This window comes from Ambystoma mexicanum, chromosome 2p, assembly GCF_040938575.1.
Source record: "Ambystoma mexicanum isolate Mex_15411 chromosome 2p, UKY_AmexF1_1, whole genome shotgun sequence".
Lineage (NCBI taxonomy): Eukaryota > Metazoa > Chordata > Amphibia > Caudata > Ambystomatidae > Ambystoma > Ambystoma mexicanum.
Window position 1 is genome coordinate 1,063,301,015 of NC_090923.1, and position 288,358 is coordinate 1,063,589,372.

The 288,358-nt window shown below is 45.6% G+C and overlaps 1 protein-coding gene across 3 annotated transcripts; it reads right to left on the reverse strand.

The window, feature by feature from the left end:
* Positions 1-7,622: 7,622 nt before the first annotated feature.
* On the reverse strand, positions 7,623-222,114 carry LGALS12 (galectin 12). Of its 3 annotated transcripts, none has more exons than XM_069644993.1 (9): positions 221,679-221,871; positions 196,433-196,521; positions 187,137-187,347; positions 153,356-153,475; positions 104,804-104,842; positions 100,664-100,690; positions 99,092-99,180; positions 45,377-45,542; positions 7,623-8,323 (listed from the first exon to the last, which is right to left on the reverse strand). In XM_069644993.1, the coding sequence occupies exons 1-9, from the start codon at positions 221,727-221,729 to the stop codon at positions 8,177-8,179; spliced, it is 939 nt and encodes a 312-aa protein (XP_069501094.1). In that variant the 5' UTR covers positions 221,730-221,871; the 3' UTR covers positions 7,623-8,176. The 3 variants fall into 3 exon arrangements, with proteins under 3 accessions (XP_069501094.1, XP_069501096.1, XP_069501095.1); XM_069644995.1 differs by lacking the exon at positions 221,679-221,871 and adding an exon at positions 222,020-222,114 and having other exon boundaries at positions 8,044-8,323; XM_069644994.1 differs by lacking the exon at positions 104,804-104,842 and having other exon boundaries at positions 8,044-8,323; positions 221,679-221,837.
* Between the last annotated feature and the right edge of the window lie 66,244 nt (positions 222,115-288,358).

Here is a 288,358-nt window from a genome sequence, read left to right on the forward strand (position 1 = left end):
CTGGCTGCTGGCATTAGCATTTTTGGCTCTGTGAGCCACAAAGGAAAATACTAGCTGGAATGGTGCTTTGTAGGCATGGAGTGAGAGTGTACTCTTAGCAAACAGGCACAGGAGGCGGGTCGGAGTCCTCCCAACACCCACACCCTGCCTCTGGGTTGGTCTGACTCTGGTATATTCCCTGGTAGGCCATCCCTGGCACAATAGCTCTGACGGTGGTAACATACTTGTGATCGGAGGGATGTGGACGACATGAAAGGGAAGAGGCAAGAGGAGGGACCACATGAGAGAGAGCACCCGGTCGAAGGAAGGCCACTTGAGAGGGGGTACCAACCAGCCAAGCTGCGAGGTCGGGAGAGCACAGTCCAGATAATGAACAGTCTTGGGACCCCGGAAGACAGCATTAAGAGAGACGTGGACAAAAGGACTACGGCTGACACCGCTTACATGAGTATAGGATACGTGGAAAGAGGTTTTTCCAGCGAAAAAGAAAAACCAGAACGGAGGCGATTGGGCTGTCCTTCCCAGACAACCGCTGGCTTACCGGGGCGGGGTTCCGCTCCGAGTACAGCATGGACCGTGGCAAGCCGAACGCCTTCACAGGCAGAAGCCGGTTTTCCACGCGGTTCCTTTCACAACACGGTCGAGGCCGTACCCAGTGACACGGAAGGCAGAGACCCGCTTCCGAGTTCACCGCCAAAACTCACCTTCAGAAAGCATCACAGAGACCTCAAGGGTAGCAGACCTCTTCAAGACGGGGGTTCCTCGCGGGGACCCGGACTTGGCGGGCCGGGCAGGCTAACCTCCTTCAAACCAAGAGAAAGGGGGCAGGGTTTACGGGGATATTTATAGAGAACTAAGCCAAGTCCGTGCTGATTGGCTACCTACAGGGGAGTTGCTAGGTCTGGAAAAGACCCGGGGGTAAGCTGATGTCGGAACTGTTGGGACTGGGGGCTAGCTAGTCTTTTGGCTGAAGCTCCTGAGATTCTATCCGGGGCTACAACCAAAAGATCAGGGGCTATAGCCCCCTTAGCCCCCCCCTAGCAACGCCCCTGGCTACCTAGACCCCAACCCCTATATAAGGTAAAAACAAATGATGGACGGCGCGTCTCTTTGCCATTCTCTTCTAGGACTTCGACAGAGATCTGTGCCTGAGACGCTGTGGGCTTACGAGGACTAGCTGCAAGGTCGAGAAGCCACATCCATATTCCAAGAAAAAGAAGAAGCGTTCTTGAACTTTTTGTCCTTTTTTGAATTCCTGTATCCTGAATAAAGGTTTTGCTTAAGTTCCACTCCTGGCTGCCTGTCCCTCATTGACCATACCCTTCCCAAAACTGTTTCCAAATGGATTTGATCCAACAGAGCGGGAATCCACTGATTTGGCCAGACTCCCTAGATTAGGCCAAGGGAACTGCGCCTTCTTTTTACTGTATTTGTATTCATTCATAAAGTACTTAGCCCAAGCAGCTTACCTAAACACCAGGAGAAGGGTGAAAAATCAATTGCAAATGACATTAAGATACTGGAGAGACCGAAGGAAAGTTTAAGACTAGTGCGTAAAACAGGCAGAGTAGAAGAACAAATTAATAGAGGAAAAGAGTTCCAGTATTTTGGAGCAAAGTGGGATGGGCGCATTGAGGCTTGGGCACAGACAGGGGAAAAAAGGAGAGACTGGGAGCGTAAAGAACGAGCGAGGGAATACAAAGATATAAGAAATGAGAGCTCAGTTGGGGAAAGACCAGATAGATATTTGAAGAGAATGCATAAAAAGTTACAGAGAAGACAGGCTTCAAAGAGAGCTGAGGAAATAGGTGACCATGAGGGAAGAGAACAAAGAATGCAAATAGATAGACAGTAGATTGAACGAAGTGGGGCGAGGCTGCAAGACCCGAAGAGCAGTAAAACAGACAAAAGAAAAAAAGGCTGAAATTACATTTTTGCAGCAGAAAAGGACAAGAGTCACCTAATCTAGTGGACTTTGTACAAGTGGAACCAAAAGGTACGGGCAATAGTATTGTGATCAGAAAATGAAAGAATAGATTCAAAATATATGCACAGATTACACAGTGTGTGGGAAAAAAGGGTTAACAGGCCAGGGCAGTGGGAGGAGAGAGTCGGGAGAGGAAGGGACAGAGGCAAGATTTTTGAGGTGTTTGGAGGAAGTAAACGAGAACACATCCAATGCTGGATTGCCATTAGATATGAGGAAAGAGACGCAAGAGGAGAGTCAGCAAAGAGGAATACTTGCGTGCCGCCAGCATAAACGTGAAACAAAACCCACATTTACAAATACCTTCAGAAAGGGGTGGGGGTGTAGAGACCAAGATTGGACCCCTGGGGGACACCATATTGCAGTGGTAGGGAAGGGAAGCGAGAGCGAGACCAAGAAACAGATAAAAGGTATGGTTGTAAAGGTAAGTTGAAAGGCAGAGAAGGATCAAGCCAGGAAAACCAAAGCAAGGAAAAAACAGTGGGAGTGATCAACCATGTTGAATGCAGCAGAAAGATCGAGTAAGACGAGTATTGAAAAGCGTTTAGAGTGTATAGGGGTGAGGAGTGAGTTAGTGACAAAGTAAAGCTATTTCATTTGAGTGTATGGCACGGAATCAGGATATGGGGAAGGAGAAGAGAAGAAGTGAAAGACTTGGGACTGGATAACGCACTCAAAAAGTTTAAAAAGAAAAAGAGAGATGGGGAGATAGTTAAAGGGAAGGGACATAGGGAGGATTTCTTTGGGATGGGGTGTATGATGCCGTGTTTGAAACTCGAAGAAAAGCTAGAGGAAGAGAACGGAGTGTTAATGAAAGACAGGGGATAATAGATTAGAAGACATTAGGGAGGAAGACAAGGGATTATCAGGAAAAGCAGTAAAATGAGCTCTAGAAAGAAACCAGCCAGTTTCAGTATCAGAAGACGTGAGTAAAGGTGGATAAAAGATAGTGGAGTCCAGCTTACTGTGCAGTATTGAGTTGGAGCAGACAGCAACATGCTGTAAGGTAGACCGTTTCCTAGAATTAGGCTGAGTGAGTGACCTGGATCAAACATGGGCACCCTGATTGCATCCTGAAACGGAGGAACCCTCCACTGGGTCCAGATCATCATTGGTGTCCTCACACACCATGGAGGGGCTTCTCCAGGATCAGCCATATCAACTACAAATGCCCCCAGGCAGAGAGGGGGTAATCCGAGTATCGCCAGGCAAGGACTATAAAGCCCAACTCGCCCGGTTACCCAGATTAGCGGTCACCTCCTGGTTTGCGGGTCTAGACCAAGCCAAAAGAAATCTTGGAGGGATGATGCCAAATCTGTGGGTTTGGTGGGCAAAAGTAAACACTGCATCTCCCACATGAACAAGGTGCTTCCATTAAGGGATGTTCTGGGTAGAGGAGTCAACCTCACTCGCCACTAAAATAACAAATTGCATCAAATTGCATCAAAACAGTCAAAAGCCTGTTTTAGTTGCCATTCATATAGGAGGGCATCAACCAATACACATGAGTGTGGTTATGATATGCCAAGGGCTCACCATTCAGAGCCATTAAGGACGATGGGGAGGGAGACGGTAGTTACATGCCCATTCCATCTTGCATGACCACACACTCACATGCCAAATACAGTAGTCATAGGATAAATATTGTCTCACGTCTTTAAACAGTACCATAATATACCAAATTCAGCCTCTCATACTGAAACAGTGGCATTTTATGCCACATTTTATGCCACTGTAAACCTTAAATCCAAGGTATAGTTATTATATGGTGGGCACATCCTTTCACACACAAAAACATCCATTGTAGGTGCAGCCCAGTCTCCCAAGTACTCCTTTTTTTCCAGGTGAAATCTGATATGCCAGGTATAAAGCAAAAGAGGTGATGGCTGGAATGTTTAGAATGAATCCTAACCGCAGGCATGGCTCTGTGTAACCCTCCAGACTACTGTTCTTCGCCTGCCACGCCATTGTAGAAAGGGGGAAAGATCATATGCAAATCCTTTTTGGTCCCACCCCAAAAGGGGCAGTCCACAACAAACTGCTTGGTCATATTCCTTCTGATCGAGACCACAAGCAACCCCAGAGGTTTCTAGGTGAAAATGTCCCCAGAAAAATGTAGACAGCAAAAAGTAGTTTTCAGAAGTGTAGTGATTCAAAACAATCAATGCAAAGTGTCAAATTGTTGCCAGTAATAAGGACCACCAAAAAGGTCTGTAACCCTAAAAATGACCCAAACCTTTAATAGAATGTCCACAAACACCCCAGCTCCGTTCACAAACCTTACCCTAACTCCAATTACTACCCTGAACTCCTACTGGGTGCTAACCCTTACCGCGCGCTAAAGCATTTGTTTTATATTTTACTCAATACAAAATCAATGGAAAATGAACAGTGAACCGAAGTCCAACCCCATCACCAGCTCGCCACAAATGGCATAGTTCTTCCCATGCCCAAACCATGCCTCTAAGTATAACCTTAGCCTTTACACTTACCCTAATGCTTACATTGCTCCAACCACTGGGTTCACCCTAACCCCATACTACGCCAACACCACCAGCCCTCTGCAACTTTCTTATCCCTTTCTCTAAAACGTACCCAAACTATTACACTAGTATCCCTAGCCTTACCATAACCCCTAACCTAACAATTATCCTGACACAATCTACCCTAATGACGAACTAAACCCCAACATCAACAGCTCTGCAGCAACTACCCTACCTCTTGCCCCAATTCTAACCAAAATCTTTACTCTAACCCCTATCCTAACCCTAAACCGGGCATTCATAAGTCCACAAAGCCCTCCTTAATCCCAACAATTACCCTAGAAGCAATATATGTCAGGCACATTTGACTACTTTTTGCTTGTCAACTTTTTCACTGCAGAGGTATTTTCAACATGACTTTCACGGACTATATTTTTGCTGTCAACCTTTTCACTGGATAAACCCCCTCCCCCGTGACATGTTTCAGACTTGTTGGGCATCATCAGTGAAATGTAGCTTTGGTCTCTAGGCCCAGCAGGCTTTCGACCCACGTCTGGGCATAACTAGTCCTACTTAGTAGAGGCTGCATATTTGTGTTTCCATCATATGCCAACTGAAGCCTTTTTTGCCCAGGCACAGCCTTGTGCCGCTTTGATGACTCCAACCCACATGAAATAAGTTAAAGGTAGAGATTGGCAGTTGAATGGTAGTCTGGGGTGGTATTGGGTGCAACAGTGGCACATTATTGTGAGTAATGTTTCAGTAAGTTTGGCCTTTCCACAAGGCTCACCAAACAATAGTTTCTAGATGATCTAATTTGAGGAAGAGAGATTTGTGCAGGCTCCCACAATACGGCCAAGTGCAGAATCTAGATTTTTAGGATAGATATCCTCATTTCACAATACCCAGTAGACACTGAACACATTTCAACATTGCCTCCGATCTCACTTTAAATTCCACACCAACATACAAACATCCCTGCATTGCATTCCATTAATGGAACGCAGAAGACATATGCTGCGAAGCTCCGCACTACACTAAGCCACCGCTGTATTACACATGTGTGTAAGGAATTAGGAAGCGGATTCTTTCCCTTCAGAAAGATCAGTGTCACCACAGAACCTGCCCTGGACCACTAGGCATAGACACATTAAGAGCAACATGCCAGTCTCATTGGCTGCCTATAAAGCCCACAGCTCGCAGCGACCCAGCCACGCAATAATATCTGAAGCTACTGTGGAGGAAGTCACTTTCTCCACCTTTAATCCCGGCTTTTATACCCCACATGTTCTTTGAACACATCCAGAGGGAGATGATACCCGAGGCCCGGAAGAAGGCTTACCCACTAGGAGCCAAAACACCATTGGACGCAGCACCTCTGCTGCTGTGAAGCCCACAATCCATCAGGGGTCTACCCCCCCACCCCCCCCCCCCCCAAGCGTAGGCCTATCGATTGGTCATCTCTTACTTTCATTGGTTGCTAGGACACAGGCCTTGACCCTGTGATTATCTTTCACGTAATCGGAGCACAATTGATTTACATTGGGGTTGTGTTCTCTTGAAAATGCAAGTGCCAAAAAATGCCTAAGATTATTTGTGACCTTTAGTACTTTGTTTGATGGTCTCTAGCACTTGCTAGATCAATGTTTGTTTCAAATTGCATTTTTCATCTGTTTATATGTATCTTAATCTGTCAACTTGTACTTTGTTTTACACTGCTTTTAAAAAAATAAAATTATGCATAAGAAATATTAGTGTTTAATGAATGAACTGACAGCAAACTGAAAAGCTGTCTTACAATCTTCTGTTTGTTTTTTGTGCAGAGTGACCCTGCATTAGCAAAATAGTGTCTCGTTTGGGTTTATGTAGCAAAGAAATCTTCTCAATGCAACCAGACGTTTTATACTATGAGTGACATACCAGAAACCGTGTAGTCTCCTGTGGTAGGATACCCTTTTGTTGTACAGTCCTTCAGCCTTTACCCCTTCATCCTTCCACACAGAGGGCAGCCCCTTTTGTTACCTTTGCATTCCTCCAAGAGCATCTGTATCCAACGAAGCTTACTTTGCAAAGCATCAAACCATGTGGTGAAACCTACCAGGCAGTGTAAAGGGAATCTATGTAGAAATGTGCTCTGTGAAAGGAGTAGGATTCATTCTCATGTTTTCCGTACAGCGCTTGCACATTTTGTTCCATAATGTAGGGTTGTACTAACGGTTTTATGATAGGTGTTTTATAACCGCTTAATACCGAAGAGGTTTCTAAGCACGACCTGGGATTCGAACCTGTGCTGCTCTGCATCAGCTTGCTTCCAAGACGAGCACGTTGCCACTGAGCTCGTGCTTAAACAGTCCTCAATTTATAAGCCTCTGAAAGATAAAAGTCTTACCTACCTACTATGGAACTATTTCAAACCAGGTTTAAGATTGATCTAGTAGAGACCTTTTGGCTCATGTAGGCCCAATAACCCCCAACCACCCTGCTACGATGCTATAAGCCTGTATATACACATTGTATTTATGTAAATATTGGCCCATGGTGAAAATACACACTAAGTCTGTCACCATATGCATCCTTTCTTACACCAACGCATTTCCCCTTCACTACTCGGCCCACTGGAACCAATGCATTTCCCCTTCACTACCTGGCCACTGGAAACCAACACATTTCCCCTTCCCACTGGAACCAATACATTTACACTTCACTACGCGGCCCACTGCAACAAATGCATTTCCCTTTCACTACCCGGCCCACTGGAACCAATGCATTGCCCCTTCACTACCCGGCCCACGGGAACCAATGCATTTCCCCTTCACTAGCCGGCCCATGGGAACCAATGCATTGCCCCTTCACTAGCCGGCCCACGGGCACCAATGCATTGCCCCTTCACTACCTGGCCCACTGGAACCGATATATTTCCCCTTCACTACCTGGCCCACAGGAACCAATATAATCGCTAAAACTTTGAGAAACCAACCTGACCAGGGGCTACCTCGCGTATATGCTTTTTGCCCTCTGTTCGCTACTTCTACCAGAAGTGGCAGACCAACCAGCCAAATGTATAAACAAAAATACTAACCTCCACCATGTGAGCATAGCTAGCTTGTCTTTTAGGACTTGTAGTTTTACTATATATAATTAAAACAAATGCGGCAGATATCAGTGTTTACTCATTATACCACCAGAAGTGCAAAAACAACACACCATGGGGAGGCAAATCTGGCCATGTGGTGCCAACATCTGGTCAACAGGTATTGTCGGCAGAGTCAAAGACCATTGCGGCTTCACAAGCATAGGCTAAACAGAAATAGTTCCTTTGCTGTCATTTACATCATGTAGTTCACCAAACGTCCGCATATCACACAGCTGTTCATGCAATCCATACAGAACACACTTTCTCGCAGTAGACTATGCCACGGTTGTGACACAAGAGAAAGCCACTGCATTGCAACGGAAAAAATTATCACCATTTCCAGAGGTCAAGGCTAATGTGGACAAGTCTGTCACTCAACATAAGTTGGCGGGTATGGATGGCTCTTCCTTCTAGATCTTGCCCAGTTCCGGTCCCAGCCAGCAGGAAACGGAACACAGCATTTCCGTTCAAGTTCAAAATCAAGAAAAGCAAACCAATCAATCGAAGCAGGTTTTCCTGACGTAGTACCAATTATGCTCCTTCTTCCAACGAGGTGATCACACTCTACAGATATCAGAAATGGACACTGTACAGTTCGATATCGCCAGAAATCTGCAACACGGAGACCAGCTTCAAGTCCAGGTTAGACGGGCAGTACTCGCCCAGGGGGAAGCCATTAATGGCGACCTTGAAGGCTTTGGCTTCACAGAGGAGCAGAATCTAGGTGAGAGGAGAGAAAGAAAGACATTAGTTACTGCTTATTTGATCATAGAAAAGCACGAGTAACGAGACAATGTGTCTCAGCAATTGGTGCTTGCGGTTGTTAGAGGTTTTCTTACGTGGGTCTCTATAATTTGCTTCCACTACAAAGGCCAACATCAAAGCTTTCATTTCTCTTGCTCTCACTGTTGCTGTAGTTTGGTAGTTCTGCAAACTGCACTCGCCAGCATGCAATCATGTTCTTGATCTCAATGTACCGTCAGTTCACTCACCACACTCGCCAGAATGCAATATTTTTTTATATTTTCAATGCCTCTCTAGGCCATGGGATTATAATTAGCAGCATGCAATAATGCGCGTTCGCAGTCTTTGTGGTTCATTGTACTACAATCACCAGCCTGCACTACTCTTGTCAATGGTTTCCCCAGCCAATTTCCAACGGTGCCCGTTTTAACAGGTGTGACTGTGAAGGGGGATCAACAAACGCCCGAGAGGCAATGCTCAGTAACAAAACACATTTGTCTACAAAACAGAGTAAGATCCAATGTAAACAAATAAGGTTGCATGTTTCTCTGTAAACACAGTGAGGGCAGTAGAACTGATAGTGTGGAAAAAAATGCTCTGGGCCAGTCTCTGGTAGGGCCGCCACCGTGGGGCTGCAGTTCAACAAGTACTTAAGATATTCAACGTTAGTTGTAGGTCTTGAGGACGTTCTCCTTGTGAAAGGAATCGAGCCCTTCTCCATTCTTAGGATCTGCTTTGACACCCTGGGTTAACAAACATATCCTTAGAGCCAGAGGTCCAAAGAGCGGTCTTCACAAGAAGGCCCTTTTCAGGTCATGGCTCCAAATCCTGGGACCTCTAAATTTCTTTAGTTTTTCGACAAAAGATAGCCTTCCTCGGCTGGAATGCATCCTCTGCCATTGACAGTCCCTTTGTCCCCCATATGTGGAGAGTCACTTTTCAGGCCAAAGCCATTCTGACCCCTTACCAAGGGCACTGTCTTTGGTCGCACTTTCCTACATTTGACCTTGCGGGAGCCTATATCAGGGTTACCTTTCCTTGTTGTCTTTTCCACCAGGGCTCGACGTCTAGGTCGTCTACTGTCATCTGGTAGCATAGGGAGCACTTGGGTTAGCAGTTGCTGGCTCTGGATGTCTTGGCATGGTACTTGGACATTGGCAGACCTGGCAGTTCTACCAGATCCAGAGTGCAGCAACCAGCTAGACAGTCTGTGTGGCAAAACATTCCTTTTCTGATGGAAAATGTTCATTAGTTTTCTTTGTGGGCTTGTGAATCCCACCATAGGCAGATTATGGCTCCAAGCTAGCCTCAGTCTCGCCCGTTCCTTATGGGAGTTTAAGGTTAGGGCCCTAGCAGTTCTCAGACCCAGGTCAGCAAGACTTTCAAATGTTTCAGCCCCAGCACTCTGACCTTTCCTAATCAAGCTCTAATAGAACCGTTTCCCAACTTCTAGCTCATCCTGTATCTTGGCATAAGTGGCTTGGCAAATATATGGCGCTTTCTGTCCACCACATTCTCTTCCCCACCTCCTACTGACAACACTTCTCTACCGCTCAACGGTCTTCCCTCAATGTTCCTTCTGGTCTTTCCCTTCTGAAATACCTCCCTACCACTGATAGTACTTACCTCGCTCACCTTGATGATTCTCTTTCTGTAACCCTACTATTTCCTTATGCTGATTCTCCATCTATAGCCTTCCCCCTAAAGATACCCTTCTCTTGACCTTCTTCCCGATTGATGCCTTCTCCTTCCCTTCCTTCGTCAGATCCTCCCGTTCCCTTCCTCACTTCTGCACTTGATCCACCCTTCGCTCTGCCTCCATCTCTCAAACTAACCAAGGAGTTCAGGCCCCTTTTTATACTCTCAGCTGGAGGCAGTTGGACTCATGAATTGTTTATGCAGGTGCATTTGCTGGGACTACCGGATTGGGCTCTTTGATTGATTTAATTCCTCTAGCCCCACCCCCAGCGCAGCTAAGGAACTCTCAATAGTGACAAATTGACACACAGCTCTGCGGGCCAAGCAGCCCAGAGATAGCGAGCAGATCCTGCATGCGACAATGGTCCCTTCTTCTCTTGCCGTATCTTTCCTGTTTTGGTGATGCTGGATATCTGTGGCCTGAGCCACACGGTCGCTTCTTGGCTGGGATAAGCAACAGTTTGTGGTCTACTCCATGAGCCTCAAGCATTCGTTCAACTGGTCTCTACTTTCTATGTCTTCAGCCCATGTTCACATTCTGTGTGCATGTACCCAAGGACTTGTTGGAAACATTGTATCTCTTTCTGTGGGTAGAGGAGATCTGTAGGAGTGAAAAGGCTAGACACAGGAAAGGCCCTGGGTATCCGCCGTATTGGGGCAAACATCTCCAGCAAGTGGTTTTCTCCAGATTCCCGGGTCTGTGTCACTCCTCATTCTCTGGCTTCAATCGATCCTGAAACAGTAGACTCAACAGCATCTATCCAATACAGGTTTTAAACTTGAAACAGATTCTCCTTTGAGACTTCAAAATTCATGGTTTTCTTTCTATTAATTCTCACCTCCTGCCAGGATACAATACCTTGATCTGTGGTCATTTAACCGATTCAGCAACTCTACACACTACCACTTTGTGCAGCAGGGTTGTCCTATTTACTTCGCTCTCAACCTCTTGGTGCCATCTGTGGAGCAGATGGTTGATTCGTTTCCTGGTTCACTGGGTTTACATTTTCCTGCCTCTCTCCCTCTCCACTTTGCTTCTCAGCATTTCCCAATATAGTGTGGGTCAGGTAGCTGCACTTTACGTTTAACTGGCTTCACTCCACATTTCTTTCTTCACAATCTCTGGTAGCTCAGCTCTCTCCACACCTCTAACTTGTACATGCCTAGCCATCCAAAATCCTCCTTAACGACAAGGTATACGCTCAGCCAATCCTACCAGCAGCCTCCCAACCACTTTGAAACTGAAACAAACCCACACATAGGTTGAAACTGAGGGACCATGCCCCACTTCCTCTTTAGAGGAAATTACAGCTTCAGGATGGGGTGACCAGCATGCAGTCCTGCAAAGATCCAAGGGGTGGATATTTGGGTGGTGCAGGCAGAGAACGTGTATTCCATCGTGGAATGTGACATGCTCTTACTGGCACACTTAAGTGACAATATGGAGGAGGTATTGGGCTTCAAACTAACAAACCTGAAACAGTTTGGTGAAACTTGTATTGATTTTTTTCTATGCTCACTAGTTATGTTAGGTGGATGTTGATAAAGCGCAACTTTCACCCGCAGGCATCTTGGCGCTGGCCATGGATGCAATGTAGTCATGAAGATCTACATGAATTCAGTTTTGACCAAAGAGGTGAGCATTCAGATGTTTGTAAAATTTTAGCCATTTTGTTTCACTACGAAGGGCCGGTGGCAGGGCGTTCAATATTCCTGCTGCTAGCACAGAGAAAGAGCATCTGCCTTTCCTTTCCTTCTTGTACATTGGGCCAGTAATTGTGCTCAATTGATTGAAAGAAACATGATTGGGCCGCATCATTTATTTGTTTTTTTAGCATAAGGGAACTGTCAAGAACAACTCCTACGTTGTTTACCACTTCTTTGGGATTGGGACAGATTCCAAAGTTTTCTTGCCAGAATGCAAATGTTCGAGGACTGGAGGTATGATTAATAAACATAACCTCTGTTTTATCTGTGTTGATTTTAAATAGTTCCTGTCCGTCAATACTGGATTGTCACTAGACAGTCCTTTAGCTTACTGTTGTTGACAATTTGACCCTTTTTCAATTATGCAGACGAGACCCAAATCCTAATGGATATTGGCAAATAGGAGACCTTGGTGGTGGGTAATTCTCATTAATGGGCATATCTAAATATTCAAAAACAGAAGGTGGGAATGCATTACTGAAGCAAACATTAGAGTTCAATTTTCAGAAATTACATGAGTGTTTTGAGAAAAACTTCAGCTGCTCTGGGCAAGTACCTGGCTACCTGGACTAGAGAACATGAAATGGACAGCTCATTGAAAAAAATCTAAGCGATGCCCATGCACTTCTATGGAGGGCTATTCCAAAAGTATGTTCCTGAAATACCCAATGATTTCCTTCATTTATTGATCAAATTGTTAAAATTACATTCTCATGAACAAAAATTCACTGCATGTCTAACAATATACAACAATGCATTCAAACAAATAGCGTCTACAAATTATTATTCAGTTTGAACAATACATCAAAATGACATTTTCTTGTTGCCTATTATCATCTCAACAAAAATAGTAAAGTAAAGGTAATGGTATATTGAACCAAAAATTTAACAAGATTGAGTTCATAACACAGAAGTAATCAACTGGCTATCCTGTTAGATGGAACTTGTATTGCTTTGCTTGTAACCACCATGTGCTTCAGAATGTATTCATTCCTTCTTCAGGAAATTGCCTACTGTCTTCCTGCGATGATAAATATAAAATAGTCAATATAGCCTATTTGTATGTTCTAATGGGATAAATCTTCCCTCCAAAGCATGATTATCATCACTGACCTTTATGTTCTTGTTAGGGCTACATTTATGTGCTAAAAGTATGATGACCCGGAAATAAAACGAAAACTTCTTCAATAGCTAAATAACCGTCACTACGTGTGCTTAATTAATTAGCACCCAGCTGTATTAAAGCTCACTTAGTGGTTGTTCAAAACGATTCCACTAAGGAATTGCCATTCGTCAGTTAAAATCCCAAAATCTAATCTGTCACTAATGACTGCCAGAAATGTAATATCTGAAAATAAAAATCCTTCAATACCTAAACACCCGTCAATATACAAGCTAGTTATACACATACAGCATCCCACTACATATCCAATTATCACAGCGAACAGTAGCTTACTAGAGCCACTAGCTCAATATGTAGATAAAGTGGTCCAATCCTTAATTCAGTGTCCAAGAACATATATCAAAGACAGTACTGACTTCTTGCAACAAAAATGTAAAAAATTGCCTTTAATGAAGACACAGACATCCTGTCCACAATGGATGTCTCCAGCCTGTACACGAACATCATCCACAAAGTAGGTTTGGAGGCCATGGAATGGTTCTTATTGACAAACCGACAATATAAGGCTGGCAGAATGTTTGTATTGAGTTTATTGAAAATAGTTTGAGGAACAATTTCTTTCAGTTCGAAAGATGGATCTTTTGTTCAAATGTCAGGAACATCCATGGGGCAGCCATAGCTCTGAGGTAAGCCAGCACAAACATGGGCTACTTAGAAAAGGAACATGTTTTGAATTGGGAGAGCTGGACAAGACATCCTAAATCTTTCTATAGATACATAAATGAGGTGTTTGGGAAATGTAATGGTTCACCATAAGAATTAGCAAACCTTTTTTGAATGTATGAATAATTTGGCATGAGAATCAAATTCATGACAATACAGAACAACCAGGATATAATTTTTAGATTTGTAGATTTACATGAAAAATGGTGTGTTAAATTATCACTAAACCCACAGAAAATACCTTTTTCTGTTAGCTACAAGTTTTCACCCGAAAAGGATTTTAGAGGGTATACATTTAGCCAGTTTCTAAGATACAAGATCATTATTTCATAAGATCAGAGGCCCACTGGCAGAAGTTTTGAATTAAAAGATACATTTTTAACATGGGATATTCCCAAGAAGTAGTGAAGACGAGTGTGGAAAAAGAGGCACAGATCACACAAGGTAGCTTTAAAACCCACACTAAAATGATCATTGTCGAATTTGGTTTAATTTACGACATATTCACAACAGAGCTTGATACTTAAAACCATCTTGAAACGCAGTTGGAACATGTTATAATTCGATCCAATTCCTGCTGAGTTGTTTCATGCCCCCACCTGTCCTTGCATATCGCTAAAGTAAATTCTTGTGGGGCATCTTGATTAAGGCAGATTAAGATAGATCAAAACACCAAAATAAAATCCCATATAATAGCACATGGCCATGCAATAATTGCCAACATTGTCATAATGTCAGTAAAGCTAGCTATGTTAATGACCCTTAAAGTGGAAAACAGATCCCATTAAGACATTCGACAACATGTGATTCCCCCAACGTAATCTACGTCAGAAGATGCCCATGATGTATCTGTTATGTTGGTATGACCACAAGACAGGCAGAAACATGATGGATGGAACACAAATCTAATGTCAGGACCAAATCAGAGAGGTCTCCAATTATGCAGCATTTTGAATTGCCACATCATTCAGTTGCTCAAATGCAGATCATCATATTAGAACAGGTAGTAACCCTGGGGGAAGAGGGTGATTTAAACATTATACTTCTCCAGAAAGAGATTGTCTGTATTGAGCTTTAGGAATCATTGGCCCCAGAGGTATGAGTATAGACTGGGATCTTACATGTTTCCTCTAAAGCACATGTTTGGGTGAAAGATTTGAGGTGCATTGTTACGTAGCAACAAGAAATGATATTGTGACCCTTGGACTTTTTAATTGAAATGTGGGAAACATCAGTACTTCAATCTTTACATTGTATAACTATGTTTTACGTGGCATGTCTTGATGCCCTGAATTCGATTAAGGGGAGCTATTACATAACGTGAGCACAACTTAATGTATTTATCTGTAAATGATGTTACACTGTGAAGACCTGTAGAATCTTATCACAATGATACTATTGATTCGGTGTGTAAAAGAATATGACCTCTTCTTATTCTAATTTTGGTGATTACCATAACAGCATTGTTGAATAAAGTAATGAAGATCTCAACATGGATCAATAATGTTTTTGCCGCAAATTTACAAATGTACGGTATTGAAATTTCACACTGGAAAACGTTGTAGGGAATCATTTTGTAATACCCGCACATTTGTCGCTCATGTTTTGCCATTGGAGACATTTCTTACTTTGATCTAGTATAAGTTTTCATTTTAACATGTTGGATGTAGCATCTACTGCAACTAATTAGTGGAAAGAGGTAGGCACTTTTTTTTCGTGCTTGCCAGAGTCTCCACACGTGAGCGTCAAGTATCTAATGTGTCATGCGACTGGAAAAGAACTTTATGATGACATCACTGTGCGTGTTAATGCTTGACGCGTCAGGGGACTTACTACAAGTAAATAAATGCAAGCACAGGACTGTTTTCCAGCCTTTCCTGTGCTGTGCCTCGCAAGAACTATATCGCAGGTGAGAACATAGATAGGATTCACATAGTTGTAATTTTCTAGTTTTTACTGGAACACACACATAGCATCTAGGTCTAGTTATTTATTACAAGCTGAAAGTTTGGGATTTCAATTGAAGATTGTCAAGTCCTTAGTCGAACACCTTTGGACATTTAATATGGGAGTTAATATTTTGCTGAGTGCACATTTATTTTGTACATGTATTGATGGGTGTTTAGGTATTGAAGGAGTTTTTAATCTTATTTTCAGATTATTACATCTCTGGCAGTCCTTTAATACAACAGGCTAATTAATTGAGCTTGCATATTGATGGCTGTTTAGGTATTGAAGCCGTTTTTGGTTTATTTCTAGATCATCATACTTTTAGCACCCAACAGGTAGCAGTAACAAGAACATAAAGGTTAGTGATAATCATGCGTTGATTTATCACAATTAGAACATACACATCAGCTATTTTGACCATGTTGAATTTGTTATAGGAGGAAGACAGTATGCATTTACCTGAAGAAAGAATTCATACATTCTAAACACGTAGTACTACAAGAGAAGCAATACAAGATCCATCCAACAGGATGACCAATTGATTACTCGTGTCATGTACTCTGTCGCTCTTGTAGAATTGTGGGTTTAATGTACCATTACCTTTACTTTCACTATTGTCCTTGATATTACAATAGAACATAAGAAAATGTAATTTTGTTGCATTGCTCAAGCTGAATAATAATTTGAAGACACTATTTATTTGAATGCATCAATGTTAGACATTGTGAATTTTTGTTCATGAGAATTTCATTTGAACAATTTGTTTAATAAATATTAGAAATCATTGAGTATTTCAGGAACATCATTTTGGAGTAGTCCTCCATAGGAGTGTCTGGGCATCTCTTTGATTTTTTCAGTGAGCTTTTAATGTCATATAGATTTATTGAACAGAATAGGGGATAGTGCTGATCCCTTGGGCACCCCACAGGTTACTGGTACAGAGTGGGAGCGGAAAGGGCCCGTTTCAACTTGACATCGATCAGTTAAGATGGAGCGGAACCCGTCTACAACTTTGTCCTTCAGTCATGTAAGCGAGAGAGCAGAATTACATTATCTACTATGTCAAATGCTGCAAACAGGTCCAACAATAGCAATGTACCCGATGGATCCCGGTCTGTTTCTCTCCAAGATGGTCTAAAAATGGCAGAAATCTATTATGTGCTCCTCATCGGCCTAAAGCCGTATTGAGGCCTGTGTTTTCAGTAAAAGCCTGTATTTGGGACACTGCCACTTTCTCTAGTAGATTGGCCAGAAATGGGATCTGTGTTAGGGGGTGAATGTTTCCTGGCTCATTGGCATCCAAGGTGTTTTTTTTAGCAGATTATTTCATACAGATGGAAAAATTCCTGAGATCAAGGAGGAATTGAATATGTTCAGGTTACCTTTCTGGAAAAGAGGATAAATGTCTTTAGCCAATTTGGGAGGGCTTATGTCCAGTGGAGACCCTGAGCATTTAGCTGAGAGGAGGAGTTTAAGAAAGTCATCTTCATGAAGAGGCAGGAAGGTTTCTAGCATGACGTTGCATATGACAGACGTGAAATATATTGATATAGTGTGTCTTCTTTGTTTGCATTCTACCTACCTGTTGAGACATAATCATACGTTAGGTTGTGTCGGAGATTTGTGCACATGTAATTCCTGTGCCTCAAGTGCAGTCTTCCCTTTTCTGTTATTCCATGGTCCTAATAATAGAGCTTTTTGTTATGGTTCCATTTAAATGCTGTATGTGGGAAGTTAACTGGATCACTAGTAAAGCAGCAATTCATTTTTGTTCATTCAAATATTGGATTCATGGGCTGTGGACTCTCTGCAAAACAGAGTTGAGGCAGAGCAGTAGCAATCCACTCAACTTCAGGCCAGGTAGACGGCCCAACAAAAGGCACTGGGGTCTGGAGGATTTGCTTGGGAGGCAGCCATACAGGCAAGGAAAGGGTCCCAAAAAGAAGAGCCAGTCCAGTCAGCTAGGATGATAGTGGAAGGCAAGGGAAAGCCCAGCATGGGATTCCACCAGCAGGGAAGGAGCTGGGTGCAAGGACAGAGGAGTCAATCTCCTGCCAGTACAACTACTCCAGGGGCCTCAGCAGCAGTTTTTCCAGCAGTTGTGGCACAGATCTATGGCATGCACAGCATCCCCATTGCTAAGAGGTCCCCAGGGCATGTGAGTTTTGGATGAGCTCTGGTCCGCGACAACAGCATTTTGACCAGGACTTGTGATTCTCAGACAAAGGGATGGGCCCAAATCAAAATGGCCAGGAGCAGGGCTTGAAAATGCATTAGTCCCTCAATGGTTACAATGTAAGTGCAATGGGCTACTTATGTGTTAAAAAACAGCTACAACCACGGTGTAGGCAATGCTAAATCACATCTGCCATCAGCTTACTCCACACACTTTCAGGCTAATGTGTCAACCTGCCACCAGAATGGAATGTTTGAAAAGCACCCCTACCACAGAGGCAGCCATATAGTCTAATAAGGCAAATACACCAAAACATTGTTGCATAGTGGCAGGGTGGACTTCAGTAGACGTCCTTGCAGCCACAAAAAAAATAAAAAATAAAAACAAAGCATAGGTTACGGCGATATATTTGGCGTTTGTAGTTTATTGCATTTTGCATTACCACGGAGGGAAGGAATGAGGAATGACATCAAAGGGAAGAAGAAATGACAGGGAGAATACAAACCCCAATCGATGCAAGCTAGGCAAGCAACAGTACACAGGAGCATTGCACAACGTTTGATTGAAGGAGTGGAAGCACAAATGTGGTGTAAAGGGGGGAGGCAGAAGGGCCAGCGCACATGGGGGACAGGAGGGGCAGCACAACGGGGGCAGGAGGAAAGCAAAAGTGGCAGACAGGAGGGACGCAAAGGGAAGCAAAAGGGGGAGGAGTATGGAAGCACACAGGGGAGAAGGAGGGGAGCACAAGGGGCGGAGAAGGAGGGAAGCACAAGGGGGCGGAGAAGGAGGGAAGCACAAGGGGGCGGAGAAGGAGGGAAGCACAAGGGGGCGGAGAAGGAGGGAAGCACAAGGGGGCGGAGGAGGGAAGCACAAGGGGGGGAAGGAGGGAAGCACAAGGGGGGGAAGGAGGGAAGCACAAGGGGGGAAGGAGGGAAGCACAAGGGGGGAAGGAGGGAAGCACAAGGGGGGAGGAGGAGGGAAGCACAAGGGGGAGGAGGAGGGAAGCACAAGGGGGGAGGAGGAGGGAAGCACAAGGGGGGAGGAGGAGGGAAGCACAAGGGGGAGGAGGAGGAGGGAAGCAGCACAAGGGGGGAGGTGGGAAGCACAAGGGGGGAGGAGGGAAGCACAAGGGGGGGAGGAGGGAAGCACAAGGGGGGGAGGAGGGAAGCACAAGGGGGGAGGAGGGAAGCACAAGGGGGGAGGAGGGAAGCACAAGGGGGGGAGGAGGGAAGCACAAGGGGGGAGGAGGGAAGCACAAGGGGGGAGGAGGGAAGCACAAGGGGGCGGAGGGAAGCACAAGGGGGGCGGAGGGAAGCACAAGGGGGGCGGAGGGAAGCACAAGGGGGGCGGAGGGAAGCACAAGGGGGTGAATGGAAGTACATCTGTTAATTGCATGCCTAATTGCAGTCTAGTCATAGTTGTACTATAATGTAGTTTTGCTCTCAACAGAGCTCATTTTCAGGCTGGTGCAGTTGTCTTTTTTTTAATTAAAGTTACATTTCTTCATAGTCATAAATCAGCACATCTGATACCCTTTTTCTCATGTTTTATGCAATTGCACAAACAGTTAAGGGCATTTCTACGTGACTTCCAAATTCAGAACCGAGATGCGCTCTGAAATGCGCCTAACTCAGGTTCTCTCAGATTTCTTAGGCGGGCCACTGTATGTTGTCAAAGATACTGCTCTGTTACAAAAAATAAAGCTCCTGTTACAAACAGAACCCAGAAAGGGAAACCTACCTGTAACCCAATGGGGCCAGGAAAGTAGCCCAAATATAGCCCAACTCCCTCTGACTCCAAAACGTCATATCACTACTGGCCCCAGCTTTGAAAATGACACACGTGATATGTTACAGTACTCCCGATTGGGAGAGGTAAGTTGAACAAGCCATTATTATGCTACATTTGAGTAAGGAAGCAAAAAATAACATTTAGTTTGGTGATGGATCATACCACAGCCTTTCCAGTTGCCATTCCAAACACAAAGACGACTTTCTGGCCCCCTTTTACTCCATCCCTCTTCACTGTTGCAATGGTGTTGGTGATATTTTGCTGCAAAACCAAAAACGGAAGCCAGAAAAACAGTCCAGGGGTCCCAGACCCTCAAAAATAAAATTCTGCGTAAACAGAATTTCTATCAGCGTTCTGTTTGAATTGCAGTGTTAGGGAGCACATTCATCACCCTCTGTTGAAAATGTGTTATTTGACCCTTGTAATGAGAGCATCTTTAACAAATATTGCATAACAAAAGATCAGTTGCCATTAGAATGTATAGTGAAGCCTCAATATTTGCTGTTCTCACAACTGACTGCTAACAGGTTGGAGTACAAGTAATATATTTGGATTCCAAAGAGGGCGTAGCATGTTGCGTTTCACTGCCCATTGTTTCCCGTATTAGTAGTATATACCCAGAATGGTAAAGGATGGTAAAACTATAGGTTCCGCTGTCCTTACCACCTGGAAAGCTTTATTCCCCACCACGTTAAGCAAACATGTGCATAGATTATGGCCATATGCTCCAGATCTATATGTTTTGAGTAGCTCCTGCTCCTCAATGGAGGAGGTTGCAGTTCAATTCAAAAATGGATTAGGAAATGGTTTAAACATATCTTTCTTTAGAATACCTCGGAATCCAGATCGCCAAAAACCCAATGCGTTTGTACTCAAATAACATCCCACAATTATTCAGTGCTCTGCAAAATGACCTCAAAAGGTGGAAGCAACAAGAAATCTCCTGGTTTGGCCGAATTTCCGCCGTCAAAATGAACTTGATCCCCAGATGGCTATACCAATGTGCATCACTACCACTACAGATCCCTTCCCCTGTCATACGGGCTCTACAGAAGAAAATAATGTAATTTATCTGGGAGGGGGGGGGGGGCCCGGATCAATAAACGAATTATGCTGAAAGCAAAATCACAAGGGGGCCTGGGAGTCCCTGACCTAGCCGGATACTCTCTTGCCGCTCAGCTATCTCACGCATTCTCCTGGGTGCAGGCAGTAGACCCCCCGAAATGGCAACAAATCGAAGAGACCTGGTGTCCGGTCCCACTACACGATCTCCCACAGCTGCCATTATTAAAACCACAAGCCAACACTAGGCCCTTATCTGCCACGACGGTCACGACCCAATGCTGGAAAACTGCAGCGCGGAAATGGGGAATTCAAGGAGCCCTGGGTCCCATGTCCCCCATCTGGAACAACCCGGGATTCACACCAGGTAACCCTCCACGGGACTTCCATGCCTAGATAGCAGGGGGTCTAGCAAAAACTGGCAACTTTCTGGAAGAAGGCTTTCCCATCACCTTCAAGAGGCGCAAAATTAAATTTGGAGTGGGTGAACGGGAAAGATTCCATTAGTTTCAAATTAGGCACTGGATGTCACACAGGAGCACCCGAGACAAATGCTCGAGGGAACCAACAGCACTGGAACTCACTTTATCATCTCCGACCAACAAAGGCAGAATATCCACTATATACCGGCTCCTAGACAGATCTGACCCGGCAAAGAAAGATAGATACATGACAGAATGGGAAAAGGACATTGGCCGGGAAATAGCAGTAGAAGACTAGGAGAAAATATGGGCCAGATTACACAAAAGCTCAATGCATCACGAACAAGGAAGGAGGTTATAAACTGTGTTATAGATAATATATCACCGCCACTAAAATCCATAAGGCCAACCCGGATATCCCTGACACATGCTGGCGTGGCTGCCAAGCCCCCGGATCTCTTTTTCACTTAGTGTGGGCATGCCCAAAGGCAGAGGTATACTGGAAGGAAGTGCTGAAACACATCAAAGAAATCTCCGGCCTCTCAATGCCTTGGGACCCAGGAATTGTCCTTCTGGGCGAAACCGGTGACGGAGCATTCCTGATTTCAGGTCACATCTCCCGCCTATGCAACCACCTACTACTAGCTGCGAAAATTGCAATGGCCCGATTATGGAAAGACAAAAATGGTCCCTCGATCGCCCTATGGTGGGCCAAATGCTGGGAGATAGCAGTATCAGAAAAAATCACAGCAATACGCTCCGACTCCCTAAATAGAACTCTGAATATATGGGATCCTTTCTTGGACTATGCGGCCAAATACCCAACTCTCACCAGGAGGCCCCCGCTTACAAGGTGGCTCCAATGTAGCCCCCCTCTACTGACCCCTGATCGGCCCTCAAACACACCGGAACTTAATCGGACAATCACCCGGGACCAAGCCACCCAACTGCCACAGCCAGGAATCATCCCACCATCTTTCTTACCCCCAACCCACAAAAGCCTACAAAGACACTATTTGATGTTTAAGCTGATAATTATTGTATTGTTGTATGAAATATACTATCTTGCAAAACTCAATAAAATGTTATGAAAAAAAAACATATCTTTCTTGCGCCTACTGACAAAAATGTATAGGCATGGGGTTCTAGAGACCAGAATGTGATAGATTTAGTTTCAACACTCAAACCAAATGGTGTATTTTAATGTAATGAGGATAACTTTGATTCCCAAATCTGATGCGCTCACCCTAGCAATAATCAAGTGTCTATGTATCCCTATGTATATTTAGTTGATCTTGTTAATCTGTATCTAAATTAGCAATGTAATAACATGCCATTTGCAGACTGGAAATGTGTTATATTTTTCAGAATGTTTGTCGTACTTGTTACATTGGCCTTCACCAATAAAGTTTCATACTGTAAACCTTGGTATATTGGGATTATTTGATGTTTAATAAGTCAAAGTAAATCATAGTTCATTTGATAAGTCAACCTGAGTCATAAGCCAGCCAACATGTGTTTCACCTTTTCTGGGCTTTCTCAAGGCCTTTCCTCTCCTTCCCCCAGAAGCTCATTGTCTCCCAAGCTTTGGTTCTCTCTGGGTTGGACTATTGCAACAGCCTCTTTCTAAATCTTCCTGCCTCTACTCTCCGCCCTCTGCAACTAATTCAGAACAGGACTGCAAGACTTGTACTTGGCCTGAAGCTCTGGGACCGTATCTCTGCAGCTTTGAAATCTCTCCATTGGCTCCCAGTGGATGCAAGGATTACATTCAAAACCCTCTGCATTGTCCACAAGGCTTTCTGGGGCCTGGGTGCAAAATATCTTCAGCTATTCCTCTGCAAATACCTCCCCTCTAGTGCCCTTTGCTCCTCTAACTCCCTCAGGGTCAGTCGTTTTTCAAAGAAACAAGCTGGGGTTAGACCTCGGTCTTTGGCTGGAGCCTCCCTCTGAACAGCCTCCCTGCCACTCTGAAAGTTGAGGAGAACCATCTCCAGTTCCAGAAGCACCTCAAGACCTTCCTCTTTGCCTCTGCCTTTGTAGCCCCTCTCCCCAGTTGATCTGTCCCTCTAGGGAACCATGCACCTGGCCACCCTCTGTCTTCTGGGCCCAGGAACCTGCTCACCCTGTCACCCTCCCACACTGCCTCTGGGCCACCCCTTGCAATGTGGTCTGTATCTGTACCCATACAGTCCCCCCTTTTTTTTCTTCCTGCACTTATCAGACATACCCTGTCTACTGCCTCAAACCCAGCACTTGCCACTTGCTGGCTGCACTACCACTGTCACTGTTTTGTTGCCTTTATTATTTATTTGTTTGTTTCTCCTTTGTTCTGCACTTTCCACTTCTTCCCCCCCCTTCCGTGCACATTTCCCGCTCCCTCTTCCCATGCACTTGCGCGTTCTCAATGTCACTGGGCCTAGTAAACACTTGTGTATGACCGCGATAGAAATAAAATCTCATACATCATGTATTTCTATCTTTTTTTTAACTTATTGATTTACACTTTTTACAATAGAAGAGGAAAAAAGGATTATCCCTTCCAAACGTGGAAACTTTTCTTTGTTTTTGCCTTGGGAGTTAATCAGTTATCTGTTGCAGGTTCCTCGTCCTTGTTTGTTGTCCTTGTTTCGCATACATATTGTTTGCCTTCTTGTGGAAGATTATAGTCCAGAAAGAAACCACTGCCAGCACGAGGGATGCCCTCTCTCCACTCATCAATTCAGTCCACCAATGTTCTGCATTGCATGATTGAAACTTTGATAAATGCTGACCTAGAAAAAATGTTCTCTCCTCCGTTAGACCCGAGCAGTGAAGTTGTAGATGTTTCAAAGTTTCGACCTTGTCTATTTCTTTGCAACATCGGAATTTATTTTGATCAGATTTCCCTCTTGTTGCAATGATCTCATTGGTAGGATGAATATTCAATCGCGTCCTCAGAAATGTATCTCGATATGGTCTACTGGGGAATTTTACCAACTACTCCTCACTGATGACGCTCAACAAGGCTGAAACATGTCTGGGGATGCTTGTGGTCTCGTACAGAAGGATGTGACCTAGCAGTTCAGGCTGGACTACCCCTTTGGTGTGGGACCAAGCCTGATTTACATATGGTCTTTCCACTTTTATAATGAATTGGCAGGTGAAGCACGATGGTCTGGAGTGTTGCCCAGAGCAATGCCAGAGGTTAAGATGTATTATGAACCTCCCGCCATCACCTTTTCTTTTGCTATTGTCAACCCGAGTGGGACGGGTATGCCCAGATGTGGGTCTTGTGCCTGCTGGGCATAGAGACCCAATCTGGTGGCAGCGGCAAGCGAAAAATATAACTGGTGGCAAGTGGACTTTAATATGTAAAAATAGGTCTACTTCTTTGTCAGTGTTCCAGCAGAACTCCACTAAAACAAGAAACTGAAGAACTCATTGCACTGGGAGCCAGAATGGACACCCAGAGCACGCCAAACTAAATTAGAAAAGCAAGTGAATGAGGTTAAAAAGGCCTCTCATCCCAAAAAAAAAAGCCAAATTCATAACTGGGCCCACAGAAAATGTCACTAACAGCCGCTCAGCTACCATTGCATGTCACCAAACCCCAGACACCAAGAACTGAAACTGGGGGCACACGTTATCCTTCCATTGACCAGCCTCCTTGTTTAATGAATGACAGTGGTCCATCAGCTGTGGTCTGAGAATGTATCGTCTACTGAATTTCAAACTCAGGTTCTCGGCTGTGGTTTGCTGTGCATCAATTCACCAACTATTAAGGGCATCGCCATCTTGCCCACTGCAATTCTCTGGTAACTGCGGCAGTACCGTCAGCTTTTCTGAGGCATGCCTACAGTTGCTGTGGCACCTGTCCAACTCTGCAAATATTCCCAATCGGTCATGTCAAACATTTGACTTACTGACAGTGCTACAGATGGCATTGAACTTCAATATTAGGGGATACTGAAACCTAATTGATGAAGTCACATAAAGGCAAACTATTTGGTAATACCATTGAATGCAGTGCTTCAACTATGCTGACCATTGTTGAACACAAAATATGTTGGCGGAAGTGCTTTTAGCAGGCTACATAGGCACACAATGTTATTCAGTGCTTCAGAGATCAAGTGAAGCTGTCAGACCAGGCAGAAACAAGGGAGCTTAAAAACAATACCAAACATTTCTGACAGGAATGTTTGTGTATATGAATTGCACCAAAAGTACATATAGGGTCAGAATGTATATTGCAGCACTGTATTTTCTACTTTACATTTGGTCCTGACTTTCAAGTGGTAGTATGGCCAGTGGAATGAAGGCAACTCCCTGGAAGATGTGAACTGTTATAAAAGGTTCAGATAATTCTTTAGATAAACATAAAACAAACAGGCCCACAAAATAGATCTGTAAAACATTGTTTATAATAAAGTTGTGAACAGGAAAAAACTATAAAATATATGTGTAATTAAATCAAATAATACATTTTAGAATAAGAAAAAAGTGATGCCAAGGCTCGTGAAATGTAACTCAGTGTCCACAAAGTCCAAACAGACTTTTAGTGAAGCTCGACGGCCTCAGCTCGCACTAAAAATCCAAATGACTCCGTTCTCTTAATGGCGTTCAATAAGCCAACGTTAATCAATGGAGTTAAGAAATAAAGCGGCACACAGGGCTCCGCAGTCACCCAAATCAGGCCTTCAGAGGGATAGTGGGACCCCTCAGAATAAGTCCAGCTACAATGTTTTACTTGGTACTCTCCAGAACAGACATTTGCAGACGTGCGTAGGGATTACAACAGTAGGGATTGCCACAGTTAACTGCACCAGGGCCCTGCAGCCATGGAGAATGGAGAAACCCCCACCAGTGAATACGGAAACCGCCAACAAGAGAGCCCAATGGATAAGCTGGCTAGGAACAGCCCAGGTTTTGAGTTGGCAGAGATTGCCTTAAGAGAAGGAGCGGTAGCTGTTGTCTGCTGGATTGGCAGTGGTCAGGCCTGGTGGAGCAGAACTACAAATTCCAGAAGCAGTGAGGGACCTCCAGTGAGAAGCTCAGACAGAAATGCAGTTAGAACCACACTGTTGAGGAGCCCACGGAGTGGATTCGTTGGAGCAGCAGCAGGCATGGCTGTAGTTGTCAGCTGGATGGGCAAGGTCTACAGGCAAAAGTCTACAAGCCCAGCTGAGGTTATAGAGACTCCGCCTGAAGAAGGGCAGGACAAGAAATGGATACTCTGCACATTTAGATTGTTGTTCATGCAGTTCTAGCCAGGGGTCAAAGGTGACAGTGGTACCAGGGTGTTGTCCCATAGAGGGAGTGTGGAGGACCGTGCCCAGCAAACAGCCACACTGGAATGTCAGACAAATGCAATGCTCAGTTTGAGGGGTCCAGCACAAAATATGAGCCCTTGGAGTGGCAGACATGTTAAAACCTTCTGAGGAAAGGACCAGACTGACTCCCACCTGATCAGGGAAAAGGAGCAATGGACACGGTTCCTTCTGGACAATAGAGAGGCAGAGCTTCTCTGTCAATTTTTCAACAGTCCAAAATATGCTGGAGCAGAGCTTCCATTGTCCCGGCATATTCATCCCTGTGGATGTTTCTGGATCAAATCCTAGCAGTTTACTGAGGTCTTGCACCAAACAAGAGGTTCAAGGGTATCCCCTACCATTAATAACGCATCCATGAACCATTCAATCCGTGTTGGCTACCCAAGGAGTGAGAATTCCAAAGGAATGCTGAGCAGCCATTCACGTCAGGCACCCACAGCAACATAACATCATTTCAACAGCATTTCATCAGAAAGACCACGCACACATGGCCATCCTCAGTTTCCACCCAATCGCACTCAAGGGCAACAAAGTATAGTTGCCTGGATAATGGCTTTCATAATGCAAGAGGCTTCATTTGGAAGCCTCTAGGAAAAGAAACCAGTTTGGCCACAGCCCATGCAGATACGATATTGAAGTACACTGCCACAAAATAGAATCAGTAAGACAGTCTGGGTCAGGATACTGAACCAGGGAAGACTAGAGGACACATTGGCATAGCCCGCACCTTTGGTGGCATAAGGGACACCCAGAGGGCTGTAAACATACAAGTCAAGTCTCCTTTGAGACCTGGATAGAACTCTGGGGGAAATGATCAGGGAACCACACAGAAAAAGCAAAATGTGGAGAGTACGAGCATGAGCATGAACAGAATTTCTTCCATACACTTTTGAAAAGTCTTTTTTGACACCAAGTTAGTTGTCAACCTGTTGTAATAAAATTTCAAGTTCTGTGTGGTGAAAAGGTGTGCACATATCCATTGCGAGAGTAGCACTGTAAATTTGTTTGTTACACAAGTCAAGCCCAAAATAAAAGTGATTTACATATAAAAGAAATGCAGCGGCACTGGCAAGTATAACCTAACTTAGAGGTAGGTTAAAACGCGGTAAATAGGCCTTGTAGCATGCTTTTGCAGAAAACGTGTATTAGCTTATTATTAATCTGCAACAAAGCCACAGTGGCTGGTAACACATTGCAGGTCCCACGGTCCCAGGCTGGCATGGTAAAAAGCAAACAATAGTTATTTTTTCAAGGTCACGGATTAGAACCCATGGGTCCCACTGACAGACATGGAGAGCATCACCATTTTAATAATTCAAAGTGATTTGCAAAACATGATTTTTTTAGATGGAGTTAGAAGAACGACAGCGGTTTCAAATTGCCTCTTAGTACATTTCGCCTGGAAAGAAGGTTGAAGAGTTCTCAATATGCAACATGTGTATAGTAGTATATCTGCGGTTGAAGGCTCTGACAGTGTCAGGATAGGGAGTGCCTATCACAAGAATTTAGAGGAGATGACTGGGACAGATGAATAAAGTTCCGCTGGTCAGCTCAAATGTTTCAATGAATTGTCGTTATGATGTGGGAAGTGGGGGTTGGATTGGGACGTCACCTATTTTAATTGTGGGAAGGATTGTGGACCCAATTACAGAACCTAATGTATGCTTTTCTAGAAGGATATAAGGTTTGAATATAGCTGTCCCAGCTACATCTGGGCCCTGAATAAATCTACGTTACTTCTTGCCTGCGTACACTCCTTTTTTGACTACTTTTGTAATTTTTTTATTGACGAGTTCCGAGGCGACCCCCGACACACTGTAATGTTGCTGCAGAACATATGTTCTATGCATTTGTTATTAGAACCTCTTTCAGCTCGTTTTAAAATGCTATGGTGGACATTTTGTTAAAAAACAGTCATTGCATGCAGAAATATAAAAACACTGCCTGGAAATATGCTTTGCAGGAGGTGTTTTAAGGCATCCTAGTGGAATCCACCTGATCATTAGCAGGAGTTAATGTGAGGCATGTTACATTGGAATCCATTCGTCTTAAGCCTGCATGAAAATCTCATGCAGGTGTAAAATTAAGTGCTCTCCTGAGGAGGTAAGCAGAGTGGAGAAGCTATTTCTGCTTTGCTGTCCTCCTAAACCTCGGGTGGAAAATGACCAGAAAATGAAAGGGTAAAATGCAATTTTATGCTTTCATTTTCCAAACAGCTCATTGAAAAATATGCTCCTACGAATGTGATGCTACTTTCTAAATAAAAGGGCATGTTGTTCATACATTGTATCAAACAGGAAGCCCGTCTGCTGGATCCTAGTACCATACATAACCTATTTTTCCAGCCATGTTGGTGGGAAATTAAACATAAAAACGTTTTACTCTAGGTTTGATATTATTGGGCTATAAACAATCTTTGTAAATGGTACTGGTTTGGGTTTGTATTTGTTTGGCCCATATTTTCATGCAAATAGAATTTCCCATATGTATCTTCCCAGAACAACCCCAATACACTGTAAATAGATGGGGTATGTGCAGAGGAATATTACAATCTTTGCTAGTGCTAATGGCCCAGTCCTCTTACCTCCTCCTTAGTAGAGGGTATTGGTATGGTCGATGTTGGTCTCAATGCAGGAAAGAGGTTTACATTGCGTGCACCACATTGGTGACTGGGGTAGGGGCGATGGTAGCGCGATGTTGCAATCTGGTATGCATCTAGTATAGTTAATGAGAATGGGATGAGTTACTATTAGTGTCATTTTGTGTATAGTGTATAGTATAGTCTTCAATATGCGTACGTCAAAATATTCATATAGGCAGGGTTAGCAAAATCTACTAGCCCACTAGCATTGGCTCTTAGTTTTTATGACGGACGAGTACCTTACAAACTTATTTTTAATTTACTGCAAACAACCTTTGTTTGCAATAAATGGAAAATACAAGTATCACTGTGCATGCTTGACAGCATTGCACCACAAAGGAAGTGGGCTTATGGTGACATACACCATTTTACAAAAAGCACTGGTAAATATTGTGTCACCAGTAACCTGGGGGAAAGTGCATTTCTCTTAGCTTAGGCCGATAATGTAAACTAAAGAACTCGCCCTGGTCTGCATATAGGGGCTTTCAGGGAAATGTGTTGGGAACGTTTGGGGAACAGAGGATACATGGTGAATTCATGGGAAGGTTCAATACGAAAAGTCCCTCATAAATGGGGTTTTGTGTAGGTCACAGAAACCTGGGTTGGAGAGATAAACTTTGTGTGACCTGGAGTGTTGAGTTGGCTGAGGTGGAAGGGTGGTGGAAGGCAGCTACTGCATTCAACCAGCTGCAATAATATATCAAATGATCATTCGCAGACAGGACAAAATGAAATGCTAGTGCGTCATAGGTTTACGACTTGGTGCTGTTCTGGATAAGAGATATATGGCTGAAATAGTAGTTGCAATAGATTAACTTGAAACGAGAAATACAAGGAAGTCTTGGTAGATAAGATGTTTATTACCAGTTCAAACGAAACTTGTTTATTTCTATCCTTCCTCATAGAAGTGTCCTTGTAAAAGCCATGTGCATCACACCCGGGGTTTAGAGGTCCCTGACCAGATGAAACTTGTAAAAAATAAGTATTGTTATAGGTGAACATGTATTTATGCGATTATGTCATGACTGACTATGGAAAGAGCCCAAAAGGGCTTCTACTTGTAAGTAGGAATGTATATTAAAGGGGATTGTGTTATGGTGAATGTGTCCAAAAAGAGAGTGGGAACTTAGGGGGCTTTGATGTCCTTGTACATGGTAAGCCAATCATATTTGGGTGGGATGACTTTGTAACAGAACATGGAGGATTGTCTTAAAAGTTGCAATAATGTATATAAAGTACTATTGGTGTGGTTCGAGAAGAATTGGGTTAGTTCTGTCTCGAAGGAGTTGTATAGCCTCTCCTGTCCATTTGTGCACCATAAACTTGCTTTACTGACAAACGTGCATGCACTTCTTGAGAGGTGGGCTTATTTTGGGTAAAGAGATCTGAGGTTCGCCCCGACAAGGGTTATTCCCTGAAATGTCCTCTATGGTTCTATTTGTATTTGTTCAGCTTCTAGAGTAGCTCAGAATGTTAGGTCTCACAGTAAGGGTTAATGAAAAGTCTTAGATCTCACTGATTGTAGTCCACATACTGTGATAAGTCAGAAGGAGAACATGGACATGGTTCACAAACCTTTATTAAAGTAAAGCATAAGGCCTAACTTTGCCTCTATGGATCGTCTCTGCCTATATGTCTAACAAAGGTGCTTGTCAGTCGTGAATGTCCAAAGAAAATAGTCTATAGTCCAAAAATATCCTGACCGAGCCTACCGCTATGAACAGTAACCTGTATCCGGAGAATGTCTCCCTTCTTCTTGAGGGATCTGTAGACTTATTTAAGAATTTGAAATTCTCCAATAACCAGAGGAGATCTCTTTGATTAAGTTCTGTAACTTTCAATTGCTTTCTGTACTTTCCCCTTCTTCCTGGGATCCCCATTTTGGGGTTCTTTTCCAAGCAGTGGAGTTTTGGTTGCCAGTTCCAGCGTTATCCCAGGAGTATACTATTATTCAGATAGTCTTTCTCTCTGTGTGAATTACAACTCAGCTTTGGTTCAGTGGTAGGTTTCCTTTTCTCCCTGTCACAGTGCTATTTCTCTCTGTTATATCACCATTGAGATTCCACTGATCTTCTCTCACAATGTAATTTCTCTCTCTTGTATGGCAAGAATGTATCGTCTATCGGTGTGTCTATCTGTTCTGCAACAGATATATTCAGTGGACACGTGTTTCAGTTGGTTTGCTATGGGCTTAACACTGTGCCCCTGGGTTTCCCCCAACCTTCTTCAGGACAGAAGCTGAGCACTAATTATGCCTTACTTCTGTGTACATGGAACGGGAGACTGCTACAAAAAATAAAAAATGAAACTTACCACCTTGGTTTTTGCTATCCACATTTCTTCTTAATAAAAAGGCACATACAAATTGTGCATGTAACTCTTGAATAATTACATGGATTGTACTCGCCGCCAATTTATATCTTGGAAGTGGTTCAAAACAGTGGATTTATCCTAAATGATCTGGCGCCCTGTATAAATCCTGGCCGAGCCTATTGTACAAAAAAGCACAGGGTGCGGCTGGCTCCATCCCTTCTACCCGTCAACCCCAAGAGAGTGCCACTGCTTCCAGTGGGTGCCCCCATTCTCCTATTATTTGTTGGAGTGATGAATATGGGTACTTACTTATCTTGTGGTGCGGTATCGTACAGCGCCCACTTGCTACTATGGTGTTATTCTTTTCAATACACCTGTAGGTGCAAGACAGTGCATCAGAAAACACTCATATCCATGTGTACCAGTGCTCCTAGAGCGCTTATGTCCCATTTATTTCACTTCCTGGAGTTGACATACTTCCAGTCACCATGGCAATCCAACACAATGGCGGGCGGGTGATGATGCCTCTGTCCCAGTATCCTTTCACAGAAAAGCCGGTCACCCCCTAGATGACACTCGAAATTGTTGCTCTTATGCACTTTCTTCACTGGGGCAAAGAAAGACATGGGGGATCAGGAAAACTACTCAGTCGTGGCTGGGGTTTATTCGTGCAGCAGGATAGGTCTATCTAACCCACTATTCTATTGGCATTCATGTTCCTGCCTTTTCTTCCAACTTAGCAAACAGCGGTTTGACTAGTGTCTCGTGTAAATCAAAAAGGCGCACCTTGTTATTGCCATAGGCTCATAATGGGACAAATGTATCACAATTGTACTCCAGGGATCCTATCTCACTGGATGTCGGTCAGTGATTATTCAAAACGGACCGCTCAGGCCACCTTTGTTGTACTGATGTAACTGTACCCAGTACTATTTACATTATACACCCCGTACCATACCAAAGATACATGCTGCTCGGTGTCGGAAGAGCGTCCCAACGCTCTTCCGACACTTCTGATGCCGAGATTAAACTAACACAAAGACGCACTACATCTTACATGCTCTCCCCTCTTACCTGTGTGCTCTGCAGTAGTCCTCGATAACAAGCCGGTCGTCTAGTGCACCGCCCGCGAGCCAAATGACACGACATTCATAAATGTGGACAAAGAAACGGGACTGGGCAAACACTCAATATTGTCCCTGTAACCAAATTACAGTTCTTTAGATGTCATGAAGGGCTGTTACTACACTCATCCCTTGTTGGTGCTATCAAGTGACCCTGAATGTCGGTTTCAATTTGTTACCACAATTGATTGGTCTCACAAAGTGAAAGACCTAGATATTATATTGTTAAGTGTTGGATGCTGATGTATGAATGAGTGAGTATGCTTGATGGAGTGAACTAAATGGAGTGGCTATTTGTATGGTTCATGTAGATATTCTTTGTATAAACCTATATTGTTTTAGCACCAATAAGTAAACAAATTCAGAAATAAATATATCTTTGAGGAATAATTACTGAATAACTATCTTGCTATCCTCATGCTCCTGGTCCACATTTTTTTTTTACCCTACGCTTACCTGGAGGACCATGGTTGGACCAGGTTCCCTTTATTTTTGAGATTGGCAACAATTTAGACATACTCTTGAAACAGATGAAACTTTCTCATAATTTCTACTGGTTGCTTTCACGTGCCAGGGCTGTGCTGCGACTGTGGTGTCCCAGCCTGCTTTAATGGACAAGTTCAAAACACGTGGGTTTCCTTACTGGTGCGTACTCCACCTCCTCTTCACCTTATGCTGGGCTTGGCCCCTCTGTAACCCACCTATGCGATTCTCTCTCTCTCTCTCTCTCTCTCTCTCTCTCTCTCTCTCCCACCAGGGTACATTATTTAACTTACTCATCTCTGTGCATTGCATATTTGAATTTAAAGGGACATGTTCTTTTCCAATAAGATAATGATATCTCTGAGGAGTTTCTTTGACCCAGTCTTGATATACAAAGGACTTTGGTACTATAGAGCACATCATGTAGGCCATTGTGCGTACAACTTTAGGGAGTTCCTCACAGGAACGAGAGTCCTTGTCCCCTAAGGGGGAAGTCTCTTCTGGTGAGTTTGCACTTGCTTTGACCCTGCGGAGTGGGCTCACCTCCCCATCGTCACAGGATGGGGCTTCCCTTTGGGGAGAAGTAACAAATTGCCTCGATTCGTCACAGTATATACAGTGACAAGCCAGGGCTCAGGGTACCGCCCTTTCCTGGGGAACACTTGGCACAATATAAAATATATTGCTCCCTGTTAAGGAGAATTCTCAGAAATGTGCCAATTCCCTTGTACCTTAGAGACCCCCAGCTCTTTTTGCTGGACTTTAGGACTTTTAATTTCTAACCTCGAGAGAGTGAGACCTTTTTCCTACTCCCTCATATATTTTTCTTTAATATGAACACTGTTTCTTTTGGTTTCGGAGTCTGACAAACTCCATAGGCATCATCTTTTTACATTGTGTCACACAGCACCTTTAGTGCAGGGACACAGGGAAGTCTATCAGATTTCCCAAAGGTTTAAATACCTTCTCTTGGTTAAACTACTGTTAGCAAGAGCAGTGAAGTGAAACTGACTTTACTTACATTTGTAACTTTCTAGACCCAGCACATACTATCATACAATAGGGTGCTGAAGGGGCTACCTAGTATCCCCTTTGTCTAGTTTCTCATGTAACATTTTCATGTTACCCTTTCTACAATTAATGGCAGAGGTTTACTTTTTCCTACCATTGTGTGTTTCTATTGCGGGCTGCAATTGAAGCTGCAGTAAAATACCCATGGGTGCCCATATTGTCAAAATGGCCCGGTCTTTTTTCACCATTCTTGTTGGAAAGGTCCTTCTTGAGATTTACTCTGCACGCCAAACCAGGTTTGGTCCCTTTGTTCGTTTTGTCTTTGGCAGGTTTCACTGCTGAAGCCCAACACTGGCTCCAGCGTGTCTGGCAGGGCAGGACGTGAGGGAGGTGCCCGATACTTCCTGTGCTTAATCCCCTTGGTTACAGGAATGCACCCAAAGGTGATTGGCTGGCTGGTTGTCCTTGGAGGACAGCCACCCTGCTGTGTGAGTGACAGCTAGGCTGCGAATGAATGGAAGAAACCTGCATAAAAAAGGGAGGTATTTTGCTTGGAAGGCAAAGTCGACCACTGGACGAAGGAATATGAAGAAGAACTTGGAAGAGATGACTGCTTTAATTCCTGGACCGTTGGTTTGCCCGGTGAAGCCCTGCTGCAGTGCTGAAGCTCTGAATTTGCCTCGACTATAGAAGCCCTGCAAAGGATGACTTCTTCCCTTGGGTTGGTGGGACCAATCGACCCCAAAGCGAACTCATCTGGACATCCTCTCGGAGCTGGCTGTACTTCCATTGCGGCTGCAGGAAGCGATTGCCAGGGAGAGGAACACCAGGATCGAGTGCATGGTTTTTAAGTTGGACCCGAGCTCAAGGAATATCCTCCGGACTCCCATGAAGCAGGACTGACCAAGCCTGAGCCACCTCAACAGAGTGCTGGAACCCAGATGCGAGGAAAGTCCATAAGGTATCCGAGAACCACAGTGGTGCTATTCGCGAGAAGCTGAAATCGCAAAGTGCCGCTGATCTGAAGTTTGCCCATTGCTGCCACCGACCTTCAAACTGTAGTCCAGGAGTCCCCAGACATCCTCCCTATTGTCCCCACGACTGAGGCCCAGGATGAACAGAATCTGCCATACTACAACTGGAACCAATTTCTTCAGAACTAAGGTACTATAAATCAAGGGATATCCCTTTAACTATCCCTCAACAAAAGTCACACATTAGATAACTTGTGTAGCTGGGAAAGGGTTAATTTACTTTGCATCGGAGGGTTCAAAAAGTACTTACTTGCTGAAGAATATTTATTACCCATTGTTTTATTCCCTCATCTTTCTCTTTTGACACTAACCTCATTATTGCTCTAAAATGTGCAAGTGATATATCAATGTCCACAGTGTCCTAATTATTTAAGTCACCTCAGGCTGTAGGAATTGTCTGTGTGTCATCCCAAATGGGTATCTACCGATTTAAAGAAACTGAGAGGGTATATTTTGAAGTATATTTTTGTGTTACATATATTTGCTGCCTTCTAATGAAGGCTTATACAACGCACTGTTAAATTAATAAATAATTGTTTAATCAAGAAAGCTTGAGTGTAAGTGTTTATTTGAATACCTGTCATTGTGAATCTCTATGTTATAACCCTGCACCTCACATTGACCCCTCTTGAGGTAGGCCTGGCTGCTCAGTCACTCTACCAACTTGTGTAGTTTAGGCCTATACCAAAGGTTGGGTTACCTATTGCCAAGACAACAAGGCTGGTGCAGTCTCCCACAGGGTACAGCATGCAATCTTGCCTAACACTCCCCACAACGGAAACCACATCCCAATTCTTCTTTTCTAGCTGAAAGAACAAATGTAGCAAATCATCCGAGCCATTTTCTTATTAATCCAAATTCCGTTGGTCTTCTCTGCAGCTCTCCCAGGACCCAACCCAACCAATCTTGATGGTGGAAAACAATAGGTGGACTAGCCTTCCTGAAAGGGGATTACAGGGATTCTACTATATTCATAGGACTGTTTACTTGATGTTAAAACCCGTTCTTTCATCAAAGTTTAATTTTCAGCTTCGTACCACTAGATTGCAACCCAAGCCTTACACACCATGAGAATCTAAAACAGCTGAAACTGAATGGTAAAATTAGAAGAATTTAGATGGGGGAATAAACAGAATTAAAATACAGGGTATAGATTTTATGTAGTGAAAGGCAGATGTGCTCCAGTTGAAGCGAGATCTGCGAGTTTACAACATGACCTTCGTAACTGCACGCCAAGTCCCTGGTTCTGTATCAGAGAGAGACACATTTACGTTCCAGTGCCATCAAATAGGTCTGCCCCCACCTCCCAAGTTGCATTACAATGGCACTGAATGAGTATTTGAAGCCGTTGTGTGTTGCCGACACCCGTCTGATCAGGAGATTACAGGCTGTAAGTCTGAATGGCCTGGGACATGGTCTAGAACAGGCGATGGATTTTCAGGGATCAAAAGGGTGGCTTGCCCAGCAGCGGACCAATGAGATCATCCTGTACATATCGGGTTAATGATCGGTCCAGGCTCTCTAAGAAAGTGAAGTGGTCTTCAAACTGTGGGGCTGGCCCCCCTAGAAGAGCCCAAAAGATGCCCTGGGGGCGTGAGGCTCTTGCAATATGAGGCTGTTTTTAATAGAAATTATAAGCATTTAATAGGAAATATAAGCAGTCATAGCTTGTGGGGTGAAGGGGGTTGAAACTATATGTTTACTCTTTGGGGAAGGGGTGGCAGGGGTTGATGGGGGTGGGAGTGCTAAACAAAACAAAGTTTGAATACCACTGCTCTACGGCATGTCCCACACTAAAAACATGGGCCTGCAGCAGTCAATGCCTCGTGCACTTTGGCATATTGACACCACAGTGCATGAGGCATTGATTGCGGCAAATCAGTGCAATTTAACACCCCACAATCAATGTTCAACCCCAGTGGGACTTGTGGTCAACATGAACATATACGTCGATTCCCTAGATGTGCCCTAAAGAAAAAAGGTTTTTCTGCCAAAAATATTTTGGGGGGGAGGGGTTATTTTAATCAACTTTGCATATTGTGAGGGTGTAGCAGTAAGAGTCGGACAAAAGGCATGTTGATTGGCAAAGACTTTTATTAATAACAAAAACGGCAGTGTTGGGGAAGTTGGAGGAAATCCTAACTAACCCTACCTCCAAGAGGGGTTTGCCTGCCATTACAAAATTTGCTAATAAAATGGTCTGTGTCGGAATGTCCAAAGTAAAGATCGCCGTCCTGGGTCTAAATCGTAACCTGTCCCTCACAAGCTAAACTCAACAAAATGTGAAAAGGGAAATGTCCACCTGCAGCCCAAATAATAATAAAAGCAAAAAGTTCCAAACATGTGTAGAAAGCAAACAAATGTTTCACAAGACTCAAAGTGTGGATTCCTTTTCCCCACAGTCTTTCCCACTCTTTCAAAAATAGTGTTTGTCTTCATTGGTCAAGATATGTCCTTATCTTTACTTGGTAGGCCCGACTACCAGGCCCTGCGACAAGGAGGAATGGCCGCAACACCTTCTTCAAGCCGTCTTGGGGTTCCCAGACCGTTTGTAAGCAGACCCCGGCACCCAGGTACTGCCGACGAGGAAAAAAAAAAGCCCGGTTCTCTCTCCCAAACTGTCCGAGGGTCCCTTCTCAGGCTCAATAGCAACCAGTTTTTTTGTTTCGTTGAGAAACGACTGTGTCCCAACTGTTACTATCTGGTACATCTAATAGCAATATTACACTCGCAGAGGGGGGCATTACCTGGCCTGGTAATGACCAGGGCTAATGGTAAAGCCCCTGTTTCGCTGGTGCTTCTACCTGGCCCGGGGCATTACATGGCCTGGTAATGCCCCCCGCCTCCACTCGGTTAATATACTGCACAATAGAACACCATGCTCACTCCCAATTCGTATACTTCAAATGCTCCAGTTATATTTAAAAGATGCGTGGATACTGCAAAGAGGATATAGGTTTGTTCTTGACCAATAACCCAGAAGGGAAAAGTCCCATCTACGTAGCGTGTTTTGTTGCTAACTCTACTGCAGTCAGTTGCTGGGAACAGAAAGGTTTCTAAACGTTGTGTAATGTAGAAGTCTTTATATTATTGTGCTCAGCATTAATCAATCTATGCATTGCATCATGTTAATGTGCGTTTGTATTTCATATGACTCATTTGAGTAGAAATGTGGCTCTCGATTAAATAAGAATATGAAAAGTTGATTCAAATAAACCACAGGCAAAAAAATATATTTATTTTTGGGATAAAAAAACCTTTATTCTTTAGGGCACCTCTAGTGAATCTGAGTACATGTTCATGTTGACCACAAGTCCCACTGGTGGTGAAAACGGATTGTGGGGTGTGCCCCCATCCTTTGTAATTCCTCAATGGCTAGGCAACAGGCTGTGATCAAGGCATATCGATGCACAGCAGAACAGATAGAGGGTGTGGACAGTCACCACCACAGACCCAGGCTCCTCTGCCACATTATGAACCCTGGTCCCGTTTCTCCACCTAATTTTCTCCTATTCCTGGCACACATGTTCTAGGAGTGGTTACACCTATACCTGGCCTTCTCCCCACAAGATTTCATGCCTGCACCAGGGTTTCTGGTGCCTGTACGAGCCACCCTGCTACCTCCAGTCCAACAGCTCTTTAGGAAACTTCCAGCATCACTAGATGCTCACCAGTGCTGGTACCACGGTGGATGAACCACATTGTCACAAGTTTCTCCCCTTCTCACCTGTTTCTCTTTACTTGCGACCTTCTTGGATGTGGCTTCCTTCTTTCGTACTGTCCGAGACTTGTATAAGCCTGGGCGCGGGTGTTCGGATTCCAGCATGAGTTTTCCGGCAGTCCTTTGCCAGGTAGCGTTCAGTATCCAGGACGTGGAACCAGGAGGGAGATAGAGTTCCAGGCTCGGAGCGAACAGAAGCGCCGTAAGACTGAGCGCAGGATTAATCCAGGAATAAGCCACAGAATAGAGGTAAGGAAGGAAAGGAACGGGGGTCCAGGAATAGGAAGAAGGGAAAAAAGGAATCAAAAGAACACGAAGCGGACTTCGACAACACACGTCTAACTACTCCAAGCAGTAGCGTTGAGACACGCAGAGCCGCGGGGGCGTGGCTGTTTTCTAGGAAGTTGAACGTAATGCGCAAGGCCTGGTGTGCAGCGTTTCGGAACTGTCAGCCATGTTGGAAGGATCACAGAGTTCATACCAAGGTGCATCATGGACCATGAAGTCCAGAATGGACGAATTCGGCAGTTCATGACACACATGGTATAGTTCAGCTGTCGGGAGTTTAATCTGTGCCCTTGCTCATGAGGATCAGTGAAGGACAGACCTTGTAAAGTTTCAGCACATGTCCAATAATGCAACATTTTGCTTTTTCGCATGTCGAACTACGTTTTTACAGCACAGTTCACAATGTTTAATGTGGCAATTTGGCAACCTCAACACGTACAGCTTGCACAATTTACAGCAGTCTTAACAGTATACGCACAATTACTAAGGCTATTTTTCCATAACTGCACAAGGAGCAGCGTGTGGCAGTCTTGGCAGTGGCGTAACAAAATGTGGGGGGCCCCCATGCGAGCCATGCTGAGGGTGCCCCCCCCCAACTCGGCAACAAATCACGGGTCGCACCACACTCTGGGCCGGCCTAGATTGTCACGCTTGTGCAATACGCATGAATGTGCTGCTGAAGGGGTATGCTGCACACTGAACTAGGAGAAATATATAAATATGTGTTTTAATGTAAGATACAGCACACTTTCTGAGATAAATTGGCTATAAAGCCAGAGTATTTGCAATTGTTTTGTAGGGTAGCACAATCCAATACATGCAAGTCACCAACAGTGCACAGGAACATTAATGCTTTGCTATTAAGAATGCCATGCCACAATGAAAACATGTCCAACTGGCTGCACACACAATGTAGACCAGTGTAAACACGTAATAACATTATAGTAAAGCATGCCAGGTGACATTTAGACATACCTAGACTGGTTGCAGCAAAATGCCAGTCGAAGCAATAACACTCATCAAGACAGCACACATTAAAGCATGTGTCTCCGCTGCCTCTAACAACACAGTCAAACTCTTTAAAATCTGCAAGGAACTGGTCAATCCTGTTGTGGTCTATACCTCTCCTGTTCCCTCCCAGGCCCTCTGTGCAGCTCTGGCCTCTCACGTCTCTGCTAAATCTCAGGACATCCTGTCCTCTATCTCCTCTTCCTCTCTCAGCCCCTTTTGGCCATCTCTACCTCTCCTCCTCCTTTTTCCTCTTTCTCTCTGACAACAGCTAACGCGGTTTCTAAACAAGTCTGATCTATGAAAGTGTCGTCCAAACAGGTGCTCTTCTGCTGCTCCAGAACCGCCAAAGCCCATACTGACACCCTCGCTCCAGCCTTGGCCGATTTCTGTAATCACTCTTTCGCCACTGCAATGTCCCCCTCTCCCTTTAAGCACTCCCTTGTGCACCCACTCCTTAAGAAGCCGTCTGCTGATCCTACCTGCCCAGCAAACTATCGCTCAATCCCCATCACCCCTTTCCTGAGCAAACTCTTGGAAAAGCTTGCCATCTCCCAGCTTACTCTCCACACTGAATCTGTTGGTTGTCTCCATGACCATCAGTCTGGCTTCAGAGCTGCCAGAGGCATGCAAACTGCTCTCCTTTACACCTGTGCTGCTCTCTAACCTTGATTCCAGCATTCCTTCTGTTCTCATCCTTCCTCTGCTTTCGACAGGGTCAACGTCTCCATCCTGATCAATCGACTCTGTGAGAACCTGGGCATCACGGATCAGACCCTAGAGTGACTGACCTCCTTCCACTTGAACCACCCCTCTGCTCCCATGTCCATCTTGGTCCCATTCTCTCCGTCACCACTCTCTACCTGTGGCATTCCCCAGGGCTCTATCCTCTCATGCTGGTTTTCCAACCTCTGCTTGGCTACTTTGGCCTCCCTGATCTCTATCTTCTCCTCTAACTTTCAATGTTATACGGATGACTCAGCTTTCCTTCAGGCTCCCTCAGCCTCCTCTCCTCTCTTGCTCATTCCTGACTGTCTATCCACGATTCAGTATTGGTGCGCCTCCAACGATCTCTGCCTTAATGCCAGTAAGGCGGAGATCCTTCTCATTGGGACCCTTGCCTCTGAGTTTCCTCTCTCACTATAGCAGACCGCCTTGGGCCCTCTTCCTTTGCGTTCCTGCGAGGCAGAAAAACTTGGTGTCATCTTCAACGCCACACTCTCTTTCTCTCCTCACATCTCGGACATCACCAAGAAGTCCCACTACCAGCTGCTCCTCCTCATAGGGACTCTTCCCTTTCTCACTCTCCACCAGAAGCTCACTGTCTCTAGGCTGGACTACTCCAACAGCCACTTTCTCAATCTGTCTTCCTCGAGTCTCCGTCATCTGCAACTAATCCAGAACAGGACTGCAAGACTTACCCTTCGCCTCAAGCCCTGGGATTGTATTTCTCCAGCCCTGAAATCTCTCCACTGGCTGCAAGGATCAAGTTCAAGAACCTTTGCATTGTCCACAAGGCTTTCTGGGGCCAGGGCCCACACATAATCCAATGCTCTCTTCCAAAATACCTTCTTTCTCTAGCCTTTCACTCAGCTACCTCCAATTCTCTAAGGCTTAGACGTTTCTCCAGGCAGATAGTGGGGGTAGACCTCTCTCCTCTGCGGGTGCCTCCCTCTGAAATGGCTTCCCTGGCCCTCTCGAACTTGAGGCGGACAACCTGAAGTTTCGGAAGCAGCTCAAAACTTTCCTATTCTCCGCTGCTTTCTCTCTCTCCCCCGCCCCCCCTGCTGACCTACCTGTCTGCTGTACCCACTGGCTGCTTGGCTACCCTCGGAGTCCAGGCTCTTTCTTGATTGGTCACCCTTGAACTGCCTCCGGGCCTACCATGCACTTAGGGGCTGTAACTGTAACCCTGCAGTCCCTTGTTCTCCTTGCACAACCAATAGACGCTCTGCCCTGGCTGCACTTACTCAGAGCATTGCTGCCCTGTTTTCCCCTCCCCTCTCACTTGCACTTCCCCCCTCCCTTTCCCCTTGCACTTCTCGTTCTTGCAACGACAAGGCCTAGTGAGATAGTTTGTCTTGTCCTCCCTCTATCATCGCTCCCTTGTGTACAATTGTGTACAGGTGCGTTATAAATGACTTGTATCATATCATTTTATCACAGATGCCCAGAAAAATATACAATGCCGTAGTAAGAAATGGCTAGACTGGCAGCACCCAAATGCCAATCTATCCATGTAATTAAAGTTAGGACTGCTTTATCAGAAATGTCCAGTTAAAAGAAAGTCATACCAAACTGAGGAATGACTAGACTGGCTGGATCAAAATGCCTCTCTAACCACTAATACCACATATCATGCCTTCTTAGCCTGGACATGGACAACCATTATATTTATCACACAACCCCCCCCACACATCCCCTCTCGCTCCCACCCACTACCCCAACCTCCACAATCAGCTCCTTGGCCCAGACTTACCTCCACGTCCCTCTTCCTTGTCCCAGAGCTTACGTATGAGGCTCCTAGTCTCATAGGTAAGTACTGGGATGAGGAACAGTGGGACTAGGAGTGATGAAGATTACAGGTAGCTAAATCAGGCATTACCTCCATGTACCTCTACCTCTTCCCAGTACTTGTGTATGAGGCAGAGTGCCTCACACAAAAGTACTGCCTCATACATAAGCACTAAGACGAGGAAGAATAGGGCTAGGAGTAAGCAAGGCATTAAACACAAGTAGTAGCACAACACCATTGAGTTGACTGGGCTTCAGCACTACCCCCTGACATTTTGGGCTATATTGACTCAACCTGACTAACCTTTAGAGCAGTTGCCGGACCAAACAGGACACAGATCTTAAACGGCACCTGCTTTTTGCTGTTAAGAACCCAGCAATTACCAACTTAAAGCATTTCAATGTTAGTACCTGCATTCAAATGCCACATTGTTTAGGCAATTGAAATTGTGATGTGGATTTAGTACTTGCATGCCAGGGGAGTGATTGGAAGGGTAGAGAGGGAAAAGGAGACTTATAGGAGGGAGTTAACTGCTTGTAACATTGAATCTGCACTAGAATAGTCTCATTAAAATGCATAAATAATTTGGATGCGCCCACACAAATATGTTTCCCCCTCCCCACCGCCTGTGAAGTTAGCGCCTCTCCCAACATTTGAAGTGTTAGCCCCCCGAAATGAAGGTTTTGTTGTGCCCCTGTACACAAGCACACACACCATTCACCATATACACACCCAGTCATCCATACATTTAAGTGTGCACCCTTTCACCATATACTCACACAGGTAGCCAGCTATACATTTCAGTGTGCACCCTTTCACCATAGACTCCCACACACACACACACACACGTCATGGAGTTGAGGGGAGCCCTATTACTTCAAAAAGAAATTGGGGCTCATTACGGGTCCAGCGGTAACCGTGCCGGTGCTACCGACGGGTTGCCGCCAGACCCGTAAAAAATTACTAGCGCCTGACTTCCCGGTGCCACTGTGCTAAATCCAGCGGCCGGGAAATCAGGTGCCAGTAATTTCGTTAATCCCCAGACTCCACGGGAATGGGGACATGGAAGCACCTGCACTGTTGTTAACGGTGCCGGTGCTTCCTTGATGGGTCTGCCTACCGTGGCTGCTGTGCCTGGCAGGGTCAGACCTGTCGGGCACAGCAGCCCTACCAGGCAGACCTGTAATATGCCAGTCCGGAAACAGTGCCCGTAAGCTTACCAGCACTGTTGTTTCCAGACCGGCATGGTCAGAATGAGCCCCATTGTTTCTTTTTTTAAGTCACTATAACTTCATTAAGACATTATTTCAGTTAAGGATCGAACCATAACCAAAATAATTTCTTTATGATGGCTGAGTGACTTCAAAAACAAACTATTTCTTTTTGAAGGCATAGGGCTCCCCCCCAACCCAGGAATGGAGGCCTCCAGCCTAGGGTCTTCCATGTCATAGGGTAGGGGGGCCCTCGGACTTCAAAAAGAAAGTTTCTATTTGTAGCCACTCTGCCTTCATAAAGAAATGATTTCTGTTACAGAAATGTTCTTTATGAATGCAGAGTGAATTTCAAAAGAAACTTTTTTTTTTTTAGAAAAAAATATTTTCATTTTTTTAAAAAAAAATTTAAGTGGGGCCCCCTCCCAGGACATGTGCTAACGGGGCCCCCACACCGCGGGTCGCCCGTACCGCAGGGGCTGCGGGGGCCCCTGTTGGTTGGTTGTCCCAAGCTACCTCAAAGGGATTATCCCAGAGCAACAATGGGATGCTTCCTTTGAGTACTGATGAAGACATGGGCACTTCCTTGATTAGTCTTCCAGTGAAGCAACACTCTCTGGAAATACTGGTTTGGTTTGTGAATTCCTAATGAGATACAGAGAACATGTCGTTGAACAAAAGTGCAAGAGATACAACAATACGTTTCCAATTGCAAATGTGTGGGCAGTAATAGAATCGCAGCGTGGCACAAAAACCTAGGCTACTGCCTCCAGTAAGCTTGTTCCAAAAAAGACAAGAAAAATTACTTCGACACCCTATATCCCTACCACACCAATATTGCTAGCAAGCATTCAATAGTGTGGCACAGAAGTATCTCCAACCAGGGCACTGCCAGAAATGAACAAACAGGTCTAATAACACTGCAGAGAGGACTGCATCTTCAGAGAGCACTTGGACTTTGATAGCCGGTCACACTGAAAACAATCACTTCGTATGAATGCCATGGAACCTCACATTGTCCTGCCTGATAGCACGATTCTGCATCATTTCCGCTGTCCTGTGACAGGTCTGTCTTCTGGCTACTTAATTTTGTGGCCCATCGTTGGGTGGTTTTCCGTTCATATATTAACCGTTAAATGGTTGGCACTTTCCATCTCCAATACTGCTTTAAATTAATTACTAAATGGGGATTACGTTTGTTTAACTCCTAGGATGGGTTTGAAGGCTGTGAAAAGCCTACTTTAATATGCAAGATCCCTGGAATACCTATGCAGCCGATTTGTTAGCAGCCTTCTTGTACACGGCCAGAAACCAAGACAAAGCCATATGATATGGCATTTATAACGCGCCTATACACAGGTGTTTCAAGGCGCAACGAGGCAAGTGAGGGCGAACAGAGGGACGACAGACAACGATCTTACTAGGCCAGGTGTCATTCAGATAGCGCAAGCGCAGGAGATGGAGAGGGGAGAAGTGCGGGGGGGGGATGAGGAGGGGGAAAAGTGCAGTACATGGGATAATAGAATAAATAAAATAAAAATACGGCCAGCTGGTGGCAAGTCCAAGGTAAGTGCAGACATAAGTGCGGGTAGACCTGTTCCAAGTGTCTGAAAGGAAAACCATTATCGAAACATTCGGCTCTCGGCTCCATTCCTTACTCAGAGCTCTATTATTCTCGTTCATACAGGGATAGATTATTCCCCCAAACAACATTACCTCAACAAATCGTTCAGGATAAAAAATGGAGAAGGCAAGCTTGAGTTTCTCTTCCAGTTCCCAGGTCCTGCCCAGGAAGGAGTTGCATCGCAAAGCCTGTTCCTTGAAGCAGGCTGACAGCTTCAGAGGGACGTCACCCGCATCTGTGTTCAACGTCAACACGAGCCTGTGAAACAGAAATACTGCATGATCACACTGGAGATGGGTCTCATGTCAAGCACATTTTTCGGAGCGTCTGAAGCTCAGAGACCATCAGGCCCATCAGCCGTACCACACTGTATGTCTAGACTTGGTGTACCTGCAGCACAGGCCTTTTAAAAATGAAGTTACAAAAGGTCAAAGTTTTATCCAAATGCGCCTTTTTGTCCCCTGCTTTGCATTTGATGTATGCAGGGGACACCCCTGAAATCCCTGCAGCTCATAATGCCGAACTACAGGAGTGGGGGACACTCCCCCCCAATCCCATTCCCCTTGTTCAGCATTATGGGCTATGTTTTTTTTTTTGGAGCCAAATAGGCACTAAAAGCGCATTTGGCTTTTTATTTACGAGCTTTTGGTGCGATACCACACTTTGCTAATCAGTTAACCAGGGTGACAAAAAAATATCCAATCGATGCCAGGTCACCAAAAGTAGACTAAAGAATTTTCCTACAAAAAGTCCCAAATGCCTTTGCCCGCAATATGCCAGCACAGCCACACGTTAATGATCCTTCACCCACAATATATACTTGCGCTGCCACTGTAAAACACTTCCATGAGGACTGTGCCCCCAATAAGTGAGCGTTGTGCTACTGTAGATGCCAGAGTTCAAAATAAGGCAAGATTACCGTTAAAATATCTGAATACTAGCAACCTGTCACCCTACATCTCCCACCATAAAACCCAGGTTCACATTCTGCCTCCCCAACCCTACTACACAAAACTGATACATTGCCTCCTACCATCCCCATAACAAAATTACTTAGTGTCCTGCCTTGCATCCAGCCAGAACATAAACACCATAGCGGATACTCTGCTGCTCCCCCCTCCCAGGAACCTATACCCAGAGCTAGCCTCTCTCGCCCCTCAAAAGCCAGGCATAGGTTACCAGGCTTCCTGCCTCCGCTTGGCACTTAAGGCAATTGACCACATATCTTTTCAGTTAATCGGATACCAATATGGCTTAGTGTACGACATCAAATAGCTACAATAACTGTTTTAAAGAGATTACTTGAAAAGTACAGAAATCACAGTACAAACCAAACTGAAATATAAAGCAAAAAAGGGAATTAGCAGCTTTGTTTCAACACCATCTTGGCTTTACATCCGTTTTCAAGATTAAATAGACAAAGCAGTAAAAAAGACTGAAGAGGTCACCAGCTTGTTGTCATTGTCATGAACAAGCATGCACTGTGTAATCTTGCATGATGAAATGGTTATGCCAAGTTCCATAGGAAGCCAACCAAGGGAGGAATACAATTCTTTTTTTTTAAAAAAAGGGGATGGCTAGTTTATACTGTAATGCTGTTGGACTTGGAAGAAGGCCGAAATTGACTAGAGCGGGGAAGAGGCTCATGCCAATTTAAACTATGGGGCATAGGGGCTTCCAGGTCCAAGAGATGTTCTCACTTGAAAGAAAATGATTCCTTGTACACTGTCTATGCCGACAAAAAGTGTCTTGTTGCCGTGGGTGGCGCCTTTCTGACCCCAGAGGGAAGTGTATTTACTTCCTTTTAAATAATCATTAAAGAGACGGCGGCAGCCGCAGCAGCAAACATACAGAGGCCAAGGTCAAAGACCTGTCATTGCAATATCGATAGACCCCCGATGAAGTCAAAGGCTTAACTGCTGGACTCGACCCACGCTCCCATGATTAGTATCTTTGTGAAAGTAAAATGCCTCTGAAATTGGGTAAAATATGCATCTAAAGGGCCAAAAAAAAGTTGCAATATTTATTGAGCCTCTTGGGGTCAGAGGAAGGATGTATTGACTTCCAATGAGTTTAATGGCTCCAAACACTACCACTTTCATAACTGCCACATACCCAGCCACCACCAAATGTATTTGAGGCTGGCTCTGCCAAAAACAATACTTTGCAAGCCAATCTTTATTTCGAAGCACATGAAACATATCCAGAATAAAAATGCACAGCAGCAAAAACGTGCAAAAATACAATAGATACATTATTTTTGTTAGTAAACCACCATAGGTTATCAGCGCTGAGCCCACTGAAACCATATACATTAACCATTTTTCGCAATAAACTGCATGGTTTCCAAAAACATATACAGCCACTGCAATCCCTCTTGTTGGCAGTAAATGTATTAATTGAACAGCCTTCTTAATTGTACGTCAGTTAGATTTTCTTAAAATTGGCATTAAATATCTCAACCTTGGGTTGTAAAATAATGGACAAAAAATCAAGAAGTGCGTGAGCTCACCTGGGCACCGAATGCTCAATTCCAAGCCAATACAAGTCCTGCCATTGTGCATATTATTTAACGACAGTACATGGCTTTTCCCTTAGATGGAACAAAACACTCCTCTTTAGCCCATTACAGCCATAAACATATTTAAAAACAGACAGTTTCTTGGACTATAAGCTAAAAATGAAGCACCCTTCTACAATCCACATATTTTTGCGGAACCAGGGATAGATCGTCCCTTGAGATACTCACAGTAGTAGCATAAAGACTCCGGAGACCAAGGCTTCTTAACACTTTTTTCAAATTGTTCAGCCAAGAGATGTTCCTGGCAGTGTCTGAGTTAATCAAATCGCTTATGATCTCTTGCTTTAGATGGTGTTCAGCTGGACACCGTAGGCTTAGCCAAAATATCAAGGGCTTTAGAGTTATGTAATTGTCTGTGTAGTCCAGCCTTAATTCTTGATGGAGTAAATGGGTTGAAGTGCTCTTTACAGCCCCCAGATTATTTCAAAAGGAATCTTTTTTTCCTTCACCTGTATTGATAGTACTGAGGACTGACACCACACCTCGGCACCATAAACACATCTTGCTACCGGACTAGCCCGATAGATGTCAAATGTGGTGTTGAGGGTTAGCCTACCCATCATTAGTCAAAAGCTACGTAATGCACCACAGGCCAGGGTCAATTTCAGCGTTGTCTCAGCGATGTGGTCGACCCATTTTGCCCATGCTCTTAAATCACCCCTAGATAGGTACATTTGTGAACCCAATTGAGTTTTTGGTGAGATGCAGAGATATATGGAAGGTTTTGAATGGGCCTTCCTTCTCACATAACCTTGGACTACTTAACGTTTATTGACAGGTCCCAGCATCCCATATACTCAACAAAGCCAGTGACCATTTTGAACGACGACGCCATTTGCAGACGCAGTCGTTCGCTTGACACCGAGTCTGAAAAGGAAAAAAAAAAAAGCCAGTGACCAGTTTCTGCAATGCTATCAGGTATCAGGGTACGCAGAAGCAGCACAACATCAACTGCGTAGGACAGCACAGAGATGTTTCTCCGAGCAGCTTTAGGCGTATCCCTGGTTACTTGGCTTAGTTCCGCTGCCAAAGTGCTAACATAGAGATTAAACAACAGAGGGGCCAGGACACAACCTTGCCTGACCCCTCGCAGTACGCTAAACGAAGAGGCTAATTTACCACTTGTGTCCAGTCTCGCAGATGCTTTCAGATCAGTATGCAGTGAAATCAGCAAATCTAAGATGGGCGCTGGCGTACCCATAGTTTTTAGCATGCTCCATAGCTTTTTGCGATTTACCTTGTCAAAGGCTTGACTCAAGTCCATAAACCCCAGCTAGATTGGACAATCACTGCCATTAATATATAATAATAATATAAAAACAAAAAAAAAGCTTGATGGCATATCCAGGTCATGTGACTCCTCGACGTAGGCCTTTTCAAGTGAGCTGGAGCTGTGGGGATTGCAGCCCAACTGGGGACACGAGAGTATGGCAGGCAGGCAGTCCCTAGTATGCTTTGTCCTCTCTTTATTTTTGTTCGTTTTCTTATTTTTGTATTATTTTTTTTTAAGTGCCATGGGCTTGAAACTTTATTGAGCTCAAATCAGCAACTAGGCCCAATCCGGCCTGAATCCCTCCTTGCTTGCACACCTCCATCAATAGGATTTCATGCTGTGCTGGAAAGATTAATCTAATAAGCTGAAAGATGTTCCTATGTGGAGCGCTCAATCCTCACCCATTTTCTCCTCAAAGTGAAAGGAAGAAAGAGTCATGCAAATGGGCATTTGCTTGTTAAGTAATCTGGATGATAAGAGACTTCCTGACCCCAATACTACAAGGGGTGGGTTTCCCCGCCATGAAATAATATAAGGAGTTTGTCAGGATAGTCAAAAATAAACAACTCCAACGTCACGCCAAAATTCCTATTTCCAGCCCTCACACTTAGAACTCAAAGTGATGTGAAAAGGGGATCTTTTCTTAGTCTGAAAGTTCTATTCCGGGCCTGCAAAATAAAGTTCCAAAATGGTGCAACAAAAAACACCAAAAGGAAGGGCAACCTTACTCCCCGGTTGTTGTGCCCTCCAAACGTTCAATGGTCCTTGGTTTCAGAGCCTACCTGGTACACTATTCCTGCCAGGAACTGAGTTTACGAAGAGTGCTTTAGCTCTCACTTCATAGGTGAGCGAGTACCAGGCTTTGCCTTCTCGGTGCTTTTCAATTGGGTGTTTTTTGGTTGCCTAGGACTGCTTTGCTGGTCACAGCCAACTTGTTATACTCTCCTGCCATGCACTGGGTATATGACAAATACTTTGGCTCTCTTCAGGTGGGTGCGAGCCCCAGACTCGCTTTGTCTTAATTGCGTCTTCTTGTTTTATTTCTAATACTTATTCTTTATTGGTTGCAGCAAGCCTAGTATACACTCCTGCCAGGTGCTGCAAGTATGAAGGTTGCTTTGGCCCTCTCGTTCTGGGTGCGAGTCCCAGACTCACGGTCTTGATTGATGTCTTCTTGTTTTACTTCCACATCTACAAATACGAATAAGTCTTCGGTCACGGGCAACCTGGAGTACTATCCTGCCAGGGTACTGCATTTATGAGGATTGGTGTGGAAGCCTTGATTCGGTATATGGGTGCTGGTCTCAAACTCGCTTTCGTGCTTCCTCTAGCCATCCCGCCAACTGTGCTCGTCTCCCCGACCTCTCTAGAGAGATTACCAGTGCTCATTAGTTGCTTGCGGGTGCTTTGGATCCTCACAGCTTCTCTTTGCTGCTTCGACAGCTTGTGGCGACTCTGTGCCGACTCCTGGCCTCTGCTCCGGTGTTTCAGCTTAACCACATGCTCCAGGTTGCCCGACTGGATGCAAGCTCAGGCTTCTTGCTCCTGCCCATGTACGTCTGCGAGAGAGCTTCTAGGGACGCCGTTACCAGTGGACGTGCATTGCATTCTTGGTGCTCTCGGCGCCCCGTCTCCTCTACAACTGTCACCATTCAAATCCCCTGCTTCCTCCTGGGAGGGCCTCTCCTCGTTCCAAGTCCGTCTTCCCTTTTCATTAGAAGATGGGTACTAGCCATTCTATGGCATCTAGTCCATGCATCTTGGTTTAACTGAGCCATGTGGCAGGTTCTGCAGCTCGTCCCAGTACTGAGGTCTTCACTCTCACTCGGTTGTTGCTGCACTTCATCATCCCAATATTTCTTGGGGAAGTGTCCTTGGGGGTCATTACATGTTTTCCAGTATCCCGCGTTAATTCTGGCAGGATACTGGCAAACGGACCTACCGTTACCGGCACCTGATATCCTGGTATTACTGGGATGATCAAGGTACTGGCAACGGTGGGCCTTCCCCATTCCATGGAGTCCTATGGGGATTGCCGGTATTACCAGTAGCGGTAATACCGTTATTCCTTTGCCAGTGCGGGCCTGATTTACCTCCAGCTCTTGCCTGGAGGTAAATCAGTCACCCCCACTGGCAAACCTGTACAGGAAAAGTGTCAGCAACAGAATTACTGCCGTATTTACTGGCACTTCTCCCACACAATCAAACATGTAATTACACCAATTTTCTATTCAGCAGACATACCTGGAAGTGTGTGGGGTTATACCTTGTGCTGGATAACAGGGTGATAGAGGTTGGGGTATGGGGGGGGGAAGACTATACCGCACATCCCCTAAGGTGTCGTCCCTCCTCCCATAGGAGGTTTCCCTCCCCATGAGATCCACCCGCTCAGTACCACCCCCAGGGGGACTATCACTAGTAGCCTCACCTCCCTGGCCTAATGGGAAGGGGCTTCCCCCATAGACACAGTGACGACATCCAGAGATTCACCACAGGACCCTAACTTTATTAAGGGTGCCCTTTATTCTGGCTTCACAGATAATTATGATCAAGCAGGTTGTCAGAGAAACCTGTACCTTCAGGCAAGCCGATGTGCTGAGGGCAGTGAGTGACACACTTTGCAGGGATTTATCCGGTCTCGAGGATGGACAATGTGGCATTAGCATGATCCTCTTTTGCAGCCTTTGTGGCGAGATTGGTCGGGAAGTGATCCTCTCTCCTTTATCTGAACACTGCTAATGAATCCTGCAGCACAGTGACATCTGCGCCAGCTGGCTGTGGAAGCCCAGAAGCAAGGACGGGGAGGCAGGGAAACCACTGATGAAAGAAGAGGTTGGGAGGTGCTCGGGCTGACCTTAGCATCAGCTAGGCTTTCATGGGAGGCATTGACAGGCTTCAAACTAGCAGGTTTTGCACTTTGCTTCTAGTGCTGCACAACCTCTGGCTGAATTGTGGCAAACCTAGAGCTCCTATGAGACTAGAGCTGGGAGGTGTGCATTGCACTCCCTTTTAGGTCATGTAGTCTGGATGGGACTGTAGACAACCCAGTTCAGTTGCAAAGGCAACTGTAGGGGGATGGCAGCTTAGTGGTGACCCCTAGCGTGTAGTGCCTTGTGGGCCGTTACCTGGGTTTGCCTATGCTCCACTCTTTCAAGGTGTCATATGCATGTCAGAGGACGGGGCAGAGTGTACATGGCACCCATTTATTAAGAGACAGTAGCTTCACTCTGCCTCTTTTGCAGGCAAGACTTTCAGAGCCCTCCCACCAACTCCCTAGAGATCAAATTTTCACAATTATCAAACTTTGCATAACTAACATCTCCTCTTTTCTCAGAAGTTGCAGATGTGGATTGGCAGTCACAAGGAGCACGAAATAGCAGCTACCACAACAAAATAAGGCGCTGCACTCCCATACCCTGGGGCTGCAGTGGAGCCATGACGGCTGGCCTCAGGAAGAACACAACTGCAGTTCATACCTAGAAGAGGGGGCAGTCAAAAGCACTGACCAAAGAACGACCATAGGCAGGGAATTAAACAAACTATGCCCCAGACTTAATCCATACGGAGGTGGCCACTGGCTCAGAACATGTTTGCCCAGAAATTAAAACGTTCACCAAAAAGCAATTGAAACACCATTGCAGATACATGTCTTGAATTAATTTGCTTTAACGGAACAATTTATCATTTGCCTATAAACCAATCAAATGTAATAAAACCATGCAGCCTTTCAAATCTCCAGTCATGACTTACTAATCATGGTTTGAAGGGGGGCTGGAGCAAAGTGTGCGGGGTAGTGGAGGAAGGCTACATAACAGCTGGCCACGACATAGCTAAGAAATATGCATTTGGGCTGAGAGATGGGAATGGAAAAAGGACAGTCACTCTTGTCCCACAATGCTCCGATGGATAACTGCATGCCAAATTCAATCGCCAGTGTAGGTGTCTACAGTGGGTTCCTACCCCCCAATTTGTAGGTCTACGCAGGGTACAATTGCAGAGACACTAGTGTATTAAGGGTGCTGGCATTGCACTAGCTTCTGACACACATGCAGAGGTTGTAGTGCTTCTTGAAGCATAGCAGCCTATTGCCTTTATCATTAGGGTTGATGGCGCATCTCACAGCATAGCAGACAAACACAGGAAAAAAATGACAGCGGGATGAAGAGAAATACTGAAACATGGTCTGAAAAGCATCAACAACAACTGCACTTTCCCCAATCATAAAAATGACATGTTAAGTGGAGATTCAATCTGATGGGATCATGTTCTTTCAGTTCAACATATTTCAGCGAACTTACTTTAGCAATATATATATATATTCTCACAAAAAAGAAACTTTGTTAAGGGGACGTTCTGGTTAAGTTGCCCTACCAAGAACCTGTTCCCTCCACTAAAAAACCTATTCAAATGTGCCATTATGGTTCAAAGTAAAACCGAAAAACCCCTGAAATTTGCCAGTTATGGTAGGCTAAGCAACCATAACTGGCCGCACCATTGTGCACTGCTAACACTAACACCCAGGACATCAAAGATGACATCACAAATGTCATTGATGACATCATAAAGACACAAAGACATAATTACTAGTAAATAAATAGAGAAACCTAAACGTCTGAAACAAAAACCATGCATTTAATGATCATGTAGAATGAAATGGATTGTACCATAAAAATAAAAAAAAGGATGACTCCAATGTAAGTACCTCACAGAAACTCCTTAGGCAGGACCGACAGACGCAAGGAAGACAAATAACAGCAAAAAAGTATGTTGACTTCATTTTTCTTAGATAAGTGTGTACTTTTTTTGGTGTAAGGGGCAGAAGAAATAATTTCTTTCTGTTCTTTGCGTACAGAAATGTGCAGCACTTTGGAGTGGTTGGAGGAGCATTTTCCGCATGGGGAAATGTCCGAAGATAGCGACAATAATGGTACACAGTGCTCTGCATAAGCAAACTAATGGCCATTTAACATATATATATATATATATATATATATATATCTCTATTTGTAGCGGACCAGGAAAAAAAAAAGAAGAGAATCCATCAAAGGACACAGAGGAAGACAGGCTGAAATGGATAGAACGTAAAATGGAGACACTGAATGACAATTTTAATAGTTTAAGGGAATTTGTCGAAGAATTTGTTAGAGGAAAAGTATGTTACCACTGTCCCACCTGTACCTGCCCCCTTTCTCCATTCCCCAGTGAACCGTCCCCAAACCTTCAAGAACAAAATAGATGTTTTGATGAAACATCCATCCCTTCTTCCCCACACAAATCATCTCCTCACAATCAGACCGTGTTGAACCCTAATTCGCCTATATTCATGTCAGTGTCTGCATCCCCCTGTATTTCTCTTCTTTGAAGTGCGTGTAATTTATTAGAAAGTTTTTGTATAGTTGTTGTTGAATACGTGTTAGAGAAAAACTTTTTTTTTTAAAAAGACTTAAAATGTTCACGAAAAACACGCCTGTTCGAGTTAGCCGTAAGCAATACAATGTGGATGTTCTAATGGCAATACACCTACCCGTACCAATGACAACCAAGATGGAATTGATCTTAGAAGGCACCATCTGTGCATGTTGTATGTAAAGTAACAGAATGGGCTGTGCCAAGGACATTATACCTCTCCGTACGGCTCAAAAACCAGATAAAACATGTTCCTAGAATATAGTAGGTAGGCAGGATGTATATAAATGAGGCAAATTGGAAGTGTTCTAAGGACAGTATATCTGTCCGTGTCGTCCGCAGCAAGATGGAACCGTCCGTAGAACAGGCGCGGTGGCCGGCATGTTCGTTATCAAACAAAATGGAGGTGTCCTAAGGAGACTGGACCTGTCCTTACAGTCAACAGATTAGGTACGCATATGCGCAGTACACCCAAAGTACTGCGAACATCCCACCTGTCCCCAACTGTCCATCTCACTTGTGTCACACTTTTAATTAGTTGCAGGACCCGAACACTGTCCGTAGAACAGTGGCGCGCATGCGCGTTAGTCTGCATTTGCTGTTGTGCGGGCATGCTTTTCCCTCGCGGATGTGTATAGGACGTCATCATGTGACCACACCCACGCTGAGCGTGTGGACTAATTAGCGCACTCCACAACACTGCAAAATAACTAACACATAAATGGGAAAGTATTTTTCAGTATAACATCACCATTTTACATTTCCAATACAATAGCTCCACTTGTGAATGTGTCGTTTACAATTTTTGGAGCGTTTTACAGTGAGCTATGTGGTCACGAGCCGCATCCTTCGACCCCTATAATTGACCACACCCCTGAGCTCATTGTGCCTCTGGCTATAGCAGTTAGAGTTGTGTTGCCTTTAGTACTGTAGCAACAATTTGGCAAAAAATCCTTATGGCATCCATGGCTGCTACTGCTGCATTACCCACAGCACCACCCCCAATCCCTCCACCGCCACCACCTCCCCAAGGGCCTGCAGAGGGATATATTGGTGAGGATGTAGAGAATGAGGAAGAAGAAGAAGAGAATGAGGTGCAAGAACTCTGCACTACAAACACTCGGCGGGAGTCGTGGGTGTGGCGGTTGTTTTCCGTTTGTGGGAACGTACTGAAAGCACGTGCAAACCTGGGCAAGTGCAACCAGTGCCAGTTGGTGCTGAGTCGCGGCAGACCTGGTGGGTACAGCTTTGGTACGACAACCATGAAGCGACACCTAACGTCGTTCCACAGTGCGGACATTCGCAAGGTGGTGCCATGAGAAGAACGTAGTAGATTGAGTTCCTCCACAGCATCCTCTGTGTCCGATCCTCTCACCACAAGAGATACTCCTGTGGGGGAGCGCATTCCTCCAGCTGCGTCACAAGCCATTCACGATGCTGTTGACCCATACCTTTCTAGGGTCACAATATTGAATATGTACTGTGACGCAGTACTCTACAGGGGGGAAGAGTCTTCGAAGTGCTTTTGAGGCTACGGTCACAGAGCACGAGAAGAACTGCGCCCTACCTAAGTGAAGGCCACCCTATATCTTTCTCTCTCCACCTGGCCCTTCTTATCCCCGTGGTTGGCGTCCCTTCCTTACCCTCCTCTCCTAGTGTATCGTGTCCATAAAAGCTTTGACGTGACCGTTGTAGGCCCCCTGGCTTTATTTTGTTAAGTCCGTGGACACTCATGGGACACACAAAAATGGATGGTGCTAGCAAAGCAAAACCAATGTACTTTTCGCTGGGAGTAAGTGGTGGCTCTGAAAAGAGCCTTTCGGTGGTGTCGAGTATGCTTCAAAAACTGTAGGGTGGAAAAAATGGATTGCCAAGTAGGTGACTATGATTCCCAAAAAAGTTGCAATGCATGTTGTACATTGCGAAGAAAAATTTGATTGCCAGCATATGTGAGATGGACTCCATCTCTGCAAAATATGAAAGAGCTGCGAAACAAAATGTTTTCATTGTGGAATGAGGACATGCCAACATCTCTTAGAAATGCACAAACAGCCTTATTCACATTGCGCCGCGCTTTCTCCATTTGTGGGCCAAATGCAGATGAACGCAGCCACTTTTGTCTTTGAGCAATACAGGAAAAAACTATTTTACAATTTGGAAACATGTGCATGACTTGCGCAAGTCCTTCCTTCATTGCAAATTGCAAAGAAATGGCAGAAACATGGCCTAAACTATTGCCTCCACAATGAATAAGTATATCAGGATGACGCCCTGTAAAGTAATGCAGAGAGGTACCAAGTCCAACCACCTCATTCCGCGCACGCCATGCCAGTGCACTTCCACATGAGGAAATCCAAAATCTGCAGATAGACTGCAACTTTACGCATGCACCTTCAGCCAATCTATCCAAAAGTCTCCCAAAATCCAGATAATCTGTTTTCGAGTACACAGAGCCATGGCTGTCTGGCCTCCTGTCAGGGAAAAGACGTTCTGACTAAATATCTCCGTACAGAACACACCCACTGACCTTTACTGACCAATCCCTACCTTTGCACATTCTCATTTGCATGCGTCTCCACCCCAAAATCCCTGTTGGTAAAAGGCGGCACCTGCAAACTACCGCCATGTTCGCGGACACGTACAGGAGCAGAGCGTGACGACTGTACATTTAAATATTATTCCCCTTTTCCCCTTGAAGGTGGGCTCTGAAAAGAGCCGTTTTATTTTTTTTGTGATATTTTTTTCCTTACTTTACTTCTGCAACCATTACAGAACCTTCTCCAAAGCAAGCTTCACATTCCAAAAGAACATGGCATTTCCCAAAGAAGATAACGCAACACCATCTGCTTCGAAATAAGCGGCATTACTGGGAACAATGTTCTCGTGGCTGCAGAAGACTTCCATGTATTATTGCAGAAAAACATACCAGCACGTAACATAAAAGCACACATGCCCCGATTAATGTTACACCTCCCAATATGTTGATCGGGACAGAAAACAGAACTATTGTCCCATTTTCCTCTAGGCAGTAACCCAGAAAAAAAATATTTTTGCAGTTGGAAAGATGTTCATGACTGCCTCAACCTACTGTTCCAAATCTTTCAACAAAGTACATGAACTCACGTAGCCCAAATGGCAAGCACCGTACTGCAAAAGTAACACATGAAGAGTGGTCACCCTTCGCATCTCGGTGCAAACTTGGAGAAGTGCCGCAACATTGCGATCAGTCTCAGCGCTCCACACCACCTCCACCACCTCCACTCCTCTCACATCAAAATGATGTCCCACATGCCTATTTTTGGCATACAGCTGTGAACCTTGGGCAAAAATGTCTCCAAGGACCAAAACCCTGACCCTCTGCGCCTCTGCCATCTTCAGTATATGCACCGTCTTTCGCCACAAAGGAACAATGCGAACATCTGATTGGCTGATGCCCACAGTCCCCTTTCCATTTGCTGTAGATATCCGTATGTGACACGCCCTACCAGCGGACAAGCGGTGCATACGTGTTGCACGTAACTCTTAGCCAGTCCTTCTACCCTTTCCACATCACGCGCAATTCCATTTCCTCATTGGACACAGCTAAGCAGTCACACAACCATCCACCAATCACATTAACCATCCCTACATCTAACTCCGTCATCAAAATTTTGCACTTCAAATGTACTATTGATCACTGTGAATGCAAGTCACATATCATTCCAAAGCACCAACTTCAAAAACTACTGTGCAAGTGTCGCAGATTTCTATGTACAGCTCTATCCATGCGTATATGCATTTGTATAAACTACAGGTATGCATATTTTACTCAGAGAACATGTGCAACCCTTATGATTTCATGTAAAGAAATTATTACCACTAAATCTGCATAGGCAATACATACCAACGGTCGTCCTTTAAGTACAAGATGTCCGGTTTTTCATTAACAAACCGCACTACTTCTTACTGTCTCCCGCATAACTTATACATACGTTAGAACCCTCCCTTTTTAGTGAGAAACTCGATTTTCCATTAGAAAATGGCACAATGTTTTACTGTGTAGCGTCTACATAAATGCTTCTTCCAATGCGATCGTATGAGAAAAAGTAAACGCTCCCGATTGCTGTGGTGCCATCTCCCTTCGAGGGTATCCTGATTTTTTGAAATCGTACCTATAATGTGAAAGTACAGATTTTTTCCCCCATTTATGATACTGACCTATCACTTACAAACCTCTCTGCCATAGATAACACAGCTTAAAAGAAACAAGACATTTTCGTAACCTAAAAAGTGTGCGCATTTCTGAAGCACGTGCAACTGACATACTGCAAGTAACATAGAAATGCAGCACATAGTGCAGTGAAAAGCACACATGCACTGTGTTAAAATGTGAAAAAAAGAATACTGCGACAAAAAAATACAACATTAACGTGTACTGTAACATCACAGCTTTAAAACACACACAGTTACTAACTTCTTTTTACAATCGCAGTGAAGACTACTCTCCTGAAAATCAACAGCATCTACACTGCAAACGACATCTGAAGAAACCTGGTCATTCTGCAAAAAAAAGTAAGTACAGTACAACCTTTATATTCTTACTATTCCTCAAACAGACTGGGTTACGTAATTAATTTGTGCACCAAAGCAAACAGTGACTTCTGAACCATTCTAGCCACAAATCGCCATTTACTGAACAAAGAATAACAGGCAGAATGACTCACCAATCCCTGTATGTTTGGAACTCAAATAACATACAAATCCCTTAGAATGTTAGAACTAGAAAACAAATAGCTGTTTCAATTTGATACCAGTACGTTCACTATTAATGCTTCTCCTCACCACCAGCCCACTTTCTACTCTCATATGAAGCACATAGTAGTAGTAGTATGCAAACAGAAAAATAGACTTCCCAAATCATTGTAAGAGGCCAATGCACATTCACACACCACAACAAAGTGCTTACCCATCAAACTCATGCACGCAAGCACACAGCATGCATACATTGTACAACAGACCAAACCATGCCTTTTTTTCCAACAGACCCCAGAAAAATGCCTACCAAAAAGCTATTTCATAGAAAGGAACGCAGAAGTAGAGCAAATAAAAATAAAAGTTTCGAACCTAAGCATCCATCTGTACCAGAACGTTGGAACAAAACGGCTAATACATTCGTTTACCAAAACAAAGCAAGTCTCAACTACCGAAACTTTACCTCCTTCAACAAAATGTGGCAGTAAGCACAAAACTCTTCACAAAAATCAGCTACCAGTACCGCTAACAATGCTCCTAATAATCCTTATATAGTAACAAGAACCTATAGTAAAAAAAATATTTTAGCAAAAATGTTTCGTCCTTCAGAATCTAATAAGAAGAGGACCAAAATCATCCTCACCCCTTAAAACCTACCGTAAAAAAATAATCCTACAAGCTCTCGTGGACAGTGCAATCATTCTCAAAAGAAAGTTTTTCATATGGGTGTTAAATAGAATGAAACCACTAACAAAACTAAGTACCAAACTGCAAAAGAAACTCAAACGGAATGTGAACAAAAATAACTTCTTACATATTTGTGGAGGTGAATGGAGTCACACTACAACCACAGAACCATATTTTAATGAAGCATACAAACAAAATCAAACAAACAATTGCCATCCATAGCAGTGGAGGAGGATATGAAAAAAAATCAATACCATCATCATGGAACAAGAAACACTGCTTAGAAAAGTATCTCCTGAAACCTCAGAATTACCTCTCGATTCGACTGAATCAGACCGTCCAGTATACAAATGGCCGTGCATGTCAATGTGTGCCATTCTTAACAAATCTTTCAAATCTTTACGTCAGTTCCTCAATCAGTATGTGAAAGGTAAAGACAAAAATAAAATGAAACTGCTGCAAAATATGGATACCTGTCCAGTGCGCAAATACACAGGACTGCAAGGACATTCGTTAGCCTGCATTTCTGGACCTATTTGCAAAAGCACCTTCCATGATATCAAACTGATATCAATACATCATTAAAATGAAAGAAATCTAGTGTATAAAATATACTATGCTAGAAGTCCAGCTTCAGAATTAGCCAATTTAAATAACATTCTTCTGCATGGTACACCCAAGTATCTACAAGAAGGTATTGACCGTATCCAGAGAAAATATTTTGGAAGTGAAAGTAAGTTACAAAATGCAATAGTTTTAGAACAGACTACAATCATTTCTGCACATAGCAACCTTCTATTACACACATGCAAAAAAGAAATACTAAAATTTAAAAGTACATCGGCTGAAATACCAAACCATGTGTGTTTGTGTTGCCGCAGAACGTTTTACAAAAGGAACACAAAAAATGCAGACATAGCATACAAAATAGAAGACAATGAAGATTCCAAGTGGTTTGAATTAGCTCTGTACCTTATAGCCGAAAACAAATATGAAAAGTGAACCCCTAATATGTTGTAGTTACTGCACTACAAAACTAGACAACAACCAAAGTCCTTCACATGCTATCACAAATAATTTGGAATTGTTCCCACTACCAAAAACCTTGCAACAACTCAATTTGTTTGAGAGCATCATAATTCAAACAGTTCATCCATTTCAAGCAATTATACACCTTCACCCAAAAACAGCAAAATTACCTCACGGGCAGATTTTACAATTTCAAAGATACAAATGTGGCAAATATTGTTGCCGCAAATACAAAAACAAAGGGAAATACTACACCAAATGCCGGTTTGGTTTCCCTAGACCAGTTACAGAAACAGGTGAAGTGAACAACTTCATGTCTTCAGTTCGACATAGTGTGAAAAGTAAATCACCTTAGAACACATACTACATAAAAAGAACCGAAGAATGTAAATATATCAATGATTACAATGCAATCATTGCCCTCTTATGGAATGCAAACATAGATGTGCAGTACATTGCAGACAATTCCACTGCTGTTGCACGATATGTTACGGCCCACTTAACAAAAGCTGAAAAAACAGAGCTTCAAGACCTCTGGGATGACTTATCAGACAAAACACTATCTCAGAAATTGTACAGCCTAGGCATAAAAATGCTCTCTCATAGAGAATGTGGCGCCTATGAAGCGGCAGATCGTTTAACTGGTACTGCTTTGTATGGAAATTCAGACAACATAGTATGGCTAAGTCTTGGTCCTGCTAAATCTAGAAAGAGAGTTCTGAAATCATATGAGGACATAGAAACGATTGCCGGAAATGATCCCAACAGCCATGACATTTTAAAAAACAATTTACTGGACACATACTATCCGAACAGGAGTAGCACTTTGGAGAGCCATACTTGCCAACCCTACCGATTTAGGCAGTAGGATACCGCTTTTCAAACAGTCCTACCGCCTACCGATTTATTGGCACAAAATACAGATTTTATTTAGTAAAAAAATATATATATATATATATTTGTTTTTACATTTTTTTTTGCCCACGCCAGCTCGGCGGAGTCTTTCAAGGACTCCCCCGAGCTGGCGTAGTGGGAGAAGGCGCGGCATGCAGGCTTTTGATGTCAAAGGCACCCACGGCGGTGGGCTAAGGGCACCCCTCCGCCGTGGGTACCTTTGACTAAAGGCGCCATTAGCCCCCCACCACGCCAACTCGGGGGAGTCTTTCAAGGGCTCCCCCGAGCTGGCATGGTGGCAGGTGTGGCAGGTGCCTCATTGTCATTGAATGTACCCACGGTGGCAGGCCCATTCAAAGACAATTGGCTGCTGACGCGCCCTATTCCCATCATTACCTCCTCGCCTGACTGTTTTTGAAACTTTAATCCTACAGATTTTTGGTCACAGAATATTGGCATGTATGGAGAGCATGTGTCTATACCACATCGCTCAAAACTTTGCATACAAAAATAATATAAAACCCGATGAAAGCAAAGGCAGATATACAGTCACAGATTGTGAAGGCAGCTTAGTGAAACTCACAAAACGAAGCTTAATTAATCATGTTAAAATGTAATTAAAAATTCCTCAACAGAAAGAACTGTATTACATGTCTCTACAACTTTTTAAACCATGGAGAAAAGAGGAAGAGATACTAGATAACTATGACTGCTATGAAGATGCTTTGAAAGCAAATGAAAGTACTATCACCGATGTGAACTTCACGCAGTACAAAGCAATGTTGCACAATGAACAGCAACACGAAGAAGAACTTCAGACCCAACTAGATAAGGACTCTTCCGACAGTAGTCAACCTTCTGTAACAGGAAGTCAAGAACCACTAGGACAGCTACTAATAGCAAATGAGGCAGAACTAGCTATGACAGAAGTGGAAAACACCATGTGTCAATATCAAGAAAATATAGAAGACTTAACTGTACAACAAGCAAAACTTAACAAAGAGCAGCGCACCATTTTTGAAGACTTAACAAAACAGATGGCACATGGTGTACAACACAAAAATAAAGAATCTACCTGCCAAAATTACAAACCAATACTGCTGTACATCAGTGGTGAAGCTGGGCCAGGAAAAACATTCTTAATCAAAATCATCAGCAAGTTCCTTCAGCAATTGACAAACAACAAACTATCAGCTGTTGTAACTGCCCCCACAGGTTTAGCTGTCTACAACATTGGCGGTGCCACTTTACACCGATTACTAGTTCTTCCAGTAGAACAGCAAAACAAATTAGACTACTACAAACTTTCTGCAGAAGCTGCAATGGAACTACGCAGAGTATTAAAGCAAATGAAAATGCTACTAATAGATGAAGTGAGCATGGTCTCCAACCTAATATTGGCTTTGATTCACCTCCGATTGGAAGAAGTACTTACAACAAACTATGAAGAACTCTTTGCAGGGAAACACATTATCGTTTTCGGAGATCTTCTACAATTGACACCAGTAAAAGAGGAACCTATTTTTAAAACAGTAGGACACAAACTCTGCCGTAAAACTGTTGGCAGTATAGGAAATGTCAACCTTAGGCAACATTTCCAATACATAGAATTAACAGAAAACATGCGGCAATCTGCAGATCTCACTTATGTCAACATCCTAAAAAGTATTAGAGTTGGTGTACTATCTCAGGAAGCACAAGCAATATTGAAAAAGTGACACATTCATGCACTTTACGGCGATAATGCATGTGCTACAGATGTTATGGAACAATTAGCTGACAAAAATGTCAATTGTATGGCCTTAATGCCAACTCTTGCAAGCTGTGTCAAATTCAATGAAACAATGTTAAATAAAGAAATGCAACCAATAATTTAAATTTGCGCCACAGACAAACTAGACGTACATGGTATGACACTACCCATGTGTGAGCAAGCCACAACAAGACTAAGTAGTTCAGAAAATTCAATATCCAACACAGTTGGGTTGGAAAAAATATTAAAATTTTCCTTAAATTGTAGAGTAATGCTAAAACGTAACCTTAACGTGGAGCAAGGGCTAGTTAATGGGGCACTGGGTACAGTTGTTGGCTTTCAATCATACCCACGTGACAGCAACATTCAGATTGTCAATATTCGCTTTGACAAACTTTCAGAAGTGAAAAGGATGGGGCGCTCAACTGCTCGATTCCTTCTGTTCAAAGTCATGTATGTACGTAGAGAACAATTTTCTCTAACTCTTGCATATGCAGTCATCATTCATAAATCTCAAGGTCTTACCATAGACAAAGCATTAATAGATATAGGAAACACAGCCTTGAAAGAAGGCAGGAGCTACGTATCAGTATCACGCTTATGTACAATTGACGGTCTATTTCTAATCAACTTTGATGAAAATAAAGTGACCGCTGATATTCCTTGCATCTTAGAATACAATAGACTGCGATCACTGTACTTCCCCCATCTGAAACAATATCCTATTCCAGAAAAATTAAAATGTGGTAAAAGAAAAGTAATTCTATCAGAAATGCAACAGAATCCGATTGCAAATCCTTCAAAGAAAAGAAAAGAAGGAAAAGGTTCAGCAATTACCACGAGCAAAGAATAACCTATTAGGGAAAGTAAACCAGGTACTTCTTCAAAGAAGGAAGAGAAACTCCGAAAAAAGCACTCTCAAACGGAACTAGCTGGTCCATTCAAATTTTCAAATGAAAGTGGTGTAAGTTGCTATGCAAATGTGGCAATGAATATTCTATTTCAATTGCCACCAATGGTTAACAATATTTACTTACACAGTACAGACCAATTGTGTTTGCAAATATTAGTCCTTCATAGAAACGCAACAAACAATCCCGACAACACGTACATTGTTCATGAAATAAGACAAGAATTAGACTACTGTGCTGGAATGGTGAAATTCACTATAAACACACAGGAAGATCCACAAGAATTTCTAATGTACTTACTACAAGTACTTGAAAACAAAAGCATACCTATAAATGAAATCTTCCAGATTTCATACATGTGGAAACATACATGTACTCTCTGTAGCAATGTCATGCAGGAACAAATCCCAAATGAGCGATTTGTGCATGTATCCATACCCAATTGTGAATCCATTCCATTTCAGCAACTAGTACAGAATGCAAACCATGCCAGATTATGTACTATGTGCAATTCAGACAATCGCTCCACCTTAGTGATACAAACTCATAGTAAGTAATTAATACTTATGCTGCTACGTTATAATGCAAATGGTACCAAAAACAACTGCAAGCTCACCGGATTCACACATGGTCAAGTGTCACTGGGAAAGAAAACCTTTACAACAGTAGGTATAATTTACCATGCAGGAGCTACAACCAATGCAGGTCACTACATTGCATACATTAAGAAGAAACGTGGATGGATGGAATATAATGATAGCACCATTACTCTGAAGCAGAGATTGCCAGCTAATCTTACAAATGCGTATTTAATCTTCTTAAAACCAAAATTTAATGACGATTGTCTACTTCAACATTACCAAAAAATGAAGTCAAAGCCTACATACAGTTAGAATACGCGAACAGGTATCTAACTGCCCAAGAGTGTAGAACAACAACACAGATAAATGAATACCACAGAAGCATAACAACAAATGCACAGTTAGATTACGCCAACAGGTATCTAACTGCTGTTAAAAATAGCAACAAGGATACAAGCATAACATAAATCGGAAAGAACAAGGAAACATTCAAAGAAATCAAAGAAATAGTTTGTAGCATAGCAAATGAAGGTTTTTTTTTAATCCAACAAGGATTCTTTTCTCCCAGACCCAAGGATTTTAAAAACACACACATAAACTGAGCACAATGCACAGTACACTGGTTTGTAAACCAAGTATGAGGGTCAAAAACAAAATCTAAACTGTCCATTATACAATGTAAGAAGTCTTCATAAAATGCAAACACTAACATGCTTTTTTCTTTTATCACAGAAATTTAAAAAAGGCTAGGTGCGCCAAGTACCCCAGTCATGTAAAACATATGTGGATTCTGCACAAATTAATCAGTTAAGTATAATTATAGTCATTTCATACATATGGGAATCAACACTGCTAATGTATAGCAGTAATTTGCTACAGCGACTATAAGCTGGACCTAGCATTTTTGATGTATAACCCAGCACCTACACCCTACAGTCAAGCAGCCCACACTATAGGTCCTAACCACAAACATCGCTACATATCAAAACCATGGTGCTTCTAATTTCACTACTTTTAAAGTTAGTTTTGCGTGCATGGTCTGCAGCCATGCAACCAAGACACTACAGCATGCACACAAACACAACACCACACCATGGCCATGTTCCCAAAACACTACATCCTCCCCACAACCACCCGACTGATGTTTTATAGTGTACCTATGCCTGTTATATGCTGCAGTAGTTGTGGCCACAAGCTACAGACTTGGGTGTAAACCCATAGATTTTTGAATGTATGGGTATGCAGTGTATACAATCCATAGTGGCTTACAAATGCAGTGCTTATATCTTAGGGTTTGGTGCATGCCCAAAGCCCATGCACCCAAAAACAAAGTCCTCGCCACAACTACCACACCATATCACTACCATTGTGGCTTGTAACAACACTTCGGCCATGCAGTCAAGTATCTACACACTCTCCACAACCATTTGCGCCATAAGCAATACTACGAGTGATGTGCGATAGTAGAGGCGCAGCAATAGTTGTATGCTTCAGTGGTTCTGGTCAAAGGCTAGACTCCTACCTATATATCCATACATATTACAATTTATGGGTGTGCAGTGGCTAATACCTCCAGTGATTATAATTTTGTTCTTAGGTGCATGGCCTGCGGCCATGCAGCCAAAACTGTACACACTCCCCACAACCATCTAATCGATAATCAATACTATATGTGTATCCATGGGTGTGATATGCTGCGGTGGTTGTGGCCAGGGCCTACAGTCTTGAAAGTATGGCCTTCGGCCTACGGCCATGCATCCAAGACTCTAGGCCCTGGCCACAACCATCGCAGCATGTCACACCCATGGCGGCGTACTAATCAATAGCACACCCATAGGAACAATTAATGTAATAACGACATATACTCAATTGCAATTTCCGCTAACACCACGTGAGTCCTTACAACAGTTTCAAGGTCCCTGGCTGCAGCACGGACTGAAAGAATACCCCCATTAAAACCCTCATTTTCTGTACGCACAAACATTCTGAACAAGGCGTGCATAGAGAATACAATATTAACACCTACCGCCTGAAGAAATACATTTTATCACCCATCTCTTACAGTGTGAACTACCCGAAGCACTAGGACTCAGCAAAATAGGTTTCAAAATAGCATGTTGCCGCTGGTCGCCGCTGCGCTATCAGCAGATCCAAGATGTCGGGCGCATCCAAACAATCTGACGCACAACACATCTCACTGCAGCCAATCGACATACGTGGTGTGTCCGCGGTGATAACGCCAACCCCTTAGCCAATCGGTATCTTGTCCGCGGAGTGAAAAGGGAAGTGTGACCGCGGAGCGGACATAGATATCACTAATTTTGTGAGACCTACTTTTTGGTCGTTTTAAAGAAAAGTACTCCACGGATTGTCACCAAATTTACAAAAGCACGCTTTCGGGACCAAGCCCCTGCCACAAATTTGGTGAAAATCCGTCCAGCAGTTTGGCCTGTAGCCGTGCGCAAAGTTTTTTCCCATTCAATCTATGGGGAAAAAAAGACGTTTTGGGACCCCCCCTATAACTTTTCCCCCCCTGGACCAAACATCAAACTTTGCAAAAAAATTCAGAGTGGCCCATATACTATTTTTGCTAAGTTTGGTGAGGATTCGTCCGGGGGGAGCGGAGTTATAGGCCGCCCAAAAAGTGCTCTTCCGAAGGGAACAGCAGTTTAACCATAACTACACGGCCACTAATGTGGCCGTGTAATATATATATATGTCAAACAGCTTGGGGAAGCATTGGCGTGTAGGAGACGAAGGCATATGAGAGGCAAAGGCGAGGCTTATGATAGGCGAATGGACCTGAGAGGCAAAGGTGAAGGCAGGTAGCATTCCAGAAATTTCCAAATTGTTGCTTTATAAAAGAGGTGCAACAGCAATTTCTGTTACTCTCATACAAATAGTGCTAAAGTGTTGACAATGTAAACAGTGCTTTGAGATTCAGGGTGGAGTATATTGTAGTAGTGCTTAGTGATTCAGTGTTTTGCATTTTTAATAGTGTTTTTTAATTCAGTCTGCTCATTACAGTTGTAGTGCTTTTTTAAATCAAGTCATCAAGTTTGGTGGATTCAAAATACCTCCAAAAAACCAGAAACACATTGGACAAGTTCATCCGAAAGCAAAGGATGCAGATGAAGCTGTAAACTATCCAACATAACTCATCTCACTTGACCTGGGAATGCCACATCACCTTCGACTGAAAGTTGGGTCACCCATCAAGCTGCTTCACAATCTCAACCCACCTGCGCTGTGTAATGGCACAAGGCTGTGGTTAAAAAATTGTTGCCCAACGTAATTGAAGCAACAGTGTTGACTGGGAAGGGAAAAGGAGAAGATGCATTCATCCCCTACAATCCAACAGACATGCTGTTCAGTTTCAATCACTTTCAGTTCAAGGTCGGCTGGCATTCGGTATCATGATCAACAAGACAAAGGGCCAGTCAACCAAGTGCACTGGTATCAACTTGGAATCTCCAGGTTTCTCCCACGGGCAGTTATTTGTCGCGTGTTCTAGAGTAGTGGGTTCCTCGAATCAGTTGTATATCTTTTCTCAAACTGGAAAAATATTTTTTTTTTGTTTATAAACAAGCCTTACAATGAGCATATACTTTGGTAATTTTAAACTTTCGGTCCATAATTGTTGGCACTGTCAGCAACATGTCACCCATCATGCTGCTAAGGAATCTCCATGTTGTTCTCACGTGCGGTTATAGGTTTCAGAATACGTTTTTAAGGAGAAAAGTAGTCTTTATAAGAAAACATTTTAAAAATATGAAATAATCAAAAAACGTAGACATTTCTTTTCACCTTTCTTATGGAGCCTTTCCGAAAAGCGTAAAGCTACCGTAAGGTATTTCTAACAAATAGTACCTTTAAGAATATGAAATTGCGGGCAACACCAGGTATATAAGCTAGTATTTAATATTAAAAAAAAGATTAATCAAAAACTCTTTCATTCAGTTTCTCGAGGTGTGCCAAAACATTGGTTCCGATCTTGGTTTTCCACACGGGTTGTGGGACCATACAGAGCATGTCATTGCAAATTGCGTATCAATAACTTATCTCATTTTGTGGGGGGAGGGAATAGAAAATTAAAATGAGACTGGCCATCTTTTTGTGGTTTCTAGCTGCTACTAGGGGAGGAGAGAATCCCACTAACCCATTTGCATGAAAAGCATGTGTAGTGTTTTCTGTGGGAGTGAGGAGACCAACATCTCTGAAATGTTTCAAGGCAGGCAGGAGGTTGCATACAGTGCCTATAACTCAGCTCATCATTTTTCTATGACAAGCCAGAGAAAATACAAGTCACAGAGAAAAGTTCTTCAAATTCTTTGGAGGCAGGAGGATATTTTGAGGGTGACCACAGTGCACCGCAAAGTGCCAGGTGGCAGGGAGACAAATGGCTAGACTGAGTATTACATCAGTCACAACAGTTGCTGTGTACATCTGGAATGCAAGAAGGGCACATGGTACATTGAAGTATTCCATTTTGCAATCAGCAGCAGCTCCTTTGGACACGCATTCTGGTGTAAAGGATATAGGGCCTGATCAATGGAACATGTTCCTATGGATTGCACCATTATAAAACACTTCCATGAATCAGGCTCTAAGTGTGATGTATTGCAGCCGAAGAGGGAGGTTAAGCTCACTGTCTGTGGCAGAAGTGGGACAAGAGTTGCAGACTGTCTCTACTGGCGATTCAGGAGAAACGGACCATGCAGAGGCGCAAGATATGTGAAGTTCTGAGTCCCCTTCAACAGCGCCACCAACATCCACTGTTGAGCCGTAGAATGATTATAATAAGCAGAGGCGGTGCTAGGGGGCGGCTAAGAAGGCTATAACCCTGGGTCTTTTGGTTGTAGCCCCGGATAGAAGTTCAGGGATTACAACCAAATGGGTAGCTAACCCAGAGTCCCAAAAGTCCCTACATTAGACTAGCCCCAGATCTTTTCCTGACATAGCAACACCCCGATAATAAGCAAGATAATTGTGGCTCATCGTGGTCCAGGCTGGAAACCAGTGATAGAGGAAGAAAGAAAGTTATACTTACACCTTTTCACCGGGTCTTTCAAAGCCGGCACAACGGATCTGTAAGTGCAAAATGGCAGCATCTAGCAGCCATGTCACCGACTCCACCACCATCAGATTAGAATAGCTGGCCACAAAATATTTCTCCAATATTGGGTCACCAACGCTTTCTCATCAAAATTCGTATCCATCTTAACTCCTCTTTTCAAACATTGGATCACCGTCCCTTTTTCCAGCAATCTTTGCATTTACATTAATGCTTTCATCCGTATTAGTTTCTTCAATGACTTTCTTAATAATGTTTGCACTCGTATTAGTTTCTTCAATGGCTTTCTTTTGACTTTCTCACGCCATTAGTCTGACACGCATTCACCGTCAGATGCTCCAGTAACCTATTTGCTTTCTCTGTGCTTACCAGGCCGCCCTCTGTGTTCCTCTCGTCCTTCCTTCTCCTTAAGTTCGCTGACTCAGCGTGTGTCTTGCTAGCCAATATGCTCTTGCTTTGCCTTCTGCTTCGTGCGGCTCCCGCTGCTTCAATTCATCAAGCGGTGGGCTTCCTTTGGTTGCCTTTCCTTGCAAGCCATCTGTGTCAGCCTTTGTGCTGCTCTTCACAACCTGCGCTTGTCTCGAGCATTCTGACTGGCATCAGAGCCAGCCGCCAACAGTTTCTGTCTCTGCCTCACTCCATGATTCAGGTCAGCTGGGTCAACTTTAAACTTCCCGGCATTGACCATGTCTCTCCAAAGACTACAACGCAGCACTGCCTTCCCGCTTCTAGTCCTCCTCATTGCTTGATCCCTCTTCCTCATCTCAGTACTTCCCGGCATGTTACTATAGCTCAGTGGCAAAGTGCTCATCTTGGAAGCAAGACGACACAGAGCAGAAAAGGTTTGAATCCCAGGTCCACGCTTAGAAACCTCTTCGGTATTAAGCACATTATAGATAAACAATAATTACATTTTTATAATTACTTGGGGAGGAGGTTAATGGGGTTGTTGGCTAGGAAAACTGAACTCTTTATATACATCACAGTAAGCCATACAGGCATGTTGCAGTGGCACATAGGTCTCACTGGGGATTGTGACTGCAACACTATTTTCTTCGTGATTTCCTGTCTTTCTGGAGTTTGTCTTCCCCTGCATGGTCCTCCCACAGATAGTCTCTCCGAGGCGCACAGTCATGTAGCTTCTGCCTTTCCCTGGCCGCATAAGACAAGCTTCCCTCCAGAGAATCAGTGATGGCATTGCCAGAATTGTCACACCACCCTCAGGACACTGATGCTCTAAAATAGGTAGAGGAGACATTTCAACAATAGAAGGTGCAACCAAAGCATAAAGCCTATAATATGAAGGCATTACACAGATCAGTAGTCATACGAAAAAGGTACACATCAATGCTTAGGTAAAATCAGGAGGAACAAACATAAATGCCAGAGAATATGCCCCGAGTTTAGAAGCTGCAAGGAAAGAACATGGGAATGTGCAGGATTCATCGAAAGGTGTCATGCACTAGCACAAATACAGACTGAGGATTCGAAGCTATGAATAAAAGTGGTGTTGACAGCAATAAGCCAAGCAACAAACGACAATGACTGTGGCATGCAATATATGAACGACCATTACTATTATAGTTTGATTCAATGAAGTTCAAATTTCACAATAAAAGTTAAGGTTGCATAACATAAAAGCGCATAACCGGTACATTGGCATTTTAGATTTCAAAAGCATCCGCTATCAGTGGAGTGTGATTTGGTGGTGTTAAATTTGCATAAATAAGACAGAGGCAGGTTAGTGAAGCTATAATCTCAGAGAATTTGATGCCGATTTTAATAATGCAGATCATATTCTCATGTCAAGGGGAGGTGTGAATCAAAAATACATAAAACTCAGATTTACTTCTTAAATGCACCCTTTCTCGCGGTTGATTTGTATTTACTGTCTCACAGCCTTAGAAATCTTAATGCTGATTATTTTAGAGTATTGTTGACTTAATTGTTATGTGCCAAGATTACTATGTTCAAAAACCTAATAGAAAACAAAAAAAATAAAAAGGTGATCCGTTGTTGGGAGTTCCCATGAGATGAGCCTTACTGAGAATCTGCAGGTAGATCTGCAACCGGGAGAGTGCGCAAGAGTCTTTACCTGGATATTAAATGGCTGGGGTATGAAGGTAAAATATACCAATAATAAGAATGAACTGGTTTTCCACCGATAATGGAAGCAAAACCTTACATAGCTTGGCATGACAGGAACATGCCAGAGTGACATATTTTATGGGAATTCCCATCTCCAGATAGAGAGCAGAGTCTCTCCTAGTCTCACATCGAAGGTGATCAGACCAGTCAAGGGAGTGAACTGGTATTGCATATCTTGCGTTCAAATATGGGATCAGAGAACTATGGCCATCACAGATTCCAATAGGTAATGGAATGGTAATTTCCAAGCACAGGGGATATCAAACATACTTGAAGCATGAGGAAATGGGGACTAAAAAGGGCACAACCATTTACTGGAAAAAGTTTGACATCTCAAATCACCAGGTACTAGGTTTCAAGGTAATTAGGTGACCAACAACGGTGCTATTCATGATTAATGTGAAGCTAATATGGTCAGTGCAATGAACCAACAGCAAGCTATAGACGTAAAGGAGTTCACCCTTGATCAATGGTGCTCGGATTACCGAGACAGACGTAATCAAAGGTCAAGAATGACAGTGCTGCAATGGGGTTCTTCGGTTTTATTGATGGACTAGGAAAGAATCCATTTACTGAAACCGATTGTAATAGCTACTTCTTTAAACATGCAAAAAAGGAAAGGTACGATGGGTCTTCCCAACTTTCTTTTGGTGAATAATGCAATAAAATTCCCATCACAAAATTCTTTAGAAAAGTCTGCTGTAGCCCGCGTTTCCTGGTCCTGGTCCATGCAAGCGTGAACCCTCCCCCTCCCAGAGCAGGCACAGTTCCCATGGATACCACCACCCCCAAACCCCAGCCCACTTGGTAGGTAGGGGTGCTGCTAAAATAAAATAGCCGTTTACAGGAGATGGCCTACACCCAATTTTTTAGATGACTAATGGCCACAGACACCAAAGGGAATTTTTTTATAGGGATCCTAAGAGGGCCCCTTCTTTATTGAACACTTTCAGATCTTAAAACTTTACCCTAGGATTCCCCTGGTGTGAGCCCCATCTAAGCGGGGACAGACTACGTCAGCTCAACCTTCCTTGGAGGGGTCTCATGGACCCGTAGGGTGAGTCTGCCACAACAGCTCCTCTTCCTAACCTCAAGCACCACCCACATGGAGTGTGAGGCCAAAGCATGGCCTCCGTGGGAGATCCCATACTGCTAAGTGACCTATCCCACTACCTCACACCAGAGTACCTCCCCTCTAACCCCCAATTTATTATAATGTCCATCTAAACGTTCTACCCTACTTAACCTATATAACAATGCTTAAATAAATATACACATAACTATGTACATATATACCTAGACTCACAACATACATACAACATAAAACACTATCACAATGGGATGACTGCTACAGTCAGACACCCCTTCTCAAGAACCTTGCTGTCTGTCCTTTGGGGTGTAGGGCTAGGTAGGCATGTGTAGGGCTGGTGCAGGGCCATAAACAGAGATTCGCTTGTTGTTCCTGGTAACTTGGGCCTGTTCTCTTGTGATGGGTGGGGCCTTACCCCTCTTCTATCTTTAGCTGATGACTGGGGCACCTAGCCCCTGCTCTTCCGTTCAGGGTGGCAAAGCCTGCCACACGTGGCCACCCGCATTCGCAACACAGGCTGCACTCTTCATGGCATCTTGGGTGGCCCCCTGCGTGAGTTGGAGCCACCCACACTTCACTGCCACACCCACGGTATATACAATATTCTGTGTAGGCCCTGTTGGCTGGGGGGCCCACCTGATCTCACTGTCGCACCCAGGCACCATCTTGGATTCTGGTACTGACCCTATTGCTATGGGGATGTCGCCATGATCACTGACACGTGCCACAGCCCAACAGCTCTTGAACCGGGCTGCTCTGCTAGGAGTCCAGGGACTTTCTTCACCTGGGACGCTGAATGGAGCAGCCTGGGACTTCCTCCACCTCCTTCCTCTTCACCCAGGTTGGCCACCAAAGCCAACCCGGGGCTTTACCGCTCGCCCATGCTTCACTTCCTGGGCTGCACCTTGCATATGCAGCATGTGAGGACTTGGATGCTAATGGCCCGCCCTCCTCCCCCACATGCAGGTCGTGCTATTCTTTGTGAGCCCGGGCAGCCCCATCACACTGCCTGGGCCCTGAATGTCACTGGGCACGTCCGGTCTGGCTCCTGGATGGGCTGACAGGTGCCATGGCCCAGGGGTGGCCCAGCTGCCCTTGGCATATGTGAAAAACTAGAAGGTGTTTCACTGCCCAAACCACAGGGATCCTTTGCTCAGGTGGCCAGGGTACAGCTAACACCTTTGGCACCAGATCCTGGGGTGGACAAGTGCGGGAGTATCACCCGAGTGATAGGTCCTTGGGGAGTGGGGCAGAGACACATGATGGCGAGACGCAGTATCCCCCTTCTTGCAGTTACCCACAATCGCACAAACCCTCTACCATTTTGGGACATTCCCAAACGCATAACATCTTCCCCTCCCCATCTTCACACATTTCTGTGAAGAAGAAGAGATGACTGGCAGTAGTAAAGATTACCCATATAAAACACCCTACGACACAGAGGAAAGACTAGCACCAACCAGCCTCAAGTTGTCCCGCTAATGAGATTAGGGAAAGTCAGGCACTTAATTGTGCACACCTGACACCGATTATCTCTCCCCATATTAAAAGGAGGAGCACAAGTGCACACTCTGAGCAAGGCAAAACACAAGAGGAAGCAGTAGTTAGAAAATTGCAGTTTAATACAAGGCGAAAGAGGGCAAACCAGAAGTGGATTGTGGAGGGAAGTGCCCTTGACCTTTTTGACGAGGAACCGTTACTTTTATGAACCTTCAAAAATAAAAACCGTAAGACCAGGAAGAAAGGCTGAAGAATCCTGCATTGTGTGTCGGAGGTACCTGGGGCCTTGCCGTGTCAATAGTCAAGGCAGGGAAAATCACTTGCAGCCTTAGTGCTGTCCTTGGCTCCTACAACAAAGCAGCGCCAGGGAGGTTTTCACAGCCAGTGAGTCGGGGAGACTGATACCAGACCGGGCTGTGTTGAAGCCAAGGTTGCAAGCAGCAACATTGTGTGGTGAACGCTGAAGCAAACAGTGTATGAAACACATGTGATAACCAACGTGAGTAAAAGTGAACAGATGAGTGAGTGAACTTTGAAACCGATAGACAGATGCCCTTAACAGAGTGGTCCGGCACTGCCTGGGTGCTCATTCGAAAGTCTCTGTAGGGTATCTAACTGAGAGTTAAGAAAGGTGAAAGAATGGCAAAAGAACTGTACATCGAAGTGGTTCTGCGATGGGTCTAGCAAAATCCTGTGCATAATCGAAAGTCTTTGATGTTGATACTGTCAAGCAAGCTGATGACAACATAGAAAAAGTTGATCCAAGCCCGAAGGAGGGAGATCAATTGAAAGCCTTTGGGATAAAGCAAGTTTGTGTTAAAGTGAATTGAAGTGCATCTGATTCCTGTCCGGGTTGCACAGGAATACACCCACAAAGTTGAACATTGTGTCGAAAGGGGATCTGAACCCGGATGAGGGGGGATATGAGGTGATTAGAGAATCACCTGAGAAATAGAGTACATGTGAAATCCTAGGAGGAAAATAACTGGTTTGTTCGTTGCATCAGGCCCTCAGAAAGAAGAGACTTTCAAAGGCAAAGCGACTTGGGCACAGAAGGCCCTGATGCTAATGTTTGAACTGCACCCTCGTGCTAGAGAAGCCAGAGACTGTGCTAAGCTCGAGTGTACCGCCTTGTCCCTTGCTGAAAATGTGGGGAATGGAGGCCCACGGCCTGAACATCCTGACATATTATTTCTTGAACACTTTTTTTTTTCATAACATTGTTTCCCACACTATTTGTATTTGGAGGCAAGGATTGGCAATAGGTTTATTAGTATAGACCCTTTTATTTTGACAAGACACCACTAGGACTGCATTATTATTTGATGGTCGTAGCTTGCTCCCATCTGTAGATTTAAGATTATAATTGGTGTTTTTCAAACCCTTTTTGAAGTTCAATAAACACCCTTGAACTGTGGTCACTTGTGTCTCTATCTTACTGTCGATTCCATGCCTTCCTTACACATGACAACTTGGCCCCCTGCAACAGTCACTGCGGGCTCCCCCATCCGCTGCCCGGTGCTACTGGGCAGATTAAGGCCATGGGAGGCTGGTCAAGAAGGACACTCCTATATTGAGATACAGTCTTGATTTTCTGATGCTCTATTTTTTACCATACTAGGTTAATTGTTCAATTTGCTAAAACAATCTTCAGTATCTGGATTGAAGAATTACATGGAGGAACACATTTTGAAACGAAAAAGGTACTTCTACACAACATGTAGACAGTGACACCATAATACTAATTTGCATTGTATCCCTAAAATATTGGGTCCAAAAAAATAGGGGGCAGGTATCAGTTGGGTTCAAAACTTAATTCAGAGAAATGTTCTTTAGATTCCCTGTAGTTTCTGTGGGCTCTGCATACAGTTGCGTCTGAATTGTGGGATGTTTCAACCCACTAGTCCAGGCCCTGCAACATTACTGTGCTTGCATCAGGAACATCAGAAAGGCCGCCGGAAAGCATGCTGCTCGCTAAAAATCACCCAAAATTGCGCAGTACAAATCTGAAAAATAGGCCGCCACCCACTTTTTCCTATGTCAGTGGTAACACAGGAGACCACTGCCAAAACCCATCATTTGGCTGCCCACAGAGCAAGGTTGATTGCAAAAGAAACACAGAGCTGTCTGAAAATCTGTTTTTTTCCTGGTTGTCAAATGTGCAAAAATCATGGCTCACAAACCACCCAAAAAATCCTACCTCCTGTTGGGTGTTGAACATCATTCTACTCAAAGAATTCACCTAAATATAATGTCAGCAGAAGTAGGTTATCTGAACCACTTTTGAAGATGGTTGCTGGAAAGAAATCTGTCAAAAATGGGTGCAATACCGTTACTCGCCTCTGTCAGACACTGGCGATTTCTAAATCTGACGGGAGAAACTGTGCCTCAAATGCTAAATATGCCAAGGAAGGGACATCCATCAAATGCAATATAGGGTGCCACACATTGATTTTCATGTTGAAAAAGACTGGAATTGAAGATATGTTTGCTGATTTTAAATTTGTAACTGTAATTTTTCACAAGGAACTATGTCACAATTGACCAAAAGATAACCTGTATCAGCTAAAATGTCAAAGAAGCTTTCTTCCCCTGAGAACACCCCACCCTGTTCCTTCCCGCCAAAAGGAGAGGATATTGCATTGGGATGCTAATGAGAAGGGGAGGAGACTTTCTCTGCTGTTCTGGGAAAGAGACAATGGAGTCCGTGAACTGAATGGAAATGCTAATTCGGGTGCGACTGACATCAACTGCCCTGGCAGGAAGACAAGCCATGTGACTCTCTGACTCAGCCAAGCTTTGGAGGCGGGCCAGACTGAAAATGTGGATTTGAAATTGGACTAAATATATGTTAAGGAAAAGACAAAATATTGTACCGAACTGACAAAAATATGTTTTTCATTAAAGTGAAAAATTCGCTCACAGTTTAAAACTAATCTGGATTCTGTGAGACATTCAGAGACTGAACCATGAAATTGTTCATATTCTAGCAATTGTGATTATGTTAGGAACATGAAAAATTACAGGAATATGCCCAGATGGTATGTGCATGTATGTATAAAAAATTGTACCGATCCGAAAATGTGTAACCAACCAAAAGCGCAAAAAATTGTCATTTATTAACCAGAACTCGTAGGAAGATAAGATTTTGACAGAAACGTACCTTAGGCAATCTGTGATGTGTATATGTATTATTAACAAGTTGAGCATATTGGAAATATGTTATTTGGGAAAAATAGATTTTCTAAGTAAAAGCAAAGGGGTGGGATTTCTCCTGGACCCTAAACACAGTGACACTCTATGACACACTGTTCCTTTCTCCAATCAGGATAAGGGGAATTCTCTGACCTATCAGATCCTTAGAGGGTTGGGCATAGATAATCAGCCTCCCCATCCACTAAAATGGATAAATAGGGACTGTTGAGGACCCAGAGAAACACAATCAACTGACCCACTGGCGAAGCACCCTGTAGGAAGATCCAGACTCCAGAACCAGACTGCAGATCCAGACTCTAGAACCAGACTATAGAACCCTGAAGCAGAGGCCTAATCCAAAAAAGCTGAACCCTTTTCAGCAGGCCTTTAAAAAACCTTGCAAACCTGATTTAACCCCTAACTTCCAAAAGGCCTAACTAAACCATTTAACAGCCTGGCTGAGCTGTTTTGCTTCTGGCCAAGAACCCGTGCTAGATCCCAAGATCCAGACCAATCCAGCAGAGCTGTAACCCAGAACCCGTCAGATCCAGTCCAAGAGGCCGTGCAGACCAGAATGCCTTGCTGAGAGCAGAGTCCCGGTGTCCTGGTCCTGTCCAGTGGCGAGTGAAGTCCAAACCCTTGACCAGATCTTTGACGGGCCCATTCCATTCCAAAACCAGAGTTGTGAGTATTTAGCGTATAACTGTCCATAGTCATCTCTTAGTTTAAAGTAATCCATCCAACCCATTCCAACATATCCAGACTGCATTGTAGAATCTCTTTTGTCCATTCTGAATCCTTTCTCATCCATCTAATCCTGTGATAATTGTTATGTAAGCCAACCTGTTTGTAATTCAAAGTGCAATTTCATTAGAAATCTTGACTCCTTTTGAGAAAAATCGACCTACACTAAAACCTCTAACTTTTGAACCGTACGTCCTAGAAACAAAATTTAAATGTCTTTTATAGCTAACATACTCAGCTTTCAAACAAACCCAAAACATTCCACTTCCTTATATTCGTTCCGTAATCGCACGTGCAAAAGTTGCCGCGAATTTGCATTTGGCTCAATGACACCACCTGTAAAAACAACTATTTCTTGTTTTCAACTTCTGAATTTCGTTTTCCATCTGCTAACCATTCAACAATCATTGCTAGTGTCTACCTGAACCAATCCAAAGCCACTCTCACTAGTTCTGAATCCCATTAAGCGAATTAAAATAATTTTTAGCATTTTTCCCATTCAATTAAACCACATTTAAAAGCAATTGACCTGTTTTAAAATCATTACTGTTCTCTCTAAGCTTGCTCAGGGAGCAAATCGGGATTGAAACTGCAATTGTTGATTGTTATTCCTGGTATCTGTGTGCCCTCATTCATCTCTTCATATTGCATATTGGGGGGAGAAACAACAGGGGGAAAGAGTGATTATATTGTCTTTGGTTGTATTCATATATCAAGTTTATTTCTGTGTTGCATTCCTTCCTATCATTGCAATTTCTTGAACCCATACAAAGTATTCTCTGCTACATTATTCTTCCGATTCCTACTCCTAATTGATTAAAGAGATAGTTGATATTGTCATATTACCCATTGCTGATCATTGTTCATATTCATAAGTGTGATATTCAGATATTATCCATATTTATCAAAGTGTGATATATATATTGTTCAATTCTTCAAATAAATCTTAATTTGCAAAACAAACCTATTATTGGTTCAGTGAGACCGGGGGAATTCGAAGAGAGGGGCGTTATATAAGGGTACATCATCCAGAATTAAAAGAACTTTTGACATAAAAATATATAAATAAGGGTTTCCATTGGGCATCCCATACTAGGCATTGATTTAGTTGGAGTGCTGGATTGAAATCACACAGATTGGGGGCTCGTAGCGGGATTTCTGGATTAGATCTACCACTTTTTCAGCTTAATACAGTGTGCTAACTGACAGGATACATAAATCCTGTTGGGCTACCACGCTGTGTTACACTGTAAAAGCACCCCTCAAAAGGGAATGCTCTAAGGAAATGGTCTGTTTTGCAAAGATAAAATAATAAACTTCTGTAAATCAGGAAGGAAATTACTATTTCCGAAATGGCGATATTGGTAGACATCAAGCTAGCTAGAGAACACTTTTTACATAAGTTATTTGTGAGAGGTGATTGGACTGAACAGGACCAGAATGTGTGGTTGCAGGCAATCACACAACAGATCACTGCAACAGGGTTAGATATCTGGAGAGATCAGGTTCCCTTACATGTGGCCCTGAGTGGACTATATATGGCCCCTAAGGCCAAGGATGAGCAAAATAAGATTGCCAAGATAGCGGCATATCTATATTTATCTATCGGAGCCATGCAGCACAAATTTGCTGAAGGCCAAGATCTGGCAAGTAGGCAACTGATGGCATTAGAAAAGGCCCAATCTGATCTGGACTCTTCTGAGCAGAGGAGCCAGGAGTCAGAAAATGAAAGCAGGCAGTATATAGTTAAAATAAAAGAGGAAATGGGTATCCTGCAGCAGGAAAAGGCAGACCAGGATACCAGAATTCTGGCCTTGCAGAAGGATTACCAAGAAGGTTTAGACTCCCTACTGCTGAGCCAGAAAAAGCTGGAGCAACAACTGGATTTCAACAGGGCATGCACAAAGCAGGTAGCCACCCTGCAAAGCCACCTAGATAGAGAAAAGGCAGAGCAACAAATTAATTCTGAAAGACCTGGTCACCCAGGCAGATTTTGATGAAGAGCGCCAGAAAGCTGGTGCCCTTCAAAGACAGAGGGACGACCTGGCGGCACAGAGGCAGGATCTTGCTCAGGAAAGGGACACCTTAGGCCAGGAAGTCTGTCACTTAAAAGGGAAACTGGAAGAAAATCACCTGGCCCTCCGGGGACTGGGTGACCTCCAAAAAGAGCATGATAGATTGTTAGAGCACACCAGGAGGGTGGAAGATGCTCTGGCAAGAAAGGAGCAGGCCAGTAGGGACGGGACTCAGGAGGTAACCCTCCTGCAGCAAAGACTGGCCCAGTACTCAAAGACAAACCAGGAAGCACACAGAGAAAATGAGGCTCTCTGTGAGAAAAATGATAGGCTCCACAGGCAGGTAGCCATGCAAGAGAGACTGACAGAGACTAGTAAGGCCTTGATTGAGGAACAGAAAGCGCAGGCTCTTGCATTGCAACAGGGAGCAGGGGCTGATAGAGATGAGGTTTGCTGGAAAAGGGAAACACCCAAGCATAACCTCAGGAACCCTAGGACCAGAGGCCTTCATCTCTCCCAGTCCCTGGACTCTGCCACCCCCCCCCATGTCCACTGGCGCACATGATCCCAGGGCCACGGGGTTGGCAGATTACTATCCAGTCAGAACTATGGGGCTCATAGACCAGCACCTCCCAGGAATGGATAGGCGGGCATCTGGGTATGGGTACCCAAGTACAGTAAAATTTAGTGGGGAACTCCAGGGCAGTAGGCCCACTAAGGGCATCCTGAAAACCTCTGCCCAGCTAGGACAGTGGGGGGGGTACCCATCAAATCCTGGGAGCAAGGAGGAATCAGAAGACTCCTCTGAGTGCCCTAGGACACAGGAGACTAGGTCCCCACATTCTGCCAGCCATTCCCAGGATCGCAGAATCCGGGAGAACCTAGAAGACCAGACGGGCTGATTGGACCAGAGTTACCTGAACCAGGAAGGCCAATAAGGCAAAAAAAGGGCCTTGCTTAAGGACCCCTTAAAACAGATCAAGGCAATAAGGAGCGTCATCACGCCTTAACATAAGCACGCTAAGTATTCTGTTTGGGAGCACTTAGAGCTCTTTGAGCAGATGATGGAAACTTTCCATTTCAAAGATAGCAGTAGCTGCATTCAGTATGTGAAATGGACATTCTCACCAGAATACTTCAGTTTCTTTGCGGGGCTGGAGGACCAAAATCATTCAAGATGGTCCACATAGAGGGCGGCCATCTTGAAGAATTTTTCTGTTCACAGGAATCCCCAAGAGGCTTGCAAGGCAGCCTACAATTTGCAATGTGGGGAGGATCATTCCCCACAAGAATATGTGCAGGAGTTAAAGCGTGCCTTTGCACAGACCACCAAAAGGGTGCGCACGGACCGCAAAGAATTTGTCAATACTTTTTTCCATGCTCTACCAAAGTACATCAAGACCCAGCTAGTGAGAGATTTTCATGAGAAAAGATCACTAGACTGGGTCATTGAACAGGCCACCCGAATCTATGAGGTGCAAAAGCCCATAGAAAACAAGAATGCCCAAAAAAGCCCCAAAACAACCAACATGCCTGCTGCTGCTAAGGTGGCCGAGATGCGCCCAGTTTGGATTTGGAGATGGGGGGGCCTAAAAACCCGCCTGCCCAGCAGAATAACCCCAAGCCCAGAAGGACCTCGGGCCAGTCACAGGGAGCCAAGGAGGTAGTCCCACAAATGGGATCCCTCACTCCCCTGACTATGCAAGTCCCCGCTACAAGGGGAACAGACCCATCCTGGGTCATGTGTGGACTCCTCCTGCCCAAGGGGGGGCTCCAACCAAGCACCTAACCCAGGGAACGTCCCTCCTCACTTCCCACAGGAGGGCAGAAATTCCCCAAATCCTGGGCAGAACTTTTCCAAACCCAGAACAACCCATCCTTCTTTCCCCACTTTCCTGAGCCCAGACAACCTAATCCTGGAGAGGGGAGGCCAAGGGTGGAGGGGTACCCAAATCTTCCCAAACCGGGGTATTACCAGAGAAGGGATAGCTACCCTTCCCGGGATCAGCCCAGGGGAGAAAGGAGAACCCTGTATCAGCCTGAGCAGGTTTCACAGCTAGAGCGCCAGGTCCAAAACATAGCACAGGACGTGGGTCACATGCTGAGGGCTCAGCAGAACCCTCAGATGAGCATGCCGGCCCAGAACACCCCAAACTCTGGACCTGGTGCTCCAGAACAATGACGGTGCAGCACCCAGACAACCCACCGGTTCCCAGGGAGGAGGCACAAGGGGAAGGGGGGTGTAAAGCCTTGGAGGAAGCTTCCTTCCCCACTTGTAAAAAGCCCCTGGAAACCCAGGAACCGGAACCAAAATCTCCTGCCCCTGAAAGTCTGCCAAGGAGCAGAGGGGTGTTAGGAGAAACAAAGGACCCAAACAGACCCATTTTGTGGAGGAGGTACAGATCTTCCAAATTGAAGGAGATGGATCCTCAGAGGATCCTGGGAAAAGGATCTTCTCCTTCAGAGACGGGGAACTCTTCCCAAGGAAAAATGGGTCCCAAAGGATTCAAATCCAGACTGGGTAGATGTGGGGACTGAGCTAGCGCTGCCCATCATCCAATCCCAGAACCAACAGCATGAAAATCTCCTGGTTCAAACCCATCCTGGCGACTGCCTCCAGAAAAGGGGGGGGGGCCAGAACCGGAACCAGGGGAACTCAAAACTTCTCCCATCTCTAGTTGCCACCTTTTTCTTTCAGATTCCCTAGGCTCTCCACAGAATTTTGCCCAAATCTCTTCTATCTCAATGTCCAAAACTAGAAAATTAACCACCAGTTGTCCAAAAATGTACATTATCTGTGCCCCCTTATGGAGAAGGAGGGAAGATATTATGCCCCGGTGCAGGTACAGGGGCAGGGTACAATTTTGGCAATGGTGGACACTTGATCCCAAGCTACCCTTCTGTCCAAAAAGGCCTTCGATAAACTGAATTCAGGAAGGGGGGAGAAGGGAATAGTTTCTTACCTGTAACTCCATTTCTCCAGCATTGGTATCTTTCATGGATTCACATGCTTAGAATATTCCCCGTCGTTAGGCTGGGAATCCCTGGTACATTATATAGACCCTTTCCCGTAGGAAAACTTTTTCGACGCTTATGCATCCTATCCACCTCGTTTTGTATCATGCGTGCCCGCGCCGTCAGGACGCCATGGTATAAATACAGGACCCGCCTCCGCGCTCCCTCAGATTTCGGCCCCCAAAGTAGTGGGGGAACCAGTTTGCATGCCCAGGGGAGGCAGGCAGGCGCATGTGAATCCATGAAAGATACCAATGCTGGAGAAATGGAGTTACAGGTAAGAAAGTATTCCCTTCTCCAGCATTGGATCTTTCATGGATTCACATGCTTAGAATAGATTACATAGCAGTACCATCCCGAAAAGAGGAGGCGTGCATGCAAACCCACATACTTTCCTCACAATGCCCGTTCCCTATGGTCGTGTACACATCAGCCATTGTTAACATAGAAAACGAACAATATGCAATCATAATTGCAACAAGATCTAACCCCTCAACCGGGGCTTACCTTATTGGAATAGGTGTCGAAGCACCGCCTGTCCCATCCGAGTATCTTCGGCATGTTGTTGTGACAGGCAGTAATGGCGGGTAAAAGTGTGGGTAGCCGCCCAGGTAGCCGCCATGCAGATGTCCCCCAGAGGGACTCCAGACCACAGCGCCGTCGACGATGCCGCCGCTCTAGTGAATGAGCTCTTGGGCGTCGCAGAAGAGGCTTTCCAGCCTTGGAATGGCAGTACGAAATGGTAGACGATACCCATCTTGACAGTCCTTGCTTTGAAATGGCTTTGCCTTTAGCACCCAAACCATAGGCCACGAACAACTGGCTCGTTTCCCTGAAAGGTTGCGTGCGATGAAGATAAAACTTGAGAGCCCTTTTCACGTCTAATGTGTGTAACGTGCGCTCCGCTCCCGAGCATGGCTCTGGAAAAAACGTAGGTAAGACAATAGAGGAATGTTTATGGAACACTGAAGGAGCTTTCGGTATGAACTGTGGGTTAGTGGCAAGGACCACCTTGTTCTTGAAAAATCGTAAGTATGGTGGGTCTACCATTAGAGCTTGGATTTCCGAAATACGTCGGGCTGAAGTGATGGCCACCAGGAAGGCCAATTTCCACGACAAAAACTTTAGAGACGATGATGACATTGGTTCAAAAGGAGGTTTCATAAGAGACGCTAACACCAGATTGAGGCTCCACGCCGGAGGAAATTTCTTCTCGGGAGGGAAACTCCGAAACAAACCTTTAAGGAAGTGCTTAATCAGGCGGTCGCTGAATAATGGTGCGGAATGTCGTTGACGTGTAAACCTGGAGATGGCGGCCAGGTGTACTTTTATCGACGACACCGATAGGCCCTTTTGAGCTAAGAACAGCAAGTATGGAAGGAGCTGTTCCGGCGTAATCGACTGCGGAACCAAACCTGGTTGATCCACACACCACTGACAGAAACTCCTCCATTTGTACGAGTATGAAGTGTTTGTGGAAGGTGCTCTTGCCGCCTGCAGAATACGACGACACTCCTCCGGAATCGTTAGCTGACCAAATTCAGCGAAGTCAGGAGCCAGGCCGTAAACTTGAGGCTGTCCGGGTCGTGGTGCCAAACGATACCCTCCTGTCGAGACAGAAGGTTGGGGATCTTCCGGAACCTCATTGGCTCCGCCGCCGCTAGGTGCAGCAGGTCTGAAAACCACACCTGTCTGGCCCAATATGGGGCCACCAGAATCACCCGACATGGGTACTTGAGGATCCATTGCAACGTCCTCCGGATAAGAGGAAATGCGTACAGGAATTTGTTCGTCCATGGGAAGGAGAACGCATCCCCCAGTGAGCCCTGCTGAGGCCATCTGCTTGCGTACTGCGGGCATTTCCTGTTGTCCTTCGTCGCGAACAGATCGATGGAAGGATGTCCCCACTTCTTGAATACGTGTTGTAGTTGCTGGTCGTTCAGCACCCATTCGTGAACTTCGTTCATTTCCCTGCTGAGGGCATCGGCCTCCACATTTCTCACACCTGGCAGGTGGAACGCCAAGATTTGCATGTTGTGTTGCAGGGCCCAATGCCAGATTTTCTGTGCCTCCGTCGACAGGGACCTGGAACGTGTTCCTCCTTGTTTCCTTAGGTAAAACATTGTAGTCGTGTTGTCCGTCATTACACGCACCACAGAGTCCCTCAATTGAGGAAGAAAAGATTTTAGAGCCCACCGCACTGCTCTCAGTTCTAGCAGGTTGATATGCAGGGAGGACTCTTGTAACTACCACCGGCCTTGCACCTGCAACGTATCCAGATGAGCTCCCCATCCGCTCAGCGATGCATTCGTCACCACCGTCTTCTGGAACTCCGGTTCCACCAGGGGCATTCCTTTCGTTAGATGAGTAGGAACTCTCCACCAACAGAGTGCTTGTACCAGTTGTTCGTCGATGACCAGTCTGTCGGACCAGCGACCTTGGCTCTGCGCCCAACGGTCCTCTAGAAATTCCTGACAAGGCCTCAAACAGACGGCAGTTGTTTATCAACGGAATACAGGATGACATGGTCCCTAGCAGGGACATGTATTTGCGCACCGACACCCTGGTACCGCATCTCCATTCCGACGCCTTGCTTTGTAGCTTCTGTATTCTTTCGCTGGATGGTCTTACAAGGCTTGTGTGCGTATGAAACTCCGCTCCTAGAAAAACCAAGGTCCTCGAAGGCTCTACGGAGGATTGCTGAAGTTTATCGCGAAGCCCAGTTCCTGTAAGAGGGACATCGTGGCCCCCAGACTGTTTCGTGTTTGTCCCATGGACGAACCTCTGACCAGCCAGTCGTCTAGATAGGGATAGACATGGTGACCGTCCTTTCTTAAATGGGCCGCTATAGGGGCCAAACACTTGGTGAACGTCCTGGGGGAGGACTTGAGACCGAACGGGAGGACCTTGAACTGAAAATGCTTTCGCCCGACGACGAACCTTAAATATCTCCTGTGTCGTGGACGTATTGGGATATGAAAATATGCGTCCTGAAGGTCTAGCGACGACAGATAATCCATGGGTTGCACTGACCTGATAACCTCCTGGAGCTTTAGCATTTTGAATTTTAAGCTCTTTAGCCATTTGTTGAGTACCCTCAGATCGAGAATGGGCCTCCATTTTCCATTTGGCTTCTTGACAACGAAGAACCGGGAATAAACCCCTTGTCCTTCCTGTGCCACAGGAACCCGTTCTACCGCTCCTTTGTGCAGCATAAGCGCCACCTCTTGTCGTAGAACTCGAAGGTGGGGCTGGGACAAAAACACTGGCGGAAGACTTGGAGGCTTGTTTTTGAATTGTAGCGCATGACCCATGCGAATCGTGTCCAGAACCCATCGATCTGTGGTGATGCATTTCCATTGGTCGATATGATGAGACTCGACCCCCCAGGACGTTCCGAAGGCCGTCATTGGTTGCTGGTTTGCTTGTCCTTCGTCGACGAGGGACCCGAGCCGCGTCGTCTGGAGGCTTGATAATCTCTGCCTCTACGTGCCGACTGGGATGCACGTCTGTAACCCTGTGAGGAGTATGAGGGCCTGTTAAATCCACGGTCCCTAGAGGCTCCAAAGCGGGAGTTTCCAGAAGCACCCCTGAAGGTGCGAAAGGAGCGAAAACTTCTACCTGTCTGGAGGGCGCCGAGAGACCTAGCGGTATCCGTGTCTTCTTTCATCCCCTTCAAGGCTTCATCTACCTTGTCTCCAAACAGATGTTCTCCTTCACATGGCATGTCTAGGACTTCAGGTCTGAAAGTAGTACATTTGAGCCACGCTTGTCGACGTAGTACTACACCATGATTGATTTGTTTGAAACCAGACTCTGCTAGGTCAACCGCAATATTAATTGCGTGGTTCGAGGCCTCCTCACCATCTCGTGCTAGCAACATGGCTGCTTTACGATGTTCTTCCGGCAGATGGTCTAGGATAGGGGCTATTTTATGCCACATCTCCCTATCGTATCGTGATACAATCGCCAAGGAGTTGGCTGCTCTTACCGTCGTGGCGCCGACTGAGAGCACCTTTTTTCCAAAGGCGTCCTGCCTCCTAGCCTCGCTTTCTGGTGGGGTTGAACATTTTTGCTGTACTCTGGCCTTCCTAGCCGCTGCCGCCGATACCACAGAGTCTGACAGACGCTGTGATGTTAGACATTTTGGAGTGGACTCCAGAGCTTTAAACTTTTTCTCAATACGCCCCTTTATAGCCGGCTCCGAGAACGGATGACGCATCGTCTTGAGGCCTTCTTGCCACACGTGGTCCAGGATTGGGATGGCAAATACCGATTTCCTCCTTTGACCCATGTGATCAAAAAGAAAGCAGTCTTTCTTTTGCTCCTCAGGAATTAAGCCGAACTCGGAACACGCCTTTCCCATCATTGCATGGAAGGCTCCCACATCATCCGGAGGAGATGGTTGTGCCTGGCTCCTCGTAGACCCTACCTCTACATCCGAATTCCATGTTGGGTCTCTCGACGGTGACAGGGAAATGTCCGACCCTGAGTCACCTCGTATAGAATCGGACTCCGATAGCTCACCCTCCTCCTGCGCTCGAGGACGATCCTTCACCACCTGGGAGGCCGACGGGCTTTTGGTCGTCGAGCGAACTGCTTGAGCTTGTTCATCGACGGAAGGTGCAGAAAATAGCGACGATGAAGTGCCAGGCTGAGGGATCTGCGTATCCAGACGCTGCAGGAGCTTCTGAAGTGTATTAAGCACATCTAGAGACAAAACCGTTTGGGGGTCAGCAACGTCGAGGATAGAGGGACCACACCCCCACTCGCACTCGTCGTATTGGAAGGCCGTAAGCCCAAGTCCGACGGCTGTATAACCGTGCCACATTCTCCTTCCGCCGACGACCCCGACAAGGCCGCATCTGGCTGCAGTAGGACCTCAGGGGGGACCAGGTCAAAAACCTCTGGCTGCCAGGCCATAGACTGAGTCACCGTCGACGACGGAATCCCCACCGCTGCTGCCTGAATAGTAATAGGCATCGTCAACGACACCGGGGTCGACGAGCAAGTAGCCGGCACCGGGCCTTTAGACTTCGTAGCTGATTTCGATGCCGACTTCCCGGCTGGAGAGTCTCGACTCACGGAAGACCTAGGACGGTCCCCTGAGGAGGATTTTGATGTCGCTTGCCTCTCCGTCTTAGAGGATGAGGAGGACTTTTTGTGTGATGAGGAAGACCCAGCATGCTTCCCCGTATGCTCGTCCGCAGGGCGTTTTTCGACAGGCCGCACCTTCTTCGAGGGAGGTTCCGACTTGCCCCTGGAGGCCGTGGAGCCAACTTCTGATGCCGGATAGGCACCCGCTCCGTCGTTAAGCCAGTCGACCAATCTTCTTTTCCGGTCTTTAAGGGTTTTTTGGGAGAAACCCTGGCATATCTCGCATGTATCCGCCGTGTGGTGCGGGTGGAGACAGTAGATACAATCCATGTGGGCATCACCTTCATAGACTTTTTTGAGTCCACATGTCGCACAAGGGCGAAATAAAGCCTTTCCGGACATATTTATTCCAGAATGTAACGTCGCCGAAGCGAAAATACAACCTAATTTCGACTAGCAGTAACCGCGAGGATCCCACTACTTTGAAAGACGGTTGAAATCTGAGGGAGCGCGGAGGCGGGTCCTGTATTTATACCATGGCGTCCTGACGGCGCGGGCACGCATGATACAAAACGAGGTGGATAGGACGCATAAGCGTCGAAAAAGTTTTCCTACGGGAAAGGGTCTATATAATGTACCGGGGATTCCCAGCCTGACGACGGGGAATATTCTAAGCATGTGAATCCATGAAAGATCCAATGCTGGAGAAATAAATTCCTCTCACCTCTCTTCCTGGACAACTTCAGAACATTGACGGGAAGGAAATTCCCGTCACGGGGACTGCGGATTTGGACATTAAAATGGAGTGACACAAGGTGAAGCACCCGGTCATAGTTGTGACTCCAGAGGGCACCCCTTGTTTACTGGGGAATTACGTCCTGAGAAGGTTGTCACCCCTAATAGACTGTGTAAACAAGGTCCCCTGGACCCAGACTAGCTGACCAATAAAATTAAAACAGAGTGTCAAACATGTTAGTTTAAACGGCACATGCCACATGGCTGAACAAAAATCTGACCAAGTAGAATTTCACTTCCAGAACAACCAAATTCCAAACGTGACAGTAATAGCAGTAGGGCAACAGACTGGTGATGGGGGGGGGGGTCCTCCCCATTTCTGAAAATCAACCTTCCTTCCAGTTTAATGTAGCATTCCACACTGGAAGGAAACACTCTGAAATTCTTTACCAATCCACAATCAGACATTCCCACTCCTATAGTCCAGAAAGATGAGAAATCAGCTCAGAGCCTGGCTGATATTCAGCAAATTGGAGAGCAGTTGTTCATCCCTGTTCATTTAAATGAAGGGAAGGACTCTGTTCTCGCCCGAGTGTGTTTGAACAACGGTAAGAGCTTCATCAGCGAAGCCATGTTCCGGCAACTCCCAAAAGATCCAGCCATTCCCACATTCAAACTGATAAACAAATGGGAAATGGATGTGGAAGCACCCAATTCCAAACATCTCCTGCCAAGCAGGTGTATGCTCAAAATCTCCATAGGCAACAAGAGCATAGTCCATAATTGTTGGGTCGTGCGAGATGTCACTGCCGCCTTTTACTTAGGCAGTGACATTCCCAATCGCTTTGTCATTAGTTTGGACCTAATAAACTTCAAAGCTTGGTCCAGATTAGCGGATAATCCCATGGGCTTTGATGACCCAGAGAAAGCATTTAGGTCAGCTCAACTGCTGCCTTATTTAGTTGAAATTCAGATTGAAGAGGAAGTCACCATCCCAGCAAATACCCGATAATTCTCCCTGGAAGTGAAGAGGACAGAAATTGAAAAATCCTGATGCCTATATTCATCTAAATGCTTCTCTCCAACAGCAAGGGTTGGGGGTAAACCCAACACCACTAGTCAACATAGAACATGACAACATTCCAATAGAGGTGGATAACAGCGACTTAGAGAGTATCACTCTAGCCGCAGGCACCATTATTGGAATAGCAGTTGATGACCAACATTTTCCCATTGATTTAGGAAGTGTACTGTTAGGACCAATCCCCCAAGGACTGTTTTGACAGTGACAGTGATGACAACACCACACCAGACAGGATCTTTACCCGGCATGGGGGGGGGGACTTCCTGGTGTACACTTCCTGCCCTTATGGTAAGGAAGATGTGACTTGTGACTTCAGGAGGGAGGAGGTGATTTTCCAGGTCCGTGAGGACTTCCTTCCCCACCTGAAGCCACCAGTCCAAATCAGCACTCTGACCAGGGACTTCTCCATCCAGCTGGAGGAGGCCGCTGAGATAGCAAAACCAGAAGTCTTTCCAGGCTTCAGGCAGATGGCTGAAGAGAGTCAACCTAGCTGATGCCTGTGAGACTCTGGAGCAGAAGCAAAAGTTGAAACAAGTTTTCTTGGATTTTCAAGGTCTCTTTGCGGTGGACGCATATGACTGTGGTTGCATCGACAACCACACAACACCAATTCCCACAGACCCTGGCATGACTCCAGTGTTTGTGAAGCAATTTTGCTTGCCTCTCGCATCAATGGAGTCCCTTACTGAAATAATTAAGAATCTTGAGTCCCGTGGGATAATCCGTCCAGTCCACAGCACCTTCAATAATCTGGTGCTGGGGATATTGAAGCCAAACGGCCAGTGGAGACACTGCGCTGACCTTAGGGAGCTCAACAAACAGGTCCATACTTCCTGATGACCTCTTCCCTACATTGACTAATGGCTGGCCCAGATCCAGGGGTCACAGGTATTCACTGCAATAGACCTGACCAATGGATACTGGACTGTACCTGTCAGTAGGGAGGACCAATACAAGCTGGCTTTTACCTTTGGGGGCCAGCAGTGCACATGGACCGGACTCCCTTCGGATACATCAACTCGGGCAATTAATTCAACATTTTCCTACATAAGGCCATGCCCGACCTGGGTGAGAGGGGTAACCTGGCCTATGTAGATGATGTTCCCATCAAAAGCTCAACTGTGGAGGAACACATAGCGGAGATCTGTTATGTTCTGACACAGTCGAGGGCTGCCGGAGCAAAACTTTCCTTTCAAAAGGCACAGTGGTGTAGAATACGTGTCAATTTCTTGGGGCATGAGATTACTCCTCAGGGTCTCTGTCCCCAGGAAAAGAAAGTGGAAGCACTCCAGAAATTGAAAGACCCCACAACTCTGCGGGAACTAAGGAGCCTCCTTGGACTGACTAATTACAGTAGAAAGTTCATTGAGGGCTAAGCAGAGATCACAAGACCCCTTGTTCATCTTTTGAAGGGGGGTTCAAGTGCGAGTGGGGTCCAGAACAAGCCGAGGCAGTAAAACAACTCAAAAGAAGCCTCTCACAAGCGCCATGCCTAGCTTACACTGTCAGAAACAAGGAGTACTTCTTGGAGACAGGGTTCTCTAATACATGCTTGACTGCAGTATTATACCAAAAGCATAACAAGGTCAATAAAGTAATCTCCTATGTGAGTAAAACTTTATCCTCTGTGGAGGAAAAATTCAACGACTGTGAGAAGGCACTCCTGGCAACAGTGTGGGCATTGAAGAATTACCGCCCGTTTATCCAGGGGGAACACATAATAGTGGAGACTCCACACCAGCCTCTGCAATATTTCCAAAGTGACAGAATCCGGGCCGGAAATGTGAGTAATTACCGAATTACTTCCTGGATTCTGTCAATGCAAGGCTTTCCTGTGGCGGTCAGATATCGCCAAAACAAGAAGAGTCCCCTCGCGCAAGGTCTGGCTGACTTGCATGATTGTGCCAGAGAAAACTGTCTCGACGACGAGAGTCTAAAAATCAAGGACAACATGGAGGCCTACCTCAATTCCGCACACAAAGTCTTTGAAGAAGACAAGTGTGAGGGAATGCCCACTGTCTATGTGGATGGAGGCTCTTACCATGTTTGACAACGGGGAAAAAACTTGCGGCCGGCGTAGGGAATGCATGGGTGAATGAGACCCCAGAACCCTCCGTTGGGTACAAGATTGGTCCCCGAAGTAGTCAAGAGGCAGAGTTGATGGCTGTGCATCAAGCCATCCTCACTGCTGTCCAACATCAACTCCACAAACTGGTCATAAGATTCGGATTATGTACGGAACGGATTCGTGGAGAACCTGGTTAACTGGAAAACCAGAGGCATGTTATGTGCTAATAACAAACCCTTGAAACATGGGAAGTTAATTCAAAATATTGATGATCTGGTCACCTCTAATGGGATGACCATCTACTGGAAAAGAGATCAAGGGTCATTCCAAAGTAAAGGGACCAGACAAAACTGGAAATGACTTAGCTGATCAGCTGGCCAAAACTTGAGCCATCCAAGGGGATCTAATTGAGATAGAGTCCCTGTTGGGGGAAATCCAGGTCACTGCTATCACTAGGTCCCAGACAAATGCTCACAATGAACTCTCAACTGCACAATGGAGTAAGGAGACCCCAGATGCTGATTTGATTACGGCTCAAAATGGGGATCCAATAATTGGTATGTTTTATCAACACATTGAGGACCCTGAGGACTTTTCCCTGACGGATACCGATTACATAGGGAAAGAGGACCTCAAAGTGGTGATAAAATGTCCAAAAATGTTCCGAATCCATGGCGGTTTGTTGGTGAGGAAATCCCTAGCTGGCCATGATCGGTAGGTGGTTCCTACCTCATTCCGAAGCCTGATGTTAAGTCACGCCCATGATGCGGCCACATCCGGTCATAGGGGGTTTCATATAACACTTGAAATCTTAAGAGAGGTTGCATACTGGCCACACATGGGGCAGGACCTCAACCAATACTTGAAGGGGTGACTTGTGTGTGCACAATTTCAGCCAACATCCCTCAGACGCCGTGCGCCTCTCCAGAAGAGGGGGATGACACTGCCATGGTCAGATTTGCAAGTCGACTTTATCGGGCCCGTGATTCGCTCCTCTAGGGGAAACAATTACATTTTGACCGTGACATGCTTGTTGACTAAATGGGTGGAATGTCTCCCGGCCCCAAACTGCAAGGCAGAAACAGCAGCTGCCCTGATGATCAACCACATCTTTTCGTGTTTTGGACTACCCCAAAGGATCGAGTCAGACAGAGGTAGCCATTTCACCAGTGAAGTAATGACAAAGATGTGGGAGATACTTGGGGTTAAAAGGAAGCTACACATTGCTTACCGAATATCCTCTAGTAGTGCAGTGGAGAGATACAACAAAACCATTGTGAGCATATTAAAAAAGTTTGTGGCAGATTCTGGGCCAAGTGAGGATATTCGATTAACTCTTGTCCTAATGGCCATCAGATCTACCCCTTCATCTGCAACCAAAATGTCACTGTTTGAGCTGATGACTGGACATGGGATGGTGCGTCCCCAGCATCTGCTCTACAGAACTCAAGAGCAGACATTGATCAATGCCTACACAATTTATGAGTATGTTGAAATCTAAGAAAACACCTTCAACATGCTTTTGCCTATGCTCAGCGAAATCTAGAAAGATCAGCAGACAGCATGAAGACCCACTATGACTTGAAGACTACCAGAAAAGAATACAATGTAGGAGACCGGGTCTACTTATACAATTTCCAAAAGAACCAGGCCAAACAGCAAAAATGTTTGCCTACCTGGAGGGGTCCTTTTGAAATTGTAGACAAAATCTGACCAGTCGCCTACAAAATCCGAATCCCCAAAGGCAGTTTGGCAGAAGGGGAAGACAAGTGGGTCCATATTAATCAACTAAAGTGTTGCCATCCTAGGCACACTCTGCAGCAACTGGAGGAGTCTTCTGGAACCCCAGAGGGGGTCACTCCAGATCCATAAAATTTCAACTCTAAAATATTCCATATATAGTCTATAAAATACAATAATACAAATGTGTCCTGATTTATCAAATATATGTGTCCGCCCCACTACATTAATAGTGGTGGGGAAATGTCTATGAATATGTTTTTGCTTTGTCATCCTAGGATTGATAAACCATGGATCCCTTTGCTCCCGGTCCAAAGATCCGAGGGACCCGGAGTATCGCTCAATACTCACATCAGGACTGGCGAGGAGAACCGATCGATCCACCTTTGACGGAGGAAAAGACGATGAACTTTGCCATTTGTGGAATCAGAAGAGATGAAACTGACATCCCAGTCTTGCGAATTCCCATTGATGGAAGATCAATGCCAATCGCAAGAGGGGGGGCTTGTGGGATGTTTCAACCCACTAGTCCAGGCCCTGCAACATTACTGTGCATTGCTTGCATCAGGAACATCAGAATGGCCGCTGGAAAGCATGCTGCTCGCTAAAAATCACCCAAAAGTGTGCAGTAAAAATCTGAACAATAGGCCGCCATCCATTTTTTCCTAGGTCAGTGGTAACACAGGAGACCACTGCCAAAACCTATCATTTGGCTGGCCACAGAGCAAGGCTGATTGCAAAAGGAACACAGAGCTATGTGAAAATCCGTTTTTTTCTTGGTTGTCAAATGTGCAAACAACATGGCTCACAAACCACTCAAAGATCCAACCTCCTGTTGGGTGTTGAACAGTATTCTATTTCAAGAATCCACCTAAATATAATGCCAGCAGAAGTATATGTTATCTGAACAAAGTCCACTTTTGAAGATGGTTGCTGGAAAGAAATCTGTCAAAAATGGGTGCAATACCGTTACTCGCCTCTGTCAGACGCTGGCGATTTCTAAATCTGACGGGAGAAACTGTGTCTCAAAAGCTAAATATGCCAAGGAAGGGACTTCCATCAAATGCAATATAGGGTGCCACACATTGATTTTCATGTTGAAAAAGACTGGAATTGAAGATGTTTGCTGATTTTAAATTTGTAACTGTAATTTTTCACAAGGAACTATGTCCCAATTGACCATAAAATAACCTGAATCAGCTAAAACTTCAGAGGCTTTCTTCCCCTGAGAACACCCCACCCTGTTCCTTCCCACCAAAAGGAGAGGATATCGCATTGGGATGTTAATGAGAAGGGGAGGAGGCTTCCTCTGCTGTTCTGGGATAGAGACAATGGAGTCCTTGAACTGAATGGAAATGCTAATTTGGGTGTGGAAGACAAGCCATGTGACTCTCTGACTCAGCCAAGCTTTGGAGGCAGGCCAGGCTGAATATGTGGATTTGAAATTGGACTAAATATATGTTTAAGGAAAAGACTTATAAAATATTGTACCAAACTGACAAAAATATGAAACTTAGAGATCATTAAAATGAAAAATTCGCTCACAGTTTAAAACTAATCTGGAATCTGTGAGACATTCAGAGACTGAACCATGAAATTGTTCATATTCTAGAAATTGTCATTATGTTAGGAACATGAAAAATTACAGGAATATGCCCAGATGGTATGTGCATGTATGTATAAACAATTGTACCGATCCGAAAATGTGTAACCAACCAAAACCGCGAAAAATTGTCATTTATGAACCAGAACTCGTAGGAAGATAAGATTTTGACAGAAACGTACCTTAAGCAATCTGTGATGTGTATATGTATTATTAACAAGTTGTGCATGTTGGAAATATGTTTTTTGGGAAAAATAGATTTAAGTAAAAGCAAAGGGGAGGGATTTCTCCTGGACCCTAAACACAGTGTCACTCTGACACATCATGACACACTGTTCCTTTCTCCAATCAGGAGAAGGGGAATTCTCTGACCTATCAGATCCTTAGAGGGTTGGGCATAGACAATCAGCCTCCCCACCCACTTTGGAAAATGGATAAATAGGGACTGTTGAGGACCCAGAGAAACTCTTTCACTCATCACCTGATCCACTGGCAAAGCACCCTGCAGGAAGATCCAGACTCCAGAACCAGACTCCAGATCCAGACTCTAGAACCAGACTCTAGAACCCTGAAGCAGAGGCCTAATCCAAAAAGCTGAACCTTTTTCAGCAGGCCTTTAAAAAACCTTGCAAACCTGATTTAACCCCTAACCTCCATGGGGCCTTACTAAACCATTCAACAGCCTGGCTGAGCTGTTTTGCTTCTGGCCAAGAACCCGTGCTAGAACCCAAGATCCAGACCAGTCCAGCAGAGCTGTAACTCAGAACCCGCCAGATCCAGTCAAAGAGGCCGTGCAGACCAGAGTGCCTTGCTGAGAGCAGAGTCCTGGTGCCCTGATCCTGTCCGGTGGCGAGTGAAGTCCAAACCCTTGACCAGATCTTTGACGGGCCCATTCCATTCCAAAACCAGTGTTGTGAGTATTTAGCGTAGAACTGTCCATAGTCATCACTTAGTTTAAATTAATCCACCCAACCCATTCCAACATATCCTTACTGCATTGTAGAATCTCTTGTCCATTCTAAATCCTTTCTCATCCATCTAATCCTGTGATAATTGTTATTGTAAGCCAACCTGTTTGTAATTCAAAGCGCAACATTCCAATTCCTTATAGTTTTTACGTAATTGCGTTTCCCGCACGCGGAAAAGTTGCTGCGAATTTGCATTTGGCTCAATTTCACCACCTGTAAAAACAGCTATTTCTTGTTTTCAACTTCTGAAATTCGTTTTCCATCTGCTAACCACTCAACAATCATTGCTAGTGTCTACCTGAACCAATCCAACGCCACTCTCACTAGTTCTGAATCCCATTTAGTGAATTAAAATCATTTTTAGCATTTTTCCCATTCAATTCAACCACATTTAAAAGCAATTGACCGGTTTTAAAATCATTACTGTTCTCTCTAAGCTTGCTGGAGAGGGGGCGGAGGAAAATCGGGATTGAAACTGCAATTGTTGATTATTATTCCTGATACCTGTGTGCCCTCATTCATCTCTTCATATTGCCTATTGGAGGGAGTGAGTAACAACAGGGGGAAAGAGTGATTATATTGTCTTTGGATGAATTCATATCAAGTTTATTTCTGTGTTGATTCCTTCATATCATTACAATTTCTTGAACCCATACAAATTCAAAGAGAGGGGCGTTATATAAGGGTACATCATCCAGAATTAAAAGAACTTTTGACATAAAATGTATAAATAATGGTTTCCATTGGGCATCCCATACTAGGCATTGATTTAGATTGATTTAGTTGGGAGTGCTGGATTGAAATCACTTACAGAATGAGAGGTTTTAGGCTTAGTGACCATGCGCCTAGAGTACATGTATGAATGATCTCTACTAGTGACCTACTAATTTAAATTAAAAACACACAGGTTTTGTAAGTCAAAGTGTCTGTGTCAACATAGTAGTGATAGAGAGGTTTACATCTGGGCATACCCTTTCCACTAGGGGTGACTACAACAGAATAAAAGAGGCGATGGCTGGAAGGTTTAGAATTAATCTTAATCCTGTTATCATTTAGTCAAAACCTTCCAGCCATCAACTTTTGTTTTTGCTTTAGTTACCCCCAGTGGGACTGGTATACCCAGACGTGGATGCTGAACTTGCTGGGCCTAGGGACTTAAGCAACTCCTCACTGAAGACGGCAAAGGCTGAAATATGTTTGGGGATGCTTGTGGTCTCTGCAGGAGGGATGTAACCTAGCAGTTTGAGCGGGACTGCCCCTTTTGGAGTGGGACCAAGTAAGATTTGTATATGGTCTTTCACCTTATGTAATGGATTGGCAGGCTGAAAGACAATGTTCTGGAGGGTTGTCCAGAGCTGTGCCCGTGCTTATAATCGATTCAAAACCTTCCAGCCATCACGTTTTGGTTTTGCTATGGATCAGAATATTCCATTTGGGCTCAGAGCTGCCAGAACCCGTTTTCACATCAGAGCTGATTTCACAGTGACTTAGTTTGGATATTGGAATGGATTGTGGATCCCTTTGGTGCTTAATGGTACAATGTTAGGATGACGGTATAGCACCTTGCAAATGGGACATCAGGTTTCTAGGCCTGAACCTTCCAGACACCTGCTTCCCACCGATTAGTGGTCCTGGGTCAAAATGTTATTTATTAAAACTATCAGTATACCTTGGATTGGACAAGGATCGTCCAGGACAGGAGTCATGGTCCCCCAACGAAGAAGTCAGATGATCATTGTACACAGGATGTGCAGGCCAAGTGCTACACATACTTGGATGACAAATAAGCTTCACTCAGTCAAATAATTCAGTGCATCTGATTACGTTGCACATGTATAAATGTAAGGAACATTTACAGTGGTATTTGCCTTCTGTCTGCACTTACTCCTCCGGACTCTTGGCCACCAGACCCCGCACAGTGATCATCTGACCAAGCTTCAAGCCATCCGTGAGTCGGCAGGTGTATGGCACAGTCTAATGGAGATAAAGAAAAGAAAGTCAGTGCCAGCAGGTGGGACTACAGCACTGGGGCGGGGGGATGGATATCGGAAGATGAGGATCTTTGGCAGAGTGTTTAGTGGGCTACAGAACCAGGGGCTCAGAGTTCGAATTAACTTTTACCGGTGAACAAAGTGCATGATTCTTAGCAAAAGCCTACATATCCCTGTGCCAACACAGGACAAGCCCAGTCAGTACGATTTGAACATTGGGCCTTTACATACATCTTGTATGCACACGCATTGACTGAAACACATTTTTGGTGCCTTCAGAAAACCTACATCCACCCTTCATTTAAAATAACCAACCACCCAATTTTACCCAACAAGACCAAGAAATAACTTCAGCTACTGCAATTTCTCAATTTTCAGGGATAGGTCACGTGCAATGCACTTCCCTGAAGACAATGTGGTTTGTCATGAGGTCAAAATCAAAGTCAGGCTGACTCAGCCCTTCCTCCTTCAGAGGACAATTAATAGCATTAATGCTAACATTGATTATTGCAGTGGTTATACAAGGTCATACTTAAAAGGCTACTTAAAAGGCTTTCCTTTTATCAAGGCAGCAATCCTTCTGAAATATGCGTTATGCATAATTATAATCGTTCGCAATAATTCTACAGAGAAATATCACAGAGGACAGTGTTGAAGCCCAAATGGGTGGTATACAGGCTAGACACATTTTTTGTTTCAGGGCAAGATTGGCAGATTAACCAGAAGAAATCACCCAAACTACATCGTAGTGTTAATAGAGTGAGCACAAAGAAACAGATCAAGTTTATGTGTATCTCGCAGAGTAGCAGTACAGTTGCCAATTCAAAAGTGAAAAGAGTTGGCAGACTGTTTGCAGCTCCTTAAAGTTATTGATTGTAGTTTATACATAGCTGCATGCCCCATAGAAATTAATGGGAGTAAGGCGACAACATAGCGGATGGTGGAAGAAGGGGGAGCAAGGGTAGGAGTAGAAAAAGGGAGAGAAGAAAGAAAGGATGGAGGTCACAGTGGTGTCCCCCATACAAACAACAAGAAGCAGCGGCTCACGGGGGGTGTTCACTGTGTAATCTCCCATACAGTAGCATAGTACTCAAGCCAGCCCGGCAACACAACAGAATGGTGCAGACCACGAGTGTGAATAAGAAGTGGTTGCAAGAGCAGCGGGGTGCCATATGTAGAAGAAAGAAAATGTAGGTGGGGGAGGCTGGGCAGATAAGGAGCAGGCAAAGGACACAGAGCAATCCCATCAGCGTGGAAGAAAACGGAGTGGGTGGGAGCGGAAAGCGTGTTTGGGGAGTCCATGTACAGCAGCAAGCTCACCCCCATAACATGAGCCTGACCATTCAAAAGTATTCCCAACGTAACTGGTTTCACTATTTTCCTGTTCCTTTTGCAACTAACCCAGACATCTTTATTGCAGCAGAAATGATTTAAAAAAAATAAAGAAAATAAAAGAAATGGCTCACCAGTGACTGACTTTTCCAAAGAAGTGGCTGTGGAAAAAGAAAAACACAAGGTAAATAACCCAATGTTGGAATTGAACACAGATGCTGTGTAAATGTTTTACAGGCCTACAGCAAACATATTGATTAAATATTCTATTTCCTTCCTCCCTCCCACCAGTGTAAATGAACCTCATTTTAGGTGTTTATGTGACCAATAGCAGAGGTGGGCAACCTGCAACTCTCACAATCCTCTACCATTGCTATACTGGCTCGGGTTGATCGTTGTTGTAGGACAAAGCATCTGCAGAGCAGGAGCTTGCCTATCCCTGACCTGACAATACTTGCAGAGGAATCAAGATGAATTTAAGAACAAAATAACTTATTGTGCAATGTAACTGGTCTTGTATAGTGCAAGTCTGCCTCTATTGGTGGCCTCTCTGTGCTTGACTCTGTAAAACTAAATGGGGTGGGATTCATTAGTGGAAAAGGCATTTGGGAAACCTGTAGTGTTGATAGGTGCAGGTCAGAAGTATGCGGTTCCAGAAGGCCAATCTGCTTTCTATGGGTTGGTGGCGATACTTGGGCATATGCCTCCATAAGGAGGAGTCCAAAATCTGATAGACTACAGAGCTTTGGGAATGGATAGCTGCTGATGTGGGAGCGCGAGACATGACTGAGAGGAGAGCTTAGTCGTGGCTCGGTGAGTGCTCATGTGGTGGCCATCTGTGGGGGATTTGTGTGTGTAGTGTGAGGTGGTAGGAGATCTTTGAGGCAAGAATGTTAGTTGGGGGGGCATACAAGGCAAACCAATCAGCAACTCTGCACTCGCACCACTGGCCTCTTGCATACAGGTCCCATTTTACTAGCTCAAACTGCCCCAGTCAACCACTCTCTTTCTCTTTCTCCCTTTCTCGGTCTGTCTTGGCCACATCGATACATTGCATCCCATGTGCAACAAAAGAAGCATCTGCAAGTTGGAAGATGAGGGGGAATGGGACAGCCTGTAAACACCAGTCAATTACCATAAGATACAGCTGAGTGTTATGGGATTCAAGAACCTTTGGTTCAGGAAAGGGCTACTTGAAATGTGGGGCCAGTCACCCATTTTGCCTTGCTTAGCATGCTTGTTGGCAGGCCAAGCTGAGAGATGAATCAAAGCTCCCTCTTCCATGCTCAGGTGCGTTGCTTAGTGACCTTCTGGGAATTCCGCCCATCAGGGCCAGTCTTGGGCAGAGCAAGAAGGCATTTGTCAGGCATTGGTTGGGGTAGGGGCTAGAGTAACTGCTCATTTCATCCAGAGGTCCACCCTGCCATCTCTCCCAGGCCCGAAATTCTTTTCACAGAGTCCAAAATGAAAGTCTCCCCACCACTGCCACCAACAGACTGACAGACCGACAGACCGACCGTGAACTCACCAGGTTTTAACTTGGCACCAGGCTTTCGGTAACAGAGTGGTGCGGCAACCCATCAGGGGATTCTCCATGCCCCGTAAGGCTACCATCTCGAGTTTGTAGTCTCTCTGGGCCCTTTCTAGCTAAGGGATTCAGATACTTGTGCCACACCTAAAATGATGGGAGAAGGCCAAAACAACTGTTTCATCCATGCAGATTTTATGGGCCATGGGTAGAGTGGAGCCGTCGGGAATTATATATGCACAAGGTGTGATTGACCTCCTCAGTGTCACTCATTGTTAGGAAAGATTACATTTATGTGCAATGTTCCCTCCATTTATGGACCCCCCCCAAACATTTTGCTTTTGTTAGGCTATCCTAACCTGACATTTTCCAGTGGAGCCCAGCCTTCAGCTGAACTCCCCTGGGCTTTTGCTCACTTGTTATTGGGAAACTGACACGTCCTTCAGACTGTCAGTACTGGGAAACTATATTTCCCCCGAGTCTTTGACTATGTTGCCATTTCTTGGTAACTTTAACAGTGCACAATGTACCTTCCAGTACCGTGCGATGCGGTCCCTTGTTCTTTTATGGTCCTAGAGACCCCTGCGAAGGATTTTTTGTTGATTGTATGAGTGTGCCTGGGACAAACTGGTGGCAGCAGTTACCATGTTTGGCTGAAGACTGTGGCTAGGTCTGAAAACGGCTGAGCCACAAAGTTTTTTGTTCTATCCCACGGCCATTTTTCCTTTGCCTTCACCCAGATCGAGTAACCCAGATTTTCCTTATTTGGACATGCAGCCTTCCGCGAAAAACAATCTCTTTCGCAGGCTTCTGCCTGTCACGTATGTGTGTCCAGGAAGAGGGCTGGGACTGTCTAGTCCCAATCCACACTGCTGGTGGCAGGATGTCTGGAGGCCCTGAACGACAGACCACCATGGGCCGTGACTGGTCCACATCTGGGATGCCTGCAAGAAAGCAGATCTCTATAGGAAGGCCTCGATTTTGGCACAAAGCTAATCGTGGATAAGATAAGAAGCTCTGCAGCCATACCAGGTTGATCAACTGTGTTCTCACCGAACTACAGAAAGAGCCAAGTCTCCTACATGAAGAAACAGACTTGTTATACTGCCGGAGACGCTTTGGAAGGTTTTGGCACCCTTCACCCTCTGCTGTCCCATTGAACCCCTGCTTTTTTCTTCAATCTAGAAGGACTGCCAAGGGGCTCAGAGTAGTGGGAACAACTACTCTCTGAGCCCCCTGCTTACATACCGAACAAGCCCTTACGGAAGTGTCCCTGGGCCATCCAGCGAACTGTCGAGCTCTACCTCAGGGTAACCCGCAGCACCACCGCCATCTTGAGTGCAGACCCAAGACTCGAGACATTGCTTGCTTGTGGTCCTGTGCATTCTCCCACCGAATTTAGCAGGCCCATCTCCTCGGGGTCCCGAATTGGGAGAGTGCTTATCACTGCCCGCATCAACGATTCCCATGTTACTACCTGGTGGTAATGGTCACTATAGATCTCCTGCTGTTCTGCTCTCCTTTGCCCTGAATCCAGCTGCACCAGAATTTTCTTCATACCTCCTTCAGAAGGTGAGAAAAGGCAACTGTCCCATCACTAACAATCGTTCTCCACCACAGCCGCAGAGAGCAGAGTGCCACGAAACTGCAGGACTCGAACCTACTAGCAACCTCGACTAAACTGGCAAAGTTTGGTCCGGACTATGCCGAGGGTCGGTGAGAACTTGCATCACTCACTGGTGGCCCCCTGGCACAGTCAATCGTTTGTACGCACAAGTTGAGTTAGCCTGCGTTCCCTGGCTATTCTTGCCATTTGAACACTGCTTTTCCACCAAGGGTAGGGCTTCCTCGAATAGTGGGAACTTATTTTTCATTGCCTCAAGCCCCTTCCTGACTTGCTACAGCCCTTCCAAGAAGACCCACTCTTTGGTTCATCTGCACGATAGTGGGTTTTTCCGCACAAATGTACTGTTGAGCACAAGGCTCCCCTCTTCTTAGGGTTGGACTCGAAAGTTAGGGAACAAACTCTGAAGAATTACCTATTGCCATTTATGTACTAAACATAACCCTTTCTTTACAGGTGGTGGTTGTAGCTTATAACTAAATTGCACTAGGACATGTAATGTATTTATATTGTATAGTTTAAGGAATGGTGAGATAATGGTTTTCTCACTGCTAAAGTTATTTGTATCTATTATGGTCCGGCCGGCAATAAACGTATAGAACATTTTCAAAATGTATAGAACATTTTCATATACACTTGTCTAAGAGTAATTTGTGCTTTGTTTGCTCATGGTGGGCTTCTGATCACCCTCACCCCTCCTGAGACTTCGTCTTGACCGCCAGCCAAGCTACCTAGATTGGTCTGGCTTGTCCAGAAGGTTCCCCAGCTTCACTAAACCTAGGGTGGCCTCCTAAACTTCTGCCCACCAGTTCAGAGTTTAGAAATCCATTTTAAAACTCATTGTAACATCTTGGGCACCACACACTCTAGTGGAATATCACACATTGATTCATCTCTGGAATCTTATTTTGAGGAACCGTCACTCATTCCATTTCAAATAGTTCTTGTATACAGCAGAAAGACCAGCCTCATTAATCCAAATAAAACAGCTCAAAGATGGCTACACACTATTTCCATGAACATTTCCATGAACATTCTGCCAAGTTCCATTTTTCACTTGAAAGGATAATCGTCATTTTGACCATGCATTATCCAGTAGACCTTCTCCAAGCCATTGCTTACCTGACAGATAGGATACCCAGTTTTGTCTTCTGCAAAGGGCTAGACACAGGGGAAACAAAAGATCTAATGAACATGGTTGCCGTTGTCAAGGAAAATAATGAATCCAGAATATTGATAATCCACGATCATATTAATCTATTTCTGCTGCAGAAGAGTTTGCTTGTTCCTTCCACTGTCGGCATGAATGAGAACGGAATGTGGCCCCAGGAGTCTTTTCTTTTCATATGCATCGTGAGATCATTTAAGTGGGGTGCTTCAGGGATAAACCACTTGTCTGTGCCTGGTGGTCCAATATGTACTCTTCGGATGACCATTGTATTGTAACCAATTAAATGCTTCATACTAAATTTCTCCGAGGTTCATTGTGTAAAACTGTATACAAACCCTGAGGTTTCTTTGCTCAAGGGCCTCATTGTAAGATATGCCAGACAGCGCAAAGAATATGGACATATTGGAGGGAAATTAAAAAAAGTACATGGAGACTGAGGCAAGAGCCACATGTAAAAGGGACAGAGTGTGGAAGCCAAATTACCTTAAAGAGAAATAAAGAGCTGGCCAATAAATACAGAAAATAAGATAAAATGGGAAGAAATCAATATGGTACTAAACTATAGGTTTATAAACTACCGACCAGAAGCACACAGAGATCTTTAAACGTATAATACATTAACAAAAAGGGTTAGTTAGATGTGAACAGTTTCCCACATACGTGACATAATTGAACTTGAAGCTAGGAGCTCCTAGATTAAAGCAGAAGTGGAAACCTTTTTGAAAAGATTCACAGAAGGTTTCAAGAGACTGGGAGAGTCAAGATTTAGAAACCTACAGTAAACAAATGGGAAGTTATGACATAAGTTAGAAAAGGAACAACAGCAGAAGAAGTAAATCGCGGGAGGAGGCAGTCCCAACTCGTCCACCTGCAAAGCTAAACTGAACTCGCATTAAACAAGGGGAGCAATGAGAAGAATATGTAACAGAAGGCATCACAGTAGCTTTTGGGATGCATCCATCTGCGCCAGCAACACAATCCATGCAAGCAAAACAAGTGCAGCCCCAGCAGGCCCCCACCCATGCCACTGCAAGCACACCACCTTGGAGGTCAAACCTGATGGCCCCACCTATCCTCGCCAGGAACAAGCGGAACATCACAATAGACAAAGACCTCACCGCCTCCCCATCTTAAACCCCTTTCCTCCCACCTCTAACCCAGCTGATCTAGTAGAGCTTTACAACTCTACTATCACTGCTGCCTTAGACAACATCGCCCCCCTCAAGATGTGCAAAAGTAAACCTAGATCCCACCTTAACTCCTGGTTTACCCCAAAACTCAAATCCCGGAGGACTGAAAAAAGGAAAGCGAAAGCCAAGTGGATAAATGACCCTTCAGTACTCAATAAAATGGAACTACTAAAAATCACAGCCAAATACAAAATTGAAATCCTTAAATCCAAATTCGAGACATGTAATGATCGGATTAACAAAGTGAGCTCAAATACGAGAGAACTTTGTTATCTTAAGGGAGCTGGAGTCCCCTATACCTTCCCTGGACACCTGCATCAAGGATAAAGCATGGTGTACAGATGTCCAAAATGCACTAATAAAATATCCCTCCTCCAAAGCAAAATAGCAGCTAAAATAACGTAACCTCCCATTGCCAACCATCCTGCAAAGCCTGGTTGCTACCACTGCTAAACCTATCCAGCGGTTTAAATTCGCACCAGTCTCCATCAAAGAAGTGGAAAATATCATAGCCACGTTGAAACCCTCTAGATGCCAGGGAGATACCTGTCCTGCCTCAGTCATTAAAGAAGCTGCCAGTGACCTAGCCCCCTTTATCACATCATTAATCAATGCTTCATTTACAACATGCATGGTCCCTACTAACCTCAAGGACGCCTGGGTTTTACCACTCTTAAAATAATAACACCCTAGACCCAAACATACCAACAAATTACAGGCCGATCACAACAGTTCCCTTCCTTCTAAAGATTGACAGAGCAGCCTACCTCCAGATACAATCATATCTGGAGTTCAACAACCTACTAGGGCTCCGCCAGTTCAGCTTCAGACCACAACATGGCACCGAAACGGCCTTGATTGATGTGAAGAACCAAATTGATGATCTCAAGGATAACAGGAAAATAGCCTTACTCCGCCTCTTGGACTGGTCGGCTGTCTTAAATTTGGTGGACCACAAAGTTCTTTGTACGCACCCATCTACCTCAGCCCACTTCTCACCTGAAGCAACAGCCTGGATCAATTCCTTCCTCAACAATAGATCCATGAGAGTGTTCTCACCTTCAGCCTCGGCAGATCCGACACCTATATCTTGTGGAGTACCACAAGGCTCTTGTGTCTAGCTCATTATGTACAACATCTTCACTAAGCCTCTATTTGATGATCTGGATCACATGGATGTCTCATACACTAATTATGCTGATGACACCCAGATTCTCATACCACTGACTGGCGATTACGACACAGACCTGGCCTTAGTAAACAAAATGTGCCTCATCATTCAGGCCTGGATGGCCACACATGATCTATGCCTGAATGATGAGAAGACTGAGCTGCTGATCCTGGGAGCCCCTGCCAGCCTCAAACTTAGCAACCACTACCTCTCTTTCAACATTGACGGTATTAACATCAAAGTGGCAAAGGAGGTGAAAACCCTCGGCTTCCACCTAGAGTCGCCCCTTAATTTGCATAAGCAAGTTTACACCACAGCCTCAGCGTTTGCCTACACCTGCAAGCTGACCCGCACCTGCAAACCCTTCTTATCTACTGACAGCTGTATTACCCTAGCGAGAGCCCCAATACTTCCTAAAGTCGATTATTGTAATGCACTCTACTTAGGTGCCAACCAATATATCGTCAGTAAACTCCAAATCCTCCAGAATAACACCCTCATAACGGCACTAGACATTCCCAGAAGACTGCATATAACTGAGGTTAAAAAAAATAACAACTGGCTCTCTATCAAGAATAGAATACATCGCAAAATAGTCTCCCTCACCTACAAATGCTTAAATAACTCAGCACCCAAATACTTGATGGCTAAATTCGTCAAACATACCTCAACTCGCCCCTCTAGAACAGCTAACTCCTTCGGCATCAAAGTTCCGAGATACAAACAGGAAAGAGCTGGGGGCAGTAGCTTCCAGGTCATGGACTCTACCCTATGGAACTCTCTGCCCACAACTTTAAGAGCTGACCAATCCTTCTTTAGTTTAAAAAAAAAAAAACACAAATAACTGGCTATTTGACATAGATTCTTAAATACGGCCTCTAATGGTATTCATGCTTACTGTGCTCTGTAGATATCAGTTATATAATATCTGGAATCTTCTTTTATATGTATATGTAATGTAAATAATGTAATAATTGTGCTATGTATGTATCCTCTAAGTAACCTGTACTAAAAAAGAAGAACTTGTAAATGCGCCCAGATACCCCTGGGTGAGGATCGCTATATAAATAAATAAAAAACAAACAAGCAAACCACCTCTATCCCAAAATGTGGCCGGCCCACCAAAAAGCGCATTGTCCAACCACCCACCACAACTCCAGAACCACACGTGTGACTGGTGGTGCAGAAAAAGCACTCCTTGAAGCCCCACAGAGACAGTTACTAGGAGTGGTGGAACTGGCAGCCTGGTAGTTGTACATGGACTACTGAGAATTTGTGGAATTGTGTAAATAGTTTCCAAATATTTGAGAAGAGTGATAAAGTGCTACAATCTCACATCAGCTGATATTAATGAGCTCATGGGAGCAGTTATTCCTGCAGAAGTACAGCAGAGTTTAATTCAAGGCAGTAGCTGGCCCACAGAGGATGTAGGATATGGTGCTGTGTTGGCACAGTTTATAGATACTGTTAAAAAGATGCTGTGGTGTGACCCTATAAAAATGATGGGGGTACTTTCAAAACGTAGATAGAGGAAACATGAGCCGCTTGCTGATTTTTCCGACTGTTAGAAAGTGGTCTTCATGCATCACTGGCATAAATAAGCCAGCAACGATGGTGCATTAATACAAGGGCTGTTGTTCAAGGTTAAGCACTCCGTTATGCATCTGTACTGTTGTATACCACCGTCAAGTGCTCTGATGCTTCTCGAAGCTAGGTCCACGCTCAATAAATATACAATAATAATAAAAATAAAAGCAGCAGTTAAAGTTGGCTTGTGTTGGATGACAGACAAAGCCCCTCGAAGTTGATTGAAGCAGCGAACATAAAGGTGGCTAAATTGACATTTCGGACAAGAGCAGTAAATGACAGGGCCAGAGTTTATGAATGCAGAGGGTGGGGGCGTGTACCTAGATGGTGGTATTGGACATGGGGGACAGAGGAAGGTGCAGCGGACGGGATACTCCAGACCAACAAGCATATTTGACGGGACCAATCACCAGTAATACACTTTGTATCAATCAATTATGAGCGGCTGAATCTGTCAACTCCAAGTCACAGGAGAAAGGACAATAGTGCCTTCTGCCCTTCCTATTCCAAATGTGAAAATAGAAACAGTTACGAACTTACCACAGAATAAAGTTTAAGATGGCCGAGTGATAGCTTAAGTCCTATTGCAGGCATTAATACCGGTTGATCAAGGTCCGCAGGTCAATAGCAGGATTGATGGCAAGGAGTTTGTGTTTAATGAACAAAGGAGTACATCGTTTAGGATTTTCAAGAAACTGCCATTTCACCTGAAAATGTGTGGATAGTTGGCATATCGACCAAACCATTAGTCCATTTGATGACTGAACCACTTAGAATTGCCATTGGTCGCGTTTCTGAGAAGCATAGTTTTTAATTGCGTTCCTTTTCCCCAGAAAACATGAGGGAGAGGCTTGTGCAAATTAATATGTAGTGTTATTGTGTTCAGGGTGGCGTGTATCTAGAAAGTCTAATAGAACATGAGCATGAGGCAATTGCTATAATGAGAAAAATCATAAATGGTGGATAAGCCTAAACTGATTAAGGATGGTGAGGATGTAAATGAATTATTAGCTCAAGTGCCCCCAGAGGATCAATAAAACAAAAAAATGAACATGCACAAATCCAAGTAGACTACAGTCAATTCATACCCCAAAAAGGCACAGTACCCCATTTATTTTGTCATTTGTAGAGTGCACCATACCCTGGGGCCCTGGTTACAGTAAAACATGGTACAGACAGACATTTCTTGAACGCATGAAGGTTTTACATACATAGTAGATCATAGTGCAATGACAGACTCACAGTGGATTATGGTTCTTGAGTAAAGAGCCATGTTTTGAGGCCTTTGCCGAAGGACCAAAAATAGGTTTCTGATCTTCGCGATAGCGGTAGGGCATTCCAATGTTTGGCAGCCACAACCGGGAGCTGCAACCCCCGTGCTCTTTGTAGTTTCAATCTGGGGATAGCGAGAAGGTGCGAGTGGACAGCCAGGGTGGGTTTACTGGATTGTGATTTGGAGAATTTTCTTGACAAGTATCTGGGTGCAGTATTTGAAAGACATGTGTGCGTTAATTAAAGTGTTTTGAACACAATGCATTTGCGAACAGGCAGCCAGTGGCCACTTTGTCTAGCTGAAGATATATGGTCCTTTTTAGGAATGTTCAATGCTGCTCTTAATGCATTATTTTGTATAATCTGTAGTTTTTTGATGTTATGAGTGGTAGAGCATGCAAAGAGGGCATTGCAGTAGTCTATCCTGGAGAGGATGAGGACTCTGGCAATCGTGATGCAGCCGTCTGTGGTTAGGAAGGGTCTGCAGGCGTTGATAAGTTTAGACGTGTATGCTGCAGAAAAGGCAATTGCATTTACGTGTCTAGTTAACAAGAGCGAGGAGTCCAGGTAAACCCCCAATGGTTTTACTACTTTTGAGACTAGGATGGTATTTCCGTCGATGATGAAGGAGTTGTAGACTCTGTTAAGTTCATTTAAACATGTTTGTGATCCAATAAGGAGCAGCTCAGTTTTCTCATCTTAAGCATAGAGAATGTCTAGCCATCCAAGCGTGGATAGTTTGATAGATTTTGCCCAATGTGTTGGAGTCAGTGTCATAGGTACCTGAGATAGGTAGGAGGATCTGGGTATCATCTTGCATAGTTTGCTGCTAAGCACTTGATGTTAGCATGGATCTTTTGACCTTTGAGCACTGTCTTTGAGACAAATACGGCACTTTATAGGCAAGACAGTGGGTATAAGGTTTGCTTTTAGAATTGGTTGTGGTCTTATACATTTTTATCTTGTTATTGTGTGATTCAATTTAATTATATTGGAATTTTTTTATACCAATAAAATATGTTTAAATTGATTCGATTACCTGACTGAACCTATTCTCCCTTTCATTGCTTTGAATCGATTGCACAAAATTAATTGGTTTGGAATTTTAGTTTTTTCCATGTGACTACATGTTTTTACTTTTTGTATCATCTGCATAGTTACTGTAGGGGATACCCATGGTATTGAAGGGGTCGAAGAGAGGCTTCATAAAGATAATGTATAGTGTCGGGGAACTCCATGGGTGGATGAAGGGGCAGCTGAGGAAGTGCAAAAGACGATCATTGTACTATTTGATAGGAAGGACTTGATCCAGGCTGTTGGTTTGGTGGGGAAGTAGCCCGCTGAGGAGAGGTGTTGGCAGAAGATTTTGTGGTCCACCAAATCAAAGGCAGCTGAGAGGTGAAGCAAGAGGAGGAGGGACAGTTTACCATTGCCTTTAATCTTATCCAATTGGATTTTTAGGTCCAGGAGTGCGGATTCCATTCCATGCTCAGGGAGGAAACTGGATTGGCGCAATCTAAAGATGTTGTTGGCTTCAAGATACTTTTGAATTTGCAGTTATGCTGCTCGTCCAGTATTTTGAGAAGAAAAGAAAGGGACTTTCGTGATGGGCCGCTAGTTAGGAGGTTGGAGTTCTCGCAAGATGGCAAAGAACTCTCTATTACCCAAGTTTGTGTTTTCTATTCACTTGTAAATCGAGCTTTTGGCTTGGAGTATGGCCCGTTTGAAGGTTTTGGACAAGGAGGTTGAGTGCTCTTTTTTGGAAACTTATGGAGACTTTTTCCATGTAGTCTTGGCTGCTTGCTTTGTGGAATGTAGGGCTTTAAGGTTTGGGGTGTACCAGGAGTTCAAATGAGCTAATGGTTTAGGTTTACGTTTGCTCATAGATGCTACCTTGTCAATAGCAAGCAGGAGAGTTTGGTTGTATAGTTCTACCATGGGGGTAGGGTCACTGGTTGAATGTAGGTAGGCTGTTGGAGTTTGCAGCAGTGCGAGCACGTTAGCCAATGTGATATTTTCAGCATTTTGTGTCAGAAAGACCGGTGCAGGTTGAGGTGTAGCACAAGTTTGATCACTTTTGGGAATGATAAAAGAGATAATGTTGTGGTCTGACCACGGACACGGCACGTTGGATAGGATGTTGCAGTTAGCATCTGCCAACCAGTCAAGCATGCAACCTTTGTCGTATGTGGGGCATGTGATACATTGGGTGAAGCCCAAGGCTTCAATAGTGTTGGCTAAGGCAAGCACACTGTCGTCCGTATGGTCGTTAAATCCAAGGTTTACTTCGCCCATGAGGATAACTCTGCAGCATGGTTCATGAAACCTGAAGCAGAGGAAGGAATATCTACTGGAATGGACTCGCTGTTGGAACAAGGGATATCAGTACCCACAACCATCCCTTGTAATATCCCAATTACACTCACTAACAAACATTGGCAAAGCCAACAGTTTGGGCTTATTTCAAGACATGGGATCAGCACTATAAGATGTGAACACTTAAGAAACAGTGTTAATATCTTCACATAGTATAGTAGTACCTGGAAAATTCCTACCTAATGCCAACACTGTTGGTTTAGCCAATGCATGTTTAAGCAGGAATCCATTGCAAGCGAGCGACAGATATTGCTTATAGGTCAAGTGTCTGAAGGCATACTTGGTCTTTCTGCCAAGGCTGCCCTTTTTTCCATCAAAGAATGTACAATATAACACAATACAACCACAACAGTACATATGTAAAAGAAATATAAATGGAGTAAAACCGCATATGAATGGAATACATCAAAATGAGCAGCACAAGGAAAATTCCATTCATAGTAATTGGCTACGCAACAAAAAAGCGCTTTCAATATAAGAGTAAATGCACTGTGCTATGAACAAGTCAGACTGAAAAAGAAGCTGTGTGAAGAAGAGTATTGAGCAATAAGGGGGTTCCTCTTTTTTGTATGGGGGCTGTGGTATTGGAGGAGTCAATATAGAAACAATAGCAGGGTATACCACTAGCTACCAAAGTCTACCACATACCAGTACTGGGCAAAACCTACTTTCAAAGAATGGTACAAATCATTAAATTCAATCAAAACAGACATTTTAATATTTATACATCGGGCAATGTGCTCACATAAAACATAAAACACTAATATATGCAGATGTAGCTTGAAGAACGACAACACCACCATGGAAATTCACCTACAGGGAGAGCTGTTTTTAAGTGAACTGTAAAGATTATTAATTTGAAGTTTTAAGTTTTTTAAGGGACAAATCCCTGTCTCCGCCCCTTTAAGAACTTGAGCAAAAGTGGATATACAACCTCAAAACAGCTCAGGTCGGCCTAAACATAGCCGTGGAATGGAATCTATTTGCCCACTGATGTGTCGAGAAGTGACATCAATCAGTTATTCAATTGTTCTGGACTGCAATGTGTCAACCACCCCGAACCTCCCATGCACTATTGTGGGAGATTGGGCAGCACATGGATTTTGCGGCATACATATGCACTCAATGAGTGCACTACGAGCTTGGGGTAGGGCACTCTCTGCATATAATTATTTTGACATTCAGAGATGATCAATTGAGCAGAATTATTTGAGCTTTCTTGTACCCCTTTTTAACATATATGTTTTTTAACATATGTTGCTTTAGTATCTAATACTCGATCAATATGACCAATATTTCCTAACAAACTGGGCAGCGTTACCGGCTTCGGCATGCATTAGCAGACCGAGTGGTCACTTGGAATCACTGGTGTCATAGGAATAGGCAAGTCGCTGGGGATTTCCTAACCATTGTATGATGGCGTCCCGCTCTGCAGCAAACACCATTAGGAACTGTGTTGAGCATTACGAATGCCCAATCACAGGAAAGCGGGCTCTTTATGAAGAAGCCGTGCGTAAACAAATAGTCCCTTGTCTATTTCCATACGCTAAACTGGATTCATAGACGCCGAGGAGGCACAGAAAGGTAAGCGCCTCCCGGTGAGAGAAATATCTTTTTCTTTTAAAGCGGATTCCAATTAATACCACTAAAACTAAAGGGGCAATGCCTGTTATTTTATCACGCAGGCTACTGTAAAAGAATTACAGATCCACGGATCACAGCGGGGCAAGCGTTTACAACGTGGGCTGATAGCCTCTTCGCCCCGTGTTGAACTCTGTGCGGCTACACGAGTTAAATCATTCCCTGCCTTACATCATGGTACGCGGCCAGCAAGTAAGTGGCTTCTACCGTGGTGCACATATTTGTACAATTGTAAAGATTACACGGGTGGCTAATGGTTGTCCCGTGTCTTGTTATTGTGCCCCTACAGGATAAATGATGCATTATGGTTAATGCTGTCCATCTTCCTGTTAAAGGAACGCAATTCAACACAAGAAATCACCAAATTGAATATGGTAACTAATAAACCTTTCCCTACTAGCAATACAAATTTTCTGATTGTTTTCACGGATAAGGACATGCCTGATGGCTGTATCCACTTTATTCTATTTTTAGAATCATGGACTTTTCTAAATGCCAAATTTACATGACGGTTAACCTAAAAGTTTAAATAAGTTGCCTGCCACACCTAAAAAGAAATTGTTTACCAGGTCAGTGGTATCCCTACTCTATTCCAGCATAAGGCATGTTGTGTTTCTCCATAGGCCTCTTTTTAAATCGAATTCGTTTTTATCTGCTTTGTAGATTCTAACTGTGATGCTCAGGCTCCAGGCACCATAGTTGAACACTGCCACTATTTTTCTGCGTCCTGAAGACGGGTCTCGGAACTACACTAACCAAAGTTAGACCACGGAAGTGTCGTTCCCTGTCCCAGAAACGCATTTAAGTGTAGACGCTGTCTTAATTCATGTTGGATGAATATCTGTATTTGATACTGCTCTAATTCATGTGGGATAAATATTGTTACCCAGTTGAAGTCACTATTACTAACCTCACGTTACTTCAAATTAATAATCTTTACAGTTCACTTAAAAACAGCTCTCCCTGTGGGTGAATTTCCATGGTGGTGTTGTGTCGCTCTTCAAGCTACATCTGCATATAGTAGTGTTTTATATGAGCACATTGCCCGATGTGTAAATATTAAAATATGTCTGTTTTGATAGGAGGCCCTTCTGTTGAATTTAATGATTTGTACCATTCTTTGCAAGTAGGTCTTGCCCAGTACTGGTGTGTGGTAGAGGTGGGTAGCTAGTGGTATACCCTGCTATTGTTTCCATGAAAAAAGAAGCCTACAGGCTGATTCAACATGTCCCCCTACCCACAGCCTCAATATTAGGAGGAGGAATGTCTTCCTCTGGATCACAAAGACAGGGCAGAAAAATAAAAAGTGTTGCAAGTCGCGCGCGTTGTGCCAAGAAAATACACAGTTCCGCCCAGGGGTGATATTATTCTGCAGAAAGGGTGTCGTCTCGTTCATGAAAGGTAGGTTTGTTCCAAGACTAAAAATAATTGCCATTTTCCTTGGGTTAGTAAACCACTGGGCATAGCCTTGCAAGCTATGGCAGTGATGTTCTTATGATAAATTGCACTTTTTTATTTTTGCGATTCAGTTCTACTCCTGGTATTTGCTAGATAAGAAATAAAGCAGTCTACAAACTCCCTTTCTCCAACATTGACAACCGATGGTTTCTCACTCAAGTAGCACATGCAGCCAGGCTTGTGGAGAGATTACTTAATGAAATTTAGCCAGGGAGAGGAGCCACTGACGTTCGAGGTCATTACATCTTTCAACAAGGTTTTAGTTAGCGACAGAAGAGAGCATCCCCATAGGCATAACCAATAGGTTAATGGTTGTAATAGTAGGAGCTCTTCCATGTGGACCAGGTTGAGTTCCTCATGTAGTAGGTATCCTTGGAAGCCTTGAGGCATACCCATGATATTCCTCAGGAATAGATTTTCCCTGACCTGGGCTGCCTTAGCCAGGTGGTGACCCCACACAGCTGCACCATAGGTCAACAATGGTGCCGATTTTGCAGAGTAAATACGAACAATATGTTCCAATGGCAGCCCACCCAGTCTTGAGCCATATCTCTGAATGTAACCATTAATTTGCAAGGCCGTTAATGTTTGTTCCTTGATGTGTGGGGACCATCTCAGGTCACAGGAAATCACAATGCCTAAATGATGAGAAGGAGTGACCCACTCCAGTTTCTTACCTTTTATGAATATTGCGTTTCCAAGGGGTTTGCCATTACCCACATACATGACCTTTGATTTCCCCACATACATGACCTTTGATTTCCCCACATTTATGTTCTAGTCTTTCTGCCACATATAATTATTAAACCCATTGACCAATGTGTGCAGAGCCTGCTTTGTTCTGGCTATCAGGACTGCATCATCAGCATACAAAAGTACACGTCTTTTGGCCGGTCATCCTGGGGACATCACTCATCAAGTCAAGCAGAGCATTCGGCAGCGAGTTTATATAGAGGTTGAAGAGGAGCAGAGGTATTACACACCCATGCCTCACTTTGAGTGATTCTTTACCTCTGGTCTCCACTCTCACTCTTGGTGATAAATTTGAGTGCATTTGAACTAGAACTTGCAAGATGTTTTCTGGCATGCCTAGTGCATGCAATACTTCCCAAAGCTCGCCATGGTTAATGCAATCAAATGCAGTTGAAAGATTCAAGGAGCCCAGATAGATGGTGCCTTTATAACCAAGGACATACCTGTCCATGACCAGGCTCAAGTTCAGTTTTTGATCGACTGCGCCGATGCCCTCCCTAAAGCCATACTGGTAATTTGAAAGGATTTGGTTTTCTGTGACTTAGTCCTTGATCCTTCGATACAGCACCCATCCAAACCCTTTTGTTGAGGTATCAATTAGGGAGTTTGAATGGAAGCATGCCGGATCACATTTTTTAAATGCATTTTATTTGTATGGCACAAAACAAAAGCCTGAAGGCATGGGGCGCTTAAACAAGATAAACAGACGTAAAACAAAGAAAACCAATGCAGGTAGACTAGATACTGCGAGGGCACTATGTCAACACAACACAAGGTTGCACTAGTTTTCAGTCCTTTTTTGAAAGCCACCAAAGAAGAAGATTATCTTGAATCATGGGGTAGTGTGATCCAAATTTTGTGTGCCCTGAAGCTTCCTCCGAACTTCCATTCACATCCTCTCGATCAAGGACTCGCTTCTCCGTCCAGCGTTCTAGTGGCCAGGTTTGAACTTCTTGGGCAGGTGAGTCTTCACTCTGGTGTCTCTCTGGTTCCCTTTTGGGCAGTCCTTTGTTTTTATGGTTGGTAGCTGGGTCCTCCACATCCTACTCAGGGCCACCTCTTCTCAGTACTTTGGAAGTCACATGAAATAGTAGTTTGTATAATTCTAGTAATCATCTTCTTCACAGTATTTCCATAAGACAATGAATTAGGCTTCAAAGGAAGAAAAGGAGGAGTGTCACAATAACATACAGTGGTACTGTCAGAGGCTTTTCTTACAGATCTTGGAGATTTCAGGGACTCAAAAGGTAAGAGGGTTACAGAGTTCCACCATGAAACAGGAGTCCCCATCCCCAAGAGGGATGTCTCTTCCCGTGAGGGCCTCCAGGTTTTTAAACACTGCTAGGCGGAATATAGGTTAGTGGTCTCACCGGCCTTGCCTCACGGGGAAGGGTTCCCCCATAGGGAGAGAACGTGATCCCACAGTTCATTGCAACACACGGAAGAGTTAGTGAAGGCCTCACAACCTGTATGGGCATTTTGCACAATGTACAGTGTCTAACCAATGTAGTCCGATTTGTGAGGTATGGTTTCAGCTTGATGTGTTGCATATTGTTTTAGTTCATTGTTTTCAAATGGCATTCACAATTTCCATTACTAGCGTGTGTGATCCATTGTGGATACATAACCCATTTTAAAAAATTCTATATAAGCAATGGTGAACATTAATTCTGGTGACATTAAGCAATGCTCTATCATATCATGTTTCTCCAACATGGGGGCCTGTGTGTGGCTCTGCAGTTGGTGAGATGCTGACACACATGATGCACACCACAGGAAGAAGCATATACGTCTTGCAACAAGTTGGCTCACGTCAACCTTCACTCATTTCCGAAAGCTCATCAAGGTGGTCTACTGGTTTGAAGAATCCCAACATGAGAGTTCCAAAACGGGCTAAAGGATGAGTTGATAGATGAATGTGTACAAGTACACTGCCAACCAACTACACTGGAGAAGCTGATGGAGATTACACTTAGGTTGGATCAGTGTCTGCAGGAACGTCACTGCTTGAAACATTAGATTTACCCCAAGCTCGGTGGGAGGTTAATTGCCAATAAAGATCACAAAACAAGGGGGAACCGATACATGCAGATCAGTGGCATACAAGGTTCATTTACAATCAAAGAAAGACAACTTAAAAGACAGAAGACTCTCTGCATATATTCCCGTAAAAAGGTCAGTATGCATGCGATTTTCACCACTGTAGAATGAGGATCTATCCTTCTCAAAATCCTCTGGGAGCCCATTCCGAGCAGTGGCCAGGACCATCAAGGCTAGACCATTAGAAGCTCAATGGAATCTGTCACTCCACATGTGCACCTATCGGTGGAATTCCTGAGCAGAGATGAACTGTTGCAACTCATGACTTTGGAGGAGTCCAGAGCATATGGTTGAAAGCATTGATCTCCAATATGCACAACAAGTAATATCCATGCCCCCCAAAGCAGTTCCATAGCCATCGCCTTGACAGCCATCCACTGAAGTCATGCAAAGATACCCATGCCACTGTGACATTATGCATAAGGACACATGGATAGAAAATAAGATTGGATAAGCAGGAGCTAAAAACAGCTCCTGGGTATCCAGCATTAACTAGTGTGCAGGAGCTACCACTGGGGAACAAGGAGCAGGTACATAGTGTTCCGCAAATCTATGCTTCACATAAGAAAACCCTTCTGTTCAATGAGCCATAAAGTTGTTTTGCTTTTTGTCCGACTTAGTTCTCTCAGCCATTTTTTTATGTTCCTTCACCTGTCACACTTATCTGACTATTACTGTGCACTTCGATACTGTTGGATGGTAGTGCCTTTCCCAGAATACAATACAAGATGCTACAAGATGCAAACGTAGCATCGTTATGTCCGTTATTTATGACCCTTTATGCTTTAAATGTCATATAGATGTGTCCTAATGTTTATTTATAGATTGCCCCAAATGCAGTGAGTTGAGGTCACATAGGTATGTTTGTTCATCATCAGTTGACCTGGGAAGCCAAAAGGTATCTCCTGGTAGCTTTTGGTGCCCAGCCAACCAGGCTTGTCTTGGCTAAAAGCAGGAGCTAAATAGCTTCCAGCTCCCCTCAATTCCGAACCCTGGGGGCATGGTGACATCAATTGAGGACTATTGTTCAAATTAAACTGGATACATTATTGAAGGTCATATTGGGCATGCTATGGTTGACCCACCATCATACCATTATAAACTGATCTTTAAGATGCATACCTCATCTCAGAATATTGTCAAGGAGCATGTCATACCAACAGTATCATTAGCAAGTGCCCATAGTGGTAACCACATCTGGGCATGGAATTGCAGTGCTGGATAGTTTTCCACAGGAATAGCAGGACTTTAAGGATTACTTTCCAATCAAACCTAAAAATCTACTATCTCATCACCCTTGGAACTGCCCGATTGACTTGGAGCCCAGTCAGCAAATACCTCACAATCCATTAAACAAGAGCCCTTAAAGACTACTTAAAAAAAAAGTGTTCTTTGGTTAACAAGTAACCTTTAACAAAATATACATAACATTTTAAAAATACAAGAAAATTAGAAGATACAGAAATACAAATTAAGAGAAGAATTAAAACAAGAGCATAAAAGAAGCACACAAATACAAAAATGTATCAATCATGTTGTTAGTTTCTGCGATTCTAAAACATCCTTTATGAAATGAATTGCAGCAACCATCCAGTCATTTGCAACCATGAGAGTTCATAATAAGCTGCCACACTCCTTCAGTAGAAACCTGGGCATAAAGTTGAAGAAGAAGGTGCCAGAAATAGAACTTACGCCGCTCAGCCAAAGCCCTACAAAGCAATAGAATGGGTCGCAAAGTTTCCACCTCATCAGACAGGAAACAAAATCGACACTGTATTCTTGCTCTCTGGGTTTTATTGCTGGCACCCATGATTTCGTTTGTCGGAATCAAATTTAGCCACAGCCTCATAACCCTAGATAGCCAGGATCTACCTGGAGATTTACTCAAGTAACCAGAACAGGCTCCAACTGGTCTGACATTAATCAACAAATCAGAGTATAGATGAGTTGTGTCAATCCAGTCCCATTCTTTGAGTCTCTTTTTTTAACTTTGTTTTTATTTGCATATATAAACACAAAAAGACTTACATACAGCAGAGTTCCTGGTACATAACTCCTACAGGTAGTACCCCCTCTTCCAGTCTCTTGGTCCTGAGGGGGACCCTTCAACACATCAGCTTTTTTATTTTATTTATTTTTTAAAACAAAACACCAAGAACATTCCCCGCCTCCCCCATCCAACATCCCCCCCTTAACAATAATGGTTCCATTTGCTCTTATATCGAAGTATCAGTGGTAACCGACAATGTCCTGGGTCAATGACTCGGTCGCAGCCTTTGGGTCTTTGAGTGCCCTCGTCTTCCCCCGCTCCCTGATCAAATTCTTAGACTCTGTCCTATGTTCAGTTATGTGTTCCTTTGTTAGGGTCGACCCTCCTCCTCAGCTTCCCCTCTACAGAGGAGAGCTCCCCATTCTTCACCAAAGGACCCCAACCCTATCATGCACAACGGCCGTCAGCCTATACATGACCATCATGTCATGCACCTTTCGTTCCCATACCGACTTGGCTAGCAAATATTCGCTTTTCCATCCCTGTGCCACAGCGAGGTGTCCCGCCTTCAGCATTGCTTCCCACATTCTGGGGAGCCTGTGTTCATTTCTGTCTCTTGCCGGAAGCCCCAACAGTATCTGCAGGGGGTCCAACACCAGTTTCAACCCTGTGATGTCCTTCATCCAATTTAGCACCTAATTCCAGTACACTTGTATCTTTGGGCATCTCCACCACATGTGGGCGAGAGTTCCCACCCGGCCACATCCTCCTGGACAAAACAAGGATGTCCCCGGCAACATCTTGGAAAGTTTCTGTGGGTCCCTCTGCCAGCCCATCAGCAATTTTTAGTTATGCTCCATTGTGGATGTAAATAAATTGCCCCCACTCCTCTGCTGTGATATCACCCCCTACCAGGTCCTCCTAGCATCTCTGGAACATTTTTCTCCCCGTCAGGTTCGTGGTATTCATAGCCTTATACAGTCTAGACAAGATGACCTTTGTCGTAGGGGACAGGTCCAGGGCCCTGCCAAATGGTGTTAGTTCCCTTGTAAGGGTTTCCCCCCCCACTTAGGATCGGTTACAATGCCCTTGATTCTTATGTATGCAAAAACTGAGTTGCTGCGTGACTCCCCAATACGAAATTCATCGCCTTGAACAGCTGCCCCCACCCTTTCCAGGCCAGAGTCAGACCCCTCTTGTGCATGTCTCAGGTTCCTACTTCCCAGGCTGAATGGGGGGGGTCCCCACACCGATGACATCGGCGAGGGCCATGTTGATAGTCCTCGATTGGCTGCATTGTCACTCCAGTTGCACCACAGCGCACTCAGAGTGGGGTGGGATTTCAGTCTCCCGGGGATAGTTCTAGGCGGGCCCAGAGATAATCTCTAACCTTTCAGGGGTGGGCTACGAGGTCCTCCAGGTACGTCCATGGAGTCCTAGCTTCCTCACTCATGTGCTCCAACATAACCCGCAATTGGGCCAACCTGTGCTGCATCCTGAAATCGGGGAATCGAAACCCTCCCTCCTCCCTTGGAAGTGTCAGCATCTCCATTTTTACTCTGGGCGTTTTATTTTGCCAGATGAATCTGCAAACTTCAAACGCCAGTTCCCCAAAGAGCCTTTCTGAGGGCTGGCATGGGACGCCCTCAAAGACACATAACAAGCGGTGGAGGACATTACGGAGATAATTCTCCCATACAACGTTAATGTTAAAGGGGCCCATCTCTTCAAATGTGCCTTTATCTTGGCCACAAGTGGGTCGTAATAGCTTCCTCGTGACCTGGATTCCAAAATACATTATGGCCTCCTGCTCCACCCTCATGGCCCTGAGCCTGTTCCTCGAGTCCAAGAGAGGGCTGCTATCCCTGATGCACACTATACAGGACTGGTCAACATATATTTTTAGGCCCGAGATGGTGACATATGCTGACATCGGATCCACTAGGGACGGCAGTGATGCCTGGATATCTGTGAGGTAACCCAGTATGTCGACTGCGAAGAGCGAGTGTTTAAACTCAACCCCCCCTTCCCCCTGTGATGCCCCTCATCAGCTTGTTTTCCCCGAACCGCTATCCATGGTCAAGGCATAGATCAGTGGCGAGAGGGGACAGCCCTGTCGCGGGCCCCTTGTTAGGGCGAATGCCTCGGATAGCTCCCCCCCCCCCCATTTATGAGCACCCTTGCTCTGGGGCCATTATAGAGTGCCGACACCCAGAGTTTCCCCAAACCCCATTTTCCCTATGAACTTCATCATAAAGGGATTTTTCACTCTATTAAACACTTTCTCGGAATCGAGCAATATTAGGTAGGCATCTTGCTCCGCGGTCTGGGCATTATGCATTAAGTTCAGGGTCTTCCATATATTATCTGCCCCTTGTCTCCCACTGACAAAGCCCACTTGGTCATAAAGGACCAGCATGGGCAGCACCCCTTGCAGCCTTGCTCCAAGGATCTTAGCCAAAATCTTTACATCGTTATTCAGGAGGGAATTGGGTCTGTAGGAAGAGCAGCAGGTAGAGCCCTTCCCTTCTTTGTGGATAGCTACCATCATTGCCATTAGCACTGTGGGTGGTAGCGCCTCTCCCTCAAGGCAAGCATTAAAAACTCTCACCATGTAGGGTGCCAGAGTGGAGTGGAGCAGTTTATAGAATTTCAAGGAGAAGCCATACTCCCCGGGTATGGTCCCCGCTTTCATACCCTTGATGGCCAATTGCACTTCCTCCACCGTTATGGGTCTATCTAGGTTTACAGCCACATCTTTCACCATCCCTGGGAGGGGGAGGCTCTTCAAGAAGGCATCGAGCTGCTCCCAGTCCCCCCTCCACTCAGAGGAATAGAGTCTCTCATAGTATGCCGCAAATTCCTCTCCAATTCCCTGTTGGTCATATGCCATGCTCCCCTCCCTAGTTTTTACGCCCCCTATGGTCCTCTGTTCTATGGCCAAGACACAGCCCTGCTTGAGGCACACATTGTAGGAATAGACACAGAGTCTGCCTTGAACATTAAGGTAAACTCTGATAGATGTGTTAGAATGCAAGTCCATAAGGATCCCCAGCAAAGGACCGGCACTCCCCCATTGTCCGAGTTTGGACCATAGACAAGTTCTGTCTACACTGTCGAATGCCATGGAGAAGTCGATGAATTCCATGTATATAGGCTTTGATCTCATCATGGCTTCCTTTTTCAGCATACCCAAAATGAAGATGTTGGTGTTCGTACCTATACCTTTCCTGAAACCGGTTTGCAACGGGTCCAATCTCCCCGTACCAAAAGCACAATCGGTTAGCTCCCTCAGAACTATGCTGGCATACATCTTTGAAGGAACATCAAGTAGTGCTATAGGCCGACAATGATGGACTGTGTCCACAATTTTGGCATACTCACTGGTGAGATGAATTGGTTAAAAATGTTGCCCATAAAGTGGGGTCAGGATTTAGGACCGCATTTGATAAACCATCATACCCTGGGGCACGGGAGTGCTTACTTCGATTGATTAATGAAGCAGGTCAAGTGCCACGAACACAATGTCGGTACCAAGTGGAAATGTTGCTCCCCAAACCCCCCCTTATAAACTTTTGTGAAGTGATCAATACACCCTTTTTCCCCAATCGGATTGATCAGGGCACAGGAGAGCAGAGGCACAAGATTATTAATGGTTTGCCAAAAGGAAGAGGCATCTTTTGAGCCTACCAGCTGAAGCATTTTTGATGCATCATTCAGCAAGATGTCATATTCGTAGAAATGAAGCCATGGTCTATATCCCAAATTCAATGTCTTTCTTTTTTCAGCCTGAGATGGCAAGCAGCAGTGTAAGGCATGCCTCAAGTCCCTTTTCTTTGATTGAATTACAGGGTCATAGACATGGTTCCTAAGTATTTTCCTTCTTTGACTGGGGCGAGGCATACTTTCATAAATTTGGTCCAAGATGTCCCTATATGGGACAGTTCTTAAAGCGACCTTGAGTTTGTCTGGGGGGAATAAATGGCAAAGAGTGCCATAGAACTTCTCCATACTCTTTCAGAAAACCCTATTTTTACCAGACCCAACCACTAACACCTCGTTATCAGTATTGCTGGTCTTGTCCCGTTTTGCCACCTTCCACCCTAAGAGCAAGGGGTAATGGTCACCAAGGTCTGTTTTTATGACCATCATTGAGTTGACATTCTGTAGAATTTCACCCGAGACAAAGTAGTCCAAAAAATGATTTGATGTACCAAAATGCGAGTCGGGTTTGGTGGAATATACCCCATAACCATTCCCTTCACTATGTTCAACTTCCAGGCATTCACAATGTCCATCCATGCGCTTCCACGCTTCTTTGCCATCATACTATGGCCAGACAAACTCAAACCAACATGCTCCCAACAAATTGCATTCAGGTCACCATACAACAGGATAGAGTTACCATTTTTTACAGTTTGCCAATCATAGATTAGATCTTCAATTGCATCAAACAAGATGTCTTGTGCAATCGTATTGGGGTTCCAGTAAAGGATAAGAGTGGAAGACATTTCTGCATACAACTCCTTAACCCAAGTTAATTCCACTGCTTGAACAAATGCATCCGGAAAAGGGGAGGGGTTGCTGTTACTCCGATGCCGTTCCAAATGCCAAACAATAGCCCAGAAGCTGGTCTCCCTTTCTCCCACTTATATGCTGGGTTCAGAAAGCAATGAAATGCGTCCACACTTGGGGGCTCCAGGAGCCAACACTCCTGGACACAAAACAAAACTGCTTCAAAAATTGGCAAAACCTTGGGAGAAAGAGTAGCATAACCTCTTGAATTCCATGAAAGGCAGTTAATGAGTTTAATAGCTACAGCCCTACTTGATTTGAATTGCTTGTGATTGCATGCGTTCAAACCTGCCGCAACCCAGTTCCAAACCGTGCCATCCTGGGATTCCACATTGCCTATTAAGTGGCTGGTGGTATCTGCCAACAGAATCTTCCCATGTGCATGTTATTGATAGAATAGGAGGGGACTGCGACACTGTTGGCACTTGATCAAAGCTGGTAGTTTCATGCCTGTCAGTCAAGATAGGCAAGGTAGATTTTGGCTAGTTTCCCGAATAAGCAGCCATTGAAAAGCCCCATGATTTTAATTGGGCCAAGGCTGGTAAAACCTGGTCCAAAACCAAACGAGAGCCGAAGTGGAGAATGACCCGGTTCAATCTCAAATTGTTCCAAAATTCCACCTGCTTAATGTCCGCAGAGCAAATATGAGATAGCGTAGGCACTTTCGTTAGCAGCTTCAAGACTGCCAACCTACTTAAAGTCATTTGCATGCAGTCTTTCAGCTCCCAAGACATGAGTAGTTGCAAGTTCGAGTTCACCAGCATTGGGGGTATCAGAGACTCAACAGGGCCCTTGTTTATGGGGTGGAGGTGGCGCTCTTCCGTGGTCGTAAACTGTGATGACCTCCTGTCACCCCTCTGTTCATGAATGGGCTCCACATAACTCAGACTCATTTCTTCACACACTCTAAGAGGGATATGAGCGGGACCGGTAGGTGCCGAGCACAAGCGGATTGCTTCCTGCATAGATTAAAATCCCTCCAATCGGTTCTGGGATATGCGGGGCTCCCACTGTACCAGGTCATTTCCGCCCACGCTGGCCACTCCCGCGTCACCACTACCTACATCTGTCCTCAGTATCGGCACCATCATCACCCGCTTCATTCCGAGTCACAGTAACAAATTTAGGAGTTTCCTTTTTTTGACGTTGGTTTCAATACACACTGTCCCACGGCCACAGGTTGCTGCTGAGTTTTTAGTCGGGGGCCCTTCAACAATGGGGCTCAAATAGCAGATGCAGAAGTGTTAGGTTTCACAAACATTTCCGGGAGCCCCTGCCCACATTCTTATGGAGGGTTTTCCTTTTTGTTATGATTTCATTGGGACTACAGCCTTTGCAGGCCTTTCCGCCCTCTGCTCAGTCAAATTAGTTTCGAGTTGCCCAGGGGCCTTCTTTGCCCAATTATCACAAGTCCCAAAGATCGCAAAAGGCACTAGGCTTTCGTGGTGGCAGCTGCCACAGCCGGGCTATTGTAAATTACATCCCCCCTCACTTCTATCAAGAGGGCCTCAGCCATTTGCATTACAGCGGGGTCAATGTGAACCGATGCCTTCACCATAATGCCCCAAGTCTCTACAAAGAAGCTGGTCACAGCATCAGCTAGTGCCTGCAAACAGTAGCCGCCCGCTTCTTCCCTTTTAGTATCTGCACTGGGTTGAAAAGCCAATACCTCTGGGCGAGCCCTGCACCTCCGTTATTGAAGTAAAGACAGGCTTATTCACAAAGACAAACAACAAGGACCACTGTGGCCCCTTTAAAAAAAGATTCCACAAAACACACTGTGTCAGTTAGTACAGAGAGCAGGTGGGCATTGGCTCGTACAGCAACCAAGACCAACTCCTGCTGACCATATAGCGCCCTCAGGTCCGTTGGCACACCCAAACAGACGTTGCAGGGGACCAGTCGTTTTTTTTAGGTAATGTGAGAAACATGAAGGTGTCTCACTTGCTAGTCCCCGGGGATCTCTCATCCAGGTGGCCAGGACACGGCCATTGCTATTGGATCCTCTTCCTGGGGTGGATCAGTCGGGGAGGATCACCTGGATGGCGGGTCCTTGGGGAGGGGAAGTGGGACACTGTTAGGGAGAATTCTCAGAAATGTGCTAATTCCTCTCTACCTTAGAGACCCCCAGCACTTTGCTGTACTCTAGGACTTTTTTTATTTTTAACCTGAAGAGGGAGAGACCTTTTTCCCCACTCTCTCATGAATCTTTCTGTGATTTAACACAGTGTTTCTTTTTGGTTTTGGAGTCGGACGAACTCCATAGGCATCATCTTTGCATTGCGACACACAGCACCTTCAGTGCAGTGGCACAGGGAAGTCTCAGATTTCCCTAAGGTGTAAATACCTTCTCTTGGATAAACTGTTTCCAACAACAGTAAGGTGAAATTGACTTTACTTACAATTTGTAACTTTCTAGACCCAGTACACTATCTTAACCATAGGGTGCCAGAGGGGTTACTTAGTATCCACTTTGTCTAGTTTCTCATGTAACATTCTTGAGATTTACTCTGTGTACCAAACCAGGTTTGGTCCCTTTGTTTGTTTTGTCTTTGGCGGGATTCACGAGTGAAGCCCGCCTCTGGCTCCAGTATGTCTGGCAGAGCCAGGAAGTGAGGGAGGTGCCCGAAACTCTATGTGCTTAATCCCCTTGTTACAGGAATGTACCCAAAGGTGATTGGCTGGCTGTCCGGCAAGGACAGCCACCCTGCTGTGTGATTGACAGATAGGCTGGAAAGAATGGGATAAACCTGCATAAAAGGCAAGGCTTTTTGGCTTGGAAGGCAGAGTCGACCACTGGACGAAGGAATCCGAAGAACTTGGAAGAGACGCCTGCTGCAACTCCTGGACCATTGGTTTGCCCGGTGAAGCCCTGCTGCTGTGCTGAAGCTCCGAATTCACCTTGACTAGAGAAGCCCTGCAAGGACGACTTCTCCCCTTGAGTTGGTGGGACCAATCAACTCTAAAGTGATCTCGTTTAGATATCCTCTCGGAGCTGGCTGTACTTCAACTGTTGCTGCTTCTGCTGGAACCAAAGTGCCAGGGAGAGGAACACCAAACAGAGTGCAACGCTTTTAAGTTGGACCCGAGCTTGTGGAAGATTCTCCAGACTCCCAGTAAGCAGAAATGACCAAGCCTGAGCCACCTCAACAGAGTGCTGGACTCCAGATGCGAGGAAAGTCCAGAGTGGTATACGAGAGTCTGCTGTGGTGCTATTTGCTAAGATGCGAGGAGCTGAAACCACAAAGTGCTGCTGAATAGAAGTTTGTCCTTTTCTGCCGGTGACCATCCCATTGCATTGAAGGAGTCCTCAGACGTCCTCCCTCTTGTCCTCTTGTCCTCACGACTGAGGCCCAGGAACAACAGGATCTACAGAACTGCACAGGAACACAAGCCAGCTGGAACCATTTCTTCTAACCTAAGGGTACTGTACAGTTTGAGAGGACTTACCTCTTGTTGTTGTAGCCCTTGTTGTTGTTACCACAATAGGACAGCCCAGGACAGGGGTCGGAACCAGTGTATTACCGTGAATCAGAAAGGACCCTATGTAGAAATGAAGATCGGGAATAAAGAGCATAGATTCCTTGTAGATACGGGGGCACAAAAGTGCTCGATAGATCATCATTTGGTTCCAGACATACCTCTGTCAGGGCAACAGAATAGCTCAGTAGGGTTCGCAGGTACCCCAGTAATGAACCCCGAGTCAAAATCAGTAGCAGTGACACTAGGGCCTTTTACTGAACATTGTCCATTTCTTTTAACAGAGCGTTGTGGAGAGAATCTTTTAGGATTAAATATATTGAAAAAACTGAGTGCAGTTATCCCTTGTACACCAGATGGGGTATTATTGACTATTTTTCCCCAGATTATGCTGACTTCTGAATTTATGACGGAACCTTTAACAGGAGAATGAAGTACAGTGCCAACTTGTATTTGGCCGTGAATGACAATGATGTGGGATGTTTGAAAATGGAGCCAGTAAAAATCACATTGAAAGAAGGAATAATGCTACCGTGTATTCCGCAGTATCAAATTTCAGCAGAAGGGGAAAAAGGATTGAAAAGTATTGTTTTTGATTTGGTGAAACTGGGAGTGATTGAAGAAATTACAGGTAGCGTGTGTAACAGCCCCATTCTTCCGGTGTACAAGAAAGGGGGTAATGAAGTACCGTACCGTTTTATTATTGATCTCCGTGCACTGAACAAAGTGGTAGATTCCAATTCCTGTTAGTGCCAGACGTCACTGCGATCTTGACAATGATCCCTGCATCAGCAGAATATTTTAGTGTTGTTGATTTAAAAAACGCCTTCTTCAGCATTCCAGTACACAAAGAAAGCAGGTATTTATTCGCTTTCACGTTAGGACGACGATCATTCACATTTACACGCATACCACAAGGCTATACTGAAAGTCCGAGCATATATAGTAGAGCATTGAAAGAACAGTTGGACATGTTAGAATTACCAGCAGACTGTGTATTGCTACAATACATTGACGAAACGGCATGGATGGTATTATTGCACACCTTAATCTTGATGGTGCCACATGCCATAGATGTTCTACTCAATAGAATGCAGACGCAACACCTCACCTCTGCTAAATTGACTAGATATGAAATTGTATTGTTCACGCCCCACATCCAAATTATGAGGTGTAGCGCTTTGAATCCAGCAGAATTAATGCCAATGCCCGGGGAAAACAGTGGTGGGACTGAATCACCTCCCCATGATGGTTTAATGGTTACTGAGAAAGAAACAAAAGGGAGAATTGATTTGAGTGATACACCCCTAAAAGAACCAGAAGGGGAACTGTTTTGTGACGGCTGTTGTTTTAAATTACCCGACGGCACATCAACTGTCGCATTCGCTGTCACCACATTAAAAAGCGTTGTGGAGAGTAATAGAATTCCTTACAACTCCGCCCAAGCAGCAGAGATAATTGCCTTAACAAGAGCTTGTGAAATTTCAGAGAACTTGAGTGTAAATATCTATACTGATAGCCAGTACGCCTTTGGCGTAGTCCATAACTTTGGCCAATTATGGGCCGAGAGAGGTTTCCTAACATCCCATGGGGCTAGAATCCAACATGGCTCTCTGATTGTGCGATTACTGTCTGCACTTATGTGTCCAAAGCACCTGGCAATAATGAAATGCGAGGCGCATAAAAAAGCGACATGTAACGTGGCAAAAGGAAACGCATTTGCAGACAAAATTGCGAAACACACTGCGACTGACTTGAATACAAAAATGTTGACAGTACAATCGGAGGAAGTGCCCTGCATGATAGAAAATGGAATTGTAACGAGAAATGCAGGCGGAAGCTACCGCCGACGAAATACAGGGATGGGCAAAGGGCTCTGCAGAATTGGATTTGGAGGGATGTTGGGTGGACAAGAAAAGCGGGAATTGGATGTTATCAAATGCTTACATAAATGCAACGGTTACAATGGCTCACAGTCCCACACACATCTGTGCGAAGAAAAATAGTCCAACATTTAGCCACAGTTTGGGAAAATCCCCTTATAAAAAAAGAATGCAGAGAGGTTGGTCCAAAACTGCATTACGTGCTTACAGCACAATGTGGGAAAAGGAACAGTGACTCCAACGGGAAGTTTCGGACCTCCCTCTATCCCATTTGAAGTAATTCACTTTGGCTTTATAGAAATGGAAAGGTGCCAAAATCTGAAGTATGTTCTAGTGATCATATGTGCATTTAGCAAATTTGTGGAAGCGTATCCTTTGAAAGATTGCACAGCAATGAGCACGGCGAAAGTAATGCTAAAAGAGTATTTCTCTCGCTTCGGTCTGCCCCGTGTGCTATGGTCGGACAATGGGCCGCACTTTGTGGCTGCAGTGATATTACAGATTTGTCCAGAATTACAGATCGATAAGAGATTCCACAGTTTAAGACATCAGAGTTTGGCCGGTCTTATTGAACGCCATAACGGAATTCTAAAGTCCAAGATCAGTAAGATCTGTGCGGGCAGCAAATTGAGTTGGGTAGATGCATTGCCAATAGCGTTACTATGCATGCAAACGTCAGTGCAGGCCAGAACTGGGCTCTCCCCTTATGAGATCATAATGGGGAGACCAGCGAATGTGTGGTGTGCACCTCAGCCGAGGAAAAGGAGTGAGATCGAATACCCAGAACTCAGCATTTACTGTAATTTGTTAGTAAAAAAACTACGTTTGATTCATCAGCAGGTACAGGAGGCATTACCGGCCCAGGAGATGCATTGGAGCCAGGCTCCTGGGTGCTGATAAGGAACTTCGAACGGAAAACATCGCTAGCACCCAGGTGGCGTGGGCCGTATCTGGTACTATTAACCACGCAGACAGCACTACGCCTGGATGGACGCAAGGCGTGGATTCATGCCACGCACGCCAAGAAAGTCCCATCGCCATTCGACACGTCAACTGATCAGGACAAAGACCAGAAAGAGAAAACAGCGGTTCCAGAAACGGCAAATGCCATTACCAGTCCTTTGCCACGAAAGTTACCTGCTCCTGGAACAGACCCTGATGAGATTGCCATAAAAACGGAAGAGCAAAGAGTGCCTGAACGTTGTCTAGCAGATTCTGCATCACTGCTGGCTGACTTCAAATGCATACCTCTGTGGCACCCACCATCTTCTGTTGCGCCACAGCCTGCATTGTCGCCTGGGCACCCATCATCTGCCATTGTGCCCCAGGCTGACTCCAAACTAGAGACCGGAAGTGCACCCGCACTATTTGTTGATCACACGGTACCAGGAGCAAATCGGTACAACCTGCAGAGCAGAAAGAAGGAGTGATCACATTTTTCATCTCTTGGTGAATTTCTTGCCTCGGTTTCCTTTTTTCGGATGAAATGGGAACCAGAGGCCTAAAGGAGGGTGGCGTAAGAGTTGTGCAAATTAGACAGCTCACGAAATGCAACTCCTCGGTGCTAAATCCATGTGTCAGGAACCCGAGTGAACAAGCGGGGCACACGTGGTACAAAGGAAGCTGCTCTGAAATTCTAGAGCAATGTGCAAAATGCACGGAGGCCTTGCCAGATGAATAGGCAATCCAGGCAGACAGAAAACTGGCATAAAAATATTGTAGATATTGATTGAACTATTTCAACATCCGGAGAAGCACAAGAGCAAACAATATTCACGACGAGCACAGCAGAAGAAGGACGAGAGAAGAATGTCAGAACCTGCAAATGCCTCCTCTTGCACCAATGCTGATAGCGAGTTAAACGTAGTACATAAGAAGGTGAAAAAAGGACATGGTCGAAAGAATTGTATGTTGGGTCTAACCATAGTAATGTGCATAATGAGTATATTAGCCCCAGTGTTGACCATAACAGTGTTATGGTACCTAGAGGAAAATGCACCCTCTTGAAGTACTTTTGCCCATGATGAACATTTCCACAACAGAAAGCCCAGTCCATGTGATTTCCTATACTTTGTCCCCAATGGAAGAGAAACATAGGGAAGGATATGGGAACAACACATTGCTGTTAATAATGAATATGACACACTCAGTCCTAAGAAAAAATAATTGTCGGGTTTGTGCTCACCTGCCGCAGCATGGTGGTCAGGGAATAGGATGGTATGTACAGCCCCTGCCCTTAACTTCTGCATGTTATGCTTCTCTGAGTGCCCTATATTATGGGAAATGTAACGAAAGTGAAACTGGTCAACTAGATAAGACAAATGTGAATGAATTCGAGGAAGTAATTATGAAACCGGTGGGTTGCTCCGTGTTCCAAAAAAGACGATTAATCACACCAGCAATAATGCCACAGGATAGATTGTCTGTACCTTATAAAACTTCTGTGATCACGTTCCACATGAACCCACATGGGAATAAGGATGCGGAACCCCCTTCATATACAGTGAATTATAACCCTCATTCTGTCCCATTTTGTCTAAAGAAAAAGGGTTCTTTCCAGGTAGGAACATTTACCAGATGCAGGAATATAGTATTCCTTGATAAAGAAGTGGAACCAATATATGTGGGAGATCCTGTGTATTTCATATGTGGAGAAAAAGCATATCCTTGGTTACCTAGGAACTGGGGAGGTACGTGTTATTTGGGATTTCTGTTCACTGGGGTGTTTCTTTTAAAAACATCAGACATAACCAAATTGACTAGGTCACGACCTCGCCGTAATATTGAAGACAGGTTGATTGTAGAGGACATAGCAAAATCATTCATACCGTTTTGGGGCCAGGCGATAAACTCTTATAACATAAGACAACTGTCTAGGATATTAGAAGAAACAATAAATGGAACCACTGATATATTATATATGACTCTTGAAGAAAAAGGAATTAGATTAATGACACTACAAAATAGAATGGCCCTTGATATAATCTTAGTTGATCGCAGCGGTGTTTGCAAAATCGTGGGATCAGCGTGCTGCGTATTTGTGACTCCTCCCCCACTATTTTTGAGGCGATAAGAAAATTGCATGTGTTAAGTTCTGATCTTCATCCCTCTGAAGGCGGTTGGCAATTGAACATAAGCTCCTGGTTCTGGGAAGTGTTGCGATCCTGGGGATGGAAACTATTTGCAATCCTAATAGCAATCCTAGGAATATTTGTGACATGTTGTTGTTGCATACATTGTCTCCCCATAATATGTACTGAAATTAGCGAAGAGTGTGTACAAATGATGAAACAAAAGAACATTACTAAACTAAGCACTCGCTATAGTAACGAATCTGAAACCATTAAAGAATTCATGGCAATTGATATTATTAATAATAACAAGGAGACAACAAGTGTACATGAGTCCGAAGTTGAATCAGATTCCGAATCTAATGCAAATACTTGGTCGGAGGAGGATGCAATGTATGGATGAGACGTTTGGCTTACGGCCAAGAGGAGGGTTTGTCAGTCCAGAAAAACTAAGCACCCCTGGAGGGTCTGGAAATGAATGATAATTGGTTGGCCAAAGACCAACCGCCTCATTTACAGTGTAAGAATATATATTCATTAGTCATTATGTAGCTATTAGTTTAAGTAGAGTGAAGCCATTTTAAGATGACCAGAATCGCCATGTTTTCTCTCTTTGCTCTCTCCAACGTTGCCACTTTGCCTCATGTAAAACATGTTGAAACATCACGCTGGAGAGCCAGACAGAAATGCCCGATTCCCTCCCTCATATATCCTTGAGGACAGGGAGCGAGGTATTTAAATCAATACATGAATGCCAGCGAGTCTCTTGAAAGAATGGCAATGTACGAAACTAGCATTTAAAGAGTTGAATTATGTTCTTCTTTACGGCCCCCCTTCCTGAGCCCAGTGAAGCCCCGGAGAGCGGGATGACTTCTAGAGCGAGAATCCAAACTTAGAGATAGGGAGGCCTGGTATGTGCCAGTCTCCTACGCACATTGCCTATGGAAAACAGAAACGCTGTGTTCTCGCAAACAAAGAATGGTGTCTGTAAAAATGGAGATTGCAACCGGTTACTAAATATGGTGGTCTGAAGTGTCATATTTGTCATGATGGTCAATCATCACCTCTAATTCAAAGGGAAATGAATTGGGGGCGGCATCAATTGTGTCATTGCTGATTGTAGGGTGCTCCTTTTGTATATATGTAACTGATGTACGACTCTTTTTTAGCTTGCGTCCCCCGAGGTCTGTTAGACACACGTCGCGGGGCGTGGGACCACTTGGCCATTTGGGACTATTTGTATTGCAATAAACCCTAGATTTTGGGAACAGAACCTCGTGTTTGTCGTATCTATTCGTGTGTGGTGACTGTGCCTTGTTTCCACATTCGAGGGTCCCTCAGGGGCCCCTTCACCCTCAGACCATCACTGCCTCAGAAGTCACATCATAAACAAATCACTGTTTGCTATTGTAATACAACTTCCAGTATTCAAACCCAACACAAAGCCACTGGGAAGAGGCAGAGTGGTTGAGTAATGCTGATAACCCCTCCATGGCAAGTAGGGACCACTATAAAAAGTGGGAATTATGGAGTAAGAAAGAATACTCCAGGGACAGAGAAAGACAAGGATCCTCCACAGGGGAGGACCCAGCTCAGAGGCATACAAAACAAAGGAGGACATGACTTAGAGAGTCGTGTTCACGGAGCAGGTGAAGCCCAAGAAGTTTGAACCTGGGAGAGAGAATCCAAAGCATTCTGGGAGGTCCTCGGTCGAGAGGACATGGAGAACGAAGGAGGAAAGCTGTTCAAGAGCCGGCAGGGAGCCGACTTGTGCGTGTGGCAAGCATTGCCAGGTGGTTGTGTGACCTCAAGGATGTGGGCCACGTGGTCGACAACAACGCAAAGACAATCCAGCAGAATACTCTGCAGAGCCGCAGAGAATGAAGCAGAGAAGGAAAGAAAGGCGCTGGAAGCGTTTTTTGAGACAGCATGATCCCGACCCCAGAGGAAGAACCTGTGATACCAACCCAAGAAGTTAGGAGGTAACGGGAACAGCGGGAGACCCGGGAGGCACTAAGAATTCCGAGAGATTCATCACACTAGTCCCAGTAACCGTGAAAGCAGCAGAGCATATAACGAATACAGCAGCAGAGCATATAACTAATACAAAATGACTCCTCACACTCGTTCCAGTGATAACAAAAGCAGTAACGATAGTGAAGAAAGTCAAAAGTCTGGTAATACTTAACTAAGTGGTTGGGAAGACCAAGATATTAACAACGAGCAACAGAAGAACCTACATGACGGCTTCAATAAGTGGAAGTGCTTAAAAGATAATGAAACGGAAAACGGGATCGGGGACACTGGTCTCTGTAAAACAAGTACAGGTGAGAGAGATATTGATACAAAAGAAATCCAGAGGAATAAAAAGGCCAAGAGCCTTGAGGGGGGAAACCAGGAACTCTAAATAAGTCATGACAGGGGATACCTGAGCCCCATTGAGGAGTCTCCTTGAGGAATTAAAGGAACGGATTAACTACATCACAAGAAACTATACTATTAATGTTGAGAAGGCCTTTCCTGGAGAAGGGAGTCATTCTCCTGGAACCCCTTTTTGTTTTCTTGGCTGATCCAATCTTTAGTGAAAGGGTCAGCATAGGGTCGTTTTGGGATGGAGGAAATACTTTTTTATTTAAACTACCTCACTGACAACGAGCACCCTCGTTAGATTTATGTTGGGTAGGGAAACCCCTTTTTTTAAAGTGATAAATAGGCCTTTTCATTTATTATTTGAATAAAATCATAGTTTGAAATGCCACGTCTTTATCCGACTTCTTCTGACATACCACAAAAGGTAAAGCAAAAAAGAATGCCATGCCCCCAGAAGCCTCTACCCCTGGGGCTCCTAAATTTAAGGGCGGAGGCCAACGCCCACACACACTTTCAACCCTGCATTCGCACATTCATAAAAAACAAACAGCCCAACATACATGCATAACATTCATATTCTCACACACACACACACACACACACACACACACACCATTTAATTTAATTAAAAAAAGTTAAAAAAAACACGGCACACTTGGCTTACATCCACATGCGCCTGCTCCACCACGGGGAGGACCGGGAGGCCCTCTCCGCAACATACACACGCTGAGTGACAGGAGAGGGCTCCTCTGTCAGTCAGCGTGTCGATGGCGCCAAAGTAATAATAAGAGGTAGTGTGTTATGGCTTGCGCCACATCTCATTCTGTACTACATTTATTGCGGAGCTCCACATGCAAACAAAAAATAAATCGTGTGGGATGCGCCTCTGCTCACAGGCAGGTACCAGTGTCCCTATTGCATACGAAACACAGGGGAGACTGTGCTGCTTGCCACCCAGTGTGGCAGGCCGGCACTGGTCAAATGTTTGGGCTAAAAAGCAGACTTCTGCGGAAGCACGGCTCAACCTTTCACACAACTGTTGTATAATTCTCTCAATAAATGACAGGAGGCGGTGTTGCTTCAGGTGACATCCTTTTATTAATGTGACATCAACGTAAATCTGCAACTTATTAGGAAGGATTTGCAAAGGGCAACTGGCCCTCGAACAGTGGCACAGCTGGTGCGATAGTCAATAGTCTCTCCGTAGGCACTGGGGCCTCTGCTGGGGAGGAGCGCCCAGGAGCACGTCTGACTCCGGTGGCTCGCTCCGCCTGAATCCGTGCTCAGCGCGCGGGGGCCGCACTTCCGGCCGTACACGAGATCTCGCGAGACCAGCGGGTCTCGCGATATCTCTACAACAACTCTGTTCATTCAGAGTTTCACATTTCTGGAAACTTTTACTGTTCAACAAGCAGGCACTTCCCGGACTATATTATGGTATGTTGTAAAAAAAAAAAAAAGCCTGCATATTTCTGGTAAAGTGAAGCATCTGTGAAAGCGCCCTGTTTTCGAACTTCGGAGACTTGCTTAATCATTAACTCACTGTGACAACCTGGAGTGCAGACGTTCAGCCATGGGAAATGTTGCCCGATCGAGGCCTACTCTTGCTTGACATCAAGTTTATATTATAGCCCTGGGTTACTCAATTCTAACAACACATTTAGAAGCTGGAATGCCAATGGCAGAAATGGCCCGCCTGGCAAAGTCACTCACTGCGGCAGCGCGCCACAGCGCACCAATTAAGAGATTGCTTTCATTTTCAGGCCTTGCAGCCCGGCGGCGACAGTAATTAATACATTATTAAACAATCTCACGCTGGACCTGCGTGGTAATTTAACATCTTCAGTCACTGGAAGCAATTGGGGGCATGGCGGGTTCAATGGAAGCGATTCGAGCACAACACATCCAAAGCAAAAACAAGCAAAGGAAGGTCCAATCCAAGGGACTGCACCATACCAAATAAATGCATGAATGTTTATGCTTAACGTATGGTAATGCTGGATGCGCTTTACCCCAATGCCTGCTGGAGAGAGGTTTGCAGGGGTTTTGCTAGGTCTGGAAAAGATCAGGGGCCAAGCTAATGTCTGGGCTAGCTATATAGTCTTTTGGTTGTAGTCCCTGAGCTTCTGTCCGGGGCTACCACCAAAACACCCGGGGCTATAGCACCCCCCCCCCCCTAGCAACGCCTCTGGAGGTTTGCAAAGGTGCTCAGCTTTGTTTGCTCCTTCCTTCTAGGAGTCACTAGCGGCCCGCCCGCCATCCCAGCTCTGCATGATGCTCACAGACCCACCCCACGTCCCAACATCTCACATTTCACTGGCTGTAAAGCAGCAAACTTACCCTGGACGTTCCCCTGCACCTTGTGTGGTATCCATGCCACTTGACTAGAATCCAAGCCAGAATCATTATTTATTGAATGAATTCCAGTGCGCAGTGAATGCAAGCACATATTGCACACCGTCACGGCCTCAGGAAGTCTGAACTCTAGTGGGGTGGGGGCCCTACGCTCTTAGCAACCAGCCTTCACTGTTGAGTGCATCCAGCAGATGGAGACAGACGCTGACCAAGAGTCTTCCACCGGCGAGGACATCCAGATCGCTGGTACGAACACCAAGACAAATGAAAGACAACCCTCCCATTGAACACCAACACAATGTGGCAGCCTTAGCAGCACAAAACAAAAACCCTTGCGTGAAAAGGGGTTGGAGCCAAGGAGAATTTTTAAAAGTGCGCGTCATGGTAAACCAGCAGTACTGGGGAAAGCCTAGATTTAGATTGGCTAGAGTGGGCAGGTTATAACCACAAAAGGGATGAGTGGAAGGTTTTGAATGAATCTGAACCACTGGCATTGCTCTGGGCAACCTTCCACACCACCGTTTTCTAGCCCGTCTGCGCCATTTCGAAAGGTGTCCAGCCATATGCAAATCTGTCAGGTACTGCCACCAATGGTAGCCCAGCCTGAACTGCTAGGCCAGGTCCCCTCTGCACGGAAATGCAAGCAACACCAGACATGTTTCAGCCTTGTTGGGCCTCCTCAGCGAGGTGCAGCTTGGTTCCCTATGGCGCAAGGAGGAAGGGACCGACGTCTGGGCATACCCTTACTCACATAGTGAGACAACCTATAACCACAAAAATGAGTGGAAGGATTTAATGAATCTGTACCACTGACAATGCTCTGTGCATCCTTCCACACCAGCGTTTTTTAGCCCGTCTGCGCCAGAGGTCCAGCCATATGCAAATCAGTCAGGTACCAATAGTAGCAGCCCAGCCTGAACTGCTCTGTGAAAGATAGTGAGCTAAAGAATCTGGGTAAGGCTCTCGTAACCAGTACTAAAGTCTGGCAGAGGGACTCCCAGCAGCCACCCCTTGTTCTTTTGCATAATTTAAGAAACTGGGTCTCACCCTAAGTTACTAGGAGAATCCAGACGTTGACCCCATGCTGATGAGGTCCAACCAGACAAGTACCAAGCAGACTGGGGTTGCTGTTGGTATTTCTATCGCGCTCGTACACAAGTGTTTCAGAGCGCGACAAGGCAAGGGAGGGGAACAGGGGAGAACAAAACAGCGATCTTACCAGGCCCAGTGACATTGAGAACGTGCAAGTGCATGGGAGAGGGGGAGGGGAAAGGTGCATGGAAGGAGGGAGAAGTGGAAAGTGCGAAGCATAGGAGAAACAGATAAATAACAATAATAAAGGCAACAAACAGTGGTAATGCCACCAGCAATTTGCAAGTGCTAGGTTTAAGGCAGCAGGCAGGATAGGTCTGATAAGTGCAGGAAGAAAAAGGGGGGGCTGTATGGGTACAGACCACAGTGTAAGGGGTGGCCCAGAGGCAGTGCGGGAGGGTGGCAGGGTGTGCAGGTACCCGGGCCCGAAGGACAGAGGGTGGCCAGGTGCACAGTGCCAAAAGAGAACAGATCAGCAGGGGAGAGGGGGAGCGAAGGCAGAAGAATAGAGGAAGGTCTTGAGGTGCTTCCGTAACCAGAGATGGTTCTCCTCATGTTTTAGGGTGGCCGGGAGGCTATTCCAGAGGGAGGCCGCAGCCGAAGACAGTCTTGAGCCGTTTCCTGAAAGTCAGGTGGTTCTCCTCCAGGCAGAGCAACCTTTGCGTAGGGTGTTCGACAGTTTTACTAATTTCTAGGGATGTAGGCACACGATGGAGGTGTGCAGTAGTTAGGCAGGTGTAGAAGTCAGTTAATCTTTCATGTCGATGTAATGAGCAAAGAGCTATGAGAAAACTCCTAATGTACACAGAACCAGACCTGGCTATGTGTTCATGTATTGATATTAAAACAGTGGTTATAGACATCTGTATACATTTATAATTGGTTATTTAAAACGCGCTTAATACCAAAGAGGTTTCTAAGTGCTGACCCGGGATGTGATGCACTGCATCGTCTTGCTTCCAAGACAAGCGCGTTGCCACGCAGCTATACTACCCATGCAATACAAAAGAGTTCATCTGGCTATACTACCCATGGAATACAATAGAGTTCATCTGGCTATGTGCTAGGTAGCAGGCCAAACAAACTACTCAGTAGCATAGAGTATAATTCAGTGAAATGCTAGATATGCATGGTTGTAGTGTAAAAGCCTTAAAAGTGTGAGGCCAAGACAATGTTTCAAACTAGCTCCGTCTTGTGTGTATGTGCCCATCAAGAGAGCCTATGTGCTTGCTATGCAGGCAACTACAAAGAGTGAAAATGTGTTTCAATATTTGTTGTTTAGCCGTAGATTAACAATTAAACCTTTCACAAATTACATACAGTGTTGGGTATGCAGTGAGCAGTATGGTGAGAAACAAAATGGTTGTGATGATTAACTCAATGATAAGCAGCTAATGCGTTATGTATGCATGCCACCATATAGTTAGCTGTACGGTTACAGTGGATGGTAAGCACAGATTTAGGGCCTCATCATGGGTTTGGCGGTATCCCGGCGCTAAGTGCGCTGAGATACCACTGCACGCAAATAGCATTACCGCTACTCGGGCTGGCGCTATTAGCACCGGATCACGAGTAGAGGTTAAGCCCCATTTGGCCCAATGGGGGTTTTGTGGCACTATTAGCACCGGCACAATTAGCGCCTTGCTAAAAGCGCCCAAAACGGCTTTAAATTGAGATTTTTTACCTCCAGCTGGGAGGTAAAACTCCCATTTAACACCCAACTCCTGATTGGGCCAACACTTAAATGCGGCAGTAATAGGGTTTGGAGGCCCTTAGTCTAGACAATTGCTAGCCATGCAGTTTAAACACATTTTTAGCTACAATTTCAGGCAAAACAGTCAGTCTAGCTATGGGTTATGGGGTCAGCAGTATAATTAGCTATAAAAATTTAAAAATTGTTGTGTAAGCAAACAACGATTCAATACAACTCAGTGCTTGGTGTTCAGGGGAATATATTACAAGGTAAACAGTTGTGGAAACAAAATAATCTAAAAGGCTATGCTACGTGTCAGGTATACAAGCAATAACGTAGTGAGTCAGACCAATTTTTACAACAGATGTTGGCTGCTGTGTAATTAGCAATGCATATTTGTGTGGCTAGCATATAGTTGCCAAACCAGGAAACACAATTTAAGATTTGAAAAAAAGTCCTTGCACTAACTTCTGGAATTGTTCAACTCCTCTGACGGACAAAAAAAAAAAAAAAAAAAAAAAAAAAACCACCATCAAAATAAAAAATCTCATTCTCACACTCTTACACCACCCTCCCAACCCTTCCCTCCCTCCAGTCAAGTTAACCAGGCTCTCCTATGCTACACGCAGGAGAAAAATGGCACCATTTCGAACCCTGGGGTGAGCTGTGCTGAGTAGCCATACTTACGTTAGCTGAGCACTACGCCCCGAAATGAGCAAGCTGGGGACTGTGCCCTTGAGACTGTGGTTCAGAATCAAATGAGTAGGCAGGCCACTATGACCCAGTGTCAGCAAAGACGTGAGCTAGGAACGATACCCCAGGAAAGACTACCAACATCAAGCTGGCCGCTATATGACAGACGGATTTGGATTTAAGAAGCGAGGCACTATATTACGCAGACTCTGCTTAGAATAGAGATCCAGAGTAAGCCCTATTAGATAGGATACCCGAATTTATCAAAGTTCAGATCCTTCCGACACACTTTGGTTAGATTGAAGACAGGACAACCTTTTCCTTTGTAGGTAAACCCCTAGAAGCCTTGAGCATTTAAGTCCCCAGCCTCGCCCCAGGGGTAGAGGGTGGGGTGGACAGCCATGGGTCCAGATACAACCTCGTGCCATGCAATGCTGGACCCCGGGGCACTGTGGGGAGGATCACCTGGGGCATCTCAATGTGCCCTAACTGTTTCACAGGGCTTGTCACAATGGTCCACCATTTGCATTTAGTCCCTTTAGGAAGCCCCACACTGATCAGCAACCCATAGGCAACCTGTGGCACCGTACCCCCACTTCCAATTACACATTATGAAGCCTCATTGCACAGTGGATGCCTTATTGGGTCAGACATGGGAGGAGGGTGCCTTACATTCATATTATCCAAAGAACTGGCACAAGATCACTAAAATCAAAGAAATAAACAAAGACGCTAGAGTGTGCTTTTTCTGAAAGGTTACAGCTTAAAAGGTTGGTTGCACACCAAGAAATGCAATTCTTTTCACTTCACTTTATAGATCCATTACCATAAAGCACTGTCAGGCACAGCCCAAACTGTGGAGCGCTGAATAATTAGTCCAACTCCAGCCAGAAAACAGTACAGATTCAAGATGGTGGGCAGCCTTAAATAAGGTTTGGGCTGGGTCACTACAGGTCTAGGGACAGGGACATTGGAGTGGTGGGAAGCCTACAGAACAACTACAGTCAACCAGATATGGAATATGGCCCAGACGTAAGCGGTTATCCATGGGCAGTCACCAGGGAAGGAGCGAAACCCCGATATAAAGCATCAGCCTGCAGAGAGGCGTGCATGTTTGAGAAGGAGATGGAGCATTGGTGGTGGACAGAGAAGAAAGTACAGAGAAGGCTGCAGAGTGGTGGCCAGAAGAAGGTAGTGGAGGATGGAGGTGTGCACCAAGAAGGAAGTGGTAAACGTAAGCAGCAGAAGTCGAGGGGTAGTAGGAGAATAAGTTAAGGGGAAAGGAGGGTTATATGGGAGAAGTGTCTGGAAGGAATACTTTGATGGCATGCAATCAGCCATAAATCTAGCACAGTCCCAGAGCAGAAGTGCATTTGTAATGATCAAGAACAAACAAAACCTGGAATGGGATCATGCAACATGGGGAGACGCAGCACCTCTGCACTGAATCCCTTACAACAACCCCTCAGATCCAATCGATACAGACTCAAGGGACTTGCAACTGCAAACCATCCAGCACTGTGCAGCTCACCCAGAGCAAGAAATACCTACAAGGAAAGTATGCAGGTGAAACCTGCCAGCGGCACGAAAGAATGAGCCTACACAGACCTACCACATTAGAACCAGAAAACAAAAGACAGTAGGACAACAAGTCACTCAGGATGGGTACACACTAAAGGGACGGTTTTGTGTTTGGGAAATCTCCATTCAATGCCAATACACTTCTGTGTACATTCAAACTCGAGCATTTGGAGACCCGCGGTCTAAAGAGCAAAGGTTTGAACAGATGTGGATTTCTTGTCTCACTATGGTGAGCTTTGAAGCGTGGCTCATCAGGCAGCAGGCCATGCCAACATTGGTAATGTACCCCTCCATGTTTATGTAGGTTCTAATACAAGACATAGACATCACAGCATTCCCCCCCCCCCCCCCCCCCCCAAGTCTAAAAAACGACCAATCGCTATGCAGAGCAGTGTGAAGTGGTTTTATAAGAACCACCACGGTCAGTGAGCATTGGCCTTCAGCACAAGCAGTCAGGATTCGGAATATTCCATTTTTGTATGCAGTTTTGTTTCAGCACGGCAATTGTTCTTGCTATAATAATTGACTTCCTCCGTCTATTCAAGCCTTCCCATGAACAGAAATATACATATTTTCGAATTCACAAGCAAGGGCCCTTTTTCAGAAATCACCCATGTTCGGGAAGGCACAAATGACTGGTCTGCGGTCTGCTTTAACTATGTAAATGCAAGCAGGTCTTCATTATTTCTAACCGCGCTGCCTGGACACTAACCGTTCTGTAGTGTAGATGTATAACCGATACAATGATCACAGCACTACATTCCCTGCATGCAAAACTTGCATGTAAAGCTCTCACATGTTTTTTTCTCTGCTCACTTTTGCTTTCTACCATCTGATGAAGAAAATCGTTGTAGGAGAGCAAGGGCGGGGGGAGAGAGAGAGAAAGAGAAAGAGAAAGAGAGAGAGAGAGAGAGAGAGAGAGAGAGAGAGAGAGAAACAGAAAGAGGTGTGACAGGAGGGGTGACAGGAGAGAGAGAGGGTGACAGGAGAGTGAGAGACAGGGTGACAGGAGAGAGAGAGAGAGAGAGGGGGTGGCAGGAGAGAGGAGGGTGGCAGGAGAGGAGGGTGGCAGGAGAGAGAGAGGGGGTAGCAGGAGAGAGAGAGAGAGAGGGGGTGGCAGGAGAGAGAGAGAGGGGGTGGCAGGAGAGGGGAGCAGAGAGGAGCGCAGGGGGTCACAATTGTGCATCTGCCACAACTCTAGGACAAGAAATAACTTGAAGACTACAATATAGATCTGAAAGGTATCAAATAAAATATAGTTGACCACAATTCTGTTTCCAGGCAACCACAGTATCCACTGTAGAGAACACCAATAGGGGTCACTGGAAATGGCAACTGAGGTTTCTGCTCCATGGAACCATTGAGGGACACTGGAAAACCACAGCTAAAGGGGACACAGATCCTCCAAGAACCAAAAAGCAGCTGGAATGCTTTAACCCAATGGTCCACGAACATCACCAAATTGATCTGCTGCCTGAATGCCATCACAGCATTACCAAAACTCAACAAGTACATAGCGGCAACAGACGGTCCCTCTAGGAGAATTGGGCAGCTAAGAAAACGGAACTGTGCATGATGAAACGCCCTCTCCCCACAGGAGAGCAGCAGTGCAATGACTTACAAATGACTGCCAGTGACCAACATTTATTGGTAGTCACTGCTTGAGGTCATAACTATCTGTTGGAGACTTCTAGTTTTCTTCTGAAATACTTGTTACTATGACATACATTAGCCACCTTTATCGTATTTCTGGTGCTTGTAGCCGATTGGATTCACATGCTGTGCATAGACTAGCGAGCAGTACCAGGAGATGGCGGTGGAATGTGTGAAGAAACATAAGCAAAGAGGTGTCTCAGCACTACTTGTCCGGCTGAAAATAAGACAGTGTGTGTGTCTAGGCAGTAATGCTGAGTGAAAGTGTGAACAGAACTCCAGGTAGATGCTTTGCAAATCGAATCAAGAGGAACATTTGCAATAAAGGCTATAGTAGCTCCTGTGCCTCGAGTAGAACGTGCTCTAGGCGTAAAAGGTAAATCTCTTTTGGCAAGAGAGTAACACAGTGTAATGCATTTAACAATTCATCTAGTACAGAAATCTCCCGGGTGTATATAATCTCCCCAAATGGCCGCTCTGGTCCCAACATGGAACACTTACAATGGGTGATGTCGTGAGAGAGGGCACCGTAATTCCATTCTCGGAGCTGGCGCTCAGCCTCGCACTTCCCCAAACCGAACAATACCATTACACTCAGTTGCAACACGCACTACAGGGCAATCTCCCTGACATGACCGCATTGCCGGAATTCACCCCAATAGAAAGGAACCTTTTCCCAGAACGAATCACTCAAAAAGTGATGTCGGTCCTATATAGTGCCATAACCTCCTTTGGCACGACAGAATTGCGAGCACTACAGACCAAATGGGAGACTGATGTGGGTGCAATACTACCGAATGAATGGGTCATGGCTCTGATGTTTCCTAGGGAGGTAGCCATATCGTCAAGGCTCAAGCTGATTCAGTTAAAGATACTACATAGAGCATACTATCCTAGAGTGGCTCTCTACAAATGGGGAAGGATAAATGATCCAACCTGCCTGAGATGCAAAACAGAGGAAGGCACCTTCTTTCACATGCTGTGGACATGCACACACATTCAGCAGTTCTGGGGCGCATGTTGTAACAAATTATCTAGAGTCCTAGGCAAAGAGATTCCCAGAGATCCTAAGCTGCTACTGTTGGGAATAGATGATGAAGTTGACCTGACAAGATATGAAAAACTGTTTGTGTTCACCACTACCACACTTATCAAAAGAAACATTGCTCAAAAATGGGGTTCGGAGACTACTCCGAGTTATGGACAATGGACGACAGATGTAGACATCTGTGTCGCAATGGAGCACAGGGTATACACGGCCAGAGGATGTCCGGCCAAGGCGCAGAAAGTATGGAAAAAGTGGGAAGACGCCCACTGAAAGGTGACTTTGTATAAGCGGACAAGAAGAGAGAATGTGGCACCCCTCGACATCCAGGGTACTAACAAAGCGGAGGAATCAAATGTAGCTCCTGCGAAGGGGCAGTGAACTCAGATTTAAAATGTTGTCTGGAATAACGGTGGGAAACAATCAATGACCTGTATCGACAGTGTGCTTACATTGTTTGTTTGTCTCAAAATCAATAAAATGTATTATCAAAAAAACAATTCATCTAGTTATGGTCGACTTAGAGATAGGGTAACCCTCTCTACCAGTAGCAACAAAACAAAGAATTGGTCTGTCTTTCTTGGTGGTTTGTTTTATCAAGGTAATACACCACTGCTCTCCTAACATCTAGTGCATGGAGGCTTCTTTCAGCCGAGTTAATGGGATGCTGAAAATAATGTAGATGGATTTGTTCAAACAGAACTTAGAAATAAAATTGTGGGTGTAAGTGTAGTACCACTTTGTCCTTATGAATGGCTACAAATGGGTCATGAACCGAGAGAGCCTGCAGTTCACTAACTCTACTGATAGAGTTAATAGTCACTAAGAAGGCAGTCTTATAGGCGGTAATGAAGACTAGCCTTGCACATTGGCTAAAAAGGAGGTCCCATTAGTCTTGTAAGAAGGACATTTAAGTCCCATCCGGAAGTTGGGTTAGAACTAGGAGGGTGAAGTCTCTTTACCCTTTCCATAAATTCTTCAATTACTGGTATTTTCCATGTTGCTACGTGGTCTGCACAGAGGGCAAGTCCTGAATCTAAGAGGTGCGTTAGATAAAGGACTATATTTTTAGGCGAACAGTCACTAGGGTTGATGTTCTTATTAGTGCACCAGATGACAAAAAGTTACTCCACAATGTCTGGAGTTAGGCTACCATGCTTCTCTAAGAAGGTCCATACACCTTTGAGATAGTTGGAGGTGCCAAACTATGACTTCAGGAGCCAAGCTGCTAAGTTGAGTGTTTGATGGTACATGTGTAGTGTTTTCCCTTGGTCTTGCGACAGCATATTTTATGGGCAAGGAAGTTTCCTGGGTTGGGAGATTGACATTCTCATGAGATGAGAGTACCATGGCTCTCAAGCCTACATTGGAGCCACCAGGATCAGTGTGACTTGTTCCTGATGCAACTTGGGAACTATCCTATTGAGTGGGGGAATTGGGGGAAAAGCGTAGGCAAATCTCCCTGACCATGTTATCAAGAGAGCGTTCCTTTTGAACTGTCTCGGAGGGTACCTCGAGGCGTAATTGGGGCATTGTGCGTTCGAGATTGCGAACAAGTCAATGTCTAGATGACCCCATTCTGGAAAGATGTGTAGAATATGTTCTTGCAAACACCACTCGTGCACTATGGGTAGGTGCAAGTCTCTGCTGAGTACATCTGCCAGAAGATTGTTTCTCCCTGGAACATGTTGTGACAGTAGGAGCATGTTGTGTTTGAGTGCCTATTTCCAAATATTCTGCGACAGTTTGGACAGCCCTGGAGAGCAAGTGTCCCCTTGTTTGTTCAGGTAACACATGGCCGTGGTGCGGTCTGCGAGGACTAGAACTGTCTTCCCCTGTACGTGTGTTTGAAAAGCTTTCAGGGCTTTGAACACTGCAAGAAGTTCCAACAGATTTATATGTGTGGTTGCTACTGATGGAGACCACATGCTGTGCGCCGTCTGTTCTAGGAGGTGTTCTCCCCATCCTGACAGGAATGCGTGTGTGACAAGAGGGTCTTCTACTGTGGGGGTGCTGAAGGATTTCACCTTCAGAAGGTTCTCCTTTCACCACCACTGCAGGGACTGAACAACGGCTGCCGAGACAACCACTAGATCATCCCACTGACCGCTTGCTTGACACCATTGGCTCAAGAGCCATTCTTGCATAGGGTGCATGCTCAGACGGGCGTTTCGAACCAGGAAGATAACAGGATGCCATTATCCGCAGTAGCTACATGGCTGTGCATACGGTTACTCGACGACTGGCTACATACCGAGGGATCATGTTTTGAACCCTCTCATTGGAGGGCAAGACAAGTCAGGTCTTCCGTTTGAATTAGTGCTCTTAGGAACTTTTTGACTTGACTGGGGACCAGACCGGTCTTTCTCATTGACTGAGAACCCTAGGTTGAAAAGAAGACCTACAGTCTTTTGGGTGTGCTGCAGACACACTTGGTGCGAGTCTCTAGTTATGAGCCAGTTGTCGAGAAAAGGGTACACTGGGATGGATTGTGTGCGCAGGTGAGCTGCCGCCACTGCTAGTACTTTTGTAAAAACACCCTGCAAACCAAAGGAACTGATGGAGTGTTCTCCAACTTGAACCCAACGTACTTTCTGTGCGCTGGCAACATTGAAATATAAAAGTATGCATCTTTCATATCCAAGGTGGCCATGTAACCCCCCTGTTGTAGCAACGGGATTACCTCCTGTAGAGTGGTCATCCTGAACTTGTTTGCAGGATGCAGATCTAAAACTGGGCACATGGTTAGATCATTTTGGGTACAAGGAGGTATAATGAATAAATACCCTTGTTTACCTGAAGATCTGGATGACCTCGATTGCTCCATTTTGCAGCAGGATCTGGACTTCTTCCAGCAGGTTGTGTAGATGTTCCAGTGACAGCCGTATGCTTTTCGGCAGGTGGTATCGAGGCGGCTGCAGGAAGTTCTATGAAATAGCCGCTGCTGATGATGATGATGATGATGATGATTTGGAGGACCAAAAGATCCGAGGTGCTGCCCTCTCACGTGTGGGTGAAAGATGTTAATTGCCCCCCCAACCGGGGAAACATGGGAGGAGACCTGCACCAGAGTCTGTTGGCTGGGGCCAGGGAGCTTTTACCTGCAGAGTTTCTCCCCCTACCCTTGCCAGGTCGAAATCCCTGCTGCTGAGGGTTTTGGAAACTGCTGGAAGTGACCTGGCCGGAATACCAAGGAGACCCTCCCATTCCATAGGCACCTTGAGAGGACCAAGACAAGGATTGTCTGGGAAAGGATCAGCGGGTGTTCTAGTTGAACAAATGGTTTGGCCAATATTTGGTTCAGTGACTTCACCGTTTTGTGTTCTTTCTTAGCAGTTTCGAGAGTCTTGTCTACCACTTTCTCGAAGGAGCAGCGTTTCCACAGGCATATTAATATGAGAAGCCTGTGTTTCGGGCTTGTAGCCAGAGTTCTTGTGTCAAGCATGGCGCTTCAACAGGGTCCCTTCCGCTAGTACCCGTTTTGCTGTCTCTGCCGAATCAAGGGTATTTTTTGCATCACCGGATGCCCTTGAGTCATCATCGCCAGAAGCTGTGATCAGGCAGGTTCTGGAACTTTTTGCAAGCCGTCGTACACTAGCCCTCACTGTACATTGTTATAGCTAGACAGGAGTGTGGTGTTATTAGCTATACGGGTGCTGAAAGCAGCTGAATTGGTATTACAGTTTCCAAGAGCATAAAGCTTCTTGCAGTCCTTATTGGAGGTGACTCGGATGAGGACAGTTGAACCCTTGCATGTTTCCTGGTGGTTGTCACAACCAGGGAGTCCAGAACAGCATGTCCTCAGATGCATAAAGGATCTGTGGGCGTGGGACAAAAAATGTGTGACTCTCGGGTTGACAGCCCGAGTGAGTGAGGGTGTTAGTAAGGAGGGGGCAAGGCGCATGTTAACGAAGAGGGATGGCCCGACTGGTGGGGACTTTCTTTTTGAGGATATCCTCAATTAAATCCGAGTCAGGTACTGTCTTCTGTGTCAGGATTTTAAAGTGGTCCGCAGCGTTACTGAGGAGCGTGTTGAACCACAACATTTGATCGTCAATTGGTAAAGCTTCTGGGCTGAGATACGGGAGGAGCATCCAGTAATATATTGTTTGGGTCAAGCTCATGGCCACGGGTAGGGGCAGGGATAGTGTGCTAAGTTCCCTGGTCATCAGTAGGGTTCCAGGTGTCTGGATATTGAAGAACCTGGACCTGTGGAACCTGATCTGGATTCGGGGCATAATAGGTATCATCTGGGTCATCTTGATCCTCTTGGAGGATTTTCTCAGGAGTCTCAGGTAGACGTTGTCTAGGATGCATACAGTTTGGGCGTTGCACAATAGTTCAAAGCCAATTTTGCTGTGGCCAAATCCGCCCAAATAAATAAAATAAAAAAATTTAAAAAAACACCCCCTACTTACCTTTTAGCCGTCCCCTCATCTTGTAACCCTACGACATTGGATCCGACCCTCCTACATGGGTCGGATCAGACGCTGCATGGTCCGTTTTTCAATGTATTTTTCCCGTCCCCCGCCACTAAACCTCCGGAAGCAGGGGAAACCCCTGCTACCCCCAAAAGCCATCATTACCAAACATGGGGGTTTGGGGGTCACCGCTGCAACCCCGCTCCCCAGGTTTGGTAGCGATTACCCAAATTGATCATTTACAAACAATCAAATGGTACTGGCCGAATTCGGCCAGATTTACCAAAAGATCGTTTGTAAAGGATCAATTTGGGTAATATCGTTGTCTAGGTGGAGAGGAAAAGGGAGCACCAGGAAAGTGGTGCTTTGGGGAATTTGAAGGCCTAGGGCAGTCATCCATAGGTCATGGCCTTTTCAGAACATCATCACGTTTATCAGAACATTGGATAAAATGCCAACATTTATTCCATGCAGGCTTCAAATGTTTCCCTTGTCCATCAAGAGGATCCATCAATGGGAGGGAAAGCTGGAGCAGGTGGAACAGCTGGAACAGGGTCCTGCTCTAGGTCCTCTGAGAGGAGGAGAGGCTGGAGAATACCCCTCAGGTAAAGGGGAGGCCCTCTTCAGTCCAGAGCCATGAGAATGACCATTGGAATGCTTCTCCCGAGGTTTTGGGCATCAATGGCTTCTTCAACGAATCAGTCGACGGAGGCTGAGGGGTTGTGTGCTTGGTTTTATGGGAATGGTGTGCATTTTTGTTGCTTGGGTACATACTCCTCATTGCACTGCCAGCAGCATGCTTATCGGGGCTGGGGACAGACACGCGGGAATCAGACTCCACGGTTAAGTCTACAGGCTCTGAATCAGAGCCGTGGCTGCTTACAGATTCCTGGTACGAGGCGATGGCGGGAGTGTGACTCTTGCCCTGCATGGTGTAGGCTGCCCACTGCTTGGTGTGCCTGTCATTAAGGGTTTTGGGTCAAAAGAGCTTACAGGCCTTGCAACGCTGCTAGTCATGGTCACGAGGGAGGTACCAATTACACTCTTTTTGAGTGCCCTCGCAAGGGAATTATGACAGGCACATTTTAAAAGAAGGTTGCTCTAAAATGGAGGGAAAAAGCAGCCAAAGGAAGAGGAGGAGAGGCAAGTAAAAGGCATTCTCAAGAGAATAGTAGAAAACATATCCCCATTCTTCCTAGTGTGAAGTCGGGCTGGAAGACCAAGGGCGAGAAAACAGCAGTCAAGTCGCCGGACATGTAGAATCTGCAAACAGGATCATCTATCAAGAGGGTTGTTGAATAGTCGAACCGCCGTCGAGGAGATCTGGCAATGGCCACGCCAAGACGCAGCAAGTAGCAATATAATCTCGATAGATGAGCTGCGCACTAAACGACCGACCAGAAAGGCAGAAAAAAACAACCTGGTCAGACCTCGACGCATGAAGGATTTTGGGTACACTAGACATCACGTTAGGGATAATGTTACAGTCACGCCAATGTCGATGTCTCTTTTCGATCTTCGAAAGAAAGATGGAATACTCTGCGATTACCACTATCTGTCAGACTATATGCACAGCATGTGAATCTAAGTAGGCATTTTTCAGTGTGCAAGCAAAGGAGGTACACACGGATTCGACTGTACATTCCTCTGTATTGCCCTACTAAAACTGTATTATAGTACTCTTGTACCACTCAACACAATTCTCTATAAGGTTTGAGCCTTGATTGCTCCATCACAGCTACTAGGAGATGAGCCAAGCAGTTTTCAAGCCCTTAACATATATATCACTCAGGCCATGGATTAAAGGGAGCTGGGACAAGCTTTCTTCACAGTCCTAGATAACAAATGGACACCATACCCATTTGTAATTTGTGTTTTGTATTTTTATTTATATTGCACTTAACACCTAAATGCTTTACATAGTTTCACCTTTGTGAACCAATTAATCCTAGTCCGGCAAAAACAAGGACATGAGATTAGAGAGAAGGTGGTCTTTGAGGCTGGATCTAAAAACCGAGAAACTGGGTAAAGGCCGAAGAGACAGAGGGAGAGAGTTCCAGTGCTTAGGGGCCAGGACTGAGAAAGAGCAGAAGCTCAAGGAGGGGACTGAGCAATTAGGAGAAACAGGGATTGTGAGTAAAGAGCCCACAAATGCTTTTAAAGACAAGGCATAGGACATTAAAAAGACGGGCATCAAAAGACAACCACTGAAGGTGGTGCTTGGCAGTGGATATGGAGAACAAAGAGGTACAAAAAAGGTACAAATGGAGAAGGATTAAATGGAGCAAAGAGAGGTAAGACAATATATGCTGGGAGACCCAGGCGAAGAAACAAGCAATAGAAAAGACGAGAAGCCTAAAGAAGTGATCAGGAGTTTAGAGGCATGAAAGTAAGAAACGGGCGAGCCCTCTGAATGTTAAAAAGCTGTAAGCGACAGGTGCGAGAGATAGAGGAGATGTGGGAGCTAAAAGAAAGTGAGGAATTGAAATGAACACCTAGATTTCGAGCCAAGGTGGCAGGAAAGAGGTAAAGGCAATTGAGGAGGGGGGGCAATAGAAGCATGGAAGAAAAGAACCTCAGTTTTAGAAGGATTCAGAAATAAAAAGCGTGAAGGCTTCCAAGATTACAGGCCGAAAGAGATAAGTGGATGGAATCGGATAAATGAGAAAGGAAAACGTGGGAGTCATCAGCATATAGATGTGACCATGCATAAATGATGACCACACGACCTTTCAGAAACCCACTAGGCCTTAAAAAATGAAACAGCCCAGATATGCTCCATCTTAAACACAGACCCAACATACATGTTTCAGACCTGCCAACACTCTTCATAATGGGTCTGAGAAAACAAACCCACAACTCGAATTCCAGGGCAAATACAAAAGAATTGGGCGCAACTTCGATGCTACAATTACTTATTTAGGATATGCCATTGGGCAGTTCTCAGCTCTGCCAGGTCTATACTATCATCCCAACACTATCTGCCTGATATCAAGATACCAGGCTACCCCTTATTCAAAGATACACCCTCAGCCTAAGCTTGGATACTTTACATTACTGTTGATGAATCCGATGACCTTCACTGCAACATCGCCGGAGATTCCCAGGGTGTCCACTCTTTCCAGGGGAAGCCGGTGCGTGTACTCCACGAAGTGGTGACCACTTACACTCACCTACAGGCAAAGAAATAGAATTAAAAATGTAATCCTCCTTACCACTTCAATTAAACTTCAGACCACAATGGTGCTACCATGAAGTGGAAATAAGGGCAGCCTGGGGTCAAAACCAACCAGGAGCCCAGGTTTGCTTCTACAAATCTCAGTTTACTTTTTTCATTTGGTCCCAGAAAGGCTCACAGAACACAAAGAAAACGCCCCATAAAATATGTCCATCATCGATTTGCTGTAAAAAAGCAGGCATTTTTATCATGTGCATATGGGGCAAAGGCCATACCTATTAACTATAAAGGCAGTACTACCAAGCTAGCGTCCAGCCTAGCACAACAACAGTCAACTACAAAGTCTTTAAAACGTTAATATGATGAGGGCATAAAGTCTACTGGGGTAACCTGGGATTAGGCACTTTTTGTATAGGATCTAATGCTGACAGAATAGAGCTGCGTTAAGAGAGAGTCTGGTGTTTTTTGCTAGTCTAGAGTAACCCGGCCGCCGATGGTCATTTTTCAGGTCAGAGTGCTGTTTTTTGCCTTGCTTGCCACAAAATAGACAAAACAAGGCGGTCAGGGATGGCGTGGGGTTAAGCTTTATGCTCCAAAGCTCATAGGGTCAGGACATGCCGATTGCTGATTGATTGGGTGGTACTGAAATGGAGTTACAGGGACTTCACCGTAGATGGCAGCATGGCTGCCCTGTGAGGCTGTCTGAGAGTGGTTACTTAGTTGCGGGTCACTTGTCAGTGACTGTAGCCAATGTGACAAATTCAATGATGTCACTGCTTCAAAAGGGGGAGCCCAGTCCCATGAGGCCAGGGCAGTGAGGCCGCTACCTGATAGTCCCCTCGGATTGGTATTTATCAGGTGGCTCTCGTGGGAGGAGAACCCCCATTGAGAACAGAGACTACCACATCGGGAGACGTGGTATTCCCACCAAGCCCATGACCCTGGTACCCCTTTCCAGAGTTGCCCCACCTGTCCTTCCTCTCCTCATTACACCTCAAACCTACCCTCATAACCGATGTACTTTGTGAAAGCATTCCGGAGAGAGAGTACCGAGATGAGGCGGAGTCTTAGTGAGTTACAACATCAACACTCACCTAGTACACAGTGGCATAACAAAATGTGCTCCCTGCCCTAAAAGCCCTGCTGAGCCCACCCCTCTCCCCACCGCCAAGCTTGCCACATTGGGGCCCCCTGCTGGGCATGGGCAGCCTGGGGCACCCACCAAACCATGGGGGCTAAGGGGCCCCTGTTAAACCAGTGCTAGTACTGAGACAAGGAGGGAATGCAGAGCAATATCAAGCAACCATTGGAGTCACTTTCATCAATCTAGTGGTTCACAAGCAGCAATTGGAAGAAACAAGATACAATCCAACCAAGAACTTGACGGGCCACTCCCTGGAGGAACCGCAGGAGCCAGGATGAGCGCGACGTGCAGGCGGATGCTGACCGGGATGCCGAGAGAGTCCAGGGCTAGTCCAGGATGGGAAGACTGTGCAGCCCGCAAGCAGACTAAGACTCCAGACACTCCAGAGATCCGATGAACGAGAGTGCAAAAGCATGCTGGTCTGGAAATGAAGAAGATGGTGGGGACGTCACAGGGAAAAGGAATCTCTGGGAAGTTACCAGAGTGCCACAAACAAACTCTGCTGCCTCAAAGGACCCAGCTCCCATGTAAGCCATACCACAAGGTACGCAGGATGCCAAATAGGCTCTGAAAGCCCAAGGAGGTGGTCGCCAAGTTGGGTAAGGAGGGCCTAGGGCCCTAGCGAAGTGGGACGAAAGCAAGAGTGCTTGGCAGGTTAGTGAACCAAGTCTGTACAACCCACTGTAGTCTGGAAAGTGCATCCAGGCAACTCTTCATCGAGGTACCTGGTGAGAGGGAACCAGGTCTGCACCAAAGGGTCAGGGACACACTACAGCTTGGAGAGAGCATCAAGCGTGCTCCGAGACCCCCAATCGGCCCTTAGAGTCTTTATTGCAGTACTTGGTGAGAGGGAACGAGGTCTGCACCCAGGGGACAAGGACCCATTACAGCTTCGAAAGTACATCCAAGTGTGCTCCGAGACCCCCAACCGGCCCATAGAGTCGGGGTTTGCTCAGAAGCACTTTAAGACAAGATAGCAGCACCCGTGAGATGGATGGGGGTACAGATATATACTTCAACACCAATCAATGAGGACAACTCGATGGTTTGGCAAAGGGAGTCCGTTTAATGACAAGTACAAACAACGGGGAGTCATGAATATCAGCAAATGTTGCGATCTTCCTTCTTGCTTCAACTCAAATGAACTTCATAAAAATCGTAACATTTATACTAAAAACTCGTCATTTGATGTGTAACACTCAAAAGTTGACATGCAATTCTATTGGTTCGGGAAAGGTAACATTAATATAGGTACTATATCTGTATACAGTAACGGAGCAATGAGATTGGGTAAACACTGCATCTAAGCCCTTCCTTCAAAAATTACTTCTGCAGACGTCACTAAAAGTATGACATCCTATTGGTTCTAATGACTGTAGGACCCTAGATTATTTGCTACACTGTGATTGGGTTGGCACCAACCCCATGCATACTTTTCCACTTTGCTTAGGAGCACACAGAATGGTCGGCCAGGTGCGGGGTGCCCCTTCATTACCCAGCCTTCCTCCAATTATTGTTAAATTTAATCATCACTTTAGTGGCCATGTGTCAGTTATCTTACTGTGGTTGGCCTTGAGACTGCATCTTCTGTTTGGAGAAGTTCTGATATCTTCGCCTGGCCTGGTGCCATGCGTAGGTGTGAGCCCTCGCTTCTTCTTGCTCGGCTGGTCACGTGTTTAAGACACTGTAAATTTGCCTCTTTTCCCTCAATTTGTGTATTTGATTCTCGTTTCACCCACCACCTGCCTTCGCCTTCTTATCTCAGCCTTTCAGAGGCAGGATATTCTGTTCTTAGTTTCAATTAAATGAACCTACTGTTCGTCTCCTCTATTGGTACGACCTTGAATCTCCTGGCAAGAGTTGCCTCTGCCGAGTTTCATTTTTGCCGTCTCTTCTTGATTTAGCTAAATATGACTCTTTTTCTCATGTGGCCTTTAGTAACCCTTGGATTTATTCTGCTTTTCGTGCAAAAGTGGAAATACACTTATATAATGTGCTTCGTTTGAGGTAGATCATGTATAGTGGCGCTTGCCGCACTATCTTTCTACTAAGCATAGCAAGCCACACAAACCTCTTAGCTTTCTTGCGGTTACAAGCATATTTACAGGTGTAAACTGGTCAAATATCTTTGCCATGCTTACAGCTTAAGCTTTTTACATTTGACATTGCCTTTACGCTCCAAGTTCACGATATCTTTGTTCATGACGTTTCGTCTCTTTGCTTCATTCTCTGGTCGTCATTTCTTCTATATGTGAGTCATTCTGGGTTTTCGTGATGTCACCATTCGTCTTCCATTAAGATCTTTTTGGTTTCTTCAGGGACTTCACTTAGACTATCTTCATTTCATTTTATTTGATGATAGGGTTTTCTTAATGGATACCTTACTGTCCATGGCTACTTCAATAGGTGCTGTTCTTGTGTTCGGTACTGGACAGAGCCCACTGAGGCTCTCTGCTGGTTTACTTGCTCATCGTACGTCACATATTTCGGTGTGAATGTTCCTGGTACTTCAAAATGGCTGGTTGGAGTGCAGGCTTTCTTTGGGACCTCCTCTACACCCCCCCTCCCCTCTGGGCGATTCATCGACCACTTTCACCTCCTTCTTTGGATCGGTCTCCTTCTGTTCCCCTGGATTCACTTTTATTCCTTCTTCATCTTCTGGGTCTATGCATGATGGTCTGAAGAAATGTCTCTTTGGAGTCCATATTTTTATGACTCCTTTCAGGGTTCCTGCTGTCCTTACGTGTTCATCTTTATTCCATGTCATCAGTTGACATTGTCCATTTGGTCTGCAGTAAACTCCTCTTCCCACATAGTTTCTGTGCTTTCTGGGATAGAAAAACTTTGTTCCCTCAGGTGCATGAATGCTAGACCTCACAAAGTCTCTTATTTCCTCATCAGTCAGGTCTTTGGGCTTCCATCCTGGTTTGACATCATTAATCATCTTCATCCCTATGGCTTTTTTCGCAGTTTTCTGGCATTGAGAGATTATTATCTTGATAACACAGAATCCTAGTAATATCATCACTAGCAGGGCTACCACAAACTTGAATGCATCTGCCATCCATTGTGGAACCCATGAGAATAGTGACCCAAACCAACTGTCATTATCACCTTCGTCCGTTTCATCAATCATCTGGTTCTGCAGTTTTGTCAGCATACCTATGGCTTCTGTTAGAGTTCCATTTTCCTCATCATGAGAAGGTATAAATGTGCAACATGATTCTCCTCCATCCATGGCTGTGATCATGTCAAGTACATATTTATTCTGGAGAGTCATCAGTCGGACTGCTCTTAACTCCTCCTTGATTGTGTTGAATCCTTTGATGGTTGTGTTGATGGTCTGCAGTAGTTCCCATCTGGTTATCTGCAACCATTTAGTATTTGCTCCAACTTGAAATCTTGGCATGAAAATTGTTGCGAACACTGCTGAGGTGAGACTAAATAGCCTGCGTTCATATAGGATTACAACAGTTCCACAGATCTATTCTTCCTTAGGTGTGCATCGGCTTTTGGGAAACGGTCAATATTCAGGTCACTCTTCAGGATCACCAACGCCAGAACGTGGACATTCACTATTGTGCATATACCTCCCCAGTTTCTTGGTAGGCTGATGTATGCTTTGGATCCACATGCCCAATAATGATCCATAATCACTGCAGTTCCATGCATCATTCCCGGAGCATCAAAGATTCGTCCACAGATCTGATTCTCTCCCATCTTCCTTGTGCCATTATTCCTGAAACACAATTTTGAACTCTCCAGTGGTACCATCTGCAAGGGTCCTCCTCCATTTTCGACCCATGTCTGAAGTTTTGCAAGCCTTGGCCATAATGGCTTGCATATCCTTTGTGAATTTTCAATTGCTTCCTTGCAGGCTCAGAGGACCATCCATGCACTGCAAATCACTACCTCTTTTTCCCCATCCATCTGGTGAAAGCACTGTTCCCCAGACTTGCATTTGGCCTCTGTCCTTCCAACCTTGAGCCTCTTCTGAAGTTTTCCCTTGGACATTATTTTCACTTCCCATCTAATTTCAGCTCCTTTCACTCCAGGTTTCAAGTACCTTATCACATGATTCCTAGTATGAGCTCTATTTCTTGTCTTTATGTCTTGAACATAATCATCTTCACCAGGATCAATTTTTTCAGTTGCCCATTTCAGTGAGGCATCACTACCCATGAACTGGCCTCTGGTCTTGCACATTGCCACGTGTGAAAGACAGTGTGCTGTCTGGACATCAATTTCTACAGCTACGAAGATCTTGGACTTCCCTATGCTGTACGGTGCGAGTGCACAGACAAAGCATTCCCCTTCTGAACTTCGTCTTCTCACTTCTTTCATGTGCTGGTACCATATGTTGTTTCCCAAATGTGCTGTGCTGTCCAAGTAATTGTTTAGTTTGTTGTCGTTTCCGTGCATGCTTCTCTTGATTCTACAAGTTTTCATGTAGTTCGCTATAACGACATCCCTGAATGCATCTGTATGGCTCCTTCTTGCTGGAGGATTCTCAGGTATCCCGGTCCATGGTGCAGGCCTCCACATTTGTGCCATTTGGGTAGACAAAAGTCTGGCAGTTCTGTCTTTGTCCTCCTGCATCTTTTTTCTTCTGGTTAGAAGTGCCCATATAATCCACTCTGACATTGGTCCAGAATATGGCTGTATTGTAGAACTTGTACTTGTCCCTTTCACTGAAACATATATGCTCAGCAATGTTGTCTCTGTGGGTTTACTCAACAACTCTTCTAGTCTTTTCCTTTCTCTGGCTATGAATGGTCATAATGAATCTATTATCAGTTGTGCTCCTGCAGAGACCTTCTCAGAGTTTGCTTTTGTCTTTCTTGGTGTTGGATCAAGAGTTTCTGATCCTGCGGTTTCTGTTGGCTTTTGTTGCGACTCTCCTTGTCTCTCCATACCCTCCACTTTCTTCATTTGCCTCTTTACTTTGCTTGTAGTGGGATTTCTCATAGTAGGCAGTCTTTTCTTCTCCCATGCTTTGGATTGCGGTTCTGCAGTCATTGGCACTAGGCCTGGTGTATGTGCATTCAATGCTTGCATGAGTGTGGTTGTCAGTAACCTTTTTTTATTCATACTCTGCCGACCCCGTCTCCGGCTTTTCAATTTGCTGGTTACCACAAGTGTGTGCGCCATTGCTAATCACAACCTTCTCAGGTTCACTCACTCCATTATCAGATCTTCTAGGGACTGGAATGACTATGTAAGGTCTGGGTGCCTTCGTAGGCTTCATGTGTGCATCATTAGGTGGGTGCACTGGAATTGGAATGATTTGTGCACCAATTAAAAATACAGTTCTGATCGTTAATGATAGTAAAATGATGATGACTATAATACACAAATACATTATGCCCCTGTAGGTTAGGCGGCAGCATTTACGTCCAGAGAACTGAATGTCTTTCCTCCTGCGGGAGGACTAGAGTACTGTTCTGGACCCCCATCTCGATCATCCGTGAAATGTGCTAACCTTTAATACAAATTCTAAATAATTTTGTCTCTGGATTCTGTTTGGTTTTGTTTGCGGGCTGTAGGTATTTAAACAATTGTCTCTCTTAGCTTGACCAATGGATTGTCTATTATTTCTGCATACAGTTCTCTTTTTCTATGTATATGACAAAACAGGCAAAAATTCAACAAGTCTCTCTCTATTGTGTATGTTCAAAATATACTAGCTCCCAGTCTGTGCCCCTGATCTGCTTCATTCACGAAGACATGTTGCCCTTGTCCCTGTGGAAAATAAAAAATAAAAATTGAGATCTCTGGCACTGCTCCCTCGATATGTCCCTTGGAGGAAAGTTTAAAATCTTCACAAATAGTTCAGTTGGTGGTCAGAAAGTTCCACTTGCATCACGATGCCATGCAAGAGCATTCCTATCTGCGTGGAATTAGCTGGGTCTCTGATGAATGTGAGGACGTCAACATTGATCGGTCTCCCCGCAAGCTCTGCAAAATCCTCGATTTGGCGGAAGAACACATTGCTTGCCAACCTGCGGTGTTCTGGTGACAGGGACATTTGTCCTGTCTTTGCTGGAATTTGGGACCGTTTGCCTTTCACTTCACTGTGAACAGCATCTGCAATTTCCGTTTGCGTGGAGAGCAACTTGTATTACTCTGCTGTTTAGGATTATGCTCAAGACGTTCTGCATTTGCTGGATCTCGAAGAAAAGTGAATACATCTGTAGTTCTCCTGACAAGTTCTGGACACTCTTCGATTAGGCAAAAGAACAATACGTTGATAAGCTCATTTGCTTCCTTCTCAGCTTGGGACATTTGGCTTTTCCTCGCTGTACTCAGAAGTAGGAGGAACTGCTCTGCAATCACAGTAAGCAATCTGTTTATAGTCTTTTCGTTTTCAGGATCTTGGAGAAATTCAGTGACACTGGTGAGTCTCCCCACCAATAACGGGTACGATCTTGGCACTAGATCGAAGTATGTCACCACATCTTTGGTGATGTCGCTACTGTGGGACACCATAAGTGATTCCGAACAAGGTCTCTGTGTGGAAGGAGTCTGGATACTGTATTTTCTTCCAATTTATGTGTCCTCAATCAAAGTTTGGCATATTCATTTCTGGTTAAGGATTCAGTGTGCCTCAGTGCAAAGTTCAAAGTCGACAGACTATGTTGTGGTTTATAAATGCAATTTTCCTCTTCACCCTGCAACTAGGATGCACAAAGTGTCTGTTTTTATGTCCTTATCCTCTTTTTTGCTCAGAGGATTGTCCAAAGTGAAACCACAACTATTGTACAAAAGTTCTTTGTCTTTACTTTGCTGCTGATCATGCGTCCTCCTTCATCGTCATGGATCTCGTCTGCATGTGCTGTGGTTCTTCCCCATCGTTTGTAGTCTCTTCGCGCTGGGGTGCAGGCAGGGGGCCTTCTCCGATGTATGGTTTGATGTCACCCAAATAAGATCCAAGCTCTCCTTCCTTGTAGCTTTACTGCAGAGGGAGTGCAGTCTTCCACTGTAAAGGGATTGTTAAACCTTGGCTCGTCCCCCCTTTTCCTCATATGGTTCTTTACAAGACGGTGTCTCCACGTAAAACGGATGGAACACAAAGTCCTTGAGCTGTGCCTATAGTAGTATCTCCTTCTGTGTTCTGTGCTGCCCTGTACCCTTTTCGTCGTTTCTGCAGCTGGCCTGAAATTACAGTAAGGCAAGATGTCATGCAATTCAAATAATTTTGCATTTCAGACCCTAAGATTTCTCCTGTTGACTGGGCATCACATCTAGCTCTGTCTTGCGGTGTCAGGGGGGTGCGCAATCTTCTTCCTGTGGCCATTTCGTGCGGCGTAAGGTGATGGTCAGAACCGGGTTGATTCCTGAGTGCATACAGTGCCAAAGGAAGGCACTGCAACCATTCCTTTTTTAGAGTAAGCTTCAACTTGGCTATGCTCTCCTTCAATAGGCCGTTGAGCTTCTCGCATTTTCCGTTACCTTGTGGGTGATATGCCGACGAGAACTTGTGCTTTATACCAAGCAACAAGCTAATTTGCTCAAAAGCGAGTCCCATTATCTGATCTCATGACTTCGCATACCCCCACCTGGGGAATACCTCTCTCATTAGGAATTTGTCCACACAGGTAGAGTCTGGGTGTGTACATGAACCTGACTCTATTCATCTAGAGAATGGACACACCACAACAATTAGGTATCTGTACCCGTTACATACTTAAATCATGTCGGCGTAATCGACATGCAAGTGCTGAAAAGGCCCATTTGGCCTTGGGAGAACTCCTCTCATTACTTTTAATGTGTGCCCAGCTGTGAATTGTTGGCAGATTATACAGTTCACTATAAAGAATGCAACATGCTCGGTTAAGCTCAGTATGAACCAGTCTTCCGCAAGCGTTGCCGCTAGATTCTCTTTTGTCATGTGTGCCGGATAGTGTAACTGCTCCAGCGCTATTTTTAACAGGGCTATAAGCATTACTGGTTTACCAGTGCTGTCTTGTCGCCACAAACCTTCGGAGGAACACCCTCACCGTTTCCATACGTTTTTCTCTTCCTGTGGTGCCTCCCCTTGGAATTCCATCAACTGTGTTTGCCCCACATTATTATAGATTTCAGGTGCAATTCGTGCAACAATCATTTTCTCATTTGTGTGAGCAATTTTCACCTCCATGATCATCTCACTCTTGGTTGCCATACGCTTTGCTTCCGTGTCTGCTGCTTGATTTCCTAGTGAGATAAAATCTGTCCCCTTCATGTGGGCGGCGCATTTCATGACAGCTATGCCCACTGGAGCTGTAGTGCCTTAATCAGCCTATCCAATAAGGGTGCATGCTGTACTGGCGTTCCGTCTGCTCGGAGGTAGCCCCTCCTTTTCCAGCGAGCTACGCCTGCGTGCACGGTCGACATCACATAGGCGGAGTCGCTGTATACCGTTACTTCCTGGCCTGCGTGCTTCTCAATCGCGAGCATCAACGCCAATAATTCTGCAGCCTGTGCTGAATAATGAGATGGTATTCTTGCAGTAAAGAGTACTCGAAATTCTCCATTTGCTGTGCGCTTCATCACAGCGACGCCTGCATATCTTTGTCCATCCGTTTAATCAATTCTCGACAAACCGTCAATGAAGACAACTTCTCCTTCTGCCAATGCATTTTCTTTCACTCTGGATATTTCATCATAGAATTCTTCATAATTTGCACAGTCATGTATTGGCTCTCCTTCAGTGACTGGCTTGGTTATGAACATAGCTGGGTTAGCTGGGTTCACTATCTTGCATCGGACAATTTTAATTGAAGGATTCAATATGATAACTTCGTAAGCAGAAGCTCTCCGAGATGTCAGTGTGCTCTTCGGTTTCTCTAGAATAGCAAATAGCGAGTGCTCAATGTACAACTTCATTGAGCATCCCATCACAATGGTAGTAGCTTTCCTCGATGGCGAACGCTGCGGCAGCTAAACTTTGTTTGCACTTGAAATGGCCTCTCATCACTGGGTCCAAATTTCCACTATAGTATGCCAGGGGCTTGTACCCCAATGTGGTTCTCTGTGCGAGTACTGCCGACATAATGCTGCCATTCGTGTGCGAGAACAGGTAAAATTCCTCTGCATAATTGGGGATTCCTAAAACCGGTGCTGTGCAAATTGCTCTTTTGAGTTCCGAGAATCCTTCCTCCGTCGTCTCAGACCATTCAATCTTTTCTTTCATCACTTGTGCTTTCTTTAGGGTCTGAAGCAAAGGCTTGGTGTAAGAGCTGTAGTCGAAGACTCATGCCCTGACATAATTGCACAGGCCTAAGAAACTCTGCATCTGCTTTACCGTGTGTGGCTTGGCTGTGTTTAGTATTACTTCAGCTCTCTCTGGGGTAACTCTTTTTCTTCATGAGAAATCAGCTGACCTATGTAAAGCACTTCTCGTTGACAATACTCTTTGTCAACCTTATATCCTCGTTCAGCCAATATAGTCAATAGCTGAACAGAATCGCGCCTGCATTGCTCCTCTGTTGTGCTGCAAATTAAGGTGTCATTCACATATTGCAAGACAACACTCTCTAATGCAATATTGCTTATGTCCATCTGCAGGACTCTGTTAAAAATAGAAGGAGACTCACAGTACCCCTGGGGTAGCCTCGTGGTTTTCAGACGCATCTGGCTGAACGTGAATGACGTCAGATCTTGTGAGTCACGGTGCAACAGGATTGAGAAAATGCACCATGAAATATTTTGCATCAACAGGTATATTACATAGGATTGTAGCCGGGTTCGGGACTAAAGGGAACTCGGCCTCAACAATATAATTTATTGGCCTCAGGTCTTGAAATATCCTCCAAGACCCTCCCTTTGATTTTTTGATAAGATAAACTACAGTATTGCATGACGACTGATGTCACTAAGATGCCTTGCTCCATCATAGCCGATATTTTCTTATAAATTCCTTAATCTGTCTCCCTGGACATGTAATATTGTCGTGCTTTTGGTAGAATTGCTCCTGGCTTCAGTTTAATCTTCACTTCTCCGACTCCTTTCAATAAGCCTACATCATAGGGGCCTGTAGTCCACACCAAGACAGGCACCTGGGTTTGTGCCAGGATCATTCTCTGAGGCACTTCTCTTTTGATAATTATCACTCAGAAAGTGAGGTTCACCTCAACTGCGGTTTCTCCCTCGTTTGCTTGCTCGTCAAACAGATCGTCATCAGTGACATCAGTTAATCAGTACCCCTCCTCAATGGCATTTATTGTGCACCACTGTCTGCCTTCATCATCATAACCAAAGCCATTTTCCCTCGTACTGCAGCTGTGTGCATCACCAAGGGAAATACTTGTCCTCTTTCCTCGTGCATAGGTATTCTTGGCCTGAACAGATAGTCATCTAGGGTCCTCATAGTTTTTTCAGCAAGGCCTGGCATCCCTGCCATCAGCACACATACTCCATACGTAAATATTTCGGGCTCCAATGGTACAGCCCTCATAGCGGTGTGTCCTGCGTATGCTAATAATTTCGAACAAGTTCAAATAGTGCATTCCTGGAATTGAGCATACTATGCCCTCCTCTGTGAAGGAGATTGTCATATTTAACTTCGTCATTATATCTCGACCCAAAATGTTTACTGGGGTTTGTCATGAATATAACAGAGGCACATTCATTTCACATTCTCCTATAGAGACTGGAAGTGTGTTTGTAAAGGGAACACAACTTGTAGCTCCTGTGAAACTCTGAATATTTACAGCATCGCCGGACAAGGAAAGCTTGCCTTCACGTATACACGAACGTGTAGCACCGTGTCAACGAGAAAGGAATATTCTTTATCCACTATAACGACATCCACCCTTTGTTCCGGTGGGGGTCTGGTGTCCCTGATAGGATAGAACACATCAGGGTTCCCAGTGAGCTCTCCTAGTCCATATAGAATTTTGTTCCACCTTGTGCAAATGGACTCCCCCCCCCCCCCCCCCAATCACCAGTATTATTCCTCATTCCAGGGTTTGTAGTCTGTCCTGTACCCACTGTTTGTAACAGTTGCATAGGTGACTGTTGACTGTCCTTGTGGAAAAATCACTGAATTCTGAGGTTGCAAGCCTTGTTGCGCTCCTGGCGTTTATTGTTGGACTGTGTGATTCTGTGTACCTCCCCATTGTAGAAATGAAGGTGGATTCACCATGCCTGCTCCTATTCCGTGGCCGTTCTGCATCATGCCTTGATTTCTGCATGTGTGCGCTAAATGCCCCGTCATCCCACACAACCAACATACTGGCGGTGGTCTGATCATTTGCTCATTTGACATGTCTTGGTTGCCATTTTGCATGTTTTGAAAACCGCCTTGATTACTCTGAAAGCCTCCCTGACTACTCTGCCATCCTCTTCCTCTAAATCCTCTTCCCCTGGGGTAAAACCCAGTAGTGCCCCGATTATTTTGCTGTGGATTATTGACTTGTGGCATGCTCGATTCAGCTGTACTAGTTATCATGGCTCCTTCAAGAGCATATTTTGACCATTTCTTCGGCACTAATTTTGCCTCTTCACCCTTTCGTGCAGCTTCCTTTTTACGATTTTTCTCTCGAAGCAACCTGCAATAGTGTGCGATGGTCAGCTGTATCTCTGACCATGGCTTGGCCTCGATTCCCACCAATTTCTGGAGCTGTTTCTGTACTGGCTCTGGCAGCCCTTGACATAATATATGTTAGAACACACGTATAGATTTCCCCCCCAAGATTAACGAGTCTCGAGCACCCACGTGTCTTGAAAATTCTGTATGTAAATCAACGGATGTTCGGACTCCTTTTTACGCATCATGATAGCTCCCATGTCGGAAGTATCTGGGTCTAGCACTCATAGTGCTTTCCATACCGCGGCTCTGCAATTGTAAAAACGGAGCTCGTTCATGCGTGGTATTAACGGTGGTCACACCAGGGTAGCCTGCCCGTGTCCACACATTGTCTGCTCTATCACCAAGTATGGCAATTAAGAGACCTTTGATATCCCCTATAGCTAACTTGTTCCCTCCTGTCATTTTTTCTAGTTCGTGTATCCATTTTCCAGCTCCCGATGTCAGCATTGGAAGCTTGTTTTTCAGGTTTTCCCGATCCATGTGTGGCCATGGAATATATTGTGGTCTCGCCCCTCCTTTCTAGAGCAACGGAAATTCGGACGCATAGCCCTGTCCCTCTTCCCTCATTGTTCTATCTATTTCAGGGGTAATGTTCCTAAATCGCCGCCTACCTGGCAATGTCCTTAGCCGGCTCACATAGGGTGGAGACACCCCCTCTAACCGTGAGATACTTCTTCACATCGGTCTGACTGTGTGGCTAACTCTGATGCCCTCGGTACAGGCTCAGTAGTGTCTGACCATCTTATCCCCTTTCCCCTGGAGAGTCGTCTTTCGCATCTCCTCTCTTCCTCCTTTTCCTCCTTTTCCTCACACTCCTCTCTTTCGTTGTCAGACATTGTCTGCCCCCAACTTGTGCAACTTCTTGCATCCCATTTGCTCCAGCTTACTTCTAATCTATCTAGGGAGAGTTCTCTATTCCCACTGCTTCGGGAGACAAACCTCAGTGTCGTAAAGCTGGGTGCTCTCCAGGTGCTCCTTTTCCCCCTCCCCTTGGGGTACTTGTTCTAGCCCCATTTCATCATAGATCCTAGTGATCGTTTCTCCGATGCTTCTGGTGTTGAAGTCATCCTCGATATTGGGTCTAGATGTGCCTGGTACCGAATCGTACTCAGGAAAGAATTCTTCTATGTCCTCCCAGTCTACCACTGGATCAGGTTTTTTAACCTCGATTTCCAGATATTCAAGATCGAGTACTGTCTGTCTTCGCTTACGTTTTACATCGTCATCGAATTCTCTACGCTTCCTTGCCTCTTCTCTGACCCCATCTTCTTCCTCTTTGCATCTCTACGTTCATTTGCCCTTCGGATTTCTTCATCCCTTCGTCTCTTTATTCTTTTCTCTCGTATCCTTTGCTCTTCCTCTAACCTTCGCTGCTCATGTCTGTTTTGATCATTGGCTGCTCTTTGTTTACGATCGTGCTGCCTTTCTTGCTCTTCGCGATATAACTGTTCTCGCCTTAACTTTTTTCCTTATTCTTTTGTCTCTCAATCCTTTTTCTTTCTCTTTTCGCTGTATATTGTCTAACTTCTCCTTTTGTTTCGCATCATCAATGCATTTGCCATCCAGTTTCAATAAAATCTGCCCTCCCATCCATTCGTTCGTTCTTTGCAAGTGCTATCTCATCAGTTCTATCCTTGCTTCCTTTCCATCTTTTTCCTTCTGTCTCCTTGTCGAGAGATGTACTTGCCTGTGTCTGGTCTCTTCTCTCGTCATTGCATCTCTCCTTGTCCCTCGGGACTTTGGAGGTAATCTCTATAACTATCTTTATCTTGATTTTCGTCACTGCTTTGCATAGGTGACTCATGTGCTGGGTTGCTATACCCCATGGCTGCTTTAAGTTCCCAGAGTAGGTATAACCCTTCCTCATCATTTTCAATTTTTGTTTCAGACAGGGCAGGTGGCGCTGAGGGCGTCTCACCCCCCTCTGTGCATACGTTAAGTATCCAGTCTGATGGTGGTTCCTCCTCGTCTTGTTGATACCTTTTCCCCAACTCTAGACTAGCTAGGCGTTTGTCTAACTTTTTGCCCGTATGTTGTCATGTGTTGCAAAACAGCTTTAGATAAGGACCCGCCCTGTGGCCATGGCATAAACATTTTGTGGTGGTTCCTTTAACCCATCCTGCACTGTACTTTTTCAGCTTAGGTGCATGTTTCGGCAACTGTTTGCACAGGTGTGCTAATGGAGTTATGTCTTCCATGCTTAAGTCTGTTTCCTTTCTCGTTATATAACACTTGTCAACACTTTACGTGACTTAAACAATTACAACAATATGAGCGAGCACCAATCACTGCAAGCTCCAATCCTGCTTTTTTCCACAAAATTTTAGATCTTCTATTTTACTCAATAAACATCAATTTGTATACTACAATATCTCAGTTATTCAATCGTGTGAATCTTATGTCAGTTCCTCTAAGGAAAATTTTGATTTATGACGTCACATAAAACACATAAAACAGATGTTAACAGACTAGACGAACTCCAGCTGGCCACATATACCTCTACCTCTAATATCACCCCGACATGGAGTTTAAACTTATCCCTTTCACAGCGTCTTTAACCACGGTGGTGACCTATTTTGTTCCTCTTCATTCAGGACTCTGGATACAAGTTTCTTCTAGCTGCTTGTATTAAAAGCCTCGGAATTAGGCGAATCCTCTCACTTCTCGGGTGTCCTCCCCGGTATCCTCTCTCTGTCTACTTAATTATTCTTGAGTCATATATATATATATATATATATATATATATATATATATATATATATATATATATATATATATATATATATCACACACACCTCTACTTCTGGCTATATTTTGTTTTTCCTGCCTCACTCCGTTACCTTTTCCCCTTACTTGTTCTAAGGTATATTACTTTTTGCCAAAGCATTAGTCTTTTTCACTCACCGTTCGCATGTTTCCTCTCTGGATCCTCAGGATCACTGCCTTTGTCACCGCCTTCTCTGGCTTTTCTCCCGCTCAGTTGCCCGTAGGAAAGGGAAGGGGTTTTGTGGGGAAACACGGGTACCTTCAGACCTTGTTCTGCAGATTTTATTTTTACTCTACCACTGTCTACGGGGAGCTTCACGGTCTACTCAGCTGAATGGCAAAGGACTTGTGATATTACAGAGGACCTAGAGTTACTTTATGTCGACGGTCAATGGTTGTCTTTGTCTAATCGATAGCCATCCTCTGCTACCAAGTGTGCTCCGAGACCCCCAACCGGCCCATAGAGTCGGGGTTTGCTCAGAAGCACTTTAAGACAAGATAGCAGCACCCGTGAGATAGATGGGGGTGCAGATATATACTTCAACACCAATCAATGAGGACAACTCGACGGTTTGGCAAAGGAAGTCTGTTTAATGACGAGTACAAAAAAACGGGGAGTCATGAATATCAGCAAATGGTGCGATCTTCCTTCTTGCTTCAACTCCAACGAACTTCATAAAAATCCTGACATACTGAAAACTCATCATTTGACATGTAACACTCAAATGTTGACATGCAATTCTACTGGTTCAGGAAAGGTAACTTTAATATTAGGTACTATATCTGTATATGGTAACGAAGTGATGGGATTGGGTAAACACTGTCGGGTGTGCATCTAAGCCCTTCCTACAAAAAGGACTAATGCAGACGTCAATAAAAGTATGATGTCCTATTGGTTCTACTGACTATAGAACCCTAGATAATTTTGTCCACCGTGATTGGGTTGGCACCAACCCCATGCATACTTTTCCACTTTGCTTAGCAGCACACAGAATGGTCGGCCAGGTGCGGGGTGCCCCTTAGTTACCCGGCCTTCCTCCAATTATTGTGCCCATGTGTCAATTATCTTACTGTGGTTGGCCTCGAGACTGCATCTTCTGTCTGGAGAAGTTCCGATATCTTCGCCTGGCCTGGTGCCATGCGTAGGTGTGAGCCCTCGCTTCTTCTTGATCAGGTGGTCACGTGTTTCAGACACCATGAATTTGCCTCTTTTCCCTCAATTTGTGTATTTGATTCTCGTTTCACCCACCACCTGCCTTCACCTTCTTATCTCGGCCTTTCAGAGGCAGGATATTCTGTTCTTAGTTTCAATTAAATTTAGCTAATGTTCGTCTTCTATTGGTACGACCTTCGCTCTCCTGGCACGAGTTGCCTCTGCTGAGTTTCTTTTTTTGCCGTCTCTTCTTGATTTAGCTAAATATGAAGCTTTTTCCTCGTGTGGCCTTTAGTAACCCTTGGATTTTTCCTGCTTTTTGTGCAAAAGTGGAAATACACTTATATAATGTGCTTCGTTTGAGGTAGATTATGTATAGTGGCGCTTGCCGCACTATCTTTCTACTAAGCATAGCAAGCTGCACGATTTTCTTAGCTTTCTTACGGTTCCAAGCATATGTACAGGTGTAAACTGGTCAAATATCTTTGCCATGCTTACAGCTTAAGCTTCTTACATTTGACATCGCCTTTACACTCCAAGTTCACGATATCCTTGTTCATGATGTTTCGTCTCTTTGCGTCATTCTCTGGTTGTCATTTCTTCTATAAGTGAGTCAGTCTGGGTTCTCATAGACCCCTGTTAAGGGGTGGGAATAGAGTTGTTTTATTAAACCCTGAATCCTTACGAATCAAGGTCTTTGAACGTGGAGTTGATGTTACGTGGAGTTGAGCAGCCAGAACTTTTTTATTGTCACAAAAGTTCAAGAAGTTAACACTAAACCCAAGTGAATCACCAATAGAGATGGGAGCCCACATCTAAAATGCTCTCACACATTGGTTACGGAAGTAATGCAGGCGCTTTATCTTGAACTGTTAGTTTGCTGTCTTGCTCCCTCCTTACAGAGGGCCGTTTTACAATTAAACCTTTTTCTACGGCTGTGGATGCCACTCAAGTTAATGTGGAAGCAGCTAAACACCTCCACCGACACGAGGAAGGGAAATAGGAAGGAAGATCCACTTGCCCACCCTCTAAAGATCACAGGGTAGTGAGTAAAGAAAACCTTGGAGGAAGATATAAAACTGTGGAAAAGGGAATCTGAAAGAGGAACACAAATATACCCTAATTAGGAAAAAAGTAAGACCTGCTCCAACTGAGATAAATGAATTGATAACTCCCAGATTGACTGTCATGTGGAGAAATGGGTCATATCACTAGAAGCTGAACGAACCGAAGGAGGTTGGTTGGGTGATAGTGGAAGAAAAGGACATCCTCCCCAAAGAGGAGGAAGAAATAGAAAGTAAGTGCTGCAGTGTCTCAAGCCCATTCCAAACGCATGAGATGGTTAAAATAAAGTAACCCTACGTCTGCTTTAATCAACTCAGGCAGTAAAAAAAAAAAAAAAAAAATATATGGGCTGACCTCATAGCAACAGAAGACATGGAAAATGGCGGGTGTGTTAGAGTGACATGAATACAAGGGGACCAAGAAATATGTTGCAATTACCGTCCAAGACAGCGAGGTTCTTATGAATTCCACTGTCATTCCTGGACTACCCGAAGAAGTCATAATAGGAACCGACTTCCCCAACCTTGGCTAAATAATGGCAGACAAAACAGTCCCAAAGAAAGTTTTCCCCCTATGAATAGTTGGAAGAAGGAAAAATGGATGAAGATTTGCCCATCCTGGATTGGAGAACCCAGAGGCTTGGATTAATAATACCAATTCACCCAACTTTAGAAGAGCGCCAGGAGATGCCAGAAAATAGGGCAAGAGTATGTGGCGAATCCCTTGATGTTGCCACTGCTTCCGAAGCAGGAGCCTTTTCCCATGAGGCCAGGGTGGTGAAGCCGCTACCAGATAGTCCTCCTAAGGGCGGATCTAATGGGAGGGGAAACCCCCATAAGGACTAGTGACTACCACAGAAGGAGAATGCAGTATTCCCACCAAGCACAAGACCCTAGTCCCCTTTGCAGAGTTACCCCACCTTTCCTTCCTCTCCGTATTCCTCTTCAAACCTACCCTCATACCCAATGTACTTTGCAAAAGCATTCCAGATAAGAGTACCGAGACGAGGAGGGAATGCAGAACAGTACAGAGTAACCATTGGAACCAATCAATCTAGTGGTTTACAAACTGCAATTGGAAGAAACAAGATAAAAACCATCGAAGGACACAAGTCATCAAAGCTCTCCTTGGAAGAACCTCAAGATCCAGGATGAGCACGACGTGCAGGCGTGCACTCACCGGGACACTGAGGGGAAGGAGAGAGTGTACAGCGACGGTCCAGGATGGGAGGACCGCGTGGCCCACAAGCGGACCAAGAATCCAGAAATCCGAGGACCAAGAGAGTGTGAAAGCATGCTGGTCTGGAAATGAAGACTGCACAGCCAACACAGAACAAAGACTTGGCTCTGGAAAGTTACTGGAGTGCCATGAATGAACTCTCGTAGGTCCATATCACATGGTACGCAGGAATCGCGAAAAAAGGCTCTGAAAGCTCAAGCGGTGGTCGCAAAGCTTCGAAAATAGTGTCTGGGGTGCTAACAAAGTGGGACGAAAGCAAGAACGTATATGTACTTGTACTAAGGCTTGGCAGGAGAGTAAACCAAGTCTACAAAAGGGAGAACTAAAGCCAGAATTGCAGTTCTGGAACTAGCACACAAATAAGGAGAACTGGAAGGTAGTGGAAAGTCCACACAGTGCTTGTCAGATTAGTGAGCAAAGTCTACATGACCGACTACAGCCTGTAAAGTGCATCCAGGCACTCTTCTTTGTAGCAGTACCCGATGAGAGGGAACCAGGTCTACACCCAAGGGACAGGGACTCACTACAGCTTGGAAAGAGCGACCAGGCAAAGCTTCTTCGTCACAGTACTTGGTGAGAGGGAACCAGATCTGCCCACCTGGGTCAGGGGCACACTACAGCTTGGAGAGTGCATCCAGGCTGTTCTTCAGCAGTACCTGGCCAGAGGAAACCAAGCCTGCCACCCATGGTCTGGGACTAAAAGGAATTACGTTGTAAGTCTGAGGAAGGCTGGGGAAAACGAGAGTTCTCCAACAGCCAATGAGTGACTGAATTCACATTGGGAAAATCTCATTAAAAAATGAACTGCCTTTTGTCCAGGGGAAAGTGAGTCATTCCTCTGGATCAATACCTCTCCTTTGATTTAGTTAGATTAGTGTGTAATAGACAGAGTTAGGATTTTGACACTGGACATTGGGACTTTTGCTTTGGATATTCGGACACTAGTTATTTTCAGTTTAGGCAGCGGCACCCCTCTTAGAGTTAAGGCTAGGTAGGGTTTCTTTTCCTTATTACCTTGAAACAAATGTTTATAGGGAACAACATGCCCTCACTGTGTCAGGAGTCTTACTTCTGCACCATTACACCAATGACCAAGAGGTCTGCTGACTGGATAGGGAAGCTGGGGCTTGCTGTAAGAAGGTGAGAGGGCAGAGACAGGTGTGGAGCTATTTCATGTAATTAGTGAAGCAGAGTCCCTGACAGAGAGGTCCCTGACAGAATGCCTTTAGATTCTCCCCTCCTCGAATGGCCTGGGGAGAATCCAAACACATAGTGACAAGAAACCTTGCTTATTTGGAACAATGCAGAATGAATCCGTTGCCTTGAGGGGGGATAACTCATACATGCAGGCATGGGTGAGATACCCCGGAAAGGACATGTTCTGATCTTAGAGCCACTGGCTGACAGAGAATTATATAGGAAGTAACTCTGATGAGGAGAGAGTAGTGGAAAATGTACAGGGTGTACATTCTGCACCCCAACCATCTTTAGCCACTATGCAATAAATCCCAAATTAGAAGGCAGGTGAATTGGGTAGCTTTACAGGTAGGAGCATTGGTCATTGGAATTAAGAAAGGTAATTACTGGCAGATTTATTCCTGTGAATAGTTAGCTACAAGGGACAGGGTAGCTCCTCGGATAACCATCTTTGGAGGGTTCAGTAGTACTACAAAGGAATTAAAATCCTCCTGGTGATCCAAACAAGTGCCAGACATGAAAAAGGTAAAAGACAGCACCCAGATAAAAAAAAGCCAAAGGATCCCATGGTCACCTATATATTCTTAGTGTATAATAGTTAACAGGGGGGGGGGTGAAGTCCCAAGGTCACAGAGCCTTGTACCCCTCATGAGGTTTACTCACTGATGTACTAACACATCTATGAACTGTATATATGTTGCTACGATTTACAAGTTCTGATTCTAAGCTATTTTGTAGTAATGGATCATAATAAAGAACTCCATCCACTCTGAATTGCTCCCTGATTTTTGGGTTCTATGTGATATGACCGCATTTTAAAGACTGAACACAAAAAAAAAAAAGACAGATTTCTTTGGCCTTTTTTGTGTCAGCTTTGAAATGTGGCAATATGGCATGCTCCCAAATCACTCCCCCCCCCCCCAAGCTGACTCCTTCCCCACCCACACACTCTCCCACTGGGTATGTAAAACGGGGGCTTCAACCGCAGCAGAACACACACCAAGTACGTACGTACACACACACACACACACACACACAGACACACACACACACACACACACACACACACCTGTCCGCCCATCAGCCCCTGCACGCTCATATGTGCGACAGGAGCAGGCAGCTCGATTTAGAATGACCGCTCTGTGCGGTCTTTTTAGTTTTCGGTCAGTACCGATTTTGGATGTGCCCGTCAGACAAGATTTTCTCCAACCAAGGTCCTGTTGGCTGTATTTCAAAGGGTGAAGGCACCTAGATAGCTTAGCCTGCATATGTGTTTGACCGCTAGCATCGTGCAGAGGGGTGATGCGCACCAAACTCAGAACGTTTCCTCTGATCTCCTGTTATTGGCTGGTAGCGTGGATCTCTCAGAGGGCGTGGGGCAGGGGGTGATGCACTACTCTTCCTTTAGGATCTGAATGTGGGACAGCTACTAGGACATTAATCCAAAGCTTGTCTCTTGGTACAAGGAGAAACAATAGCGGTCCCTCAGTTCACTTGTGCCAACTGATATCTCAGCATACACATGTTGCCAGGAAATCATGATGTCCCAGGAGCATCACTGTGGGGCATGGGAAGGTCGTGCATTCTATGCGAGTTTCGGCACAGCCAGGCAGCTGTCCAAAATTCATTCTGAGCAGAATATTGCAGAGATGTCACATTTTCCCTTTAAGTGCAGGTCCCCAGTTTGAAATGCATTTGCAGAACCTAGGGACTAAAACTGAATATTTGGGTATGTAAAGTTAGTCATGTCTTTGTAGAGTAGCAGGAATAAGTAGTCCTAAACTGCGACACAGTTTCCATTTCTGTACCTTTTTCAATTTGTCCTGACTGGTTCACAACATTCCCCTGCTGAGCCATCAACCCAGAGTTTCACAGGGATGTAAATCAAGTTGTCCTCATCTAGTGAGTCCAAGGTAGTGATCACCGTGTACTCCTATGTTTCCAAGTGCAGTCACCAGCTAGCCTGACACATACTCCTCGTTGGTGGCACCGAACTGATATTTGAGGCAGATTGGCTGGACTATGTGTTGAGCTTTTTTGCCCTGGGCAAATGCTGCGAGTTACAGGTCTTGCAAAGAAGTATACTTTCTAGAACCTACATACAAATTGGAAGGGTACATGACCAATGTCCGAATGGTGTGTTGCCGGATGGCTAGGCTTCAAAGCTCATCATAGGGAGAGCTGAAACACACACCTGTTCAAACTACTGCTCTTTGGGTTGAGCATCTCCAAATGCTGGAGTTCCACTGTTCGTCCGTGTTAGGCAGAATCCAGGGCAGTTCTCTTAGGGAGCACTACCCCAGATTAGGACTACAGGTGAGAGCAATAAATCCCATTTGGCATCAGTCCGTACCACAAAGATTTAGTTGGTAGCTGTGGCTAAGCAGTCAGACTTCTCTCAAGAGGGAGATGAGCAGTATTCAGGGTTGACACAATAGGTAGTACTGTACTATGGAGCAAGGAAACACTGACCAACGTTTTGTATTAAAAAGAGAATATATATGTTTATTTTATACACTTCTCAGTCAACACATAGTTCACAGTTAATAAAGTCAGTTAAGTTTAGTCAAAAAGAAAAGCATATACAACTCCCTATTCAATTGTAGACAGGTTTGCGGTATAGTGAAAATTGAGCAAAACGGCACAGTGAAAACCTACTACAAATGGCACTCTACTAATTCAACTAAAGGCAGGGAAAGTACAAGTTAAACCGAAATATCTTCAGACACCCCCTAGCACCACTTCCCTGAAGTTTGGTGAACAAGTAATGCACAGTAACACTTTAGCAGAAAGATAAGTGAGTGAAAACCGAGCAAAATGGCACTCCACAAGTTAAAACAGTAGGAAGGAAGAGGGGTTTAGATGCTTTAGGTGCATCAACACATTTCTCATTGAAAACTAATCTAGTGAGAGCAGATCTAACAAATCAGCCAGAGTCAATAGGCCTGAGCCAGAGTCAGTGGTACAGGACCAAGAGCTTAGGAGCAAAAATGTTCTTGTAGCTGCAGTCAAGTCGTTAGTAGAAAACTTTTGAAGAGGTAGATGCAAGGCGAAAGACAATGTTAAGAGAGAGGGTGGCCGACCCCACAAGTAGTTAAAGGATTTAAAACACCTTTAGGGCTACCACGGAGAAAGGGCGGCCTGGCGGAACAATGTACCTTAAACGTGGAGAAGTGGCTCCTGCGGTGGCGGTTGTTCCTGCAGGTCGAGGGGTCCAACAGAGCAAGAGAGGCTCTCGTCGTGGAGGAAGGTTCGAGTCGCTGCACTACCCAGGGATGAAACCAGCCGCGGTGCTGCCAAACGAAGTTTAAAAAGGTACTCTCATTTTAATCGCTGTCCGGGTCGATAGCTGCCTGGCTATCCGGCCTCCAAGTGCTGAGCACTGTCGATTCGACCAAGGCAGGTCCGAGGATGCGATGAGTGAACTGATTGACCCCACCAGCTCAAGGGAAGGAGGCTCTCTCGCTGAAGATCTCCTCTCGTTGTGTGGAAGAAAAGTGGTGAGACGATCCGGCCGGGCTTCACCGGTGGTGTAGATGCTGAAGATGTCTCTGGCTTCTCTTCCCTTCGGTTCCGTAGTTCCCGTGGCGACGGCTTGATCTTCCAGTCCTCAGGACCCTGCTTTTATGTAGAAAGAGACCCATTCATACAGCCTAGCTGTCACTCACACAGTGGGGTGGTCATCTTGGCGGGAGACCCTCCAGCCTATCAGGTTACAGTGCGACCTGAGTTGCTGTGGCAACTCTGTCTAGGGGTTCTACTCCCCCTCCCCAACAACAGAACCACCCACTCAGTGGCGCCGAAAGAAGGGCTTCTTGGCAGAAGCCCGCCAAAAGGACGAACAAAGGATCCCCGAACTGGGTTAGGAAATGGAATAAGACTCGAGAAAGAAGTTTGAAAGTTCTGGCAAATAAAACCTACCGAAGTAAAGTTAATAATAAAATAAACCGGCGGGATGTTAGAGGCTGTCAGTAAAAGTGGTAGCCTCGAATAATGGGAAAATCCCATAGAGAAATATTTGCGGTCGAATATAAAAGGTAGTAACCACTGCCACCAGTCAGAAACTTTGTAGAGGGGGACTTTAGGGTACCCTCTCGAAAATGAACATAGGGGAAAAACTATTAACCCCTTCCAGTACTTCCATATTAAGATGGGGTGTACTGGTTAAGTTCATAAAAATCGACTAGTAAAGTCAATGGGGACTGTACATGCCCTGGGAGACAGTAGTCAGTCCCAGGGTATGGAGTCTATGTTTGGGGGTCGCTACGACACCCCTGTGTCACGGCACGGAGGGTGCTGTGTGACACATGTGCATAAAGATGGTTCCTATGGGTGAGAGAAAAGATCCCATAGGCATTAAACACAAAAATAGCCTAGAACACACATAGCAAAAATGCCTAAGAGTGGGAAAAAGAGTCTCACTCTTAGCAGGTAAAAAGAAACAAACCCTTCAAATCCAGCAAAGCTGCTGGGGGACTCTATAGGTAAGGGAAATTAGCCATGAAATGAGAATTCTCCCTAACAGTCCGTGTCTTAGTATTGAACACAGATTTCCCAACTAAAGAACAGGGCCTTTAATGGGCGTCCATCTTGAGTTAAGTGGTGTCCTGGTGTTTCTTTTATGGCTCAAGGTGGTAGGTCTATAGGTTCATGCATTCGCGCAGTTCCTGGCAGGGGTTACCTAGTTCATTCTTTCGAGCAGGTTTCTGGCAGGTCTTACCTGCATACTTCCCTTGTAGGAATTTCTTCAAATGGACGAGTTGCACAATGTTTCACAAATTAGAAATGCAAGTCCCTTAAGTCCATCATTTGACTCTGTGGGGGTGCTATAGCAGATTCAGTGCAGATGTGTTGGCAGGTTTTAAATCTCATGTTGCACAAGTAGGCTCAAGGTCTCACTGGTTCTTGATCCATTGGAAGTGCACTTCTGCTTGATCCATTGGAAATGCACTTCTGCTCAGGGACTGTGCTAGATTATTTGGGCGATTGCATGCCATTAAATAATTCCTTCCCCATCACTTCTCCAATATACTCTTCTCCTCTAAGAATTCAAGGTAGGTGCTTGCAGTTGGGCACTGTTAGAAGGCATGTGCATTATGCTGATTCAGCCTGCCTGTGATGTCCAAATGCATGACTAGGATTTGTATCGCACAAACCTATTTCCGGAGCAACATAGTGCTGCCTGTACAGGTGCATAGATGTGGCTAAAACTATGGGTGCAGGTGTAGCAGAGGAACTGGGATTGATAAGAGGAGCAGGGGAGGGATGCCACCAGTACCCAAGGAGTCTGGAATTGTGGCAGGGATTGCATATAGTGAACATTTGCAATGAAAGAAGCCTGACAGTTCCAAATGTGGCAGCCAACGCTGACTGGGCAGTCTGCAAATAGTTTAAATGCATGAAGGTCACAGACTGGAAGGCCACACCTCAGCTCACATATTTAGGGACAAAGAAATATATTTCCAGTGTTGATGGATTAGTCTTCTTTCTTGGCATTTTTGAACCTCAAAACGTTGCTGCAATATGTCCCCAGGGTACTGAATCTCCCGGGGGCTACCATTGTCCTTTTGTGTGGCTTACTATTACTGAAGTGTACCCCTACATTTGTGCCAAACTGAAGTCTTACTTTTTAGTATTGGCCATTAGGTGGTGCTAAAGTGCCTCCTATATGCCGGAACTATTGCACTGGCGTCCCAAATGCTCCTGGGATCTCTTTCAGGTGCGCTATCAGGCATCATCAAACATTGTATAGGGTCCCCAATTATTTCTTAGCAGTCTTCTAGGAGCCATTTATTGGCTTAATTGTGGCTGTAAATGAGCTGCTGACCTTCAACCTCTTGATTTATAAGCAATCTGCGTGTCTGCTCCTTGTTCTGAAGTCCCGTTACATAAACAAAAAAACTATGAAAACGATAAGACCCACATATTAGCAAAGACAACCGTTTCTGTCTTCCAAATGGGTATTAGATGGCAATTTTCCCAGGCACTGCAAATAACAAGGGGGGGTCCTGGGAGTCCCTCTGCCAGACATTAGTCCTGGCCCCCCCCCTTGTTATTTACATATTTTAAGTAACTTTGGGTCTCACCCTAACTTACAAGGGGAATCCAGACGTTGACCCCTTGCTCACTATTATTAGAGAGGCACAGATCCACCCTACTGATGAGGTCCAACCAGGCCCGAAACACGTGTCTGGGGTTGCTGTTGGTACTCTTGTTCAGAGGACAATTGCTTAGCATTTTGGTGCTGGACTGCCCGAGTGCAGGACAAAGACTGATAGGTTTTACATATTTCTCCTTTGTGAAAGATAGTGAGCTAAAGACTCTGGGTATGTCTCTCATAACCGGGACTAATGTGGGGCAGAGGGACTTCCAGGAACCCCCTTGTTTTTTACATATTTAAATAACTCTGGGTCTCACCCTAAATTACTAGGGGAATCCAGATGTGGACCCCTTGCTCACTGTTCTTAGAGAGGCACAGCTCCATCCTACTGATGAGGTCCAACCAGACTGAAACACGGGTCTGGGGTTGCTGTTAGTACTCTTGTTCAGAGAAGAATTGCTTAGCATTACGGTGCTGGACTGCCCCATGGGAGGACAACGACTGATAGGTTTTGGATATTTCTCCTCTGTGAAAGATAGTGAGCTAAAGAATCTGGGAAAGGCTCACGTAACCAGGACTGATGTCTGGCAGAGAGACTCCCAGGACACCCCCTTGTTAATTTGCAATGTTTCAGGCACTGACATCCTATGCCCATTACCTACACCCTTTTTGTGATTTTGACATCTTATGGCCAGGCAGTGCCGGTCTACACAAATGCCAAAACTGACGGCTTGGCAAGTGCCTAGGTTTACTTTGGCAGTGCCGGTTGCCTTCTTGCATCCCAAGGCACACATGTTGAAGTAACTGATTCGGTCTTGGAGATGGTAAGTCAACATTTTTGAATATCGTTAAGAAAGTTGTAATTCTTCGAGGTTGGGAGAGAAATTCTGCAGTGTCTATCTGAAGTAACCGCGACCATTAAGGGACTTGTTGCCTCCTTATAAACAGACATTCTTTTGGGAAAACAGGAAAGCAGAGATGGTTTCTGAAGCGTTTTCTGGCCCTTATCTCATAGTCTAACGCCTCTGTTATTTTGCTTTTAGAACCCGCTCCTTTTAAAAGTGTAATATGTATATATAACCCTGAGAAAGCAGCTTTCACTTGTGTTACACATACAGTGCTAATACTATTATGACTCGCCTCTGTATCGACTTTGGGTGCTTAAAAGGTGGAGTGGATCCCCACAAGATTGTAGCCTGTTGGTTATGCTGGTCACTGCAACAGGTGCATAAACCCCAGAGATGTCCTCTCAGGTCTAAGCGCAGACAGCTGTGCGTGCCGCAATATCTGGCCAGGACGCCTTTATGGTGACTATCATTGTGGGGGAATCCTTGCACGGTGGGGTCCTGTAGATGCAAAATCCTGGGGTGGAGGCACCCAGCCCCTGCCCATTGCCTCCCTGCTGCCACACCTCAGTGCCAATGCGACCAAAGCAGAGGTCCCACTGAAAGGAAATGGCGGAGGGACGGGAATATAGAAATTGTCCTGCTGTCATTCGACCTTCGTTTGACCAGCCACCGTCACATTCTTGCATACTCCTTTTCAGATGCAGCTGTGGGCCTTTTGATATTCAGAATCCCCAGGTCTCCAGCTTTACCGTTGCCTGCTTAGCACTACAGCTGCTCACCTGACGGTCCCAGGATTACCACCGCTGGTCAATGGGCCGGCTCTTGTCGTCCGAGATCCGGCCAGATATTTGATGCTGGATCTCGTGACCGGCCTGCTTCCGGCCTGACCAGACTATACCGTGCCACCAGGTTCGCCGAGGGAAGCTGTGGGTTTGGTGATTTAATCTGCGCTGTGCGCCTTTCACCGGCCATCATTCGCGTCTGCAGATCCCATTCGCTCATCCTGTTTTCTTTCTTCTGGCCTGAAGGGGACACCACAGGAATCAATGGGCCATGAATAGAACCAGGAGGGGGCATCACTGTTGAAAGCAGGCTTTCTACATGCTGGGCACACTATTATTTTCCAATTGTGCATTTTACACTTCCATAGAAAAACAAAAGTAATTTCCAAACTGAAAAATGCTGCTTGCAGTCACTAGTTTTCTTTGATTTTTTTTTTGTCAGACTTCCACACATACGTAATTTATGTGCCCCTCTGTGTTTTATCACAGGTTCTATTTATAAAGATGCTATATGCTTGTCAAACTGGTTAATCACAACAAATGGTTCTGTTGTGCTGATAGCAGTTATTAGGAAATTGAACTGTAGGTTCATGGGCGCCAACTTTTGATTTTCACTACAGGGGCAGAAATACCCCCACCTCCGCCCTGAACATAAGCAAGCAACCAACCCAACCCATCCCCTGGCCAAACACATTTTATAGCACTTACAAGGAATTGCAAAAAGTCAGTTTTGAATAAATAACATCTCAGCAACGGTTTCTCAACCTGCTGAGCTACCCTGGTAGCCTTCTGCTATAGAGCGCGTCTACGGATCCCTTAATGTACTAAAAAGCACTGCATTACCAACAGTATTTTGGGTGCACCACTGCCATGGAAGTGATTTGAAGTGGGAATTGGTGTACAGTGTGGAGTTTGGAAAAGAAGCAACATGAAGGAAATTGCACCATGTTTGTAAATATTATTTTGAACATTTCCTTTGCGTGGAGTACAACTGCCAGATCCGCCTCCTCGGAACTCCACCACGGCCCTTGTGGGATCCCCTTTCCAATTTTTTGCATTTCCACCACTGAGGATTACTGTTACTCATTCACTGTTTTTTCTATATCGAGACTGTCCTCGCTCGTCTGCTTCTGTTCCCGGAACAATCCCCTACCCTAAATTGCTTTGGGTGTCCTGGCATCTAGTAATAGTTTTCCAATGGACCATGCAGCCACCTTTAAAAAAAGACATTCAATGCCCGGATGCCCCTCCAAGCTGGAGTGATTTTATGTTGTGAAAAGACTATGGAAACATTCAAAATGAATCCCTGCTTCACTTAATGAACACAGCGAGTGCTCCTTGGCACAAGAGACTTAGTTTACATTTCTGGCAACACTAAGAATGGATAAATCACAGTTATGCAGCACTATGTAAATGCCAGGACTGTACATGCCATCACTCACCGCCCCCTCCACCCGTTCATATACATGTTAAACACTTGGGCACCTCCTCATAAGACATGTGGTTTAAACCTGCGGCATGTTATTTGCCCGACTCCAATCTCTGTAGCCCCATCCGTCTATACAGCGAATAGAACTACCCACAAGCCTCCCTCCCTCAGTCACTCCCCCTCAAGTGCTGCACAGCCAGCGCTAGGCGTGTGCAGCATGTGCGGCTGGGCCATGTGCTCAGAGTCCATAGGCTTGCTGCAGTCCACTCTGAGCTCACAGCCGGCACACGCTGCAGCCTGTATGACGGGGAAGCTTGAAGGAGCTGTTCTCCCTCGAGTTTTGGCTCCCTTTGGTTTCTTCACCTGTCAACCTCCTGCTGCGACTCTGGAGAAACAAATGTCACCTCCCCTGCCCTCCCCCTTCCCAATAGGTGCTGGGTGCCTCATTAGCACTGTTGATCACTTTCCTTTCTCAAAGCAGAGCTTTTGAAGTGGGTACAATTTGCTATTAATGGCCTGTTCAAGAGACCATTGCTTTAAGAACTGCAAAGGGACATTTTTATTTTGAAAGCACATGCAAAGCAGCAGTTAGCTGCCTAAAATCTGTGCCTTCCTCCACCAAACTGTTTTAGCTATATGCCTTATTTCCACAGGTTTATATTTAGCAAGCCAAAGAGCGTTAAAGTAGAATGTAACATTTTCCTCACATTATATATGAACCATGCAAGTGAGGCATGAATATTTACCAAGGATGTGACGAGAGAGGTTGCCATCCTAGAGGGGATATTCTCTCTGGTTCTGGCCCTGTACTGATTTTCAGGGGACAAGTCGATAATTGTGGGTGGACAGTGCCTGTCCACTTTTTTCAACAGGTAGACGCAACCCAGGTTCTGTATTTTTGAGGCCAGCATTAAGAAAAGGTATGCTTGCTGAAGTGTTCACCTGCTAGGATTTCACATCAGGTGGTCATGTTTCCTATGCAGACGCTTACCCGCAAGAACACATAAGAGCCATTAAAGCGCACGTCTCAGGTTTGGATTTTGTTTTCTTTGGAGTATTTCATTATAAAGTGTTTGGCTTAAAAGGTGGGCACCTTTTATACTTTGCTAGTGCAGTTACTGGAAATTCTCCTCTCCGATTATATATATATTTTTTTTTGTTACCTTGTTTTCGCTGCTGCCTACATACATAGTGGTCATTATCTTGTGCTTTCACTCTCTGTGATGTAATCAAATGCAAACTAAGGGCCCCCACACTTAATTTGCCACACTTTTCTCCGCAAATCCTAGGGCCGTCCCTGAAGCTCAGAACCGGACTACTCAAATGAGATGGGTAAGGGACAACAGGTTCACACCCTGGGCCGTCAGGATATGGTGGCAGTCCCCAGCTTATGGGTGTTGCCACTCCCTCCCCTCAACTCACTTCCCCCCCCCGTTAAGATGGATTTCTGAACTCTGACCTGGTGGGCAGAGGTTCAGAAGGCCAGCCTAGTTTCGTGGAACAGGGTATCTTTCTGGACAAGCCAGACCAATAAAGGTAGCATTGTCGGCGGTCAAGACTAGGTCTCATGCGGTCAAGACTAGGTCTCATGAGTGGTGAGGGTGACTGAAAACCCACAATGTAAAGGAAGGACACTACAAATTACTCCCAGTCAGGTGTATAAATCAAAAATACATATTTATTCAAGGCCTTTGAAATAAAACACAAAGCAAATATCAACAGTAATACTTCAAACCAATACAATACTACTATAACACCTATATACAATACCAAGTGGCCTAAAGGATTAGTGCACAGAATAGGTCCACATCCTAAAAGGAAATGGAGCAAGCAGTGCAAATAGACTTTAGACAGTTCTTCAATCAATCCCTAACTAAGAGGCAGTCTAGTCCCTACGAAGAGTGGAGCCTAGTGCTCAAAAGTACTTTTGGATGCTGGTGCACATGATTGTGCGGTAGAACAAAAACGGGGTCCCTTGCAGGGGCTATAGCAGCTCAGGAAGGTGGGTGAGGCGATGAATAGGTTCCCACTATTCGTGGATGGTCTCCCCAAGAGGGCAGAACAGGTTCCAGGAGGTGGGAATAGGACGGTAGCACAGGCTACCTGTGGAAAGGTGAGTGGCTGTCAGTGGACACTTGTGCGTAAAAATAGATGGATACACTAGGTGCCACCGGTAAAGGTTGCAAGTACTCACTAACCCCAGGTGCACTCAAACAAGTCGAGTCCTCGTGGGTTGCAGGTTCAAATGTGGCCATTGTGCGGCTCAGCCGCTGAGTTGCAGCGATGATTCCATGGAAGGACAGTGGCGATTTCTCTGCTCCTGATGAAGGGATCAGGCCAGTCTCACTGCAGCAGGATTCAGGGTACAGAGGGGCACATCAGTAATGCACCACGCCAGGGGGACACAGTGACCGCGTGCACTCGGGTTCAGTCTCCCTCTCTTTATTCCAGACCTGGGAATGCCAGGTGTACGAAATTCGGTGTGAGTGCCGTGAAGCCAGAGCTTATGATCTACCAAGTTTTCAAGTGTCCACTCAAAACAGCGGTGGTTTCGGAGTAAAGGTCCTGCGCAAGCTAGTCAGTTCACTGGTTGGCCCAGGAACAGTTCCGAAGAGGCTCGCTTGCAGGTTAAGATGAAGGTGCCGTGAATAATTGTTCCCACTATTCAAATGGGTCAAAGCACCTTTGCAGACCCAAGTTCGATCAGATGCAGAGGGGTAACAGCCGGCTCAGGGTGCCAAACCTTCCAGCGGGTCACAATCGGTTCCTCGACTCGGCTTCTTAGTTTCAGGATAATTGGATCTTATCCTAGGTTCAGTTGGAACTCAAGAGATCGACCAGGTATGGGCATTTGGAGCCTTCTCTTATACAGAATCTCCTTCGCGTGGACCAATCGCAGACCACAGTGGTCCCAGTCATTCCCAGCACACCAGACTCTCTGGCACCCAGGATGTGTATTGGAACTATACAGTCCAGCCCACATCCTGGAGGCACACACACACACACACACACACACACAAGGCATGCAGAAGCCCATGAAAGCTTGGCGTTTCGAAGGAGAAAGCATGACCAAGTAAGGACTGATCGACCGGGGGGGGTGGGGTGGGGGGTGTTGGAGGCAAAGGGACAAGATGGCCAAAGGACAGGGCAAAGAACCTTGTGGCATGGCCATTTTGGAGCCAGGCCACCTTCCTGTACCAACCGCGGTAAACACGGTTTGCATGGCAAGAAAGGGTTAAAAATAAGCAAAAAAGATAAGCTGCCACCAGCCCTGTCTAAGGCACATCTGTACTTCTACCAATGGAAATGAAAGGTAGACCCAGGCACACTGTACTGTAAGGTACAGTATGCACTTGTAACATGTTGCAGAAAAGTTGCAACATGGGAAAAGACTAAGGGGAACTAAGTCTCTCAGTATCGACTGTCTTTAAGGGCATGTCTGTTTCCTCATAACAAAGTTAGCAAAAACCCAAGAATAAGGCTGTGCTCCACTGGCAAAAGTCAGGCTAGGCTTGTCAGATAACAGCAAAAGGTTGGGCGGCACACAACTGCAGGGTAAATTACACATAAATGGGAAACTTTCCCATCACCCCCCACCACCCACCTCCCAGGTGCACACGGGCAGGGATGTTCTGCAAAGAGGTTTTCATGGGTGGGTGTGAGATTGGGGAGCTTTGGGCTGTCTTCCGCCCCCATTGGTGCTTCAAAGAGTTACTGATCTGCATGCATTTATAATCATTCATTTGTGTCGAGTCGGTTTGTGCAGTTCCAAGCACGTCACTTGCAGCGCTTCCCATACATTTTGAAATGTTTCCATAACTTTAGCAGGCTATTTTTATAGCACCGGCCTCACCCCACTGGAGTGTCTGCATGCCCGAGAAAGAATCGGTTCACTCACACACACTGCTGGGTGTCGCATGCCATGGGTACCGATGGAGTTGATAGTTAAGCTGCTGAAGTCATGTTGGATATCTGTGTAGCGTGATGGATGCACCATTGTGTACATCATCAATGCTCTGTGATGCAGCGTAAAGAACACAGTGCTTTTGTACTTGCGCTTTATAATCTCGCATTAGCAAAGCCAAGAGTTTTGGTGTAGGTATGGGATAGGCATTTGTAATGCAGAGCCATCAATGTTTTTACCAAGCTATAAGATAGTAACCCCCCCCCCGAGTACCTGTGCATACGACACTCGCTGGCCACTGCACCTAATAAATACCTAGACAGAATTGCTGCATTTGCCAATGCTTGTTGGGTTAGTGGACTAACCCTGCTTTTCATTTTTACAGCAGATTGTCCGGATATTCACATTTTACTTTATAATATTTCTATGCTTGGGGGTTGGGGAGGACACTTACCTTGATGCACTCCCGCTCAAACCGGAAGAGGAGCTGGAAGTGGTCACCAGCTTTCAGCGGTAGCTTGGGGCACTTCTTCTCACTCTGCCACTTCCCGTCCTCCAGGGTGTTGCAGATGACATGCGGAGAGGAGTGAAAGCGAGGGTTGAAGTGGAAGGCGATGTCTGCACCGGGCTGGGTGCTGCAGCCACACTGGAAATCCACCTGGAACCTGGGAATTAGGAGTGGGAGAGGCAGGAGAAGTGAGCAAGGTCTAGGCAAGGGCCCAATGCCAGAACATTGCCAAACAAAGCCCAGATGCTACAGGCCAGGCATGGATGCTACCGGCCAAGCCCGGATGCTACAGGACCTCGATTCCTAGACAGGAATCTATGCAGAAAAGAATCGCCTCACTTCATGGCACAAAGTCTGAGAACCTCATAAGTATGTATCTCATTGATCACACCAATATTAAAAACACATATATATTTATTATTTCATATATGAATGATTATTTAAAAAAATATTTTGTGTTCTCCTGTATAAGAAAACATTTGAACATGAGCTCCACATTCAATGTGGCACAACTCACCACTTGCCACATACACATATGTACGCCAACAAATGTTACAATGACTCAAATAAAATAAGTAAACATCCATCAAAAAATACTTCCCTACAAATCAACCCACCTTGAACAAATATACCACACATTACGAAGACTAGGCAAAAATACCCATCACCTCACCATGGGACCAAGTGACAAAATGAAATCTAAAACATATATCCAATTGCCAGTTCTGGAATTGTTGCGCAGTATGGTGGACCATAGCCTGCTGCTTCATACATCATTCGTTAAGATTTGGCGGCCCGTTTCCAGCAGTACAGCAGCGACCAACAGTGAGCAGTTAAAGGGATAGTTTGCCCAAAATGTTTTATTTAAAAAATAGAAAGGCATATTAAAAAAATTAAAAAAATCAATTGTCAATTTTTTTTTCCAAGTCCCTATGTAAAGTTTTTAGCAAATCAAGCTCAAAGAAAGCACATGGGAGCATCCATTTTGTGAAATGGATGCCCACCGCTGTGCTCGCTTTGGCTTTTGCGGCACTAAGGAAGGAAAAGCCAGCCAGCTGTAGTAAACAAAAGCTACCACTGGGTGGCTTTTCCTTAATTGGTGCTGTACGCGGAGGACGGGGACCGGAGACTACAGGCAGAAAAGCTGCAGCTGCATCTCGGTAAGTGCTATTTTTTTAATAAAAATAAACACTAGCTGCGTTTTTTTTCCTAAGTTTTCCGGGCTGGAGGAGCCCGGAAATCTTAGAAATAAAACCGCAGCTTTAAAAAAGTTGTATTTATGTTTGCGGTCGCTTTTGAAGCGACCGCAAACATAAATACAACGTTATTGTGTTTGATAACGCTGCGGTTTTTCTTTCTAAGTTTCTCAGGCTCCTCCGGCTCGGAGGAGCCTGAGAAACTTAGAAAGAAAAACCGCAGCATTTTCAAACACAATAACTTTGTGTTTCTGCCTAAATCTGCTTTCCCATTTGGGGCTTTAGGGCTCCCCACGGAGCCCTAGAGCCCCAAATGGGAAAGCAGATTTAGGCAGAAACACTGCAGCATTTAGCATTTCCCATTTGGGGCTCTCGGGCCCCCCGTGGGGAGCAGAGATTCCTAAATGGGAAATAAGCTGTAGGCAGAAACACTGCGGCATGTAAACACAACAGTGTTGTGTTTCTGCCTGCCTTGGCTTTCACTTTGGGTCTCCGGTGCTCTCCTGGGTGATAGCCACGGCAGGCAGAAACACAACGCGGTTGTGTTTGAAAACGTCGCTTCAAAAAGCTACCGCAAAAATAAATACAACGTTTTTAAAGCTGCAGTTTTATTTCTAAGTTTTCCGGGCTCCTCCAGCCCAGAAAACTTAGAAAAAAAAAACGCAGCTAGTGCTTATTTTAAAAAACAAATAAATAGCACTTACTGAGATGCAGCTGCAGCTTTTCTGCCTGTAGTCTCCGGTCCGCGTCCTCGGAGTCCCGGCACCAATGAAGGAAAAGCCACACAGTGGTAGCTTTTGTTTACTACAGCTGGCTGGCTTTTCCTTCATTAGTGGCGCAAAAGCAAAAGCCAGCACAGGCGGGCATCCATTTCACAAAATGGATGCGCCCATGTGCTTGCTTTTGCAAATTCTGAGCTTGAATTGCTCAAAATTTTACATAGGGACTTTGAAAAAAAAAAATGGCAATCGTTTTTTTTTTATATTGCCCATCTATTTTTGAAATAAATTTTTTTGGGCGAACCATCCCTTTAAACTCTGGCATAGACTGAGGTTGTGGGTGGAGTGCACACTTGGCACAGCAGAGAGCAGGCTGCCGGGGTGGACTGGCCCATAGGGAACTCTAGAGAGTTCCCAGCAGGCCTCTGTACTCGACTTTCTTTTTTTTGTGGTAACCCATTTTATTTTAAAAATGTTCTCATCGGAAAGGTTGGGTTTGCTAAACATGCGTAATATGGGGCCACTTCGAAAATTATTGCCAGGGCCTATTTTGACTCCTAGTCCACCCCGGCTGGCTGTTATGCATTATGCCCGCCACATTATGACCTTATTCGAGGTTAATGCTCGAAGTCAGGAGAAAAACCCCACAATATTAATTTGAGAGGTGGCCAAGGAAGCATAACTAAACAAGGAAACTTTAGGAAAGGGCGTGGCCTATGTAAAGGAATCAGGGGTCTAGCAGACATGAGCACGTTTTCTACCGATCACAAAATCTACATGGCATGAAAGACCCATCTTCGGAATAAGCAAACGGGAGTTTTTGTGTAGGCAGAAACTGTCGTACACGGGCACTGCACGTGACCCACTTACCACTTTGGTCGTCCATGAATGTAGCAAGCTGTGAAAGTGGGGTCGCTCTTGAACCCCTTCCCACTCTCCTCTCCTGCCGCTGCCCAGCCCAGTGCTCTGTATCAGCTCACGGTAGTGGGTGTGGCGCAGTAAATCAGAAGCTCAATGGGTTAAAGTGCTTGCTGGAGATATGCGTCTAGCGTGCTCGCTCCAGGCCTGGCTCTAGCAGGGGGGCCAGCCCCCCCCCCCGTCCCGTTCCCCCCCCCCCCGTCCCCCTCCCCCTGTCCTGTTTAAAGCAGGTTTATCTTTTGTGGGAATATAGCGGTTTTTTGCATCAAGCTTAATAAAATGGTCAACTATATCAAACAATAAATGACAGATGTTGCTTGAACACAGATTTCTGAAGATGGCGCATCATCTGACTGGGGGACTTTACAAATTAAGTATTTACTCTGCTGCATTAACTAAATTGAGTATAAGTAAAACTATAAGGTTGATAGTAACACAAATGTAATTCTGGTGTTGTAAAATAATAAGTGATAGATGAAAGACTGAATTAAAAACATTACCACTATCCTTGCTCTGCGCAACATTTCATGCCATAATTCTGTAGTAGGACTGTTCCATTACAGAAGAGGACATGCCATTGGCAAATAACTCTTGGTGCTGCCACCAAAGGTGCAGTTCAATCTTAATTGCTAGACCATGACCCCTCTGCAGCAACCACATGCATTTTTAGGCCTTGTGGTCTAGCAGTTTGGGAAGGGCTCCTCGCATTGGTGAATGGGCCAGGCTGAAGGGTACAGAAGGCTGGCCAGTGCAATGCCAGTGGTTATATTTGATTCAGACATTTTCCTAAACCCAAACTCATGCAGTGGAACACAGATAGGATGAAGATAAAATGTGAGGAGAACCACAGATCCTATCGGTGCATTTGGTCATTTACCCACCCAATGAAAGACCAAGGCTCTGTTAGAACCCATGGCATTACCACCAACTACCTGCCTCTCACCACCAAAACGTAACATTTCTGAACTCTTTGAGCAAGCTTTAGCACAAAGTTACACCAAACGTATTGCTATGTAGGACCTGTCAATGTTATATCTAAGCATTCTTTTAGTGTTTAATTACTTAACTGCCACTGTAAATGTGCTCCTGGTATGATGAAAAAAACTCTTAGTGTGTCTTCAGCCAGTTGATTTTATAAGCAATATCTTTGTCAATGCCTCTGCCTGAAGTACTGCCTTAAACGACCAATTGCAAAAGCTACAGTTGTTGCTTGTCTATTGGTATTAGACATTTGCAAGGCAATGTCATCATATGCCCAAGTACTTGCACCATTTTCCAGCTGTTCCCATCTTTTGGCCAGGTGGTACCCTTAAGGCGGTGCCTGGCAAATGCCTATCCATGCCTAATCAAAAGCGCAAGCTGTTGGCTTTGTCAATGAATGTTGGTTTCAGTTTGTCTCCCGAAGTGAAAATGTCAATGCCCAGTATGAGTCCCTTGCTTGCTAAGCCTAGGTAATCAAGCTGCACCTCACTGAGTTGGTCCAACAAGGCCCTACCTGAGCATGATAAGGCTAGGATGGTAAGTATGAACCAGTTTCAGATCTTCTCATGCATACTTAACAGTGGGGCTCCGACCTAAATAGAATGCATCTTTGTCTGTGTGGAAGCCTAGTCTACTCTGACAGAACATTTCATGATTCAAACTAAGTACCGACTTGATAACCTCATTCTGTTGGAGTAATTTAACAGAGTCTGCATTCCAACAGAATACATCATGTGCATTGTGGGTTTTGTTTGGAAAGTATAATATAATTTCTGGGTGCTGGGTGTTTAGACAGGGCCGGAATCCCTTAAAGAGCACTTTTAAAATAAAACATGAGAAGAGCGTTTCCTATAATGTTGCATGCAAAATATAAAAGGGGTACATCTTTTAAAAATAAAAAGTAGTATTTAAATATTTCCTAAAGAGTGCAAACAGAGGTGGATTTAACATTTGGACGAGGGACAAATACCCATGCACCCTTGCTCTGCCTCTCTCCCCCAAATACAAACAGCCAGGGCTGCACAGGCCTTCCCACGGAGGTCATATATTTTTAACGTGTCTCAGAGGCAACTTATTTACAACAGGAAGTGATTAGAGATGAGAAAAGGTCGCACGTAGTGACCATTGATGTGGCACTTTTTTCTTTAAATTATATAGGGTTTTAACAAGCTATTTAAGTGTGATAGTTGGGTGATTAGGATACAGAACAAGCCGTGTGAAACAATGATCTTGTCATGCATTTAATTTCACTTTGTGTCTGTATGAGATTTTTTGTAAATTCTCATTAATGTCTATGCTGGAGCCTATATGCTTCCATTCAGGATAGTCAAAATAAAGCTACAATCATAGGGGGTCATTTTCCAAGCAAGGCGGAGTGCAAGAAGTGGTGATAATGCATTTATCTCCACATTTTATTACCTGCAGGGTGTTGTATGATTTGGCATGTGTGGTTGGAGACCAGAGGTACCCCTGCCAAATCAGATTGGTTTTCTACGAGCATGTATTTTTATGTTGGCAGAAAACCAATGAATTCTTCTTGGATCTGTCTGACATTTACACATGGTAAAAGCAGGAAGATTCCAAAAGGAATCCATTGTGGGTGGATCCCACAATCGTTAATTGAGGAAGTGATTTACACTTTCCCAGACATGTAGTGGTAATGTAAAGATTCAAAATTAATGAATTGCCCCTTTTGCAAAAAGTGCAAACAGGAGTGGTCCCCTCCTTTGCAATTTAGGATTCAAAACACAATGCCCCTCTTACTCTTCATCAACACCTTTCTTCTATGATGAATACATCGTCAGGTTGATCTATCATTTGACTTGTACATTTTTAAAGTAATCTGTATAAAATGAAGTATTATTGTAGGTATTCAAAACCAAACTTCAACACATATTTGTACCAAGTTGAACTTGGAAGATGCATGGTCAAGTATCTAAATTTCAGGCTAGGCTCACAGTCTAGCTTTACCACTTAACCGAAGTGTGTGATCCTGTACAAATCATTCAATTTCACTATGTCGAACCACACCCCCACCCCCACACACACACCCCCACCCCCACCCCCCCCCCACACACACACACACACACACGAAAATATCATCCTGGATTTATTAAACAAAATTCTGTTAAATCAAGGTACACACAAACAAAATGTCATCATGGACAATTGCATACTATAACCAGTATGCACCAAACCATGATGTACAGGGGCATGGCAGGGGAGTAAGGCCCTCTCCTCCCTGCCACAGCCCACCAGGAGTAATACCAGGAGGCCGGAAACCCCTCAGCCTGCACAGTCTGCCTCCACATGCAGCTTTCCCAACCCAAGCACTCTCTCCTACATGTTAGCACTCCCTCAACTCAATTAAAATGTGCTACAAAAATGCAATGTACATTTTCTAAGAAACAAAATCTCCTATTCCTTACTTTAGTATTCTAGGGGTGGGGTGGGGGCGTCCATCTTTCACATAAAATGGACCACAAGCACCTCCTCTGTGGCCTCTGGGAGTAGCCAAAGTGTTCAGGAAGGCATTTTGGGCGAACACCATCTCAGATGGCACAAAGACTGGGGGCCTCACTGCTCAGCCCTCTCAGAGGAGGTGGAGGACGCATCACCCTTGATGTTCCCCAGCTGGGCTAAGAAAGTCGTGCAGGGGGCTGGTCGGAGTAGGTGGGAGTGGAGGTAAATGGGAATGGTGATTGGGGGAGCTGAAGGAGGGTGACTGGGGGTGGAGGAGGATAGGACATAATAGCAAGGGAAGAGCAGATGGGAAGGGAAGATAGGTCTATTATCCTTGCTTCTCTTTGTGCACTGTACTGTCTTTATAGAGTGGTGAAAATGTATTTTTCCAGATCTGGGAAGAGATTTTTGCTGGATCACAGAAATCTGGATCAACCCCACCACTTTCTTTAGGGTGCTCCTTTACCCAAACCCAATGGAATTTGGGCGCCCTGATCACAAACCTGGTCCACCCAGATGAATATTCCTGGAGCTGGGCCTGGCCCGCTCCCCCAAAACAGCAGACCCATTGCCCCACACTAGATTCTAACACGTTGCCCCAGAAAAGCAAATTTACATTCCAATTTGTTGCTTTAAAAATGAGGACACACTGGATGAGGGAAAGTTCACCATCCTTTCCCCTCACTCTCTGGCCAGCCTCCCTTGACCCTCCTCCTGCCCCTACGTGTGAGGCTAAGAACCTCTGGGTCATCTTTGACTCCACTTTCCTTCTCCAGACACATTTCTGATGGCTCTTAAAAGGTCTTCTTACTGCACCTCCTTAGAGGTACTCTGCCTTTCCTCTCCTTCCCGCAGAAGCTCACTGTCTCCCAAGCTCTGATGCTCTCTAAGTTGTACTACTGTAACACCCCCTTTCCAAATCTACCGCCATCCTCTCCACCCTTCACAACTATAATCCATAACAGGACTGCAAGACTTGTCTTTGGCCTCAAGCCATGGGATCGCATCTCTCCAGCTCTGAAATCCCTTCATTGGCTCCCAGTGGATGCAAGGATTAATTAAAAACCCTTCTGCATTGTCCACAAGGCTTTCTGGGGCCTGGGTGCAAATCACTTTCAACTATCCCTCCGTAAATACCTCCCAGCTCAATCCCTTCGCTCCTCTACCTCCAACTCCTCCAGAGTCAGTCGTTTTTCAAAGAAACCAGCTGGCGATAGACCTCGGTCTTCGGCTGGGGCCTCCCTTTGGAACAGCCTCCCTGCCACCTTGAAACTTTAGAACCATCTACGGTTCCGGAAGCACCTTAAGACCTTCCTCTTCGCTTCTCCCTTTGCCCCTCTTCGCCCCTGCCGATTTGCTTTTTCTATCAGAACTGTGCACCTGGCCACCCTCTATCCTTCTGGCCCTGGTACCTGCCACCCCTTGCACTGGAGCCTGTATCTGTACCCATACAGTCCACCACCCACTCTTCTTCTGTGCTTATCAGATACACCCCATCTGACTAACCTAGCACTTAGCCACTCGCCAGCTGCACTACCACTGTTTATCACCTTTATTTATTTTACTTATTTATTTTGTTCTCTCCTAGGTTTCTGCACTTTCCAATTTTCTCCCCCCTTCCATGCACTTTCCCCCCTTTTCCCTTCCCTATGCACTTGTGGGTTCTAAAAGTCGCTGGGCCTAGTAAGATCTTTGTTTTTGTTCTCCTCTGTTCCCCTCCCTTTGCCTGGTCGCGCTCTGAAACACCTGTGTACGAGCGTGATATAAATAAAATATCATAACGCTTTTCCCTCTCGCATTGCTCTTGAGTGACAGTGAGGTGGTGCCAATGTGTCCATTTGTATCCTTTGGCGTTCAAATGCGTTCAGTCATTTAAGAGGAAGCGCTGAAGAGGCAGGGCGTCTTGGGAGGGCCCCGATAGGGACTCACCTCGAGATCAACAAGACTTGCTGTGCCCGAGGCTCACTAAATGCCCTGCTGGCAGCGGTCGAATTGTATGAAAAAAATAAGTAGTGGCACTAGGTTCCCTGTTGACCTGTTCCAACTCTCCACAAACCCCATCGCTATGCCCCATCCCATGCGCAATCCAAACCCCCCCACAAACACACCCACTGTTTAAGGGAACGGTCAGGGCAATGCAAGTTTCAGTTTATTCCTACACTTTTATTTTAAAACTAAACCATTCCAGAATGGTTGCTTTTTAAAATAAAAGTATAGGAACTCTGCGTACTGGTCACCTGGTCACCCTCTGAACTCGGGCCCAGGCTCCTGCATGTCCAGTTGCCCTGACACTGCCTCCGGGCTCCCCAGCACTTAGGCGTCTGTATCTGCAACCCTACAGTCCCTTCTCTCTGAATTTATGAGCCACCCGCTGGCTGCACTTGTGAATTAACTGCACTTTCCCCGTTCGCTCCCCCCTGGCACTTCTCCCCTTCCCTCTTACCTTCACTGGCGCGATCTGTATCGCACAAGGCCTAGTAAGATCGTTATTTTGTACTCCCTTTGTTTCCTCCTCCTCGTCTTGTGGCCCCTAGAAACACTTGTGTACAGTCGCATTATAAATGCCATATCATAGGAACAGTAAAACATTTTATTTAATAACAGAGGATCACCGCTTGTCATCCTGCCAACTGCCCCCGGCCACTTTGACCACTGCCTGCTGGGGTCTGGTTAAGAGCAGACACTAGTACAGCAAGGCCAAAACTGGGTAAGGACTTGCCGCCTGCTTCTCGCCCAAGATCTCCCCATGCGGGGTGCAGGGGCAGCAGTGAATACATATTGGACATAGAGAATTTAAAGGCACACCACGTGGAGCTGCAACTGAGGAAGCAAATAGTAAAAAGTTGGCGCAACTTGACAAAGCAGTTGGGAGGGAAATATAAAAGCAAGCAAAACAGGCAACTGGCAGTGGATGGGACTTTAATCCCAGGAGGACGATGCAGGCAGCTCCGAGACCTCCATTTACCTTTCGGCGTCGCTTAGAACCATTCCCTGCACCAGGATCTGCTTCCCGTGATAGAGGCCACCAAAGATGGTTGTCATATATGGGAGGACCTGAGATGTGAAGGGAAATAAAGGAGAAGAGATCTAGTAAGAGTTCTGGAGACAGATTTTTTGTGTATTCTTGCTCTGGTAGGTTCTTATCAAAATGCACAGTACAAGACAAACTACATTTACATGCCATTATCCATTTCATCATACATATTTACATCTAGGTGATCAGCATATTATGAGTCAATATTTCTTATTTTAATTTAGGTCTTTCCGACTCTCTACAGCCCCTTAGTTCAGTGGTCAGTCTCCCCAGAACTTATAGTACACACTCCCCTTCCTTGAAAACCACCCCTTTCTTTTTGGATGACTTGTTGGTGTTTTTCCATTCTAAAACTGTGGGCTTATGCCCCAGCCTTCACTTCCAAGTTAACAAACATCATGCAGCAATAGAGCCCTTTGGCTCCGGCATAATAACTCCCGCCAATGTCTCCCAGCATAGCCATTTCAGCCTCCGTTAGTAAGATTCCTAAAATACCCCAAACTTACTTTGACACTCAAACAAACTACTCCAAAGACCTGCTGATCTAGGATTGACCTACACTGTGTGGTCACAGATTCTGGCCATAACTTTACACCTCCCATGATACAGCTTCGGAGGGCATCTTAGGGAAACTTTCTAGGACAGGGCATATGCAAATTGTGACCTAACATTTTAACCTAAGATAGGGGGCATATTACGGGAAGTGCTTTTTGCATTTTGAAGACCGCCAACGTTGGCAGTGCTTGTGCATTGCCCTACATGCCATTTTCTTCCTTGGCACAACAAAAGCATAAGAACAGATGGAATCACGAAAAGCGCAAATGGCACCTGCCATTTACACTGGATTCCTACACAATCCATTTGTTTTAGGACAGCATGAAAATATTAGCCAGTCATAATACCAGGTGGTTTTACAGACAGAATGGAAACGGGAGGAGGAAACGAATAGCCCCTTGTAAATATGCAAATCCAACATTCTAAAGCTGTATGCAAGTATACGTTGAGGACATTCTTTTAGCTTGGTATTAGTGACGTGGCTGTCACATGCTTTTTGTGGTGACACATTGTATTTAGGCTAAACGTCATTTTGCCATACTTCAGGGAGTTCTTAGACTGCTTGTTGCATAGTGATAATCTCTCCTTTCGCCGCTCGCTTAAAACACTGCTCTTTTGGGCTATATGCATCCGTCGCCGAGCCTCCTCTGCCTCTAGCGCCATGATGCCCTTGGGCGACCGTGTGCTGTACAAATAAATGTAACGTAACACAACATAGTAAAACACAAGTGTAGCAAAGTATTTCTTTTTATTCTTTTTACCACACCCATTTTATTAGATAAGGTTGTGTACTTTGGATTGTTTTTGATTGTGCCGATTGAGCTTGATTAGGTATAGTAGTTGTAATGAGCAAGAGCTCTGCCATGTTAGAATAGGCCATTGTTAAAGACTAAAGGTTTTGCCATTCTAGTGTGCTAGGCTGCATTTCTGAGCTGTGGTCATTTAATTGAATTTTATTTCTGCTGTTGGGCAGAACGCTCCAAGCAGCTAAGGTCAGGGCGGAAGGGATGCTGATGCTGAACAGTTTCCAGTTAATTGTATGAAGGAGGAAGTTATCAGGGGCCTGAAATGAGACCTTAGATAGCAGGTGCCTTCCCAGATGATAGACAAATAAATGTACAATGGTTGTGAAGGACACAGTGAGATACGCAAGAAGGCCCCAGACAGCAGCGTTGCCAATGTATAGTACTAGATTGTGAGCACAGCGCCCCATGCTGAAAGCAGGGCACTTGGGTTAGTGATGAAGTGCTTTAGTAAAAACTAAATAAATTTACAGGAGCGGGACACGTTTTGTATGCAGTTATTCATTGTGAGAAGATAACTAGGAGGTTGCTTCCAGAGTCAGCAACATGTATCGAGTCGCAAAGTGAGCCAGTGCAAGGGGCCCGAAGTCAAAAGGCTTCTTTTTGGGGAAGGGATTGTGGTGTTCCTTGGCTTGCAAACAAGTGTTGACCGAGCCGATTTCCACACACTATAGGATTGGTTCGTCTCAGTGGGATGCAACAGTTTGAGCTGTGTCAGGTGTCAGTGTTCAGTTAAGGCAGAGCTTTTTTTAATTATTATATATTTTTTAAATCAATTATGAACAAAGAGTGGCAGCCAATTAAAATGATGTATTTTTTCCCCAACTATTAATAGGGGTGCTATTTTGATGGTCACGAGAAAGAAAAACCTCCAATTATACTCTTTCATGTATAGTGTTCTTTAGGGCCTTAATGACGAGTAGCCAATGGAAATGTTAGGATTAGAAAGAATGTTGCATTTGTAGAACATGTTAATTTAGTAGTTTTTGCCTTAAATATTGTAGCCCAGAATGGGCATGTTGAGATGGTCCTCAGAGCCGTCTAATTCTCCCGGTCGTATGTGCAAATACAGATTGCAATTTGTGCACTGTATTTTTTGATTATTTCGGGGTAACCTTTACACCCTTCTGTCTCCCACTCTGCCTGAAAAACCAATTTAAAATCGCCCAGAGCATAAAAAAAGTGTAAAAACTACCCAGCTTTTACATCCCCCCGCCCCCAAAGTATTGGAGGTACCAAATTGAGTCAGAGGCAAGGAAAAATAAAACAAAATGAGAAAAACACAAGTAAAGCTGCCCAAACAGCCAAATGAAAAAATTAGTAAGACATTTAGTTTGTCAGGAACCTTTCTGGATTCATTCATTCCGTTTAATCGATCATCTCTTCACAGTGATCAGGACTCCTGCCCATTTTGTTGCTCTGCATCGCAACCTTCTAGTTCATTGAACGTCGGATTTCACAAGTCGTCCCATGGAAGAAAGGATTCTTGGCCATGATCTGCACAGTTATCCTCAGAGGTAAATTCTCCTCTTCTACCATCAGAAACTTTACATTAATGTGCTCCTTCCCAAGTTCCTTGGTCCCCTTCATCTCCATCCTACTCATCAGTTGATCTCAGTCACATTTTGAAATCCACTTCTAACTAACTTCTATCCGTGCCAATTCTCAATTACAGGGGTCTGCAGCCTTGGGCTCTCCAATATTTTGGATTACAACTCTCATGATCCCTCACCATCTACTATGCTGTGTGGGGCTAATGGGAGAGTTTTAGTAGAAAACCGATTTAGAGCAAAAGGATGCAAACTCCTGCTCCATCATGACAGCATTCACCACACATTTTTTTGTTTTTACCCCCAATTGAGGGGACTGAATTTTACGATTACTTTCAATTACTGATGGGGAAGAGTTTTTATTTGAAATATCATCAGTTCAAAAGGACACACACTATATGGGGCAATACTGCAACTCTCCCCAGCATTTCCCTTCGTACACCACTTTAGAATAGCTAATCTTCCACTGGCTGTTGAGAAAATGTACTAATAAGTCAATTGACCAGTTCCACCAAGTTGATTCATTCTGGGTTGTAAATGAACACATTTCTATTTGTAGACCACCATTATATTCATATTACCTGATAAACACACAACCTGCAGTCAGAGTTCTAATATGGCAGTTCTGGGGATAGCACTTTACCATTAGTGCTGAAAACATATACTAAAAGTTGAGATATTTGCATCGCAACACAATGGACTGTGCAAGGGTAAGGCGGCAGGTGGGGAGATCGCACAGAAGGTATGCTGCAGCGTGCTAACTCTCGCCTCCCCTCCACTTCTGTTCCGGGGTACATAGGCCAGCCACATGGGTCGCACCGATTATCAGTGCAGTTTACTTCAAAGTGCAAAGCACATCAAGCGTTTTGGAACAGTGATCTATAGGATCATTGATTTTCAACAATTGATGAAAGTGTTAACATGTCGGTCACCAGAACCCATGCGGAATACGGGTACTTTGTTAGTGAAATCATCAAAAACAAAGTTCACCCTCCCCCAACAGCAACCTAAAAGATCTCCAAATCATAGAATGCTGTTTGAGTCTTAAACTGCTCTCAAAGTGAAAGATAGAATTATTTCATCCCCACTTTGCATTTGCGATAGTATGGACCAAGAAACGCTAGCATCTACCATTAGGGCTTTTACACTGCATCCAATGCAAGTGGATTTGATACCAGTGCTGTAGCCTATGGGCCAAATTTATGCCAGCTAGGCAGAGCTTCATGCTTGTCCCTTAAGAGAAATATTGTAATAAAGACTCAGACACCTGGATGTAGGAATACATTACTTTATTTAGTGTTTGCGTATTGTACACTGTTGCAATTGTGTTCGCGCGCGGAACCGACCTGGACTCAACCACCATGGGCTGGATGGAATGTTGAAGGAACAAAAAAAACAAAAAAACAGAACTCCCCCTGAAAAAGAACATGGAGAGAGAGTGATACTGCTAGAAAAAAGAAGGGACGAGAACCCTCAAGCAGCTCCCCAGGGTTGAAAAGTCTGATCACCGGCCAGTATGAAGAGGGTGGGGGGGCACAGTGCTACTGTGGGCCTGGCTCTGTACATGGAGCAGTCTATGGGCCAGGCCGGATGAGCCCACGCAGCCTCCCCCCCCCCGGCCGGCTGTGTGCATGGGACAGTGTGGGGGAGAAGAAAGTGCCTCCCAGCTGCATGGGCCAGCCGGCGTGGCTGTACCCCGTAAAAACAAAATTGTGTTGTTCCGCGAGGTTTTGGGGGTCTTTATATACATACAATAGTGTAAGATTCAATGTGGGAGACAGTAAGGTTAACCGACAGACCCTCAGACGTTTTGGTTTGGGTAATGCTTGTCATATAAATGTCAGGGTTCTTACTAAAAGAAAAATCTCTCCCGGTTTTTGTGATCCAAATGAATGTATAGTCAGCAGGAGTTAGAAGTAGTTTAGCAACTTGGATAAGTTAAACCATGATTTAGTAATAATTTTCGTTATATATTCATTCGATATAACATTTCCGTTATAAAGACAGTATACCCTTCCGCAATTAGGACAGCCAGCCCCCTACCAGTGGGAACTGGTTCCTTTCAAGCAAGCTGAAAGACTCCTCCCTTGCTTCCTGCCGTCAGACACTCAGGAGCCTTAGCAGGTAATACAAAGGATTTCCGCCGAAGATAAAACGTAACCAAGATCTTTCCCGCCTAGGACGGCAGAATAACCAAGAAGCAACAAGCAAACGAGAAATGGCGAAAGGAGACCACCATTTCAGAAGAATGGTGACCGTCCTGTGCATTACTGCGGCTGATTTGACAGCCAAAGTCGTTAAGGTATAACCAGGGATGCCGCCCATTCAATTTAACTTGCAATGGTAACACAAATGTTACCAGGTAAGTGAGAAAGGGGATACAGTGCATCTCCCCAGCACTCCACATAAGGTGGGGTGTGCTGGCTCACTACGATATGATATGGCATTTATAACGCGCCCATACACAAGTGTTTCAGGGCGCAACGAGGCAAGGGAGGGGAGACAGTGGGAAACAGATAACGATCCTACTAGGCCAGGTGTCATTCAGATCGCGCAAGTGCATGGGAAGGCAGGAAGGCCAAGTGCTAGGGGGAAGGGAGAGGGGAAAAGTGTAATGCAAGGGATAGAAGAATAAACAGATAAGTAAAAGCAGCCAGATAGTGGCAAGTGCAGGGTAAGAGCAGAATAAGTGCTGGAGGGGGACTGTAGGGATACAGAAAGCAGTCTCCAGGTGCCATGGGTTGCCAGGGGGGCAGGGCAGGTGTGCAAAAGCAGGGCCTGGCCTGGACCCAAGATCAGAAAGGGTGGCCAGGTGACCAGTGCAGCTTCAGCCGGGAATTTCAGCAGTGGAGAGAGGCAGAGAGAGCGGAAGCAAAGAGTAAGGTTTTGAGGTGTTTCGGGAACTGGAGATGGTTCTCCTCAAGTTTCAGGGAGGCAGGAAGGCTGTTCCAGAGGGAGGCCCCTACTGAAGAGAGAGCTCCACCACCCACTCGTTGCTTAGAGAAGCGACTGACCCCGAGGGAGTTGGAGGCAGATGAGCGAAGAGCCCGAGAAAGGAGGTATTTGGGAAGAGAGAGTTGAAGGTATTGCGGCCCCAGAAGGCCTTGTGGACAATGCAGAGGGTTTTGAACTTGATCCTTGCAGCCACTGGGAGCCAGTGCAGAGATTTCAGTCCTGGAGAGATACGATCCCTGGGCTTGAGGCCAAGGAGGCCAAGGACAAGTCTTGCTGTCCTTTTTTGGATAAGTTGCAGAGGCCGGAGAGTAGAGGCGGGCAGATTAAGATAGAGACTGTTGCAATAGTCCAGCTTAGAGAGAACCAGGGCTCTGGAGACGGTGCAGCTGGTAGTGGGATTTTTTTTTTTTTAGAGACGTCTGAGATGTGAGGAGAGAAGGAGAGTGTGGAGTCGAAGATGACCCCAAGGTTTTTAGCCTTGCAGGTGGGAGCAGGGAAAGGGCCAAGAGAAGCCGGCCAGAGAGCTGCAGGGAAGGAGGGAGTGGGTGTGCCAATGAGTAGGATCTCAGTCTTACTGGCATTAAGGCAGAGGTCATTGGCGGCACACCACTCCTGGATGACAGACAGTCAGAGATGAGGGAAGGAGAAGAGGAGGAGGCCGAGGGTAGCCTGAAAATAAGCTGGGTATCATCCGCACAGCACTGAAAGTTGGGGCAGAGAGCTGCGATGGGCAAGGAGTGCCAGGTATTGGTTGAACAGCCAGGGAGAGGTTAGACCCCTGGGGGACACCACAGGTAGAGAAAAAGATATCGGAGAGGAAGGACCCGAGTTGGACCTGGGAGGGACGGTTGGAGAGGAAAGAAGTCAGCCACGCCAGAGCCTGTACAGCGATACCCAGGTTGTCACGGAAACGGTTGAGCAGGATGGCATGATTGACAGTGTCAAAGGCAGAAAAGAGATCAAGAAAGATGAGGACACACGGGGTGTTGGAGTCAAGGTTGGAGAGTAGGTCTTCACAGATGTTCAGGAGAGGAGTTTCCGTGCTTCTGGCAGCCCTAAATAAAATGGGGTGGGAATCCCACTTTACTTCTTGGGAACAGTAGTTCACCTAAAAGATGAGAAGTTCCAACTGGAAGCCAAAAGGGACAACCCAGCTTAAACCCAAAAGTTATAGGGAACTAGAACTCCAATCGCACACTATGGAGAGACTTGGAAAGGTTACCCTTAAAAAGAGTAAAAGACTAGGTGAGAGGGGAAAGATTCCCACTCACCTATGGACAAGGAAAAATAATCACCAAGACCAAGCAAAATGTTCTGGGGTTGACACGGTTAGGAAGATTGATCATTAATATGAAACACTTATCTAACATATTCTTTAAAAGTTCCAGCCCCTGAGGGTTCAACAGGGTTTTCGGCATCAAAGGAGCGGCCCAAGTCTACTCCTATTGGGTCATTGTGGCGGGACCCCTCAGGGTCTTTTCCGAGAATGCATTTGGAGGGCGATTCCCCCCCTTGCCCCAATGGTGGAATGGTCAGCGCCCATGCAGATGTCTTTACCACTTACTTTGTCTTTGCCCAGCACTTCATCACAGGGATCCGTGGAGGTCTAGGCCAACTTGGCAACCCATTTCTTTCTTGCGCTAGACCTACTCCGCCTCAGAGGCCTAGTCCTCGGCAAAGGGCTCATCAGTCTAAGGGGGCTTTCTTTCAAAGGTTCCAAACACTTATGCATTCTGAGCCAATGAGTGTATTTCAAGGGCATCTTTAGGGAAATAATCCCTGCTGCACCTGGACTGCCTAATCCACCTCCTCCTCTGCCACCCCCGATCGACCCTCCGACTCCTAACCCACAGACACCAGTTCCTTGACATACTATCAGCCAGCAAACCCTCCGGGTCACCCCTCAACCCCTGCCAAGCCTCTGTCCAGAAATAAATATTCTCGTCTACCTGCAAGAGCCATTCTAAATGAATCCCTCACCTCTGGTCATCTTCCCTGATGCCTTCAAAATAGCACATGTCAAGTCACTTCTAAAAGAAAAGGCATTCCTTGACCCGCTTGACCCCAAGAATTACAGACCGATCTCCAACACCAGATTTCTCGTGAAACTCATTGACCGTACTGCATACTACCAGCTCACCTCCTTTGTAGAATCCAACTGCCTCCTCGACCCTGCACAATGAGGCTTCAGACCGCAACATGGAATTGAAACCACTCTGATATCGATCTGGGATGATCTCAAGGTCACTGCAGACTCGGATGGCTCTGCAACATTGATTCTCCTCAATCTCTCTGCAGCCTTTGACCTTGTTCACCACTCAATCCTCCTTGACCGCCTTCACTCCCTAGGAATCCGTGGCACTGCTCTCAAATGGAGCACCTCCTTCCTCAGGAACAGGATGAAAATAACCCTTCTCTCTCCTTATGCCTCAACTGCTCGCTCAGTGAACACTGGAGTACCCCAAGGCACATGCCCATCTGCTCTCCTGTTCAACCTCTATATGACCACTCTTCCAGGAATCATCTGCATGCACAACATATCCTGTTACAACTACGCTGACAATACCCAAATTATCATAAGAAATCCCAAGTCAGGCACCAACCCCTTTCCCGACCTTGAAGCCTGTCTCCACGATATTGATCGATGGATGACAATAAACCACCTCCTTTTGAACCCTGCCAAAAATGAAATCATGTTGTGCGGCAATACTGCCCTTCTGCCACATCCGCTCCCATGGCCCCCATCCCGCGGCCCACCTCCCCCCTTCGATACAGTAAAAACCTAGGCTGCACAATAGACCTGACCCTCTCCCGTCAGATGAACAAGGTGTCAAAATACTGTCACTACCACCTCAAACTTCTCAGATGCATTTTTCCCTACCTCTCATACCCGAACAGACTTGCTGCAGTTATGTGATGTCGAGACTGGACTATGCCAACTCCATATACCTAGGAGCCCTGGCGTACCAACTCAGCAAACTCCAAAGATCCCCAAACACTGCTGCAAAACTGCTCCTTGCCCTAGGTCAAATAGACCACATCTCACCAGCTCTCCGAACCCTCCACTGGCTCCCAGTCGGATGAAGGGCCACCTTCAAGACCCTATGCTTCACTCACCGAGCATTGGACAAGACCGGCGCCCCAGTATACCTACACGAAAAAATAAAACCATACCTCTTATCCCGCACCCTAAGATCAAGCACTGTCCTCCTAGTGATTCCAACCCCTAACTCAGTCAGGATCGGACAATCCACCTACTCAACCTTGGCCCCAACTCTGTGGAACTTGCTTCCCCCTCATATTCAACACACTCAAGAGTATAGGACGTTCTGCAAGGCTCTAAAAATGTGGCTCTTTATGTAATACCAACCACGACCTTCTGAAGAGATTGAACCCTAAAAACCCGATGACGAATGCTTAATGTGATCCCGAACAATGTCATCACTGAATACGCCTTTTAATTTGCTATTAAGCAACTGCATGCCTGAAATGCAGAATATCGATCTCCTTAGATCATAACTCCACGCAAACAATCTCCTCCCAAATCACTATGTGTACTCTTTACTCTACACCATCACACAATTAGAGTGCAGCTACACCCCTCGATCAATCCGGCCTAGATGCTCACATACGAACATTAACCCATGAACACCTCATCATTCTAATGAAATGCACCTATACCCCATGAAAAACCAGCCTAGCTGCACACATAAGCGTCCTACAGGCCTAACGCAGCCAGAACCTAGACTTGGTGTCCACCCGCCAGACAGCACACATTCTACCACCACACCTAATGCTAGGATGCAGCTACCATCAGGCAATTACATCAGCTGCACATATAACTGGTGCACCCAAGCACCCTACAACACCCTACTCTCTCAACTGACCTGGACTACAGTCCCTGAGGGCGTTCAACCTACCAGTGCTTTGAGGTCATACCAATGATATATGGAGCGCTATATAAATGCCAAATAACATAACATAACATTTACCATCGTTAAGGCCAGTTGTGTTGTACAGGCCACTGCAGCTCTTGAGGTAATTACAGCACTCTTCATATAAGTTTATTGTGGGTGCTAAAAATGTTGGTATTGAATAAGTAACAGTAGTTAGTAACTTAATACTAATGGTGTATTCAGCTTTTAAGTTATCAAACTATCTTAAAAAAGCATTTTATATCACCCAAATGTCCCAAAAAGTGTTACGAAAGACATTTTGCTTCTGACTTTGACAATAGTATCATTCGCACCCGGGGAAGGACACTCAGCCAATCAGGTGGCTGGCCAGCCACCTGAGGCCCTCTCCTGGGTGGCATCATCTTGATTGTGGGGAGGCAACAGGGAGACTCTCCATGTTGCCTCCCCATTGGCCCACTCTCCCCTACCCTTCCCCCCACCCAAAAAAAAACCATACCCTTTTCTCTCTCCCTCCCTCCCTCTCTCCCCACTTAACTGCTTTCTGTTCAGGTCCCTGCGCTCCACACACATGCAGCCGCCATAGAAATGGAAAAGGGGACCAAGTCCCTTTACCTATGGTGGCAGCCATCTTGGTTTCATTTTTATTTTGGGGAGATTGGCCTCACACAATATGCATGCAGCCTAACTACTGTTGCACTTCAGATGAACCCCAGGGTGTGTATGGCCATCACCCCCTTCTGGAGGGTGGGGGGGCAGACATGGCCTGTAACGGCCCACAACCCTTGCTTCACTCGGGCCTGCCTCAGTGCGGGCGTACGGGCCGTTACTGGCAAAGTCCGCTCCCCGACTCAGGGGCGATTGCCATAATCTTGGTGAAAATTCAAGTCCTTGAATGGTCTTTAGCATTAATGATATTATAGTTAAGGAACACCTTTCCATCACTGGATAGGTACGATATAGAGGAGTGGCATTCACAAAGAGGCTGCACACAGTTATAAGGGTAAACAGATTTTGTTTAGTACCAGCTCTCTCCTGGGCTAAACTCAAAAAGTGATAAGAAAGTCGTGTTTCAATAGTTCAAGCAGGGTCAGGGTTTCCTTAAAGTTCACAAGATCCAGGGTACTTCCCCCATCAATCACAGTTTTAATGTTACTCTTGGGACATCTATTCACAACCAGAGAATGTAAGTAAGAAGACTAGGTCCCCTCCTGCACTCCTACTCCTCAATGCCACGTTCATTCCTCCACTTTCCATGGGCTTGACCGCTGCGGGCATCAGGCCTACTGCCTGCCTCGGCCCAAGCAGGTCCTCTAGTGCCTTCCCGATCTTGCTAGGATCCTTCACTTCCTAACTCCACCTCATGCATCAAACAAACCTCTTCCTGATGTCTCAAACAACCTTCCTCCACCATCTCAAACCTCTTCCTCTCACCACTCCCCCTTCAAACCTCTACCTCTCACCACTCCCCCTTCAAACCTCTACCTCTCTCCAATCTCCTGCTGCTACTCCAAGCCATCATGCTACCTCACTGGGTTTACACGAGTGTATAGCCCGAGATCCCCACCCCTTGCGTTGGGCTTCCTTTGAGTGTCTGCACCTGGGCATGTGCATTTGCAAGTGGGCTGCAATTGAATAATTAGTGCGAGTTTTGCAACTTGATCAAACCTTTAATAGGCCATTCCCCTATAATGGTTTTTGATCCTCTCCCCTATGCAGCCCCAGACTCGTAGTGGTATTTTCTTGGTGTAATAAGGCTCGAGAAAAGATACTCATGCCCCATGAGCATTGCCTATGAAGGTGAAGATCTAAGGCATTTTCTAATTTGACGCAGCTTCTCTGCTTGCGGTTATTGACTTTGGACTGCTAAAAACTAAAGCAGCACTCATTTTAAGGCGAACTCTGTGATAAATCTGATGAGGCCATCACTCTTTCCCTGGGGGTAGCCTCTCCTCATGTGCCAGGGGACAGCAACCGCTACCGGATCCTGACCCTGGGGGTGGCTATATGAGGGAGGACCACATTGGGGGGGAGGCAACCCTCAGGAGGATGGGATCAGAGGAAGTCACATATCCCCCATTCTGTTTTATGGATGTTCCCTCCCTCCCACATGCCTCGATGGCATATAGTCACAGACTCCCTCAACCACTTGCTAAGCCTATAGCCAGTATTCCTCAATACCACACGAAAAACAGCATGCATGGAACAGAGACAAGGAAGTGGCTGGTAATAGCACTGATTACTCCCAGAAAGAACCAACGCAAGCCTCCCCAATACCACAGGGAACACAGCATGACAGAAACTGGAATGAAGCTGAGGCAAGGAACAGTAATGATTACTCCTAAAGAGAACCAACACCAACCTCCTCAATATCACATGGGAAACGAAGAGGTGAGGAGTAGTAATGATTACTCCTAAGGAAAACCATTACCAGCACTCTAGTAGTTGTATAAGCAACTAAGCATGTCTGTCTGTTCCGGGAAGCTCTCCCGCACTGTGCTTTCCCTGCCTATTTTATACATCCGAGGCAAGTGGGTTTTTCTAAGTTTCTGCCCTATAGGTTATTCCCCATGGATGTTTGAATTCTTTAGCAATTGCTTAATCCCATGGAAATTCTTGATAAAACCCATTTGGACATTATCAAGGTCTGGTATTGGTTTAATACCGAGTGGTACCTTTTGCTGTTAATGAAGGGCCACAAGGATTGAAAGTCATCTGCGGCATGTGGCACCTGGAAGCTGCTCTGCGATACTCGTAGTCTCTTGTCTGTTGAATGCTGCGTCACAGCATGCGTTTTAGAGTGTGCAATCCACAATAGTGTTTGTTTGCTCACTTTTAGGTATGCTGCAGTTCTTTCAATGGGGTCCATGAACCCTGCGGGTTCGTGCACAGTACTCCTCTCACGATGTCACTAGTCCATGAACGCTTGCAACCCTTTTGCTCTGTGCTAAGTAGAATCCTCAATAGCATAGGTAATAGGACAGTCCTCTTATGCAAAATTAGACCTATCCTTCCTCTCGAAGACTTCCGCACTGCAGTCCAAGCACTGGTTCTCTCGAAGCTGGAATATGGAAACTCTCTCCTCACTGGGCTCCCCAACAACACTGTTGTCCCCCTGCAAGCCATACAAAATGCAGCAGCCAGACTCATCCTCGACCTACCCAAACATTCACACATCAACCCCGCTCTTGCTAAGCTCCACTAGCTCCCCAAACTCTAGAGAATTGCCATCAAAGGACTCTGCATTGTATTCAAAGCCATCCACCTCAAAACTCCATCTTACTTTCATGACAAACTCAAACCTATCACCCACACAAAACACCAGACAAGCAAACTGACAACTTCTACTCCCATGCAGACAAGCATTTACCCACTGGGCATGGAATACCCCATTTCTCCACATACACACTGCATCCTTCTTCAACATCTTTATAAAGAGCCTCAAAACATACCCGTTTCCCCACACAAAACCCTGCTCTCCTCCACTGCTTTCACTTGTCTTTCCAAAACTTCTTATCCTTTCCTGAAAACATTTTGTAATTTATTTTTTTCAACCCCCATCTTTTCAATATTTGAACCATGTGAGGCACTCCAAGTCCCTCTGGGTAGGACCAGGCTAAACAACAAGAAAATCAAATAAATAAAATAGTTAGAGGAGGGCTGCCTCCAAAGAGGCAGAGGCGGGGTGGAAGGAGAGATTGTCATTCACGCGCGGGGAGGCACATCGGGTTTCAGCCGGAACCAAGCAGTCCCTAGGTAGCTCGCGTCCCACACATGTCACAATGAGGAGTTCAGTCAACTCAACACAATGACTGATGGAGGTCAGCCCTTGCCGAAATGAGGATCACAACGGTCGTGCACGTGAACACTGAAAAGCTTTTCACTGTGCTGAGGCCTCAATCACTGCTATTTCCTTAAGGTATAAATGGCTTCAGAGCGAGAGACTGGGATAATTGGCGCCTTTTCCTTTTGAATGTTGAATCTCCTTCCTCGTTGAGAGATTGCTTGTGGGCAGCCATAGGAGCACCGGACCAATGATGCAGCAAAACTGAGAAAACAACAGTGGATTCAAGCGCCTATAGCTGTTAGTTATACACATTAACAGCACAATCTGTTTTCTACCAAACAATCACCCGCCATTTCCACTGGCTTTTATAAATATAAGTAAAGAAATAAAACTAGGATTGCACCTATCTTGCAGGAACAACGGACCCATGCACCTCCAAGGACTCCAATGAGCAGCTCCCCCAAGGAAGGACTTGCATCCGGAGGAGCTAGAAAACTAGGTCACGGCTTAGGCAAACATGCCCCACCTTGAAGCAGGCCGGGAATCTACTTTATGACTTGCAAGTACGAGTACGGTTGTGCAAAAACACATGACGACTCCTCATAGCACATAGAATGCGATACATTGTCTTTTTTTGGGAAGAGCTTAAAGAAAACCAGGTATTCAGGTGACCATACCAGCCACACCGGGCCCGATTTACACCAGATTGCACCCTAAGCGGGAAGCATCTTTGGCGCCCCCCATTCCCAAAAATGACAACCAAAAAAAAAATGTATGTTTAGAATTACACGTGCTGAACGTGGACATTTAAACTAAATGGGGCACAAGTACTGCTATGCAATGCACACACGCACTGTTGTGGTATGCACACCTGCTGCAGTCAGCGTTGAGAAGCCAAGAGCCAAGAAGGCAGAGAGTATCATTCCCTAGACATAGAGGTAGCGACTGAGAAGCATCACAGGCTACCATTGGGACCTACCCCAGGCCAGGCAGGCCCTGCAGAAGCGGCACAGGATTTGAAGTCAGAGACACTGAGGAGTATGCCACTATGCCAAGCACTGAGGAGTATGCCACTATGCCAGGCTGCACAACCCAGTGCTAGCCTGGCACGGGTACGGCACCGGGTTTTCAGGCGCCCGGGTAGAGGGGCGGGCCAGCCACCTCCCTCAGAGAGTGGCACATAATTCTCCATGTGCAAAATGCTTTGCTCTCTTCAAGACTTACACGGCAAAAGTATATCACCAGAGCATCATATGCATAACTGTGTCATATGTGACACTATGAGAGAGTGCTGGCTTTTCAGTCTATTTTGTAATCCAAGACTTGCAGTTTTATTGTCCCCAATATATAAACAAGTCTCAGCATGAAAAGTAGTGTTGGCCAAAGCTTTGGGAATGACTCAACATGCCACAAATAGCGTGAGAACACTTGCTAGTTAGGAATATTGAAATGAGTCTGATGATATTTATGCAAAATAGTACAACTGAAAGATTCATGAGTATATGTGTAATGTCTGGATATGCCAAGACACTTCCCTATGCATCAATTAGCAACATGGCCATTCCATGCAGGCAATGATTACCCAGTCATGTGTAACTATTCGTTGGCGCTGGAAGTGTACCTATAAGACAGGACAGGTAACTGAAGGATGGAAATAGAGGAGATCTGAGGAGGGAAGTACAGCTTGTGTGTGTTGTACGTATATTTCTCCTCCCCCAGTGACCGTATAGCTATGCTAGTACCTATATTAATTCAAACCAAATACCTGCCCCTCCCCACCCTAAACATTGTGATCTCTCTGACTTAGCTCTATCCAGCAGTAACATCAGACTTGGTTCTGTCAGGGGCTTGCAGGGGTTTTTCATAGCATTCTTCTGAGAGATAATGCTTCTTTTTCTTTGTAGTTTGTCCCTTCTAGTTTATTATTGTTCCGTTAAAAAGCCAGGATGCATTTCAGAATGCTATAAAAATACACAAGTAGGTAAGTACTGGGACGAGGAAGAGTAGGACTAGGAGTAAGGAAGATTACCGGTAAGTAATCCAAGCATTTCTTGACTCTCTGCCGTTACATGTTTTTATTTTTATTAATTTTCTCCTTTTCAACATGTGATGTATTTCAACAAGCCTTGAGGTTTTTTAAATGTACTTTTGTGTTAGCCGAGTGTCCAATGAGACATGGGCTTTGTGTAAGGCAATTAATGTCTTAACCTATAGATTCTAGCATGAAGCAACATGTAGCGCAAGGCCTAAATTAGTTTTCAAAAATTGATCAGCAGAGATTGCTAATTAAAATGTTCTTGATTAGCAAACAAACTCATTTAATTAGCAATGTTGTACTAATATTTTTAATGTTACCAGAAGTTATTTGTACCCAAGACATAAAATGAGCAACAATGCATCATTTTTATGTACCGACCGCTCAAGTAAGACATTTGTGAGATGAATCAGGCCTTGCAATTTCTTTAAAATTCTGCTAGACCTTTAAATCTAGTAACTTAGTTTACCTACTTGACTTAAGAGAAAGGCACTCGACTCATAGCAACCGATGAAAAAAAATGTAAATGCACTTTCTGTAAAATGGTGTGTGTCACCAAAAACCCACTTTCTTTGGCACACTCCTACTACGCAGAGGCCAGCCATGCACAGTGAAACGTTTATTCGAGATTTACTGAAAAAAAAAGTAAATGTTATATAAAAGTTTCAAATATCCCCTGCAAATGGTACCCTTTCCAACTATCTACTTGACTATGCAAGTGGACAAGTAGACTTAAGCCCTGGAGGAGTATCTGTAAAATGTAAAAGGTTAGCTGCATTAATGCACACAAATAAATATTGTAAAAAAAGGCTCTGAAAACAGTCTGGTCAGCTGTCTCCCGCAGGTGCTAATATATAATGCAATCCTAATCATAGAGCAAAGCGAGCGTGGCATGCTTACTGCAGTGCATGTTATTTGTGTATTCATTATGTAAGAGGAAAGAAAGTAAGAGACTAAGCAGATTGGATGGCGAAGCAGGCAGAGAACTGGCCAAACTAGGTGGAATATTTTAGTTTGCGTCCGTCTCACTTTCAGGGTAGCTGGTATAATGCAATAGGGTGATAAGATAGAATGTCAAGAAGTAGGGGCATCAGCTCATGGATTGAGCACCAGTTGCACAGATGTATGCAAACAGCAGGTCACAGAACTAGGTAGGTTCGCCATCAAAAGCATGTGGCTGTGTGATCATGTACATTTTCAAAAGTGTTCACTCGTGGATATGATGCATCTTCCCCAACAAAATTAAATATATTTGACACTATGAGATTTAGATAAACTAACACATTTTACTGTAAAGCATGGCTCCAATGCAGCGTTTTACAGTACCAATACTGCAATTATGCATTATATAACAGCTTACATATTTAGGAATGGAATTGCACGACTGTCTTTTAAAAAAAATAAAGTTCCTATATCCCCTAACCACCTGCTGGTCTTTGCCAGACAGGATATAGTTAGCTAAATAAAAATATTCTTCCAATTTACTTCTTTTAAGAGATCAATGCAGGGTGAGCTATGTTTGCATTGAACAGGGTAACTTAAATAGCTAGTTTTGCTACACAAGTTTTAATTTAATTAGCAAACCTGTAGAATTGCATAGCAAATTGCTATGCGACACTGCTTATTTTATGCCTTGTAGCGTTAGGTGAAATTGTGCGCGTTTGCCTCCGTTGCTCATTCACTTATTGTGGAATAAGTGCAGGAGTATTCTTCTTGCCCCATTTGCTGTGGCCCATTTTGAACAACCTAAATATTAATTTACTTTAGCGCATTTTATTAAGGAAGATTTGCTCTAATTTTTGTTTGTGGAATGTGACCCTAGCTAGATAGTATTCTTTTATAGAAGTGTGTAAAGTAAGTTTGGCCCACAAAGCCGCACTCACGCCACGGGCCCGGGTGTAGTTCTCGAGAGAACAAACAGGGCTGTGTGCTGCAGTATGTAAATGGCAGCAAGTAAATGGGCATTGCTATTACAGATTAAACAGCCAATGAATTAACCTTTGCATAGACCCTCAGAGTTCATTAGCGTTGTTGTTCAAGTTGCCTGTACCAACGCAACCAGGAGCAGGCTGCCAACAAACATCACTTTCTTGTAATGACAGTAAAATTGGGCGTTATCAAACATCACATAAAATGGCCAACAATAAACCCCTCATTCCGAAGGCCCCGGCACAGAAGTCCCACTTTGTTATGTCAAAAAGAAAGATCGAAGATGTAAGCACCAATGTCACCTGAACAGCGTTTATAGACTTTAAATCACTAACACCAGCTTGGAGGTTTGCAAAATAAATCATTAGCAGGTTGCTTACAGTTGCTGGAAATTAACCCCTTTCCCATTCTCCCACCCTTTGGAAGAGGCTGTTTGTTTCCTTCTCTGCAGGAGGAGGGTGAGTGAATGGTACCCACGTTACAAAAGCAAAGCTGCCTGAACCCAAGACATTATACTTTTGTAAACGTTGTGATTGGTTCATTACTCCAAGAGCACTCAGGGTGAAAGCTTGTCCACCATAGGATTTCAATATTGAAGGTGTCACATATCAAGAGAACACTTGCGTATTGTGAGAATTCATAGGCTCGCAGCAAACGTTTCTCTAAGTGGCTGATGGAGGCCGATGCAGTATTTTAATATCAGCATTGGAAAGGTAACGGTAAGGATACATAAATAGTACTTACCAATTATAACAGTTAACTGCGTTATGCCAATGTTGGCACAGTGGCAGCCGGCCCGGCACAAGGTGGCTTCTAGGCTCTGTAGCTGGGCACCTTCCTATGTCCTTCTGCCTTGATCCAGATTCCTCCTCCGGCAACTGACACAGGGTCACACGAGGGCAGGCTGCTCAACCAATCAACTCTGTGTGTCAGTGCTGGAGGGCATGTGCGGTGCGGCCAGGCCATGGGCCTGGCTGGCACCACACAGGGAAGTGAAAGCAACAAATGTTGCCATTTGCTGCCTGAGGCTGCTTGCTTAGTAGCATCAATAAAAATCAACGTAGTGGCTGGTGCCTGGCTTTGCAGGAGAGCATGAAATTGGAATGCAGAGAGATTCTTTGCATGCGCTTAGTCACACTGAGTCTGGCACATTTTTAGTAAAAACGTACATGTATACAACACAAGTTACAAACAGTATTAATAGATATGGACTCTCAGACTGCTGGTGCGGCGCCTCTTAGAGGCTGACACATCAGGCAACCGCCTGCATCACCCAACACAAAGACCGGCCCTACCACATGCAACACGTGGCTGAATTCTTTCGCATGGTTGTGAGGTGCAAAGAGCTCGCGGAGGTTCTGCATGCTACATACAAATGCTACACCAATCAAAGCAGAGGGCAGCCATACAACAAGTGATCAGATTCCAACAGGAAGAGATACTGGGCAGTGGGAGAAGTTGGCAAAGTGCAATACAAATACCTGCAGGACTAAAGTCCCTCTAATGCAATCGGTTTATTGCAGTATGCTCGGGGGAGGATGGTGTGGAGGGGACACCCCCTGACCTGTAGGGATTGTATTTCGGTCTGTGTGGGTACACAGTACAATAAGCTGCCCCATGCCATTACATGGATAGTTTCCGTGACAACATTGTTGTAACAGGCCCGGTACTGCGCAGGGACACTGGAAGGGGAAATACATACACATACACATATACGATGTACAATTTAGGCCATGGGCCAGCAGTTGCCCACATACACAAATTGTTTTCGCTGCAGGAAGAAAAGTGGGAAAAGTGGCTGAAGCAAGGGCATGGGGGTACCTGATGCCCCTTCACTTGCTACTAGGTTGAGTTGGGCCTTGTTTTGAATACTTAAAATGATTGAATTGCTTAGAGACTGAGCGATGGGGTGAGGGAAGAACACTACAGCAGTGGAGTGCCGGTAGAGAAACTAAGTGGGTGGCATGGGGGAGGCACAAGAGTCGCAGCGAAGAGAGCACCCGGAATATGCAATCAATTAGGCAGAGTTAAGTAATGGGCTTGCTGTACATTACGTCATGCTTAGCTGTCAGTGGGAAGGCTGTCAATGGAATGTGATGGCGTCATTGGAATGTTGGTTTGAATGATGACATTCTGTGGGGACAGTTACGAGTGACCTGAATTGGTGTGTGGATGGGCCAGTGTTTTTCCTGTGCTACACTAGGACTTACGGTGTACACTTGAGCACAAGTAAACATATCGACTTACCTGGGTTCCTGCGTGATATCTGGAAGCAGAACCCCACCTTGGTTATTTTACCAAGGCAACGCTGTCTGGAGTGTAGTCCGATGGGCGAGTCTGGTGCCCTGCAGTCCAGACGGTGCAGGGTTGCTTTAACTTCACAAGCTGGGTGAGCTATACAGTGCCTGCTGTCCAAGCAGAGCAGGAGGGTCTGACTGCAGGAGAGGCATTTGGAGTCCTGTGACCGGGTGGCGCAGGTGGAGTTTTACCTCTGCGGACACAGTGTCTGCAGTATCTGGTGCCTGAAGGAGAAGTTTCGGGAGGCTGGTTAAGGGAGGGGTCAGACATTTGCACTCGGTTTGGGCTGCTTGCAAGCAGAGGGCTGGTTGGCTCAGTGGCAGTGCCAGGGATTGGCAGGGGGTTCATCTGGGCATTATCGTTGCAGTGTGTCTGGAGCAATCATGTTTGGGCAGGCATGTGTCGGCCGTTGACAGAGAAGTTGGAGGGGACAGAGATGTTCTCCTCTCCGAGCCTGCAGGAGAAATGGTGACGTCACTGGTGCAGGTTGGAGCTTTGCATCCGCGAAGCGTGGAAAGCAGTGTTAGTGTCATGGAATGCAGTGTGTGTTACATGGAAGCTTCGGATCCTGTTGCCGGAGATCTTCAAGCCCAGGCGTCGCAATGGAGGATGGTGAGAGGAGAAGGGGCATGAAGTGGCAGCCAACCATTGGCATGGAGGATCCATATATGAACGTGGGCCGGAAAGACAAGAAGTGACTCTGTGTCTACGGTGGGTCATGTGAGGAATGCATGGTATCACAAGTACGACACTGACATGAGCTACAACTTTTAAAACCTTTATTAAATTCTTGGGGTTTAGAAATCTCCTACTTTGCCCTATAGCTACGATGGTAGTAGTCTCTACCATCAAATAATAAAGAAAACACAGTAGTCAGTCTATGTCAAATCAAAATGGCCTATACTAAAATAAACAAATGCCTGCCCTATCTCTTATACAAAATTGTGTAAAGGGGAATGTGTATGCAAAGGAAAGTCAGTGTTAGAACAAAGGACCAAGGTGGCCGAGTCAGCTCTCCTCCCTGGACAGCACAAACTGACATATTCTGGCTCAGGTTATCAAAAAAAGGCAGTTCAAAACGTGGGTTGAGGCCCGCTTGGCCTTCCACGTTTATTTTCAGTTCACCAAAAGTCATTTCACAGTTCCAACAAAAATTCAGGAAGGTCTCCCTGGTTCGGGCTCGGACCTCGCAATCACAGCACTTGCAGGGGTTCCCTTCCTCCAGCTTCCGTCACATTCGTTAGGGGTTCCCTTCCTCTAACTTATTTCATGTTTCAGGACTCCCTCAGTCAGGCTCGGACCTTTCACTGATGTCGAAGATCGTGGATCGTTGGTTAGTTGCAACACAGCGAACATGCAATTATTACCCAATGATCAAAAGGGACTGTCCAGTCAAGGTTGTATAAAAATATCCACTTTATTATTACTATAACAGACAGTTCTAGCACAATACAATTACAACCCACATTGTAAAGGAACACAGAGGACAGTTTCACGAAGGAAAGGGATGCACTCTGGCTACTGATGTTATACAATGAGGTAACCCCAACTCAGTTTTCAAATCCTCTTCCCGTCCTACTGTGTAGGAACGTCTCAGGAGACGTCTCCTCCAGACATCTATTAACATGGGAAACAATATGTTTATGTTAGACCAGATTGCAACAGGTGCTCCAATCTCTCAAGTCCCCCTCACCTGAAGAAAGCTAATCGGTAAGGACACCCAGTGCCCTACCTATAAATAACAGAAGCCGTCACATCCAGGGAGTTTGGGGGGGGGGGGGGCTCACCTGTAAATGCAGCTAGGATGTGGCTTTCCTTTGTTGACTCAAAGTCTCACTTGGACAAGCCCTCAGGGGTAGCCACAGGTCAAATTCGTGGGGGTCTAGGAAGAAACCCTGTTCTAGGCTAAGAGACTGTTTACAGCAAGCCTCATCTAGCCAGTTGAAACTAAAATTGAGCTGTGCTCCATATTCCTGAGGTCTGGGATGCCCAGGCCTCCACTGAGGTAGTCCGAAGGCTTTCCCATGATAATTCTGGCATGCCATTACCCCATACATAATAATGGATCTTTCCTGGAGAAGCCTCAGTGTAGCCATAGATTCAGTAACAGAGAACCTTAGATTTCTTGGAGCTACCTTTCTTTCCAAAGACACCCTCAAACCAGTCTAATTCGCCAATAAAATGATTGGGTCACGCATCAGAAAGAGGACCTCGTCCGCAGGGAATGGTAATTTGTGATGGGACCTCATTTCTATGTTCAAGAAGTTTAGTACTAGTACTAGTTTGGGGACACTTATAATTTGCTTCTGTATATTTAGTGAAGCTGGTTCGAAAACAGGTTTGGTTTAAAAGACCCCTTTCGGAAGGCCCAATCCATCAGGATGAATTGAACAATGGCAACTAGAAAAAGGTGACAGATTTAGCCTGATCACAGCAAAGTCAAGCAATCATTTGCGAATGCAATAGCCCAGTCTTGCCCAACAACCAGTCTTCAAACTACATCCCACCAGACTGTGCGTAGACAGAGGTTTCCCAGCCAGATCAGGAGAGGGGACTACCTGTATTAGGTTCGCTCTAGGACTTCCTATGGTATAGCAACTGATGGCCCAGGTCATTTTGAAAGAAGGGTGATCTTCCACGTGGGAACATTCCACTGATTCTGCGCTGGCTTGTCTAAGGAACTCGTGGTTGCATCAGTAAAGACAGACACGTGACCAAAGTTCAGTTCGAGGGTGTTTATTAAACTGTAAAAGTAGGGTGGAAAAATGCCTAACCGAAATATAAAATGGGAGCAAGCGTCAACCATCAAATAAATAATAAGGCTGTCCTTGTTGCGTCTTGTCAAAGTAAAAAGGCCTATACTAAAAAATAAACTATTGCCAAGTCCTTACAACCAATTACAGAAAGAGTATGTGATAGGGTTTTCAATAAAGAAAGTCAAGATGAGATGTGATTGCCAGGTGTCTCCCTTCCCCACATTTTCAGCATGGGACAAGGTGGGACTCCTGAGCACAGCACACACTCAAGCTTTGCCAGCACGAGCCGACAGTTCAGCTCCAGGTATCAGGTTCTATGAGGGTTAAAGTCTCTTTTCAATAAAAAAAGTCTCTTGCATTTGAGGGCCTCATATTTTCAACAAACCACACCAATGTTCTATTCCACGTATGGCTTTGGGTGACTGCTTCACCCCTGGGTCTCCCCCCTCTTCCGGGTGCAGACCCCTCACAGTTCTACTCGACTTAAATCAAACAGTTCCTTTCTCAACGAACTTGGGTGATAACTTTCCACTCCTGGATCTCCCTCTCCCTCCTTTGGGTTCGGACCCCTTTTCAATGACCAGTTTCCACTACTTCGGCTTCACTCTTCTCAACACAATGTTCGTGGCACTTCAGATTTTGTCCCCTCTTGTTAGCATCCCTCCACCGGGTTCACTGTTGCCAACCTTAAACAGTTTGTGTACTTTTCATACCATGCAGGATTCGTTTCCCTTAGTTACCCATTCATCTGCCGGTCAAAGACTTCGACTGTACGGAGGATTTAAAAAGATCCCCATATGACTAAGGCCTTCTGGTTACTGTAGTTCAATGGCAGGGTAATCACCTAGTATTTCTCAAGTGAACACCCACGTGGTGTTCGATTCCGTTATGCTGGCTTTCCCCCTTTCCTTATATCAACAGTTCTTTGTTCATTCAAAGTTCAATTAGTTGCTTGCTACTTTCGTTCAACACAGTTCAGTTTCGTTATCGCTGTCCCCTCGACTCACTGGCTGTGATGAAATGCTTGGATTTCTTGTCTGTAGAGTCAAGGCTGGTACCATTGGGCCATGCGTCTCTCCTCAGCTTGGCTGTCAGTGAAGGAGGCGCCCGGGTACCATTGACATCTGTTGCAACACACGACTATTGTTTGCGGTCTTACAATTCCTCCTCTTGAGTTTTCAAAGGTCTCTAAGAGCCAGGTCACTTCTCCCCTTGGTATCCTCTAGACTCGCGCCATCTTTCTCCTTCTCTTGAACTGCTGTGCAGAGTTAGCTCTCATGTCGTGCGGTCTGCTTTGGACGTCCTGTGCTCTTGTGCTCCACCTTTTATCCGTGTGGGGAAGGGAAAGGGCCTTCAGGTGTGTGTGATTCTGGTCAATTGCCCGACTTTGACTGACCCTTGTATTGGGACATGTCAGGTAAACAGCTCTGGTGTTAGTCCTTTGTCTTTCGTGTTGTGTGAAAGTGTTTGTGTAGGAGAAAGGGGGGGCAGCGTTTTGGAATATTCTACGCGATAGGATGGGGAAAAGGTGTTTAAAGAAGGGGGATACTACATCCCACCCATCAGTTTCCCACTCCCGAAGGACCGCTCCTCCCCGCATCCAGGTGATCCTCCCACACTGGTCCACCCTCAGGAACTGGATCCAAATGTGATGGCCGTGTCCTGGCCACCTGGAGGACAGACGCCCGGGGACTAGACAGGAAGACACCTTCAGGTTTTTCACACTGGTAAGAATTCTTTATCCCTCAATAAAAAGCAGGAATTGACTTATTTGAGCCACCTTGGCCACAGTCTGCTGAAGCAATGGGCTTTCGAGAAACTGACATTAAGACCGAGATGCATGGCCAGAATGCAACCTGGTCCCAGGAGCCGAAGCCAGAATACGACCTGGCCCCAGGAATTCTATAGGAAAGCCTGTCACATCACACTTTCAGGAGGCTGACATCCCACCAGCATCCCATGCACCAGTGTGACATCCTAGCAGGAACATGCATAAGGTGAACACCCTACAGGAATCTGCAATCAGCCCAGGGAAGGCGTAGTCCTTTATGTAAAGCACTCGGGTTAACAACTTGAGGAGTATTAAAAACGGCGACAAAAGACAGGCATATAAAGCACAAATAAAAACAAAGTGCAAAGAGCCGAAGGAAACTGGGAGAACAGCACATTTGAATTTGAGAAAGATTCTAGCCAGGTCATTAACGTGTATAAATAAACCTGGAAGCAGCGTGGCGTCGCCAGGGATTGAGAGCAGCGAAAGTAATAGGTCTTGCAAGAAGGCGGAGGTGGCGTCTTCACAACCGCCCGATACAAGACAGCATAACACTAACATCAATAATGGACGCTGATGCACTCAAGGCAAGAGGATATAGCGACGTGTTGCGATCGCAAAACAGAGGAATTAATGCACGCTTCTCCTCAACACCCATTTGGGGTCGCCAAGTTAATTTTAAACTTCGCTTTCTTTGCATGTGACCAAACACGTGTCCTCTTTGCGGCACTATACCGCTTGGAGCTATGGCTCGCTGCCTACATTTCTAAATACGACTGGGTCACCGTATACGCTGCGCCCACAGACCCCCTCCCAGTACTCACCGGGTGGAAAACAGGGGGTTGCAAAAGGAAGCTACCCGGTGTGGGCTCCATGACCCTCCAGGCAGGCTGCCAGCCAGAGCTCCGCAAGAGGCAGAACGAGGACGCGCCCCACTAATAAAACCTGATACTCTTCTGAAGTTTCCAATTCCAGCAGCTGCTAGTCACATGTTCTGATCACATTGTCTAGAAGAGTCACGGAAAAACCGAAAGTATCCTTTTTGGGGAAAACAGAGTTCCGCTTTCATGTACCTCCGGGTCCTAACGCCCTCTAGTTGAAGATCATTTTAATTAAAAGAAGCAGAGCTTGAAACAAATAAACACGAAGTGTCACGTTTACGTACCCATTTCACAATAACGGCTTCTTTGAAGGAACCAAAGAAGTTAAATAATAACCTTTTACATGTTTTTTTAAACAGAGGCTGTGACACAGCGTAAAGCAGGGAGGTCTACTTCTTCTTCTTCTTAATTATCGAATGCGTGGGCGGACCCACGCAGGCGCTTCCCCATCCTAAAGGATGATGTGCACCAACCCCACCAATCAACACACAGGCCACACTTCCGCACAAACCACCAGCTACACAACCACAAACGACCACACCCCCAATCCAACACCACTAGCCACCCCACCGCAAACACACACACACCCCACCACTCAAAACACCACCCAGCGAGCCCCCGGAGACCGGCGCGCAGACCCACGCGACCCCGGCCTGTATGCCTACACATGCGCTTCAGGCGAGGCACCGCACGCTGCCGCCCACCCACCGCGACCAACCCGAGCGACACCCACACTTCCACACGAACCTCCAGCCACCAAACCACAAACAGCCACTACCCCCAATTCAACACCACCAGCCACCCTACCGCAAACAACCACACCCCCCAATCCACACCAACAGTCACAACACCCCAAACTCACACCATCCAGCGAGCCCGGAGACCAGTGCGCAGACCCGAGAGACCCCAGCACGTACGCCTACACATGCGCTTCAGGCGAGGCACCGCGCGCTGCCGCCCACCCACCGCGACCAACCCGAGCGACACCCACACTTCCACACGAACCTCCAGCCACCTAACCACAAAAAACCACCACCCCCAATTCCACACCACCAGCCACCCAACCGCAAACAACCACACCCCACCAATCCACACCAACAGCTAACCTATCGCAAACAAACGCCCCCCACCAACTCACACCCCGTCCCCAGCTCCGCCAACTACCCGCCACATCCAAACGCATCCGCCAACCGCGCAACACCTCTCAACAGCCCAACCACCTTCCTCAACAAGCCTCCAGTCGGCTGGTACAGCTTGACCTCACCCTTACATAAACCTCCCGCGCTGCCCAGACACCTTGCACAACAGAACTCGGAGCGTCTAGTTCCTATCTCAGCGGGCTGCAAAGCCCGGGGGATTAACGAGTCTCCCTCTGTCGCGCAGCCTCCTCCAAGCAGGGAGGCCATACCACCAAAATCCCCTGGGTTGTGGAAGTGACATCACATGACACTTGACTTCTGATGACATCACAGGAAGTGATGTCATTTGACCCCTGCCCTGAAGTGACATCACGGCAAGCGATGGAATACGACCTTTCACCCCTTGAGCTTGACAAAACAGGAAGTGGCGTCACATAGCATTGTTCCTAAGTACACTACGAAAAAATGGTTATGATAGCACTGAAATTAGATATACATTCCATACAAGAATGGATCAACATATGTATAATTAATATCAGTGTGTATAGGCCCATATTACCAAATTACTGTGAATGCAAGCAGACATCCAAGGCCAAATGATAATGATGTGTTATTAGATAGCACTTAGGCTTAAGGGCTTTGTGTAGAACAAATATACCTACAATATCACCCAACCTGTGTTGGTACTCATTTAACAACATCAGAAGGAGGAAGGCTGAGTTGGCCTTGCTGTGATTCGAGCCTGCAATCTGCAGATCACGCCACATGGCAGCAATGGCAGCTCAACCCAGTGTAGAGAAGGAGCCAAGTACCCCCATCTCAACCCTCTCGCCCATATTGCCTATATGTCAGGAACCACAGTGTGAGACACGTGCAGTACCAGTGAAAATACCAATACCGAGGAGAATCCTGGAAGCAAGGTTACCATTGAGAAAGCCATACTGCATACACAACAGTATGATGGTTATTTGAATGAAATTCCAAAAGAAGCGGGGCCAATGAATGAAAGAGCAGATTGGTGACGTCACACGAAGTTGGACTGATGTACATAGAAGAGATGCAGAGACAAGAGAATGAAGATATTCTATAAGACATCAAGAAAATACCAAGGATAAGTGACATCTTGGGCTCAAGATAAAGAGGCTTATGCTACACAAACGAAGATATTAAGTCATTTTACACATGTACATATGCAAAGAAACGCAAGTAGATGAAGTATTCTTAAGGCTAGCTATGTAGTAAATACATTGCGTCATGCGCCAATGTACATATATAGGAACAAGTAAAGAATGGATGATTCCACTACATATTATAGCAGTGCTAGACCAGAGAAAGAAGGCCTTTCCAGTGTGTCGCAGTTGAAAAAGGAATTGTGTTACAGAAGCGGATCTCAGAAAGGCGGGGCTGGATCAGCCCCAAGAAGCCAAGGTCTTATTGGACTGGAATGAACAGATAGTAGTTATAACTCATGTGAAAGAATGAAACTCCTGTTCAGAAGGCATGGACAAAACCAAGGACGACGTCAGAGGTCTATTAAAAAATAGTATTTTAAATGCACCAGAGCTCAAATTTGTGGTCTTCAGTCATGTGGAAGGATGACATTGGACAAACATGAGGAACCACACCTACACATGAAGGCAGAGTGTGTCTTCACTCCCATGAATTCTCCAGCGCAAAGAATATTTCCAAAGACAAGTTCAAAGCCTTAATTGACAGCAGACCACTGAAGTGATGATAGATGATATGCTAATTGGTAGGAAGCTACGATTATGACCAGCTCACCAGCACCTGGAAGTTTAGCCTGCGTGCTGCTAACGTAGGTGGAAAAGTACTGACGGATGTAAGAGTGCCAACCAATTGTAGGGGGCCACGTAATTAAGGACATGATAGTTTGTGTAACCTATGGGACGTCGTATATTTAGTGACGTTCATAGTGACCTGTTTGAGGGGAGGGCTTAGTTGCCCCACCTGATGTCAAGGACCCTATCACTTTCTTAGACTAGTATGGAACGCATACTTAGATGTTCCCTTAGAACCAATCACTCTCTTCAATAGGTTTCTGTAGTTTGCCACGTAGGATGACATTGGTAAATATGTAGGTTCACGTCATCAATGACGAGTTTTTACTATAAGTACAATGTTTTTTCTGAAGCAAATTGAGAGACCATGCAGTGAGACGTCCGTTGATTTCTGGTGTACTCCCTGTTTTAGATCATTGATATTAAAATCGTTAACCTTTTTGCTAACTAGCTGAGTCGTTTCCATTATTGATGTTTGAGTAACTTCTGCATCCCCATTCATCTCATAGTATTGCTACCTCGTCTTAAAGGTACTGGGTCGACTACACCAGTTCACATGGTAGCAGAGTGATGATGGTTAAAAATCCATTGAGATAGTAAGCTTTGGGGTCCCAGAAATAACGAGCGTCCTCTGCCAATTAACTGAAAGGACGTGAAGCTCCCTGTAGATAGCGGAACCAGTTTAAAATAAGCCTTGCAAGCGCAGGTGAGACGGGTCCTTTGTTTTCAGGCAAAATACCCTCCCTACGTCTACAGGAAGCTGAACAAACGGAAGGTTGGAGCGGCTGATAAAGAGGCAGCGATCCCGAGAGCCGGAAGTCGAAAAAGCAAATGGTGAGTCAAAACTGAGTGAGGTGGCAAAATTGTGAATGGGCAGTAAGTGGAGAGAGTGATAAGGGAAAATGAGTAACGGAGGGAGGTTGGAGTAAAAGCAACTCGAGACGATGAGCGTCGAGTTATTAAGTAATTGACTTGAGGAGAGGAGCCAAGCAATTGAGAAACTGTGAGATGAGGATCCTCATAGTAGAGTAAGCCCAGTGTCCTGCGTCATAAGCACGTAACAGAAGGAACCGTATCTAGAGTCCCATTTGCGGATGATGTAGGCTACAGACTTGTTTAAAGACAGTCCAAAGAGAATGGTTCACATCCCAATCAGGGTGTTTGTTAGGGGTGAGAATAAGTCTTGAGGATCGTAGACTGAGATATATGTGGCCGGTCGAGTATGTTTGTTTGTTTGTTTGCTTTATGTGATTGTATAGATTTATACGTGGTGAAGAAATAATAGAGGAATTAAAAGACGAGAAAAGGAAAACACGAGATTTCAGAATTAATTATTTATTTGTTGAAATTGAATTGATGGTGTTCAAGTGAAATCAAGTAGTTTCGAGTAAAAGGTGATATAGAGGGTTTGGCGCTGCAACGGTTGGTGCACACTCATATTGTATTATTTTCTTGAAATCTAATTTTTTGAAAGAGTGCAAAGTGTAAAGGTGAGTATTGACAGTCAAGTGTGACGAGTCAAAATGGAGGATATTACTCCGCTTACACATCTCTGCAAACAGTTGCCGAAACACACACCTAAGCTTAAACAGTATAGTGCGGAGTGGGTTAAAGGCACAGCAGACAAGATGTTCATGCCATGGCCACAAGGGGGATCACTATTAAAGGCAGTTTTGCAGCATATGACGACATATTTGTATGCAGCATACACAGGAAAGAAGTTAGACAAAAGGTTAGCGAGTTTAGAGCTCTGGAAAATGTATCAGGAGGAAAGGGAAGAGCCGCCTCCTGTAGACTGGATACTTAACATACGTAAAGGGGGGGGTGGGGTGCCTTCTGCTCCCCCGGCGCGCCTTATGTAGCCAGTGATATCAAGAAAGAGGACGGACTGTAGCCATTAAGAGAGTTTAAGGCAGCGAAAGCGTACAGCAATCCGGCATATGAGTCACCTGCGCAAAGCAGTGATGAGGGTGCAGAGAACATTCCTGAGAGAAATGTGATCTCTAAAGTCCTGAGGGACAAGAAGAGATGCGACAAGGAGGGAGGTGATCGACCAAGTACATCCTTAGATATAGGACGAGAAAAAAAGAGATGGAACGGAGAAAAAGATAAAGCTCATGAGGTAGCGCTCATTCAGAACGAATTAATGGGTGGTCAAATTTTGTTCAAACTCGATGGTAAGAGCATCGAGGACGTAATGCAAAGGGAAGATTGAGACGAAAGAGACAAAAAGGATTGGGAGAGAGAGGAACGATTGAAAGAAGGTGGGGTGAAAAGGAAAGATAGACAAAGACGGGAACAGTTGTATCAAGACGAACAACTGAAAAAGCAGGAAAGAGCAGAGGAGCAAAGAAAGTATGACAACAGACAGAGGGCAATCGAAGAATGGGAAAGATTAGAACCAAAGAGAGAGGAAGAGGAGGAACTGAAAATAAGGGATAAAAGAATACCAAGACGAAGAGACTAGGAGATACGAAGGGCAAATGAAAGAAGGAAAGGAAGAAGACAGGGTGAGAGAAGAAGCAAGCAAATGAAGAGAGCTTGATGATGAAATAGAACAAAAGAGAAGGCAGCAAGTACGCGATCTTGAGTATGTTGAAAAAAATTAATGATCCTAATCCAGTAGTGGCATTGGAGGACATAGAAGAATTCTTTCCAGCACATTAACCAATAGCCGGTCCGTCTAGAGCAAAGCTAGAGGATGACTTTGACTCTAGAAGCATTGGGGACGCAGTCGATAAAGTCTATCATAACATGAGGACTAAGAGGGAACTAAAGGGAAAGGGTAAAAACGATCGACTCAAGAGTACGCAGCTGTACGACAGAGAGGGAGCCTTGTGCAGTTTTGAGCCTAAAGAGCTTTATTATTTTTTTTTTTTTTTAAAGCGCTCACACAGCCCGGAGGCATCGAGGCGCTCTTACAGGAATTTGTCTCTTAGTTGCGTATTTATAATGCGCTTAATACCCAGAGATTACTAAGCTCAGACCTGGGGATCGAACCTGTGTTGCTTCATGTCGTCTTGTTTCCAAGGCGCGCACGTTGCCGCTGAGCTACCCTCCCTTTCTTTAGATAAATTAACTCTGAATAGAGGCAAAGAAGAGAGAAGCCACAGAAGTTGGGGACAGGATATGTCAGACGAGGACAGAGAAACCTTCTGTGGGGAGGATGGAGGTAACGCATGTGGTCCTGAAGGATGGTATTCAATAGATAAGGAAGTAAGATAGTCAGATCTAGATCTACACAAATCACGGGCGTCAGAGTCTTTGGCACGACTATATCAACCCAAAGGGCGATCCCATTGTGAGAGGGGGGACTCGACATCTTATGTGAGCAGGTTAAAGTAGCTGCCAGGAAGAAGGCGGTGCAGAACCATTGTCCCTGCTATGGACAGACAGACGATGGGGGACAAATGTGAGTTTGGGATTTCGCAGTTTCCCTTGTTAGAGAAAGGAGGAGACAGACCACAGTATATACCTTGGCCACAAATGGATAAGGATAATTTAAGGTGTAAACCCCAGAGTTTAACTTCTGGCATTGGGAAATGGATACATGAGTTAGAAAAAATGACAGGAGGAAACACGTTAGCTGTAGGGGACGCTGTAGGGGACGCTGTAGGGGACGCGATTCTGTCTCACACACACACGTGACACGCATTGGATGCAGGGAGTTCAGGTCGCGGCAGGGTCTTAAATAAACTGGAGGCCCACACAGTGCAAACGACTTCAACTCCTTTTTTTTTAAAACATATCTTTATTAGTTTGCATGGATACAACGAGAATTAACTTTGAAACTTTGGTTAATAAACCCTTCTACCCCCCCCCCCCCCTCCCCCTGTATCGGAGAGCTCTAATTGTCTCTGGCTTTTATTAGGCATTGAAAATATCTGAGACTTTAATATTGTGGGGGCACCACTGTTCCATAAAGTCTGACTGGAGGTATTGCAGGGTTCCTTCCCATTCTTTTCCGAATTTGTCTCCGGAACCTTGTATTTTGTGGGTGATTTTCTCCATTGTAATGTGGGCCCAAACTTTTTGCAACCATGTGAATTTCAGTGGAGTATCCTTGCTCTTCCACTTCTGTGCTATGGTGGTCCATGCCGCGATGAGTAGACCTGTGAATGCTCTCCATTGTGATCTACTGTATAGTCTTGCAGTGCCATCCCTGAGTCCACATAGCCAGACCTCTTCCCCAAGCAGCCCCACATCTGGGAATACTTTGTCCAAGTCGTTTCTGATTTCTTCCCAGAATGGTTTAATACCCTCACAGTCCCACCAAATATGTCTCCAGGTACCCACTTCATCACATCCTCTCCAGCATAGATTTGACACATTTGGGTACATGGAGTGGAGTCGCTCTGGGGTGTAGTGCCATTGAGTCATAACTTTGACCCACATCTCCCTGGTTTGTGCCGAGCGGGTCATCTTGGGGATCTGCTTCCATAGGTCCTCCCATTGTCTATCCGTTGGTTCTTTCCCTAATGTTCTGCCCCACCTTATTCTATAGGACCATTTAATATCCTCCCCTTGTGTGTTTATGAATTTATAAAGAGTTGCCACTCACTTTTTTTCCCCCGTGTTGGATATGAGGTATGTCTCAAAGGCAGTGAGATCTCTGGTTGCTGCTTCCGTGATATTCGGGGAACTTAGCCAGTGTTTCAGCTGCTCATATCTATATCTCTCTCCTTTTGGGGGGTTTGAGCCAGTAATACAGGATTCCAGTGGGATAATTTCTTTGTCTGCAAACATCTCCCCTATTTTGGTTATGCCCTCCTCTTCCCATCTGTCATATGCCCCTTGTTCCATCCCCGGGGGAAATTGTGGATTTCTACAAATGGGAGTAAAGGGTCCGAGTTCCGTGGTCATAATACCTGTTCGTGTTTGGTGGTCCCATGCTTTTAGCGTGGTCCTCATAATTTCGCTAATCCTCAGATTTTCATGTCTGTATTGCCTCTGTTTCCAAAGGAGTTCAACCAGTGGGGTCCTAGCTACTGCCCTATCTTGCTTGGCCCATATCCTCTGCGGATTCTCCCTTACCCATTCCCTCAGGACTTTGAGCTGTGCTGCCTGATAATATTTTTTAAAATGTGGGAGCGCCATCCCCCCATCCCTGGTTGGGGCCGTTAGGACCATTTTTGCTATACTGGGGGTTTTCCCTTTCCAAATAAAGGATGATATTAATTTGGTCAGGGTCTTGAAAAAGGTGTCGGGGACTCCCACCGGGATAGCCTGGAAATAGTATAGGACCCTTGGGAGGATCGACATTTTGACAGTTTGTATTCTGCCCCACCACGAAATCTGTAGCGGGTTCCATCTTGCTAGTTCCTTTCTAATGTTTGCGATTAGTGATGGGTAGTTTTCCCCGTAGAATAACTCGATGTTATGTGGAACCACTATTCCCAGATATTTTATGCTACTTTTTACTATCTTAAGGTCCTGCAACTTGGCTTCCCTTTCTATGTTTGCGGTGTCTCCTGCCAGGATCAGGATCTCTGATTTTTTCCTATTGATTTTTAGACCCGAGATGGTTCCATAGTGTTCTAATTCCCTCACCGCTACTGCTAAGGTTAATTCGGGGTCCTCTAGGGTTATTAGCATGTCATCCGCGTAGGCGATCACTTTATGTTGTTGTCCCGCCATGTCTATCCCTTTGATGTTGGTTGACTCCCGTATTTTTATTAGGAGTGGTTCTAAAAATAGAGCATAGAGTAAGGGTGAGAGGGGGCATCCCTGTTTCGTGCCTCTTGATATGATTACCTTATCCGTAACCTCGCCGTTAATGACAATTCTACTGGATGGGGAGTTATAGTTCGCTCTGATGCTCGCTATGTACTGTTCCCCAAACCCCATACACTTCAAGATTTTGAATAGGAGAGACCATTCGACTCGGTCAAAGGCCTTCTCGGCGTCTACAGACAGGAGAATCGCGGGGGTGTGGGATATGCCTATTTTTTCCACCAGGTGGGCGAGTCTCCTTGTATTGTCATGCGTTTGTCTACCGGGGATGAAGCCTGATTGATCTTCGCCGATTAGTTTCGGGAGTAGTTGGGACAATCTTGTGGCCAGAATCTTTGTGTAGATTTTTGCATCTAAGTTAATCAGGGAGATTGGTCTATATGACGCTGGATTCGTTGAATCCTTACCTGGTTTGTGGAAAACTAATACTTTCGCTTCGTTCATTGTGGGAGTTATATTGCCCTTCTCTCTAAAGGAGTTTAAGAGCCTGGTTAATATCGGGGTCAGTATGTCAGAATATTTTTTATAGAATTGGGCCGTAAACCCATCTGGGCCTGGGGCTTTGTTAACTGGGAGTTCTTTTATTGCTTTCCTGATTTCCTCTTCACTAATAGGGGACTCTAATGTCTGTTTCTCTTCGTCTGATATTTTCGGAATCGGTAGGGCCTCTAAATATGAGTCTTGGGCGGAAGTGTCTGGGCGTTCTGTGGAGTAGAGAGTTTGATAGAATTGTCTCAGTGTTTCCCCCATGTCGTGTGTGCGTGTATGAATGTCCCCCTTCGCATCGCGTATGGCCTTGATCGTTGTTTCTTTCTGTTTTGTCCTGAGCTGTCTCGCCAAGAGTCTATCCGCTTTGTTTGCTTTAATGTAATATCTCTGTTTCAGATAGAGTAGGTTTTTTTCTGCGCCTCTCGTCCGTAGCATCTCTAGTTGGCCCTGTGTGTGTTTTAGTGATTTTTTCAGTATCTTCGTGGGATGTGTTAGCATTTTTTCTTGAATGTCCTCAATCGCCTTTTCCAATTCCCTTTCCCACTGAAACCTTTGTTTGTCTCTCGTAGATTTCAGCGCAATCATCTTTCCCCGCAGTACTGCTTTGAACGCGTCCCAGACTGCGCTCAGTGCTACCTCCCCTGTGTCGTTTTGAATCAAGTACTCTTCAATCGCTTCCCTGATTGCCTCCCCGGTTATAGGGTCCTGGATCAGATCCTGGGGTAGCTTCCATCTCCACAGCCCATTCTTTCTCCCTGGGAAAGTCACGTCTAGCCAAAGGGGGGCATGGTCTGAGAGGGCTATTGCTCCCTTGTCTACATCTTGTATTTTTCCCAGCAGGCCCACTGACACCCAGAAGTAGTCAATCCTGGACATGGTGTTATGGACATGTGAGAAGTGGGTGTAGCCCCTTTGTTCGCCTTTTCTCTCCCTCCATACATCATTTAGGGCCAATTGGTCCATTTGTTGTCGCAGGCGCTTTGTAGGTGCCCCCTGGCCTTGTGTTTTACCTGTACTCCTATCTAATTGTGGGTTCCACGTCATGTTAAGGTCCCCTCCCAGGATCACATCCCCCCTCGCGAAGACCTCCAGTTTTGACAGAGTGTCCCTGAGGAAGCCATCCTGCCCCTGATTTGGTGCGTATATCGAGGCTAGTGTGACGAGAGATCCCTCGATTTCTGCATTGGCGAAAGCGTATCTGCCTTCTTTATCAACTGTTATGTCCAGAAGTTTGAAATCTTTCCCTTCCTTCGCCGCAATCAGGACCCCTGCCTTTTTTTCCTTTGCCGTCGCTTGTGCCCATATTTTGTAACCTTTTATCCTTGTTTTCTGTTTGTCCCTTGTTCTGATATGGGTTTCTTGAAGGAGTAGGATGTCGGCCTTCCCCCTTTTGAACTGTTGCTCCAGTTTCGCTCTTTTCGTTGGGTGGTTCATCCCCCTAATATTGTATGAAACAAGGCGTATCATCCCCATGTTGTATTGTTCAAGTGCCGTTGCTTCGGTGCGCCTGTGATGTATGATTCATTAATCAGAGTTCTCCGACTTTTCCCCCTCCCTTGAACTCCCTCCCCCCCCAACCATTAACTTTAAACCCCAACAAAAACTGTCCCCCGAGTGGGGCAAGGGTTCCTATTGACGCTAGGGCGTTGCGCCCTTCGCTCCCTGCCCTCCCATCTCTCAGGGGGTATGTGGTGGGGATTCCTAAACCCCATTGTTCCATTGGACTTTACCGAGTTCCAAGCCGCCTGGACTCCGCCAGACCGCCTTCAGTGTATTGTCCGTTCGACGCAGCATCCGCGCCCCCCCCACCCGGTTCCGGTGTCTCCATACCCGAATCCGTTCCCTCAGATATACTTTTATTGAGTTCTTCAAGGTATTTTCCTCCTTGTCTCCCTCCCCGTCATTGCCTTCTTCTGTTTGGTTGTTTCCCAGCCCATAAGCCTTTTCGTGCGCTCACTCCTGTTAGCAGCTTCCCCCCGCTCCGTCTCCCCTTCCGGTAGCCCCAAGGTGCTTAGGCCTTCTTCCAATGTTGTCACCCTCCTCTGTTTCCCTTCCCAGGAAAATAGGAGTCCGAATGGGAACGTCCATTTGTAGCGGATTTGTTTTTCCGTTAGCACTTTCACCAATGGGGCCATTGCTCTTCTTTTTTGAAGGGTAATCAGAGCCAGATCCTGGTACAGTTGGATGTCTTGCCCATTCATTTTGATATGTTCCATTTCCCTGGCCCTTTTGAGTATCTGTTCTTTCTGCGGGTAAGAAGAGAGGGCCACTAGGACATCGCGTGGTCTTTCCCCTGGGGCCCCCGTTCTTTTTGGTCCAACCCTATGGACTCTGTCGACTCCGATGTCTTCTGTTTCTTGTACCCCCAGAATGTCTCTAAACACTTCCTTTACCGCCAATTTCAGATCTTTGTCTAGTACTGTCTCCGCCATGTTCTTGATTCTGATGTTGGAGCGTCTTGAGCGGTTCTCCAGATCTTCACATTGTAGTTCCATGTTATGTGTGAGCGTCACCAATTGTTCTTGTGTCTCGCTAATCTGTCTCGTGTCTTCTTCAAGACCTTGTACTGCTTTCTCCACCACGTCGGTTCTCTCCTCGAGGTTATTTATGTCTATTCTCATGTCTTGCACCACTTGTTTTAGTTCATCCTTCATGGTCGTAAACTGCTCTTGGACTGTTGACATGAGATTTTCCTGCAGGTTCATGAGCCAGCTTTGCATGTCTCCCTTGGTCAGTGGTTGTTGACTCTGGGAGATAGCCTCTGCTTCTCCCATCGGTTCTCCCTGAGTTCTCCCCCTTGATTGCGTTGACCCTTCTGTTGACCACAGTTGAAGTATATCTGCACCTTGTTTCGACGTTTGGGGTGTCTGTGGGGTGGGGTTCCCCTTACCTTTTGCTCTTGACATTGTATTGTGCTTCGTTGGGGTGCCTGTGGGGGGGGGCGTTGCGTCGTCGTGTCCCCCTCCGGTTCTGTTCCCCTATTGTGCTGTTGTGGGTGGGGGGGAACCCTGGCTTGGAGTGGAAACTGCTCCTTCCCACGTCGGCCCGTCGGAGGATTCTCTAGTGGCTGATTGTGGTTGCTTCTCGGGTTTTCCCCTCCCGAGACCCCCACCCACTTGGGTCGGGCTTTGTGGGTGGTCGGTCGTACAAGCCCTTAGTGGGCAAGTCCTTCTGTCTGCCTAGGCCTTGGTGGGCCTTTGTTGTGGAAGATCCCTTCTATGGGCCCCGGGGGAAGCCCAGTCCATGTGAGGGCGGATGGGAGGTTTATTTGTGCCCCCCTCCCCGGGCAGGCTCACCTCTATTTTTCCGGCTTCTGTTCAGGGCGGCCCCCGCTCCTCCTCTCCAGCGGTCCGCCCCGATCTCCTTGATGCCGCTTCTCCCTCCCGGGGGCCCCCGAAGCGAGGCCCCGCTCTGCCTCCGCGACTGTAGCGCCGCTTCCCTGCGTCGCTTTGCCCTGCGCGTCGATCCCCACGCGGGAGGGCCGGTCCCACTCGACCCCAGTGGGGGAGGGGGCGGCCGCGCTTCTCCTGGGGCCCCCGGAGCGAGGCCCCGCTCTGCCTCCGCGATTGTAGTGTCGCGGGCCGCTTCCCTGTGTAGCTTTGCCCTGCGCGTCGATCCCCGCGCGGGGGAGCCGGTCCCACTCGACCCCGGTGGGGGAGGGGGCGGCCGCGCTTCTCCTCGCTTCCTTCTTCGCGCGTCCGCTCGATCGGCGCTCCAGCCCCCCCCGGGGGGAGAAGGGCGGGGAGGCCTTCAGCTGTCCGTGGGGGGGTGCGGGGGGGGCGCGAAGCCGGCCGCTGCTGCTGTGGGTAGTGCTTTAGATTGGCGGCCCCGGCGGAGCGCCGATTATGTGCGACTGCTCTCGCCGGCGGCCATCTTGGATCCTCACTTCAACTCCTTTTATTGAAGAACTGAGGACTTCCTGTCCTTGAACGTCAGTTCTCTTACCCAGCTTCCCCCTATACTATCCCAAACCGCCCTCCGCACCCAGTGCAGGATGGGGTGCTTCTTGGCGAAGCGTGTTCCGGCCCTTCCCATTCTTCATCTGATGCTTTGCCATCTATCTGGTAGGATTCCTCGGAGTCCCACATCTTCTCATGAGCAGTTGCAGAGATGTCCCATGCGGTATCGTCCACCCCACATTCATGGAAATTAGATATGTTCCACAGGATTGCCCTGCCTTCTTTGTCTTCAGCTGTGATCATGGTGCCTTTTACCTGTGTGACTGTGAGGATATCCAGGACGAACCTGGGATCTTCCTTCTGGCGTTGCAGCTACCTTACCACCATCCAGTCCCCTATGGCAAAAGAGTCTTTACTTATTTATAATGTGCTAAATACAAAAACGCCCATAGGTATGGTAGGGCAAGGCAAAACAAACAACAAAAAACACAAAGTATCATGGCCGAGACAGGATCGGATTTAGTAACTTAAAGAAAGAGGAGTTTAGCTGATTAAGTGTCAGGAATGGCACTCTGTCAAGAGTGGCACAGGGTACCCAGGTAGGGTTTGGGTGGCTGTGCTGAAGTAAAGTAGCAGATAAGCACACACACAGCAAGAAGTTATGCAAGAAAGAAGAGTAGGAAACCGTAGCTGTGAGCTAAAAGGGGCAAAAGATACAAAGGTACAAACAAACTGGATTCCCTCTTGGAGTGTATGCTGAAATGGGAAAGAGTGTTCCACGAACCTTAGGAAACTCCAGCCTTCTGCACAGATTGCTATAACAGAGGCCCACGCTGTATGCTCATGGCTGGGAACAACAGCAGTGGGTGTCTGTAACACTGAAAACGCGACAAAGGAAGGGGCAGAGGTTGCCTGCCGGAAACCAACAGGCAAGCTCTGTACAAAAGGGATTGCATAAGACACATGAGAAGACAAGAACAGAAATATCCAGCGAAAAGGAAGTCAATGAGCAATCTAGCAGAAGGAAATGAAGGAAAGGCATTTAGACTGAAATAGATAACCTAAGGTGGAGTACAGAGGACTCAATGAAGAGAACAAGGAGCAGCAGTCAGGAAAACAGAAGAGATGCAAAGTAGGAAGCAGGTCTGCAGTCAAGAGCGGCACTAGGTGCAGGCAAACTGTATAAGACTGCGGAGGACTGTAGTAGGCTGCAAGGCAGGGAGTCCAGAAGAGCAGGACAGAGAGAGATTAGTAGTAGGCGACAGACAGAGAGCCCAAAAGAATAGAGCTGCGAGGTAAGGAGCCCAGAAGAGCAGGGCTGTAGGCAGCGGAGGGAGACAGGCTGCAAGGAAGGAGCCCAGAGGACATGGGCTGAAGGCAGCAGAGGGAGCAGGCTGCAAGGAAGGAGCCCAGAGGACAAGGGCTGTAGGCAGCGAAGAGGTGCAGGCTGCAAGGTAGGGAGCCCAGGGAACAAGGGCTTGGAGACAGCAGAGGGTTGCAGGCTGCACGGTAGGGAGCCCAGAGGACAAGGGCTGTAGGAAGCCGGAGTGAGGAAGGCTGCAGGGCAGGGAGCCCAGAGGACAAGGACGGTAGGCAGCCGGAGTGAGGCAGGCTGCAGGGCAGGGAGCCCAGAGGACAAGGATTGTAGGCAGCCGGAGTGAGGCAGGCTGCAGGGCAGGGAGCCCAGAGGACAAGGACTGTAGGCAGCCGGAGTGAGGCAGGCTGCAGGGCAGGGAGCCCAGAGGACAAGGATTGTAGGCAGCCGGAGTGAGGCAGGCTGCAGGGCAGGGAGCCCAGAGGACAAACACTGTAGGCAGCCGGAGTGAGGCAGGCTGCAAGGCGGGCTGCAGAGGACTAGGACTGTAGGCAGCCGGAGTGAGGCAGGCTGCAGGGCAGGGAGCCCAGTGGACAAGGACTGTAGGCAGCCGGAGTGAGGCAGGCTGCAGGGCAAGGAGCCCAGAGGAGCAGGGCAGCAAGGAGTGAGCCTAGAGGAGCAGGGCCGCTGACTGTAGAGGGCTGCAGAGGACTGTAATAGGCTGCAAGGCAGGAAGCCCAGAGGACAAGGGCTGTAGGTAGAAGGCAGCGGAGCGTGATCGGCTGCAAGGCAGGGAGCCGGAAAGGGCACTGGAACAAAACAGGATAATGCAGCAACAGGAACAGCATACAAAGTAAAGGGTCAAGGCAAACAGGAGCGGGGAGAACTCAAGATGCAAGACACTGTGCTCCTGCGGGCAGCTGCTTATATACAGCCCTGCCCTGTTCTGAGGCAAGCTAATTGACAGCACCTGGAGCCGCACACCTGAAGACAATCTGCCTCCTCCCTCTCTGGTCCTGAGCAGGTGGAGCAGCACTGGCCACTAGGGCTTCTGGGGATTGTGGTCCCAATAACGATGAATGAGAATAGCCAGGAATTGAGGACTGTAGCCAGGTGCATTATGGTAGATGTAGTTAATTGAATAAAATAAGAAAGAACGAAAGTTGAGCAAATGGAAATAAAAGACCAAGGCGTGAAAAGGAGTTGTTCAAGGAGTATTAGGAGGATAAATGAGTACCAAGTAGTCCATGATGGTTGCCAATGCGTGCGCCAGCGGCGTGGGCATGACATTAAGACTGTTTTCAGAGCCTGCTTAAATCTAACTAGAGAGGAACATGCAATGTGTGGGTTTAGAGCACAGGGAATGATGGAATGCCGCGCTAACCCGTGTTTGTCTTAGACATACGTTCTGCTGCCAGTTTGATGATTCCCATGGGACAGTGTTCAATTGTCCCAATTGTTGAAAAAATTAGATTGGTGGTGAGAATCGGAGGAGACTGGCGCTTCGTATCTAAGTTCTATTAAAACCTGAGTGTTTTTCTGTGTTGGATCCCAAGAATGAAGGATCACTAATTTTGCTGTTTAGTTTTCATTACAGTCTTTTTTATTACTCAAGGTTCCGACACGTGTTTCGACCACACAAGGGTCTTTATCAAGTCATACCGCATTTGACAAGATACAAAATTAGTGTCAAGATTGATGCCCAAAATTCAACAAAACGAGATTGCAAGAATGTGGAGTGTAACCAGTGTGGTTTAGTGACTGATATAAGTGAGGTGCAGTGACATAACCAGAATTTTTACAACATGGTGAGTAACATATAAGGTAATTTATTAATTGCATTGAACCCGAGGAGGGGGGCCTTTAAGATGAGGTAACAGTATCTGAGATGGATGGCGATGCAGATCTTACTCATACATCAATAATCAGACCGACTCAGGAAGTTGGTAAACGTCCTGTTTTAATAACAAGTCTAAAAACAGGGACTACAATGGACATCAACGGATGCCGCAGAGCTCGCTCAACGAGTTCTCAAATGCATTTCATAAAAAACATTGTTTTATACTACAAATTCATCATAAGTAATGTCATGTACGAGGCAAAATAAGAAAACCTATTAGGAGATATGATAGACTTAAAGGGAACATCTACATATACTTTCTATATGGGTGGGGATTGGTATTGGATCTCTAAGATCAGGTGGACAACTAAGCCACCCCAAGTACAAGTCATCTTCCCTGTCAGAGTAATACACAACATGCTATTGGCTTCTCAAATTATAGGGCTCTTTGCTACCTGGCTCTCTATAATTGGTTTGCACGCTTGTACCCTTCTGGAATATTCCACTTGCTGGCAGCATGCAAGCTAGTGCCCCAGGTGCTGGGGATTTGGCCTGGTCATGCCTCCCCACCCAATTAGCCCAACATCCATCATCACGCCTGCGGTTCGCCATTCAATTAAATCTGTTTGAACTTGGCCTTGCAGAGGCTAACTGTGCCTGAGAATAAAAGGGAGTGAGGCATGGCCTTATCTTCTGGTCTCGGTGTAGCTCGCCCCAAAGTCTATTTTCATCTGACCATGTGACTGGAGACCACGTTTTCAAGCTCCTTCGTTGTATTTAACCTCTTAAGTGACAAGGACAAACTATCCCATTCTTGACATTACGTTCGCTTGTCCTTTTTGGCACTTCATTTTGTGCGATCCCTGCAAAGCAGGGATCGCACAAAACTGAAATCCAATCATGGGCTATGTGAGGGGGAGGGTCCTCCTGACGGCCCGGGGGTTGGATTTCTTTCAGTTTCATGTCGGCGTGCGTAATGCATGCTGACATGAAACTGAAAGTAATTTTTAGTGTGGCAGCAATTTTCGGCTGCCGCACTGAAAATGAAAGGTGAGTCTCCACCTTTCCCCACCTCGATCTGCGGCACTATTGTGCCATTTAGATCGAGGGAGGTGTTGTTGGAAAGGGGAGACTCTCCCGTTTCCAACAACACCTTTATGAAGCATTGCTGGGCGCGGATCAGGCGCAGAGTGCTCGATCCGCGTCCAGGAATGCCACTAGACCACTAGGGATCTGTTTGTGATGTGGGGGTAGAGAGGGCTGCTTAATATGTAAGCAGCCCTCTCCATCCCTTGCCCCCAAATCTTGGGGCACATGTATTGGCCCTCCTGGGGGCAGATGGGTGATCATCTGTCCCTAGGGGAAGGAAAAAAAAAAAGAAAAATAAATAAAGAAAAATAACATTTGGTTGGGGTGGGGGTCCCGATGGGGCCCACTACACCACCAGGATTTTTGTGTATTGAAAGGGGGGGTGGCCCTCCCACCTCACCCTAAGTGGATGGGGCACCTCATGTAGCCCTCCCTGGGGGCAGATTTCTGCCCCTATCTGCCCCCTGGGAGGGCTACATGAGATGCCCCCCATCCATTTGGGGTGGGGGAGAGGGCCACCAGAAATCTTGGTGGATGCCCCCCCAAGCATGGGGCCACATGTATTGGCCCCCTTGGGGGCAGATGGGTGATCATCTGCCCCTATGGGAAAGGAAAAAAAAAGAAAAACAATGAAAAAAGTTACATTTGGTTGGGGGTGGGGTGGGCTCACTAGACTGCCAGGATTTATGTGTATTGAAAGGGGGGCGGCCCTCTCCCCCCCACCGCAAATGGATGGGGGATCTCTTGTAGCCCTCCCTGGGGGCAGATCTAGGGGGGTGAGGGTCAGTAGACCACCAGGGATGGCTTGAAAGGGGATCCGTGATCAGAGAGTAGTAGTTATGATTTGTTTTTGCTGGGGGGACCATAGGTAACAAAAGTTTTTTGTTTCGTTTACAGCTTTTTCTATGCAAGCAGCTGCAACGTTATCTGAGTACTGTTTTTTATTATTCTACGGTTAGGGCCCATTGTCAGTGGGGTGAGTGGGATCTGGGTCTGGATTGTTGCTGGTGTGGGCAGGAGAGGGCCGTCTGGGGAGGTATTTTGGTGGGCTGGGACACAATTGTATGGTCAGGCCACAAATTGTCTCCCATGCCAGTGTAACATTGGTGTTTCCCTGGGAGCGGCTCTCTCCCATGTGGGTTGACCGTCTGCAAGCCCAGGCTGCACCTCTGGCTGTGCTGCGTTACTGATGTCACCTCCGGGGAGGAATGGGGATCCTGCCGGGGCGCCCTCGGACTGCTGCTGCTCTTGGGGATGGTCAACCCACATGATCCCAAACCATCCTGGTATTCTGACTGGCCTGCTTTATATCTTCTCCCTCTGGGAAAGGACAGGGAATGTCCCGGGTTTCTCAGGAACCACCGCTGGGCTTGAGGACGTTCAACTCACATGGGAGTCAGCTGGCCCAAGGCCAGGGACATGACTCCCTACCACCCCGGAGCTCTGGCTGGTTTGCGTTACAGCTTCTCCATCTGGGAAAGGACGGGGACCCTGCTGAGGCTCCCTGGAACCGCTGAGGGCTTGGGAATGGTCAAACCACATGGGAGACAGCCGCCCAAGGCCAGGGACATCACGCCCGTACATCCAGGGGCGCTGGCTGGGCTGCGTTACAGAACTTTCCCCTGGAGAGGGAAGGGGACCCTGCCAGGGGCTCGCTGGCACAGCCACTGTGCTTGTGGACGGTACACCCTATGGGAAACAGATGCCAACGGACATCACCTCCAACCTAGAGTTCTTGCTGGCCTGTGTTACATGGGCTATTCAGCCAGCTCTACATCAAGCAGATTCCAATTGCCAATCAAGAGTAGCTTCCGCTACCACACTGCATTAGCATTAGGGACTGCGGGTCCCCTCAGCCAACCAAATCACAATTAGGATCAACCAATCAGAGCCGGGATATCAGCCTGCAACAAGCCTTTCACACTTCTTATACATTTAACAAACATGGCTGCCGGGATCAACGCGATCACTGTGACTGCTCGCACAGGACTGCAGAGGCCAACTGGCCCCCCTAGATAAGTGGTCCCGCCAGACTAACTGACTCTCATCTAAGCCACCTGTCCGAATCACTAAACACCCGGCATTACGGGATGCTACCAACCCTGTGCCACTACCACCACTCGCTAAATTCTGGTCCTGTTTCTCCGCACTCCCCACCATGTCTCGCACAGTGCTCAGAATAGAACAGTCGCCGCACACGGGCTGTTGCCATAGTCCCAGCTTCACGGCACCCAGGTCACTCAAGGTCCCAACCTTGACTACCCGCCTCCCCTGCCATCCTTCTCTCACACCTACCGCACCAAGACACCTAAGGCACTCAAGGCTCCCAGCTTGACCGCCTGCATTGCTTGATCACCATCACCCCCCTACTAGACTAGCCCACAATGATTATCCAGGCACATAGCCTTTGCGTGAACTGGCACCGCGCCAAGCACAGTACCAATGTCCAAATGGACTACGATAATTGGATAACATGAAGGAAACTAGACTCGTGATATACACCCCTACACGTGTCCTCCCACAGGTAATCACGACGCAGGTTGCAACCACAGTCGCCATGAATGGCGGAACTAACAACAATGCGCCCTAATCTCCATCCACCCACCGAGGCACTTCTCTTCAAACTGTGATGAGTGGTGTCCAGGACACCAAGCGTTGCTGGCTTAGGTTCTGCTAGACCCAACTCTAACACATTCTCAACCATCCCAACCAAGCACCCTATCATAGAGACCACTGCTGAACAGCACTGCTAGGGTGCACATCAATAGTCTAGGCAGCTCATTACCATAGATCCACTTCCTTTTATTGGCAAATTGTCTTATCCATACTCCTTACTTCTCTCATTAGACTGCTAACCAGCAACCACAACCTCTGAAACTCTGGGCAACTAGCACAATTACCAAGCCCACCGGAACATACCAATTAGTAATTCAATCCAAGACTAAGCTAATGAAGGGCTTCTCATAAGAGCCCCACCTACACCTAGGCCACATGGAACAACTACTCTCACCGTCTCTCTTTACTGCCTCCCTCCCCCCTCCTTTCTCCCATTGGTGCACTTCCGCTCTTCTTGTTGTGAACATATACTTCTCATATCTTGTAAACTTGAAAATGGTACTCACCAATTATTAACATATGTTTATTTATATATTTTATTTATTTATTTTGGCATTTATAAAGCACGCCGAACCCGCATGCATATGTGTAATGCATACAATGTTCACAATGTTCACAATGGATCTACGTGATTTCTCCGCGGGTAAATTACCTGCGACGGAAATGTTTGCATGGGAAATGTACTCAATACAAAATGTTCGTACTTTTCCCATGCGAACATTTCGATTACAAAATTGTATTTTGTTTATTTATATATCGCGCCGGGCCCAAAGGCATCTGGGCGCATGTCAGAAATCACACAGATTCAAACACACACCCTCACACACACCCACCACACCTCCACCCCCCTACTTACCTTTCCTTCAGACACTCTGTGTCCCTGCAGCGCCGGTTCCCTTTCACTTCTGTGATCGTGAACCAGCGCTGCAGGGTCCCTTTCTATTCTTTTTTTTTACTTTTGCTCGGGTGTCCCCCGCAACCCTCGCCGACTATACTGTATAGTATAGTGAGCGGGGTGTTGCGGGGGACACCCCCGCAGCCCCCGGCTTTTTAAAAAACAAATGTAAAAAATGTTTTATCTTTTGCTTCGGTGAACCCCCGACCACTATACTGTATAGTATAGTGAGCGAGGTGTTGCGGGAGACACCCATGCAGCCCCCGGCTTATTTTGTTTTGCTCGGGTGAGCTGCAGGGATGTCCCCCACAACACCCCGCTCACTATACTGTATACTATAGTGAGCGGGGTGTTGCGGGGGACACCCCCCCAGCCCATGGCTTTTTTTTGGTTTGTGCTGGCAGGGGCTTGGGGGATGTCCCCCGCAACACCTGCTCACTGTAGTGAGAGTGGTGTTGCGGGGGACACCCCACAACCCCATACCGACCCCACCGAAACACCTAAACACATACCACGATAAAGTTTAAACTTTTGGTAGTTAGAACTTTTCGTGGTGTGTGTTTAAGGCCTTTTGGTGGGGTTGGTAATTTTTATTCGGACATTTCGTCCTATTCCTTCACAATGCAATTCATAACTTACCTCATATGTTACTCACTCAACATTCTGGTTATGTCACTGCACCTCACTTATATTAATCACTAAACCACACTGGTTACACTCACATCCTTGCAACCTCGATTTTGTTGTATTTTGGGCTCTAATCTTGACACAAATTCTGTATCTTGTCAAATGCGTTATGACTTACAAATACCACAGCCTTGATAAAGACCTTTGTGTGTTCGAAACACGTGTCGGCACCTTGACTAATAATAAAGACCATAATGAAAACTAACCAACAAAATGAGTGATCCTTCATTCTTGGGATCCAACACAAAAACCACTCAGGTTTTAATAGAACTTAGATACGAAGCGCCGGTCTCCTCTGATTCCCACCAACAATCCAATCTAGAGAGGAACATGCTCTCAGATCTGGCGCAAGGGTGTTCCAGCATCATGGAGCAGCATATGGAAAGGATCCCTCAGTCACAAGTGAGAGCTTGCATTTAGGAATTGGCAGAAGGCTGAAGTTGTTTGATCTGAGAGTTCTCCGATTCGGAAGCCATGAGAGCCTGCTTGATAGGTATCGTGGACTTTTTCCATAAAGGCAGTTGTGTGTGATACACAGTGTCTGAAAGACAACACGTCTGTCGATGGGCAGAGTGTAAGGTTCTCCTATCAGCAGAGTCATGGTCAGTTCTTCCTAAACCCTTTACAACGTGTACTGCATTATTCTGAATAACCTGTAGTAAATTAATCTTCTCGTGCACCCCGCTTGGCATCTGCCACCGCTTTAATCTTACTCTTCTCTATTGCGTCCTTTTCACAGATCCCTTGGTCGGAGACCATCGACTCTCCTGGTTCGGAACCTTGCGGTATGCAGGTCCTGATGCGTCGGCCAAACATGAGGTCTGCTGGGCACATGCCTGTGGTGCTGTGAGGTGTATGGCCGTAGTCCCTCAATAGCTGGTAGAAGGCTTGCTCAAATGGCTTGCCTGGCACTTGGGCCACTTGCATTGCCCTCTTGATATTCCACAAAAACCGCTCCACCATGCTTTTGACCTGGGGCTAGAGAGGGGTGATCCTTCGATGCCTGAACCCCAAGTATTGTGTGAAGTTGGCAAAATCCATGCTCGTAAAGGGTGGGCCATTGACAGACTTGATGGTTTTGGGGATGCCATAGGCTGTGAGGATGAAATCTAACACCGGCATGACTGACATGGCTGCTGTGGATGATATAAACTGCACTTCACGGCACCACGAATATTCGTCCATGCCCACCAGGACATAGGAATCATCTCGGAAAAAGTAAATTGCCAACTCTTCCCAGATACCTTCTGGCAGCGGGGATATCTGTAAAGGATGGGGTTGGGGGGCAGCAGCCACAACACAGCAGAAGGAACAGTTCTTCAGTGACTCTTTGACCTTTTTATCCAGTCATGGGGCCATTATTTTTGTCAGAGTAATTTCTTGGTGGAGACCACTCCACAATGGCCTTCGTGGGCCAGGTTGATGACCTGCTGCCTCAAAGACTTGGGAAGCACAATCATGCAGCCCTTAATTATGATGTGGTCCCCTGTAACTGCCAGTTCGTACTGCACAAAAGTCATGCTTCTAACATCGTCCTGGGAGGCGTGGTCAAGGTGCTCCGCCATGTCCCTTACGTGTTTCATCTTGTCCATGGAAATGCAGTTCGCACTGATGGCCAGCGGCCGACTCTTGCTGGAGCGTTTGCCATGCGACAGGGAACGGCTTCATCTGATGGATGCCATAGTGCAGATAGGCATCCACGATTGAGTGTTCTGTCTGAGTGGACTCTGTGGAATGTTGAGAAAGATAGTCTGCCAGGTTCCTATCTTTCCCCAGCATCGGCGCCCGAGGACTAGCGATGCTACGAGCAGGCAGGTTGCAGGGGCGACCCTGCTACACCCACCTGTGTCATACGTGGACCCTGATTTCTGCACCTTCTGCTGGTCCCTGGTTTCTATCTCAACCTCTTTGACCCTGTCTTTTACCACCTTCTCTCTGTGTTGGGATCCTGAGGTTATCTCCTCCTCTTTCCTTTTGGACCTGTCCCACTTCTGATCTCAACACTTTCACTTTGCTCGCCTCCTTCTCTGTTGTTAGCTTTCCCTTTGAGCGTTTTCTTCCAGCATCCTTTATGTGACCTCTCGCCTTCAGATGTTATCACTTTCTGGTTTACTACCAACACCTCATTCTAACCTCTAACTGTTACTAGCTCTGTCTTAACCTCTTTTACTACCATTACCTCCGTCTGTCATTAATCCACTCCGGATGTTACAACTTTCTCATTGATATCTCCTTCCACTGCCAATCCCTTATGCTCACTCCCTACCCCTGCTACTACCACCACCTCATTCTGCTCTCTCTTTACACCCCTATTGTTACCACCTTGTCCAAGATGCTTATTGCCCACCACTGATTTTACTGCTACTTCTGCACTTCACTGGCACCACCTTTTCTCCATCTCTCGGCTTCTGGTTTTTCCACCACTCTACAGTCGTCAGCATTCTCCAACATTGAGCTTACTGCTACTAGAACCGACATGTTGCCCATGATTCCCGGCCCTGGTCCAGGTCAAGGGAGTGCACCTTCCCTACCCCAGCCCAGGAACAGATCCCACGTGACGTTGCACACCCTAGACCAGCTGGTTAAGAAGGAATGCACTGCAGCATGCAAATAACTGTGATGTTAAAACAGGAGATGGGCTATGTCCTGTGTTCTTACTTGAATACTTCATATCGGACACAGAATCGGACACAGACACCAAGGTGGATTTCTTAAGGTTCCCAATGTGGACCCCCTTTTTATAAAACACAAAACACAATATTTCCTCTTATCCATAAAACCTTATTTTCTGTTCCCCTGGCATGAATTGTTTCTGAGGGATCTGCCCCGTCAGCCCACCCTCCCTTAGCGGAGTCACAGGAAGAACCATAGCGTGGACCTGATGGAACAGACCCCTAACCGCTACCTGGCACCACCCACTGTAGAAGGAGGCAATTAGATGGCCTCAGTGGGTGGTCCTGCCCCTTAGGCAGACTCTGGCAGGCTGCCGCTTCCCATACCTGCCTCACAACAGGGTACACCATAACACCCTTTTTTTTGCTTTTACCCTCGTCCTACACTTAACTAAACTAAATTCTTCTCCCTACTTAACTTCATACCTACCCCCACAATACCTATCACTAGCACTGTAACCTAAACATATCCACATAAAATTAATATATATTAACACACACAGACCCATATAAATATATATATATTCAAGGAAACAACTTTAGTTGCAGGGACGTTAATGTGAGAACTTAATGCAACAAAGCCCCTGAAATTCAGCTAAAGCCACCTTAACTTCGCGCCCCCTGTTGCACAGCCTATGACCACAATGATGACATCACAGATTAAGTTCTCACCTTAACGTCCCTGCAACTAACGTTTTTTCCTTGAATTTCAAAGGCTTTGTTACAATGTATTGCTCGCCTTAACGTCTCTGCAACTAAAGTTTTTTTCCTTGAATTTCAAAGGTTTTGTTATTTCAAAGATTTTTAGAACGCTTCCAGACCACTAGCATGGTCTTCGGCCATGGTCAGTGGGCACAGCCTTTGACAGTGGCCACTGTTTATTTTAAAACGTTACCAGACCAATAGCCTTGCCCTTTGGCCATGGCTGGTGGGCACGGCTGAACACTACCAACCACTAGCTATGGCCTTTGGCCATCGCCGGTGGGCACAGCCACTACATATTTGAAAACACTTGCAACCCATCACTCAAAGACGTTCATCAATCACAAACTGATTTTGTCCTATTTTGACAGTGGTATTGTTATCTATAAAAGATTGCAGGCTTTGAGAGCTCACAGTGTTTTTAGGCAATGCGCAGCAAGATGAAATGATTTGCCATGGACTGCACACTTTGGTTAAGCAGCCTGCTGCAAGCCCCTTGTTTTATGTCCTGTCTCGTGGTGACTGTTGCACAACCCCAACTAACCACATTTTAGCAGCACGGAAATGGGGAAAAAATGACCGGCTGCAAGAATAACATATGCCCAAGTACTTTCTGCACCCATAGCAAAAATCAAAAGCTGGCACCCATGAATATACGCTCATTAAGTGAACATAAATCTTAAAGTGAAATATACAAATGTAGTTCATTTGACCTTCCCCTTAGAAGAAAGTGGGCAAGACAAAATAGCATTGGTCTTTAAAAAAGTTCGAACCTTTGGTGGTATGCATTTTAGGTAGGAAAAAAAAGAAAAAAGACTGAGGGGGCTGCGGGTGTGTCCCTCGCAACACCCTGCTCACCATACTATACAGTATAGTGAGGGGGGTTGCGGGCGACACCCCCGCAGCTGCTTGACAAAAAAAAGAAAAAAAAAAGTTAAAAGGCTGCAGGGGTTGCAGGGGTGTGCCCCGCAACACCCCGCTCACCATTCTACACAGTAGGGTGAGCAGGGGTTGCAGGGGACACCCCTGCAGTTTACCGACCAAAAGTTTAAAAAAGAAATAAAAAGAAAGGAAAAGGACCCTGCGGCGCCAGTTCCTGATCATGGAAGTGAAAGGGAACCAGCGTTGCAGGGACACAGTATGTCGGAAAGAAAGGTAAGTAAGGGGTGGGGGTTGTGTTGAGGGTTTGAGTGGGGGTGTGTGGGTGGGGGTGTGAGTTTGTATGCATGTGGTGTTTTTTTTAATGGATGTCCGCATGGGAAATGTACGAACAATTTTGTAGTGCGTCCATTTCCCATACAGACTTTTTGTATGCAGTGATTTCCGTCGCAGGACAATTACATAGATTCAAAACAAGTGCTTGTGGTCTTGTGAGTAAGCATCTGCACTGGGAACATGACAACCCAAGTAAAATCCTGGTAGCCAAATACTTGAGCAAGCTTGCCAACCTCAAAAAACCCATGTGTTGCATCCGCCCTCTGAAAAAAAGTTACACTCTTCACCCACGTGTCCTTTACTTGTGCCCTGAAAAGTAGCCACGATTAGGGGGAGTTAACTGCACCAGTGTCCAGGATTGCAAACTCCCGTGCCACATGGTGGGCAAAAACTCATGCCTTACTTGCCCTCTCATCATTTCCTCTCCTCACCCCCATGTCTGGCTTTCAACAATGCTCTGCTTTATAAAGATAACTTGATAAGTACTCATACCATAGTTTCACTTAAATATATACATCCTTATAGAACTATGTTAGGAAAAAGGTGTACAATTAGGGCATTATTCCACCGATCTTGACTGGGAGATTACAAATACCAGAATGCAATTCAGCAAAAGGCATAAAAATTGTCTTTGAGTGCAATACTTTCAAGGACTGACAATAGCACGGTTTAAAAAGAAATAATGCTGATGGTAAGGTGGGGTCATTTATTAGGCAACATGGCCTTAGGAGGCTGAACCCTTCCTCACTTTGAAGCTAGGCAGGGTTCGCCCCCAGTTACTGCCAGGATGGGAAACCCACTGTTGCTGTTAAACATATCTATTTTTTTTATTATTGACTGGGAGACTACAAATACCAGAATGCAATTCAGCAAAAGGCAGAAAATGGTCTCTGAGTGCGAAACTTTCAAGGACTGACAGGAGCACGGTTCAAAAAAAAGAATAATTTGGATGCCCATTCGGTCACCCATCCATGCAGTAACTGGGACTAACCCTGCTTAGCTTCAAAGCGGGACTGACCCTGCTTAGCTTCAAAGCTAGGTAAGAGCCGGTCCGTTTCTAGAAGTGGTCTTGTAACTTTGGCTCATTTATCGGGCAACATGGCCTGTAGAGGGTGGCCCCTTCTTCGCTTTGAAGCTAAACAGGGCCTGTCCTTGTTACTGCATGGATGGGAGACTGGATGGCAATGGCGATGGCCAGTGATTTGTCACCCCCAACATCACTATAGCTGTAAAAAACATCTTTAAAAAAACTGGTGACCGCAGGTACTGAACTACACATACCCTTGGCTATCAGTATTACATTATAGCCTCAAATATCAGCAAAACGGCAGAAAACAAAATGCTTTCCTGCCCCCAAGACTCTCAACAAGTGCCACCTCATAGGTATCAGCTCCCCCCAGATGGCCTCATCACCTACCCTGCCCTCTCCATTTCCCCCAGAACACATGCTGTTTCTGTGACACAGTTTGCTTTGAGATGTCGACTATTTGAGGCTATAACCGAGGCTGCAGAAAGCTTTGTGTTGCAAACTCAGTCCCTACACCCCCTCCAAATCCCAAATGTCACTTGGTGCTCTCTAGACACCCCCCCACCTCTCGCCTGATGGTATTTGCATGTTTTTTTACCTGCAAATAGCTTTCTTCCTGCTTTTCGTTTTCCCATTTCGTCGGCTATAGCCGCGGTTATCTCTTGCAACGAGAGAAAAACAAGATGGCGGCTGTCTAATTTCTAAAAACACCCGGTTTTGGGTAAATCCCTGAGATATAGCTATCTATTTTTGAGAGGGGGGCAACCTCTTCTCCTTCCAATATTTAAAAAAACTATTGCACGGAATAACCCCAAACCATGCATGGATTGCGAGTAAACGCTTCATGCCCAAGTTGTTTCAAAACCAGGTCCAAATCAGTCCAGCTGTTTGGGATGTGTGCTTTGGCAAAAATTGACCCTTTTTGTTGATAGGAAAATGAATGGGAAGTAGGCAGCACTTCGGGAGAAAACATTTTTTTTGTCTTCTTAATACCTTTTTTAACAAATCTTTACAAAACTATGCAGTATGGGGGGTGGGGCGCGAGTCCTTAATCACTTTCAAAATGTCAGTCAAATCCGTTACTCGAATCAAAAGTTATTAACGATAGAATTTTGAGGGGTTCCTATGGGTGTCCAACTCACCTTGACTATAGGGCCGCCCTATAATATACATATATACAAAAATCTAGGGCAGAATTGGTACGTTATCCAGATAACAATATCTGTGGGCCAGCATAGAGGCTCTGTCCATCTCCACAGTCCAGCCATTGACATATATTCACGCACTGCATACACCCATTAAAAATAAACTGAGATAATGGAGGACAGTACACATAAAATGCTTTATCTGCAGTGAAGTGAAAGAGCAAATTCTAACCTGCACGCGGAATGGTACAGCTGTCGCCTGCCATAAGTGTTGGGGTGGGGCTGGAGGATGGGGGTAGTGATAAGTTAAGAGCCTAGGCCCCCTGTCTCCTGTTGCTGGTAGGAGCTTTGAGAGCTCAGGAATGAATCCATCATAAAGTATGGCAGGAGAGAGAGCCAAATGGTGAAGGATGTTTTCTGCAAACATGCAGCCAGTTCCACTTCATGAGAAAGGGACAGAGAATTTGCTGGGCCACATGTTAAAATGGGTTGAGTCACCTAAAGCTATGAGGAGAAAAGGGGTGAACATTGAGCAATGGAAAGGAATGCAGAGGGAAGGTGTCCTTTCAGTGTAAGCTTAAAAGGAATGAGAAGGTGGATAATACAACAATATAACAGGTGTAGCGTAGGGAAAGGGTTGCACAAAAGATGGAAGAGAAAAAAGAAAGGAAACAAAATGAAAAAACCATGGATGAAAAAATAAATCTAGTTTAAGAATGAAATGTAAGGGCTCAATAACAGATCGGATGAGGCAATTAATATGAAAAGAAAGGCAAAAGGTCTGATCTAGGGAGGTGTCTGGGGGGTACGGGGGTTACCTGGTGTTATGAGTGCGCGAAATAGCCAAGGATGGGGAAGGAGTAGACTTGCTCTACGAGTTTTTTTAATGGTCCTTAGATGGATTGCTATAGTTAATGCCAATCAGTGCTGCCACTGACCCTCCGACCAATAAGCAACAATCATGGGATATAGCTCAGCCATGAGCGTTTAGTAGTTTGGTGTGGCTAGGTAAAAAGAGAGCTATAAGACCCCAATTTTGCAGATGAGCTGTCGCCAGACAGACTAGCCTTATTTTATCATCTATTTGCACTTTGCCGCTAACAGTCTCACTTTAACTGAATAAACAACAGCTGTGCAATGCCAAACTCATACATGCTGTGGCTAATCTAGCGATGTCATCACTCCCTCTCCGTAGAAACTCCTTTTTCTCTCACTTCAGGCTTGGCCGATTTCTGTAATCACTCCTTTGCCACTTGTTCTTTCCCCTCTCTTCCCAAGCACTCCCTTGTGCACCCTCCACTAAAAAAGCCTTCTGCTGACCTCTCCATTCTGGAAAACTCTCGCACGATCTCTATCACACCCGTTCTGGGCAAACTCCTGGAGAAATTGGCTATCTCCCAGCTAACCCTCCACACTGAATCTGTTGGTTGTCTTCATGGCCATCAGTCTGGCTTAAGAGCAGGCAGAGGCTCAGAAACTGCTCTCCTGAACACTCGTGAAGATCTGCTCTCGAACCTTGTCTTCAGCTCTCTCTTCTCATTCTCCTTGACCTTTCCTCTGCATTTCCTCTCACCCTGGCTCTTCAATGTCTATCTGGCCCCTTTGGGCCTCCTGATCTCTACGTTTTCCTCTAACTTTTAGAGGTATACGGATAACACGCAGCTCTCTTTCAGGCTACCCTTGGCCTCCTCCTCCTCCTCCTCCTCCTCGCTCATCCCTTACTGTCTGTCCGCTATTCAGGCATGGTGCACCTCTAACGATATCTGCCTTAATGCCAGTAAGACAGAGATCCTTCTCATTGGGACCCCTGCTCCTGCTTTTCCTCTGTCACTCTGTACGCCCTCTTTGGGCACTCTCCCTAAACCCTCTTGTGAGGCAAAAAACCTTGGGGTCATCTTCGACCCCACTCTCTCTTTCTCTCCCCACATCACAGACCTTGCCAAGAAGGCCCATTTCTAGCTGCATCTCCTCAGTGTTATTCTCCCTTTCTCACCTTCCCCCAGAAGCGTATTGCCTCCAGAGCTCTGGTTCTCTCTAGGCTGGACTACTGCAACACTCAATCTGCCAAACTCTACTATTCGCCCCTCTTCGGCTCATCCAGAACAGGACCGCAAGACTTATCCTTAGCCTCAAGCCCAGGCACCCGATCTCTCCATCCCTGAAATCCCTCCACTGGCTACCTGTGGCTGCAAGGATCAAGTTCAAGACCCTCTGCATCATCCACAAGGCTTTCTGCGGCCGTGCCCCTCACTATCTTCAACTATCTCTTCCTAAATACTTTTCTTCTACAGCCTTCTGCTCGTCTACCTCAAAATTTCTGAGGGTCAGTCGCTTCTCCAAGCAGAGAATGGGGGTCGATCTCTCTCCTCTGCAGGTGCCTCCCTCTGGAATAGCCTCCCTGCCTCCCCTGCCTGCCATGAGCCGGATCTCATTAAGTTCCAGAAGCTCAAGACCTTCCTTTTATCGTCCTCTTTCTCGCTCCCTCTGCCCTGCTAACCTATCCTTGACCTTCATCCATCTGCTGACTAGCTGCTTGGTGCCCTCTGAGTCTTACAGGGCACAAGCCCCCTCCCCGACCAGCTCCCCTGTACTTGCCGCGTGGCCTACCTTCCACTACCGCCTGGTTTACCTTGTACTACCTGGCTGGGTTGCTCCCTGTAGTCCCAGCCTTCCTTGCACTTAACTCAGAGCTCTGCTGCTTTGGTTGCACTTCCCCCTGTACCCTCTCCTTGGCACTTCTTGTTGCGCACTTGTACGATCTAAATGACACTAGACCTAGTAAGATTGTTTGTTTTGTCTTCCCTTTGTTCCCCCTCCCTTGCCTGGTTGTGCCTTCCAACACTTGTGTATAGGTGCATAATAAATAACCAATCAATTGATCAATCAATATGGCCAGGGAAGGGCAGCCGCTACCTGATCCCGACCCTGGCGGCAGCTGCCTGAGGGAGGACCATATGGGACAAACCTCAAAGGAGGGAAGGGGACTCACTGGCAGGAACATGGTATTCCCCTTCCCCGTCAGGATATGATACCAATCCCTTTAATTACCAAATTTGTCTGGCATATTGTGATGCAGATCCAGTCCATCCACTTTGCACTGATAGTAGGGCTCCTTCCTATACTTTTTGTAAAAGGACGGGGACGAAGAAGAGCACAAGAGCAATACAGAGGGCTGAAGCTGCAGAACTAGAGACGCATCCTAATGTTTGGATAGATCTGATAGGTGCCGGGACATTTAAAACCCTGGCACCGCGAGGAAGATGGAGAACCACTACACCTGACGCGGGTCGGTAAGCAAGGAAGAAGCCAGCTTTAGTGGGGAGGAGAACAGCTCCAACCAGCGCCTTCACGAGAAGCTCAGAGGTCGAAGGTATACTGCACGGAGGCCTGCAGCAGGAGACACTGTCGAGAGGCGGCCAAGGCAGAGCAGGTACCGGAGAGCGGACAGGGCACCAACAGAAGGAAGAGGTGCCCAGCTGGAGAAACTGAAGTGTGTGCATAACGCCAAAGCCGCCACAAGTGGACGGTGAGACCAGAGAGGGTAATTGAGAAACCGGGGAGCCTCACAACATATACCGCATGCTGAGGAGAGACAGTGAGATTCACAGGGCGAACCTGAGCAAGGAGCTAGGACGCTGAGTGCATTTGCGAAGTGAAGGAAATTAAAGGGGGTTTAAGACCCAGCATCTGAACGCGTCAGACTGTTACATTTGGAGGAAGCCCTGGCTGGAGAGTATAGCAGGCAACTTGTTGCGAGTCTGGGACCTGCAACCAATTATAAAGTGAACCTTGTGAAACCCTGGCAGGAGAGTAAACCAGGCAAACTGTTGCAAGTCTGGGACCTGCACCCAATCAGAAAGTGAACATTGTGAGTGCCCTGGCAGGCGAGTATACCAGGCAATGTGATTGCGAGACTGGGCCCGCACCCAAAAGTTAAAGAAACTGTGAGAGTTAAGAAGGGGAAAGGCATCCTCTTAGGTGTGTAAAATCAAGGGGAAGGGAACCATACCACCTGGACTGGAAAGTGGGATTAGTTATGAAAGCCAAACAAAGGAAGAGAACCCCTTCACTGTGTGAAATCCAGGGGAAGGGAGTCATACCCCCTTGACTGAAAAACTGCATATTTTAAGGAGAGATCTGTAATTGTGAACTGTAAAGAATCTGAGAAATCCACAAGAGGTGATAATTTATTTATTTGTGTACCTTTTGGAACTTTGTGTTGGAACTTTGGAAAAATGTACAGACGGCCAGTTGAAATACTATGTCCTTGAGTTTAGCATGTAATGGTCAGGTTAGGATTTTGGACAAAGGACGAGAACTCTTCACTTATCGGACTGTCTGACACTGACATTCTTTAGTTTTGTTGAGGCAGGAAAACCCATTGTAGCGATAGGGCAAGATAGGTCTTTCCCCAACCATCCTTTTAAAAATAAAAAGGCTATGGCAACCATCACACTGCCCCATGCCACTGGGTCCGAGTTTTACTCCTGATTCATTACAATACATAGAAAAATCTAGGGCAGAGTTGGTACTTTATACAGATAAAGATCTCTGTGGACCAGTGTGATGTTGGAGACATGTCCTTGTCCTGTACTCCCGTGTTCTGTGTTGTTTTCTGCACAGCAGTCCGGTTGGAACCCCTGGCAGTGCAGCTCTTCCTCTTTTTGGCTGAGGTGAACAGAGATCCCGGGATACCCTTATGGCACCCATGGGTGGGGGTACAACTCTGTACCCTTAGTGTATGTTTTTGAACAACTGTGTGTTGCCCACAGAGCAGGGTATGGGCTGGTAGCAGCCTCATGCTGATATGACAGGAGCTCTGAGTATCCTGCATTTTGGGATACCCAGGCCCTGCCATAGGAATCAGTGGATTCCTGGAAGAAGGCATGATGGCGCCATGGCCTCTTGTTTTCTATTGCCGGTTACCTTGTTTTCCCAAAGTCCTGGGAAGCCCTGACTGTCCCTTCCCCTGACTGGCTGTTGGGTGGAAGAACCATATATGGTATTGTGGGGAAGTCCAGGCCAGACACAGTGACTGTATGTTGTGGGTACACCCTTGGGGTGGGACCTGTGTAAATTGAGTGTGTGACCAAAATGCATTCTGGTTTCTGTGTGTGTGACACAATGAATGAGACAGCCCTGCCTGAAACTGACATGAATGCAGTTTTGTGTGCTGAAAGGCTGGGCGATTTTTCCCATCCACATTCCTTGTTATTGGTGTCTGGGTGGAAGTGAATGGACTGAATGCCTTTGAGTCTGATTGGCTGCCTGCCTGCATTCATTCCCTTCTTTGTGATTGGCTGACTGAGCCTCGCTCAGCCAGAGTGAATGAGGGATGGATGTGTAGATCTGGGGACCTCTCGAATACCAATTTGTTCAGAAGCTGAAGTCGAAACTTGAAGCTCATCCTTGAAGACAGCTGGAAGATGAAGATTGCTGCTGCACTTCCTTTAATGTAATCTAAAAGCTGTCCAGTCTGTCGAGGACTGATCCAAGAAAGGACCTGGCTAGGAGACCTCTCCCTGAGCTACGAGGGACCATCGTGTAAAAACTGCAGTTCTTCATCGAAGCACCCTGGAAGTCAGTTCTGTGAGTCTGACATTCAGAGAAGGGGTCCGCCGAGAATCCTGATGAGAGCGCCTGGACATCAAGGCCATCGAAGTCCATTGACGTCGATGGGGGTTCGCAAGATTTCCGTGATGGCTGGAAGCCAAGTTGAATTGTGTTGCCCAGAGGCAGGGACACCTTGACGCTGTGCTGCTTGACCCCCGGAGCCGAGAAAGCTCCACTTGCCTAAGAACATTTAACAGAGGGCTCCCTTGCCATCAGCATCGACCATTTTGTCCCACCAGAGAAAGTCGAGGTAGCTGGCTACCGAGGAAAATCCGCTGGTGGGTTTCCCGTCACCGGAAGCCGACAAAGACGTCCCGAGGGCACTGACTGAGTGAAGATCCAAGGTCCAGCCCATGGTTGAGTCCTGATCACCGAAGCAATCCTGAGGTACGTGCTCTGGCTGCAGCACCGACAGGCCAGACATTGCCGAAACAAATCCCGACACCAGACGCCCACTGCCGGGCCTGCATCCATCACAGATTCTTATTTGCATCACCGAACACTTTGCATCAAAGTCTACCGCACGCCTCATCTTCCCAGGACTTCCACAATCGATCATCAAAGAGCACCATGAAGGTCGAAGGAGCTGTAGTGGCACCAGTGTTCCACTTTTCCTCAAGGTTCTCGACGCCCAGGGGCTCCTGCTTGAAAGGGTGTACCCCCTCGAAGGATCTCGTCGATGAACCGTCAAAGAAACTCTTCCACTGCAGGTATATTGGGGTGGTTGAATTCTTTTAACCAAGAAGCAAGGCTTATTAAGCATTTATGGACTGGGCTTGTTCATTCTTTTATTACAGGTTGTGCAGGTCGGGGGATCCTCATTCAGAATTGTGCATCTATATTCAAAGAAAGCATTCTGCCATTGCTTAACCTTAACCTGCCTTCCTTCCTTATTATCTATGCTGATATACCTTACTGAATGATTGGTATGCTCTACAATAACTGCCAGCAGTTGGTGCATTTTAAAGGAATCTAAAGCCTAAGTGTGGTACCACATACTATTGTATAGATTTGCCATTGTAGAATTACCAGAGTACAAAGTGTGTTATTGAATTGTGTATATATCTCTGGACCTTATTTTTATATAAAGAACTGTGTTAGTACGTAACATATTGTGTGGACATTCCTTTGTGGGGGTTTGAGGACTCACTGTACTTAAGAACCAGCCTGCATCACCTACTGAGAGCTTAAGCCTTGGTTGCTCGTCCATAGCTACCATATAGAGAACCTTGGCTGGGGTGCTCTGTGCCTCTGCTCTGCCATATAGAGGGCAGAAGTACAGATGCCCCCTCCAGTCTTTACAGCCAGCCTAGAGGCTCCCCCCATCTGTACATTCCATTCATTTGCATATATTCACACTACCTCAGTATTGAGCTGCAGTGAAGTGAAAGAACAAAATCTAAACTGTAAATGGAATGGTACAACTGTCTCCTGCCATACGTGTACGGGTGGTGCTGGTGGGCGGGGGTGGCGATCAGATAAGAGTGTAGGCCCCCCCATCTCCTGTTGCTGGTGTGAGCATTCAGAGCTCATGTATGCAGCCATCATAAAACATGGTGGGAGAGAGAACAGAATGGAAAAGAACGTCTTCTGCACAAAATGCAACCAGTTCCATGGGAAAGGGACAGAGAAAATGCTAGGCCCCATGTTAAAACAGGAAGAGTCACCTAAAACTGTAAGGAGAAAAGGGTGAACACTGAGCAGTGGTAAGGAATGCTGTGGGAAAGTGCCCTTTTCGTGTAAGCATAAAAGGAATGATAAGGTGGATAATACAAAAATATAATAGTTGTAGCGTAGGGAAAGGATTTCACAAAAACATGGAAGGGAAAAAGCAAATAAACAAAATGAGAAAACGTGGATGAAAGAAAGTCTGGCAAAAGGATGAAATGTGAGGGGTCAAAAACAGATTGGATGAGGCAAATAATATAGATAAAAGCCAAAATGTCTAAGTGTTGGCTGGGGGTGTTTAGCTGGTTTTAAATATTTGTTAGATTATATAGGGGTGGCTGCTGCAGTCAATCACCCCTTTTGAGTACCTGTGGGGTGCTGTCAGTGGTGGTTGGGGGTTTGCACCCTGATACGAAATGGGACAGTTTATTTCCAACACTGTGGGTCTCCCGCACCTGTTGTTCCTCTGGGTGGCGCGGTCCACATTGTGGGACCTCTCGATCTCACTATGTGGCCGTGCCACCACGTCCCTGTCCACTCGGGGGCCAATTCCATCCCTGACATGGCCCAGCAGCCTTCTCATATCTTCCTAGGAGGCACCCCCGTGCCCTGGCATCTTTCATTCTTCAGGCCATGTCCCCATTGCTAATAGCATGCCTACTTGACTCATTGCATCTTCACAGCCTGCGCGGCATAGGGTGTGGGCTTGCCTATTTTCCTATGGCTCTGGCCAGCTTGGTGTGGCTCCCTCTGCCTTCTCCCAGTCCTGCATTGACTGCTCAGCACAGGTTTTGTCTTCACTCAGGCTGTGAGAACATACTGGCCTCACACTTCTCTTCAACCGGGCCGCGATGAAAAAGGGGCCCAGGACTTCGCCTTCCTTGCCTGCCTGCCCAACATGGTGGGGTGGACTTCTCCCACTGCCTTCTCATCATCTTCACCTCCCAGGCCACACCTGGCATATGTGGTCTGGGATGGCATATCTTCTGGGCCTGCACCACCTGGTCCAAGGGTCGGGCAGAAGGTGTTTCAGAGGGTTTGCCCAGTTCGGGCTGCCCCACACATGGCCTGGACTGGGTGGATCTCATTTTCACCGCAGACTGCCCCACGCATGCGGTCTAGCCATCCAGTCTGGTCCCTGGGCAGGCCAACAGCCCTCGTGGCCCTGTTGCCCAAGCCTGTGGTAGATGCTGGGCAGCCCAAGCCTGTGGTAGATGCTGGGCCACCACACACATGCAGCCCAGTTCAATGAGTTCTTTAGGCCCTGGGTGGGGCATTAAAGGCCACAGCCCACCAGAGAGCTTAGGTATGTTGCCACCTTCCCCTTCCTTCTCTTTTTCCGATGTCTTCTCCCAACTGTTCTTTTTAGAATCTTCTGTCCCCTGCCCAGCCAGGCGGCTCTGTCCTTTTTCTCTACTTTTTCAGATTCCACAAGCCCCATGGTGGGCTGGATGGTTCGGTCCAAGTTTATTTTCTTTTTAAGAAATACCCAAACACATAAACATTAAAAAAAAAAGTATTTTTCCCTACACCCTATGTCTGTGTCTGTATTTCTCTTTTTTCTGTCAGGAGGCAAGTATGTAGCCACCCCTAGCTGGGCCCAATTTGGGCCACAGGCTACTCTCAGAAAGTGGAGCTGGTTGCATTTATACTGCATTATCTCTTCCTCATGAGTGGGCCTTTCACTGAAACCTATGAGTGCTGATTTAGAGTGGGGAGGTGTTTGTTAACTTTCCTGAATGCAGCTGTTAGTACTATGGGCTCAGAGTTCTGGCCAAAGTTTATAACTGGTCTGTCCGCCATTTGGATTTTAGATTTGTTTCTCTGACCCTCCCTCAGGCTGTTTGCACTGACCTGAAGGGTGTTGTGTTTGTAGCATGGGAACCGCAGTGTGAACAAATGCTGGGGAAACTTTTCAGATGTTCAAATTCATTCTCTATTGTGTGAGGAGGGAGGTTCTTCACATTCAAAAAATCACATGCAGGAAACATGGTATCATACAAAAATGTCGTCCTCATTTGTGCGCCGCCACAGTCACTGCGACTTTGGAGGCGCACAAAATGAGGGTGACATTTACTGCGCCCAAGCAGAGCAGGGGTTGCGGGGGGTCTCCCCTGCTTACCATTTCGGAAAGCGGGGGACACGTAAAAAAAAAGAAAAGAAAAAAAAAGCACCCTGCAGCGTCAGCTCCAACCCACGTTAGTGGGAAGAGCTGACACCGCAGGGATCCCAGAGAGCGGGCCGCCCTAAAGGTAAGTGGGGTGGGGGGTTTGGAGGGAGGTAATGCAGGCCAAGGGAAGCGGGCACAGTGATCCATATGATCACTGCACCACGCCGTAACTGCTGTCGACATTTTCGACGTCGCAGTTGAGGGCGGTGCAGTGATCACATATCCGGAAACAATGTGTCCGCGGAACAGCTGTGCTCATCAATCTAACATGGATGAACTGGCAACATTAGCACTGTATGCTCTACCTTTGTCAATTACATAGGAAAGGTTTCTCTTAAAGGTAAAGTTCTTCTTTCAGCACAGAGATTTGGGTCTTGCTAGGGCGGCCTTTATGCTGTTTCTAATGGCGAATGGGAGCTCTTCCATGAGCCAGTTCTGCTTTACAAGGGTTTCGGTCAGGTTCCAAGCTTCAAGGACTGGTCTGAGCTTACAGACCAGTGGGCTGAGAAGGCACTGGATCCCTGAGACGGCCTGTGATGTGGCAAGTAGACTGTCTCTTGCCATGTGCCTAAGACCAGGGCCAAGTGACCAGAGAATTCTCTCCATGCCTCCCCTGAGTCCAACATCCACTGACTTACCTTGGCACTTGTGCCCCTGAGTTAATTCCTTGGGAATTCACAAAACCAGGCTGGGGACATTGTCACAATGACAAAAAAGATATATTTGTGCACTATGAGTATTTGGATCCAAAATGGCTTCTCATTCAGAAGGGAGTCAAGAACGTACTTGCTCCCGATAGAATGGTATGATGTGGATAAGCCAGTTAAGCCATTAGGCATTATCTCGTGATGAGGTATGAAACTTAATTTCCTTCTTTGGCGATGGTCAATTTGATGACTTGTAAGTTTATGGCCCAGTCCTTTGTGCCCTCAGAGATTACAACAAGATATTTACCAGAGCCAAGGGACAAAGACTTTGGAGGTCATTTTAGATGTCTGAGTAACTTACGCGGAGGGGACCTGTTACATTTGCACTTAGGTGTTAACAAGTCCCCGCAGCATAATTTTCAACAGTTGTACATCAGACTACAAAAATGGAGTGTAAGCGGTGGTGTACTCGCCTTCACACCATCCTTTTGCACGCCACCATGCAAATTGAGTAACATACTGCCTGCCATCTGCACATGGCAGGCCGCGTTTATAATGGAGTCCTATGGAATCCCCCTGCTCTTTGCTGCTGAAAAAAAGCAAGGGTATTCCATGGGATTCCACAGCTTTTACGCCAGTTGACAGGAGGATACTTCTTACAATTCGATTGAATGTGTTACAAATTAACTGTTTGTGAGGCTATATAGAGTGCGCCTGTGGATCTGGTTTTGAGGAATGCCTAGTACATTTATTGTTCATTTGCCGCAATCTTTTTGATATTAGAAGGTTACGGCTCAAGATGCATTTTTATTAAAAATGAAGCCAGTGTAACTATGGATGCTATGCGCCTATTTATGAATCTTAAGACAGTACAGGGGCCCTAGAGGTGGAACCAACCCTGCTGAGCTCTGTGTTTTGTAAGCTAGTTTCTTGGCGATGATGGGTCACAGGTTTATGTTGAGGTGAAGCCCACACCTCTTTTGTTTAGTAGAGAGAAAAAGGGTTTAACCTGGATACCTCGCATTTGTTTCTGGAAGAAGAAATAGATTTTCCACGCAGTTTTCTAGCGTTTTTGTGCTTGCTGCCAAAATGTTTTTGTTTTATTTTGTCTTGTTGTTTTGACTTTTTTTAGAAAAACTTCTTATAGGTACAGTGTGGGCTCTTATGTCCCAATTGAGGTCAGCCGACACGTGTTTCGACCCATAGGTCGTTATCATGGCTATGTAATGCAGTCGAGAGCCTCTTATGGGGTACTAAAAGGTATGTTGTGATAAGTCCTGTAATTACAGCTGGACTCCTGTTGGGCGCTAAATACTCGTTGTCCTCCGCATCGTTGCGTCCTGCTCTGGTGTCTGAGCGTTCTTGTTGTCCCTTCATTTTATTTATGACTCTCAATGGTATTAATTTTAGATCTGATGTATGCAAAATCGTAAAAGCCTCTTTTAAAAGATATGGAAGACCTATTTTAGAACTTATTAAGCCAGATTTCAAATGTTTTTCCTTTCAACGGAGAGTTGGTTGGTTGTTTTTAAGATATGGGGAGATTTTGTGCACGGATGAGTTTATTGTATTGTTCTGTTTGTATAAATGTGTCATCAGGAGTGAGGGGACCAGTAATACAGTGAAAGCAGTGAATGGCCCGTCTGTCTGTCAGAAAACTTCTCCTGACTTACCCCTACCATGTGTCGCCCTGGAGAAAAATGGAAGTGGATGTACAACATATAATGACATATTAGTACGAGGGCAGACAGACCCTCCAATTAACATCCCTTTGTCTTTTAATTCAGTCTCTAGGAGATAAGAAGGAGCTTTATTGTAATAGAGGCGGTGAATGCTTGTCTGTTCGTAGACAAGTGACCAGTATATAGAGGGGTGCAAAGGGTACATACACCACCCCTATGTCTCAGACGGGCCTGCCACTGCGAGACAAAAAGGGACCTGAAGGCACCTTTCAGCCTCAAGACTCTTTAGTTCCCCCAGAAAATGTGACGCATCAACCTTTGGTGGAGTGCATGATACCTGAATATCGGCATGTGAGTCTGAATGGATCGCACATCCTACAATGTTTTGGCTCGGTGTCATGTTTGAATGCCATCACTTCGAGAGACATTGCAAGGCTGGAGTTTGTGGACCACACAGATCGAGTATTGCTCTCTATTACTTCAAGGGTGATATATGGTTTTGTTAAGTTTTCAACATAACATATTATGCATTATACAGTTACTATTCACTATATTTCTGTCAATCCAAGAAAGGGCAAGCTTCTTACCCTTCCTCCTACAAATGTTAGAACTTTATTTCAAAACCATTTCTCCCCTCGCCCTCCCGCCTCCCTCTCAGGAACAGTGTTACGCTCAAGATGAGTCCAACAATAGGTCTTTTTTCTTCAAACTACCATTTACGTTCAGATTTGGGTCTCACAGCTTATTCTTGGTTAAAGAACAACAAACAAAGATGCTCTCCAGAGCGTAATTCTCATATATGCTGGGTGCAACCCAGCTCTCAAAACTCTTCTCTGCACATCCCCTAGCGGTATGGATTGTATCCTTTCAGATTGGAATTCTGATATCGTTATTGGTCTGGGAGCAGGTAATGCACTTGTCAATGTAATGTTGCCATAATGCCTCATATTGTGCAGATCTCCCACGTAGAGCCGCAGTAATCCTTTCCATCAAACATATGCCAGCGGTGACCTTTACCCACTCATTCTTACTCGGGGCCGTGACTGCTTTCCATTTGATCACTATGCATGCTCGCGCTGCTAACAGTAAAGGTGAAATCAGCCCTGTCGCCCTCCTAAATTTGTCCTCATCTCTCTCCAGCCCAAACAAAACAAGAAGAGGGGCGCACTCCCGTTGGATTCCCTCTATATCCTTGATCCGAGGACCTCATCCCAGTATACTCTTACTCGAGGGCACCCCCACCACATGTGCCAATAATTTGCCCGTTCGCCAGCATAGGGGACTCACTGTTTGAAACATCTTGGACAGCCTTTGGGGCTCATATTGCCGCCTATGAAGAAGTTTGGTTGCATGCAACTTGTACTGGGAAGCAATCGATACCAGGGAAGTTCCCTTACACATCTTAGACCATCATATCGAATCGATGTCCAGGTTCATATCTGCCTCCCATCTATCTTTCAGTTTGGTCGTGGACCCTTTCCCGGTATCTATCAGAGTTTTGTACATATTTGAGATCAGCCCCTTGGTTTCAGTGAGGGTGTGTAGAAGTGATTCAAAGGGGGTGAGGTATCTTTGTACTTTATCTTCCCATGGTCCCCTCATCAATGCACCTTTGAGTTGAAGGAAGTGGAAAACTGACAATGTTCCTATGCCTAATGTGCTTTCAAGTTCAGTGATCGTAATTAATTCACCTCCCCTCCAAAGTTGTCCTACTCTCTCGAGACCTGCCTCGAACCATCTTTGAAACCTACTATGGTCCGGGATCTCTTCCCGAATCCCAATGTGACTCAGTGGGGATGGCCACGTTGTTATCTGCTCCCTCCATCCATATTTCCCAAATAGTCCCAGGATAAGATGTTGTCGAATCCTGCGGGTCAATTTATTCCTTGGTACCCAAAGCCACTCAGATAAGGTGGCTGGGGCCAAACTATAGTTGTCAAGGTTCACCCATTGCAAATGCGGTTGGTTTCTCAAATGTGGTATAAAAATCCTTGCTGTGCCGCTATATAGTACTTTTCATGATCCAGTAAACCCACGACCCCTTTTTCTTTGGGCAGTGTCAATACCTCATATGCAATTCTCGATTTTATCCCCTGCCATAGAAATCTTAGCATGGCCTTTTTCACTTCCCTAAAGAATGATTTAGGCATTTTAATTGGAAGCATTTGAGATGGGTATAAAAACCTTGGGAGACCCACCATCTTAATTACATTTAGTAAACCCATCCATGAAATTGTGAGCTTCTGCCACTTGGTCAGATCTGATCGGAATTTGTCAAGCGGGGGGGGGGGGAGTTGGCTTCATATAGGGCATCTAAGCGTCTTACCAGATTAATCCCCAAGTATCGCTAGGTGGTATCCCTTATCGTGAGGCACCGAACTGAATACCTCACCGTGTCCTGTTTCGTGGGTTCGTTCAGGGGGAACAGGATGGATTTAGTTTTATTAATTTTGAATCCAGAGCAGAGTCCTTAATGTTCTATTAATTGTATAGCCCTGGGGTTGAAAGCTAACGGATTTGTGACATGTAGTAACAGATCATCGGCATACAATGCCACCTTATATTCTTTCCCCTGCACCTGCATTCCCTCGACCAAATGATCAGACCTGATTTCATGCGCAAGAGGTTCAAGCGACAAGGTAAACAATATTGTGGACAGAGGGCAGCCCTGTCTAGTTCCCTGACTCAGAGTAAACCACTGCGAGTAGTCAGAATGGACCGACACTGCAGCTCTTGGAGATGTGTAGACCGCTTTCACCCCTCTCCTAAATCCCTCCTCTAGCTGTACCTGCTTCAAGACCGCCTCTAAGAATCCCCATTCGACTGTGTCGAAGGCCTTCTCCACATTGACAGACTGAAGAGCAGGTTCCCTTGTCATCGTCTTCGATTTGTGTATTAGGTGCATAGTTTTGCGCATTGTATCTGATCCCTGCCTCCCCAGAATAAGTCCTACCTGGTCTGGATGTACGAGCCGAGGCATATATGTCTCTAGTCAAGATGCCAGTATTCTCCTGTATATTTTGGCATCGACATTGAGTAAAGATATTGGGCGGTATGATCCACAATATTTGGCATCTCTTCCTTCTTTGGGTATGACGGAGATCAATGCCTCCGAAAAAGAATCTGGTGCTACCCTTGTCTCTAGTATATCATTAAACAGGTTGACCAAAAAGGGGAGGAGGGGGGTCAGGAAGGTCTTATAAAAACCTGCTGAATAACCGTCGTTTCCAGGAGCCTTTCCCAGAGACAACCTCTTCACTGCATTTTCTACCTCTTCAGCCGTAATTGGGGTGTCCACTGAGTCTCTCTCACCGCTAGTAAGTACAGGCATTCCAACTCCATTTAAATATTCATCTATTTCAGCACTTCCTTGGGTCATTTCCGATTCGTATAAGTGTTCATAGAACCTTGCAAATGCTTCCGGGAAGTTCATCCCCTGCAACCCATCAGTATCCCCTTCATCTATGGCTGACACCCATCTGTCTTCTCTCTGTCCCCTTAGCCTAGCTGCCAATAAAGCATCTGCCTTGTCCCCCTTTTCATAGTGCTTCTGCTTGAGGATTTGGACTTTCGGAACGATCTGGGCTCCTTCGAGGAGGCGGAGTTCGTCACGCTTCTGCCTGGCTAAAGCAATCCTATCCACCCTGTCCCTAGAGGCAGTCCGTGCTTCCCACTCTAGCTGTGTTATCTACTTCCTTAGTTTGTTTTCTGTCAATGCCCTTTCCATTTTCTTGTTAACGCCCTCTCTAATCAATATCCCCTGCCATGTCGCTTTCCCTGCATCCCACAATACTCTTCTGGATACCTCGACCATGTCAGCTTTGAGGTACTCTTCTATCTCAGTTACCATTTCCACCCGGAAGACTGTGTCTTTCCAAAGAGTCTCATTGCATCACTACTTGCTCTGCTTACACAATAGAGCTCCGATGTCTAATTTTGCAGAGACCATGTCGTGGTCTGACCAGGTGACAGGTTCAATCTCTGAGCTGGCCATCACTTCAGCCAGTCCCTCCGAGATATATATATATATATATATATATAGTCAATTCTAGTGTATGTGCCAGAGGGTGCGGAATAAAAGGTGTAACCTGTAGTATTTGGATGTATTTCCTGCCATATGTCCCTCAGTCCGTATGTTTGCATCATCCCCGCTACTGCCGTTAGGCCTGCGTCACCCGGTTCAGTCAAATCTGGGGAAGGTGCCTGCCTGTCCATTTTAGTATCCGCCCATAGATTGAAATCCCCTCCCAGTATCACATGGCCTGCGGCCTCCAGCATTATCTTGGATATTGTGCGCTGTAGGAACCCAGTTTGTTTCGTGTTGGGGGCATAAAGGGTTGCTAGTGTGATCGTTAGACCACTCATACTACCTACTACAATCAGAGCTCTTCCCTCTACATCCATCCATACTTTGAAGACCTCTAAATTCAGGCTCTTCCTAACCAATATCCCCACCCCCACCTTCTTTAGAGGACCGGATACCCAATATTCTTTCCCCATTTTAGACTGTATGACCCTACGTTCTTCACCCCTTGCATACTTAGTCCCTTGCAGGAATAGCACGTCTATATCAGACCTCCGAAATTCCCTGCACGCCAGGGATCTCTTTGTGGGGGAATTAAGCCCCTTGACATTAAGTGTGCAGATTCTGAAGAGCGCATCTATCGTTGTGTTAAGTGTTGCTGCCATTACCTATTTGTGATTCTTCGGGTGCTCAAAATGGACCTTAACCAATCTGGTTTCTCTATGTAATACAATAGACCACACATCACATGTCTATGGAACACTTTGTACCTGCTCCCCCTCCTCTCCCTCTCCCCACCATATATTTAAACGGCGTCAACCAGCCTGGTCTACTTCTCCCAGCCGGAGTTGGACCACCAGTGAGAACTGGAATCGCCCCGGTCCCATCAATGAACATTCAAATAACTTTTGAGCCCCCAAATGCCAGTACCACTTGGCCTCACCTCCTTCTCATGCTTTAAACCTCAGGTCCCCTCCTGATATTATGACCACCAACATGCCATTGCATAGATCTCTGTTGGATACAGCCAGATGTTTCATCAATTGCATGTTTAATCTGGGCAGTCTTCTGCAGATATTTCAGTATCATCAATGGTCTGCACGAGGGGATTCATTCATTCTCCTAACTTTTCTGGATCAGCGTACACACCCTCGCCTCAGGCCTTCATTACGCCACTGTCTGTCCTCATTCTGTCTTCCGCCCTCGACTGCCTCGCCTTCTTTATTTCCCAGCAGGTCGGTCTTGCAAGTCTGAATGTCCCTCTTCGTTCGCAATCGCATCGTCGTTTCCTCCCACTCAAACGTGAGTGAGAATGGGTAGCCGCAATGGTACCGGACCCCTTTCTCTTTAAGCCATTTGGTAAGCGGCACACATTCTTCTCATGGCGAAAGTTAATGATGATAGATCTTGAAAGATCGATATCCTTACTGTGTCAAAAAGAATCTGTGGGGTGCAGATGGCTTTCTCAAGGACCGTCGCTTTATCAGCGTAGTTATGGAATCGCGCCAATACCGTCTTTGGGCCGCCTGCCACCGCTCCAGCTCTGTGTATGCGGTCGATTTTGGGTTCATCGATGGACTCATCTGCAAACAAGACCTTCATAATCGTGTGGAGGGTCGTCTTTAAGTCTTGTTCCGTTTCTCCTTCTTTGTCCGGGATACCAAAGATGCGTATGTTGTTCCGCCTTTCTCGATTCTCCAAATCGTCCATCTTCAGACAAAATTCTTCCTCCCTAGCTTCTATCTCCCAAATCCTTAAATCTATTTGGGACTCAAGTGTTCCCAGAGAGGTTTGGCTGTGTTCAACCTCCTCTAGCCTTTCTTCCATCTTGTCGATTCTTTGCGTTATTTTATCGACTTTCCAGCCAATATCCGCCCTCATGCTCTTGAGTTCGCTCAGTAAGGCTGCTACGTCGCCTTTAGTTGCGGCCGCCATCCTGGTGTCTAGAGAGTGGCTGGGCTCAATGCGGTGTGGGAGGAATCAATACGTTGCAAGCTTCTGTTTTATGTCCATAGGTATTTTGATCCGTGTCACGTATGTAGGGTGTACTATGTTGTATGATGTCCGCCACTGCGTGCGTTTCCCCAACTTGGACTCAACCGGCCTGGAGCAGGGTCATTTCCAATTTCCAGTTCAGTACACCCTTTCTTCTTATATGCTGTGAGGGAGCTTTTAGCTCTGAAGCGTGCTGTCTATGGAGGAGGGCACACCCCCCTGAGGAGGGGGCCCGACACTCTCGGCCACCCATGGGGACCAATACCGCCAAAGTTTCAGTGCCTGCGTCTCAGGGTGCTCAGAGTGGGAGAGTGGGTATACCAAGTACCTTTTGCCAGAGTTCTGTTTATGGTTAATATGTGGAGTCCACAGGAGTAGGTCTCAAGGACTTTCACAGAAGTGCAGAGGTTCAATACCTTCTGATTGATGTGTCACTCAGGAGTCAGAGGAGGGCACACGCTCCGAAACTGGGGGCCCAACCCTCTGTTGAGTTCTTACGTTCTTTGTCCAGACTGTGTCTTCTGTGGACCAAATAGGCTGCATGTCTATTTTAGTTATACAGGCTCTGCTTTTCCCACGTGTCACGGGGCCTTCCCTTGTTCCGTCTCTTTATCGCAGGTGCAGCAGGCTTCTCATGTGTAGTGAGGGTGTACTTCCCTTCAATTGAGACTGCCTGCGGGTGCTGTCCTTTCCGAGTCGTGAGGTGATCTTTGGGGACTTCAGTTTCGGTTCCACATCTTTAACTGCATGCCAAAATAGCAAGTATGACTGGGTTCCAGTATCCCAGAACCTTGGTGCCCTCAGAGTGATGGTAAGCATAAAAGTGATGGGTGGAAGGTTTTGAATGAATCTGAACGCCTGGCATTGCTCTGGGCAACCTTCCACACCAACGTTTTTTAGCCCATCTGCGCCATTGCAAAAGGGGTCCAGCTGTATGCAAATCAGTCAGGTACTGCCACCAATGGTAGCAGCCCAGCCCGAACTGCTAGGCCAGGTCCCCTCTGCATGGAAATACAAGCAACCCCAGACATGTTTCGGCCTTGTTGGGCCTCCTCAGTGAGGTGCAGCTTGGTTACCTATGGCGCAGCGAGCAAGGGACCCACGTCTGGGCATACCCTCTCTCACATAGTGAGACAAACAGTAAGCACAAAAGTGATGGGTGGAAGGTTTTGAATGAATCTGAACCCCTGGCATTGGTCTGGGCAACCTCAGAGTGATTCCAGGAATGCAGCGTCTGTCAGTACCTGTCTCTGTACCCGATTTCCTTCACCCGAGTCGACTTTTCACGGGTTCTCTTCTTCTCCTCAGATCTTATCCCCAGCATGGGTCGGGTCCCCTTTTCGTCCAATTCGCTTGGGCTGTAACGATATGTAGGCCGTATCCTTAGGGGAGAGTGTTCATTTCTCAATCCCTTCCCGGGTAATCCGGTGTTGCGCAGTTGGTACAGGGTGACCAATGTATCAGCCTTATAATAGGCAGTCTATGACCACTTTAAGCCAGGCAAAAGTGGTTACTCACTGAGGTCTGTGGCACTAAAGAACTGGCGACCGTGAATGCTCTTCTTCAGCAAGGGAAAATCCACTCTTCGTCCCCTCAGGGAGGAGCCCTCCTCCGTTAGACCAGTCCAAGTAGGGTTTTTTCACTCAATGCGATCGTCGCCGGGTCAGGAGTACTCAAGGGTATCCTTGGGACAATTCATATGTAGGCTGTTTCTTATTGAGAGGGCGCCTTTCTGTCCGCCGCGCACCGTCTCCTCTGGGGCGAGTGTTCTGTTTATTGGACGAGGTTCCCGATCTCCAATGTTGCGTGTGGCAATACGCCACTCTCTGCGCCCAGGCCGAGGACCTGTGTCGGGGGAACGAGTCACTGCGTTCAGTGCCTCCGGTCCACCCGCGCAGCCTGGGTCCTGCAGTTTAAAGGAGAGCAGGGCATGTCGGGAACCGGGAGAGGAGGGAGCGAGGTGTCGGGCAGCTTACCGCCACTTACTATCTGGAGAGTTGTTTCTGCGTCGCGTCCGTCACCGCTCCTCCTTCCCCCACGAAGTATACCAGAGGGTTCACGTGGCTTCCAGCCCACTGGTCAAGTATTCGCCGGGGAGTGGGGGTGGTCTCTCGCTTATCTTTCAGTAATCCTGCGCTGCTGTACTCACTGGAAAGTCCGGTGTGTGTAGCTGTTATAGCGTTGCTTTCAGTTTCAGTGACACGGGCTGAGGCGGGCCAAGAGCTCACTATGCAACCAGAAATCAGGCGATTTCTCAGCGAATTCAGCAGCGATTTTCTTCAAAATTGCGATCAGCCTTAGGAGGGCATATTCATATCGGAAGGTCCCTAAACTTTTCTGGGGTGGTGGGCCATACAGTGGGGGCTTAGACCACCATTTGGACCAGTGGGCGCAGCGCTCACATGGAGATGCAGCTCATCCGTGCGCCCCCCTGGTGGCCAGTTCCAAGGGTGATATTTAACTTCATTTTGAAAGAAATGTATTCACTGCGCCAAGCAGGATTTGACATCACCCGGTTCTCCCAGCTAAGTGATAAAAAGGGATTAGGAATATCAAACCCCTCCTCAAGACCTTTATCAAATAAATTAATTGTACCCACAAATGTACAATCTGATGCAGCAACAAATGTCACTTTCTGTATACTGGAGGGCACACATGGTATATCATGACAGCTCCCTGAAATATGGGGATTTATGTTGCATATGATACATTTCCCTAGCATGTATGGCTGGAACTTCCATAGGATGGCAGTAACTGGAAATATGTAGGTAATGATTTGTTATTTATATATGGCCTTTGCCAAATTGCTGTACAAGGAACCTATTTACATATTATGATCACCCAATTAAAGTTGGCACTCAATTTTCGAGCTTGGAAGGATGACAGCCTGAGTTTGTCTTTCCGGGATTCAAACCCGCAACCTGCAGATCACACACAGATTGGAGCAGCTAGCGCTCAACCCGTGGTGCTAATTTACCAGCTTAGATATTTTGCATATGAGGTGGTGCCCCCGACTTACGTTATGTTGATTCTGTTTGTTGTGTAGCCCCGCTCTATCATGACTATACCCATGGCTTACCTATGCAGCGCCACAGTTACATTTATGGTTAATGTGAACAAAGCATTGGTTGTGTTTCCCCTCATGTTTTACATTTTCTGTAGCTTTGAAGTAAATGCTAAATATAGAGTGCTTTTTCTGCAGTATGTTTGTAAATGTAATCATAGAGGCATGCTTTAATAAAGGAAACTCCAGTTAAAGGCAATATTGGTTGTCATAGGCTGCAAAGCTGTGGTTGAAGAGTAGAAGGCAGTATTTATGTGATAGGAAGCTCAGAAACTAAGAAATTCCCTTGAAACAACGCCATATCATACATTGTTTCTTGCTTATGAAACCTCTAAAACCTCTGGCTTGGAAGGTCTTCTGGAAGGCTTGTTTTCATTGCATACGTTTCTGAGGTACAGTGGCCAACAAGATGCTGTTCTATGTCTTAATCTCGTCCCTACCATACCGCGTGCACCCTTAATGCAATCTTATGGCTTCACCATCCAGTTGCACAACGACCACATGCAAATGTTAACTTCTTTTTCCTCCTTTGGCGATGATCTTCGCACTGCTTAGCCCAATGTTTTTGCTATAGAATCCTGGATGCCTTTTTTTGTCTTCATTCCAATAAAACAGAAGTGCTATTTCCCCAAACGTCTTCCACCTACTTCAATTTTCTTCCCCTCCTGTGCCGCTTCTCTTACCAGGCTGTGCCCGTAATTTGGCTTTCATTTTTTAATCCTCGTCTCGCTTAAAAAAGGGAAAATTCTCTCCCTCTACCAATCTTGTCATTGCCAGTTATTTAATATATAAGAACATATGTCTCTTGTTTATTTTCTCAGCAACTAGGTTTCTTAATCAAGCACTAGTTTGCTTCCGTCTTCCTTATTGTTGTTCATTTTGTGTCCCCCTACCATGTAAATCTGTTCTTCATTCTGGTGTTAACTATTTTACTCACCTTTTCCCATACTTGCCTCCTCTTCGTTAGCTCCCTATTCATGTAAGATTTCAAGCCCATCTTTTATCTACTGTGGTCAAGTGTGTTCCTGGTCTTGCTGCGGCCTACCTATCTGAACTTATTTCTCTTTGTTCTCCCCTCGGCAGCGCTGATCTTCTCACGGCTTATTTCCTGTTGTTCCCAAAGCAACTGGTGCTGCTTTTGCTCTTTTCGAAGGCTCTTTTTGATTTTTCTTCCTCTTGCCGTAGCTCATTGGTTATCACTTTCTAACTTTTAAAAATGTTTAATGGATCATTTGCTTGAGCCTGCTTTCCCTCCTGCTTTGTAGTTTGTAGCTATTGCTGCAGTGCTCGTGTTTGACAAATAGTTTTCTTTTCGTTATATTATTTTCTATTCAATTTCATTCTGTTTATTTCGATGAAAGTCATACAATCCCAAATAAAATACAACTTGCACATGAATAACAAATAACATAATTTAAAAATAACCAGCAAAAAGTACCCTTTTTACAAACAGACATGACAACACTCTCAACAATTGCTGAAAATCAGTGATCCGGTAGGTTGCTGTTCCAATTTGCTTATTGCTTGATGTGCTTTGCACCCTGAAGTATACTGCACTGGGAATGGGCATGTGTGGCTGGCGGACATACCCCAGAGCAGAAATTGGGGGGCAGGCGAGAGTTAGTTTGCTGCCTTCTGTGCTCTCTCCCCACCTGTCGCCTCACCCTGACATGGTGCAGTTTGTTGCGATGCATTGTGGTGCAAATATATTGGCTTTGTTCATCGTGTCGAGACCGGTCCTATTATGACCACACTGATGTTTTGCCGATTTCAGGTAACCGTCTCATGTGTGAAAGTATTGAAATCCGCGGAAAGGAGCGGGATGCCCAAATGTCATGTAGCCATTAATGTCCGGAGGATCCTGACAGGTAAAACAGGTAACTATGCAAAGCGTGCGGCAGATTGGTGAAACTGTGTGGAATTGTATGAGGAACAACGCTTCGCCAAGCCAGAAACCCCCAAATACTTTTTGACTTTTGCTGAAATCCAGGAAAATGGGTGTGGTGTCCAAATTTCATGTACCGAGTAATGTCCAGAGGGTTCTAACAGGTAACTATTCAAAATTCGGTGCAGACTGGTGAAACAGTGTGGAATTGTATAAGGAACAACGCATCCACAAGCCACAAACCTATTATCAAATTTGGACTGTTATTAATATAGATAAAATAACAAACTATATTAATATAACAGCATACAATACAATTAATGTATTTTGCATTATTACAATAACAGTGTTCATTATTTATCATCTAAAATGTGTATATTATAGTATCATGTCACGTTAGTTGTAACCAAATATTTCTGTGACGCCAACCTTGTTACTGCATATACTTCATCAGGGTTTGTTGTGTTTTTACGGAGAGATCCAACCTCCACTAAGGTCTTCACCATGTGGTTGTTTAAACTTATTTTCAAATTCTTTTGGCAGACATCTTTAGAAAAAAGGACAGGGAACATAAAATATTGAACAGAGTATTTGGCATTTTTGCATGCTGGGCACATAACAGAATGCGTCGGTTTCCATGATTTAGAGACAGTCATGACATACATTAGAAGGCCATTGATATTAATAACTTCAAAAGCGTCTTTATTTCATTATGTTTTATGAGTAGCTGTCTCCTAAAAATGGTCAAACATATCAGAATGTAAGAAACCAAGGGGGACATTCAATGTAAAGACTAAAACTGCTTGCTAGCCACTAGTGTTCGGTAATCTGGTGTGTAGCTTGAAACAGAAACAGCACTCAGACGGGATCAAAGTTTGGATTTCAGGAAGTTCCTGTCTGAAAAAGGCAGATTCACAAAGATAGGCAACCACCTGACATGGCAGACATACATTCAGGAAAGTTTTTTTAAATCTCTTACAACAGACCAGAGGTGTAGCCAGGATTGTCTAACAAGTAGGGCCTGAAGCTAATGTAGCTGGGACCACCAAGGGCTGGCCTCAGTGTAGGGCCACCCAGGAGACCGCCCAGCTTGCCCTGCCACGCCAGCTCAGGGAGTCAAGGGTGCAGTGGGAGAAGGCACGGCAGGTGCCCTATTGAAATTAAATGCTGTGCGCTCTCAGGTTCAGAGTGCATTTAATAACAATTGGGCACCTGCCGCGCCTATTAAAAAATGTGGCGCTCACTGCATGACCATGGGCGCACGGGTGGAGGGAGGGGCTCCATATTTTGCTTCCTGGGGCGCTGCAGCTTCTAAGGCTGGCCCTGAGCCCACCACAGGGTCATTGACATCTGTAAATGCCCACACAGCCCTGCTGAGTGGGCATTTACAGATTTTCTGTGGGCCTTGCCCGCTCAGGCCCTACCCTGCCTACGCCTCTGCAACAGACTACGACACAGGAGTCACTGCACCCTTCCAGAGGTTAAGATCAATTTGACACCTTCCAGCCATCACCTCTTGTGTTTTGCTATAGTCACCTCGAGTGGGACAGGTATGCCCAGACGTGGGTCCCGTGCATGCTGGACCTACAGATCAAGCTACTTCTCACTGATGATGCCCAACAAGGCCAAAACCTTTCTGGGGATGATTGTGCTCTCGTGCAGAAGGGATGTGACCTAACAGTTTGGGCTAGACTGCCCCTTTTACAGTGGGACCAAGCCTGATTTGCATATGGTCTTTCCCCTTCTGAAATAGTTTGGCAGGCAAAAAATGATGGCTTGGGGGATGTCCCGAGCAATGCCAGAGGTTACGATTCATTCTAAACTTTCCAGCCATCACCTGTTATGTTTTGCCCTTCACAACTGCACCATCTAGAAAGCACATTCGTTTTTCATCAAATTATTAGCAAATTTGAAGAATGTTTCTGTAAAAGCATTTGCATTGCATCGTTTAATTTACCTTCTTTTTAGGACCGTAGACAGCTTCCTTTGGGAAAATGATTTGCCTAATTGATGTGCATTATTGCAAAATTACTCTCAATGCTGTCGTGTCTGTGTCTGTGTGTGTTTCTTTCATTTTATGCTGGAGGAAATTGGTTTCCCACTCTGGATGGAAATGGTACATATTTTGCTGTGTGTTGGATGGTGCGCCTGCATCTGCATTCAGGATTTGAACAAGGATATTTTGTTTCTTTTATGGCTGCATGTACAAAAACAATCTAAGGAGAATTCCAACCAAATCGTTATACTGTTTTAAAATATTTAAGCATATGCCACGTTCTGCTTTGTTAAAAAATAAAGTCCACTGCCAGTTTAGCATAACCCCAATTTATGCAAATTACTCACATGCCAGGTCACATAATTCAGCCAAGGAAAGGTAAGCCAAAGCCTACCTGGTTGACTACAATTAAAAGATTTTATGTCAAAATAATTGGCATTTTTGAAAAAATGTATATGCAGAAACCATGTGACCAAGTTATATGCAAAAATAAGTGTCAATTACAGGGCTAAAATAACATTACGTCTTATAGTGATGACTTGAAATGTGCACAAATCATATAACAACCCAACCAGACAATATATGAATCGTTATATCAACAATTTGAGCAGTGTAGGGTTCTATCGATGGATGAATTATTCATAATGGGTGGAGACCTGCCACCCATCTGCCCTTCATGAAGGAGGCAGTATCACAGAGAACACCTCACAGGATAGCTGCCTCTCCCTTCAGGAAGCACGCAGGTAATTCTGGTGCATGACAAATGGACCATGCCCGGCTTACATGTATAGCTCTTTCAGACATATTGAGTGCTCCAGCATCACACAACAATGGTTTAAAATGACAATTATGCTATATTGTTGCAATGGCAGCAGCATGTGTTTTACCTTCTGCAGTGCCAGCATATCCCGCATATTGTTGGTGACCAGTCATCTATTGGAATTTTCCATGTGTTAGAGTGCTCATAAATTGTACTGGAAGGCTAAAAATCCCCTGCCAGAATTGGACACAAGTTCCCCACAGATCTATGTAGATCTCCCGGTTTGTGTACATAGCCAAATGGGATCAACCCAATTAATTGTTCTCCCATCCCCTGGCTCTCCTCAATGTTCTCTCCCTGTATTTGCCAACCTGTTTTGAACAGTGTTCTGTTACTTAGAAACTAGTTTTAAGCATATCAAAATATATACATACAAACCACTGCTCACTTTCTCACCTAATTACTTCATTCATGCTCTTGTTTCGCAAAACATAGGCTGAAACAGAGCTTTCAAATCATGGTTTTTAAGTCCTAGCATTGATAGCACGTGTCATTTTACATTCCAGTTTAGTTGTATCAATCTAAGTTGATAAACACCAGCATGCAGTGCAGCTAGTAGTTTTCCACATTTACTTAAATGTAAAATTGCCCTTATCGCTTGAATTCCTACATTGGGACACGCATGGAGGTGGGCTCCTCCATATCACAGCAAATTCCATGTTAACCTTTGATACAACTGGTGTACTACTGCCTTAAAAACAGAGAACTCAGTGGGGCTCATGTTCAATTGTGTCGTAACATCAATGGAAGACGTAAACGTCTTGTGTAAGGCTTTAACGCCTTCCATTGATGACACGGCTCATTTTCAATTACTTGTACGGTGGAGGCGAGGGACAGAATTCAACTTGTTTTTCAACTGCTTCTCCATCATCCAAATGCTCCAGCATTTGCGCTGGGATGGATTTTCATGCTGGCCCAAATGCTGGAGATCTCTATGGGGTCCGCCTACTGTATGCAGAAGCATGAAGCAGAATCATAAAGCAAGCAGACCCTATAGGGATCCATTGTATACGCTCCCTGCCATGTCAGCATGGCAGGCAGATTGTACAATTACAATTATACCCAGTGCTTTAAGTGGGGTAAAAAATTGAGGGGGGGCTCTCGTTTGGGGGCGTGGCTTCCATTGCGGGCGTGGCCTAAAAGTGCAGAAATCATAGTAAGCTGCGCAAACAAATATATAAATGTATTTGAGCATTTATATATTTGTTTGCGTACTACTATGGTTTGTGATTTTTCAAGCCTTCTTTTATATACATAGCAATGTTACATATTTCTATGCTTATACAAGGTGGCTTGTAAGTGCACAAACCATAGTAAGTTACGCACACTTGTGTGCTTACCTTACTATGGTTTGTGTACTTTTCAAGCTGCCTTTTAAAAACATAGACATTTGTAACATATGTCTATGTTTATAAAAGACGGCTTGAAACGTAGCCATCTTTTATAAAGCGGTGAGGACGGACAAAACCCAAGGTGGCTTTGTCCGTCGACAAAGCTATATAAAAGATGCCTTGAATTGTGTACGATTCAAGCCGTCTGTTATAAACATAGAAATATGTCTACGTTTATAAAAGATGGCTTAAACGTACACAGTTGAAGGCATCTTTTATAAAGCCTTGCCAAAGCAGAAAGGCGCCTCGGGCTCAGTGATCTCTGCTTAGAGCAGAGATCACTGAGCCCGAGGTGTCTTTCACCCTCTGCGAACCCGCGGGCTCCGTGATCTAATCTGCAGATTAGATCACGGAGCCCGCGGGTTCGCTGAGGGTCAGTGACCTGGCGAGGGAAAACTAAGGGACTCTAGCTTCCTCTGATGGCCCCTCAGATGAGGGGTCATCAGAGAAAGTTACAGTGACTGACGGAAGTGCCAGCCAGTCACAGCAACGCTGTGCCTGGCTGGCACTTCTGTCAGCTTGCCTGACGTTAAAGTGGCGGGCGCATCTCCCGTCGCGGCTGCGGCCGCGGCGGGGTAATGCGTCCTGCCATGGCGTGGTGAGGCCGGGGGGCCCCGGCAGGGCCCCGGCTCAGCCCCACTTTTTGGAGACTGCCGGGGCCCGGCCCCGGCAGGCCCCGGCCCACTTAAAGCACTGATTATACCCTCCCTGACATGCTTGCATGTCGAGAAGGGTTTAACTTCAATTGGGAACACTGCTTGCCATACGTGCATGCTAAGCAATGTTCTCAGTTGAAATTAAACCGTCCCTGACATGCGCACATGTCGGGGAGGGTTTAATTTCAATTGTGAGCAGAGCACTGCTTGCCATGTGATCATGGCAAGCAGTGTTCACAATGAAAAGAAATTGCTGCGCGGCATGCCAGCATGCCAGGCAGCGTTTACTCACTTTGCACTGCTGAGTACAAATGTGAGGTGCAAAAGGCAGCGTACATGCTTGTACTCCACTCTTTGCCCTTTACATTTGCACCCAGCAGTGCAAATGATGAAAATGTTGAGGCGGCCCATGGCTATGCCCGAGTGTAAACGTACCAGGTCCCTACCGTCAAATTACGCTCAGGAGAAACATGAGCTCCAGTAGCTTCAAATAAATATAAATTATGCACAGTTTTACCATAAACAGCAACACGTAGTGCTAGATGTATCTTTTTATCTTGCAAGCTGGGACTCAAATATTTAATTACGGCTGTAGCTTTAATTTCCCCATTGTGATTGAAACTCTACAATTACAAGCATGCAAAGTAATGTTAGATGGAATAAATCGTAAGAAATGCAGTGAGATTGAAACAATCATATCCCCAGCTTTGTTTCACATGGCATGCAGATTTGTGCACCCCTTCCCTTTCTAATCAGCCATCATTTGCACCTCTTGGAGACAATGGCCACAACACACATTTCCCATTTACTTTTGTTATTTATAGTTAACCCCTTGTTGGGACACTGCACCAAGCCCTTCAAGCGCAGAGACAGCCCTGCCTATCACTGTGCAAACATCTTTTGACTGAGGAGAGCAGGGGCGTTGCTAGGGGGGAGCTTATGGGGCTGTAACCCCTGATCTTTTGGTTGTAGCCCGGATAGAATCTCAGGAGCTACAGCAAAAAGACTAGCTAGCCCCCAGTCCCAACAGTTCCGACATCAGCATAGCCCCGGATCTTTTCCAGACCTAGCAACTCCCCTGGAGGAGAGACAGGGGGCTGGGGAAGAGGCCCAGGGACTTCAGACACCAAAATAAACAGTGAAGAGAGGGTTCCGAGAATGCCCCTTCTCACCCCAGATTCATGTCATGAAGAAGAACCAGAAATGCTTGCAGCCACCCATCTTATTTCAGACGAATCCTGAGTGCAACCATGATTGACAAATAGGCTGACAGGTATCCTCTCAGCCAGCCATGCAGCCCAAATCCAGTACACATCTTCACAGGTATAGGAGAAGAAATGGAGATTGTGGATGCAAATACCCTTATGGACAGTCTTGATTAAACACGAAGAAACCATTGCGCTGATGTCATTAGTGACACCACGACGTAGTAATGTTAAACATGAAGCACACTTGCAGATCTGCACTGCTTCACACAAACACACATTTGCATACACAAAGAACATGCTTATACAGTTCTATAGATAGAGGACGGATACATATACATAATGTCAAAGCTTTATTATTTTGTCATTAGCCAAATGCAGCAACGCAGAACCGCAAGGCACAAGAGATGCTGAGCATGCTTGCTGATGCTTAACACAAATTACCCTATGGGTCTACTGGAGTATATATGTAGCCTGGTAGGACCATATGTGATTAACCTATAGGTTACCTATTATAACAAGAGTATGTAGAAGCCACATTATGAAGTCTAAGAAAAACTACAAAAGGCCTTAAGCCACAGAGCTTAATACGGGGAGAGCTTATTCAGGCTGCATGAAGCACGAAGCAAGATCACAGCCAAGGTCAGAGCTACACGGCACATTTCAATCCTAAAATGACAAGGGGACCAGCTGCAGAGAAATGGAATTAGTCCTCATTAATGCAAGTTGAAGAGCTCGATTTTGTGGTCCCTAAGCACGTGGTACAGCCAAATGAGAAAATGGATAGTCACCCGTGGAGGGAAAGTAGAGCCGATCCCAGCATTGCATTTATTTATTTATTTTATTTATATATTTGTAACGCGACCCGGAGCGCGCAAGCATCAGGGCGTGACAGGTACACAAAGACAAAGAAGGCACAGGACTAAAACAAAAAGAAGAAGGAGAGGTTCAAAAGAGTATCAGGGAGTATAGTGTCCTTTTACCTGAAAAGGGTGGTTTTCAGCTGTTTTTTGAATGAGTGAGAGATGGCTTTGTGGGAAAAGCCCTACCTAGGCCTGTGGCTTTTGTTCTGACATGGACGAAATCAAGTAGACCTTGTTTAGCCGATCTTAAACTGCGGCTTGGTTCATACCATTTGAATTCCTTTTTAAGGTATGATGGTATAAAAGCAAAAGGAAATATCGAGGCTGAGTACCCCAAAAGGAAATACACCAAACACAGGCTTATAAAGATTCACAGATATTTATTCTATAACTGTACAGTTTTCAAAGAAACAAAGTATCAGATAGATACCTGGCCCTCAGTACATCACAGCGAATACCAGCCCTTTCGGTGTGAGAGTGAGTGGTACTGGACGTCGAAACAGTTGTACATTTTATACATTTCCAATCATAATGTCCAGCCCCTCTACAGGTTAATGATACTCGGTCTAGGGTTCGTGCCGAGTTCACTTCTGACTTAACCAACTATATGCATGTGGATCATCTTCAGTTTGTATATGAACAAGTTACAATGGCAACAGTGTATTCTCGGATTTAACAATAAGCCTTAACACATGTCCTATACAATGCAGTTCAGCTAGTCTCCACGTTTAGTATTTGTACAACATTGTAGTTGATGTATGTCCGCGGATCGGACTTGTTGGCGCAGATAATCCTCTCACTACAAGTCAGGCATGGGACAAGGTCTCTTTACTCAACCCAAACATTCGGCCAACTGACAGTTTATACATTAACTCACGTACAAGGTTCTGGATGGCTCAGTTACAAGCGGGAAACACTGTCCACCATTTTAGAACACAGAATTACTTTGGAGTAGAAATCAAAATGGCTGATGGACCTAAAATGGCGGCTAAGTCGATCTAAGATTGGAACTTTGCAACGCGGTTTTCGTCACAGAGCGACTGGGCTTAGGCCAATATATACAATAAAGGAGGCACGATATGATATCCCGTTTAACAAACCCTCCTTTTGGCCTAAGCCAAGCGCTAAACTACTTCTAGTCACTTTACGAATAACTCCATGTCTCAATGTCCATTCATCCTGAATCACTATCGGAGATATCAATTGCCATGAGGTCGGATACTGAGATTTCGTTCAGCACGAATTCATTAGATATTTTCTCTGGGACGTACACCTTGTGCCCTATTGTACCCATCGCTTGTGCACAACATCCTCCTAACAACGAACACATACCAGGAAGACATTGTATACAACAACAGAAAAACACCAGAATACCTAAAATAATCAGCATGACCGAAAGTAGCTTCCATCCCCAAGATCGCAAGAAGTCCCTGAACCAAGCACTAAAATCCCAGAACATGCAGGTTTTGTATCGCCCTAAAGATAGTTCGGGAGTAATCAGGCGCGAAAACACAGCAAGCGGACCCCACTAATTTACATACCCCACCACGCTCAGCCAGGATTACATCTAAAGCCATCCGGTTCTGAAGTGCCACTAACCTTATTGCTTTTTGTTCTAAATTCATATTATAGAGTATGTCAGTGGTCCGGTTGATGGTCCTCTCCAGTACTCTCGCTAGTCTTCTGATATCTTCAGAGTTCAGTATTTGTCCCCAAAATGGCACAAAGGATTTAGCTATGTCACCCAGAACTTGTGCTGAAGTATCGCAATTCTCATCCCGCCGTGGACGAGTCTTAGAAATTTCTACAGTACTAGCAATGAATACCCCGGTTAACAGAATCCCTAAATAACAGGTTCCTTGCCAATCCCTGGGTAACCATGGAAATGCTATATTACCGCAAACAAAGTAGACAGGTTTGTCTACATACAAAGGTCTGTGCGCACTAGTCAAATTCGCAACATTGGCACAACACTTGAAATCACCCATTGACTGTGTACCATTCCTCTGTATGCAGAAAGAAACTGAATCAGGGCTGTGGTTAACAGTCTAAGAAGGTGGCGTGGCATCCCTATTGCCTATAGGAGCCATCTTGAAAGAGATCAAAGATTGAAAAGGACGGGACAGTCTATCAGAAGGCCTAATAGAAGCAACATTAGGCTTGCTCCTATTCGCAAAGAGTGAGCATCCCAGGGGCATTAGAACACGTTTCTCAAAATAATTCAAGTTAGTTCCATCAAAGTTCCCCGAGATGCTATTGTTCCATCGGACAAAGAATAGTGCCCTTAGAGAAGCATAGCAGGCAGTCGTCAAAGGTAAAGGATGAATATACCAACCCAGCCACTTATCCCCATTATCCGGCAAATGCAAGCAGACCCAACAATTGGGCTTATTGAAAATGGCATGTGTAGCATTCATAATGAGTAATAGAGTATTGTTATGGTAACTCTGTCTGTGTTGAGAGTTTCTAGGAGATAGAGTGTGCAGATGCACGAAAGGCGTAGAAACAGTGGATACATTTTCAGTGGGTAACACATTTTCAAGCGGATGTACTTCTTCCAGATACCAGAATCCTAAGGCAATGACTATTGTAAACCCAGTTAACATTATCACAAGACAACAATATGTTCTCGAGGCCCACGCATTCGATTGTTCATTTTCACGACAGGTCACACAGTCTCTTATCTGTTCCGTACGAGTGGGAGCGGTTGCAAGCATTGTTTCTTCAAACAAATTCACCAAAGTCAATGTGCTGGCGATCTCCAGATCAAGCGTCTTCTTAGTCCTTTCACAAACCCTAGCCAACAGAATCCCCTTATGTACAAAAGATCGGGCCAAAAAGACAAGCCCTTTGATGACTTTCCTTGCTGGCACAGCCAAACCATGCTAAAAAGTATACTTCCTCGGACGCAGATTGTACCTTGTGATCCCTGGTACTGAGTGATCTGTGAACAACGTGTCGTTACTTCCTGATGGAAGCGGTGAGTTCAAAGCAGGATTTGACACAAGATTCGAGACAGATTTTAAGAACGGAACTGTTGGAGAGTGTGGAGATGAAGTGGCTGTTTCCCCTGGCCCCACGGGCTCAGGGAGAGTCTGCGATGCACTCTCGATGCTGTTTGATGCTCCACAATCGTTGGTTACGGTATTGGTGAGGGGTCCTGTATCTTCTGTAGTGTGTGGCAAAGGGAAAGGAATCCTCTGGATGTGGGACATGTGGATCCAGTGCTTCCTGCCCTCCACTCGCACCGCTGTCTGTGTGACCAGGAGAACTTGGTGGAGGCCCCGCCACCGAGGTGCGAGGCAAGAAGATCGCTCAAACGACTTGGTCAGGACCCAGTCCCCTGGCCGTATGCTGTGACCTGGGCCCTCGTATTTGACAGGTAAAGCCTCTCGTACCTGGTGGTTAATCAATTACAGATTTTTAGTTAACTGTCCACAATAGTCAGAAAGAAGTACATTTTCAACGTCGAGTAGAGAACGAGGCTTCGGTAAATTCCAAATGTTAGCTGGCCTACCCATGACCACCTCAAATGGAGAGAGCCCAGTCTTAGTCTGAGGGGTCATTCTCATAGACATTAAAACGATCGGTAAGGCATCCGGCCATTTCAGTTTGGTGCGGGTACCCGTCTTAGCGAGCTTGTTCTTGATGATGCCATTGTGTCTTTCTACTAATCCAGCACTCTGTGCGTGTCTAGCCGAATGGAACCATTTATTGATCTGTAATCCCACGCATATCGGCAGAATTACTGCAGCGATAAAATGTGGACCATTATCCGACCAGATGACTCTTGGCAAACCAAACCTAGGAAAATATTCCTTCAGCATGGTTTTTGCCATTGTCATAGCTGTGGCATCTTTGACAGGAAAAGCTTCAACCCATTTACTAAAAACACAGATAACAACTAGTACGTATTTGTAGTTATTACAACGCTCCATTTCAATGAAATGGAAGTGTATTACCTCGAAGGGGACAGAAGGTGGACCAAAACTACCCCTAGGAGTCGATGTGCCCTTTCCCAAATTATGCTGCAAACAGATCATACACCCTTGCACAAAGCGCTCGGCTACCTTAGGGATTTTATCATTTACCCACACATTTTGCAACATTTTGGTGACTTTTCGTGCACAAAATGGGTGGGACCATGAGCCATAACAACCATCATCGTAATGTATGCATCAGGCAGTAACCATTTCCCTTCTACTTTGTCCACCCAACACCCATCATCATCCAATTTTGCCAAACCCTCAGCCCATTTCTTAGATTCCTCTAACGTGGCATCAGCTTGAATGTGTTTCACAGATTCAAAGTACAGGCATTTGTGGCTTCCCTTGAAGTATACATTTCTGAAGAGAGATCAGTGGCAGTCTATTTGGCTATCTGGTCAGCGAAAGCGTTCCCTTTTCCTACATTATCTATGATCTTCTGATGTGCTGCGCATTTCATAATTGCTATCTGAGTAGGGAGTGCAAGCGCTGAGAGTAACCGTACTATCAAGGAGCCATGCTGGATTTTAGTGCCATGTGAGATCAAGAAACCTCTTTCTGCCCAAAGTCTGCTGAAGTTGTGAACCACCCCAAAGGCATACTGACTGTCAGTATATATATTTACGGTAAGCCCTTCGGAAAGTTCACAAGCTCGGGTCAATGCTATAATCTCTGCGGCATGCGCAGAGTTATGCGTGATTCTTTTGGTCTCCATGACCGTGCTCAATGTGGTGATTGCATAAGCAGCTGTGGATGTACCATTCGGGAGTTTGAAACAGGAGCCATCACAAAACAGTTCCCCTTGTGGGTTATTCAAAGGAGTATCTTTTAGATCGATTCTGCCTTTTGTCTCTTGCTCTGTAGTGTAAAGGCAGTCATGTGACTCTTCGCCACTGCAAGCAGTACCTTGCGGGAAATGTAAAAGCTCAGCCGGATTAAGGACACAACACTTCTTTATTTGAATGTGCGGTTCAAACAAGATCAATTCGTATCTCGTTAATCGTGCGGAGGTGAGGTGTTGCGTTTGTGTTCTGTTTAATAGAACATCTACAGAGTGAGGTACCATCAGGGTTAAAGCATGGCCTAGGACCATTCCCTAGCTCTGTTTTACAGACGCAGCAGCAGCGACGGCTCTCAAACATCTTGGCAAAGCGCATGCAACAGGATCAAGGGCGGAAGAAAAGTAGCCGCACGGCCTATTCTTCCCTCCATGTTCCTGCGTTAATACAGCCAAAGCACATCCATCACGTTCATACACATACAACACTAAGGCCTTTTCATAGTTTGGTTTGCCCAAAACTGGTGGCGAGTACAATGCAGTCTTGAGCAGATCAAATGCTTGCTGGTGTTCCAAGTTCCACGGTAATGGCGAAGAAATGCCCTTCCTCGTCAAAGCCAACATTGGTTTAATCACAAAGGAGAAGTTCGGGATCCACTGCCTACAGTAAGAAGACATTCCTATCAAGGCCCTGACTTCCTTCTGTGTATTTGGGACAGACATGCTAGAAATTATTTTTATCCGCTCAGGCGTCAACCTTCTTCCCTCCTTTGACAGGAGATAGCCTAAATAGGCGACCTCCTGTCGACAATACTGAAATCTTTTAAGCAAAGCTTTGTGTCCATGTCGTGCTAGGTGGATAAGCAACAACACGGTACCCTCCTTACAGGCGCTCTCTGAGTCAGCAGCTAAGAGTAGATTGTCTACATACTGAAGCAGTGTACAAGTAGTGGGCAACTCGAGCGTGTCGAGCTGCTCTTTCAAAGCCCTGCTGTAGATGCTAGGACTCTCCATGTAACCTTGCGGTGCACGGGTAAAGGTAAACGAGCGTCCCCCTAAGGTGAACGCAAACAAGTATCTACTGTCTTTGTGTATAGGAATACTAAAGAAGGCATTCTTTAGATCCACAACACTAAAGTGAGTAGCTGAAGCCGGAATCATATTTAAAATTGTCGTCACATCAGGCACAATGCGAAATTGTGGAGCAACAATCTTATTGATGGCACGTAAATCAATAATGAAACTGAAAGGAATTGCATTATCACCTTTTTTGTACACGGACAAAATAGGACTATTGTATAAACTACCTGCAATTTCCTTAATCACCCCTCGATGCACAAAATCAGAGATTATGCATTTCAAAGCTTGCTCACCATTGACCGAGATCTTATACTGGGGAATACGTGGCAACTTCACTCCATGTTTCAAAATAATCTTAACGGGCTCAATTTGCAAAACACTGACATCATTGTCGTCAATTGCCCACAAACACTCCGGAACATCACTGAATTCCAGCGGCAAAGGTCTGGTTAAGAACTGAGAGACAGAAAGTTGCTGTGGTGAAATCGTCAAACGCACTCCATCAGAAGAACAATGAATTACTGCATTTAAATTCCTTCAACAGATTCAACCCCAACAAATTCTCTCTGCAATTCATAGTCAAAAGGAATGGACAGTGGTCCATAAATGGACCCAAAGTAGTCGGTACCGGCGAAGAAACCTGACAGACTACTGGTGTGCCAGAAAACCCTACAGAAACATTGGTTTGCCCTGACAGTGGAATGTCTGAAACCCGTGAATGGTCAATGAAATACTTCTGTGCCCCTGTATCTATCAAGAATAGATGTTTCCTATTTCCCACTATCATCTCAACGTAGGGACCTTTCTGATTAACGGGAATAGGGGTTAGTTCCAAACCCTGCTTCGGGCAATCCTAGCGAAACAGAATGTCGTCGAAAGGAAGTTCTTCAGAGAGGTAAGCAGCAGAAGGATGATCAAACATTTTTCTATTATCCACACTTGGTGCCTGATTGTTCTGTGAAAAAAGGTTGCTGTGAATCCTGCGAAAACTGACTTCTACCCGGACCCCATGCCCCAGGGAGGCCTCTGGATCGTCTACCCATATTACCAAATGTGTTATTCGACCTCTGCTGGAGGATCGGGCATTGTGCACGCCAATGACCCTCTTGTCTGCAATAAGCACACTGGTTTATGTTTACAGGACCCAATGGCGCATTTCCCTGTGGAACATACTGACCCCTAAATTGTGAATTACCCCCTCTAGGGCCTCTAACAATTTGCTGCAATAGCACTTTTGTTTTAAAGTCTCCTTTCAACTCTTTCTTTTTCGTTATTGACACGATTCTCATAGTACTGAGCCATATGCAATACTTGAGACTTCGCTTGCCAAGCGCTCTCTGAGGACATAATTTGCGACTGGATGTCAGGCAGCAATCAATGCACAAATTTGTCCACGAATAGTCGTTTCCCAGACTCTGTGCTTAAGTCTTGCCCACTGAAATCTGAAAATACTTGTTTGAACCGATTAAAGAACTCGGTAGCACCCTCAGACTTTCCTTGGACACAGGCAGTGAGCTTGTCCCAAATAATCCTTCTTTCAGGAATTATAGCTTTCAATTTCGTAACTATTCTATCAGGCAAAGTCAGTATTACCTGTGGTGGTCTCTCGCCAGCTGGCCTTTCTCTATCGAGTCTAACCATATTATCCCATGTATCTCCGAACCCTGGTACATCATCTATAGTCCTAATCTGCTTCCACAAGTCAATAGGCAGGAGTACGGGAAATAACAGATCAATATCGCTTAAGGTAAATACTGATGATTGCAAGACAGATTCTATCTCTTTGTAGAACCCTGTCGGATTCTTCCTAATATCGGGAATAGATTGTTTAATGGTGTTCACTTCCTGTCTCGAAAACGGGACGTGAACGAACTGCGACACATAATGTGCAGGAATGTCATAGGCAGCTGCACCTGTTTCGGCATCAGCTGGAACCTCGATTTTTGGGACAAATGTCGGAGGGACCTCTCTCATAGGCAACTGAGAGGTAGGCAACTCCAACCGCTTACTGAGCAACAAAGCTAAATCGAGCGCTAAAGCAGCTGAAGGAGTGTCAAACGAAAAAGCTCTCTTATAAATATTCAGTAATTCTGCGGGACAAGAAATCTTTCTTTTTATACATTCATCTTGCAGGTATTCTACCATTACCTGTATCACTTTCCTATGCATTTCTGGCGTATACTGACTATACGTGTCATATACTTCAACGGGTGTTATGGACGTGTCTGAAATCCACCTAATCGCATCTTTTGTACAAATTCGTGTTTCCTCATTTATCGACTTACGACGAGGAAAGAACCATTTCTGTACTAACATAGCATCCAAACTATCACCATCTACATCTTCATTCCATAACCTTTCCAACTCCCTTCTATACTCAAAAACCCTCTCGACGTGCTCATGTACTTTCTCCACAGTATCTCTAGAAAATGCTAAAGTATTCAGATCCCTTTACCTTTGTGGGAGATCTATATCATTTAGCCTGTTCCACATTATACATAAATGAACTCCTAATCCTTCAATAAAAACGTTTTTCTCAGGAAAATTGTCTAAATTATAGAGTGTGGCAAAAACATCAGCTTGTTCACCCCTCTCCATGCAATGGTTAGCCCATGCAGTCAATTCATGCTTTCTCTCTGGAAATACAGTATTACGAGTTACAATCCTTGATTCCGCTCCCCGATCAACTACAAGCGTTGCACAACCACTTGGAAGAAGGAGAGTAGGCACATTTTCTACATTCGGAAACAGAGGTGCTATCACTGGTGCACAGGCGAACCCAGCGGACCCATAACAGCAGGCAAAGATGGAGGAGCAGGAGGAGGAGCGACGACAAGA

What these genes read in the sequence shown, in the direction of transcription:
- LGALS12 (XM_069644993.1), bottom strand. Translation starts at nt 221,729, where the DNA reads ATGGAGCCCACACCGGGTAGCTTCCTTTTGCAACCCCCTGTTTTCCAC. An exon ending in GTGGCCAAGAGTCCGGAGGA is followed by an intron (nt 45,543 to 99,091) that starts GTAAGTGCAGAC and finishes TCTGTTTCACAG; the next exon opens with GCTCGTGTTGACGTTGAACA. An exon ending in ATCCTGAACGATTTGTTGAG is followed by an intron (nt 8,324 to 45,376) that starts GTAATGTTGTTT and finishes CCTCTCACCTAG; the next exon opens with ATTCTGCTCCTCTGTGAAGC.